Raw genomic sequence first — 215569 nt, forward strand, 5'->3', positions numbered from 1 at the left:
TAGTGAGTCTGGGCAGTTCAGGTTATAATCCTGATGTCTCAGAACTAGCCCTGTGTTTTGTTTTTAGCACGACAAGCTCCGAGGCTTCTTGGATTCCCACCCTTGAGCATCATCCTCATACCGAACACCAAATGGCAGATGCATGCCCTGACGTTGAAATTCATCAGCCAGCAGGCTTAGCCTCAAGGATGTCTCTTCAAATCCATTCAGATCTTAAGAGAGATGGGGCAGGATCTGCAGTGCTGATTGAAGGACATCAAACTGATCTACAGAGCGGCACTCATCTGCCCACACCCAAGGTTCCTGGTGGTGACCAACATCATGCTGGGTTGGGGAGAGGCCCCCTGGGAGTGGAGAAGAACAGAGACCAGTCTCCAGCAGAGCTATATCAATCTTTAGAAGCTTTAACTACCTAGAGCCAATACCTATTAGTGCACAGAAGCGCTGGCGAAGAATTCTCCGGATAGTGTCTGGTACCTGTGGATATAACAGTGTTTCTGCACCCACACCCTATCGGGGATGGGTAATTGGGGGGCATTACTCGAAATGATGGCGCAACAGGTTGGGACAAAAAAATTAGAGACTAGGGAATTGTTTTTATTGGGGGAAGGGACATTCGTCCCAGCATAGACAATGGACTTCCTCACTACCTGAGCGTATAACACTTTTTTGCCCAAAAGGAGTTGGGGAAGCCATGGAGACTTTGGGCCACCCCCTATCACCCTCTGGTCATAGGAGTCTTTCTGCTGACCTGCGAGAGGCAAATTGCCGGGAATACCCGACAAGTGTCAAAGATATTCTTTAGTGCCCATAACTGCATCTCCGTTTACATGGGCAGTCGCATCAGTATTTGGACCTTGCCTTGGTTGGCATACAGGGAACCCCAACCAACCCAGGGATCTGGGACAGCTAGAGACCGCAGGAAATCAGGGTGGTGTAACTTCTTGGAATCCATACATTTTCTTAACCCAATTGTTGTGCAAACATCAATAACATCCCTGAAGAACATAGTAGCATCTATTTCCAAGGATTTGGAGTTTGGGCTGCAGTCAGCGAGCACTCAAATAAACTCCCAACTGTGGGTATTTCTGTAAATCACTAAATTAGGAAAATCCATGTTAGAATGCCTTGGATTGATCAAAGTATGTTTTCCTATACAGGATACGATGCAAATGTTAACACTATGTCTAAAAAAAGAAAACACAATTTCCTCTCAATTTCCAAGGTATTTCAGCAGTAATTGGACAGGGGTCAGACAGCATCCAGGACACCCTTTTCAACCCTGGGAGTTTGACAACTAGATACGGAACGTAATCTAAGGGGGTGTGGCCTAAATAGATCCATATGTTTCACATTCCTCAGACTGCTCTACAAACATTAACACGAAACTTAAAACCCAAGTTCTTCTCACTTTCTAGGGCAGATTGCTTCTGTATTTGGTCCTATACGAGACAGCTCTCATGAAATCATACCAACCATGGGTGTTCCTGAAATCTAGAACCTACATGGGAGAAAAAAATGACACTTCCACAAACTGTAAAAACTGAAAATTCCTGAACATGCATCAAATGTCACATTGTGTTATGGGGCTGTCTTTTGCCAGCAGGACAAACGTTTAACATTACATGGTAGCTTTGGCTTCAGTAAACTTGTGAATAAAAGCACTGGACCTAATTTTCATATACACGAAACCCCATGCATTGCAATGAACCCACTGCTCTGATTACAGTACTCACTTATTACTTTCAGTATCTTCCAACATGTTGCACACTATAGCTCTATCTACTTTGTCCGGATAACGCTATAGAGTAAATAAGACAGAATCTCAGAAATTCCTACAGCATTGATATGAGTAAGCCAACACACAAATGCCGCAGTGGACTACCCAACTATTTTACAATGGAAGATACCATGATAGTGCAATAGTCACTACCTTCAAAATGAAATGTAGAGACAAGTACTGAAAATACTCTTAGGCACTTGCCACATCACTAGAAGAGTAGGGCATTAAGTTGTAAATATCATTCTCAATCAAGGGGGGGGGGGGGAATCAAAGACGCACATAAGTAATGCACAAGAACCATAGGTAGCATAACCAAGTACATTAGCCAGCCAGACTGTGGCCAGCAATTATCTATCGCCTGATACATTTAAACTAGTATCAATGGAAACCTGAGTAACACGCTTATTATAACCACTTCAAATCAGCCAACTTTACCATCCTGGGAGATGCCAACATACACCTAGACGCCCACTCAGATCAGGCCACAATCTGCTTCACTGATACTATGAATGTCCTAGGCCTAAAAATTCTTACCACCTCCGCCACACACAAGGCAGGACACATACTTGATTGTATCTGCTCCAATATCGAAGCACTTAAGGTAGACACTCCACAAACATTAACCTGGACAGACCATAGCTATGCCCCGTTCGAATTCCCAGTGACAGTCAACTCTCGGACCAATAAAGCTAACAAATTCTTAGGGCCTGCCTTGGTAGTACCCTGTTGGAAAGATCTGATTGGGCAATCGGACTTCCTGACAAAAGCAGCCAGATCTAGACAGACTCCATCAGGAGCTCCTGACAAAGACAGGCAATCCTTTAGGGAATGGATTAACACACTCCTCAAGGGCCAGGAGTCTGTCCCTCCCTGCCTGAGGACCAGGAGAAAACAGAGACCCACCGCCCCCTGGTTCTCTCCCACCTTATAAGAGGAACAAAGGAAGGTTAGGGCACTCGAAAGGAGGTGGCGCCTTAACTACACAAATCTTGACCAAGACATGTATAAAATCGCCCGTCGCCACTATCATGGTTTGATTAAAACAGCCAAAAGGGAATACTATACTGAAGCCATTAATAAAAGTAATAACAATCAAAAAGAAATTTTCAACATGGTAAACACCTTTACTAACCCCAAAACCATGCAGAAAGACATCCCCCCCCATCTCAGACCCTCTGCAACACCATCGCAGACTTCTTTGAGGATAAAATCTTAACGCTGACTAAAGACTTCCCGCTACCTCATAACCATGAGGAGAGCTCGGCAAACAATACCAGCATAAAAACATATACTCTGACTTCTTTCCAACCTGTCAGCCAAGAAGAATCTCAGATAGAAATCCACAAAATTAAATCAGGCTCCCCCTTCGACCCCTGCCCCCCGTTGGTTCTCCATACACTAATAGAGATTGCCAACCCATTCGTTAATAGCATCATAAATTCCTCACTTAATCAAGGTCTGGTCCCCGAACAATGGAAACTCGCAGCAGTAAAACCCTTACAAAAAAAATCACTACCGGACGCTACTACCCTCACAAATCTCCGTCCCATTTCCCTACTCCCAGCTTTCTGCAAACTTACGGAGAGGGTAGTCAATAAACAACTTACCGCTTTTTTGGAAGCCAACAACCTGCACCAAGCCAGCTCCCTGCAACAAGGCCTCATTCCAGACTCCCTCAAGGTGGGGCAAGTCACGCCTATTCTCAAGAAACCTACAGCTGATCCGTCCGACCTAAACAATTATCGGCCCATCACCAATATCCCCACCCTGGCCAAACTGCTGGAGAAATGTGTCCAACTCCAACTAACAAAACACATTGACCAATTTGACCTCCTCAACTCTCATCAATCAGGCTTCCGAGCGAAACATAGCACAGGAACAGCTATGACACACATAATTGATGACGCCCTCCAAATTCTTGATCGCAATGAGTCCTGCCTCCTCGACCTCTCGTCAGCATTTGACACGGTCAAACACGAGAACTTGCTGGAGCTGCTAAGCACTAGAATGGGTCTATCGGGAACAGTTCTCAAATGGTTTTCGTCCTTCCTTCACAACCGGTCTCAGAAGTTCAAGATCGACAATGTGCTATCTTCACCTGTGCCTGCAGATCTAGGCGTTCCACAAGGATCCTCCCTCTCCCCTACATTGTTCAACCTTGTCATGGAACCGCTTACCACCTTGCTACAAGCTTCCAGTGTCCAATTCCATATGTACGCCGACGACACTCAACTGTACCTAAAGCTTCAATCCCCGGATGATATCATACATCTGAATTCCACGCTTATTAACACTCAAGCCTGGCTAGCCCATAACCACCTCAAACTAAATGCTCTGAAAACTGAGTTCCTACTCATCTCACCCTCGGCGAAAATTTCTACCACCCAAACATGGCTCAACAACCTAACAGCACTCAATGTCCAACCCACCATCGTGGAGTCAGCGAAATCCCTAGGCATCACACTGGACGCCAAGCTCAACATGCAGCAGCACGTCAGCAAAGCTACAAAAGCAGCTAATTTCCAAATCAACACACTGAGGAAAATTAAACCCTTCCTCCCTGCTGAAGACTTCCAAACTGCTGTACAAGCGTTAAGTCATCCCTCGAATAGACTACGGAATTGTGGCCCTCAGCGGACTCCCGCTATCCACAACAGCACCCTTAAGAGCCTCCCTGAACGCTGCTGCGAGACTCATCACTGGCTCAAGAAAACATTCGCATATATCCCCAGACTTAAAGTCCCTAAAATGGCTGCCTTTTGAAGCCAGAATACAGCTAAAAATTGCAGTTATGACACACGCGGCCGTGCACCACAATGCACCCAACTACCTCGCCCAAAAGTTGTCTATATCAGGAGGTTCGAGAACCAATAGAAGCTCAAAAAATCTACTCCTGAAACCGCGTAGATTCCGGAAAGAGAAAACTTACAAGCGCTCCTTCTCAGGAATGGCACCCAGGATTTGGAATGCGCTCCCTCCTGAAACCAGGCGAATCTCCTCCACTGCACTCTTCAAGAAAGAGGTGAAAAACATCCTTCTGGCCAAGATCTCCGGAACGTTATAGGTGCTGATCAGAGACCCTGCATTGCCTTGTGTCAATGCACACCTTGCCCTTTGGCACTATACCTCTACCTGATGGGGACACTACTACGCTACTTGCTTACTACCGACCAATACATGATACATGCTGAGCCACAGATTCACTCTCCCGATGCCCCCACTCAATGCTCTCTCTATACTAAAACATTGGTATAAGCCTTCCACACACCCAAGGTGCACCTGAACACCTCTGTAGGGGGATCAATGGTTGTCTTATATTATTTGTCTAACTGATTGTATATTGATATGTTTTATATATGTTATTATTATCCTATTATGTTTGTGACTACTACGTTGCTCCAATTACCTCTGCTCATTCCTACTGCCCCTACCCTGTCTTTGTGAAGCGCTCTGATATCTGTAAGGATCTTGTTCGCGCTATATAAAACTTTGAATAAATAAATAAATAAATAACATCTGGCACCCCAACCAAGCAGGTTTCAGATCCCAACATTCAACCGAATCAGCCCTAGTCTTCTCCTCTGAAACCCTCCGCGCAGCACTAGATCAGGGAAAGAAAGCAGTCCTGGTTCTGTTAGACCTGTCCGCGGCGTTTGATACGGTGTCCCATACCATCCTGTTGGACCGTCTAGCCGCAGCAGGAATTGCCGGAACTGTATTGAGCTGGATAAAAAGCTTCCTCGCGAATAGGAAACAAGTGGTGGTCTTAGGACAGTACAGGTCAGAAGAAAAGTTAGTAGGCTCTGGAGTCCCCCAGGGCTCATGTCTGAGCCTTACACTTTTCAATATTTATATGGCCCCACTAATCACCCTTATCTCATCTTTTGGGATAGATACCATAGCATACGCAGACGATACACAGCTCATTCTAGTTATGGAGAATGACACCTGTGAAGCCGAAACAAAGCTCCAAAACTGCCTTACTGCCACATTCAAATGGATGAACCTAAACCATCTCATGTGCAATACTGGGAAAAATGAGATTCTACCCTTCGGTAAAGGAAATACCTTCAACCCCACATCTTGGTGGCCAGAAAATGCCATCGCCCCCCCCAAGTACTGCCTCCTCAGTTCGCAATCTAGGGATCAAATTCGACCCCTCCCTGAGCTTCAAACAGCAAGCCACAGCCGTAGCAGGGACCTGCTTTGGAATTATAAAAGGGCTCAGGAAATTTTTTCGACCTAATCTCCATCTCCGCAAGGAAAACAGTCGCAGTAGCCCTCATAACCTCCCGCATCGACTATTGTAACAGTCTATATGCAGGGACTAATAGAGAAGTCTGTCATAAACTACAGATGGTGCAGCATGCTGCAGCCAGATTAGTGTTAGGATGGAAAAAGAGAACCTCGGCCACAGCAGCAACGAACATCCTACACTGGCTGTCCATCTACAAAAGGGTTCTCTTTAAAATCCTACTGATCACTTTTAGGGCTTTTAACGGAAAGGGACCCACCTACATACTAAAAATGTTCAAACATTACACCCCCACACGATGTCTCAGATCTCAAGGGGCCAATCTTCTCACCATTCCCAAATTCAGACAAGACTAAAGGAGGAAAATCCCTGGCGGTACTAGGCTCCAAAGCCTGGAACATTCTCCCCCATCATCTCCGTCAAATCCCCACAGAATCAATCTTCAGAAAAACCCTCAAAACTTGGATCTTCACCCTCTCCGAATAACAATGTAAAAACTTAGTCTAGAAACTACCCCCTTCCCTAATATACTTACCAGACGTCTGTTTTTTGACTATCTTTCTACAGCGCAAAGACGCTCCCTGGAGTGCAGCCTGCGCTTTACAAAAACCACATCACGTCACATCACATCACTTGACTAAACCACATTAGCCTATACAGTACAACATATGACGTGTCTAAATATACATGCTTTTATTATTCACAAAATGTAAGGAATGCCACTTGGAAAGGTGACAATGAATAAAGTGGAAGTTTGCTTTGCCTTGTGCTTCGTAGATAAAAAAACACGGAGCTTCTCAACGTCCCCCATCTGAAAATAAGCTTAGTTGTTCAGAAATGAATGAAGAGAGTCAAATGAATTGTACTGGAATTTTATTTTGCTTTTGTAATCCCTCCTTTTTGCTCCCCTTGCCATACTGTGCAAGCAAGATCTACTTTGTTTGGCAAGAGCTTAGAAAGTTTTTTTATTATTCATATTTAAAAAATTTAAATAAAGACGGATTTCATAAAAAAGCAGGATTTAAGAGAACAGGAATTAACAAAAGAGTAATTCAATAGAAACGAGAGAAACTGTCGGGTATAAATAAGGAGTGCTGAAAAAGATATCAATATTTGTTTACACCAAGAAAATATAGTTTGGATTAGTGTTTGCAGTATATCCTCAACTATTCCAAAGTATCTGCTAAAATCAGCTAAGGCAACAGTGCAAGAAAGACGACAACACACAAAAGAACTCCTCGCCTTTCCCCTTTGTTCGTCTGCTTAAGCTCTGCGTTTCTTTTAAAGATAAACTGTATTGTCCTCCAACACTTTTTAAAAGTATTCAACCAATTGAAAACATTTGATATATTGTGGATACTTCACGTTTGCCAAAGCCAATATTCACCCCTCCAGACTCCAAGCAGGCCAGATAAGGAGTTGGCGGTGGAGTGGTCAAAAACGAGGGAGGTTAGAAAATAACATACTACACACCATTGTGACATTTGAAAAGAAAGACATACACTACAGTTTAAGCAGAGGACCATTAAAATTCATTAAGCATAACTGGAAAACCGTTATTTCAACGTAGGTAATTTTTAAGATTGCACTAGTATTAGAATGGTCTCGCTGGTGTACAAACGTCACTTTGCAAATGTGTGATGGAGACCACTAACAAACGTCACTGACTCACTTCTGTGGCAATCACCTTGTCCATAGTGCTTTCAATTCCTTAGGCATCACCGCGCACCAAAAAGGTTCAGTACGGTCAGGCCGACAGTTGCATGCAAGAAGTAATGTTGAGGCTTCTCTGGAGAGCTGGTAGTGTTTTAAATGAAAGTCTTCTTTAAAAAATCTCTGAATGTCATTGGTGTGTGTGGAACAAGGGCAGTATCAGAATTGCTCTTGCCCTTAGGCATTGTAACAGGTATTTGTGCACTTACGAACAGTGAGAATCAATGAGGGGCTAATGTGCTCTCCTTGTCTCAAGTTAAGTATAATACACACAGGTGTTAAGCAGGAATATTTTTTAAGAATCTAGAACTATGTTAAAATATTGTTTGGCAATAAAAGATGTAGTCCGGTTGTCAACTTGTGCGAGATGGTTATAATGTTCATGGCCGATGCCTCCTCTCCATTTAAAGGCAATGGCATGACTGACAGTATTTGCTTTTAGGTGTGATTTTTATGGCATCTTAGGTCAAGATGTGGTTTACGGTTTGCTTGCAACTGACAACCTTAGCAACCCAAAAACTCTACATTTCCCTGTGAGGGCCAATGGTGGCCACTAAACCTTTTGGGGGGAAAACAGATGATGCCCAATGGATAATCCTTCCAATTATGTAGTAAAAAATTATGGTGACATTTTAAAAACACTACAAAATCAAACCCAAATTGCTGCCTACTTTGCGCCTGCTGTGGATGCTTTCTGCTGCTTCTTTCCTCCACACTCGAAGCCAAGAGTACAAAATCCGGCCAATGGTACAAGGCTACCCGACACCAAATACAGTCAACCTTCAAAGCACTCAAGTCTATAGTTTTGACAGAAAGATCCGAAGAGGGACTCTAGATACCAACATTTTGACAATTTATAAATCTGAATTCTAAGAATCTAAACTAATATCTGATCAGTCTTAAGAACACAGAGAGCTAAAGGCCACTGCTCCCTTAAACCACAAGACATTCTGGTGCAAGGAGGGAGGCAACTGCAGCACTCTGCTAGAAAAGCAAGCATTTTGGGAAGATTAATGTACTGCTACTGCCCAGAAGCAGTCCTTTAAAGTTGCACGAGAAATAAACACACTTTTGCAAAGTGACTTGTCACCAGGAGACAAAAGTGGCACTTAAGTCCATTACGAGGATTTCTTTTACGCATGCCCAAGTAAAAGTAAAATATGGCGATTGTTTTCCCCAATTTTGTCCTGTTGCATTTCTCCACCCCACCCGCCCAAACACAGTTTACAGATGTTATCGCAAGGACTACGCATGTAAGAAATAGAAACCATTAACAGGTTTTGGCAAAGGTGTTCGAACAACACTGAATAACAAAAAGAGATACAAGGTAGTCCGTCACATTACAAAATGCTGCCATCATCCCTAATTCAGCTTTCATACTCTTATAAAAGTTGTCCTTGAGGCATATCAAACAAAAAGAATAAAAATAAAACGTTCTCGAACCTCTCCCTCTTCACATAAAAAAGAAAGACCCTTAAAATCTCAAGCCCAACTAGGACCATGTTATACATACAGTACATACATACATATATATAATATATATAAAATATACAGCTTACAGTTTGTTGTCCTATTACAGTTTAAAGCGAACTGAACAGAGTGAGGCCGTCAACGGATGTGGACTGAGAAAAACAGGGCTCACAAAACATCTATGGGATCCATACACGCACTCTTAAAACACTTCGCGCTCGCAGAGAAGCTAAAACATACCATGACAAACTTAAACATAGCACGCAACGGAGAGCCTCTGAAGGCAAGATACCATGCCTAAAGAACCCTATACCACCTGGCACAGGATGGCTGTTTGGGCTTCCTATACAAGCAACTGCACACATCAACTTACTCAGTGATGACCAGTTGATTAAACTCCCCAGCCCATGTCTGTGTGAGGTGTGCTCCTTGTTCTTTTCTGGCTTGGCACAGCAAAGACAATGGTCTAAACAAAACATCCTCATTTCGTTGCCGCGTAACGGTACCAAACGCACATTGGTGGGGAGGAATGTTTTTGGGACTTCAAGGACCTGTATAGATATCTCTCTTGTGCAGACACTCTGGAAGGAATTAAAAGTGTTCTGAAGACAATAGCCATTTCTTAAAACAAAAATCGCTTTTCTCTCTGTAGAATGGAGCAGTTCTTTTCAGGTGTCCTCTTTAGTGCCCGTGTCCAAGTGCTCCTGTGCAGCGCGGGAAGGACAGACTGAACAACAAGGGTGCCTATGGAACGCCTACAAGGAAAAGTGCAGCTGGTATGCATTCACGGAGCATGGCAGGTCTCTAAGGCAGTGCTTTGGGTGAATTGAGAATTTATAGAAGGCCAAGCTCGATTGGTCTCTGTTCTGGTACCTGGACACGGGATTCCGAACTGCAATGGTAGTTCATTTCTGGGGCCACTGGTCATGTGGCCACAGCCTCCAGGTAGCTCTGCAATTTGCGGACAGTCGTCTCATCCAAGGAGAAAAGGTCAAAGTCAAAGGTCGTATTTGTGACATTAAAATGGCCCGTTTCCTCGATCAGATTTACTATCTGAAAAAGAGATCGAAAAGTAACATCAATGGTTAACCATGATCTTAAAACACATTCTTAGAACGGAATACCTTACAAGGATTAAGACTGCAACCACAACTCTAGGGATACAATACAGACTATTTTTAATTCATTCACATTACCAAGAATATGCCAGGCGCAGTGGAAATATTTAGACTTAAGGTAGAGGTGGAAATCGACAGAACATGACAAGGAACTAACCCCCTCACGTTTTCTCACAAACCGACAAAAAAAAAAACCAGAAAGGGGTAGTTACATACCTGCTGTAAAACATTGCGTTCTCTTAGTGCCATTAACCGCCTGTGAAGATCTACCAGCTCGTCCGTGTACGCCTTGCAGAAAGAGAAACGAGATTGAAGTAAAACAGACAACTCACCACAAAGAAGAAATAAAGTAAATATAGAAAACCATTAAGGAAAACACTTACTCTCCAATTACAGAATATAACCAAACACATTTACAAATGATTGTGATTTGCCTCGCAGTAAAGTAACTACAAAGCAAAGGAGCACTGAATACACCAGTGTTTTTACAGTGTTTCGCATACAGGAAGGGAATATTGCATCACAATGGTTGAACAGTAGTGAGGGAAGGAATGCTGCTGAAATGAGGTTTCCTCGGTTAGCAGGAGGAGCAAAGAGTGGCAGATCAGATGCAAAGTGGTTGGTGGAGTGGGAACTCTTCACTGGCGGTTTGGTATCCAGATGAATGCCGCATAAGGAGCTTCTGTTCGATTTCCGCTCATTGTGGAAAAGGAGGGGAACCTGGTGGGTCTCGACTTTGATGACATTACTGGTCTTCGTTGAATACCTGGGGGATGCATGGTCGTGTTCTGTGCCCTCAGTTTACGGCATTTCAGCTCAGCAATAGCGCTGCTGCTGCTGCATTCCATGCATGCTCCACTGCAGGCTTGTCCTTGCTCATCAGTTATAGTGGGGTGCCTAGACTCAGGCTACCAAAATGGCTCCTAAATATGGTACCTTCCAGTCAGGTGTAGCCATCACAGTACTTTTAGAAACCTATGATTGCACCATTTCCACAGACGCGTGCCTAAGCTCTTGGCTCCACCTCTCTTACCAGTCAGCTGGGCAAACAAGGGGCTGTTAAGAGGATGGGCATTTGTAAAAGACGGAAACATACGACTAGGAGTCCAAGTTACCATAGAGTGTACACACATTTATTTTCAGCTTTCTTTTATTCCCAGATCATGGGCACAGATCTTAGAGCAAAACAACACAAATGACAGAGGGGACAACAGAACATCTTGCGTCAGGTAAATTACAGTCTCAGAACTTAGTGGACAATTTGGATCACTGCTCTGGAAAGATGCGCCCAAAGAACCATTTGCAAAGGGTGCGTGGAGCAGACATGGCTTAATATAAATCTTGATAGGTACATGTTCCCAGACTTCGCCCCACCTGGTGAAGTCTGAAAATGGATTCCATCTGTGGGCTAACGCTGCAAAACCATTCATCTTGGGACAGTGGGACTTTATTACGCAACAACCTGTAAAAATCTATCCATGGTTAAAGGTTGCTGTATCAGAAGCCCTACTGGAAGAGGCCATGTCAAGAGAAAATTAAGTTCTTCTTGCAGCTAGATTACAACCAACACCCACTGCCTTTGTGGTAGTATTCCATTGATGCAATTTCACTTTAGCAGTTTTGCCACTTGACATGCAAGGGAGTCAGTGCTTTACCGTACGATTGCATCATAAGCACTGCACTAACACTATAAAAGACAAGGCTGCAGGACTCAAGGAGCCTGGAGATCAAAGCTACTCATTCAAGTAAAAGACCACCGGAGGTCTTCACAGAAGAAGTATCAATGCAAAGGTAGACTCGTTCTGATTAGAGACAAATTACATGTACTTGTGAAGCTCTCAAGTACTCTGGAGAATATAGTAGGATGTTAATGATGTGGTACCCAAATGAGCATAGGTTCCCAATAGCCAACCAAGGACAAGCTTCAGTAACCTTTAGGTTATGACTGGTTGCAAGATTATGACTAGTGTCTTCCAACAGTTCCAAGAACAATAAGACTATAATGCATCGCAATACAGCAGGGCCTGTCCACCAACCTCTACATAAGCCAAGTGGTCACCAGCCTAGCCCAGTCATTTTGCTTCCATTGACAATACGAAGACGAGATTCATATCCAAGTACACAGTGTTTAGCTCCAAAAGAGAAGTATGAAGCACAACATCCTATGAACGACAGCGGTTTACCCATAACACCTAAACTCAGGGGAGTGAGTGGTAACCGAGGTTTACAAATAGGGACATCATAATGAGATAAGCATGGAGAAGAGTGGGGCTCTGAGTAAACTGATTTTGCTCCGCAAGGCATCCAGGGAAATTAGAGAACATTTTCACTGTGGACTGGAGTGTTCTAGCGGTTCTCGTATGTTGATCTGAAAGCATCTCGTGCACAGTCTGGACGTGTTCCACCTTTTCATTAGGAAAACTCTGAAACCCATCACCGAATAATTATAATGTATCTTAAACACTATCAGTGATAGAGGAGATCCAGTATACTGGCGAGGCTGTGGATGTGTGAATTAGAAATAAACATAGGTATGGGTACATATATGTAGTGCAGCCCTAAATACAGATCAAAGAATACTGTACAGCTGGGGAGGAGTATAATGTAAAAAGGAACGAGCAAAGACAAAGGTACACATAATTGGCTAGGACCAACAGGTATCGGTAGAGTGGGGCATGAGATATTGGAGAGGAACAGAAAGTTGAGATGGGGCAGGGAGAGTATGCAAATTAAGTTGTGATCTGGGGTAAGGAAAAAAAGAAAAGAAAAATTGGTTATCCGGCTAAGCGGGGATCCGTAGAAAGGAGTAGGAAATGCTTCTCAGATGACCAGTCAAAAGAGTATTCATGTGGGTGTGAGATGTTATTGCTCGGAGAACAAGATCTTGAGTACTTTTGGTGAACAAACTCTTGGAAGAACTCAACTTTTTTTTAATACAATAAAATTGCATAACTTCAGATGTAACAATGCCTGTCCTCTAGTTACATCCTTACTGCAGTTCCTGGTTGTATGTCTTGTGGTGCTTTACTTAATTCTTCAGTATGCCACAAGATTTCATCTTGGATGTCAGAATGGTTGGAGTGCTTTTTAGGTTGTGAAGATGATGCAGGTAGACAGGGGAAGTCATATCGAATTTCCATAAATCTTTGATGAGGCATGCTGCCATGTCATGTGAATGTTCCTCTAGCAAGTCAAATGGGGCTCTGGGATGCCACTTACTAGTACATTGCCTCTTTCAGCTTGAAAGAAGACCAAAGCTTGGGTGACAAGTGTTCTGCTGTAATTGCAGATCTTGTTTGTTAGCTATACTGAGATGATACAAAAGGTATCCAGAAGGCATTAACAAGTTCATTAAGAACTACATTTTTAAAAATGCCCAGAAACAAAGTGTGCCATTTCTTCTTTGCAGGACAATCAGACAATAGTAAATATATGCAACTCATGAGAAGCAAAAACGGTGACAAGCATATTAGAGAACACAGTTGACATTGCGTTCTGGTCACACATGGCCTTATAGTGGTACTGATGAACAAGTTACTTACCTTCCATAACGATGTATCTGGTAGGGACACAGTCTAGCCACAGATTACTTAACTTAGAATATCCCCCCAGGCATCAGACTGGATCCGGAAAAATATTTTCGCCAGCAGTACCTCTGCACAGCCTGGGGAGGGTAGGGGGGCGTCGTAACGAAGTGACATCAATAGAGCCATATAGGTCCCCCGGCATGCGAACGTCAGTTTTCTTGTTGGAAATATTTCCGCGCCACACCGCGGAGCCACTACAAAAACTGTGAGAGTATAGGAACAATGTGCGAAAAAGGAACAAAAATCTGTGAAACAAGACGAACAAGAGACCATATAATGAGGAATCCTCACCACGTGAAATGGGTTGCTCAACACTTGGAGGGACCATGTTGAAAGAGTACTCAATACTGGAAAGAATTGAAGAGAGCGAACAAACGCCAGTCACTAGAAACAGTCTCGCCCAAGCGAAGAGCCACGCCCCTCCGAAGAGGCAATGGCATTGGAAATGAAAGGCATGACAAATGAAGGACAGTGCTCAACCACAGAATGGGTGCGCATGAAATAAAGTCTGCAACCACAGGACGTAACTGTAAAGGACAACAAGACTAGAACAACATGTGCCATGGTCAGTGACCAAAAGTGAGTAACGGAGCATGTTCACCACGCTCCCCACAATGACCTATGAAGTGGAACATCGGCTAATAGCACCTCAACCCAATTGACCGCAGCATAAACAAGGCAATGGAGGGAAAGAAGAGGGTGGAGTGAGGTTGGAAGAACATGGATCTCCACACCAGAAAACCAGGGCGAAAAAGCACTGAAAGCACGTAACCTATCCACACAAAATGAGAAAGGGTGGAGAGCCATTGCGCCACAACAGAGCAACACACTCTGCCCCAGAGGCAGGTGAGCCAGAGTACCCCTCAAGAAGGCCAAGGCCACCTGTAAGGAGGCCAGTGGGTAGAGCCTCCCCTGGAAGGCTGTTGCAAAACGAGGAGGATGGGTGGGCGTTAAGGAATCTGCGGCTAGACTGCGTCACTACCAGATACATGGTTACCGATGGTAAGTAACTCGTTTATTTGATAGAGACATCAAGTCGCAGATTCCTTAACTTAGAAAAGATACTAAAGCCATACCCATTGGACGAGGGACTGAGACTGAAAACCCACCAAGTTCCAAAAAAAAGGAAGCCGTCAATAATGACCAAAACACGGTGGGGGCAGCAAATGCCAATGCGACTGATACCAGACCCATGAAGCTCCGCAGGGAGCAATGATAAAGGAGAGGCAAAGGCACCACAATCATGCAGAGGATAGGTGAGACCTCAGTCGTCCAGGCAGGAATTAAAGAAAGAAAGAAAGACACAGAACCAACAACGTCAGTGCATAATGGAAAAACATGTATAAACTTCTTCGAAAAGAAGTTCAATTGAACCCCAGATCCCACGTATCTGCAACAGAGATAGACCCAAAGGAGGGACAAGACAGTAGCTCAGCGTCCAAGCAGACAAATGAAGCATACATCACAGAGGATGCCAAGAAAGGAAGGTTAGGGAGCAACGTCGCCATACCTAGATATACAGAAATGTGGCTACCAGAAGAAACATGCATGTGGATGACAGGATACACACAACGAGACAGTGTGTACCATGAAATCCACACCACACCAATGTAAATGCCCAAGGACTGAGGCATCAGGTAGTCAAGCCGTCAACTATACCCAGAGGTACCAACAGTGATGGGAAAAACGGGGAAACCGGGGAGGTACACAGAGGGCTCGCTCTCATAACAGGGAGAGAGCGAGCGATTTGGGGTACATACACCTAATACTAGGCATGTGAGCGTGCTCTCACACTGTGGAAAAACGCAAAATATATATATATATATATATATATATATATATATATATATATATATATATATATATATATATATATATATATACACACACACATATACATACACACACATATATACATATATATATATATATATATATGTATATATGTACACACACACACATATATATATATATATATATATATACACACATATATACATACATATACATACAGATATTGATATATACATATAGAAGCGTGTATATAAACCAATTGAAAGCAAGGGGAAGAACTCTAAGAGCATGCCCTGGGTAAAAGACTCCACAAGGGGCATTAACAGCACCAGTGTGAAGCGGGTCACAACAATTGCAAGACACCGATAATGCGACCGCATCCGGTCAACGGGGAAGGAGCCCTGTCCTCCAGTGAGACAGTCGGGGACACCGACCACACACACACACTCGAGGAAGAGTGAAAAATACATAGACCCAAGACTGACAGAAAAGAAAGCAATATTGCGTTTAGTGTCGACTGAGAACCCACAACCAGAGAAACATCTGGAGTGGAACACAGACCATTAGGCCAAAGTGAGGCAGAAAACAGCAGCAGAGACCAGAGTTACTGCCAGGGAAATGCAGATGGAAATAGAAAACAAGGCAACGCACAACAGTGACATAGCTGGCGGACATTCCACTGACCACAGACAAAAAACCCAACTGGGCCCGAACCATGAGATAAAACGTAAAACACTTCTCCACACCGGGAATGGACCAGAATAGAACGCAGCCAAGACACAGGCGCAAAGAACTCCGCCGGTACACTGTGACAGCGAACAAAGCTTGTGTGTATACAAACACGGAGAAACCATTCTAAAACGGAATAGAACACACACCCCCGAGGGGCACCTGCCTAAACACATCGGGGAAGTGGGCCTCCACAGAGACAGGAGAGCGCTACAGGCCAACCCGTAGAGGACAACCCAGAAGCCCCAGGAGAGAGCCACACCAAACTTGTGGGTCTCACCAGAGGGGATGTCCTACAACACTAGGAAGAGCAGGGCGAATCAGGAGACCCGCAGCAGAGACAGAAAAGAATCATTCTGCAGAAGACTCCACGGAAGCCGTTGAAACTTCCCGTGTCAGGGCTATTCAATAGCCAACCAGTACCCCACATAGGGTATGGCACATCCCTATAAAAGCAAGGGACATATCTTGAGACGAGCTCTTAGGCAGAGGGCTCAAAAAGAAATGCAAAAACAGCTGCCCAGCTGTAGCAAAAGAAGGGCAAGACGGCGAAAAGCTGCCAAGTCCGTCTGGGTAATGACGTCTTGAACCCAGAGACGGAGCTTACCAAACAAAGCAGTGACAAGACTGCAACCCAATGCAAAGTCTACACAAGGACTAGAAACCATGGAACTCATGGAAACTCAGACATGAGACGAACTGCTGATTCAGCATGTCTGTTGAACAAGATGACCCATTCAAAGAGAAAATCCCTAAAATGCTCCTGGACACTGGCAGGGAAACAGCCACCGCGCAGCCAGGCACGGCGACGCAGAGCAACTGACCGGGCCATAGCTCGACCCACTGAATCAGTGGTGTCCATGGCCAACCAGATGAAAAATTGTGCCATTTCCCAGCCGTCACAAATTAACTGATCCAGGTCAGATCGAGGACCCTCCGAAGAGAGGGAAGGAGACACTCGACCGAGTCCCAAAGGGCTGCTGTAGCCGTGCAAGCACGAACACATGTTCAGGGATCTAAGGCCTGCACTGGTGGACACACATACATGGCGGCCACACAACTCCAACCATCGAGCCTCCCAAGTGGGAGGGAGTCACGGAGGAGGGGAAGAAGGCAACAAGACTGAAGCCACCTGTATCACCAGCCCTTGAGCCCTAGGATTGAGCGACAAACAGACAGGGACATCTGGAGCAGGGCGATCTGGTGAAATGGCACGATCCACTGGGTACCCCGAAGAGGGCCTCGCCCAAGTTCCCAGAAGAGTGTTGTACAACGACTCACCAAAAGTCAACAAGGGCTCTACTTTCATGGTGCCCTGGTGGAGTAAATCCAGCAAGGGATCAGAGGGCAGTGAGACGGAGGGTGGCTGCACTTGTAATATGTCCGTAGCCCTGCGAACTGTATTTGCAAAAGCCACACTAGCCACCGTGGCCATCTGAGGTAGTGACAACAGGTCATCAGTAGGGGACGGCATGAGGCAAATCCCAAAGGGCATCCAAGGCCCAGCCGGTACATTGGGACCTGGCCAGAGGGACATTGAAACAACCCTAGGGGTGGCGAACCCACAGGGGCCTCCTCAGTTTTGGCCTCCACATCCTCCACCAACCGATGAACGGCCGGGGATGGCACCGGCGTCGAGGAGACAGCATCCGTCCGGCATTGGACCGGGTTTGATGCGACCTCCACCGAGGTGGGAACCTGCGGACAGGAATTGAGTCGAGAGCTGCGCTGTAGCCTCAGCTGACGTCGATGGAGGGAGCTGCACAGGGTTGTGTAAAGACGACATAGAAGGGTTGGACGTGTGAGGAGGATGCCCCTCTGGGCCATGCCCTGACGTCGCAGCGAGTCAGGGTGCTCGACCGGTGCAGAGGGCGAACCCGCAGGCGAAATCCCGATCTGAGCCCCTAACCCCTGTATGAGGCCCAAAGGCTCGCCAGGGAGAGGGGGTGACCCAAAGATGGATAGCAACACCAGAGAATAGGCCTCCATCTGGGCCCCAGCGCCAGGAAACGGCGGGTAAGTGGGGTCGACTCCTGAGGACCATGTCCAGTGGGAGACCCGGAGAAGCGGGCCCGCCATCGAGAGGTCAGCGACCTCTGCAACTTTTTTCCTGTGCTTACATGCGGCAGGAAAGCAACGTCTGCGGGAATGACTCAGCGACCTGTCCCGAACCGATCCCCCAGCACGAGAAGGAGACAGGCGGCGTGAGCACTCCGAACGGGACATCTGGGCAGTCAGCAACTTCATGCGACGTTCCCGCAAGGACTGCGGCATCAGCCAACGGCAGGCGTCTCACTCCTCAGAGTCTTGGTGGTTGCCCAAGCACCACATACAGATCGTGTGCGGATCAGTCACCGACATATGGCGCCGACAGGATTCCCACGTCTTGAAGCCCGAAGGTATCACACACTGTTCCCGGATGCCAAAAGGCGTTGAGAGGCCTGAAAAACAAAAAACAGGCCAGAGGTAACCGCTTCTCCGGATCCACGTTGGGATGCAGAAAAGAAGAACCTATAGGGGACCTATATGGCTCCACTGGCGTCACTTCCGTGGACGAAGTCAGGACGGAGCCGGGCGACGCCTCCCCCCCCCGGCGTGCAGAGGTAGTGCTGGGGGAAAAGATTTTTCTGGATCCAGTCTGACGCCTGGGGGGATATTCTAAGTTAAGGAATCAGCGGCTAGATGTCTCTATCGGATATTCCCCAATAATGAGATAGATACTAGCAATAGGACTGTGGGAAATGTGGGTTTAGAAGATGCTAAAAACAATTTTTTTAATAGTTACCTGTAAATATGGTTCTGCAGCATGGTGAGAATCTACTAGATTCAACGGGGGTGGAGTCCTAAGATTCACTATGAAATGCAGTGCACTCCCCCTGTACTTCCAATTTATATTTATTTTCATCTGCTCGTTCCTTCACTGTGGAGGGTCATATTTGAATCTAGAAGAATTTAAGCTGCAAACTATATTTACAGTTAACTTGTATTTTGCAGAGTAAAATTGCTTAAAGATTTAAATGCTGTGCACAGATTATGTACTGGCATACTGTGATCGGTTTTGAAATATGATCTGTTTCACCCACTTTTTGTGCGTCATGTCTCCTTAAGCTAGCTGCTTGCACCTTGCCTACGTCTGATACATCACGTATAATCCATGTTACTTCCTTGGTAACTGCGTATTATTTAAGCTGGGGTTTGACTCTGGATAAGACTGTTCTTTCCACTCTCTTGAGGTAAAACATTGAAGTGTTGGCAGCTAAGACATCAACAACCTCATTTTACAACTGTCAGTGAAAAGATTTTAAAGCCAGAAAAAGACTTTATATCGAAGAGATTTATGAATTTTTACCGCAGATTTTCCTGGCTAGTGAGCTCTGTGGCTTAGATTGTTCTCTTGCACATCTCATTCCTGAATGTGATAAATCGGTTATGACTTGTGTGATCAGCAACTGGAACCGCTTACTTTGTCATATTGTGTTTTATACCACTGTATCTCCTGTGCACCCTACTTGTAACAACTCTAAATCGCTCCAGTCTCTTTAGTTTGTGATCATTAACTGCCCAACTGTACCAGACCTGGTCTCGTATGCAGAACTACATTTGGAATAGGCTAAATGCGGCTAAATATCCAAGGCGCCATCCCCAACAGTTCATTACATTCCTCAATATCGGAGTCAGAGACGGCTGATGAATGGGACCCAGAGAGCCTAATTCCACCAAAACAAAGATGGTGGAATTCTAAGTTTTGTGTTCACACCAGGTAGCCCACCTTAGGGGTGTAACTAGCCTGATGGGGAACACGCGTCCTGACTAGCTAATTTTCCCACCTGTCCTCGTGCCAAATGGGCCAGAGGTCTTAGTCACCCTGCTTGGAGGAGTTGACAACACCTCAGGCCAGAGCAGGGATTGTTTCTGCCCTCACAGAACACAGGCTCTCACCTGCAGGGAGTTAGAAACCGGTCTGTGGTGGCAGGCTGACCTACTCCAGTCAATCAGTGCACTAGTAGTTGGTAGGTTCTCGGGGGGGACCTCTAAGGTGTTGTCTTGGTGCATATATTATTAATCCATCACTGGAATCAGTGTGGGTTTATAAACGAGATGCTTGAAACTAAGCGTCTCTTTAGTTTCGGTGAAGCCATCATGTAGCTGGGCAACTCGTAATTACCGGTATCCAGCACATGTACTTAAAATGGCTTCCCTGTTCACTAATAATATTTAAGAATTGACTTGGACATCAAAAGGGCATATCTGCTCATGCAGCTATGCCCACACATGTATTATCTTCCACCATGCCTTAGGGGTGTAAGGCCTGCTGTATGAGTCCCTTAGGGTGGCATAATACATGCTGGAGCCTTTAGAGGCCCTCTTTAGAACCCCATGCCCTAGGTACCTGGGATACCATTTACTAAGGACTTACAGGGGTGCTAAAGGCATTGCCAATTGGGGGAACAAATGTACAGTTTTAAGCAAAGGGATCTGGTACTGGGGACCTGGATAGCACTTTGTAAAAATGTTATCAGATACCAGGCAAAATGTGGGGTGGCCAGGTCAAAAAGGTGCACTTTCCTATACTCCCCACCCATTTCCCAGTGTTACCGCTTCTTGTGGGGAGTCTGCATCACGGTCCTCCTATACTAGTAGAACAGCATAATTTAGAGCTACATCCTTCATTTATATGGAAAATATATATTTGAGTGTATTCAACATATTAATCCCTGTGCCTTATATTTATCGAATATAGGAGGTGATCATCTTTAAGGGAACCAAGAGTCACCTGTAAAACGTATTTAGCCGAGTTGCAACCATAGTACTCACATTAACATAAAATGTATACTTTACTGAATAGAACGGTTTCATTAATTTGTGTTGATGTAGTTGTCTTACTTTACATTTTGAATCTTGGGTTAATTTAGACTAACTAGGCCAGAGTACATATTTAAAAGTGTTTCCAGTGTCTTGTTTTTCTCTCCAATGCAGGTGCATTATCGGACTCATTAACTAGAGGAAGGTTCTTGGTTTCGTATTAGACTGATAGGCCAGGAAGACTTGACAACTGACATGGAGACATGATGGTGAGAAGAGAATCCGGTACCAGGCAGACCAGACGGTTGTTATATTCAAGGAAGAGCAGGTATGTGGAATATTGTGTGGGGCTGGGAAAATAGAGAGTCTACTGGCTACCAAAGATCTGTTGCGGGACTGGTAAAATTTGGTAGGAACTTGATAGTGGGAAGTGTATGGAAACATTGTGTTTTCATTTGTGTTCCACAGGTTAGTTTAGGCAGACTCTGTCCTGACTTCACAGAGGAAAAAAACTCTCTCTACTCTTCCAGCCCAGAGTTGCAAGGTTTTATGACTGAACGCTCTTACTTTTCCTTTGATCCTTAAATGAGGTTCCTATGAGGCAGACACCTCCTTCCTTTTTCGTAGAATTCCCTAGTCACTTTCACTTCATTTAGAATAAGGAAGTTTCTCTTTGTGGTTAACCTTTTGTTATTTATAATACTTTACTTTAGATTACTTGATCATTTCAATATAAATGCTGTAATGATATCGTTCCTATGTTTCCTGCAACTAAATTTACTTGTAATTTGACTAATTTGCTTATAAACCTTCATGGTTCGGACATCCTTTGCAGTTTTTCTGGAGCAATATTGGTTTCACGGGCAACTGAAATGTGCTACTGAAAGCTCCGTTCACTCATACTTCAATTCGACAATCAAAGGTCAATACGACTAGTGGGGGATTATGTATGACAACTTTACTAAGAGATTGAGATTCAAGGATCCCTGCTCCATAATTATATCCTCTTCATCTTGTATATCAAATTGCAAACTCCTTTTCTAAGCTGCTGTTTCCCTCCAGGTGTTCCTCCTATTGATGCGGAGGTACCACACGTAGTGGTATTTTTTTTCCCTCTAAGACATTTAGTCTTTTCACTCACTCTTTTTATACCCAGTGGTTTTGAATTTTAATGAAGGTCAATGCTTCCACGCAGCTTTACTTCTTAGGCATAGCATCATCTCGCAAATGGCGCAAGCTGGCTAGCCGCAAAAGGCCTGAGAATAGTCCAACAAAATGAGTGTAAACGTTACAGACTAACCTACCCAGTTAAATCAGAAGGAGCAATGTCCCAAAATTTCAATCTGATGGATGTGAAAATCAACAACCTTACAGGTAAACCTAATTCCTGGATGCGTTCAACTAAATATTACCTTGTCATAGACGCCCTTCTTCAAGATCTTCTCAGGCTTGCTGCAGGGTTCAGGACTCTTTCTGCCAACAGTCTAAGTACAAAAAAAGAGAAAACCTTGTATTAGAATGCCACAAATTGACAATAAATATCGCAGATTGGTCTTGTGTTTAGTCAGTACAGGCATTATGCACAGTTTTCCCAACTCTCAAAATACAAACAAAATGAAAATCACATCTATTTTAGAAATATTCAGACCTACGACGGTTAGGGCAGATAGTTTGGGTTCCATTTGCCCTGAGATGTAAACTTGAAAACAACACTGAAGAATGCACACAACTATGCTATCAATTCATTCCTTAAAAAACAAGCTAAACATAGGTTTGTTTTTATCTTTCTTTATCTTGCATTAGATGGTAAACCTACTCTGTGCCCACTTAAACTACTGAAAATTCTCCTTTGAAAACAAGAATAGTTTATCTACGTTCAGCACTACACAGACCTCACTAAATGTTCTATGTCTTACCCACCCAAAGACAAGGGTACTCGCTTGCATTGCAACGTAAAATCCACTTTTACAAAGCTACAACTGTAACATAAAATTAACTAGAAAATACAACTTAACCATTGTGTAAAACAGCAATACGGAGAAGTACTGAACTATTTTGTATGATGCCCGATGGAGCTACCTGGTTTTAGCTATAGGGGAGATTGGCCGGGGATTCCCTCCTTGGTCGTCACCTACCCAGTCGGTTTTTAGAGACTTCCTTTCATCTCTACGGTTGTCTCTTCCCTTATCCTCACTCTCTCTCCTCCCCTACCCCCCACTACTTTATCTCTCCTTTCTCTTCCTCCCCTAATCTATTGCGGACTGTTCTATTTAATGTTTACTTGTTGTTCTTTTTCTGGTATATTGTCGAACCACATTGTTGCACTTCCTGTCGTCTCCTCCCGCATCCTCCCTCTATTTATGTCTCTCCTTCCCTCCTCTCTCAATGTGTTGAGACCGAACTATTTTGTCTAATACCCAATGGAGCTACCTGGTTTAGCTATAGGGGAGATGGGCCATGGATTCCCTCCTTGGTCCTCACCTAGGCCAGTCGGCCTTTAGACAGACTTCCTCTCGTCTCTACGGTTGTCTCTTCCCTTATCCTCGCTTTCCCTCCTCCTCTACCCCCCACTACTTTCTCTCTCCTTTCTCTCCTCCCCTAATTGCATTGCTGATTGTTTGATATGTTTACTTGTTGATCTTTTCTGGTATATTGTTGAACCACATTCTTACACTTCCTTTCGTCTCTCCTGTAGTCTCCTAACGCATCCTCCCTCTATTTATGTCTCTCCTTCCCTCCTCTCTCAATGTATTGAGACTGAACTATTTTGTCCGACGCCCGATGGAGCTACTTGGTTTAGCTATAGGGAAAATGGGTCGTGGATTCCCCCCCTTGGTCGTCACCTACCCAGTCGGTCTTTAGGCAGACTTCTTTTAGTCTCTCCTTATTGTCTCTTCCCTAGCTCCTATCCTCTCTCCCCTGAATCTCTCCCCTTGTCTGCCCTGGGATCACAGCTTACTGGACTTTGGACGTTGCCTTGACTCGTCTACCGGTTTGTGTCCCCATCACCCTTCCCCTCCTCTTCCCATGCTGTGTCTCTCACCCTCCCCTCCCCTCCCCTTTCCCGCCCTCATTATCTGTCTACTTCCCATGCTCCAACCCCCCTCCCCTGAATCTCTCACCTTGCTGCTTTTCCCCTTACGTATTTGTGCTTGTTGTTTATCTCGACCTTACATGTAACTATGTTGCCATGCTCTAAGAACTGTGTAACCTTTGTAATGATGTAACCTGTAACTATCATCTGATGCTCATGTAAAGCGCTCTGATACCTCCGGGTCTAGCCAGCGCTATATAAAACTTTAGAAATAAATAAATTAAATAAAATAACTCCAGTAAGAGCAATTTAGACTATGTGGCAAAGTCAAACATGATTTCACGCAGTCTGGTCTCTAGGCTAGACCTTGACTGAAGGACATTTTGACCACAGCAAGCTAGAACCTACCAACCAAAATTCAGTTGAATTGGAAGATAAAAGAGGCGATTAAAATTGATCACACGAGACCCGTGGGGGCTGAGGGTACTTCAGCTACAAAACCTTAAACAGAACAACCTTGTGCCAAAATGGAGACTCCAAAAAGTGGGTATTAGGAGTGCCGCAGCAATGCCATCTTGAGCTATGATGCAAGCAAGAAGAAAGGACAGTTAAGCCCCCATGTAGGACGTGCTGGGGTAGTCATTGATCTAGGTTACAGATTCTTTCAGGCACTCGGAAACATGGCAAGACATCAGATCTCTACCAATAAGAAGGAAGTGGCAGCAATCATCACCTTAGAAATATCAACCTACTCTTAAAAACAGTACAAAACTGACTACATCTTGATCACACTGGTTGATTTCCAGGTGTCTAAATGAGGCGGTCAAGCTTAAGAATATGGAGAGTAACAGAATATTTGAGATTGTACGTAATTTTCAGAAAATCCGATCAGAAGAAACCGAAGCCAGGATAAGTGGAGTTTCTGTAACAAAAACAAACTATATTTACCACTGGTGGCATTTTCTGGGGTACAGGGGGCTCTCGACCAGGGTGACTGGAGTCTTCGCTTGTGTCACTATCGCTGTCACTCACGCTCGGTCTGAAAGATAAAGACAATTACCCACACAATTTTCTCTTTGACTACACATTAGGTCTAGCAGCCGGGCAGAGAGCATAAACTAACATTTAGTTTAATGGTTTTTCACTGAACCGTTAACAAAAGCGTCCTTGACAAACATTGTTGATGGGGTGAAAAATTCAAGTGGGGCAGCCAATTATATCCTGGTTGTCATAGTCCCATTGCTGCACCATCTAAACAGAACAGCCCAGGAGATGGGAAATAACATCTTAAGACAAAGACAAGCTAAGCAGCATATATATATAATAGGTCAGTACAGACACTTGCTTCTGCAATTAGGCCACCATGTTTGCACAAGACCAGTCTTTTCCTGATAATGTGCTGCATGTTTGATATCACCATGAAATTGTTACGTTCCTTAAGATTGCCTGCGGAGCAGAGCATGGTTTGGGAAACAAAAGCTGCTGCTCTGGCAGCCTTAGGAAAAAAGCAAATTCAATTGCTGATAAACACTTTAAAACAATTTGAGTTTGGGCTGCCTGCGCCTAACTCTGTATCCAAACCTACCTGTGGAGACTAGAGCATTTCATAAGTATTCTGAATTGCTGCCAGCTACAATGGGCTAAATGCAGAGACAAAGTTGCTAAGATGAGCGGTTCCAACAATTCTGATTGGCACCCCAACCAATTGCAAAGGGTCTCTTTTGGATCATTCAGATTGGCAACCATTGAAAATAGGTCAGCCCCTCATGCACACACTGCCAATGCCAGGATGGACAGCCTTGCAGTAGTACAAGACTTGCTGTAAGACACTAGAGCAATCTTTTCTAATTTAACCTTGTGAGGTAAAGCTAATCTTCAAAATTACACGTTCTTCTAGCAGCCTGTCTCTATTTTTCCTGGGAATAAAAAAGCCTTCTTTCAGCTTTATGTAGGTTGTTTTCTTTTATATTGTTTGCTTTCAACACCTCATAACATTTTTGGGTTCTCTCAGAATAAGGATTGCCACTGCTTTGGCATTTATTGCTGAAGTACAGTTTCTGACAAAGCCATTGGCGAACAATCTTAACACCCTGGCCACTTCTTTCTCAACACAGTCATTAAGATCCTTTCCGCTTTGTTGTGCTACCTTGTACTTCAACCAAAGCTGGTACTGCTTTAGACAATTCAAACCTACTGATTAGGAGCCAGTGTGACTATGAACTTATTTTAGAGAGTATTTTTATATTACCTGTGTTTCTGTGTGACAAAGAATTACCTTTGTGAAGTAAAGGCTATATAGGTATTAAATGCATAAATATAAAGCAATCCACGCATTAAAACATTGTTGAATTATTAAGAAAGCTCATATCAATTAGCAATTATATATATTTCCAAGAAATTATGTATTCATTGGTCCCTTTCACAGATCTGTAACAATAAAAGATAGAAGGTAAGAATAAAGCAAACTAGTTGTCCCCTACAGAAGAAATGAATAGCCTTTTCATTCATTTCATGAAGAGCAGTGGAGTTTAAGAAGCCAATCAACAATCTTTTCAGACAATATGTTTCACTACCTGCTCTATTAGATGTTTTCAAATATCTTCTAAAATTGAAATAAAGACATTTTGAATATGAAACACCAATCAGGCAATCACTTGCCTCTTCTCCAAGAAAATCTTTGTTCCTGGATATTTTCAACTCCAAGTACTAATTGAACTTGGGTTAAAAAAAAAAGCATTACCATCCAGATGGCTATTTCTTTATGTAAGCAAACTAGCATTGTCACAAGTCCCGCTTGTCAAACACTGGACCTTTTCCATGTTTAAAGATCTTCCTGCCATAAGCACAAAAATCTTCCAGGATGAGGTGGGTTGTAACTCAAAGGGCAACATATTTGAAAAGCAAAGTGTGATTTGTAAACTATATGTCAAATGTGCTATATGCGGATACAAAAGAGGACCTGAGACATCAATCTAGTACACGTGATATGTGGTATAAAGAAGGTTTCTCTGTACTTCTAGTGAGACAAATTATAATATTTCATATGTGCTAAATGTCTGTTAAGCAGGGAAAGCAGTGCGAGATAGATCAAGTTAAGCATTATAGAAGCCACTTCTCCTACACGACTGTTGTAATCTCACCTGGATTCCCTGGTAATGGGATTGGGCTTCACTACAGTTTCCTCTCCAGAAGAAGAATCATCATCATCGGATTCCTGCGACTGCAGACGTTCAACCATTGATCGAAGTGGTCCTGTGAGTAAAGCAGAAGGGAAACGTTTTTGAAAGATCTTGCTTCAAAGTGGCATTCGACCATAAATGGAAAGCAAGCGTTAGTTATGTTTTAACAGGGTGCATACTACGCCCTGAAGTGAAAATGCGCTCATGGAAAATGTAACAAATTACCCATTTCAGAGTTTAAAAAATAAAACAAATTGTGCCCAACTGTAGGAGCTAACACAGAGGATAAAGAAGAGAATCTGAAAACAGCTTGGGTTGTGTCGACAGTCAAATGCACCCACTATGATTCTATGTTAAAATACCCACACCTTTTACCTCTTTCTCTATACCCTTCCACCACACTCCCATTCCTTAATATTTCAAAAAAGGGACTATTGCCTTTCTGTTTTTGTTCTGAACTCGAACAGGGGTGTGGAGTTCATGACAGGCAGACATGTCCTGGTCGACAGACCAGGCATGGAAACAAAAGAGAAAGAGTCATGTCTTGCACTATTAAAAATAGGTCTCACCAGCTCATGCTGGGCAGAGGATTTTGTGTTATAAATTTTAGTTTCCAATTGGCGGGCTCTCGGATCAAGCAGTGCTGCTGCAAAGTAAGTAGCTCTTGTAATGCAAAGGGACAAACCTTTGCAGCTCTGATATCAGCAGCTCCTCACCCTCAGAGGTAGCCCACTGGATCCAGAGGCAGCAGACTTACAAGTGAGTCACAGACGCAACATGATAAAATTTGGATCGTCTCTGTCTGGTAGCGGTGCCACATACAGGAACAGTCGGTCTGTTTATTAAGCTGAGAGAGCTGTTGGAGTAGCAAATGCGTCTTAGGCCTTAAGTAGTAGTGGGAACCAAGATGCAAACCTTGTACAGGTTATGACTCTAAACAAAACTCTTACAATGGTATTATTTTGTAACACTTTTAAATTGCCATTCTGACTGGTTATCGACACTCTGTGACACTACTGATGCGGAGTGAACTGGATTTCACGGATGAAATTAGACTGCAGGTTGAAAACCATTTCTATATTTGCATTATATTCGATTAGGATAGGCTCCATATTAGTGATCCCTTAACATATAGTTCTAGCACACACCAATCCCAAAGCACTGCTCTCGAAGTAAGGTCAGCCTTCAGATCAGCGTAAATAGACAGTCGCCAGTAAGCACAGTGAACCCTGGATTGCATGACTGGAAATTTGCAGAGCCCATCTTCATTCCCTTATTCAAAGTCAGAGTTTCCACTGATGACTCTTAAATGTGTGTAACTCAAACCGGTCTATCACTTGGTAGCTTACATCTTACTGTGGGCTCTGGAAGGAAAATGTTACTTTCCCAGTAACCATCTGTTCATAGCTTGTAGTGCTTTAGATTCACATGCTCTGCAAAGCCCCTGCCATCTTATGCTGGGAGTGCATGCTTGCAACTTTTTTTTTTTTTTAAGAACATTGGTCACCAGATGTCTTAAGATCTCTCCTGGCCTCCCAAATGTATACTTTCTCCGCCCCTCAGACGTTTCTGAAAAGTCACCCAACTAACACGATCATCTTGGATCCATGATCTACTCCACTCATGCTTCATTCGGAGAACACGGATCCATGATCTACCCACTCATGCGTCATCCATGATCTACTCCACTCCTGCTTCAGCTAGAGAGAAGGGATCCATGATCTACTCCACTTCATCTAGAGAGAACGGATCCATGATCTACTCCACTCCTGCTTCATCTAAGGAGAACAGATCTATGATCTACTCCACTTCATCTAGAGAGAACGGATCCATGATCTACGCCACTCATGCTTCATCTAAGGAGAACAGATCTATGATCTACTCCACTTCATCTAGAGAGAACGGATCCATGATCTATTCCACTCATGCTTCATCTAGAGCAGTGTTTCCCAAACTGTGGTCCCCGGACCCCTAGGGGTCCGTGACACATTCCCAGGGGGTCCGAAGGCAGCAGTTTTAAAAGCACTGCAAATGTTCCAAGTATAATTAGAAGTTTTCGAGCAACAATAAAAGTGTCAAGACCAAGATAACACCAGTGATTAATGTTCCTGCTGGAGAGAGAGGAGTTTTGTCCAGTGGCAGCTTGACTTATTTAATGTAGCACAGAGGGTTAATATGCATCTTGCAAAGAAAGTGTGCCTGTATTTATTTTTAGGTTTCGTCCTGGCGTTGCAACTGCGTAGCAGTTGCTCCGCCCAGGCGAAATCTAATCTTATCTCTATACTGGGGACTTGACACCGCCCCTTCTTCCATTGGCTAGCTCCATAAATGGAGGCTAGCCATTGGAAGAGATTGGCCGTCAATCACGTTTTCCAGAGAAAAGGCGATTCGGGGGCGTTTCTGGGTCTTTTTTTAAGCCCCGCCCCTTGTTGCCGTGTGTCCCGGGCCGCGCTGTGATTGGCTGCAGGCCCGGGACACCCGTGACGTCAGCCAATCACAGCACGGCCCGGGACCTGACTTGTTTTTCTAGATTTTAAGCGCGATATAAATACAAATTTACAACTCGAATTTCAGTTTGCGGATAAAATCATCGTTAACCAAAATCTAAAAGAATATGCCTGAAAATAGGGACAAGCGTTCAGGTATTTTGACAGGTAAGTCACCAAAAGTAAATACACACATTAACGCTTGTTTACATCGCCAGGCTATCCGGCACAACCAGGGCACGCCCACAAAAGTCGGGAAAAACACACAAGAAACGTGATCGTTCAACAACGAATCATTGCTCGCTGCTTTGTAGCTGTGTCATCACTTCCTATGAGCTTTACGTCTGCGATGGTTACCAGGAGGAACCCAGTGGCGACGAGAAACCCGGAAGTGTAGGAGAGTCTCTGTTTCAGTCAGACAGTAGACTCTACTTGCCGCCCGGCCATGAATTACAACGCCAAGGAGGAAGACGGCGGCGGGCACCACTCGGGCGCCGGGTCCGGGGTGGCTTCAAAGAGTAAGAAGCCAGATAATACTGCCTTCAAGCAGCAGAGGTTGCCCGCCTGGCAGCCCATCCTGACAGCCGGTACCGTGCTACCTGCTTTTTTCGTCATCGGCTTAATCTTCATCCCCATCGGTATCGGCATTTTCGTCACCAGCAACAACATCCGGGAGCGCGAGGTACCAAAAACAGTACTAATCCTACCCATAAATAACTATTGTCTGCGTGACCACCCATCGCCCTGCACCCCAACGCTGTCCCGTGGCGCTATGCTTTATGTATCAATTCACACCACCCTCGTGGGCACAATGACAGTCTGTGCGCTATTAACACTGTGCCTAGGAAGAGGATTGTATTCACGGGGGGCTAGGGAGGGGATGAGCGTAGGAGGGATGGCTATTCTAATGCTCATTATTCACCCAGCCCTTAAAGCAACCCTGGGAACTAAATGGCCTTGTGAAAAAGGTAACTGGTGACCTTCGTCATACCCAGAACTGATGTTCGCAGACCTTTAATCCTGCGAGAAATCATGAGTCAATTTATATAACTTTTCCCCACATACAAACAGAGGGTCGTGCAGTTCTTCAAAGGTGTGTCATAAACATTAGGATTTCATATCGTATACACGCTTCTCGTTAATTTTATCTTTGCGCTAATCGGAAATTTTTTGTGAGCTGTTTTATTTGTAGAAAACTTTCAACAGGACATTTATGTGCAATGATGTTGGTGATTCTATATAGTTTACACTGGACTGTATGGCTGTGCAAAAATGACGGTTCTCAATCAAATATATTTTGTACGTCCGACACTTATTTTGAAAACACGTTCTTGCTACTTTTACTTTTGACAGTGTGAGATTTATATTTTTCTTTAAAGTATATGGATGATTTATTTCTGTCTAGAAAGCTATATTAAGGTCATTTTTTAGTTTTTTTGGGTCTTGTTCTGTTTAGTTTTCACGTAATTTTTTTCTGCGATGTTTCCAATTGACGTTATCAGGACTCGGTGGACCCAAGTAGATCATAGCGCTGGTGTTAATGGAATTGACTTGTGGTATTATTTGCATGAAGCTCGTACCTAAGCTTGAGAACGCACATGTGTGATACATTCCAAAAACATGTTTAAATATATTTATACATATACCCCCGTGTATTGAAGTACTTCTGTTATTCTCAAACACGTATCAATGAAAACGCAAGTATTCTCAATTACATAAACAGTTTTTTAAAAATTATAAAGCTAGATTGAATTTTGAGGTGTAATGTTGCTAATTCTTTTACGAGAAAACGAGGTTTATATCTTTTATATTTAACCTGCACCCAATCTCTTTGCGTGTGAAAGAAATACTTTTATTTAGATAATGTGCAGTCCTTACTCTGCCAAAAGTCCCCCATGTTCCATGATTTTAAGATTTCTCTTATCGCTTGGCGTTTGTGCATTACTTTGTGAAGAAAATGATTGCATTGGGAGCAGGTGTTTTTTGTCCGGGCTGTTGGGAGGGAGTCGACCTTGTAGGCTGAACAGTTATGAAAACAAGTTACTTACCTGTAACTTTGGTTCCCCAGTATTGGTAACTTTCATAGATTCCCATGCTTTGTATCATTCCCCGTCGTCGGAATGGGAGCCTCGGTAGTATAAAAAACCATAGAAACAAAAGAGAAACCTAGGCCTAGGCCTCATCTCATTTTGTATTCTATCCACCTCCTTTTGTAAAAAGAGACCAAACTTTTGCCAGGACCAATCAGAGCAGCCTCACCCTCTAGAACCTTCCTGAGAGAGCTCAGAGCCTCAGATTTTCGTAGCCGTTGTGCAAACCGCCACTAACTCTGTAAAAAGACTGAGCTTTCCCCGGGGAGGCGGGCGGGCGCATGGGAATCTATGAAAGTTACCAATACTGGGGAACCAAAGTTACAGGTAAGTAACTTGTTTTCTTGCCCCAGTATTGGAACTTTCATAGATTCCCATGCTTTGTATCAGAATAGCTAGCAGTACAGCACCATGAACACATTTTGTAAATACATGGCATCACATAACCATAGAAAAATACATAAAGTACAGTAAAAACAAACAAAATGTGCTCACCAGGATGGAGGGATCGTAGGGAAAGCTCACCTCTCAATGAAACAGATTCCGCAGGACTGCCTGACCAACTGCCGCATCATCTCGTCCTGCAGATTCCAGGCAGTAGTGTTTCGTGAAGGTATGAGTACTGCTCCACGTTGCTGCCCTGCAGATGTCCTTAATGGCAACTCCCGAAAAGAGAGCCACAGATGAAGCCACCGACCTCGTGGAATGTGCACGGACTCCGCCGTCCAGCGGCTTGCCCGCTTCCTGATGACAGAAATGAATCGCACTGGAGATCCAGCGGGAAATGCCAGTCTTTGTCAAAGGCAACCCCTTACGAGGTGCACTGTAGGACACAAACAACTGAGTAGACTTCCGAAAGGGACGTGTGCGCTCCAAGTAAAACTAAGCACCGTTGAATGTCCAAAGAATGGAGCGTACGCTCCGCAGGTGTAGAAGGATGTGGAAAGAAGGTTTTCAGAATCACCGGTTCATTCAAGTGGAACTCAGATGGCACTTTCGGGATGAATTTGGGATTCGTCCGAAGAACCAGACCTTGTTTTGTAAATTGCAGGAATGGATGCACTATGGAGAGTGCCTGAAGCTCACTCACTCGTCTAGCTGATGTTAGAGCTAAGAGGAGTGCTAGTTTCCAGGAGAGGAACTTTAAGTCTGCCTTGTGAACCGGCTCGAACGGAGCTTTCATGAGTTGAGCCAAGACAAGGTTGAGCTGCCACACTGGTGGAGGACGACGAACTGGCGGATACATCCGGAATAGGCCCTTCAAGAATTGTTTAACCACCCTAGAGGACCATAAGGAAGGACCTGCCGAACTGCGTCGAAACCTTGATATGGCCGCTAGATGCACCTTTACTGAGGAATGTGCCAAACCAGACTTAGCCAGAGATAGCAAATACGGCAACAACTGATGAGGTTGGGAAGTGTAAGGATGGAGACCTTCCCGTTGACACCACAAGCAGAATCTCTTCCATTTCGCCGCGTACGTCTTGTTGGTACTTGGTGCTCTGGCTTGAGCCAAGACCTCTCTGCATTCTTGAGACAAAGCTAGATGACTGAATTCTCTGTGTTCAGGAGCCACGCCGTCAAGTGGAGGGATCTCGGATCCGGGTGGAAAACCTGTCCCTGACTCCTGGACAAGAGGGACGGAATGGGCTTCAACTGAATTGGAGGAGCTTGGGAGAGCCGCAGTAGTTCTGTGTACCAGAATTGTCTGGGCCACGCTGGAGCAATTAGAATCATCCTGCAGGGTTCCGCCTTCATTTTCTTGAGAACTCGAGGAATGAGGGGAATGGGAGGAAAAGCGTAAAAGAACGCGCTGTACCAGGCCATCGAAAGAGCGTTCCCTAGGGACCCCCGATGGTGAACCTTGCTTGCGTAGAACCGGCATTTGGCGTTCTCCGGCGAAGCAAAGAGGTCGATGGTCGGCGTCCCCCAAACTGAGAACACTCCGTCGAGAATGGATTGATTCAACTCCCACTCGTGAGTCACTTCCGTCTGGCGACTCAAGGCGTCCGCCTTGACATTGAGAGTTCCCGCCAAGTGCTCGGCTCTCAGAGTGATGTTGTTGTGAATCGCGAAATCCCAAATCCGTTGAGCTTCTGCGGACAGAGTCTGCGATTTGGTGCCTCCTTGTTTGTTTACATAATGCATGGCCGTCGTATTGTCCGTCCGGACCAGCACTGAGCGATTGCCCACTCTGGGTAGAAAAGCTTGCAAGGCCAACCGAATGGCTGTCAGCTCCAGGAAATTGATATGGCACTGCCGCTGTCCTGGACTCCAATGGCCACTGACTTGAAGCTCTCGGAGCACTGCACCCCAGCCTTCCAACGAGGCGTCCGTGGTCATCACCATGGGTGAAGGAGAAATCCTGAACGTCAGGCCTTGGGCGAGATTGCTTTTCTGAAGCCACCATTCGCTCGCTGTTCTCATTGCTGATGTTACGACAACCCTGTCGTTGAACGACCCCTCTGCCTGGCGCCATTGCTTGTCCAGCTCCTCCTGTAGAGGACGCATCCTTAGCCTGCAATGCGGTACTAATGGTATGCAGGAGGACATCGATCCGAGAAGGGATTTGTATTGGCGGACCGATAGGACCTTGCTGCGGCAGAGTAGTTGAGCCGAAACCATACATTTTTGTTGTCGCTCTTCTGAGGGACGAGCCGTACAATGCGTGGTGTCCAGCACGGACCCCAGGAATCTGGCAGTCTTGGAAGGCAGGAGGACTGACTTGTGTTCGTTCAACTGAAGGCCCAGGCAGCGGAACAAATGGAGGCAAGTAGACACGGCTTGCGAAGCGTCCTGGAAAGAAGGCGCCTTGACGAGCCAGTCGTCTAAGTAAGGGAAAACTTCGAGAGATTGTCGTCGAAGGAAAGCTGCCACCGGTGCCAATACCTTGGTGAACACTCTCGGTGCCGACCGAAGGCCGAATGGAAGCACTTTGAACTGGAAATGGCTCTTTCCCACTGTAAAGCGAAGGTATTGTCTGTGAGCTGGGTGTATTGGAATATGGAAATATGCATCTTCTAAATCCAGCGACGCCAAGTAGTCGCCTGGATTTAAGAGAGGAAGAATTTCCTGGAGAGTGACCATCCTGAAGGAGAGCTTTACGAGATAGGTGTTGAGCTCCCAAAGATCGAGGATGGGACGCCCAGTGTCTTTCGTCTTCCGCACTAGGAAGAATCTTGAATAGAACCCCCGGCCCCTCTGAGAGAGCGGGACCGGTTCTATTGCTCCTTTGAGGAACAACTGGTGGGCTTCTAGATGTAGTAATCCTAGATGTCCTGAGCGGATGGCGCCCGGAGCTCGTGTTGGAGGAAAGTTGTGAAACTCCAACGTATGGCCACTCTTCACGATGTTGAGGACCCATTGGTCCGATGTTATTGACATCCAACTGTCCAGACAAAGGGATATCCTGCCCCCCACTGATGTGATCGGGAGGGGAGGAACAGCAGGTAGAGCCGGGAGGCCGCTATTGTCGTTTGGTGTTGTCACGGCCTTGTCGCTGTTGACGGCCTCGCGGAGGGTTGCGAGAGAAAGATCAGAGCATCAGTCAATGTAACCGTCGACGGCACCACAGCCTTCGTCGACACAATCTTCGTCGTCGATGGGACCACCGTCGACGGTCTCGTCGACGAACTCGTCGTCATTATCATCGTCGTCGACGTGGAAGCCGTCGTCGTCGACGTAGTCTTCGTCGTCGTTGCGGCCGTCGACAGCGGCCTGCTAGTCGTCGTCGACGTGGAAGCCACCATCGTCGACGAGCTTGGAACCTTGAACGTCGTCGCTGTCGTGGACACCGCTACCGTCGACGAGCCCGTCGACGGAGCCACAGAAACAGCGGGAACTTTAGCCAAAGTCACAGTCATCGACGTACCTGGTGTTTTCGTCGTCGACGGACGCTGTTTTTTCTCCGGCCCAGATCCTGAAGTGCCAGCAGAGTGTTTATCACTGGGCTTGATCTTTTTGGACGGAGGAGAAAGGATCACAACCTCCTTTTTGTCCTTTAAGGCTGGCACCACTGCTGTAGCCTGTCCCTGCCTCTCCTTTACACTTTCGTAAGGAGATTGAAGGGGACCAGCCCTCTCAGACCTGTCAGAGATCTTGTGAGGGGCTTGAAGAGGGGGCTCAGATGTCGAAGAACCAGGAGGAGACCTACCCCTCTTCTTTGATCTTTGCGAGGAAGCAGCAGACACGGAATCCTCCTCATCCGAAGAGAGCACCTCCTTGCGTGTCTTCATCTTCTGAAGCCAGGTAAGAAGCCGGCCTTCTCTGTCCCGAAGAGTCTTGTTCGAGAAAGTCCTGCAGATCTTGCAGTCTGTGGCCTTGTGGTCAGGATATAAGCAATAAATGCAATTATCATGCTTATCCTCCACAAACAGACGTTTTTTGCCACAAGAGGCACAAGACCTGAATAAGGCCTTCTTCTCCTTGTCAGACATGACGATTTGAAGCAGAAACTTGAAGAAATAAGTAGAAAAACAGTGAAAACTGAGCAGAGCTCAGTGGAGACTCCCTAGCACAACGTGCGGTAGAAAAATCTGAGGCTCTGAGCTCTCTCAGGAAGGTTCTAGAGGGTGAGGCTGCTCTGATTGGTCCTGGCAAAAGTTTGGTCTCTTTTTACAAAAGGAGGTGGATAGAATACAAAATTAGATGAGGCCTAGGCTTCTCTTGTTTCTATGGTTTTTTATACTACCGAGGCTCCCATTCCGACGACGGGGAATGATACAAAGCATGGGAATCTATGAAAGTTCCAATACTGGGGCAAGTTGGCATATCCCGAGTGCGTTTTACGAACATAAAATAGGTACACATTGAACAGGTGCAGGAGGTCTTTTCTTACACCCTCATTATCTGCAGTGCACATTATTATTTTTGTTCTCATTTGTGTACAACACGTTGTTTGAATGTGTTAACGCTGTCCTTGATGAACTACATTCAAGGGGAAACAAGCTAATAAGCTCTGGATCTTAGTTTGGTGTACTACACACATTTTCGTCTATCACTGCCCTTGCACATTCCACCCTCCACCCTATTCGCACTTCTCTATCCAAGGGTTTGCAAATCCATAACTTAAAAAAACTTTTTAACGCAATCAATAGGTCATCATTCACCACTCCGTGGGTGTTTTAATATTAAAAGAAGTAAACATGTCTCCACCAAACGGGTCTTTGACTGTAATATTTGAACATGGCCCTTTCAAACTCGTCATCCTAATGTAAATCCAAAATATACTCTTCTAAATCTCTCATCAAATACAGCACCTCAGTTCATTTCTCCCACGATATCATCTTCTTCTTGTGAGCCGCTAAGGGCAAACTTTCCATGTGTATGGCTAAAGACACCTTTTCTTTCCGGGCCGCCACGGACACCCATCGCAGCGGTGACCACCAAGTAATCCTTTCTCTTTTTTGACATCTCAATGTCCTCAATATGCCTTAACTTTTTTTGTATTCCTCTTACCAACTTCACCACTTACATATTCTCCACACTCAAATTCTCTTTTTCTACTCTTAAGAACACCACCCATAGCTTCTTTCTTCCTTTACCTGTTTCCTCATCTCATGTTGTACAAGTCTCTTCACTATCTCTTTATTTACCATATCTCCTGGAACTTGCCACTCATCATGCTCTGTTATTTAAATCCAATTTCAAAATATTTTCTCTTTCTAAACAAATCAAACTCTTTACACCTACTCTTTCCTCACTAAAAAATCAAAAATTTCTAAGCATTCCAACTGACCTTTTCAACCGCCTCCGTGCTCGCCTATTTTTTTTAGATCCTATTATAAAATCCCCAAACTAAAATGTCTATTTTAATCTTGCGTGACTTTGTAAACTCATGTGCAGACGATTATGCATTAGTAAGGGGCTCGGGCCTGTGAGCTCCTACTCGCACTGATTAATAAATGATCTTTTACGACCTGTGCTCGTATGCGGAAGTCTGATACAACAACTCGCATGCAGGCACGAGTAAGGGGCTCCGGTTCGTGAGCTCCTACGCACGTGCTCTAACATAACAATTTTTTTGAGCAGCGCTCGTATGCAGAACCTGTCACAGCACTTTGACGATCCTCGCTCGCGAGCGGCAGATCATCAATAACTTAGCAACGAACCGCACTCGCATGTTCCTCGAGCCTCGCTCGCCTGTTAATGCCGACAAGCAAACAGGCAAACACACGCCAAGAGCCCGTAACAAGTTTACAATTTAAAAAAATGCTTCCATTCATTCTCACCTAAAGCTGTTCCTACCTATCGTCTAGAAAAGTTATTAAACCATTTTGAGAACGCTAAAAGGCTAAACGCACAAATTAGTTATATTACTTTTTAGGTTTCGCCCTGGCCGTAGCAACTGCGTAGCAGTTGCTCCTCCCAGGGCAAAATCTTATGATCCTACATATGGGGCTTTAGTCCCGCCTCTGTCTTCCATTGGCTAGCTCCATAAATGGAGGCTAGCCGTTGGAAGAGATTGGCTGTCAATCACGCTTTCCCTGTGGAAACGCGATTCGGGGGCGTTTGTATGTTTTTTTAAGTTCCGCCCTCTCCTCTTCCCATTGGCTGGAATTTTACCTTCCAGCCAATGGGAAGGGGAGAGCTCGAAAAACACGCCCCCGAATCTGCCGGCCGGGACACCCCCGTGACGTCATTCCCCGGGCCGCGCTGTGATTGGCTGCCGACCCGGGACCTGACTTGTTTAAAGGAGGTTGGGGAAGGACATACTCACGGCTCAGCAACATCTTCAAAAATATATTGTGTCTCACAGTTCTGACTTGTTAAACAATAAACAGATGTTGACCTCTTTCTTCCCTTTAAGCTGAATTGAAAGGTTGAGAGGCATGATTTTTGATACGATAAATTAAATGTACCGCCTTTTTACCATGACTCTTTTTAATCGGGTACCGTAAGAGAATACAGGTTCATAGTATCTCTGATACAGCTGGCTGGAAACAATTAACTACTTTAATTTGATTACTGCTCAGTCAACACGCACTTTTCATAATACGGTCCTCATCAGAAAACAATGGGACGGCAACAATAACCAATCAGTAGAGGGTTTTCAATATCCAATCCCGAACTGACCAATCAGAGAATGACTTGTATATGAACGCTATGGAGCGGTGCTACTGAGATTCCCAAACAACCTTGCAGCTGTTAAATAGTGTTGCAACGTTAGCTATTTTAAGTGAGTTAAATTGAACAATTTTCGGTGAAAGTCACACATACCAGTTTTGAGAAGGAAGCAGTTGCTGCTCTTTTAGATTCTCGCAACGCAGGACATGTTGGCTTCGTGGTACACCCTGTCGTTCCTATGCTCTTGTTTAATTAAATTGTTTAATGGGTGAGGTACTTGTCTCGGTGTATGATCGTCTAGAAGAGAGAACCCAGCAGCAGCCACGAAATGACTACAACCCTTGGGTACTTAGCTGTGTAGGAATGTATGCCACCCTCCCAGCGGTGCCTATTTATAAAGAAAACTACATTTCACGAGGCCTTCACCTTTAATGAGGGTAAGCTTCTTCTTGGAACCAAAATTAGTCTTTATTCGCGTGTTTACGTTTTATGTGTCATACAAGTCTGTTCTGCTGCATGCTTTTCCTGAGTGCGCCGCGCGTGCCCCTCTTTTGGTCTGTTGCTGCCAGCTGGAAGGGAACAGATTAATTATTGATGTGTTAGGCACACCTGCGAACAATTTAAAGTGCACAGGGGATTAAGGCTCTAAATCTGTTTGTCATCATTTTAGCACCCTCTACCCCCTGCAAACTTTCTCTCAGGCATGTTTTCATTTAAATGTTTTTGAGGCCATTGAAAAGAGAGCTTTAAGATTTCACTGTGGTGAGAATTTGTGAACAGAATGTGCAGCAGGCAGCCTTCCAGGGCGCCTGTAAAGTAAGAAAAGTGGTCGATTGGTCCTAAGAAATAGACCGAAGTATCATAGGGAATATCTTGCTTCAAAAAACAATTAAAACTCATGGTGCTGTTTAAAACGCGCAATAGACTATTCGGAAAGTCTTACAGGATTTTGTATGGGTGTGGTAACTTCAGTAGAAAAGGTAGTCAGGATTCCTCTAAAGCAAGTGGGGTGTACATGGCCAATAAGTTCTACTGACATACAGAATACACTTTAATTGGGCATGACGTGTAGTGACACTTCTATCATTCATGCTGAACATATATTCTATACATACTCCCTATGGCTTTGGTTCAGCCTCCTTCTGCTTGTGGCTTCTTTGGTTCAAGAACCTTCAGACATTGGCTTGAAATATTATCAGACACATCTTGGATCAGCCACAGGAGTATTTTGGTTTCATCTTCTGTATGAGGGACTATTTTACACCTGATACATATATTATGTTACAAAAAACCTCACAGGTGTAAGGTGGCGCTCTTGAGCACTCCTATGTGCAGAATAATTTCAGACAATTCAATCAAAGTAATCCAATGGAAAGAAACAAAGTTTTATTCATGAAAGATTAAGCTATTGACATTGTAAATGACAATGCCATTTATTTATCTGTTTTCAAAACCAACACATAAACAATTTGTCATTTACAATGCTAATAGCTCTAACTTTGGCAAAGGCGAAACCGTTGCATTGTAAATGCTTGTTTTAACTGTGTTTGATCTGCATAGGTCAATGGGTTACTGCTTTTGTCACAAAGATTCTTTAGTTACTGTGCAGTTTATAAGTGACAATTGTGATCTAGCACAGAGACGTATAAACTGGCATCAAAAAGATGTTTGCAAACTGCATGGTACAAGATAGTAACTTAAGTTTCTTCCCAGTCTTTCATTATCCTGATGCTGCTAAAAAGGTTTATTTGAATGGAAATAAAGTTTCATTGTAAAAGTCAATGCTAAACACTGTGTCATGCCTACCAGTATGAATGATGTGATTCCTACAACTAGTAGTCACCTTTGCCTTATGTTATTACAGGTATGATTGATTGTCTCTATGGGGCAGATATATAAGGAAAGTGACTCAGTGAGTGCTGCAAGCCATTTGGCTGTGCTGCACTTACTCACTTTCAAAGCACAGGGATGCAACATATTTACCATAGTATGTTGCATCTCAGTGCTCTCCCTGCGCTGGTGCACAAACTGCTGCCATGCGCCGGCACAGGCACCCTTGTACCATGGTGCAAGGATGCCTGCGTTGTGGGGAGATTGTTTATGTTCAGGTAGGATTCCCTTTCTGTACATAAACAATCGCTAGAGGGGATTTCATCTTCCTAAACAACGAGGAGAAATGAATAAATTTCTTCTTGTTGCACCTCCCTTGGGGAGGTGTAGCATTCGGACGCATTTCCTGATTCATGATTTCTCGTAAATCTGGAAATGTGTCTGGTTTCATGGGTGTTGCTTGGGAACACTCACAGCAAAACCCATGAAACGCACCTTTCACGCAAAGTCCTGTGAGCAAAGGGGCCATATTTATAAGAACAGGAAAAGTCACGCAGGGTGGCTTTTCCTGTTCTTAAAAATATGAGGCACTAAAATGCACCGCCTGAGCGCCCCTTTTTGTGACGCACCGGTTGCGCAAGGGTCTATATGTGTGTGTGTTGTAAAGTGCTCTGTCATCCTACAATGGTATGAGAGATGCTATAAAACAAATGAAATATATGTGACAGAGGGACTATGGAGAGACGAGAGGCACTGTTGGAGTGTGATAAAAAGGGAATCACTGAAGAACCCGAACAAAGATTATCGTATCCTGGTGCATAGTAAAGTCATCATTTACTATTCTTTTAAAGCTAATACAATTCGATATATAATGATAAATGTGTTCTAGAATGCACTATTGTTTCCTAAATTGTCTTGGGGGGGAGCCTCCTAAAGTCCCCTTTGTAGTGGTTCGACTGACTCACTGCACTTGGTGTGCACCCTGTGGGGACTGGTCTGAAAACATTTGCCAGGGCTGCTTTGGGTTTCCAGACTGGCTCTGGCTGGAGCAGGAGCCTCGTAGTGTGAAATAAAACCCAACCATTTAAAAGTTAGTCATGGAGATGCAGCACCAACCTTCCCTATAAAGTTTTTAGATTTTTGCAGATTCTTTCAATATAAAATACTAAAATCCTTAGTAATTAGACTATTTGTTTTGTGTTCACACCTGTGTTTATTTTTTTCGGATTACTGTTTAAAATTAAAATTATACAGATTGCTAGGGGGTCCCTGGCTTCCAGTGCTGACTCAATGGGGGTCCTCAGGAGCCAAAACTTTGGGAACCACTGATCTAGAGAGAACAGATCCATGATCTATCCCACTCATGCTTTATTCAGAGGGAAGGGATCCATGATCTACTCCACTCATGCTTCTGGCAACAGCCAATGTAAACACTTTGTTACACAGTCCACAAGTTCCAACAGAGAAAGGTTCGAAAGCTCTAAAGTCAAAGCTTTTGAACAATATTTCAACAATGCTGCTAGCCGAGCAGTCAGTACTGAAATTTAGAGGCACTCCGAAAACAAGCTACCTTATTGAGGACATCAACTCTATGTACTATCTATTGCAGACTCAAACATTCAGTCTGAGCAAGATTCGTCTCAATACTACTGGATTTTAGCTCATTAGGATGTTTGCTTCCATAAGGGACTGTGCGCAGTGAACACACAATCCCCATCAAATACGTGGGAAAAGATGGGCTTTCTAATCGGCACACAGAAATCCAGAAGCATGCTTCATGCTATACAAAATTTGGTCCCTTGCATTGCTGATAAACAACGGTGATGCTTTTAGTTAGTTTCTGTAAAAACACACCAGTATTTGTGTTTTTAGAGTTAATGCTTTCAAATCCAATTAGGTGTTGTCATGCCCCTTTGTTTCTTTTAAAGTAGAGGAATTTATGCAGGATCACAATGTTTTAAATTGAGAGGGCGATCTGACTGGGATTTTGCAACAGTTTATCACGTGGAATCACAAACTTATTTTCACAAATATCAGACTGCATAATTTCAAACTGGTGAAACGAGTGGTCGTAGTAATGAAAACGCGACATACCTTGGCTGTGGGTGTGGGATGATGGCTCGAAATCCGAATCCGAGCTAGAGTCTGAACTGGAGCTGGAGTTGGAAGGACTGGACCTGACAGACTTCCCCGCCAACAAAAAGAAAAGGTTCAAAAGAATAATGTAATCACAGTGTAATCAGCATTTCAACGCAGAAAAACAAGAAAGTACACGCTCAAGTTGACCAGCTCAACTTACTAATTGGGTCAGATCATTGCAGTAGTGTTCATATGGCAAAACAACACCAGAGAAGCCATTGTGCCAGCATGATGCAGAACAAAGAGGAGGGTTTTTTTAAACAATCTGTAAGGGACATCTGGAAATAGCCTTATGAGGCATGCACATTATAACGGGTCTCAGTGAATGAATGGTGTTGGAGAAGCATACAGAACGATGAGCGCAAAGAGAAGCCATGGTAGAACATCACCATTTGCATCACTGCTGTGTATCTATCTGTTATCAGGAAGGTCTCTTTCGTGCAGCTACCTCTGTGGCATCGCAGTACTCTGTACAGATGGACTGCAGTTGGAAGCAACCTGCATGTTTGCTTGCAGAAGTGAGTAGATGTAGACTTGAAGGAAGAGTTTATCAAGATTCATGAGGTGCTGGCAAATAGTGTGTTCCTGTTGTGACAAACGTAGAGCTGGTCTTATCAATGGTAGTGTTTAAAGGGTACGTAAGAAATAGATTGCAATTCATGTCCCCTTCATTTACCAGACATTTTGAGGTCTTGTCGGTGTGCTGTAGCCTCATGCTTTACACTGTAACTGGCTACTGTCGGGGTTCAGCTTGTACCTTAGGACAAAAAAAATTTAAGAAACAAGTTTCTAATTGTCATCCGAAGAGCAAGATGGTTTTACTACTTTATGTATTTGTGACTTGAGTGGGTTCCAGTCCTTATTGGCTTGACTGAGAAAGAACGCCCTCAGAGTAAGGGTTTGATGAAACGTCATTTTTCTCCTACAGCTGAAAGTACCAAGGCTTTGATTGGCGAGATGGATCCCACATTTTTTATTCAGAAATGTTGGTCCAATTCCATACAGATCTTGATATGCTGTGCACTGAACACGATTCAGTACAACACATGGAATAGATGCAAAGTCACAAGGGCATGACTGATGCGGTCACGGGGTTTGAAGTGTTAACTTATCTTGGCCACTGTGGTTGGTACACACTATAAATGTGGTTTTTAGGAGAGGTATCTGGGCTCCTAGGTAAAGGCCATTTGCCAAGTACAGGTGAGAGAATCCAAGTGATACTTTGGCTTGAAATCTTGAAGGAAGTCTAGGCATTGGAAAATCCACCCTAACAGCACATTCATAATTGTTGTGGATTTCCCTACAGCCTCTATTTTCAGTAATGGCTGCATGCACTCCTAGGTCTTTTGTTCTTTGGTGGCAGGGCACCACTTCTCCTAGGTCTGCACAACAGGCAGGGATCTTCTGTATGAGCCACACTTTTCCACATCTTAGGATTTCAATTTTGCTGAAGTTTCTCTCTAGGGATGTTTGGCCATCTAGTCTTTCACTGCTGTTAGACATAGTGTTAATCCGTTAGCCATGGCGTTAATCGGGTAGCCACAGCATCACCATGAATCTTTAAGTGGAGGATAATCTGTGTATCATTGGCCTAACTGTAATAGTACCGGCCATAGGATTTGATCTGTCTACGCAAAGGGGCAGAGTGCATGTTGAAAAGAAGATGGCGGAACCCTGGGGAGGCCAGTATCTAAGCGGTAGACTTTAGAGATAAACATTGTACAGAGATGGTGTGGGGCTCTGACTTGACAGGAAGGAGGCGACTTAGTACAAGCTTTTCCTTTGAAACTCGAATTCTTCAGTATGTTCAGAAGTTGGGGGGTCACATACAAACTATGTGGCAAATAGCTGTTCAGGATCATGGTGGCTGCTCCATTAGCATCGACTGGAGTTCTTACTTTGTACACTGCACTGAATGGGATAGATACTGTACCTCTGGAAAAGCAGAAGCTAGCCTGTACACCTGAAAGGACTACGTCTCCATGCATTGACACACTGGGATGTAGACTGAATTTTCTATCAGTTTGGCCAAGTGGCATCAGTTTAGGTCTATAGTCTGCAGGTTCGTTCGGATCCAGGCCATTTTTAAAAGGGTTAGCATGCGAGCATTTAACCACTTAGCAGTTTATCTGCACCAAGGGAGAAATTGCAAATCAATAGGTTTGATAGATGGGATTTCCTTGAAGGTGGTTTGTTGGCAGGGGTCAGCTGGCATCCATATTTTTTTTTATCATAGGTCATTCGAACCTGTGCACTTGGTTAGTTCTACAAAAGAGTGGTCAGATCATCACAGAGAGTCTGTGTGGGAACCAGTTGACTGCAGCATGTTGCGGGGTCTATACAATCAAAGAACATTTTAAAGACCCCCCCCCCCTTACAGGGCATGATGCAAAGTCTTGGCGAAGAGTAACGTATTTAATTTTTTTCTTTTCTTATGGTTGCTCCGCTTAGCTCTAGGTTAGGCTCAAAAGCTTTGCATTTAATCACTGAAATATTCTACCATCCATCTTAATTCAGTACTAAAATTAGAGGGGATATCGGTCTTCCATGGACTCTACCCTTTAATCTGAAAAGAAGTGAGGATGATAAACTGAATGCTCACATCACAGTAGATTCCGAACACTTTGAGGTACAGGGGTTCCACGTTTCTAAACACCGCAAATAATACTGCTAGGTAAACTGGCACAGAAGATAAAATGCATACATTCGAAGAGTCTGTCTTCGACTGCATGTTAACAGGTTTGAATCCCACTGGGTTAACTCATCCTTTCGTCATTCCAAGGTTGGTAATTGAGTACCAATCAGTTAGGAAACAAGGATATATGGGTTTCTACACGTTATGTAATGTTAATAGAGGCCGAATGTTCTTTTTGTAGAACACTTCCCTTCATGAAAACACTATAGAGTGCCACAAGGTGGCAGCAAATGCTAAGACATTGAGGCCTAGGAAAACGCATGCACTGGAGAGTCGTACAAACAGACCACTGACTATCATGGGAGACTTTCTCCACTGAGAAAAATATGTACTTATTGGGTTGTTTTTTACCCCCCAAAGTGTTGATCTAACTACTGGACAACGGTGGAAACAAAGAAAAGCAAGAGCTATTATTTCTCTCTGTTTATGTGCATCCTTGTGAAGACAACCTTTACCATCTGCATAGCGGTCTACCAGGATATCTCTGACCATCTACAGGTCCTCTGGAGAAAGTCACCAAGCTCTGTGCATCCTGGGCTTCAGGGAGGAGCTTGATACACTGCCCTTCAACAAGTCCTCATTGTGTAACTCCAGGGGCCGTATTACGTATTGGCAGTGTTTGCGCCCGGCGCACCTTTCTAAAGGTGCGCCGTCAATGCCCCCCCATTTTGGTGAATGCGCTGCCCTGGGTGCAGCTGCGAACTCATGCTGCCCTGGGGGCAGCGCATTCAGGTAAAAACACGGAGCAGCTGCTCCGTGTTTTCACTGTGCAGGCACCCACCTGCACTTTCAAAGGGGATTAGAGATCCCCTTGCAGGCGGGTGCAGTCAGTGACTGCACCCGCCTGCAATGTGATGTCTGGGGGGGGTCCCTTTCCCCCGCCAGAGGGCTGCGCTCAGTAGGCGCACTCACAGTGCACTCCCTTTTAAATGGCGCACTGCTAGTGCGTCTCCAGAGGGCTTATTTGACTCCGCACCGGCTTCTGTAATATGGTGTGGGCGCAGAGTCAAAGGAATTCCCTCATTCGCATAAGGCACGCCCCTACGCAAATGATGGAACACTCTCTAAAGGTAGCTCTGGCGTAATAAGTGCGCCAGCGCTATCGGTATTATAGAAGGGGACGCACATGCGTCTGCGCACCCTTCTATAACACCAAAGTGCCCTGGGTGCCCGCAAAGCAGGCGCAAATGCTCGTTGCGCCCCCGGGGTACCTTATGTAATACGGCCCCACATCTGTACAACTCAGAACGGATGACCCTCCAGTCAAATCCACGAACCGCTTCTCACGACCCTTAGTCATATTTCCTCTACAATGTACAGCGTGCTGCTTTATAGCCAAGTCTGCACTGATAGATGGATATATATATATATATATATATATATATATATATATATATATATATATATATATATATATATCTCCAAAGAAACGTATGGACCACAAAAGAAATGTCTCCAAGCACTCCAATAGATACCTTGCAGATGCCTTTATTTCATCATATGCACCACAAAGTGTAACATATATATATATACACACATCTCAGTCTGTTCAGCGAGCGCTCGAAATCACACAATACATCTCTTTGGCGTTCAAAAGCAGGAAACGGCACCTCCAAACAGTTATCTGGAAATGGTTCATTTGCTTATTCCACCATGTGCAGCAGCAGCGTGATATGGTCTATGTGTTTCAGCCATAGCCTTCAACAAGGCCATAGAGATGTATGTGCAGAGTGCCCATTTAAAGGAGCAGGGACTTCTACCTACATCAACAAAACTTTATTTAAAAAAGTCGAGACAAGACCTCTTTTCATATATACACTCACACACAAGTATACATATACTGTACATCCACTAGATTTAAAGCACCAGGTTGTCATTTATCATATATTCCTGATTAGACACAGATTATCTCAAAAGGAAAAGGCAAGGAAATGGTAAAGTACCACAATATCCCAAAAACCACCCTTACATGTTTTCTATTTCTCTTAACAAAATGGTCTGTAGTTATACTGCATGACATTTTTGTATTTCCAAGAGGGTAAAGGCTCTAATTTATATAAACAATATAATCCCAGCCTAGTTCATTAATATCCAATATTCTGCAAATCTACAAGTATGGGAAATATATTTACACAATTTAAACACGTGTACTAAGTTATTTTCACACTTCTATAGAAAACAAAGTGTGTGATGCTATATTTTCACACATACATACAAAAGTAACTTCTAGGTGAGATGCTTCATTTCCCCGGGAGAGCTCTCTTTACTGTCATCAGAAGACTTCTAGGTGATATTCTTCATCTCCTGAGTAGTGCTCTGTTTACTAAGCCTCATCAGAAGACTCCTTACTACTGTTTAAAGCTCTTGCTTAAAGCTACCCATGTGCAAGTCCTCACCTCTCTTTTCTAGCAACGAACTCAGTTTGGTGCCATCCTTAGGAATGACATATCCATGCCAGAAAGACTGCACTTAAAGTCAACTGGATAAAGCAGCATAGACACCACAGGGTAGTGGAAAGTGGGCAAGTTGTCAGTCGGCAGAACTAATCATAGGACACATGAAAACATTTAAAACCCTGACAGGGTGCTTTAAAATACGCCAAGAGAGAAAAAATGGTGAACCTTCTTGAGGTTTGGTATCTCAGGTATGGGTGAGAGGAGTGGTGACAGGCAAGGCAAACCAAGATACATCGCAAAGTCTTCTTGATAAAATGAGATGGCTCGAGTAACAGAAATCTCTAAAGTGTCAAAATTATCATATATGGAATTTTACATGTTTTAAAATGGAAAATTAACCCCAAAAGCTGTTGGAATGGAACTGAGGAAAGCAGATCATCAGGTGGAGCATCTACGGTGCAAACATACTCAGAGAACAGATTCAGAACTCCCTTATGTTCTCCTTCATAAAATCTACTTCTGTCTCAATGAAGGGATAGGATGTAAAGGCCTTGGAATAGACCGAACCTGTATTCTAAGCTATTGCCCATGTATTGATGGGTTGGAGATAGAAGATGTCATAATCACCACTCGGCTTTGATAATCTGTACAATGCAAACCGAAGCGGATTTGAGCGTTTAAAAAGAAAGCAAACTAGGAGGCAAAATATGATCAAATAAGTTGTTGGGCTTGCCTATTAAGATTTTAAATGACATATCTACCTGGTGAAACCCAGAAAGAAAAGATGCATGTAACTCGAGCAAAACGTTATTAACAAAACAAAAAAAGCACAAAAAAAGAACTCTAGAAACATTAGCCAGGTTTTTTCTACTGACCTTATTTTCAGATAGGAGCAAAGGGACAGGCCAATTGCAAAGATTGGAAATGCATGAAAAATGATCAGCTAGATTTCTAATTGACAATGGGATATCTGATGCAGATTAAAATGCATATGTCCACAAAAACGATTTAAATGTTGAAGCTTTTTTCCAACAAGGAAGAGTTTTCTAAAAAAACTAAAAAAGCCTAAATGTGAACTTTTAAAAAAAGTAGTTTCTGCCAAGCATCTCACAACTTAACTAGCTAAAAAACTGTCACAAAGTCAGTAGGTGACCGTTTCCTAATAAAAATGAACTATAAGTTGTACAACCAGAATAAATCTCAGCCAATTAGAATAGAGGTATCGTTGTACACTGACCGCTTAGCATATGACTACATCTGCTACAGAAACCACAGAATGACAAATGAAGTAACAAAGCAGGCATTGCGCTGGAATAACTTCCAACATACCTTTACTGTTGGAGTCACACACTCTTACCTCAGACTTGGAAGAGGCCTCATCCTCAGAGTTGGATTCCTCCACAGGTTTCTTGATCTCAACTTCACTTTCGAGTTTGATCTTTTCTATTTTTGGAATCACCTTCTCCTTGGGAGGCTTTTTCTCAGGATATGACGATGAAGCAGTGCGTGGGGAGGTGGCTGAGAAAGTTTTCACTCCTTTGGAGCTGCTCTTTTTCAATTTTTTTATGCTAGGCTTTGGCGATTCTACGTTGAGAGGCCTCTTGCTGGAAGACTTGGACTCTTGTAGAGGAGGTGGCCCGCCCTTGGGAGAAAGGCTTTCTAACTTGGGCTCCTTCAGGGAAAGTTTGGGTTCCTTGAACGCAGCTTTAGGTGGGGCTTTCTCCTCCTTGGGAGGTCTGTTTTCTATTGGTTTTCGAGACGAGTCCTTCGAGGGCTTGCTTTGTTCCCGCTCAGGCTCTTTGGAGAAGCTTTTGCTCTCAGAGTCTTTCCGTGGTCTCTCTCTGTGTTCCTTTGTTACTTTATGGGGCTTAGACACTTTGACACTCTCTTGCTTTACATCCTAAAGAACACATTGGAAAGAACACCACTGTCAGGTAATAATAATACTAATAAAACACAATTGTCAAAATGTGAACGTTTGCAGCATCTTGCTTTTAACCATCATCTATGGTTACTGATAAACAAAACTACACAATCTACTGTTGTACAACCCTGATGAAAAATGAATTACCCAAATTCGATTCATTCCATTTTCAAAACAAGTCTTCACGAATGTACACTTTCCCATTGGAAATTCTGTTTGTAAACAGTTTTTGCAAGTTTTATTTTATCTTTTTTCATTTCCATGTTTCGCTTTTTTAAGTGGAAAAAAAGGGCGTGTCTTTACACAATTGTTTTTTATTTATTATCTGGTTTATTTTTAACACAAAATATAACTTTACAAAACAAGTGAATTATTGGAGTTGGATTCAAGTTAAATAGTCAAACCCACCCTTGCGTACATTAGCTGCAACTAAGGGATCCAAGAGAAATAATTTCAAGTAATTTGCAAATACTTCTATGTAGTAAATCTGTGCACCTGCACAAAATACTTTTTCTTCTCAAGGTCACTTTTAGATGACCAGACGGTCACCTTACTGCCAAAACCATGTACTGTGCAGCCTGGCTTTTGTGCCTTTGGCAATGGAGGCATGAAAATAGCAAATACACTGTAGAAACAAAAGTAGATATGAAAAAGCTTTCATTGCATAAATCAGTAAAAGTCTTATACACCAGAGTGTCAATTTCAACTCACCTTTGACCCGTGGGATGGCTTGGTCTTCTTTGGATCAGAGAAAGCAGAGAGCGGGATAGTGGGTAACATTGGGTAATCCGGGCTTGGTCTTGATACAGTTTCAGCTCCTTCTGGCATTACCATCACCTAGGACAACAGAAAGGAGGCTGGTCATCAGAAATTAAAAAGGGTCGGTGTGTGAGAAGACCAGCAATCGACAGAGTAGCACGATTATTAATGCAACTTTCTTTCACCCAATGAATGTACCTTGAGGCAACTCAAATGCAAATGTTATACACTACATAACAGTGAAACAGAACCCTATAAGAAAGGAGGTGCGTTACCACAGACATTGGCCCAAATTAGGGTCTTAACAGTACCAAATACTAGAAACTTTGCTAAGGGTCCTCTCAAGAGAAGGGAAATCTAAAACAAATTACACATACTCATACAGTTTCTCAGTCTTTCTACAGAGGGTAAAGCCGGCAGATTGGCAGACTTCCACCCAGCGTATCTCACAGAAAAAACTGTCAATTATTCCTAATATTAAATCCACTTTACCACTGCTTCCTAAGTTATATTGCCAAGACAGACCTACTGTGTCATTTGCTCATACACAGTGATCTACCCACACCAACAAACTACTCTAACCTCATAAAAGGTTGTGCCAATCTTACCTCAACTGTTTCTTAGTATTAAGAATGCAAGTGAATCGCTCAAATAATTTTGCATTTCGACCAACTTTGCCTAGGCTACCCTAACTTCAAGTACTACCCTTCAGATCATTGGCAAACTACTCACTCTCCTCTGCTATAGACATCGAAGTGCAATTGAAGTCACCCAACGTATACTGATATTACAACGAAACGGAGTAATTTGTGAAGTCCAATGGAAACTATCTAGATACCTTGGAAAATAGGTATGGCAGTCTTACACATCACACCCACTGCTAAATGCAAGACTTTGAAAGGGATCTCTGAAGACTGGGAATTCAGACCAATCAAACCTATTGATGGTGTTAAATTCACACTTACTTTCAGGCATAGATTGAGGACTAACAACAATGGAAACAAGAAGCTGAGCTCCCCGCACTATTGTCCCAAACGTGAATAAGGAACCAACTGTGAGTCTGATGATAATGTCCAGGGCACATTGAATGTGCATGTGAAGAAATGCTACAGAGAGGTTTGGGCTTCAGTAACTGGAAAATTGTTCTAATTTACTCACCCCTCCAGCCTTGAGAAGTTTCCGTCTGAATTCCTTAGTGGGGTTGTTGAATGTGAGCTTCTCGCAGCGAAGGTGGTTGACTGGTGGGTTTCCTTCCAAGTTCAGGAACAGGTCGTAGGTAAAACAAACTTTCTTCGGCTCCTCCTATAAACATAAAATAGGAAAACGTTATTCTGGTGTAATCTCCAAGAAAAGTAAGTAGTCACCCAAAATCAATATCAATTTGAAAAAAATATATATTTATGAATATTCAGAAATACGTTTTGGTCCAAATGTTAGGGATACCCTGCCATACCATCTATTGAAAATGCTGAAAACGACCCACTTCACACTATAAATCGAAAGCCACATTCCTATAACGTTGGTGGTGGGTCTACATCTAAAAATAAAAAAATGAGAGAAATCCAATGTTTTGATAAACCGCACATTAGAAAAACTGCAGGTTACAAAAAATGAGGCAAGTTAAGAAAAAACTACAAGCAAGAAAATCAGCAAACTAGAAACATGTCATTCTAGGAAAACACCTGCTTAAAAATGTTCAAAAAATAAATTTAAAAACGGGGTGGAGGGTTAAACTTGCCTTTAAAGTAAGGGCCAAGGTGGAAGTAAAGGTATGGGTTGTACTGATCAAAACATTCAGACTACACGAAATGTGCCAAACCCACCTGCAGAAAAATGAAGCACTTACAATGGATTTGCTGTATGTTTTATGAAATTGTTATGCCTCACACCATTTCCAAATAATTCAGTTTTGAGGAAGTGCTGTTAAATATTTGGTGTTCTGTGGAAGTTTGTGCAGTCTACAATGAAAGGCTAAAAAGTTCATGAGTTTAGGGCTTTGTTGGAGGACTGTGTGCCTTTCCCCCCCCGTACTGCAGAACACAGAAGAGTATTTCTCGAACTGTGACTTTTTCACTACCTCTTTCTCAGGAACTAAAAATTTTTTTTGCTCATTACTACCTATGGAAAATTTTGGATGTGCATTATGGTTAGGGGCAAATTCTTGGTTAGGGTACAAACACGGTGTAGATATGTTTGGCTTGTGTGTGCATTTGAAGTTTGGGATACAGTTACAGTTATGAACAGGAAGGGCTACGGTTAGGTTAACAATAGGTTTAAGGTTTGTGATGAGGTCTGAGTAAGAATTAAAATGAAGGGTAGCACATAATATTCAACTGAAGCATAGGGTGACAGACTGTGAAGGCTAGGCACAGTGGTTAGACAGGGTTGCTAAAACGAATTAGTAAATGACGAGGTCTGAGGGTTAGGGTTGTTTACATATCAGAAAGGGACAAGCATTAGGGTTAGGTGTAAGAATTGAGGGTGGGTATCTTACCGCAAGAGGCAGATCATCTAAATAAATTAGAACAATGGAACTTCTGGCTTTCGAATTAATTGTGATCCACAGATTGCATTAACATATGAAACTTAGGTCCCTTAGCTATTGTCAAAGTTTGGAGATTCTCCATTTTTTATTTTGAACTTTCAACCTCGATTCCCTAGAACACCGAGCCCATCTCTGTTTATCAGACAGTAAACACCAGTGTTTAGACTAAGGAGATTTGCACTCTGTGACACGCCTAGTCATATTAACGAGGCTCCCAAGTGGCGATCACTTCCATCTAGTAATGTCGTGGACCTAATCGGTATCGAAGGATGAACCTCGCGGGTTTGGCATAAAATTAGAAACCTATTTGTTGGTAAATCAAGTTATCACATGCCTACTCTGTCCCTAAAAGGAAAACTTGGAGAGAATGATTTAAACTTTAATAAATATAGGTTTTAATGTTATTTAAGTTCACAAACTAGTATTTTTTTAATGTGAAAACAAAGCACAATTTATTATTTACATATACCTTAGGAAAAAATTATTCTAACAAATTGATTAAAAGCCTCAGACAGCAGCATGAAGAGCAATCTGTAGTCCGAAGAACAGTTCATGCTATGTATTTTAGGATTTTTCACAGAACACTTTAGTTTTTGCTATCTGGAAGAAAAGGATTCAAACAAATTCAAGAAGTAGTACAGAGAGGTAGTTGGTTATGTGTCAGACCCATTAGTCATAGGCTTTCTGTGTTTTTCATGGTTTGCCCAACAAATACATGCGGTACAAAGCTAGAGTCTGTTTTGAGTCAGCCTGTTTAGACGTTTTTTTCTTCTTATTTTAGCAAAGTTGATAATGGTTGGATGAGTGGGCCAACAAGGCTATGTCTAGGTGCTGAAGACAGTTTACTAACTATAAGCTCTCTCTTGCCACATACTCAAACTCTGGCTGCTAGATGTTATTGTGAAATCATGCACATTAGGCTTAGACCAACAATTTGTCGTAGGTATTTCCCTCTGCCTGTTATCAACATTGTGATGGCTGATGGTTACTCTCGAAATTAAGACCTATAAAAAGATATAAAGAGAGGGGAATCCTCCTAACATTAAGGTGAAGTCAGTCACCAAACCCTGGTTTACATTTATCCTGGTACGTTCAGGATCATGGTCAACTGGAAGTAAACCAATTAGGTACTGCAAGCCATATGATTCGGTTTGGTCAAGTAAAACGTGCCCTGTACGCGACGTAGCCTGATGCACATAAAGGGGGTGTCAAAAACCCAGTAAGAGTGACATTGAACTGCTTGACAAGTTTAGTTCAACCTATAGAAATCCAGGCATTAAATTCACATGCCAAATATGAATCAACAAGACTGGCAACTTAACAGAATCCAGTCGAATGAGGGATCTGGAACAGAAAGAGGATGAATGCACAGAAACAAAAAATAAAATTATATTTTGAGTTTTTGTGAAGGATTTTCCCAACGCGATTGAGGAGGTCTCGGAAGGCAGTGTTCTTATAAACAGTTTGTAACATACCTAGTAGTTTTTAAACAGCGAAATAAAAAGGCACATTTTCAAAAGTGAAACACTCTAAATTACTAAGCAATGCGACATACACACCTCACTTTAAACTCCAGTGTTAACTTTCCCCTCGGAAGGATAAGGGTTATTGAAGTATTTCACTGGTTGAATTAAGCACATCTTCTAAAAGAAAAAAAACACTCCTGTGTTTGCCGACTTATAATACACAAACAAGGGTTCGAGCACTTATCTTGTTGACCTGTTTCATAAAGAGAGGAGGACAAAGGGACTCCAGTCGGCAGATGAACAGCTCTTGGTTCACACACTTGAAGATGAAAGCACCTCTTTATTTTACCACCAGAGGCTGAGAAGCGTCTGAAGTGGGATATCCTACATTCAGGGTTCTTGAAGTACCCATAATCGTTAAGCATGAATTGATGCAACCATAGTTGAAGAAGGCTTCTTCGCTGTTTTTTTCTTTTTTGCAGGTGTGCCCTGGGGCAAGAGCAAGATTTAACAACTGTATTAAAGATAGATTTGTGACGTGCACAATCCACTTCAAGACTGGTCTTAGATCAAGCCTAAAACAAAATTAAGAGGCATTAGAGTTGGTCCACGAGATGAAACAAAACCTCTGCATTAAGTGTTTACCAATTTGGGTTAGGTTCAGTAAAAACCACAAGGGCCGATTTCAGAAGTCAACCTTCATTATTGTGGCTTCCTCACAATAGCTTATATCCCATGCCTAAATGAAGTTCTGCTCGGAGGACACATTCATCTTTAGATATTCAACTTCAGTGCACGACTAAATAAATTACTTCACTTTGTGAGTGAGTGAGTGAGTGAGTGAGTGAGTGAGTAAGTAAGTGAGTGAGTGAGTAAGTGAGTGAGTAAGTGAGTGAGTGAGTGAGTGAGTGAGTGAGTGAGTGAGTGGAGAGAGCGTGAGAGAGAGCGAGAGCCCCCAATAGCATGTTTCAATATAGGACACCGGTAATGCAACCATTGGTCCAATAATATCCATTCTAGATTAACCAGGAAGAAAAGAACATGTTAGGTCTACAATAGATGAAAAGGGAAAACATGCAAGCTTCAATCGCAGAAGATACATTCAGTTCCTAGCAAACCTCAGAAGGCTGCTTTCCACTGGAAGAAGACATGTTCCAGTGCAAAGAAACGCTCTCTAAGCCTTTCCCTTACAGCGTTGAGTAACAGAGGGCACAGTGAGGGAAACGTTCAAGGCTGGCTGGTGTCCATACGTAACTGGAGGGGCATGCTCTAAAAATATTCACATTTCTCTTGGGGTCCTGTCTGCTAAAACGTTTGTTATTCTTTACTCAATGTAATAGTGGCTAGAGTAGAGAAGCCGGGGTGAGTTCTCTAGGTTTAGAGGTAGGACTGTCTGGAAACTTACCTACACTCAGCAGTCTTTTCCGCCTGACTCCAGATTGAAGCTGTGGCTCTGTGCTTACACAATGGCAACCCCTGGCTTGCTAGCTCCATCTGATGCCGGTGTGTACAGCGGTTGGAATCCACAGATACTAGTCAGTACTACACCCTGCACCACCCTGTGTGTGCTGGAGCAGACATCTCTTATCACAGCAGGACACACTGCACAGTGCAAGCAAGGCATGTAAGGAACCTCTGGAGTAGGGATCATACGCCCTTCTTCAGCACAAAGCAGAAAACATTTATAGGGCTTTTCTGTAACTTCACCTCTTATATTAAAGGCGAGCAAGCCTTACTTTTTTTTTGGGGGGGGGGGGGGTCATACGAACGCTTCATACATATAAAGAAGTACGTGGTGGGCTTCAAACCTTTAAAATGCTGTGTTCTCCTACGATAAGGACACCAAAGTCACTAATGCAGGACTATTGAGTGGAAACAGACATGCAAAGGAATATCTCATATAGCAAATAATCCAGTAAAGCACAACAAATTACGATCAAAGGAATGGCAAACATCAGAATATAAATATTTAGGCGCTTACATCAAAAGAAAGAGGTTCTGAGATGGGACATCAAGAGCCAGTACATTAATGCAGCCATTGGGAGGCAGAATCAATTTTGATGCAAGTGGGACAGTAGCAGCGCCTACGACCAGCCGCCTGCCTACATTTCACCTTGGAAACCTGGCAGACGAAGAGGTGCTTGCAGAGTCTGAGACGTTCCCCCTCCGAGTCAAATGTCCAATCTTGGCAAGTCAGTAATGGAATGCCATCGATGCCTTTGACATTTATGTGCATTAATTCAATTAAGACGTCTTATCAGAAGATTATGACAAAAGACTTTTTTGCCAAAGTGACTCCAATTCTACGTATACATTTTACAATTAAAAATACCATCAAACTAGCACCAAAAAAAACACACAGTTGACTGACAATGTCATGCGATGCACCGTTCACACAATGACTGAAGCCACAATAGGTTAAGTTAGCCCACCATCAGCACATGCCAAGGAGCTTTAATTTACATCCTTACTACACCTGGTACCATGACGTGACAACACACAAAACATCTGAAGGTTGGGGGAAGGTTGACATGGAAAAGGCAAAAATCTTGGGCAAATTACAGTTAAGGGGGAAAAAAATAGGAACGCATAATTAAGTTACAATGTTTGGGTACAGGGAAGACTTCATATAGGGGTTATGGTAACTTATGGAATGGGTAAGGCTACATTTACTGTAAGAAAACAAAATCAGCCTAGGCGTGAGGCTCACGGTAAATGTTAGGAGTAGACCTATGGTGAGGGAAAGTATTGAGTAAAGTTTAGGAGTAAGAGAAATAGTTTGGTTTCAGGTTAGTAAAACGTTTACGTAAATAGGGCAAGCTACCGTTAAGATTAAGCCTGGGCAAAATTCAACTTTCGCTTCTTATACGAAATACCAGCGATTAGATAATTACGCCATGTTGAGATTTAGTTCAGGTAAGAATCGTACTGTGGCAGCACAGCAACAACACAAACTAACAGAACATGAGCAGCTCCAGTTGAACTTTTTTGTTGGTGCGAAACGCATCCATGCATTTTGCACACAAATTATAGCAAAATGCCAGACCACAAAGGATATACCACAAAGGATATTCCACAAATTGCACCAAGGCCTAGATAAGATGAGTAATAGGTTTAGGGCTAGGTTTAGAGTAACCTAAAAGAAAAAGAAAAAAGGGGGCAATGATACAGAGAACCTTGCTTGTTTTAAATCAAAATAAATGCTTTTATATTTCAAGACTAACGCTAAAATAAACAAACAAAAAACACAAAGATAAGAAATAGGACCCTGAAATTTTTTTCGTGCCAAGATAATTTTTAAGTGGCACAACTATGAAGTGCAACTACCACACCACAGCCAATTCAAGCAGCAGACTGGTGTTTAAACACCTCCACACTGCTAGTTCCATATTTAAATAAAAAGGCACATCATTGACATTTGATATTCATATAATGTATCAAACTGGCCAGAACTCTCGCCTAGCACCTAAGGTATGTATCCTCGAGTACTCTGGTCTACCCAGGAAACTCAACCTGGACACCTAAGAACTGAGAATCAAACAACCAGAACCAAGCAGCCAGAACGCAGGACTGCGCCAAACCAGCTTTAAAAGCTTTGCACTATTTCCCAGTGTAAGCCAGGGTTCATTTTAAAGGCGTGTGTACCACTTAAAGCGCACAGGGGCAAAAGTCCGACAACTATGCACAGACTAAGCCCTCACAACATCTCAAAGCCTACAGTCCATGTCAGACCATGAGATCAACCAACGATCCTTTGGGAGGACGAAGCACAGGTGAAGATCTCTGGGTGCCAAAGGACCTCGTCTCTGGAATGCAATTGTCCCCAAGGTCAGAACTCAACCCAACCACTTTATGTCTCAGTTTGGGGAAGGACTTTTGTCTCTACCATGAAAGATCAAGCTGTTGTATACCCTGCATGTGCAAGTTACTGAAAGGGAACGGGCAGACCTGCACAAAACTCATATATCAATTAAGAATGCGCGAAATGCACAACAGGGTTACACAGCAGCTAAAAGTTAAAAACGCAGTTAAGAAATGCAATTAACTTGTATGCGTTGATGTAAATATTCATTGTGAAAAATTATAAACAGATCCAATGGAGTGATGAATTCACTGTTTGCCATGTAGTTCATCTTCAGCTGCACGAGTGGAGGTGTTTAATTAGAATAACTTCTTCCATTCTAGCTGGAATGTATCAAACATTACTAAACCAAACAGCACGTGTGGTACCCATGGCAGTGCCAGACACTAAAAAAAAGTTAACTGTTCACATTTTAGCTGGGGAATGATCTAATAATAAATAATGGATTGAACAGTTATTAATCAAGAGACTTGTCGAAGGGGCGGTACTGCTGTCCCCAACTGATGGTTGAGGGAACAGCTTTTTTGTCTGTAAACGTAAATCAACCAGGTAGAAATAATGATTCAGTCTTAGTCAAGAAAAGTTTATTTGCACAAGTTCATGTTACAACAGAGACACTGTCCTTCAGCAGCAGTTTGTCAGTAGGGCGCCCACAGCACACAAAAATTCGTAATATTTTAATAGATCTGATATCCTGAAGCAAGACACCTTAAATATATGTAAGTTACAATACTGTTCTGCTGGATTCTTTCCTAACGCAAATAGGTGGTTCAACTCCAACTTAAAAGATGTTCTTGCCTTTTCGCACTGTCTCCGCGACTCTCTCCCCGAGCTACCTCAGTGTCTTCGGAGTTCTCGCCCTAGTCGCTTGAAAGGCTGTTGTACTTCAAAAAAAGTTTTGACCTGTGCCAGGGCATAATATGCCTAACAAAACACACAAGATGATGGACGGAATGTTGCACATTGGCAAAACCATTCGCCCCCAGTCACAGATCTGGGTTTAATTAATTGTTATTTTGCTCACCACGCCACCCCAGTTCAGACATGGACATATGCAAATCAGTCTTGACCCTGTGCCTAATGGAAACAGTCCAGCCCGAACTGCCAAGCCAGGTCTTTCCTGGAGCGGAATCAAGCATCCCAGGACCGGTTTCTGGGTATCAGCCGTCTTCAGCCAGGATAGCTGGACTCCAGTGGCGTAGTGAGCACGGGACCCACATCTGGGCATACCCTTCCCACATAGGGTGAACAGCAAAACACACAAGATGATGGACGGAATGTTGCACATTGGCAAAACATTCACCCCAGTCACAGATCTGGGTTTAATCCATCGTTATTTTGCTCACCACGCCACCCGGTGTGGCGCCGCGGCCGGGGCGACTGACGCTGGAATCTGGGGACCACGGTTCGATCCCCGGCTCCAGCGGCAGGTTAGCCCAGCACCATGTGACTCTGGGCAATAGCTCGCTTAATCTTCCCGACGGCCCCCAGCGCCTAGAGACCCTTATGGGTGATTGTGCGCTTTACAAATGTGGACTTTACTTTACCCCAGTTCAGACATGGTCGCCCATGTTTGAACTGGGGTGGCGTGGTGAGCAAAATTACGATGGATTAAACCCAGATCTGTGACTGGGGGTGAATGTGTTGCCAATGTGCAACAATCCGTCCATCATCTTGTGTGTTTTGCATAATATGCCTAACCCTGCTTCTCCCTAGTCTTTAGGGTTTTCAGTTGAAATTCTGCACATGCGTCACAGCCCTTTGCATCGTGATCTTTTCGAAGGGAGAGGAAGCATGCAGAGTTTGTGACTTTTGGGGAATATTTGTGGCGGCATTTCAAGCAAAATGTGAAGAGGGTATGCCCCAACTCGGATGTAATTTCTTGACCCTTGTAGTCAATGTTCCTCAAATAGTTTTTTTCAAGGTCAAAAAATGCTTTCCTCCTGGACGTCTTCGCAGTTACCGGGGATGTTGCTCCGTTTGTTTAGTTTTTCCTTCCACAATACTTGGTGAAAACACTATGGTTCTCTGGAAATCTTGTACGTCTTCACTCTGCTTGCAGACCCAATGGTGGGGGGAAAAAATGGCTACCATGGAAAGAGGCTTCTGAGGAGGATGTCTGACATCACAGGGAGAAGGACAAGGCACCAAATGCCAACACTGCCCAGGGATGGGGGAACAACTACTAGATTATTACGCACGTCCCTCAAGCACTAGATGACTAAATAATGCACAGCATGTGGATCCAGAAAGGATTCATACTGCAAACCTGTCAAATCTGAAGTTGAATACTAATACATAACCTGCAGCAATGGAATAAAGGAGGCACACCTTGTAATCCACACTTGTATGCAGGGTCAGATTGGTAAGGAGGGCAATGGGTCGGTATAAGAGTTTCAGCTGTGGGATGCTTTTTTGGGCAGCCTAGTGACCTATTTGGGCTGTGTCTGTGCTGTTCAGATTCCACCTGCGGTCCAGTGGGGTCTGAGCGGCCTTTCTGGAAGCAGATGGGCCTCTACTACCTTCCTTTTACCAGCAGTGAGGAGGAGTCATTCCTGGTCCCTCGCTGGGCCGGCCCATTAATGTACGCAGACTGAGCAGGAGTAGCAGGCATAGCGGGACTGAGCAGAAGTGGCCTTACTTATAGTCAGGTGTGGTTCACAATCGTGACCTAATCCGTGCACAGAGTCCTGGCAACACTTGCATATATTTTTAACTCAGTAAAAAGTTAAGAAAACATGCATCTTTTATAGAACCCCTCCCCCTTCTTCTTTTCGTAGTACTTAACTCCAACGCAGGCGCAATCCGCAAACATAGGCCACTTTTTTGGGGCCCAGGCCTATTTTTGATCCCAATCCAACACTGCAAGTACACATGCTTTCTGAGTGATGCACACATACTACAGATCGGAAAAGAAATCTACGCGTGCATAATTGGTGTAAGACGATTCTTTTTCTCTCGAAGTTGTAGGAGAGGGTGTTAATAAGTATTCTAGGGTGACCCGGCAAGGTAAATAGGATTTGGGATTTCACATATTTTCTTTTCCTAAAAATCCTTTATTTGCAAAGCAAAAAGGAATACTGTATTAATGTGTGTATATAACAGCGAGTTCATACTGCCTCAGAATGAGTGGCATCATTTGTTTTTGCTAACGCATGATTTGAATCAATCCTTCCCCCCATAATCTGGGGTCCAGTGTCGCCTAATCCCAATGCCCTCTGTTATAAGAAACCACCGCTGTCTCTGCACCGTGCACTCGGTGGAAACCCCCGGCATGGCGTAGATTGTGTTTCAGGCGGGCACGGGGCGGCGGCCTCCCCGTCCCACAGACCCCGAGGGGGCGGCTGCCTCCGCCATGTGTCAGATCCTTCTGGAAACATCCGCCGGCTCCGGAGCTCATTAGCGCCAGAGAGGGGTGGGTTTCCCTAAACGTGCTGCGCCCCCTCCCGCCCGTCCCTCAGCCTTTTGTCTGGCGGCGGCGAGGAGACAAAGCCGCGGCAGAGCCGAGCCCCCCGGGGCGGCGGGCAGGGACTCTGCAGCTCAGAGCGGGGTCCGCCGGGGGCAGGGATGCCGCCTCGAATGAGCGACCCCGACGCAGAAATGTCCAGAAAACACGAGGCGCAAGAGAGCCGCGCCGAGCACCAGCGCGCTCCCCGTGCGGCTTGTAGCCACTCACAAGGACGTCCTCTGAAAACGACACAAAAACCTCTCACGATTGAAGAGGCGAGCAAGAGCGAATCCACCACCGAGAGCCTCGGCAAAGGCTGCATTCCGCCACCGAGGCCGGGCCTCCAAGCTCTCGGCCGTCACTGGGCTCAAATGTAACTCCAAGAAGCTGCTACAGGGGCATCAAGGCGCCGAGTTCAAAGCGTGGCGCCAATATCCAACGCGTGGCATGCTGCACAAACCGCCTTATGCGCTGCTAGACAGGTTCAATTGTATGCCCAGACTGGGAGCGGTTAGAAAGCAGGCCAAGGCGCTATGAAGCGTGACGTAACAAGAACTGGAAAAGCCAACTGGTCTCGCATTTTCCACATTTTAACTTTGCCAATGCCTAGTACCGACGCTCTGCATCACCGACAAAATGAAATACATTTTAGAGAGGAAATAAAAAAAAATGGAAAAACAATGCGCACATGTCACGATGCTATCGTGGCGAGGCGCTATAACGTGCGCGCATGCAGCACCAAAAAGCTGTCATTTAAAAAAAAATGTACTGTTCCAAGATGGTGCACGTGGCTTAAAAATGTAAACAAAACCCACATTCAGCAAGGCGCACAAATGCACTTTGTGAGAACGGCGCAGCTGAGAAGCAAATGACAGCTAACAAGTCCTCAAAAATAAAATATGAAAACATGTTTTTGTAAATGGGCAGTGACAGGAGGGTTGGGGCAGTGACAGGAGGGTTGGGGCAGCACAGCGGGGCGGGTCGGATCCAAATCAGTGCGGCAGAGGAAAGCTGCAGGGACTCGTGTAGAGAAATGAATGACCTTGAGGCCGTGAGGTGCAATGGAAATAAAACCTTCGAAGCCAGAGTTGGGGAAGCAATGGGTGAGCCGAGGGGGTAACATGGCGCACACTGGGTGCGGACAGAAATTTCAGAGGAAGTTGCACGACAGAGAGAAAGACGGAAAACACATACACTCCAATGATGGACTGAAAGAAAAAAGTAGTTTCCTGAATGTGAGCATTGGAAGGATACAACTGCTCCAATGAAAAGGACTGTCAATAAGAAATACTCATCAAAACAAGACCGGCATTGGCAAATCCAACAGTAGTTATATGTTGAAAGTACATTATTATGATTTTAATTAGCTGGTGCAAATAGTTATAAAGTGGGGTAGGAGGGGTTCTTGGGGAAATCTGCATGCGTGTTACTGGGAGCAGATATGAGTACAGTAGTGTGCACGCGCTGTGGTAAGCTTTAACTTTTGTAATGCCTCTTGGCCTAAGTTTTTGATTGGAGTAAAACTGTGACTCACTTGTCAGGTGAAGGTTACGATGCTTCCATTACACTTCCAGCTGGCATTTTGTTACTCCTACTTCAGTTATAGGTTGACTAGTGTACATTTAAAGTGAAAGGAATGCACCCGCCCCTGTTACATGCTACCGTAAAGATGCCTTCTAGGCACATGCAGCTGCCTGAGCACAAACACATTTCCCCTCTGGCATCTGGGGGCAGGTAAATGAAGGCCGCACATGCAGCTAACGAAGTATACTAATCTTTCTGTCATACAAAGGCTACATTATATAGAAGTATTACTGTTTTACTGTTGCTTTGTTCTTAACAGTATAGTAGAGAAATAAACCTGCATACTAAATATATGAAAAAAACTTGTAAACACAGTAACAACCACACTAGAACACCCCAGAGCATATTGCAGACACTGCCATTCCATTAATCTCTGGTCACATACACTTGTGCTACATGCTACACGTCACAAGCTCTCATAGCAAAGTAGAGTTTTCCGGTTTAACACTGGCTGGAGAAATTAACTCTTTATTTAAGGGGGCGTGGGGGAGAAAAACATTTTTACCCCCAAACCCAGCGTAAGGGGATCGGGGGATATTTCATTAACACTTTGTCTCATTGGGCAACACCGGAAAGGTCTAGTAACGTCATGGGCCCTTTTTCTGATGTTCGCTTCACCTGGCCCAAGTATTCCTGTGTTGTCGACTCTGAGCGTTGGAACCTGCGGCCCAGCAGCCACAACATTGAACTGCAGAGCTTTCCTTTGCCTCACACAAACAAAACAGACAACAGTGACAGGGATATCAAACCACTGAGCAGAGTCAAAAGGAGTCCACACAGGAGAATCTGGTTTGTAATGTTATCAGAAATATTAAGTGGCTGCCGCCACACTACAAACAAAATAGCGCTTGGTTAAGAAGCAGGGGCAACAAAACAAGGTAAACAAACATCTCCACTCCCAAAGTGAGTCTTGCACTACCTTCAGGCTAGAGGCTTAGAACTCACATCACCTTTACCTGCACACAAGGCTCGGATGCTACTTCGCTGGTGTGACAGCTCCACAGGCCAGGCAATGGTCCCAATCGGAGGGACACACAGACCCGCGAGGCAGCTGCCCGGGAACTCACTGGCCAGCCCGAGAAGTAATGCTAACTCAGCTGGAGCAGTGGATCCCACAAACAACAGCCGTGCGCACAGAGAAAGAGGGGATAACAAGTGGAATGGGCCAGGCTTAATTTCTCATCGTCGTCAGCGGATCCAGGCTGGTAGGCAAGCATGCCACCAGCAGAAATGCCGCTATCCATGGGTCGAGTGAACATAAAGGGCATTCTTAGCACAAACAGCTGGTTAAGAAATGTAACCTCTGGCTACTTCAAATACAAATTTACAATTCGTTAAAGAACTTTCATTTGGGCTTGCAGATCCAGCCAAAAATCTCCAATACCGGCCACCACAGCAGAAACTCCTAGTACCACAAGATTAGGCGATTTGGAAAACATTTCTTGAGCCGTCAAGAAGCTGTCTTTTCAACTCTTCAAATCCCCTACCACCTACAATAGTGTCTCAATTTATCTCCCATGATAACTAGGAGAGTCTAGAGCACCAGCAACCTGGTTATCTCCGTGAAATAAGGAAATAGTGCGTCTCTGGCTACCAGTGGAAAAGGATACAGAGGGATATTCCCAGTAACCACTGGCTGCCCTCGGATTCCATTAAAGGTCTTGAAGGTATGCTATTCCCTAGACCATATCACTTGCGTCAGGAGACAACGGAGGTTATTTGCACCTCCCTGGCCTGGCCAGACCCAATTTCAATTGACTCTACGTGCGACAACGTGGCTGTTGGATTAGCAAATAACACATTGGAAGACCAAACAATACCAATTCAGCAAGATTATCACCTCTACCATGAGTGTAACTCGCCATACTGGACACCAGAAAGAACAGAGTATCAATGAGAATTTGGATGTCTAGCTAAAGCATTCATAGAGTGGCACTTTCGTGGTATCAACGGAAAGACAATGCAGGACACACCTTGGTAAAGTTCAATCACTATAGTGCTCCTTCTTTTAAGGTCTTGTCTAAGATAGTTCATGCGCTGTCTGTTGCGAGACATATTGTGGGAGAGGTGTGGCGCCGCGGCCAGGGCGACTGACGCTGGAATCTGGGGACCACGGTTCGATCCCCGGCTCCGGCGGCAGGTTAGCCCAGCACCATGTGACTCTGGGCAATAGCTCGCTTAATCTTCCCGACGGCCCCCAGCGCCTAGAGACCCTTACGGGTGATTGTGCGCTTTACAAATGTGGACTTTATATTGTCATCTTAGAATGGGCTTAGAGCCCAAAAATTGCTTTACATGTGTTGGCTTGAAGGGGTCTCATTTGCATGATTCTTATTGGTTAGCTGTGCACACTTTCCTTCCTCATCTTGTATTTTTCCCCGGAGAATGGACGAATTACTATTTCCTTCCACTACTTGCTTTCTCAGGTGCTACTTTTTTGTTTTGAAGCACTGTACAAGAGTGCATGTGTTTTCCAGCAGTCCCCTCAGGTGCTTCTCCTCCCCTCCGCCACGCTCAGTGTTCCTCTCGCTCACCCATGAGATTCACCTTCTTTCCCCCCACACTGCTTTCTCGCTCCTGTGCTTTGCCCCGCCACTGTCATTGCCTTTACCAATTTAACACCCCACACGTGCGCAGTTTTGTTACACCTCCAACCCACGCTCCTGTATTGCTTCTACCCACCCACTTTAAAAAATGCTTTGGATTTATTTATTTCCTTTTTAGTTACTGATCAAACTTGGATTGGTAACTAAAAAGAAAAAAAAAGCACCAGGTCACTTTATAGGCACACGCATACATGGTGCGTGAGCCTACAAAATGTACCTTCCCTAGCCATGCAGCCCAGCATCGGGGCTGCTGTGCAGCAAAGCTAAAACCTTTGGCAAAGCCAATGAATTCCAAAAAGGCGAAAATTGGTTCTGCCAATGCTTGCCTCTGTTAACACTAATCACTGCTTTATTTGGGTACCTTTAGCACTGATGGCTTCTAAACAGCCTTTCACGTATGACAAGGACAACAACAGCACGAGTGCTTAAAGTGTCCAACAGTACAAGACGCTGCTCAGATCAACAAAAAGCTCTTGGATGGGTCTCAGTATTTTGCAGACTCCTGCCCTGATCCCACCCACTAAAGGGCCAGTTTAATGAAAGCAAAAGACATGCTGAACATGGGATTCTGTGGACTGAAGATTAACAGGGGGTGGGCAAACCAACTGAGCAAACTTATGGATGGTGTATAGGTTTCCTTTACAAATTAACTAGAATATAAATGAAACCAACACATGATTTTAGCTTGTGAATCTTTTATAATGTCAATTACTGTTTTTGGTGGGGGGACGGGGGAAATTCACCAACACCAAGCCACTCAATGGCTGTCTCTTTTGCCAAAACTCTGTTCAGACAACTGCATTTTGTAGCTCTGCTAAATTACGCAGGTCACAAATGTGACCATCAGTGGGACCTGGTTTTCAGCCAACCACGCTACAGGTGCTGCTTTTTGTAGTTTCAGGGTTTGCCATTATAAGGTCGAACCTTAAAGTCCCATCATGCTTAGCGCTGTTGGTTGCAATCCAAGACAGATTCAAAGTTGCCCTCAAGGTATGGGTTCAGTTGCCATCTATATTACTGTTCGAACTTTAGGGGACGGGACTAGGACATGGCAGCTTTTTCCACTTAATTTTATTTCATTTCCGCTGCCAATGAAACTCCTGTAGTTAGCAAATTCCTTTTTTTCCCTTTCACATTAAAGGGTGATGGCACTGCACATCTAACGAGCTGCTTTCACAGAAGACTCAAGACAAAAAAATGGAAATGTTACTCTAACTCTTTTTGCAGCTTGGAGTGCAGTCCATTCAAATGATCTGCACACTTCAGCCATCTTGTGATGGGCGCAGACATTAGCAAGTTGTTTTTCTTTGAATAAGTCTTCAATTTCTTAATATCCAGGGACTCCTGCCGGATTCATCCACTGCACTGGGACAAAGACTCCATCTCAGATTGCCTCCTTCACAAGTTTAGTAGGTGGAGAAATCAAGCATAAGAGTAAAAGTGTACAGGGTACTGTGCAAAAGATAAAACCGCATCAACTCACACTCGGAGAGACGGAAGGTGTAAGAGAATCTAAAAAACTACAAGCCGATAGTTAGTTAAAGTAACCTTCTCAGTGAGGAGCATGCCCTGCTCTGCAATGCCAATACAGCAGTGCGCTCTCCTAAAGCAGCGGCTAGCGACCAGATGAGTGAAATAAAGTTCTGAAGGAAGAAAATAGGGACTGCTCGAGACAACTCCAGCCTTGTGAACTTGAAGGGGCAGTTCTTCTACTATTCGTGTCTGAAGCACACTACTTCTTAATGAAGTGGTTGCCACCAGAAAGGCCACCTTCTTCAAAAGTTACTGTATAGTGCAATACTATAGAGGCTAGAAAGGAAGGCCCACACAATGTAAGTACAATATTAAGGTTCCATGTGCAACTGGTGGTATTTGTTGATAAATTACTCTTAAGCGCCTTCACATATGCTTTGATGTCTGGAGTTTAAACAAATACATGTTTTTTCTGTTTTATATGTAAGAAAAAAATGGAAGAGAACACTGGTATGCCAAGCCAGCCTTTTGAAGGTGCAGCAAATGACACGTGCAGCAAGACCTGTAGAGGATCCATTAGTTTGCTTCTGCAATAACTTTACAAAGTGCTTCCACTTTGTTGCTTGGAATGCATGAGTAGTAGACTCACCTGCCTCGGGATGGACATACACAACCTCAAGTGTCAAATCACTAGATTAAGCTCCCTGAGGTTTGGGTCTCTCAGCAGCCGTCGATGCTCAATAAGCAGCTTCTCATGCGGATGGACCGACATTTACAGAAGCACCGAGAACCAGGGCTGCATCTCAGACATTAGTACAACAAGAATGAGACACTGATGCTTGCATACGCTTCCTCACTACATATGGAAAGCGAGGTAGTAAATAAGCATAATGAAATATACAGAACCTGCTCATTCACAGTGCAGTGCCCATAGCCTATGGATGTGGGTAAATGAAAGCGAACCTTCAGCATGTTGCATTTGGCAGTCGAAAACAGGACTGTGGGCATCTCCCATTTCTAGAAGTAATGCTGAAGAACTTGAGGATTCATTTCCTATTTTTTTATTTGTTGATGGTTCCTGCTCAGCAGGGCCATTAACCTGATGTCTAGTCCTTGCAGATTTCTCGTTAAGAGCTGGATCAGATAGCAAATGGCTCAGCTGCAGGGCATTAAGCCAACGCGGATGAGAGTGAATAACTCCTTGTTTACATATTGTCCATTTTCACCAGAGCTGCCTTCTTTCATATGGGTGTCTAAAACACTATTAATAGTAAGAAAGTGAATGTGTTATTCTCTCTGTTCTTGCACCCAGGTAACACTAAATAACACTGAACACATGTAGACGTCATGTGTGCTCCTTGCCCCACGTGCAAATTTCCAGTGGGAATGAGTGTCCCCAAAAAAATAAACAAAAAGCCTGTCCAGGGATACATTTTTGCAATTCTACCACTTGGAACTGTGCTGAACATTAGTTCTCCATCAATGCTAGATCTCTCCACTGACCAGCCATTTATGACCTTTATCTGTACATATGAACCTATGTTTGCAGGCGACTTAATGCATACGGCACTATGGTCGTTAAGTAGGCCATACTCCAACGATTGTATGACTGTCTCTGACTGCTGGAGGACACAATGTCTGAAAAAGGAGGTAGTAGCAGCCTTTGAAATGCTACTCTTGAATTGGCTAGACTTTGCTTGCTACCAGATTTAACACTGCAAGGGCTGAATCTGCTGATGACCAAGATGGGACATTTTGGCATTTACTGTAAATCCTGAACTGTGTAGGATCGACACCTGACGGCTGCAGCTGTTTACCATCCAAACCTCCAGATATGGAAATATACGACTTGCAGTGTGGTAGCGATGTGCTGCAACCACCACTAGACATTTTGTAATGCCTATTTATTTTTATTTTATTTTGAAAGTTTTGTATAGCGCGAACAAGATCTTCGCAGATATCAGAGCGCTTTACAGCGGAGGGGAGCATGTATACGCAGATACATCAGTCATGTTAACAGTACATTGAAGTGATATCATAAAACAATCAAGTAAATCAATTTAAAAGTCAAGAATAAAAAATATAAGTGTTCGAACAATTAGTACAGATGAGTAACGAGTCTTTGTAGTTGTTCCTCAGTAGTCATTCAAGTGTATTTAGCCATGAGGATCGCTTTTACTTCTCTCTTGAAAAGTATGGTGGAGGTGATAAGCCTTGTTTCAGGGGGGAGCGAGTTCCAAATCCTGGGAGCCATTCCTGAGAAAGAGCGTTTAAAAGTTTTTTCCTTGCGGAATCTTTTAGGCTTTAGCAAAAGGTTGTTTGTGCCTCTAGTGTTTCTGGAGCCTCCAGAAATCGTCAGCTTCTGAGCGAGGTATCTAGGTGAGCTCAGGTGGACCGCCTTGTGGGTCAAACAAGCTATTTTCAGGTGTATTCTGGCTTCAAACGGCAGCCAGTTCAATGATTTGAAGTCCGGGGAAATGTGTGAGTGTTTTTTTGATCCAGTGATAAGTCTCGCTGCGGCGTTTAGAGAGGCTCTTATGGGTGCCGTAGTCGCTAGGGGGAGGCCGCAGAGGGCGGTGCTGCCATATTCTATCCGAGGTATGACTAGTGATTGTACCGCAGTCTGGAAGTCTTTGGCTGGAAGGAAAGGTTTAAGTTTCCTAAGGGTGTTGATTTGGTAGTTTGCTCCCTTAGTTGCTTTGTTGATGTGTTCCTGCATGCTGAGATTGGTGTCAAGTGTTATGCCCAAAGATTTCGCTGAGTCCACGATGGTGGGTTGGACATTGAGCGCCGTTAGGTCTTTAAGCCACATTTGTGCGGTAGTGATCTTCGCTGGAGGTGAGATCAGAAGGAACTATGTGGATGCTGTGACTCCCTGATCCTCCTGAGCCACACCTTCCTTCTTGAGCAGTCACCGCTGTTCCTAACTGACTTTGTGATGTTGTGGTGGTATATGTGGTGTAGATCTCCATGCTGCATCCTTGCATCACCACGGAAAGGACCAATTGACTGAGGTTATTTCTTCTCACTATTGAAAGAATAACCTGATCCTTCCCGACAGCTGGTGTGTGGAGATTGTGGGGTGGGTGGTGTTGGGGAGGTTGGCTAGTTACTGTCTGGGTTTGATGGCGTCTTTTCACAGCCACCTCTACTTCTTCCACAAGCGTTGCCCTGAAATCCTCCCTCTGGACAGGGAATGAAGGAGTCAGGAAGGATCATTTGCAAGTTATGGTTTTGAGGCGTCAGCGCCATTTCCAGAGCCACCACTACTTCTTCCACAACAGTAGCCCAGAAATCCTCAATGTGGAAAGAATGTTTGGGTTTCCCACTCTTGATCGAGCTAATGCTGCTGGTTGCCCGATCGCAGCAGTTGTATGGCAGTCTTTGCGCTCTCACACCTGCTAATGCTGAAATCCAGACGTAGCAGGCTGAGACTGGAGCGCCCGATGGCCATAGCTGTGTTTGTATCATTCTTGATTTTTTCTAGCACTGTGTTCACCAGTAGTCTGTACATGTGTTTCCACGGATTAAGAGTTGCTAAACTTCAGGAAGGAGCCCGGATACTCAGCCACGAAGCATCCTGCTGGTGTGGATTTCTCATGAGACCACGTCAGCTGCATACAACACACAGCCTCTCGCGCGGTTAGCGCTCTAGTCTCAGCAGCAGGCAGGGCATTTAAGCCCTCTCGTCGCCCAAGCGCGCAGCGGTTGCGCGCAGACGTGCGCCTTAGACGCGCCTGAGACGAGCCAGAGAGGAGCCCGTCTGTGCCCGTCCGTGACCGAACGGGGCCAGGGGCCATGACCCCTACTTCTGCCGCTACTACCTGTAGTGTAGTGGACAGAACAAGGTACTCCTCCAAAGAACTTCACAATCTGCGGACCTATCCCCACAAAGGCTGTGCCCTGGACTCTGGGCCATGTCCAGGAGGCCCGTTTTCATGTAAATGCTGCCACTTCCAGTCATACCCCTGTATACTCCCTTCTGACATACTATCTTTTGAGGACCTTAGACCCAGGCCCCCTATGGGAAATAGTATACTGTGTAATATAAGATCTCTCTCGAAGCACCATTCACAGGTCTGGGATTTGATCCATTCTGCCCGCCCAGATTACTGTTTCTGCACGGAGACCTGGCTCAAACCCCACCTGGTTCCTGCAATCACATTGGGGATTCCTTTGGGATATAAGATACTTAGGCTGGACCGCCCTGTTAAGACCGGCGGAGGGGTCGCTATTATTTATAAGGACACCTTTACGTCACCATTCTAGACCAATGTATTACCAGGGACATTGAAATCATGGTCTTTAAAATTGGTTCCAACTTGGAGGCCAGCTGGAAGGGGGCATTGGTGTATCGCCCCCCGGGCCCTTGCTCAGATGCTTCCACTATCCTTATGGAGACTCTGGCCCCACATATTAGCATGGGGACTAATTTTGTACTCCTCGGAGATTTTAATGTCCATAGCGAATTGGTCGATAATGTTGAAGCCCATACCTTGCTGGCTGATCTAGCAACTCTGGGCTTCAAACAGTGTAACCAGGGCCCTACTCATCGTGCTGGTCACACTCTTGACCTAATCCTGTCTAATTCACACACTCTGACCTGTTGCCCTCCCATACAGGTGGAGTGGACCGACCATTTTGTGATAAGCTTCTCCCTCCCTACCCTTACAGAGGAACGCCCCCAACCTGCTCTCCTCCCTTTATGGCGTAGGCAGTGGCACAAGGTGTCCACAGAAACTTTTAAAGATGCTTTTATCCCCCCCGACTTCTCTCCCTTGGATACTCCCGACATGGCCCTCTCCAAATACAATGTTGCCTTGAACACTGCTGTTAATCTCATTGCCCCTCTAAGACTTTGTAATCCGCGGTACAACCGCAGGCAGGAATTATGGTACTCCGATTCACTGCGTGCAGAAAAGAAAGCATGTAGGAAGTTGGAGAAGGCCTGGAGGATCTCTCAGAGTGTAGTAGATAAATCCCGCTATCACTCTGCCTTGAGATCCTACCATAGAAATATCCGAGCTGCCCGCAAAAATCATATTGTTTCCCAATTATCTGAGGCAGGTAATGACCCTAAAATATTGTATCAGGTTCTTCGAACCTTTACTAACCCCATCGCGTGCGACAGCCCAGAGACGGTGTCCCAACAACTGTGCGATGATACTGCTGGGTTTTTTGCAAATAAAATCGACACTATTTACCAAAATATTGCTCAAGCCACCACTTTGGTCGATATTAAGGATTCTTCGCCTAGCCCACAGCTCGGAACAGTTGGCCTTGGCCCTCCGGTACTGTCCGCTATCCCCGAGATCAGTCTGGATGATGTCAACTCACTGATTGGGACGATTAAAATTGGGCAGCCCGGCGGACCTTGTCCCCGCCCGAGTGATGCATCTTATAGGGAATGCTCTGAGTCCCACCATTCAGATGGTGATTAATCGCTCCCTCTCTGAAGGATTGGTCCCTCTGGAGTGGAAAAAGGCCCTGGTTAAGCCCATAAGGAAAAACACCTGAGGCCTATCTCCCTTCTGCCGTTTGTCGGCAAACTAATGGAGAAACACGTTAATCTCAATCTCTCCAGTTTCATAGAGCAGACCAGCTGTTTGGACCACTCTCAGTCAGGGTTCAGACCTAGGAATAGTACCGAGACGGCTCTTCTTTCTGTCACGGATACTATACGTATGTCTCTGGACAGGGGTCTATCTGTGGTGTTGGTGCTGTTGGACTTGTCCGCAGCATTCGACACCATCTCTCATACCATTCTCCTAACAAGATTAAAGGAGATCGGCGTAGAGAAATCTGCCCTGGCGTGGTTCACCAGCTTTCTTGCAGATCGTACCCAGCAGGTTAATATGGGCGCCTTCAGTTCCATCTCCACCAAAATCACCAGAGGAGTCCCGCAGGGCTCCTGTCTCAGCCCTACGTTATTTAACGTTTATGTCTCCTTCTTAGTTGATATTATGAGGTCTTTTGGGTTTTCACCCATTTCATACGCTGATGATACACAGCTGCTGTTTACCTTTAAAACCTTTACCCCGGAGATAAGGCAAGCTTTCTCGAATGGCATGACTGCGGTCGCCGGCTGGATGGCCAGGAACTTTCTCCAGTGCAATGTGGGGAAGTCGGAAGTCATGCTGTTCGGGGAAGCAAAAATCCTGTGGACCCCTGACTGGTGGCCTACAAGTTTGGGAGAGGCCCCTTCCCCCAAACAGGTGGTGAAAAATCTGGGGGTCCGTCTGGACCATGACCTCAATCTTGTACAGCATGCCAACACCACGGTGGGGTCTTGTTTCTATATCATCAGCCTCCTCCGGAAAGTGTTCCCCCTTCTCCCTGACAGCACAAGGAAGACCTTGGTCCAGGCCCTCGTATTGAGTCGCCTCGACTACTGCAATGGTCTACTTTTAGCGGCCAATGAAGGAGTGCTCAACAAACTTCAAGTGGTGCAGAACACCGCGGCACGCCTGGTGACAAATGCCCCCCCCAGAACACCATCTCTGCCCCTTCTTAAACTGCTCCACTGGCTTCCTATCCGGAGACGAGTGGAATTTAAGACCTGCTGTGTGGTGCACAAGAGTCTCCATAACCTAGGGCCGCCCTATCTGGCCGAAAAATTTGTCCATCATCACCCCCCCCCCGTAATCTACGGTCCAGTAACCAGCTGTTACTACAGATTCCCCGACATAAGACCAGACAGGGAGGACGTGCTCTTTCTGTTATGGGTCCGCGTCTGTGGAACAACCTCCCCCTTTCCCTTAGACAGTGCTCTAGCCATCCAGCCTTCAGGAAAAGTCTTAAGACAACCTTATTTCAGTATTAGCGCCTGCTAAGACCTGCTTCCTCCTACAGCACTGCGCGGAGATACACCTTCGGGTGTGATTCCGGCGCGTTACAAACCCACAAATAAATAAATAAATATGATGGTCTCTCTGCCTCTTTTCCAGTAGGCTTCCAGAAGAAATGTTAGGTTTTACATCTTATCCCAATGATACAGGTTCTACTTTGATGGGAAACCCAATGAATCAGCGATACACTACTGTGTTGCTGTCCCTACAGCAACTTGCTTTCTAGCTGCATCAATATTCTGTCTTTGTCTGGAGGGCAGCATCATGAACGCCGTTCAAAAGAATGTTTGAACGCTATATCACTACATAATCCAGAAGAACTGGATCCCTAATGCAAGCCATCTACTATTGCTCCACTTTAGAAGTAAGTACACCAATCCTCCCCGGCTCCTTAAAGTTCCCTGCCGCACTTCATCACGCTGTGAAGCATGAGAGGGAAGTGTACTAATTTTTCTGTCTTCGCCGAGGTCTCTACTATAATGCCGACCAATTCCTCCACAACATGCAGCTTGACAATGTGGTGTTCGGCTTCCATTGGAATTACAGCACGGTAAGCTACTCTATCATATGGAGGGGAGGGCATTAACAGGATGTCTTTCTAGGATGGATTAATCCTCAGGATATTATACATTTTTCAAAGATAATCCCCTTCACATTGTGGAAGTGGCTCGTAACATGGATAATATGGCTAGTGAATGTCATGCTGGCAGCCACGGACAGAGCGTCTGTGTGAGTACAGATTCCTGTGGCAATTGGAATACCTATGATAGTGGAAGAATCAGCCTTGAAAGTGAAGGACTAGTCTGTTTGCTTCTAGGTTTCTCTTTCACCTATGTTTCTTCATTTGTCTTACTGCTCTCTTATGTTTCTTTTTCCCCGACCCGCCATGTTGGTTACCCTTCACTCACTGCCCAAACCAGCTCACCCACTTTATTTCTCTTCTTTTTAGAAAGTGGTTTTGAGTTACAATTTTAAATAAGTGTTTTTGCGCTACTGTTTTTTTTCTTCTTAAATTTGCGGATCGTCTTGGTAAATAGAAAGAAAAAACACTCAAGTCATTTTGTTGATGCGCATGCGTGTTGAATGCATGCACACTTGTACATAATGACGAGAGGCAAAATTGTTGTGCTTTTATTTCCCCAGACATGCTACACAGGAGTTCCAATGCCATACAGCATAGCAAAAAACATTGGCAAAGCCAATATGTCTCATAGGCAAGCCATACAACTTTTCCAATGCCCGTTTCTACTGCATGGAGCTGGGAAACAAATCACATTGAGAAACAAGCTGATAATTACATGTAGAACTAAAAATCATGCAGAGCCTCATGTGCCTGAATAGAAGCTGGTGACGTGGCCAAATTAAAACAGTTATTTAGAGAGAGACTACCACAGAACGAATACAGCCATTACAAATCTCCAATCCCCCGAGAACGTTCAGCTCCTGTGAACTATAGGCAAAGGTTACTCCGAGAACTGGACATGGGACGTGCAGCTCAAAAATAGAATTTAAATGTTCAAGTGCTTCGGGTCACTTCTCAAAAGAGCCAGGTTCCTCCCAATCAAAGCCATCCTCAATGCTACTAGAAATTAATGGCCAGTGTTCACATTGGAGCACAAGTATCAGGCATGCAGCAGACTGAGGGAAGCAGAGACACGCCTTTGGGGGCAAGGCTGAAAGGGAGATGGGGAAATAATTATCCAAAATCTATGCAAAGCTACTTCTGCTGGTTTCACCAAAACGACAGGCTCATGCCACAATCTATTTAGCACTGAGAGGCATGCTTCTCAACTCATCAACTTGACAGACATTTTAATTAAGCATGCAATCAGTATAGCATTATGTGAGTGGTGAGAGGAATGTTAAGTGCCTTGTGGGTGCGTCAAGCTCAAGGCATTCAGCAGATCCCTCTTTGTCAGAAATTTAACAATAGCAATGCACAAAAGATGCCAATCTCTTACTAAAGCGACTGCCCGCACTCCATCTCTCAAGAAACCGATGCATAAAGGCAGTCTACCCCACTTAGCCACACCACTTTATAAATCAGAGAATGCATGCGCAGAATCGGTCTTCCCTACCTAAAGTATTCAAGAACCTCTTCGGAAAGAAGACCGATATATATTTATAGCTCTATATCTGGATCACACTCTCTATACACACATATATATATATATATATATATATATATATACACACACACACACACACACACATACACACGCACACACATTTCTTTTCCTTCTACTAGCTCTCCTGCAATCTTGCAGCATGTTAGTATTGTCTGCAGAATCCATCGAGCAATGGTACCTTTGGATATTGGTGTATTGTTGCTTGCTAGTGCAAAGCAAACAAAAAATAGCTTTCCATCTTTTACATGTATTTTCTTACATAATTTCCACAAAGTAGTACATGACCACTCTGATCGAACGTGTTCCAGGATCTTTCAGCAAGCACCTTGGTTGGTTAAATAAAAAATAAATAAAAAAACACACACACACACTGAGGTCTGTATGATATGGTTGAAATACAATTGTGACCCCTACTTAGAAAGAAAATGCTGGTATGCTCTCATCACCACTCTGTCCTTCTGTATTTGCAAGAATGGCTTCCTTTATGATAAGCACTTGCAGCTCGCTGACTCTACACAGTGATGCGATGGCTACTAGAAATGCTATCCTTGGAGTTAGAAATTTTAGTTCAGCCTTATGCATACATCCAAATGGTTCTTTCATCAGCAGAGTGAGCACTGTGTTTAAGTTCCACATGGGCGTTGAATCCAACCATCAGGGGGTGGGCTATCCATTTTGCTCCTTCTAGGAATCTTTTCAAGACCTGTGTGGTAAATCAGTTTTTCATTGGGAATCCCCTAGTGTCCACTACAATGGCAGACAGGTGGACCTTGAGTGATGTGTAGCCATCATCTAGTAAGTGAGTTTGGTATTCAAGGACCGTGGTGTCACCAGTGGATATCTCTTCCACTTTGCGGTGTAGAATTTGAGCATATTTGTTCTCCTAGCCACCTTGAGGAGGTCCACGGTTCTTAGTAGAGGGTCAAGGTAACCAAATTCTAAGTACTTAGGAGAAAGAACGCCAGGTTGAACCTGGCCAATTCCAGGTTACAGACCTGTCCCACACACATCAAGAGTAGGTTGTGGGCAGCTGGAGGGATTATAAATCCTCCTCGACAGATCTTCACCAGGTCCGAGAACCACATCTGTCTCGCCTACAGTGGAGTTCTCGGAATTAGCTTCATGGTTAGTGTTTGAATTGGTGTATTATCTTTGGAGGAATAGCATACGCCAATGTATCCGGCATTCTATCGATAGGGCATTTCCGCCTGGTTCGGAGTTGTGGATATCTGGAGGCAAAGTCTTGGCATCTTGCGTTCTGAGGTTGCTACCAGATCTAGGTCTGGCATGACCACCTGTAGAAAAATGTATTCAGCACTTGGAAGCTTTAGCTTTCATTCAACAAATACATTGGCTTGTCTGCTTAGCTTGATTGCTGCATTTTACTGAATGGCCAATAGCTGTACTGCTACCAGGACTGTTCTCATTTTGAGGGCCCAATGTCCAGGTCCCACTTGGATGGCAGATAAGATCTTCACCCTCTCTGCTCGTTTAGCAGACACATTATGGTTGTGTTGTCTGTTTGGACCAGTATAGTTTTTCTTGTTACCTGTGCGCAAAAATCCTTTAGTGCCTGGACAACAATCTTGATCTCCAAAATATTGATGTGCTTGACTGCCTCAGTCAGGTTCCACAGGCCTCCGACGTTCAGAGTTCCCCTCGCGACCCCACCTCATGGTCAGAGAATGCAAAGTGCTCTCATACCAGTTGTTTTTTCTGGTGGAAACCTGGTACAGTATACTCTTATTACACAAAGCTCAGGTGTTGTTTGGTGTCTTTATCCTTTTCTCTGGAATTTCAATTGACCATCTGTCAAATTTGTTGCGATTCTTTCAGAGCTCCTCTGGCTTGCATCCAGACCCAATGGCAGAACAAAAAATAAATAAATAGAACATGAAGAAATTAGAGCTAAACCTTTTCAAGGTGGCCTCCGAGACCGCATTCTTTGGGGAATTTCGGCTCAGCGAGCTTGTGGCCCCTACAAAGTCAGGCCCAGCGGTGTGTTGCTTGCAAGCAGCCACCATCAAACCCAGCATGGCAGAGGTGGAGCTGCTACTGAGACGGTCAAAAATGGGCAAGGCTGGAAAAGGGGCAGTGGTACGGCTTGGGTGAATCAAGGACCACAGATACTACGCAGACTGCTGCCACCTAACTTACATGACATTACGACCAACAGGGGAAGGCCCACTCTTCAAGCATAGGGATGGGAGCCTACATTTCAGTTCACATCGGTGATGCGCCAAGCCCTCAGTAGAGCGGTCTCCCGCTGGACGCATTCGGCTCTCATTCATTTAGGATTGGGGCAGCGACCTCGGCAGCCCAACATGGGATGACCGAAGCAGGGATCAAGGCAATCCGCAGGTGGCAGTCAACGGCATACAGGATGTTCATGAGGCCCCAGATATTGTAGACAAACTTAGCAGCATCAGTACTGGAGAAGGTTGGGGGGGGGGCTGTGGGGGGGCACACCCTCATGAGCGGGAGGGCCTCCTGACATTGTGATTTTTGCTTCAGCAGGAATGTGCCCACGACCGGTATGGGTGGTGGGGGACTGATTTGTAACCCGGATGCAGTCATGGTGGCAGCGGGTGGGTCACAAGCAGAAGGGCAGGCCGGTCAACACATGCGTCCGATGGCTGGTTCGCCCAGGGAGGAGATGGAACCAGCTGCCAGTGGCACTCAAGGAATTACAGTCAGACGTGGCGTGGCATGCAGACATCTTGATAATATACATCAGTGGGAACGACCTGGCTCAGCTGGGGAGGAAGGATCTCCTCCAGGCCATCCAGACAGACTTAATGGAGGTGGAGATGTGCTTCGGTAGCACTTCCATCATATGGTCAGAGCTGATCAGTGAAATGGTTTGACGAGGGGCCGAATCACATAAGGTGGTTGAAAACTCAAGGAGGAAACTTAACATCGTTGTAAGCAAGTTCTGTAAAATCAATGGCCTAGAGAGCATCGGGCACGGCCTCATCAACCCAGGCCACCCAGAGAATTATGGTCAGGACAGGGGTTAACCTATCGGAAGAAGGAATGCATGTGTTTTTGGACAACATGCGGAGTGCAATTGTTCTGGCAGGCTGCACCTAAAAAAAAAAAAAAATAACTAAAACGGGGTGGCAGATCAGAGAGGGTACGATGGTTGTTTATGGAGACACAGAGACACACTGACAGGGCAGTTTGTAGTAGTAGTAGGGCCACTCACTATGGGATGCCTTACGGCAGGGTGAGTAGGCCTGACAAAAGGGGGTAGCAAACGGAGACAGCACTCGCAGGCCAGACCCCGCCAGACGGCAGGGCACAAAAGAAACTAACAAGGTAGCGAGTTGGAGCCTAACTCCAGGGAGAGGCTACCCCCCCACACGCAAGGAGCGCAGAATTCAACAGAACAATTTTCTGACCCTAAAAGTGGCAAGAAATGAGATATGCCTGCAAAAGATCAGAACAACGAACTGTCGGGGTGATTTATGAATCTAGGATGTGCAAATGATTTATGACAAGCAATGAGTTATGACAAGCAAAGCAAATGATTTATGACAAGCAATGTATGACAGTTCATAATGGTGATTTATGGCCAGGGTCATACAATTATGACCAGGGTGTTGTAAAAATGAAGAGATGATTATTCATATAATGGTAATAAAACTGCGGCCAACAATGACCACAAAAACTACAAGGCATGTTGGCTGTTTTTCTTAGAGATGCACGGGTAAGAAAGATTGCATGCTATTCTGGAGTGGGCACAGTGCGGGGGTTATTTCAATTGACGATTTGTCAAACTTGCTGCGATTCTTCCAGAGCTTCTCCAGCTTGCAACCAGACCCAATGGCAGAAAAAAAAAAAGAACATGAAGATGTCAACCATGCACAGGAACTTCTGAGGCACAGCTCTCAGGTCACTGAGTGACTGAGACAGCCAAATGTAGTTTACAATACCCATAGAAAAAATAAATACAAGAGAAAGAAATGACAATTCTGGATGCAGCCACAACAAAGCAGAACAATGCGCTGCATGTGAATCCAGAAAAAATGTGAACTGCAAAAATAAGGAATTTTACATCCAGGGCACAATCAGCAAAATTTTAAATACACTGCCTCACGCTTTAATTCATTTCCCCAGTTTCAGTGTGGTCTATACTGTCAATGTGTTAATTTTTTTTTATTTCAGAGCATGTTTTTAATTTCCTTACAATGCAGCTTTAAATATCGAACTATGATGTTCACATTCATGCTTGGAAACACCTTGTATGCCCAACAAAAAACATTTCTCAAAACAGTGACCCACGTCTGCAGCCTTAGTCGAACAAGGAATACTAAAATTGACACAAACTCAAATGCTCCAATGTTTCCAGAGAGTACTAACTTCAATTACTTGATCATGTAATATAGAAAATATATGAGTATTGTGTTATATAGACCTATACTGCCATCTTGTGAATCAGGTAACATTTATTTATCCAGTTGGCCTTCGGCCTCGTGGGTTTCGGATATCACAGGAAGCCTTTGATGTCAATAGGCCAATATTACACAGGTATCCATTATGTATGTTCTCACAAAGTACGATACGGTTGCAAATTAAAACCAACAACTGTACTGTAACCGTATCGTAAACCATAGTTCACAACAGATGCAATGCTCATAGCTCCAACCCTTGGTGTGATCGACACAATTACAAATGAGTTGACAATTACTTTTATATTTGGAGCATTTGAGTACCACTTTACTTTTAACATGAGGAAGAAAAAGACTATGAATGTTGTGTTATTCAGTAGCTTAACAACGGTGTTATTTAATCATGTTCTGCTTTTGGGTGTTACTTCTTGCTATAAATATGGGAGGTCATAAGCACTGGTTTTAATTTCTAGCCATAAGTGTACTTCAACTGTTATTTCCAGGGGTTTTGGATCATATACTAGATCAATCATCTACCTTCCCTCATTGTGCATGGCCAAAGGCTGTGCATGCGGGGATTGGAGCCGGCCTGCCCGGTGGTCGGGCACTAAGTTATAGATGCTACAGGCAGCCAGACTCCCTTCGGCCTTGCACAGCAAGGGTTGGACCTGAGCCAATGACCAATCTCATCAAAGAACCCTCCACAGGTGCCCAAACCTGGCTGCATAGAGACTTTGGCAACCAACTGGATGGTGAACTTTTTTTATTTTTTCTAACCTTTGCAAGCCCCATTTTGGGACTGTACACCCGCAAACATTTGTGGACCCTTGGTGGCTCTTCCTAGGGTTCAAGGAACTAGTATCAGGTTAGTGGACTAGTATCCGGTCCAAAGCCTTGGGAGGAACTACATTGGTCCACAAACATGAAAAGGGATCCGTGGGCATGGGGTAGGTTTTGCAGACACTGGAAGCTGCGCTTCAGTTTGCGAAATTCATGGCAAAATGTACCGGTTTTCTTTTTTTTTTATTTGAAGTAAAAGAACAAGTCCTTCAGGGTCCCTGCACCTACGTTAGGAGAGTCCACCTGCCCCTCTTGGTGCTCTTGATTTTTATTTTTCAGCATTCATGGTCATTAGTCCTTAACAGCAGCTCAACATTATTCCACAAAGCTGTTGCCAGCCAGTCAGAAGGCTTCAGGTTCGTAGAGCAGGCTGTGTAAAGATCCCTAATCCGATCAGGTGTGAATATTTTTTATATTTTGGTCAGTAAACCTGTGTTTGCAGAATCAACTACCGGACTAAAGAAAGTACACGGTTCAAGGTAGTTTATGCCTTTTTGGTGGATTTCAGAGTAAGGGGAAATTCAGCATAGGCAACTAATCATGTAAAATGCTTCCTTACAACTTTATTCACTAGAAAAATAAAGGGAAAGGTTCATATCCAATCTTATGCACAGATTTAGGGGTTATGGGTTGGGAGGAGGTGAGCCAAGTTCTTTTGGCAGCCGGTGCCTGGTCCATTCACTGATGGTTAATATCTCAGTTTTGTGTGTAAATTAACATAATTTGTTGCATCCAACGATCTAATTCAGATGGACCTTGAAGTTTTGAATAATTTCTGCATCATCCACATAGTGATAGTAGCTGAAGTTAAAGATGGAGATCGGCTACTTTAGTGGGCTACGGTACATGATAAAGAAAGAAAAGGTGCAGATGGTGGAACGTTAAGGGATGTCCTCCAATTGAGATTAAAGAGCTGCAGGTGAGGTGAGGCAGTGACAGATGGAGAACAATGAAATCAAGCAGAGGGTGGTGGCTTGCCGATTAAGGAAGTAAAATTCTGAGTTGAGAGACCTAGGTCTGACTTTAAGGAGTAGCTGATGATAGCCGTCTGAGATGGTTGCTGAGCTGGCAATGAGGATATCTTTCAATAAATGGGTTACAAAGGGATTAATCTGAGAAAAAGAGCTACAGGGTTTTGGGATTCTGGTGAAATGTTCAGAGGAGAGAGGGCTGTAGGAGAATAGATTGTGTGATTGAGTTTGTGGGACTGAGAAGTGGGAAGATTTAAATGACTTCCTGGTTTTAGAAATAAGATATCTTTACAGGTCTTTGGCCTTGGAAATTAAGTGGACATCATGGGAGTCACACGGTTCTTGTGTAGGTGGCTTCAGAGTTTGAGCTTTCTGGTTTCTGTAATCCTGAGATTATGTGAAGCTTCTTGGTTACATCATGCAGCCCTGTTTATCTGAAAGAAGAGGTGTGACTTGAAACATATAATGGCATTACATGAGGAGGAGGAATTGGGACTTTTGGAAGTCCCTCCTTGTAGAAAGACGGTTACAGAGAGAAATTTCCAAAGTCTGCTAGAAGGCGGCACTTGGGCATTATTGGCTTTCCAATTAAGGCTGATATCAGATTGGTTGTAACTGGGCCTAAGGGCAACCTGATGGGAGGTTTTCACCACCGGGCTTTGAAGGACAGAATTCCAAATATCCTTAGTAGCTAGAATTTGGTTTTTGACACCGTGTTCTGGACCTATGTGGAACACTTGGTGCTGGGTGTTATGGAAACTGATGGCATTTAAATGCCTTATTGTTCATATCCTTAAGGAAGAGAAGACTCTTTCAGCCAAAGAATCATTTTAAGAAGAATAAAGAGAAGCCACATGCCCGAGATTAGGAGAAGTGGGATTATTTAATCTTTGTTCAAGATGCGGAATTTGCATATTAAGTGGAACATACACAGTGAATGTGCCCGATAAGATGAGCATAGCGTGTCTTTGTGCACTTCCATATGGGGAGGTGATGGGTATGGATTATTTTCTGATGATTAGAGAAGGCCCAAATTTGATTACATTGGTTGCTTTTGTCTTACTGGTATTTGGCAAGGTCTGAGCGGCAGATGTCACCTTAAGAGTCACTGCTAAACTACCAACATGTTCCTTCAAATGGCAATAAAAGTAAATGTAAAAACATCTCAGAAAGCCACAATACTAGGTGCAATTTTGAAGGATCTAGGCAGTATCTGCCACATACCAGTGGCCAGTTAAAATTAAAAAGAAATTCTTGCACGGTTCATGGATCTCTATTAATAGGAGATGGCCTGTGCCCAATGGGGTGGTTTAAAAGCTCATTTTTCTACCGAGCCACTGTAGAACAGCACAGATCTATTTTGAAATAAAATACTGTTACTGTTCATAAAATGGACTTTATCATCATCATTTAAAATTTGTGAGACCGTATGTGCAGAGTAGGTTCGTGAACTCCAACTCCAACACAGTAAAAGTAGTTGGTACAGAAATACATCACAAGTGAAACAAATTTATAAACTTCCCAATCTTGGACGCTGCTCAGAATGGTCAAGCAGAGTGTGCTGTGCTAGTCTTACAGTAAGGCCTGCCACACACTTGGGGAAAGGGTAGACTGCAGTTGGTGAGTAAGGTTCAATGGCTATCTATCGATAGGACACCTTCCACTTGAATGAATCCACACCAAGAATTAACTGAAGCATCTACAGACATTTCAGCCTGTACTACAGGGCAGAAAACAGACACAGTTGGGCCATATTGGTCCAGTGAACCCTCCACAATATTCTTCACAACAGATTACACAGTCCTTCCAGAACTTGCAGGGTCATCTGTCCGACAGGCACTAGATCTCAACAATCACACCAACTAGTCTTTGTCACCGTAACCTTTCTGATGTCCTATAGCTTGCAGATCCTTTGATCAGTCATAGAACTGACCTTGCTGGGCTAATAGCTCATGGAGGTGAACATTTGCCTCTGAAAAATGCTGTAATTTTGATCTGAGTTTGTAAGCCAGCAAGGTAGACTCAGCCTTCAATCCTTCCAAGGTCCATTAACTGAGATCCTTATTTGTTGAGGGTAAATGTAGATTACCGACAAAATACAAGTTATTAGTTATATCAAGAAGGAACTAGAACCGGTCAACTTAATATATTTCCTCACTAACATATTTAGGTCCTCAGTAATGTTTTCAATATTTTTTTGACTGAAGCAGGAATCGAGATAAAACGTTGCAAATTCCTTCTGGTTCCTTCCCTTTGCCCTGAAGCAGAACAACCGACAGTATACGTGTATACTGTACAGCCTGCTACGTAGCCTGGATTTAACATTTCGGTACACAGTTGTTGCCTTTCCTGTACAAAGCTATGTCGCCGGAAGTGGCATCTTGGGAACAGTTTAATTATGTGTTCCAGGCCTGCTTACAGAGCTCCCAGTCTCCTTGCTGTGTGCTGGTGGAATGCACCCCGCCTCCAAGGTCCAATTAAAGAACTGCATTTGTCGCGGGTGTGCAAGTAAACAAAGGGACCCTGGGCCTTCTGACAAAACGCCTTATTCACATATCAATTAAAAAACTAAAAAACATGAACAGCAGAGAGAGAAGAGGTATTGTCATGGTACCCTTACAGGTTACTTGTAAGCAAAACAAAATCAATATAGCGACAATCAGATACTAAAGACAATATTTAGGCATTCTGTTACATCAGTGACTGCAAGCAACGACTGACCAGGGTGAAATCCAAACAAAGCAATACTTGAATTCGGTTTTATCTCATTTTCTTGAGTAAAACTGTTGACATTGTGCTTTTTTAAGGCTACAGGATATTCGACGCGTAGCTGACTCCTTACAGCAAGTTTTGAAATATTTTCAAATTAGATATTTTACACATATGGCTTGAGGGTCCAGAAAAACTTGTTTAGGGGTTTCATCCTGGGGAAATGTAGCAACATTCAGTACAGCAAAACTCATAAGCCAGCTATGGCAGACTCCAAACAACAGACAAGCAAGAGAATCAAGCTTGTAGCATTCCAAGCAAAAACCTGCTTAGAGGTTTCCGGTTGAGGAAGCACCAGCCTAAGCTGTGCAGCACTCTTAACCCATCACCCCTCTGACAAACAATGTTAAGGCATGCTTGTAGCACAACCACAAGTAAATAACCATGGCAGATTAGTAGTTGCTAGGTGTTACCCTGTTAATATCGCCTAGGTCCCAATATGTGAAAGATTGGTAAGAATAGTCATTGAAACAACTAAGCCAAATAACTCTGCATTTAGCGCTAATTCTGACGACAAAAATACTCTTTCCCATCCAAAATGGTTACGTTTGCATTTTGGGCTAAGAAATAGCGCTAAATGCAACAGAACATCGAATAGTGAGCAAAAGGGGCTCGCTAGATACGCTCTTGCAGTAGGATTTCCCCCCCTCAAATTACTCTTAATTACGCGAGCAAAAGTAACTGCGTAATTATCAATAATTCCATGTCAAAGAGTAAGGTGGAATTACAAAATTACTCAAATGACTCCAATGTGATTGCAATTCTGCTCAGGCCTACATACCAGACTATCATGTTTATCACTCCGTCGATTATACTGGTTGGTACCTACACTTTGAGGCGCCTACAACTGGAATGTAAGAAGCATTGACAGATTGACAAAGGACTTTAAACCACCTAGAGGACACACTTGAGATACGTTTGGAGCCTACAGCCAAGAGTGTTGACATACCTTGTTCTTGAAGTAGACCTCAATGGGCATAATGAAGCCGGCGTACCCAGACTCTTCCACTTTGTACGGAGGTTCTTTGCACGCTGCAAGAGGAAAGCATCAGTTACTATTTCAATGCTAATCATAATTTAGTTCTGCAATACCAATATATCAAAATCAAATGCATTGGAGATCCAGGATAAATGGCAAGGGTTTGCCTTTATTTAATGGAATCATTACTAATGGAAAAACAAAAAAAATCTACAACATTCAGAAACATTTTATTTGGACAAACATTTTCAGCAACTCGCAAATCCAGAATTAAAGTAAAAGTTTATGTACCAGTTGTGGTACAGTGGATATCAATACAAAAAAAGTCATAGCATGCTATGATTTCAATCCATTCACTACTGGTCAGTTTCAGTGCTAGATCTTTGGTCCCTTTAAACTACCACAGCTCACTGGCACTACAGACATCAATGTTCGGCCAGGCCCAAGAGCACATTACAGGCCACTCTGCCACGCACCACTGGCACCTCAAAGGGCTCTTGTCACACTGGCAGGTCTTCTCATGCACAGCTGCAGACCCTCCACAACATCGGACCTAAATACCTCAACGACCGCCTCTCCTTTCATGCCCACAAGAGAAACATCCGCTCAGCCTACCTTTCCCTAGCCACCGTCCCACGCTTCTACAGGACCAAAGCGGGTGGAAGGTCCTTCTCCTACCTCGCAGCCAAGACCTTGAACAGTTTCCCCCTTCACCTCTGGCGAAGACCCTGCACCAATTCAGGAAAGACCTCAATACCTGGCTCTTCGAATGGCCCAAACGAGCTGCTCACACCCACCCCTCAGAGATTTGAGAACCTAATGGGTGAGTAGTGCGCTCTACAAAACCCCCGATTGATTGACTGACCTCACCAAGCTACAACACATTACAGAGCACTGCAAACTGTGAACGGATTGAAGGATCTTTTACCATGAATAGCGATAAAGGCATTATGGTACAAAGGTGCTTCATATAGTGGTGCACTTAGCCCACCATCAAAGCCGAGCAACTCCAGAATCAGTTTAAGGTTTATAATTACGATATAACAACCAGGCTTGGCCTCGGTCTGTCTAACTATTGCACAGCCAATTTGAGCAGGAAACCATTTTACTTATCCTCCCCTTGTACAAGCTAGATCAATAAGTAGTAATGCACTGATTTAATTACCGTGGTACATAGTTTGACTCAAAGCATCAAAGGAAGCTTTAAAGTAAGAGCTGAGCTATATTTTGCAAAAATACAAACTTTGTACTAATTTTAGGGCCAGAGAGATTGACATCATGTTTAATAACATGTACTCCATTACAAAAACAACATTTCCGGAATGTTACTGGGATTTTTCCTCTACCAATCCTTATTTTCATTCAAAAAGAGGTCTCCTCCCCTATTCTGACAGAAAGACTAGTTCCAATACTGTGGCTTTGGAGTCGAATTGCTAGTGGAGGGTCAAATAGAGGGCATGACCCAGTCAATCATGTCCCTGCCAGGGAATGGTTTTTGCATTTCTCGGATTTGTATCAAGATGAGCGTATGGAAGTAAGCGAGGGTGCTATGCTGTGCAGTAGACCCCCCAAAACGTTATTAATCTACCATTCAAAAGGGAGAATGTTATGGACTCTCCTGTATCTTTTGCAGGAGGGAGGGCCCCCAGCCCAGATGGAGTGCCCATGGATATATTAATGTATGACAGTGATGTTTGGACAACCTATCTACTAGTTTTGTTTAATACCATCGCTCTGGGGGCTTCGATTCCAAACTCATTGCACAGAGCAGAAGTGATTCCCGTATATAAAATGGGGAACAAATCCCTACCTGCCAATTACAGGCCCATTAGCTTAATTGATTGTATGCAAAAGGTCTTCAGTGGTATGATCCTGGTAAAAATACAAGCATGGATAACTGAAAGGGACATTTTTAGCCCCTTTCAGGCAGGATTCAGGTTTAAAACATCTACTGTGGACCCGGCATTCTGGTTTGCTTTAATATATTGGAAGATCCTTTTGATCGGCAGGGGAAACATGCTTGTTGCCTTTGTAGATCTTAAATCTGCATTTGATACGGTACCAAGGCAGATGTTGTGTCAGGTACTGCAAGCAATGGGTATCCTGCATGACATTTTAGGCCTATTAATCTGGCTCCATGAGAATAATTTTGCTAAGGTTAGCTGGGACTAATTGACGGATAGGATATCTGTAACGAATGGTGTAAGACCAGGGTGTGTATTGGCCCCTACCCGGTTTTCATTCTATCCGAATGGGTTGGTAGATTCGCTTTTAGATTGTCCTGCAGAAGTTCCATCAATAGGTAACTCCAGGGCCAGCATTTTGATGTTTGCAGATGACATTTCAAAATCTCGAAAACCCAGAGTGGTCTCCAACTACTCTTGGACAAATTTAGTGCATTCTGCCAGGATCATGGGCTAGAGACTTGACTAAAACATTTATTGCGTTTACCAATGCGAGAAAGGTTATGGGTCAACTGAAACTAGGGGATAGGCCTTTAGAGAGGGTTGACTCTTGATTATTTAGGAAGTAAAATTTCTTCTAATATAACAAGGGTAAAGCATATTGAAAAGCCTTGCTTAAAGCACAGACATATCACTGGGGCCATTTTGAGAGACCATTGTATATCCCTTACAAAAACAGTAAAACCTGCTCTTATTGTGTATGAGACGAAGGCTATCTGGGCAGCACTATTTGGTTGCCAAATTGTGGGGCTTTGGGGTAGTCCTGAAACGATTCGAAAATGGGTTTTTTAAAAGCCTTGGTATCTCTCCTTCCCTAGTACCGCTTTGCATCCTTTACGGTTAAATATGAATGTTAAAAAGACTGCTCTAAGGCCTGCGCTTCATGCCTCGCTGTACTGGCGGAGGCTTTGAGTAATCACAGAGTTGAGCCACTACGTTGCTGCATTATTAGATGTTTTAAATGCCGATAGATTTCACAAAGTACCATGTTTACGATCGATCAAGATGCAGCTAAGTGGGGAGGAGCCAAGATGGCGATGTGAACGGACGTGAAGTCTCTCGGCTCCCCGATCCTTTGTTCCTCTCACCGAAATCCTGACCTTATCCTGCCACGAAACGCTAACGAGGGGACGGGGACGGTGTGCGGAATTGACTGGTGCTCTCCCGATGTTCCCGCCTGCCTGGAACCCACTGCACGGCCGAGAGAACTGCGGAGCTCGTCTCTACCCCTGAGACCGAGACCCGGGCGGACGCGCTGGCATGGCGGCTGCCGGAGCTGCCGAGGCTACGGAGGCGGAATGACTATAGCGCCCTGACTGGCGCCTCTACCTGCGACTATCTGCGCCTGCCCTTCACTTATGCACGGAGTGCCTGCCGACCGTGAACTTCCTCGGGCGCCTCCACTGCCGAGCTCTGCAAGCGAGGTACGCAGCGTCACCCCCATGATGGCGGACATTTAAACACCGCAGCTCTCCCTCAAGCCTGCTCCCGACCACCGTGAGGCTTTCATTGCGGGTCGCCCACTGATTGTGTGTCTGCGTTCGGACAGCGACCTACATCCCTGTGTTCTCTGTGGCACTTGCGCCCCTGTGCCCCTTTGCTCCCCCGGCGGGGCTCTTGCACTAGCTAATTTGGCTGCATCTCCTGCTAACGCTGCCTCGGATAAGCCCTGGACTGTGTTAAGGTCCCCTGGCCGCTGTCTTGTCTGGGGTCCGGCGCCTGTGATCGAGACGCATATGGAACCCCCGGCGGCCCCAACTTATGGCTCCATTCTTGCTGCAATCCGTGACTTGTGGGCAGAGATGCGTGTGGGCTTTTTATCACTGTATGGGAGGCTTGGGGCTGCTGCGCCCGTGGTGACCTGCACATCACCGATCTGCCTCTCTCACTGGGATGCTGTGTCTGTCGTTACTCCTGTCCAGGCTACATTGTTGCCAAACAATTGCTCTATCCTTCAGCTTCCCGGCAGTGTTGGCGGACGCAAATTGATACCTATTTATTTCACCGGCGCTACAATGTTGCTGCCTCCACCAGTGCTCACAATTTCCTTCGAGACTATGCTACCTTTGGTGATGCCGTCACGGACGCGGCAGCTAGTAGGTCTGCTTGCCCATGTTCATTTGGCCCTGTTGCTGCTATTCATTCTCTCGCTGACCAGTGAGCAACCATTGGCGCTGTCTAGTGGGATACATGGAACTGGTCGTGGACGGACCCGTCCATTTTGTTATGGAGCACCGTCTTCCTGCCGAGAGCGGCCATCTTGTCCCTTTGTTCAGCCCGTGTGGACTGCCATGCGAGGGTTTTGGCTGTGGGGGCGAATACGTACTGGTCAGGGTTAGCGGACTTTCTTGGTGGACTGTGTCTTCCTGGCTGACTAAATCTCGGTTTGCAATGGTTCATGCATTATGCGACTAACTCTCCTTGCGTTGTTCTTGTTGGTACACATGGGGGATGGGACGACTAGACTTGTTAGGCGGGTGGGACCTCGGGACGAGACGCCCTTTATGTGCGTGCTGCTATGATACGTGTGATCTCTCCCTATTTTGTTTCGTACTGCGCAATTTATACTCCTTAGGTGGTATATAGGGTGGGAGTTGCTACATGGATGGGGTGTCCGAGAGACTTGGTGTTTAATGGGCTCCTCCCCACACTTTTTTCTTTATTGGGAGTTATAGATTAGGATTTTCTGTTCTTTCTCCCTATCTCTAAAAGTGACATTTTTCTTTCTTCTCTTCTTAGGGTTTTCCCTCTCTCTTTCCTTTGTCTATATTTCGGGTTCTTTAGCGGGCGATAGACACACTGCGGGGGGGGGGGGGGTAGGCCGTAGCCTCTGCAATGATGTAGGGTGGGGGGAAGGTTTTAGTTCTCATGTTGGTTTCTATGGGCCTTATTTTTATTATTTCTCTGCGCTTTTCTTACCTAATTTCTGCTCTGGGTCCAGGATAGGGACGTGTAGGGAGTGGGCTGCCCTGTACATGGCGTGGAATTGCTATACTGGCGAATTTGTTGTTTTACTCGTACCCGCCATATTGCCTGGAATGGCTTTAACGCTTGGTTTCCTGTTATGCTCTTGCCTGCTCATGCTGTGATGTAATTGTATGGACTTAGCTCTCCTGGATCTCTACTCTCTCTTCCTTTTCTTATTCCTCTCTCTTCTCGTTATTATTCTCTTTCTTCTTTCTATATTTCAGGTGAATCTGGGCGACAGGCACGCTGTTCAATGGGGTAGACCGTAGCCATTACAGTGATGTAGGGTGGGGGGGGTGTTTGTTGTTTTAGTTTGTTTTATTCTATGGTCCCTTTTTGCTTTCTTTAGGGGGTGGGCTGTGTCCCTTGTTGTTCACTCCTTTGTTCGTTAGCGTCTGCACCTTCTTCTTTTCGGGGCGGGTGGGCTGTACGTATGGCGTCCACTTTATTTGTTTGTTGGTATTCTTTGTCTATTTTGCTCCTGATGTGGGCGTGTGTGGTCTTTGGGCTCTGCCCTACTGTGTCATCTGCTTGCGTGGGGGGCTGTTTTCTCCCGCCCCCCCCCCGTTTTTCTTTTCGATATATGTTGCATGACGCGCTGGTAGATATGGTTGCTACCTCCTTTCAGTAATGTAAAATGAAACCTCTTTATCCTGGCGCTGGCGATGTCGTGATTTTTGTATCCATCCTGTATTCATCCTGTCGTATACATTGCTATGTTTTTTGACCCTCCTGATTTTGCGGCCGGCCCCTGTGGTTGTAGGCCAGCGCTTGTACTTATACCTGTTTTTTTCAATAAAGGTTTTTAAAAAAAAAAAAAAGATGCAGCTAAGTGCACTAGGTTATGAAAACCTTTGGAACTATCCTGTCTTGGGTTCATTCTCCTCTAAGGAGATATTGAAAAATCAATATTGGGCAATGACAATTCAGCAGGAGGAACACGATGCGGCAGGTACCTCTCGAACGGAGGAATTCTTGAATTTTAAATCAAAGTATGAATTAGAAATGAACTAGGATTTTATAACTATTCAGCTAGACAATAAATTGTTTTACCAATTTAGAGTAGGGACACTCCCCTTGAAACCATTTATGGCAAAGTGGATGGGTTCTGGAACAGTGAATTCTCATGGTTTTAAAAAAGAGGAGACTGTACTTCACGTGCTGTTTGTAACACACTACCGCCGGGCTTACATGCCGCTTTCAGGAAGGATATTCTCCAGACTTACGTGGCTGGATTGGATTGACTTGAACCCTTATTGTGGGGCTTCTTCTTGGGAGAAGTTGGAATATTTGGAACATTCAGTGGATTATCTCACCCAGTTTATATTGCCCTGATAAAGTTCCTTTGAAAGGAATGAAACGCTTTGGCCGATGTCTAAATCATTTTTTCACAAAGAAGAATAAAATAAATCTAATGGACTCCCTTGAATATTTGTGACTTCTTTCCTCGTGCACCTTCCAACAGTCACAAAATAAAAATCACGTGTTGTTTGCATGTCCTGCTTGCGCTCAGATACGTTCAGTTTGGCTGGCACCTTCATATAGGCTAATGGGGACTCGGTGCCATCCACCGCCTTAATGATACTAAGATCGATGCCTCTGCACTTTGTTTGTGCCATAGCAAAATTCCTGGGTAGGATAAGAGAAGCCTTGTCACGAAATGCTGAACTTTTAAGTTGCAATTTTGAATATCGATTAAAATGTATGTATGTTTTTAAAGTCTATAAATGTATTGTGAGCTAGCTGTAAGAGGGATCCTCTACAGGTTTTATGACTGTTTTTATGGTGTTGATGTATAACCTCTAGGACTCTGCCGAAATAAAGTATTTTGACTTGACTAGTTACCTACAATCATCTACACCCTTGCTGGTGAATATGCACAACAGTTTGAAGCCTGTGGTTTTCGTAGTATATGTAAAGTACTTATAAAACCAACCCAAACAGTTTCCATAACAGAGACAGGATGTGCTGTGCAACACTGCCCGAGAACAAGAATTTGGATTTAGGGAGACTCCAATGAAGGTTAATGCATGAAAATCACAATCGGAGTCAAAGGACTCAGAAAGAAAGGAATTGATGTCCGGGCACAAAGGTGGCACCTTTGTATGCTTCTGTACAGTCACTTACAGAGGAGGTGTGAGATTGCTGAGATGTCGATGGTGTCACTTATTGGGGTGTGGCAGCAATGCTAAGAGAAAAAAAATAATCTGTTGTGGCTGATGTTCAGCGTGGCTAAAAGTTAGTGGCGTGGAGTAGGGTAGAATGCAATGGAATAGATTGGCGTGGCTGTAGAATGGAGTGGGGTAGATTAGCCTAGTAGATTATAGTGTGGTTCAATTCAGGTAGATTGGGTGTAGTTGGGTAGATTCTGGAAGAGAGGAGTTGGGTAGATTCTGGAAGAGAGGAGTAGGGTAGATTGAAGTGGGTAGAATGGAGTGATTTGGATTGTGGCAGATTGGGTGGACTATTGTAGTTTGGAGTGAGGTATAATGGAAAGAAGTGGGGTGGTAGATAGAAATAGGGCAGATTGGGGAGGAGTGGGATATATTGGGGTGGATTGGAGTGGGGTGGGATGGGGAGAGAATTGGTGTGGATTGGATAGAGTGGGGTAGAGTAAAGTGGAGCAGATTGGGGTGAATTGGAGAAGGTCGTAGTGGAGTGGGATATATCGGGGCTAAATTGGACTGGGGTATATTGGGGTAGAGGAGTGGAGTACACTGGGGAAGAGTGGAGTACAGTGGATTGGGTAGATAGGAGTCAGGTAGAATGGAGTGGGGTACAGTGGAGTCTGGTGGTAGAATGGAGTGGGATAGATTGGGAGTGGTAGATAAACCGGGGTTGGTTGGACTGGAGTGAAGTAGATTGGATTGGGGCGGTTTGGATAGGGTAGATTGGAGTAAGGTAGTCTGGGGTGGAGTGGGTAAGACTGGACTGGGGTAGATTTTGGTGGTATGTGGTAAACTGAAGAGAAGCAGAGTGGGGTGGGGTAGATTGGGTATAGTGGGTTGGAATGCAGTCAATTTGGTGGAGTGGAGTGGAGCTGGATGTTATGTTATGTTAGTAAGCATTTGTAGAGCACACGTACACCCATACGTTTCATAGCGCTAGGATGATTGGAGTGGGATAGAGGGGTGGGGAGTTGGGGAGAAGGCAAAGGGGGAGTAAAACAGGGTGGAATGGGGTAGAGTGAAGGAGATCAGAGTGTGGTGGAGTCAGGTAGTGTGGGATAGATTGGAGAGGAGTAGGGTTGATTAGTTTGTAGTGGGGTATATTGGAGTAACCAATAGGAGTGGGGTAGGTTGGCGTGTGGTGGATTGGGGAAGATTGGACTGAGTGGAGTAGAGGTGGATAGAATGGTGTGGGGAAGATTTTGATAGGGAAGACTGGGTTAGGGTGGAATAGACTGAAGTGGTGCGAAGTAGATTGGAGTGGTGTAGATCGTAGTGGGGCAGATTGGAGTAGGATAGTGTGGGATGGAGTGGGTTAGATTGGACTGGAGGGCAATTGGATGGCATGTGGTAGATGGGAGTCAAGTGGAGTGTGGTAGATTGGGATGGAGTGGGGTTGATTTGATAAACTGGGGTGGGATATATTGGAATGGGGTAGAGTTCAGCTGGATAGATTGGAGTAGAGTCGAGACTGGAGTGGGGTAGATTGAAGAGGGGTGTTTGGAATGGGGTAATTTGGAGGGGGTAGAGTGGGTAGTAGAATGGGTTAGAGTTGGGTAGAGTGAAGTAGATGGAGTAGATAGAGTAGGGTAGATTGGGGTGAAATGGGTTAAACTGGAGTGGGGTACATTTTAATGGAATGGGGTAAATTGGAGGGGATAGACTGGAGAGGGGTAGAGTAGGGTAGATTGGAGTAGTCGGGTAGACTGGAGTGGAGGGGGTTGGACAGGTACATTGGAGTGGGGTGAATTGGGGTAGAGTAGAGTGAGGTAGACTGGAGAAGAGTGGGGTGAATTTGCGTGGAGTACAGCAGACTGGGGTAGAGTGGGGGATAGTGGCAAGCGGTTGATTGGGTCAGATTGAGCGGAGTGGGGTACATTGTAGAGGAGTGGGGATAGACTGGATCATAGATGAGTGGATTGGGGACGAGTAGAGTAGTAGGGTAAATTATGGTGTAGTGGAGTAGAATATAGAGGAGTGGGGTAGACTGGACCATAGTGGAGTGGATTGGGGCAGAGTGGAGTGGATTGGGGCAGAGTGGTGCAGACTGGACCATCGTGGAGTGGATTGGGGCAGCGCGGAGAGGATTGGGGGAAGAGTGGAGTGTAGTGGGGTAGATTAAGGTGGGGTAGATTGGGAGGATTAGAGTAGGGTAGAGTGAAACGGGGTAGATTGTAGGGGGTGGGGTGGATTGCAGTGGGTTGGATTGGAGTGGGGTAGATTGTGTGGAGTGGGATGGATTGTAGCAAAGTGGAGAAGGGTGAGGTGGGGTAAGTGGTGTGGAGGGGCGTAGAGTTGAGTGGCGTGAGTGACTGGCATAGATTGGAGTGGCGTGTCAGACTGTCCGAGTGGAGTGTCATTTCCTAGAGTGGAGTGTCATAGAAAGGAGTGACAGAGTGGACGGGCATAGAGTCGAGTGGTGTAGTGTGAAATATGCATAGTATGGTATGGTAGTGCACATTTTCAATTGAAATGACCATTACATTTGCATCATATGGTTTTACTGCAAACAGAAGATAGTATGTAAATATCATCACCTAGTGTATTGCTGTTTTGATCGTATTCAAATATTTGTTTCCACCACACTTCAGAATTACAAAAAATTGCTTAATTTGTACCAATTCTGATATATTCTGAAACATCAGCAAAGTTTTTTTTGTGTACTTGAAAAAAAAAAATAATACATCCTAAACCCTTTCCTCTTACATGGATACTCAACAGGATTCGCGCAAACTCTCTCACTTTGAAGTCTGAGAAAGAAAAAAAAAAAACACCAAGCTCCCTTGGAAGAGTGAGACTGACATTTGACCTTTGTCTTTGAATGCACAGCAAAAGTGACAAATGAGAAAGTGAGTTTGTGGAAATTAAGGTTTGGGCAAAGGGATGGACAAACGCAAGCTGGACAGCCCAAAGCAAATAAAGCCAGCAAATAAAAAGCCAGAAAATGTGAGTTACAAACTACAAAGCCATTTGTAAGCAATGGGCGGAATGCATTTCCAGGGAAGCTTTCCGAGTGCCCACAAGAGGTCTTCAGCAAACCAGATTACTGAGCAGTCTGGTAGGCTTCAACCTAAAAATCACTGGTTTGTGATATGACTTCGTAGCGCTAAATCGTATTGATCAGCACATTAGATTAATACATTTGCAAGGCACGGTATGCAAAGAAAGGGAAAATAAAACTCCATATACAAAGAGCGACTGTCTTCAACGGTTTGCTGAACCACAGACAACAAGGAATGAAAGGAACAATATGCTGAGAGAACCGAAAACACTGTTCATGTTCCAAACTTTTTCTGTAACTTTCTGGCTGCCTTTGTCAAAGATGTTGTGAGAGGACTCAGCAGATGAAGCATTTAACTTCCGACCCCTTTTCATGAACAGGAAAGTCACATTCTTTGAACCCTTTCCGGGGAGGGTAATGATCCCGGCTCAAGTGCCTGAAGTTCGAGTTCTCAAAAGTCTGAATATAAATCCCCTGGAAGTGATTAAGAATGTAAAGGACAAGACGGCGACATAATGTGAAGGCTTGGCCACAAGTTAAACAAAACAATGCACGTCCTCGAGCTCCCAGCACCACGCGCTAGGAGCTGATCTAGTCCGCATGAGTATGAACAATGTAGCCACACTAACGCAAATGAAGTTATTGCAACAAACGATAAAAAAGAAAGCACAACATGATCAGAGGCACTGGAATCTATACCTGCTGGTAAGTAATTTGTTTATATTATCAACACATGGCAGCGGAGTCCAACCAAGATCCAGAAAGCCACATTCATGTAAGATTTTCAGAGGTACACACATGAAATGCATAAACAGTAAATCCAAAGGCGATTTTTTGCAGGTCTATGGTTATAATTAAAGTTTGCATGGATATGGCGTGTCTAGACCAACATTGGATTCCACTACCACACGGCTAAAACTCCAATGTCCCTTTGAAGAAGTAGTTAACAGCCCACACACAGGGTCTCCTAAAGGACTCTAGTGCACACACTTCAGCAGCAGGGCACCCCAGTAAATAACATTGAAGTCTTCCCCAGGCTGGAAGATAAAAACCAAAACCCAATGGGACATGCACTGGTAAACCAAACAGGCCTGTCCTTGGCAAGCTGGTACAATGGTTACATGGCTTTATTAGGTCTCGCCTAGCGTTGCAGTGCTCATGCGCTGCTCGCTCTGTGAGGCTTCTTGTAATCTATAACAGTAGTTCCCAAACTTTTGACTCCTGAGGACCCCCATTGACTCACCACTGGAAGGCCGGGACCCCCAGCAATTTGTATGATTGAATTTTCAAACATTAAAAGAGTAATTCGAAAAAATAAACACGTGCACACAAAACAAATACTCGAATTACTAATGATTTTAGTATTTTATATTGAAAGAGTTTGCAAAAAACGAATAGTTTCTTACCTGTCGGTGTAGTTTTGCAGCTTGAAGATCTTTCTGGATTCACTATGCTGTGCATATTCCGCAATCTGGTGGTTGGGTCCGGAATCGTAGTCTTTTTTCTTTTTTTGTCGTAGCCCAGGTGGGCGTCGACGTCCCACCATTTGGTGTCCTTTCGGTGACGTCGGCGTGCTTCCGGCGGAAGCTACCACCCTTGGGCGCCATCTTCGGATTCTTTTTTCTGTCTCTTTTCCTTGTTTGTCTTTGTAGTGAATCCATGGCTATGTATGTTAATCGTTTTTTCAACGTTAGTGTTTCCACGTATTTTGTAATTGTTCCAACTTGCTTTTTTTTCCCCCATGTTTTTCCACCCTCTTTTCCAGCCTCATCTTTCTGGCGGAGGCGGGTGGGTTCGCTAGTGAATCCAGAAATATCTTCAAGCTGCAAAACTACACCGACAGGTAAGAAACTATTCGTTTTGCAGCGTGAATCTTTCTGGATTCACTATGCTGTGCATAGATTTTGTAGCGGTTTTCGTTACTTTTGTGGCGGTTGGGTGGAAGATGAGCGTTGGTTGCTAAAAATATGTTGAAGCACTTTTTGTCCTACTTGTGCTTCCTTGTTCATCTGTACATCCACGCAGTAGTGCTTCGTGAAAGTGTGTACTGAAGCCCAAGTTGCCGCCAGGCATATATCCTGAATCAGTGTGTTGGCCAGGAAGGCAATTGTTGCTCCTTTCTTCCTGGTGGAGTGGGCTCGTGCCCCTCCCGTTAGATCCTGGCCAGCTTGCTTGTGGCAGAACTGAATTGTCTGTGCGATCCATCGGGCTATGGTGTTTTTCGTAACTGGTTTGCCCGTGTAACTGTTAGCGAAGGACACAAAGAACTATTTCGTCTTCCTGTGGTCCTTCGTTCTTTCAATGTAGTGCATCACAGCCCTTCTTGCGTCTAGGGTGTGGAGCGACCTCTCAGCGCTTGTAGTGGGGTTTTGGAAGAAGCTAGGGATCTGAATACTCTGATTCATGTGGAACCTTGACACCACCTTTGGCATGAAGTGTGGGTCAGTTCTCATCACGACCCTGTCACTGTGTATCTGGATGTAGGGTTCCTGCAGTGTGAGTGCCTGCAGTTCGCTCACCCTTCGTAGTGAGGTGATCGCCACCAGGAAGGCCGTCTTCATTGTCAACGTTTGCAGTGGTGCTTTGTGGATGGGTTCGAAGGGTGCTTTCATGAGCTCCGTCAGTACCACGTTTAAGTTCCAGGCCGGTGGCGGCATTCTCTTTGGCGGCGCTATTCTTTTAGCCCCTTCCAGGAATCTTTTCACGACTTGAGATGTGAAGAAGCTTCTCCCTGTTTCTCCTCTTGTGTATGCCACAATCGCTGCTAGGTGCACTCTCAGTGAGGATGAGCTTAGCTTTGCCTTGATTAGGTGTGTGAGGTACCTTAGCACCGTGGACTCCTTGGTCAGTCTCCTTTGGAGTTGTTTTTTGCAACACCATTGAGTGAATCTTTTCCACTTTTCCCCATAGCACTTGCGTGTGCTGGGCCTTCTTGCCTCTCGCAGCACCCGCAGGGTGCTCTCTGGTAGTTTCAGGTGTGCAAATTCTAAGTCCTCAGGAGCCAGGCTGAGAGGTTGAGGCTCTCTGGCTCTGGGTGTAGGATTCCTCCGTTTTCCATGGAGAGTAGGTCTCTTCTTTTTGAGAACTTGTGGGGAGGCCCCTGCGCCATCTCCATTATCTGAGAATACCACGTCTGTCTGGCCCATTGTGGTGCCACCAGGATGAGCGTCATGTTGCTCTTCATGCATTTGTTGAGCACCCTGGGGATCAGTGGTATCGGGGGAAAGCGTAGGCAAATGTTTTTGACCAGCTTATCCATAGGGCATTCCCCTGGGACCGTGCCTCTGGTTGCCTGGATGCAAAGTATTGGCATTTTGCATTCCGGTGTGTTGCAAATAGGTCTATTGTTGGGGTGCCCCACTTCCTGAATAGACTCTGTTTCCTGACTGTTGAGTTCCCACTCGTGGGATGCTGAAGTCTGCCTGCTGAGCCAATCCGCTTCCACATTGTCCTTCCCTGGCAGGTGTATGGCTAGCAGATCTATTTTTAGTGGTATGGCCCATTTCCAGATCTCTTGTGCCAAGTTTGACAGCGGGAACGATTGAGTTTCCCCCTGTTTGTTTATGTAAAACATTGTTGTGGTGTTGTCTGTTTGTATTAGCACCTTCCGGTTGTGTGGGTGTTTCTGAAAAGCCTTGAGGGCCAGCAACACAGTTTTCAGTTCCAGGTAGTTGATGTGCCTGACTGCATCTGTAGGGCTCCACAGACCCCTCACTCTGAGCCTGTTCATGTGTGCGCCCCACCCCTTCTGGGATGCGTCTGTGGTGATGGTCACTGTTGGGTCCGGTGGTGTTAGAGGTTTCCCTTCTGTTATTCTCTCCTTGGTCCACCACCTTATCTCTTCCTGCACCCTGTGCGTTACAACCACTAGATCCTCCCAACTTCCTGTAGCTTGTGACCATTGTTGTTGCAGCCACTCTTGGAGTGGTCTCATTTGTAGGCGTACATTGGGGACCAGGTGGATGCATGATGCCATCATCCCCAAGATCTTGCTCACAGTCCTCACTGTCAGAGATCGCCCCTTCTGGTAGTGACGTTTCTCCCTCAGTAGGCTGAGCGTTCTCTTTTCGCTCGGTAAGACTCTGCATTGTATGGTGTCGATCTGGGCTCCCAGGAAGATCTTCACCTGCTCTGGTTCCATTGAGCTTTTGCCCCAGTGTATGGAGAAACCCAGGTTTGCTAGCGTTCCTGTCACCTGTTCTGCATGCTCTTTGCATGTCCTGTAGCAGTTTGCCTTCAGCCAGTCGTCGAGGTAGGGGTACACGTGTATCCCCTTTCTCCTTAGGTGTGCGGCCGCTGCCGCAAGGCATTTGGTGAACACCCTTGGTGCGGACTTTAGGCCGAAAGCTAGGGTCGTAAATTGGTAGTGATCCTTGTTTACAGTGAACCTTAGCATGTTCTTGTGCTGCTTGTTCATGGGGATGTGCAGGTATGCATCTTTGAGGTCTATGGTAGACAAGAAGTCCCCTGCTTTTATCTGAGGAATGACCTCTTGTAGGGACGTCATTTTGAATTTTTGAGTTTTGACGTATTTGTTCAGGAACCGTAGGTCCAGTATGGGTCTTAGGCTTTCGTCCACCTTTGGCACTAGGAAGTAGTTTGAGTACACTCCCATGTTCCGTTCTTTGAAGGGGACCCGTTCTATGGCCGCTTTGAGGAGGAGTTCTTGGGCTTCCTCTTGCAGTAGTTGCAGCTCTCTTCCTGAGTGCTGTCTTTTCCTTGGTTTTCTGTTTGGGGGCCTTTTTTCCAACTCTATGCAGTACCCGAACTGCATAATATTGAGTATCCACTTGTCTGTTGTTATTTTCCTCCACTCCTGGAGAAAAAATCTCAATCTTTCTCCTACCGGAGTTGCATGTTCCTTTGTGTCTTGTCCGTGTAGCCCTCTCCTCTTTGTTTTCCCGTGCTCCTCCCCTGGAGGGTGTGGGTGGTAGAGCACCTTCTCTCGTGTGAAGTCACTTAGAGGGGGGCTGTTCGCCGCCTCTTCTTCTCTGGCCCCGTCCATTTCCTCTCGATCGAGACTGGCCCCTGCCTTGGTAGTTCCAGTTTTGCCTCTGCTGCCCCTGGTGGCCTTGGCTGTCACTCTGTTGCCCCTGGTGGAAACTCTGGTGAGAATCTCCTCGCCGTTCGGCCTCCGCGACGGAGTGCCCCTTCTCATCCCTCTGAACTGCAGGGCTCCCATGGACCTTGCCGTCTCGTTGTCCTTCTTCAGTTGGGTGAGCTTATCATCAACTGGGGCTCCGAACAATGTTTCACCGCTGAAGGGTGTGTTCAGGATGTGGTTCTGGACTTCAGCCTTGAATCCTGAGATCCTGAGCCATGCTTGCCTTCTTTCAGTGATGACTATAGCCATCAGTCTGCTGGATGTTTCTGCCCCGTCCAGGGCTGTCTTCAGGCATGAGTTGGCGATGCACTTCCCTTCCTCTACCAGGTGTGCACCTCTGTCACGGTATTGTTCCGGGAGGTGTTTGAGCAACTGTCCCATCTCCTCCCAGTGCTGGTATTGATGCCTATTCAGGAGGGCGTTGGAATTCGCCATCTGCCAGTGCGTCGCAGCGTTCCTCTCAATCTTCCTGCCCGTTAGGTCCATCCTCCTGCTTTCTTTGTCAGGTGGGGGTCCGGACGTTGTTGGGACGTTTGCCCTTTTCCTGGCCGTTGCAGCGATGATAGAATCCGCTGTGACGGAACCCTTGATGTAAGCTGGGTCTTCGGAGGAGAATTTGTACTTCTTCTCGGTCCTCGGCGTTACAGATCTGCATGTAGCCGGGTCCTTGAAGGCCTCCTTTCCCTGGGCCGTGATACTCTTGAGCATGGGCAGGAACTGGCTCCTTGTCTGTATGGGGAGCAGTGTCTCGAGTAGGAAGACTGCTTCTGGCTTCTCCTCTTCCAGCTTAATTCCATAAGCTGTTGCCGCCTTTCTTACCACCTCATTGTATGCCCCAATGTCATCCGGTGGCGAAGGCCTCGAGGGGTATGTTTCTACTGCCTCCTCTGGGTTTTCGGCCTCGATGTCCTGCCATTCCTGGTCTTGGGCCGTCGAGGAACCTGAACCGTAGCTCGACTGCTGTTCCCCGTAATCCCCCTCTGTGTAGTAGAGGTCCTCCTCCTCTTCGTGCTCCGAAGGTTCCGGAGTTTTCGGAGGCCCTTCGATGTCGAACTCTTCGATCGCCTGTACCTCAGCGACGGTCGGTGCCGGCTTCGGGGGAATCTTGTAACTTTTCATTTTTTCGTCGAAGTCCTTCCTTCTCTGAAGGATGTTCTCCATTTCGGCCTCGAGCCTTCTCTTTTTTCTCTGTATTTCTGCGGCCTGTTGGTCGTCGAGCGTGTCGGCCGCCCTTTTCGGCGTCGTCGTCGAAGCTTTCTTCGGCTCTTTTTCTTTCGACGTCGAAGTCGAAGTCGAAGGCCCTTTTTCGGGGGCTTGCTTCGATGACCTTTGCTTTTCGCTGGTCTTCTGCCTCCGGGAGTCCTTCTCGGAGGATCCGCTGGGCTCTTTTTCGGAGGATGCAGCTTCGGTCGTCGATTTGCTTGGCGCCGGTGCTCCTTTCGAGGCTCTGTGCTCTGACTTTCGAGAGTCTGCCTCAGGCTTTCGAGGCCCTGTGGGAGTTTTCGGGGTCGTAGACTCTCCTACCTTATCAGGCGTATTCTTATCGGTCTCAACGACCGTGAAGTCATCTGGTCCTTCGGCGATGTTGTCCTCATCGTCGGTGGAGAGGCCAAGTTCATAAAGCGTCGGGGCTTGGCCTTTGCCCTGCATCGTGTGGTGAGCCGTCCTCTGTCCTTCTCGAATTCGGCGTGTCTTCAGCTTGAAGACTGAGCAGGCGTTGCAGTCTCTGCTCTCGTGGTCGATTGGCAGGCAGAGGTTGCAGACTGGGTGCTGGTCCTTCTGTGCGAACTTGTGGTGGCAGTTCTTGCAGAATTTAAACGGCGTCTTGTACATCCCTGCGCTCAGGGGGCCCCCTGTGTGCGCATTCCTTCAAGGGCGTCGAAGATTTCGAAGTTCTCTCCTTTCTTCGTCGTCTCCTCGCTAAAGGTCCTCTTCTGTCGATGTTCTCAGTCCTTCCCCTGTGAGTTTTTGCTGTATTTTCTTCTTTCCTCCTCCAAAACTTCTGGAGCTTCACGCGACGATCCAGACCCAACGGCGGAAAAAAGAATCTGAGGATGGCGCCCAAGGGTGGTAGCTTCCGCCGGAAGCACGCCGACGTCACCGAAAGGACACCAAATGGTGGGACGTCGACGCCCACCTGGGCTACGACAAAAAAAAAAAAAAAAAAAAAAAAAAAGACTACGATTCCGGACCCAACCACCAGATTGCGGAATATGCACAGCATAGTGAATCCAGAAAGATTCACGCTGCAAAACAGAACATTTTAATGGGAAGTTTGCTGCTGCATCTCTGGGATTACATTTTAAATGGTTAGTTGTATTTTGCAGTACAAGGTTCCTGCTCCTGCCAGGACCAGAGTGGAAACCCAAACCAGCCCTGGCAAATGTTTTCAGACCAGTTCCCATACAGTGCACACCAAGTACAGCGAGTGAGCCTAACCACTACAAAAGGAGTTTTGGGAGGCTCACTCCCCCCCCCCCGAAAATGTAGGATACATTGGTGCATTCTACAACACATTTATCATTATATATTGAATTGTATTAGCTTTTAAAGAATAATAAATTATTATCTCACTATGCACCACGATACAACAAACTTTGTTGGGGTTCTTCAATGATTCCCTTATTATCACCCTACAATAGTGTCTCGCATTTCTCCAGAGCATACCTGTCATATGTATTTCATTTGTTTTATTGCATCTCTCATACCATTGTAGGATGTCAGAGCACTTTACATCACACACATAGAGACAATGAATCATACTAGTAAATCAGTGTAGAGACGATGTTACATAAGGTAAAAGGGACTACAAGGTGTAGGAGTCACATGTCTTTCATACTGGTAGGCATTTTTAAAGAGTGCTTGGTCCGGAGAAGCACAAACCCAGGATTCAGAACATAACAGTGGTTAGCATTGACTAACAATAAAGAACAAGTTACTTACCTTCGGTAACGATATATCTGTAAGAAACAGTAGTTAGTATTAGATTCCTTACCTTAGAATATCCCCAGGCGTCAGTCTGGATCCGGAAACTTTTGCGTAGCAGTACCCCTGCGCGTCGGTAGGCGTCGTCTGCAGGCGTCCCCTGCGGCTCCGCGTCGTCGGCGTCGTGCGCCGTGATGACGTCGCTGGAGTATATAGACGCCGCCTCCGCGCGCTGACGTCAGTTCTTTGCACACAGCTTTTCCGCGCCAGAACACGCAGAGCCATGTGAGAACTAACACTGGTGCCATTTGAAACTAGGGCCCTGAAAGGGATGACCTTAACCCTAGGTATCAGTTCGCAGTTCGCAGAACGGGGAGGACGGGTGGGGCGGTAAGGAATCTAATACTAACTACTGTTTCTTACAGATATATCGTTACCGAAGGGAAGTAACTTGTTCATCTGAAAGAAACAGGTTAGTATTAGATTCCTTACCTTAGAATAGATACCCCAGCAATACCAACCCCGGTGGTGGGTCTGCGAACCAATACAAACCTACACCAGAAAGTCCTGGAGGACCGAACGGCCAAAGAAGCCATCCCTCCGGACTTGACTGTCCAGGCAGTAGTGCCTCGCAAAGGTGTGCAGCGAGGCCCACGTAGCCGCCTGGCAAATGTCCTGCAAAGGGACTCCCCGGCCCAGGGCAGTAGTAGCCGCCGTGGCCCGAGTGGAATGGGCCCTCAGCCCAACAGGAGGCTCCTTCCGAGCCAAAGAGTAGCATGCTTTGATGCACAGGACGACCCACCGAGAGATGGTTCGTTTCTGTACCGCCCTTCCCTTCTTCTCACCCACGTAGCCAACAAACAGTTGGTCATCCACCCGGAACTGGCGTGTGCGATCCATATAAAATGAAAGCGCACGTTTTGGGTCCAGACGATGGAGCCGCTCTTCATCCTTTGAAGGATGCGGAGGCGGGAAGAAGGAGGGTAAGGTGATGGACTGCCCGATGTGAAAAGCAGAAACTACTTTGGGCAGGAAAGAAGGCCTAGTCCTAAGAACCACCTTGTCAGGATGGACGGACAAGAAAGGAGGTTTAACAGAAAGAGCCTGGAGCTCACTCACTCTCCTGGCAGAGGTGATGGCAACCAGGAAGGCCGTCTTTAAAGTGAGAAGACGGAGAGGACAGGAATGAAGCGGCTCAAAGGGAGCGCACATCAAGAATGTCAGAACCAGGTTCAAGTCCCACTGAGGCATCACGAACGGAACAGGAGGATACATGTGCGTGATGCCTTTCAAGAATCTCAGTACAATAGGGGACTTGAATAAAGATGGCTGATCAGGTAGCCTTAAGAAGGCGGAAAGGGCAGAAAGGTAGCCCTTGAGAGTGCCCAGAGCAGAGCCCTGCTGGGCAAGAGAAAGAAGGAAGAGGAGAACCTCGGAAAGAGGGGCAGAAAGGGGATCCACAGCCTTTGCTGTGCACCATGCCACAAATCTGTTCCACCGGCAGGCGTATACCGACTTTGTGGAGGGACGCCTGGCTGCCAGAATCACATCACAGACTTCAGGAGGCAAGTCGAATGGCCTCAACTGTCGCCGCTCAATCTCCACGCATGGAGGTGGAGGCTGGACAGGTTCGGGTGGAGGACCGTCCCCTGCTGCTGCGACAGAAGGTCCTCCTGAAGGGGCAGGCGGATCGAGGGACCGACTGACATGCTGAGTAGCTCGGGATACCAGTATCTTCGAGCCCAGTCCGGAGCCACAAGGATAACTTGGGCCCGGTCGCGCCTGATCTTCTTCAGCACTCTGGGCAGAAGTGGTATAGGCGGAAAGGCGTACAACAGACCGCAGCTCCACTCGCGCCGAAAGGCGTCGCCGAGCGAGTGCCGTCTTGGAAACTCCAACGCGCAGAACTGATGACATTGCGCGTTCTCTTCTGTGGCGAATAGATCTAACCAAGGCTCTCCCCATTGCTGAAAGAGGCCGTTCGCCACGTCCGAGTTCAGACGCCATTCGTGATCCACCGAGCACCGACGGCTGAGTTCGTCCGCCCTGGCGTTCAGAGAACCTGCCAGGTGTTGAACCGTCAGAGTCACGCCCTGACGTTCCAGCCATTGCCAGAGGCGCAGAGCCTCCTGGCAAAGGGTCCACGACCCCACACCGCCCTGTTTGTTGCAGTACCACATGGCGGTGGTGTCGTCCGTGAACACCTGCACTACACTCCCGTTGACAAAGGGGAGGAATGCCTTCAGTGCTAGGCGAATCGCCCGCAGCTCCAACATGTTGATATGGAGCCGGGACTCCGCCGGAGACCAGATGCCTCTGATCTCTGCCTCTCCCAAGTGGCCTCCCCAGCCCTGGAGGGACGCGTCCGTCACAACTACGTGCTCCGGTTGGGGAAGGGAGAGGGATCTGCCGCTGACCCAATCGCGGTCCGTAAGCCACCACTGCAACTGTCTCGCAGTGCCCTCCGAGATCAGGACATGGTCGGACAGGTTGCCCTGATGCTGGGCCCACTGAAACTTCAGGTCCCACTGCAGAGCCCGCATCCGCCACCTGGCGTGATGCACCAGAAGGATGCAGGAGGCCATCAGCCCCAGAAGCCGCAGCGTCAACCTGACCGAAACCCGGGACAACGGCTGAAAGATGGGAATCAGAGCCTGAATATCCCGGACCCGCCGTTCCGGAGGATAAACCCGAAACTGCGCCGAGTCGAGAACCGCTCCGATGAAAAGGAGCTTTTGAGAGGGACACAGGTGTGATTTCGGCACATTGATGGAAAACCCCCGCTCGTGCAGGAGGTCTGCTGTCATCTGAAGGTGGTGGACGACTGTCTGGGGCGAGCCCGCCTTCAACAACCAGTCGTCGAGGTAGGGGAAGACTGAGACCCCTAACCGGCGCAGATGAGCTGCGACCACCGCCATCACTTTCGTGAACACCCGTGGGGCGCTGGTAAGGCCGAATGGGAGCACGATAAACTGAAAGTGCTCGTGGCCTACCGTGAACCGCAGGTAACGCCGGTGGGCCGGCAGGACGGGGATGTGAAAATACGCATCCTGCAAGTCCAACGCTACCATCCAGTCTTGTGGGTCTAGAGCAGCCAAGACCTGAGCCAAAGTCAACATCTTGAACTTCTCCTTCCGGAGGAAGCCGTTGACGTTCCGTAGGTCCAAGATAGGACGTAGGCCCCCCTTGTCCTTCTTGGGCACCAGAAAGTAGTGGGAGTAGCAACCACACCCTACTTCTGGCCCAGGAACGCGCTCGATGGCCCCCTTGGCCAAGAGGGCCGTAACTTCCTCCTGCAGAAGTGTCAAGTGGTCCCCCGACACACGGTGGTTCTGCGGTGGCATGGCTGGAGGAGTGGACTCGAAGGGGAGGGAGTAGCCCCTTCGGACGAGCTGCAGCACCCACCTGTCCGATGTAATCGTGCGCCAGCGGGAGTGGTGATGGCGAACCCTGCCACCCACTGGCGTCACATGGGCCCGAAAGCTCGGACTAGGAAGATTTGGAGGCTGCTGCGGGGGGAGGTGTGGACTGACCTCGCCGCTGCCCTCTACCGCCACCACGGCGGAATCCACGGCCGCCACTGCGCTGGGGAGCGTTCTGCGGCGCGTGGCTGGCAGCCCGCATGGGACCGCCCCTTCCCTGGCCACGAAAGGGGCGAAACGAACCCGGTTGCTGGCGCTGGGTCGAAAGACCCAAGGACTTGGCCGTGACCCTGGAGTCCTTGAAGCGCTCAAGCGCGTTGTCCGCCTTGTCACCGAACAGGCGACTGCCATCAAAAGGCATGTCCATGAGGGCATTCTGGACATCCGGCGAGAAGTTGGCGGATCTCAGCCAAGCATGGCGACGAATCGCCACCGTCGTGGACATAGCCCGTCCCAGCGAGTCGGTCGTGTCAAGACCACACCTGATCGAATACCTCGCCGCGTCCCGGCCTTCAACCAAGGCCTGGTTGAGCTTGTCCCGCACCTCCTGCGGGCATTGCGGCAGACACTCCGCGACCGTGTCCCACAGAGAGTGGGTGTAGCGGCCCAAGAGGCAAGCGGTATTGCAAGACCGCAGTCCAGCACTCAAAGACGAAAAGACCTTCTTGCCAAATTGGTCATATCGCTTCGTTTCCCGATCGGGCGGAGCCGACGGGAATGCGGACTGGGAAGTGGAGGCCTGGATCACCAGACTCTCCGAGGGAGGGATGGGTGGAAAGGAAGGCAGGGTCGTCCGAACACGGACGGTGACGCCTGGCAACGTTCCGGTCAACCGGTGCACTGGAAGCGGGCCTGGACCAGGTGCCCAAAAGGACATCCGTCAGGGCCTCATTAAACGGCAGCAGAGGCTCCTGTGGGCATGACTGCGGTTTAAATACTTCGGTGAGGATGTTAGGTTTCACCTTAGCGACGGGGAGCTCAAGGCTCAAGGCCTTGGCAGCCCTCATCAGGACCACCGAATAGGCAGCCCCCGCCTCCGACGCCACAGGGGAAGGCGAGACAAACCCAGGGTTGGGCAACTCGTCCAGACCACTGGCCTCACCTAAGTCACCTACCCAGTCCACGTCATACTGGCAGGCTCGTGACAAAGGGTCCTCAGACCCCTCCCAACCCTCTCCATATTCGTCCTCATCGCCATAGTTCGAGTCGACGATATAAACCGGCTCCTCGGAGCCAATGGGCCCCAACGGCGCCGGACTCGGCATCGGACGACGCCGGTCCGACTCCGCGTCAGGAGTCAGAGAGGGATCGGGGGTGCGCCGCGCGGCGCCGGGGACCCGACGCCGGCCGGAACCGACGGCGGAGTCACGGCGCCGCGCGGAGGCGGCACCACGGGGTGCCCCAATGGAATCGGCGCCGAAGAGGCCGGTGGACCAGCCGGCGACGACCCTGAAGGGCCCAGCGACGCCGGAGCACTCGGCGGCGTCGGGGCAGGTGCACCCGAACCGCTCGGGCTCCCAGACGGGACCGACAGGCCCGCAGGCGCCGTAGGCCCCGCCGGAGGAGACATCGCCGGAGGAGACATCGCCCTCATAGCCATGAGGAACTCCTCAATCTCCTCGCGCGACGCGCCTTCCCCAGGGAAGGACGGGTATGGGGCAGACGGCGTCGGCGACCCACGCGGGGCCGCGGCCCCTCGAACCCCCGGCCGCATCACGCGGGAGTCGGGGGTACGATGACGACGCCCCGACCGCTTGTGTCGCTTACCTGATGAACCGGAGGAATGGTGGCGACTCCCGGAGCGCTCATGGCGGCTCCGCGATCGCTCCCTCGACCGCTCCCTCGACCTCCGACCGGACCGGGACCGCTCTCGACGCGGGGCCGACACTCGGAGTTCGAGCAGCTTGCGGGACCGCTCCCGTCTAGCTTTACCTGTCAAGGCCCGGCAGTCGACGCATGACTCGACGTCGTGGTCCGCGCCCAGACACCGGAGGCAGAGTCGATGGTGGTCGGTGACCGACATCATTCGGTCGCACCCGTCGCAACTCTTAAACCCGGGCATCCTACCGGCACCTTGAAGAAAGAGTCAAAGTTAACAAAAACTTGGTCAAAAGACCGGAGTACTGCTCTTCGGATCTGAGCTAACTGGCGCGGAAAAAAGAAGAACTGACGTCAGCGTGCGGAGGCGGCGTCTATATACTCCAGCGACGTCATCACGGCGCACGACGCCGACGACGCGGAGCCGCAGGGGACGCCTGCAGACGACGCCTACCGACGCGCAGGGGTACTGCTACGCAAAAGTTTCCGGATCCAGACTGACGCCTGGGGATATTCTAAGGTAAGGAATCTAATACTAACCTGTTTCTTTCAGATAATGTGTTTCCGCCCAAATAAACTCCTTTAACAGCATCAGGATAATGAAAGACTGGGAAAAAACATCATAAGCTACTAACTTGTACCATGCAGTGTGTCCGTTTATAAGTCACTGTGCTAGACTAGGATTGTCTTTTAAGAGCTGCAGAGTAACAAAAGAATCTCTGTGACAAAATCAGTAACCCACTAACCTATGCATATGAAATACTGTTTTTTAAAATGCATGGTACACGTTCTTTGCAGCAGGCATATTAACCCTCGGTGCTACATTAGATAAGTCAAACCTACCACTGGACAAAACTCATCTCTCTCCAGCAGGTACATTAATCACTGGTGTTATCTTGACACTTTTATTGTTGCTCTAAAACTGCTAATTCTACAAGGAACTTTGCAGTGCTTTTAAAACTGCTGCCTGAGGACCCCCTGGGAATGTGTCAAGGACCCCTTGGGGTCCACGGACCCCAGTTTGGGAAACACTGATCTATAACATTTCAGAAGTGGAGTGTAGGCTCCGCCCCCTCTTTCTATTGGCTTGCCTCAACATAGTGCATGCTAAACCTTGGCTTTCTATCGTCAGTGAGGGATTTTGGTCCCTCCTTGTTACCGTCCGGTCTCATTTTGGCCCCGCCCACCCGGACTGGCTCTTTTACTCGCGGTGTGACACGGTGTCTTTTAATTAGCCACTAAAAACGTTTTTCTTGTATTAGCACACTGGCAACGTCCTGCAGAGGAGCCCTGGCAACGCCCTGCGGAGGAGCACTCTGTTGTGCGCTCTTATGGAATGTTGGCCGTGTTACATTTATCACGTGTGCTCTTAAAATAGGATTGTAGCATCTTTCTTTATTGTTTGTTTTTGGGAGGTCTGTAATTATCAAATGACGGACAACCGCGCGTTTCAATTAAAGTGTGTTCACAGTTGTCATCAGCAGCCAGAAGTAGAGACTGGAGCTGCTGAGCGGAGGCCGGGTTCTCTGCCTCTTGCCCCTTTGTGTTCAATCTCACGACGAGGCGGCTCGCGAATTTTCGCGCTGTGCTGAAGGTTCTAAGAAACGGGCGTGGCCGTGACGGAACGGTTCCGTCATAAGCACAGCCCAACCGGCGCTCATGACGGAACCGTTCCGTCACAAGCATCAAAGGGGTTAAAACAACCACAGATAAAGGTCACCAAACGAAAAGAAAACAAAAAATGATTGACAACGTAAAATATTGAGCCACCAGCCATGGCAAGTATTCATTTTTGGCAATGGGCGCAAGTGATCGGGCAAATTACTACCACTCGCCTTGCAAGAGAGCCAATGGCTGAAATGGAATCATCTAATGCTGCATACTGTGGTGGGCAGAATCAAAACGGAACTGACAAACAACCAGACCAGCTGATGAAGATGGCTAACACAAAGCGCTTCTACGATGTATAGATTTATTTATTTGCAAGTTTGGCTTTATCTGTCTCACCAGCTGCATGTAATCAACAAAATTCAAAGAAACTTAGTGTCTTAAACAGATTACACCCAGCTGATAATTTAATTCAATAAGACACCTTCCAGTTTTATAACAGCCTCCACGACTGTCAATCCACCATATTCTGCCGCTCAAATATAGATAAAAGCTCAAAGTTGCTGAGAAAAAAAAGGTGTCAATATTAGGTCACGGCAAGCTTTGAGCCCTCTCCTACTAGCCGTCAAGACTTGAACCAAGCTCCTGCCTCCTCAAATGTTAGGTTGTTACTTTCTTCTGAATAAAGATTTTGGTATAAGGAGACAGGGCAATGTGATAGTATCTTTTATTCATCCTCAGAAGACGAGATTCATAAGGAGAGTTCAATCTTTGTCCCCTGCAGCCAAAGGCAACCATGGTGAATACAATGATTACAAAAATCCCAGTTACTCTGGTATTCTGGTTCTACCACCCAGAAACTCCACAATGTGCTTGGTTCTTAATTTTCTGAAATTCAACAGGGTTTCAAAGCATGAATGTAATGGAGTGCCACTGGGAGCAAGTGTAGACCTCTTTTAAAGCAACCTTTGGTCCATGGCCTAATATTTTAGAGGGATAACTGTTTGAGCAAGTACTAGTTTCACTGATTCACTATCAATTTGTTTCAGCTCCGTGTTCAGGATCTCCCAATGTGCAAGCAGATTTGTTTTCATCCCATTCACACAACTTTGGAATACATTATTATTAGAGTTGCACCAGAATAGGAAACGCCGTTGCATTCTGGAGAGCTCTTACAACTCACCTATTCAGATGAGGCGAGGCCTCGTGCTTAATTTCTCCTTTTGGATGATGAACTCAGCACTAGCTGAGACCCAAACAGATTATGAAACCTTAGAAAGGGATCCACATCATGTCTGGATAAAGATTATATTTATTTATTTATTTATTAATAACATTTATTGAGCGCGAACAAATGCCCATGGGCGTCTCGGCGCTATAAGAGAGTGATCTAAACCACCCCACTCTATTCAAGTTCCAAGCACTTCTGGACTAGGAAAGGCAGTGCTACTTAGAGTACTCTATGCCCAGGGCTGGTGTCTTCATGACAGCAAGTTTCTCAGAGTTGAGGGACATCTCCTGAAGTCTTCATGCTGGAAGAGCAGAGGATCTGCCTGAAGCCGAGAAGCCAGTCTGCTAAAAAGAAGGAACAAGTGTGCCTCGCCCTGAAGGAGAGGGGCTGTCCAGGAAGAGAAGCTAGGCCATTTCCTTGAGTGAGAAATACCAGAGGAAGCAGACTGCCAAAAGGGAATGAAGCCAAGAGCATTGTGAAGAGGCACCCGATCCCTTCGAGCAGTTCCAACCGTGAACTGTGCCGTGAACTGTGCCAAGACTTTCATCTGCAAAGCATCATCATGTCAGCAGGCATCCAGCAGGGTTTGCAAAAATGGTAACTTATTTTCTTCTGTAACCATGAATGATGTGTCTTTAAGCATCTATGTCTTCTATTCCAAGTACATTTTTGGGTACTGAGCTGTCACTGTGCAAATCAAACAATTTGTGGGACAGACATCTCCCAGGATAGATTTCCCAAGCTTTAAAGGGAATACATGATGGTCAGGAAACAGGAAGGGAGTTGCCTGGGGACAAGGGATAGACATTGGTCACTGAACAGACCTACTGCGCTTAGATCTTCTCAATACAAACCTACCCCATTGCCAGAGGCACTTATTCAATATCCCATCAGCATGGCCTGGGACAATATTAGAAGGCCGCAATAGAACCTCTCCAACGTTGGCACAGGTACTAGAGCAACCCACAGTTCAAGAGGAGGCAAGCCTGTGGGCACTTTTAAAGATTAGTTTATTAACACCCAATTATGATAAGTGATTTCACATTTTAAAAACCTCTTCTTGGCCAAGTAGAGCAAAACACTTGGACCACTTCACAGGTGTACACGCCCGGAATCTCCACTCCGATTCAAGGTGTGATGTGTAAAAGGTTAAGACAGTCATGATTCTCCTTTGCCCATGTAGGTGGCCACAGCACAACCAATGGGCAACTAGGACCACTGTGCGAGGAAAAACATACTCTGGTCAAAGGGAATGGAAGATAACCTGCAACCGTTTATAGGTTTCACAGTGTGGGACAGGACCGCTGCATATCTAATATAAGGCCAAAATGGATTTAGCCGGCCATCCCAAAGAAAATCACTATTTCAAAGAGCATTCACACATCATTCACCAGCTGATCATTAAACAACAGATGTAAAGACAGACATAAATCATTCAATTTCCCATAGATGAGAAAACGAGCAATAGAATTGGACACTGAAGAGTCCTTTACCCAGCTACAGCCACTAAACTGTCCCTTCCCAACGGCGCAGGGAGAAATATCTGTGCAGAGGGATTAGAAAACGTTACTAAAACAGATTGTATTGTTTAGTTAAACCATACATAAAAAGGTACTTTATTTGTAAAGTAACTATTGAAACTGAATCAGTAGTTTTTAGAAGGAAGCGTGGTCTTATGTACAAGCTTGAGTGTAAACTCTACTGCTTAATGCAATGGAACTCAGAAGAACGAAAGGTTTCATTATAGGTCTCTGGTTTTTGATAGAAGTACATAGAGCTCATTGGTAATATTGAAAGGAAGCCACGGGTGCAGTACTAACACTGAAGACAATATTACAATTGGACCTATTAACATACAAATGTAATGTCCACTAGAGGTACCGACGCTTCTCAGAACGACAACTAGTGTAGAAATAATCTACATAAAGGGCAAAAGTTTTCAAGAAATAATTATGTTTTTCATTTCTTGGTTTTTAAATTCAACAGACCAACACAGAAAGAACAATTAGGAGACAAATTGAAGTTGAAGTGCACTAATTTCTTTCAGGGGTGTGGCATTCCTATAGCCCGATGCCCAGGACATATTGTTTGAGGTCAAGGACAACAAGTTTTCATGTGTATTTTGTAATTGGGACAAGTAGGCCCAACATCCTACAGCACAATCCCCTCGGCTGCCAGTTCACAGTACCACGCCATGAATCAGGGAAGGGCATGGTCTGCAGTTAAGGTAATATTTGTGTCCATGTGTTAATGCTGTTCAAACTTGTATTTATGGTCAATTATCACAAAGCCTTTATAAGGCTGAGCACTCCAAGTCAACGTAAGCCCGGACCGCACTACTGACAGTGGGTCCAGTATAAAAACATGTACACATGTTTTCAAAGTTTAGCAATATGTGCCCAAGTACAATGCTCCCAAAATGCTCTCTGGCTGCACGCAAATATTTGCAGAAGAGCGAGCGCGAGAGCGAGCGCACGAGAGAGAGAGCACGAGAGAGAGAGCACGAGAGAGAGAGCACGAGAGAGAGAGCACGAGAGAGAGAGCACGAGAGAGAGAGCACGAGAGAGAGAGCACGAGAGAGAGAGCACGAGAGAGAGAGCACGAGAGAGATCGAGCCGAGAGAGAGAGAGAGAGAGAGATCGAGCCGAGAGAGAGAGAGAGAGAGAGAGAGAGAGATCGAGCCGAGAGAGAGAGAGAGATCGAGCCGAGAGAGAGAGAGAGATCGAGCCGAGAGAGAGAGAGAGATCGAGCCGAGAGAGAGAGAGAGATCGAGCCGAGAGAGAGAGCGAGCCGGGAGAGAGAGCGAGCCGGGAGAGAGAGCGAGCCGGGAGAGAGAGAGCGCACGAGAGAGAGAGCGCACGAGAGAGAGAGCGCACGAGAGAGAGAGCGCACGAGAGAGAGAGCGCACGAGAGAGAGAGCGCACGAGAGAGAGAGCGCACGAGAGAGAGAGCGCACGAGAGAGAGAGCGCACGAGAGAGAGAGCGCACGAGAGAGAGAGCGCACGAGAGAGAGAGCGAGCCGGGAGAGAGAGAGCGCACGAGAGAGAGAGCGAGCCGGGAGAGGGCGCACGAGAGAGAGCGTACGAGAGAGAGAGCGAGCCGGGAGAGAGAGAGCGCACGAGAGAGAGAGAGCGAGCCGGGAGAGAGAGAGCGCACGAGAGAGAGAGAGCGCACGAGAGAGAGAGAGCGAGCCGGGAGAGTGAGAGCGAGCCAGGGAGAGAGAGAGCGAGCCGGGAGAGAGAGAGCGAGCCGGGAGGAGAGAGAGCGAGCCGGGAGAGAGAGAGAGAGCGAGCCGAGAGAGAGAGAGCGAGCCGAGAGAGAGAGAGCGAGCCGAGAGAGAGGAGAGCACGAGAGAGAGAGAGAGAGACGAGAGAGAGAGAGAGAGCACGAGAGAGAGAGAGAGCACGAGAGAGAGAGAGAGAGCACGAGAGAGAGAGAGAGCACGAGAGAGAGAGAGAGCACGAGAGAGAGAGAGAGAGCACGAGAGAGAGAGAGAGCACGAGAGAGAGAGAGAGAGCACGAGAGAGAGAGAGAGAGCACGAGAGAGAGAGAGAGCACGAGAGAGAGAGCACGAGAGCACGAGAGAGAGAGCACGAGAGCACGAGAGAGAGAGCACGAGAGAGAGAGAGAGAGCACGAGAGAGAGAGAGAGCACGAGAGAGAGAGAGAGCACGAGAGAGAGAGAGAGCACGAGAGAGAGAGAGAGCACGAGAGAGAGAGAGCACGAGAGAGAGAGAGAGCACGAGAGAGAGAGAGAGCACGAGAGAGAGAGAGAGCACGAGAGAGCGAGAGAGCACGAGAGAGCACGAGAGAGCGAGAGAGCGAGAGAGCGAGAGAGCGAGAGAGCACGAGAGAGAGCACGAGAGAGAGCACGAGAGAGAGAGAGCTACGAGAGAGAGAGAGAGCGAGAGATGCGAGAGGAGCACAGAGAGAGAGCACTGAGAGAGAGCACGCGAGAGAGCACAGAGAGCGAAGAGAGACGAGAGAGAGCACGAGAGAGAGCACGAGAGAGAGCACGAGAGAGAGCACGAGAGAGGAGAGCACGAGAGAGAGCCGAGAGAGAGCACGGAGAGAGAGCACGAGAGAGAGCACGAGAGAGAGAGCACGAGAGAGACGAGAGCAAGAGAGAGAGAGAGAGAGCACGAGAGAGAGAGAGAGAGAGCACGAAGAGAGAGACGAGAGAGCACAGACAGTAGAGAGCACGCAGAGAGCACGACAGAGAGAGCACGACAGAGAGAGCACGACAGAGAGAGCACGACAGAGAGAGCACGACAGAGAGAGCACGACAGAGAGAGCACGACAGAGAGAGCACGACTGAGAGAGCCGACAAGAGAGCACGACAGAGAGAGCACGACAGAGAGAGCACGACAGAGAGAGCACGACAGAGAGAGCACGACAGAGAGAGCACGACAGAGAGAGCACGACAGAGAGAGCACGACAGAGAGAGCACGACAGAGAGAGCACGACAGAGAGAGCACGACAGAGAGAGCACGACAGAGAGAGCACGACAGAGAGAGCACGACAGAGAGAGCACGACAGAGAGAGCACGACAGAGAGAGCACGACAGAGAGAGCACGACAGAGAGAGCACGACAGAGAGAGCACGACAGAGAGAGCACGACAGAGAGAGCACGACAGAGAGAGCACGACAGAGAGAGCACGACAGAGAGAGCACGACAGAGAGAGCACGACAGAGAGAGCACGACAGAGAGAGCACGACAGAGAGAGCACGACAGAGAGAGCACGACAGAGAGAGCACGACAGAGAGAGCACGACAGAGAGAGCACGACAGAGAGAGCACGACAGAGAGAGCACGACAGAGAGAGCACGACAGAGAGAGCACGACAGAGAGAGCACGACAGAGAGAGCACGACAGAGAGAGCACGACAGAGAGAGCACGACAGAGAGCACGACAGAGAGAGCACGACAGAGAGCACGACAGAGAGCACGACAGAGAGCACGACAGAGAGCACGACAGAGAGCACGACAGAGAGCACGACAGAGAGAGCACGACAGAGAGCACGACAGAGAGAGCACGACAGAGAGAGCACGACAGAGAGAGCACGACAGAGAGAGCACGACAGAGAGAGCACGACAGAGAGAGCACGACAGAGAGAGCACGACAGAGAGAGCACGACAGAGAGAGCACGACAGAGAGAGCACGACAGAGAGAGCACGACAGAGAGAGCACGACAGAGAGAGCACGACAGAGAGAGCACGACAGAGAGAGCACGACAGAGAGAGCACGACAGAGAGAGCACGACAGAGAGAGCACGACAGAGAGAGCACGACAGAGAGAGCACGACAGAGAGAGCACGACAGAGAGAGCACGACAGAGAGAGCACGACAGAGAGAGCACGACAGAGAGAGCACGACAGAGAGAGCACGACAGAGAGAGCACGACAGAGAGAGCACGACAGAGAGAGCACGACAGAGAGAGCACGACAGAGAGAGCACGAGAGAGAGAGAGCACGAGAGAGAGAGAGCACGAGAGAGAGAGAGCACGAGAGAGAGAGAGCACGAGAGAGAGAGAGCACGAGAGAGAGAGAGCACGAGAGAGAGAGAGCACGAGAGAGAGAGAGCACGAGAGAGAGAGAGCACGAGAGAGAGAGAGCACGAGAGAGAGAGAGCACGAGAGAGAGAGAGCACGAGAGAGAGAGAGCACGAGAGAGAGAGAGCACGAGAGAGAGAGAGCACGAGAGAGAGAGAGCACGAGAGAGAGAGAGAGCGAGAGAGAGAGAGAGCACGAGAGAGAGAGCACGAGAGAGAGAAAGCACGAGAGAGAAAGCACGAGAGAGAAAGCACGAGAGAGAGAGAGAGAGCGCACGAGAGAGAGAGCGCACGAGAGAGAGAGCGCACGAGAGAGAGAGCGCACGAGAGAGAGAGCGCACGAGAGAGAGAGCGCACGAGAGAGAGCGCACGAGAGAGAGAGAGCGCACGAGAGAGAGAGAGCACGAGAGAAAGAGAGGACGAGAGAGAGAGAGCACGAGAGAGAGAGAGCACGAGAGAGAGAGAGCACGAGAGAGAGAGAGCACGAGAGAGAGAGAGCACGAGACAGAGAGCACGAGACAGAGAGCACGAGACAGAGAGCACGAGACAGAGAGCACGAGACAGAGAGCACGAGACAGAGAGCACGAGACAGAGAGCACGAGACAGAGAGCACGAGACAGAGAGCACGAGACAGAGAGCACGAGACAGAGAGCACGAGACAGAGAGCACGAGACAGAGAGCACGAGACAGAGAGCACGAGACAGAGAGCACGAGACAGAGAGCACGAGACAGAGAGCACGAGACAGAGAGCACGAGACAGAGAGCACGAGACAGAGAGCACGAGACAGAGAGCACGAGACAGAGAGCACGAGACAGAGAGCACGAGACAGAGAGCACGAGACAGAGAGCACGAGACAGAGAGCACGAGACAGAGAGCACGAGACAGAGAGCACGAGACAGAGAGCACGAGACAGAGCACGAGACAGAGCACGAGACAGAGAGCACGAGACAGAGAGCACGAGACAGAGAGCACGAGACAGAGAGCACGAGACAGAGAGCACGAGACAGAGAGCACGAGACAGAGAGCACGAGACAGAGAGCACGAGACAGAGAGCACGAGACAGAGAGCACGAGACAGAGAGCACGAGACAGAGAGCACGAGACAGAGAGCACGAGACAGAGAGCACGAGACAGAGCACGAGACAGAGAGCACGAGAGAGAGAGAGCACGAGAGAGAGAGCACGAGAGAGAGTACAAGAGAGTGTGAACTGCACTTTAGCATGAGAAAATATTTATGTGTAGATTTCCTCATGCGGAAATCTGAGTGTTTGCAAGTTCACTTTCCCTCCAACCACTTTTTTCCCCAACCCTGGAAGAAGTTTTATGTCTGCCATTGTCAGAAGTACATTTTCAACCTTTCGAAGTATGGGAAAAGATTAGAGAAGAGTTGGCGAAAACCTTTAAAACACATAAGTGAGTAGATTTGCACAGACTGAAAAGTGCATTCCAAACCTGGAGCTATTGCTTAGCATTTTCAGCCCCAGTATAAACAACTGCGGAAACGACGCAAGATAACGAATTTGCTAGTATTCAAACCCTACTAGGGTATGAGCCCAGGCATAATCTGAGAGGTTATATCAGAGCTCTTATATAATGAGATTGCTGACACAATTTGTCACAGCATTACATGGTCCAAAAGGGACAAGTGGAATTGCTGCAATAATTTGTCACAGCATTGCACAAAAGGGACAAGTAGATTTATGAAGCAACCTGCCCCATGGACAAGTAAATATTTTATTTAATTCAACACCCCTGTTCTTTACGCTGTCATGCCCCCCCACCTCCCCGACTTAACTTACTAATGGATTTTTTTTTAAGAGGTTAACCCAGTAATGCCAAACAATTAACCAATCAGAATTAGTCCTCTACTTCGCCACAAAATATGTTAAGTACTCACCTCTCTTCGGTTTTGGGAAACTCTCGTGCAGCCGGAAAACTACTTTCTCCACAAAGTGCTGGATGTCACATTGCTCTGGGCCGCGGACAAACACCATCCAATCATGGGTGAACCCCTCAGTAGTGACCTTCTTTCGTAGCTGGGCCCGGTGTCCCAGCTCCAGCTTCACTTGTACCGTGCACTACGAAGAGAGAGCAAAAAAAGTAAGACTCGTTAATAAGGGACAAGGTGAAACAGAAGTAAAGTTGGGTCAGGAGATGTCAGCCTAACAACATCAGCTCGCTGTGTGAGCAAAACATCCAATGAAACGCTCGCTTTTGCTTGGTAAAATAATTTAACAAGCTTAGGTAATACTGCGCAGGCACCAGTTAAGAGTTCCTAAAGCAGAGACCGGTTACAATAGAGGAACATTCTTATGCACACAGAGCAGCGACTCCCTCCCATTAGCCTTAACAATTTGATTTCACAAATAGTAACTCAAAGTTCTTTTTTTTTTTTAAAAAAGCAGCTTTTGGGGAACTAAATACGTGTTAGGATATTACTCTGGCTGGAGGCGAGGAGGGTTTTGGTGCTGGATTTTGAGGGCTCATCCAGAGTTCCAGGCCTTTCAGGTGCTTCTAGTGACATTCCTAGGTTCACTGCCATTGTGAGTAACTGGAGGGGGAGGGAACGAGTGCTGGAATTGCAATGCAGTCTTACAAATCGAAGCACATAACAGTCTACCAGCTGCAGCAAACTATGCTTCAAACTCGAAGTAACCTTACTCCATTTATGAAAAGAAAAGGAGAGCATCTCCCATTATTTCCTAATGGTGAATAAAATAGTGTTAAATAACTAAGCACAAGGTTGTGGTTTACAAACTAATTACTATCCCACCATAGTAAGAACCGAAATTCTATGTGTCTCAAGAGGGAGGTACTTTGTAATCCAACTATAGAAGACGTTAAATGTAAATGTAAATATTTTTGTACTTGTATAGCGCACAGCTACCCGGACCTGTTCTCCCGGCGCTTGTACTCATACCGCTAAGGAACCCTTCCTGGCTTTTCCCTGTGAAATGTCCACTCCTGGGCATCCCCAAGGTGAAGCCAGGCATCCCAGCGCTGTTGGGGCCGTTGTGGAGATTAAGCAAGCTATTGCCCAGAGTTGCAGCGTGGGACCCATGATTAGAATAGGCACCGAGGCGAGAAATGAGGTCTGAGGAATTAAGAGCTCAAGACCCCGCCAAGACCCGCCGAGGCGGGAATTGAACCCTGGTCCCGGGCCAGACCTCTGCATCAGGGTCTGCCGCTCTAACCATTGAGCCACACTTCTCCACGTTAATAGAAAAGAGAAACATAAAATGGGACACCATTTGGTATTCGATTGATAAGTAAGTGGGTAGGCAAATGAATGCATGGAAGGCAAACCGGTAGAGTAGCTAGCAGAAGATTGGGCGGGATGACCGCACCAATACAGCAAACGCAAAAAGCATTGACAAAGCCAATAGTTCTTGCTTTTTGGCTGACAATGTTAATCTATAAGCTCTTTTTTTAACAAATTGTATTTATCAAATGACACATACGGAGCAGAGCTCTGTAACCCAGAGAAGTCTGCACGATCAATATTCAGCACCATAACTTTGACTTTTCACTAATAAATTCAAGGAGAAACTGAGAGCAATACAGATGAAATATGCCAAATGAGAACCCCCCACCCCCGTCGCACTAACAGCCTCCCAAATAACAGCCTAGCTGTAAATTATGCACCATTACCACTCGCTCCAGAGAACTCAAATACTAAAAACAAGCGCCTGCACCAGCGAGGAAGCACTAATCTAGGTGGAGGTGTCCCGGTGCAGCGACTGGCTCCAACAGCAGGCCCTGATAGTCTGCCCAGCGCTTCCACACTTTAAAATGCTTCTGCTGGCACCCTCTTGCAATGAAAATGGGAAGCACCAGGCCCATGCAGAAGTCGAGTCCCTTCTTCCATGTCGACACCAAAGGTGGCGCCGGCGCCTTCCATGCCCTAGCAATATCCCTCTTCGCCAAGGTAAACCCCAACAGCATGACAGCGTTTATAGACATTGCCCCCAATCCCATCCAGAACATGTAGAAGCACCAGTTTCGGCGAATGGAGCAAGTTCCATGCCAGCACTTCAGAATCTATAGGCTCTTAATGTTTTTGCACACCTTCAACAAAAAAGAGAACTTAAAACGTAAATCATACTGATTAGTGTACACACATTATTATGTTACACAACTGCATATGCGTCATGAAGCTGTGGAGGGCTAACGAGAGGTCGCATGACAGACTTTACTTTGTTTTGTAAATTTGACATACCAAGACTGTGGACACCCATCCCGGTCCAGTAACAAATGCTAAATGGACACAAAAGTGCACAAGAAGGGGCCAAAGCGATGCGGCGCGCCGAGGAGGGAGGGCCAAAGCGATGCGGCGCGCCGAGGAGGGAGGGAGGGCGAAAGCGATGCCGCACGCCGAGGAGGGAGGGCGAAATCGATGCCGCACGCCGAGGAGGGAGGGCCAAAGCGCTGCGGCGCGCCGAGGGCGAAAGCGCTGCGGCGCGCCGAGGGGGGGGAACCAAGCGACGGCGCACCCACGAGGGGGGGGGGGGCAAGCGACGGCGCACCCACGAGGGGGGGGGGCGAAGCGACGGCGCACCCACGAGGGAGGGGGGGTGCCAAGCGACGGCGCACCCGCGAGAGAGGAGGGGGGGGGGGAGGGCCAAGCATCGGCGCACCCACGAGGGAGGAGGGGGGGTGGAGGGCCAAGCGACGGCGCACCCACGGGGGAGGAGGGAGGGGGGAGGGGGGGGGAGGGCCAAGCGACGGCGCACCCACGAGGGAGGAGGGAGGGGGGGAGGGCCAAGCGACGGCGCACCCACGAGGGAGGGGGGGGGGGGGGGAAGGGCCAAGCGACGGCGCACCCACGAGGGAGGAGGAGGGGGGGGAGGGCCAAGCGACGGCACAACCACGAGGGAGGAGGGGTGGGGGAGGGCCAAGCAACGGCGCACCCACGAGGGAGGAGGGGAGGGGAGGGCCAAGCAGCGGCGCGCCGACGAGGGAGGAGGGGAGGGGAGGGCCAAGCGACGGCACGCAGACGAGGGAGGAGGGCAGGCGCCCCGAAGAGGGAGGGGGCAGGCGCCCCGAAGAGGGAGGGGGGCAGGCGCCCCGAAGAGGGAGGAGGGCAGGCGCCCCGAAGAGGGGGGGGGGCAGGCGCCCCGAAGAGGGGGGGGGGGGGCAGGCGCCCCGAAGAGGGGGGGGGGCAGGCGCCCTGAAGAGGGGGGGGGCAGGCGCCCTGAAGAGGGGGGGGGGGCAGGCGCCCCGAAGAGGGAGGGGGGCAGGCACCCCGAAGAGGGAGGGGGGCAGGCACCCCGAAGAGGGAGGGGGGCAGGCACCCCGAAGAGGGAGGGGGGCAGGCACCCCGAAGAGGGAGGGGGGCAGGCACGCCGGAGGGGGGGCAGGCGTGCCGACTAGGGAGGGGGGGGCTGGCAACGAGGGAGGGGGAGGGGGCTGGCGACAAGGGAGGGGGCAGGTGACTAGGAAGGGGGCAGGCGACAAGTTTCCGAATTGATGAACAGCAAGTAAAACATTACTGAACGATAGCCTGTAACCTATTCTCGGGGATACCCACATTTATCCCCATTAGTGCCAGTGGGGCAGGTCACTACTACAGCATTCACAAACAAAGCGGCAGCAGCCACGCATGGAATAATGTTAATAGGCAGAAGGTAAACATATCCAAGACATCAAAAGCATGAAAGGGATACTCAGATTATGCGATCTTTGGTAGAAAGGCATTGGCATCAAGTTAATAAGAGAACCAGTTACTCCACAAGCCTCACCCCGTTAGCTCACATGTGGGTTCCCTTGGGACACTGTACATTCATGGATGGAGATGAATCCAGCAGCCCTCTCTGAACTAGGCTCTCATGGACTTCTTTGTATTCAATGGGGAAAACGAGGAGCATTCCGTTTTATTTTGTCAGCTCATAATAAATAAAGTCTGCAGTCAAATGGAGACTACTGAAGGAGAGGAAGTAGGTACTACTAGGTACATATTAGACCTTATGACTAGCCCTCTAGACATTTTGTTCATACCACGTTTTCTGAAGGAATCCTTAAGCATCTAGATTATCAAGGAATTGTTTTCCTCAATTTCTTAAATTATGTTATTCATTGACTGAAAACGATTCTTTCTGTGACCTCAAGTGATACAAGCCATGACACAGTATCGACCAATCACACATTATCTTAAATAATCCAAGAAGTAACGCGGTCCTCCCTCTTTCAGCTTTAAAAACAGCACTCTTTCTAGTTTTCACCCAAAAAAACAGTAGCCTAGAAGCCTTTTCCGTCACTCCAAGATCACCAACATGGGACCACTTTGAGATGAAGGGCTCGATAGGTATCAAAGACTGTAGAACCAAAAGCTAGACAAAGGTTGGAGCTGGCACAGCAGAGCGACTCTATAAAGGGTAAGTTAACATCTATCCGAGTGTTTGTGCAAGTTCTAATGTTCAGTACACACCATCCCACCAACCCATTAGATCCCTGCCAGCTCGGGACAATCAAAACCTGCCAGACTACTGAATGAGCAACAAGTTCAAGTCTAGTGTTTCGATGGCAATTATGTCTTTTTTTTTTAACAAAGATCGGCTAACCTGTGAACCATTTAATCAAAAGAGGCAATAGCCATAACACGTTTTCAAACCTACTATTACTAACCACGAGCTGTTTTCTCTTATGTTGCTAGGTGGATAAAGGCGCACAGTTCAGGGCAATAGGTCAAGTGATGCCACTTAACAGTTTTGAGAAATAAAACACCAAGCCATATTCCTCGAACATTTTTAGGAGCTTCAATTTATGAGATTTAATTTTGAAAATAACAAAACCCCCAAACGATTAAATAAAAAGCATTAGGCGTTTGCATTCTTCCAATCTCCCAAATTAAACAGTTATGCTGTGAAAGACACTGAAACATGGACAGCGTGCACAAAAAAGGCATTTTTTCACAATGGCCATCCACCCACAAATCGATTCACCCACCCGTACATCAATCGTCCATCTGTACTTATGAGAGAGAAATCTCATTTGTATTCAATAAAGACAGGAGTGTGGGAAGCTCCCGACTCAAATCACGAGGGAGGAAAGGGAGTGTGGGGTTGGAGTGGTGATAAAGGATGAAGAGACTTCTGTGGGAAAGGAATCCGGATGGACGTTGGGTTCAACTGAGGCGTGTACAAGAAATATCATCATAATATTCCACAACAAAACAACATTAATACCAGCCAGATATTTCCAAAACACAACATCTGTACTTGAGGTTCTGCAATCTATCAGCATCCAGGTGATCCTCCAGAAAAATATAACTAACAAACCAGGAATCATGTTCTCCCATGCATCATCTCAACCCCACTGATAGGCTGGAAACAGACACTGCTTGGCGTCAAGAGAAGCAGAAACCTAGAGTGTACTATACAAGCATCTTCATCACCACCGCCAGCTGCATTAGGTCAAAATACACATTTGTGGCTATGGCAGAGCAGGCGCAAAAAAATGGCGTTTCGATATCTGTGTCAATCAAAATTAGAAATACATGCATCACACACAAGACTACCCCACCAGAAAGACCCGTCTGTCACACCAGGAGATGCGATTCAACAGACACCAACAATCTGCCACCGACAGACAACACACAGCGTAGGAGAAAACAAATACCATGTGGACAAATGGGAGCTTCGGTGCAGGCTTCCGCCCACAAATCTCGCTGCTTTGAAGTGACAGCCAGCCTCTCCTCAATGGTAACGGGAGGCAGGCCAGCCTGACGTAGATTAGAGCCTATTTTTAACTCTCAACCCAAGAATCCCACTTGGACCTGCAGCAGTGTGTAAACACCACCTGCTACAATGCCGACAGTCTCACAAGGGGATGCCTTTGGAGAAGAGGTTTGTTGTGAGATTTCCCACAATCCTCTGGTGGAATCCCTCCGAAACAGGTGTGTTCTCAAAACACCGAGAACTGCAAGACATTCGTCTCTCAATGTTGTATATGTTCACCCTCGAGTTATGACAATGCCACAAAGGGTATCTTGAAGAGTAACACGGTCTACATTTATTATCCAAAAAAACATTTTAAATCTCCACACTTCGAGAAGCATATAACGAATCACTTCAAGGATAACTGCAAAGAAGCTCTGGGACTCCGGGTCCCCACCTTTAAATCAGTGCAAAATCTCACCATCAACCCTCCAAGGCCTTTCGGTCCCCTGGGCTTTCGTGGCTGCTTCCCACCTACAGAGAGGTTTGAACAAACCACTGCAAGAAAGATTTCCGACGTGGTTTGAGATTAAAGAAACCTCCATTAACGCATATGAAAAAGTCTTCGCAGAAAAACCTTGCTGAGAATGTAAAATTAAAAACATGTTTAAGTTAATCGAACTGTTGACTTGCTGTGAAAATGTTATACCACCAGGTTAGTGCACCATTTCCTCCATAAATGCATTATATCAAAGTCCCCAAATTGTCGCAGAAATAATATAACCCTTCAAATGCTTACTAAATATGCCCAGTCCACATGAAACATTCCTGCGGTTTAATGGAAGAGCTGCCGGAGGTTCAGACCTGCTCTTAACAAAATACACAAGCTGGGACCATGGATGACAAAGACCACTAAATCGATAGCTGAGCATTCACTCCTGTCAGGGAGCACCCAGAGGTAACTCAGTTCTAGGCCTGGGCGGAGTTCTGCTATGCGGAACTATGCAAAGTGCTAAAAAAACTTAGTACAGTTAGTCGTGCTGCTCAAACTGATTTTTGGCGCCAGGAGTTTGTCCCGCACTGTAAAATCAGCGCGACGGGCACCATGTGCAGTGCAAGAGGGCACTGCTTCTTTCAGACACTCGAGTAGATGTTCTAATCGAGCTGCAGCTTCCTCATTGTGAACTGCAGGTTTCTGAACAGAGTGGTAGCGACCTGCTGTGACGAGAAATCTCGCCGGGAGGGTCTAGCGTATGATTTTCCTCACTCGTGCTCACCAACTTAACATTGCGAGTCGCGCAAGAGGAAAAACTCCAGTGTTTATCGCAACTCTGCGCTCTACGCGGAGGGAGCAAAACTCTGGGAACATTAGACGTCCCCCCATCTCAGTTCTTTTGAGACATACGCTGATCCACCTTCATGCAGCCTGAAACTATTGTAAACTAACAAGAGCTTAGAAATAATCCTTTGCACTCACAAACCGGTACAGTCTGAAACTCCACACTTTCCATTATTCACATTACAACGGAATCAAAATGACAGGCCACAAGCACATTATTCGTCTGATTCTTCCTTCCTTCCTTCCCACACTACATCTTCCTTTCAATTTGCTAACTCTCTAAAGTTTCTTCATACTTATTAGCTTTTTCATGCACAACAATTTCTCCCTCTCCTAGTATGGAAGGGAGATGAACGTTTCATTTTAATTACCAAGTATGTATGGAATGCTCCTCCTGAAACTTTGAAGTTCCCAGTCTTTAAGGGACCCCGATGTATCGGTTCTAAAGAATCACACACAACATGCAGGTCTCCCTAGCACAGCGTCGCTTCATGGGCAAGTCTCCCTAGCACAGCGTCGCTTCACGGGCAAGTCTCCCTGGCACAGCGTCGCTTCACGGGCAAGTCTCCCTGGCACAGCGTCGCTTCACGGGCAAGTCTCCCTGGCACAGCGTCGCTTCACGGGCAAGTCTCCCTGGCACAGCGTCGCTTCACGGGCAAGTCTCCCTAGCACAGCGTCGCTTCACGGGCAAGTCTCCCTAGCACAGCGTCGCTTCACGGGCAAGTCTCCCTAGCACAGCGTCGCTTCACGGGCAAGTCTCCCTAGCACAGCGTCGCTTCACGGGCAAGTCTCCCTAGCACAGCGTCGCTTCACGGGCAAGTCTGCCTAGCACAGCGTCGCTTCACGGGCAAGTCTGCCTAGCACAGCGTCGCTTCACGGGCAAGTCTCCCTAGCACAGCGTCGCTTCACGGGCAAGACTCCCTAGCACAGCGTCGCTTCACGGGCAAGTCTGCCTAGCACAGCGTCGCTTCACGGGCAAGTCTGCCTAGCACAGCGTCGCTTCACGGGCAAGTCTGCCTAGCACAGCGTCGCTTCACGGGCAGGTCTCCCTAGCACAGCATCGCTTCACGGGCAATTCTCCCTAGCACAGCATCGCTTCCAGAGCAGGTCTCGCTAGCACAGCGTCGCTTCACGGGGAGGTCTCCCAAGCACAGCGTCACTTCACGAGCAGGTCTTCTCAGTACAGTCTCGTATCACAGGCAGGTCTCCCTGGTACAACATCGGAGCAGCTACATAAAACCCGGCTTGCCATAAGTCATAATTGGCAGAGACTCTCTAGGACACATGCGCACCATCTGGTATTCGTCACAAGTAACCAGCATCTCCATTTACACCGACCCTTCTACTCGCTAAGCACTGGCTTTTTGCTTTGAGTTGGGGCTCAGAGTTACCAGAGAACATGTGAAAACGTTTTAGGACTAGCATATGTAAATTGTAATGTAAATTGATACTTGTATAGCGCACTACTCACCCGCAAGGGTCTCAAGGCGCTTGTACGAATACCGCTGTGGAACCCATCCTGGCTTTCCCTGTGAGGTGTCCACTCCTGGGCACCCCCAAGGTGGAGGCCAGGCATCCTTAGCGTTGCGGGGGCCGTTGTGGAGATTAAGCAAGCTATTGCCCAGAGTTGCAGAGTGGGACTCCATGATTGGAATAGGCACCGAGGCGAGAATTATCCGGTCCGTGGAATTTTTGAGCCCAAGACCCGCCGAGGCGGGGAATTGAACCCTGGTCCGGGGCTAGACCTCTGCATCAGGGTCTGTTGCTCTAACCATTGAGCCACACTTCTCCACAGAGGCAGGTTTAGTCGTCTCGTCCAGCCTTGTGTCTTCAGTAAAATTATCTATATACACATAAACACACAGTGTTTGACCTCTTCATCCACCAGTCTGTACCAATGTCATTCACATTTTGCTTCTGCGCACCGCAGCATACAGCACGTGGCAAGGGGCCAGTCTATGGCCCTTTTCACGGTGACTGCATTTTGCTCGTGCACATCTGCCTAAAAAGTAGTCCACGTCAGTGCCAGGGCTCTTTGGCCAATCACTGCTTGCTTATTCATTTTTACAACAATTTGTCTGCAGCATTTTCACGTTAACACATTTAATACATAGTACATATGTCCGCAAAACACTGCATGCTTGCATTGCCACTGCTATTATCCAATGTTTGATTGAATATGTAGCATTACGACAGAGTTAGGAGGCACACGAAGATTTGCTTCAAAATCTACTTAAAATGCTTAAAGTTAAAAATCCCATTAAAAGTTAAGGTTATATTCCCGACTTGACGCTTTCTTCAACGTAGTTTGATAAACATCCTTGTATTGTCTTTTCTGAGGGGAGTTGGCAGTCATTTAAACAACCGCCAGATACTGCAAGAGTGTTGAGGTGAAGAGAGGGGTAGCACACATTGCTGGGTCGAAAGCAGCACACACCGAGCGCAGAGGAAAACTAACCTTCAGACTCAACTAGAACAGATACTGGCACATTGTACTGCATCGGTGATGCCAGCAGAGGCCCGAGACCCGCAGGTATTGCCACTCAGGTGGTACAGGCGGGGTGGTGAACACTAAGGGGGGGGGGGGGCTTCCTGGTAATGGCAGAAGCAAAGTCGTCAATTTAAAGCCACTTGATACACCAACACATTCTACAATAGACCTTCCATAGTACATCAACATGCGATGCTCACTAGTTTATAAGGGGGTGCTGCCCCAAATAATTATTGAGCTGCAGCACCTTTAAACAAAGTGGGGTGGGATTAAAAGCCAATGTCTGTGATAGCAACTTGTAACTAGAAGATATCAAGGATCACTGTGGTGTCCTTAGCACGGCCACAAGGGTTGGAAGACCACATTTAAGGCCAATCTTCCGTCTTGTGGTATTTTCTATTTCATGAGTTAAGAACGCCTTATAACTCCACTTGCAGGGCAAAAAAAAAAAAGAAATCCAAACCCTCTACTTCTTGTTATTAAGGAAGGACTAAAATGAGAGCAAGCTCTACCAGCAAGGCCTCTTAAATACCCCCTATAGTCCATCCTGGGAAAGAGCACACAGATGTGGTGTGCACACAGGAAGCGGGGTGAAGAAATCCCACATTGGTAGCAATTTGTTTGGGATGGCTAGGTGGCCACAGAATCATTCCTTTAAATCCACTTGGTGTGAAACACTAATGTGGGGTGATGTTTCAAGTGTTGCCAAGAGGGTGACTTCATCCTTCGCCTGGTTTCTAACCTCATAAGACAGTCAGTGGTTACTGGGCAGTATCCTCGTTTACCACCAGCATCGCAGATCTTGGATACTACTGTGATTTGACTGGAATGACAAAGTACGTCCTTAGAACTTCTGATTCGCCTAAAGGGAGTTTGGGCAAGCAGTAAGGCTTACTCAAGGAGGTTGTTATAGGTTTGGAATACAATGATTGTCTATTCTGAGCACTTACCTATACAAGTAAATAGATCTTTATTCATGAACAGGAAGAGCAGGGTGATCCAACTAAAATACTGATCACATTGTCATTATCACACTGTCATTACAGGGTTTAAAGATACAACCCCAAACATTATTCTAGTGCCTATGCACTGTCACTTTGAGGCACTAGATTTAAGTGATGATACGGGCTGCAACACGTGATGTTCTCGATAGTGGAGTTTACCGTCCCATCAGGTGACCTCTGAGGCTATGACAGGACATGCCAATTCCACTTTGGTTAATAATCTATCTGGTTAATAATCTATCTGGGATGATATGATCTGCTTGCTCTTGGTTGTAATTTCCTCTGCAGCTTGGTGGTTAAATGAGTGTAGCTTTGTGACACCGAGAGAGCAGAGGACTTACAACCAATAAAATCCGTTGGGATCGTACATTAGAGGGAAGGAGGGCAACAATGAGTCAACATGTAGACTAGGATATCACATGGCACACACACAAGACAGTTTGTGGCGCCTGGCTGCAAAGGGAGTCAAGCATGTGCCAAGTCTCAGGCAGGACTCCAGATCTGCTGCTCCTGATCTCGTTTCCCAACTAAGCAAGAGATTATTCTGCTACATTCCATTTACAGGAAAGTTCATGTATATATGTGCAAGCGGGTGGTGGCAGAAGGAAACATAGCAAAAACAAAGATTTTTTTTTTAAATGTTAAAAAAAATCTGTAGAACAGTCCCAATACCAAAATAAAAATTCAATATGAAAAAGTAAATATAATAAGCACAATCAAAACAAATAGGTTTCCATTTAAAGACCCGACTAAAGCCTTCTGCGATGCAAATAAAGCAAAAATAAATTGCTTTCTGAATAAAATGCATTTATGCATAAAAATGTGTGAAGATTCCGTAATTACGAGATATAAAATAGTCCAACAAAAAACATGGAGAAAGAGGCAGAAAGATCCATGAAGAAGTAAGAAATCAACCCGCTTTAAGCCACAGCCAAAAGCACAGCACATTTTAAATAACTGGTAACAAAAGGCAGCCGGTAAATGGTGGTGTGCAGTATGGGATCTATGGTCAGGAGACAGCAGTAGAGGGAGCACACCATGGTTCTAATGGCCTTTAGGTGAGAGAGTGGTGAAAATTTGAAGATCTTCTATAAGTGCTATATGTGGCTAAGTGTCTATAGAGTGGTCCAGAGAGCAGAGCGATGCTGAATGTTGCTCGAGTTGGATTGAGGGTGTACAGAATGCGGATGCAGATTTTTTTTGTGTACCATAACATTACAGGTTTCTTGCTGTTAATGTTGGCTCATGAGATTACAGGTGGCCAGAAAAATCTTAATTCCTTAAACAAGAGCGCCATACAAGCATGATTGACTGTATACGATCAGACAGCTGAATAATGGTAGGCCCTCAGAGCCGAAGAATCCAGAGCAACCACAGGCAGTCATAGAACAACCGGTCTGAAGAAAAAAGAAAAAGAAAAAAAAAAAAAAGGAGCACTGTCAGACCAGGATTACAAGCATAAATGGAGTAGCCATTAGTCACAAAGATCTAAACCAGAGAAACTTAGTGGCCGGACAGAACGATAAAAAGACGAAATAATGGTATAATTTTATAAATAGAACGAGCTATGAACTAGAGCATTGAGGTGGAGATATATACATGAGAAAGCAGAGCAGTAAGAACCAGGGTAAAAGGACACTGATAGGCCAGGCAGCAGAACATACAAAAGCCTACGAAGTTGTACACCTACCGAAAGACGGACTTGGTCACCAGCAACTGTCCTGGATCGGAGTAAAGAAATACACTTTATTAGAAGCAGATGCATGCCTCAGATACCCGCCAAGATAAAGGTTACACCTCTGTGTGACATACACCATCACACCGCAGGATATACACGTAAATTAAGGAAACATCACTGAACAAGACTGGAACCTTGGTGATTGTCACAAGGCCCCAGAAATCACTTTCCACAGCGATGGATACAAGCCGAATTAGTCATGCCTTATTGAGAAGCGAGTTCAAAGCTCATAAAATCAGATTTTCTCAGACAGGAAAAATGCAGAGGTAACCTTAGGCTGCCACGTAGCCCAATAAATGTTTAAGTATGCACTGATATAGGGAAAGTCACAAACCGACCCAAACGTACATTATCACACAGCAGGAATCAACCCATGCTAACTGCAAATTTGCAGGGTGGGACACAGGCGAGATTAATCGCAACCCTCCTCCATTTGCTGATGAGAGAAAAACACTCTTCTCAGCTGCCCAAAATGTCAAAGTAATTGTTAGGCCCAAATATTATATACATTCAATTTTAGTTACATATCTCAGTTTAGCTGTCAAAAGATCTCGCTGTCAGATGGTAGGAAAAGACCAGGGACATCCCTCTTGAACTGGTTGAGGATCTATACTGAAAATTCAGTAGCATGGATAAAGAGCAGGCCTATAAATACAAACCTAGATCGACCTCAAAGAATGACAGTTGTTGTCCAAATTTAGAACTACAGGGCCACAAATCATCTCTTTTCAACACTTTACCAACTGCAAGTGAATTAACCGTTAAGTCTTTTCCGAGTTGCCCTGTACCAAGTCCACTAGTAACATTTTCAACAATGAGGCATAAAAATTCTGCATGAAGCACTACGCTCTATCCAGTATGCCTACATGAACCGCTGCGCTCTATAATGCCCAATGTCTGCATGGAACACGGCACTCTAGCCAATCTGATGCCTTTTCTTCAGCTACGCTTTTGTACACTCCTTTCCCTTCCAATCCTGAATTTCATCTTCTATGCAATGATGCCTCCAATGGCCTTCTTACCAAAAAGAAACAGGTTAACGTTTGACCACTATTTAGAATTGCTTTTCGAATCATTGCCCCTATGAAAACATCCAGAATAGCTCCATGAGGGCACTGGGCGCAAACACCAACGGTAGGACTTTCTGCAGCTCCACTTTATGTGTAACGAGAGTAGAACACAGGCTGTCCTCCCACTTCCAAGAAACAGAAACAAAATACCACCAAAGCTATAGATGACAATAAGTCGGACCACTTCCTTGAGAGCAGCTGACAGACACTAAATAGAATCATTTTAACAATGATAACACAAAAGTAATCCAAGTAGTCAAGACCCATTCGTCCGTGATCAATTTCATTTGTTACAGAAAATGATTTGTTATAAACATGACACTTATAAAACGCGCATTTATTTTCTTCTTTCTCTAATGTTACCCGGGACAGTGGCAGCAAGAAATGGATCCTTAACAAATTGAGTGAATGCAGATACCTCAATCCGATGTCCTTACAGCCCATCTACGCATTTGCAAGCCTCCAAACCACAGCCATCGGACTGTCCCCAATCAGGATAACAAACTGCAACTCCTCACTTAAGTAAGATGACGATTAGGAGTAAGAAGCAGTTCTCAGCAGAAGGAGTAATATTACACACAAGTGGAGAAACATGGACACCTTCCTTGTGTCACGATATAGGAACAATTGAAATTAACTTCTAACCATGTAAACATCGCCCAATATGATTTTCGAAACCGTTTGAAATATTAGTGATAAATCAAAATTTATGCTAGAAGTGCAGAGCAACCACCTGACTTCACTTACTACTCGGGTTCAAGTGCAGACACCAATTGCAAAGAATGGCGATATTACTGTGCGACCTAATCTTGCCCTTCTAAGTTACAGTTATGTAAAGGGTTCAAAATACTACCTTCCCTTACATAAAGAAAACTCTTGGATTCCTAGATGCGAGTAACCATGCTAAAGAGCCCACACTACTCCGAAGCCAAAACAGTTAACATGTATGATAGAGGTCCTGGAAGCACGCGATTCTAGATATAGTACTTTACATGAAACCATGAAGAATTCATCCCTTGGTTTAGATTCCGCAAAACAGTATATGCATGTATCATACAGTATTTGGTTAGCAACCCCTATGCTGCATCACATGTGTTACAAACTGTGTTGGGCTTCAGTACTGTATTCAGCAAATCGTGGTGTCCATATTTCCAAGAAGTACGGATTCATGGACTTGTGCCACCTGAGATGGTTTGTTTTCCCACAAAGATCAAATTCCTTTTGTTGCAAGTAGTTAAGTGTCCTTGGATTCAAATAGGGGTTTTCCTTCTCCAAGACGGATGTATAAATTATATGGACAGAATAATAAGGAAAATGTGGCATGCAGGATGAGTAACCAGATTTGTGCGTTAAGATTGATTCAGACGTTGTCTTAGTAACTATTGGGTACGGGTCCAGAAATCGAATTCAATGTAGAAGCTCAGACTTTTTTCCAATGTGACAAAAAATATACATAAAATACAAAAATGTCAAGTATGTATGATGGCGAGTTTAGCCAAGCTGCCATGGAAACGTGTTTTTAGAATGATGTAATTGGATCACACTAGGCCCAGTTACTTACAGCCAACACACCCAACCCAGCGGTTATTCCAAGCAGATAAGTTGATTGAGCACCAGAAGAGATGCTGTGCAAAACGAAAGAACACACCACCGCATCAAATAGTGTTTCGTGTATGAAGCCAGGAAGGATTTAATCACAAATAAATGGCACAGGGTGTCCTGTGAGCCAGCACCAGAGATCCAAATCCATCCAGAGAAAGATTAAAGTAAAACCTTCATGTACCACTGCACCGCGATTACACAAGAAAATATTCACAGCAATTGGAAATAAATCACAAGCGGGCCCTTCAGCACATTTCAATGAAAGGAAAGTTTGAATTAATCTGAGACATGGACGATTGACAAGACCTCATTCCATATTCCAGGCCATTGTTCTTCACCTCTACCAAGAGACCATCCATGTGCAAATCCAATCTTCGTCCTACTGAATAGGGTCCACTCCAGATAGTAACACAAGCAGCCCCAGCTACGCCTCCTCAGTGCTGTATAGATGAAGTCCTATAGAACAGTGAGCAAAGGAACCTAGTCTTCGTAGATTTTACACCCCCGCTTACGGTTGTGTATCACTAGACAAGATGAAAGAGCAGGCAGGATAGACCTGGAAGGACTCTCTTCCTTCCAAATGGGACATACACATTGGACATAGACCCCAAGATTATACAGATCAAATAGTATCTTTTAGCAAAAGTCACTCTGTGAACGTACCACCCATTGCCCACTTCTCTCTCAGATATGAACAATGTATGTAAATCTTTATGACTGCCTGGGTGCGTCAGATGTTTCTAAAAGTTCAACACCACATTTCTAGTTCTCATTTCTAAAGAGGGGCATGCGCAAGACCTAGTAGGAAAGCGCACAAGAGCACATGCAGGTAAAAGAGAGAGCACTTAAGGGCACAAGCATCAATGAGACAGAGCAAGAGCACACTTCGGCACGCATGCAAGCGAATGGCAGTCCACACTTGTGCGAGCTACCATACGTACAAGCAAGTTAGTTTGAGTGATTGTGGGGAAAGTGCGTGTAAAAGAGCTCAAGAATGTGCAAGAGTGTGCGTGTCAATTCCTAAAGAAGCCTAAAAAGGGTTGGCAGATCCCCATGCACGCTCCCTCTTTCTGTGTAGGCATGAGGGGATACGAAGTGAACATTCCCTATTAAGATAACCATTTCACATGGCACCTTTTGTTCAAAAGTTAAATCAGTTACTTACATTTACAGTGCTGGGTACTGGAGGGGAGAAATGCCATGATCTAATGCAGGACATACACCAGCTAAGTCAATAACTTTCCCTACAACAAGAAGTAAATTAAATACTTAACTAAGGGATGTTCCAAAGGGTCTTAGAGGCTGCCCAAATTCAGCCAGGGTTACCCAGAACTGCAGGTGTCTCCAAATATAGGGACACCACACCGAACATCTGGAGATTACACATGAGGAAACGACTACTCCAAAATACATCTACAACCAGAACTGCCCATGTCACTCCACTTCAGGAAATCACAAGTGTGTGACTTAAAAATAAATGATGGTTTTATATTTGATAAACTCTAAAATAATTTGATCTAGTTTAACTTCCTCGTAAGTCCAATGAACTCCGACGTGTACACCAGTCAGACGGAATAACCCCGGAATAGCTGTACAGTCAGAAGCCTGCTAAATGTGCAAGGGAACATATCAGGATAGATTTTGTGGGAGGAGCCAGTGTTCAGTGCTCATCACAAGAGTTTATGGGCCGTAATGAAGTTTATTTTAATACCGTTATAAGCACCTTAACTACTTTGCTCAGTTCCATACCACCTATGGCTTGTGTGCCTTTCATTTCATAACCCCAGCCATAAAGATAGATTTCAGTTTTGTCCCTCAGATTCCAGAATACCCAAGTACCCATTTCTGACCTAAACGAGAGCTACACACAATGACTGTGACAGATAAGAGACCTACTGTAACCTCAGCAATGGAGGTCTACATTGCCAGCAGTTTAAAAGCGCAATCCATCAAGGCACAAAGGAACCAGATTTAAAAAAAAAAAAAAAAACCATCCATAGGGAGACTTCCGGCCGTGATCTGATATTCGTAGAATACCAGTAAGTAAGTGTTCCAACTGCTTCTGAACTTGCGGAATCAATGTGGTACATTCATGGCTGTACAATTTACAAAAGGGAAGAGTGTATGAGAGAGTGTGTGAACATGTGGTTTGTTTCTACTCTTACCAGTTGAAAACCAACCTATTTCCATGCTGGAGCTGCAATTTACCTTGCTGAATTACTACAGATAGTGCTAGGACCAGGTGGGAGTGGCCTACGCACATTAAACAGTCCCTGCCATGCGCTCCTAGGCCGTAATTTTCTGTCAGGGTACTGCACTTCTGCTTCCTTGAATCATCTGCCTATGCTACAGCCTGCATTAGATTTTACAACGTTGCAGCTTTGTCAGCCTGTTTTCTCAAGCCTGATATTCCACTTTCCCTGGAGGCAGCATGGGATTCTTTGGGGATTCCAGTTCTTAAGTAAAAGACTCCTGGATTTCTAAAGGGCAGCCTCGCCCCAATTTTAGCCTGTCTAGAGTGAGCTCCAAGGTGCAGCCATTCATCAATTTACTGTTTGAGGGTAGCTGGAAGCAGTCATGGCCTAATTTGACTAGATCCTGCAAGGATTGTAGTTTATGTGTTACACTAGGTTCGTGTTGTAGATGGAGTCACTCATCCCTGACCATCAATGAACAAGCAGACTCACCATATGTGAAAATTCGCCAAGACAGGCAACGAGACTTTCATGATTAGGCCTAAGGCCATTCTGTGAACACCCCTTGTACGAAGCCACGCCTTACCAATGAACTTACAGCGGCTCATTTTTTTTGTGATCTTAGCCTCTGGAAGGTTTGGACATTAACTGAGATGTCTTTATTTTCCGAACCTACAGCAACTTGTGAAATGAAAATGTCCCAGTAATCCCTCATTCAGCTGTGGGCCTACAGGTAAATGCATCCGTTAAGCACATGGTGCTAACATGTTTAACTGCAGGCCATTTGCAGGCCATTGAGAGGCATGCGTAGTCTCCCAACTCCAAAGGACTCTAATTAGCTGCCCTGGCATCCTGCTTGTAACAAGATATCTACTCATTCTGCCCATATTTCTCCAATTGTTACACCTCAACGATATCACCCATCAACCTCCAACATCCTTCCCTTTCCTATTCTCGCTTACTCCTAGCATCCCAAAGCCTTTCCTATCTCCTTCCTCGCCACCTGCCAGCCAGACAAGACTTTCTAATCACAGTGCATCACTGCACAAGCTAACATCCTTCCCTTTCCTATTCTCGCTTACTCCTAGCATCCCAAAGCCTTTCCCATCTCCTTCCTCGCCACCTGCCAGCCAGACAAGACTTTCTAATCACAGTGCATCACTGCACAAGCTAACATCCTTCCCTTTCCTATTCTCGCTTACTCCTAGCATCCCAAAGCCTTTCCCATCTCCTTCCTCGCCACCTGCCAGCCAGACAAGACTTTCTAATCACAGTGCATCACTGCACAAGCTAACATCCTTCCCTTTCCTATTCTCGCTTACTCCTAGCATCCCAAAGCCTTTCCCATCTCCTTCCTCGCCACCTGCCAGCCAGACAAGACTTTCTAATCACAGTGCATCACTGCACAAGCTAACATCCTTCCCTTTCCTATTCTCGCTTACTCCTAGCATCCCAAAGCCTTTCCCATCTCCTTCCTCGCCACCTGCCAGCCAGACAAGACTTTCTAATCACAGTGCATCACTGCACAAGCTAACATCCTTCCCTTTCCTATTCTCGCTTACTCCTAGCATCCCAAAGCCTTTCCCATCTCCTTCCTCGCCACCTGCCAGCCAGACAAGACTTTCTAATCACAGTGCATCACTGCACAAGCTAACATCCTTCCCTTTCCTATTCTCGCTTACTCCTAGCATCCCAAAGCCTTTCCCATCTCCTTCCTCGCCACCTGCCAGCCAGACAAGACTTTCTAATCACAGTGCATCACTGCACAAGCTAACATCCTTCCCTTTCCTATTCTCGCTTACTCCTAGCATCCCAAAGCCTTTCCCATCTCCTTCCTCGCCACCTGCCAGCCAGACAAGACTTTCTAATCACAGTGCATCACTGCACAAGCTAACATCCTTCCCTTTCCTATTCTCGCTTACTCCTAGCATCCCAAAGCCTTTCCCATCTCCTTCCTCGCCACCTGCCAGCCAGACAAGACTTTCTAATCACAGTGCATCACTGCACAAGCTAACATCCTTCCCTTTCCTATTCTCGCTTACTCCTAGCATCCCAAAGCCTTTCCCATCGCCTTCCTCGTCACAGTGCATCACTGCACAAGCTAACATCCTTCCCTTTCCTATTCTCGCTTACTCCTAGCATCCCAAAGCCTTTCCCATCTCCTTCCTCGTCACAGTGCATCACTGCACAAGCTATTGTAGCCCTAGCCACAATGGGAGAAGATAACTTCATTCACAGCTTTTCTTCCTCATTCACTACACCTTTTACTGATGGGTGCCATTTGAGCCCTCCTGTACCCTTCTACACTTTGCATCATCTATATAGGTTGTTTCAAAGTGCTATACAAATATGCAACATAAAAATTGTATTTGAGCCATAACCCCCCTTTAGCACCAAAATAATTTATCATGTACATAATGGGTTTTTTCCTCTCTCCTACCAGACAGCACAAGCTGCCTGGCTGCAAAAGATATATTGTGAGCTTACTAAATTCTTACAGTGGGCTTACTAAAATCTTCTGGTGGGCTTACAGCTCGTCCAGTGCTAACCACTGGGGCTCTCTTATTTGCTGGCTTCTAATCCAATCCAATCCAAAAGTTCTTTATTTCGGCCGTCAAGACCATAAAAGATACAATAAAAAAAACAAGCAAAATCACATTTCATATTAAAATATAAAAACAAGCAAGGGAACAAAGACACAGTAGTACAGCAAGTATGACAATCCATGAGATTCCAGATGCCTGACATCACAGTTCATTTCATGAATATTGGTTACATTTTCAGTATGTTGTTCCTTTTCCACCACATAGCCATTAAAAACTTGGCAAGTGCAAATACAATATAGTGGAGGGTACTTGTCTTCAGAATTCTATATGATTGTAAACAGTGTCTGAAGCCAAGATTCCTACACACGGGTGCTAACCAATACTTTCTTGTTCTACTATAAGCAGGGCAAAAAAACAGCACATGTAGTTCATCCTCCACGCACGTGCTGCACCCTGGGCAAATATTATCATCCGATGTAGACCATTTACTCGTGAAATCTTTAAGTGGTAGTGTGCCGAGCCTCCATTGGATAAAAAGTTTCCTTGCTGTAGTGGGAAAAATGATATCCATAAAACCCTCAAATTTGAATGAACTTTTGGAAGCCAGAAATTGTTCAGTGCGGGTGCCAATATTCGGTGCGCACAAGAGCGTGGCTAAACTTTTGTCCTTAAAAATCTTACTGAGCATTTTACAAGATACCACAGAACAGCCTCTTTCAGGGTCATCCCACAAGTCATCCAAACCCAATCGATAGAGCTCTCGTCTCACATATGCCAACCATGGTATTCTGTCTGCACAATTGTAGCTCAGGATGTGCTTCAGGTCTTGCTTGTGGTGTGACAGTTCAGGGGTCGACCAAAGCCTGTGCCAAAACCTCAGTTGCATTAGGGCCAGATCGTCTCCTATTGAGGGGAGACCTAGATCCAATCTCAATGGTAGAAGGGGCGTACCTTGAGATAACGACAGCAGTCGTCTAAGGAAGCTGGCTTCTCATTTGATGGCTTACCTTCCGCTTTCTGTGTTGCACCACTCAGTCTCGCCATCCTTTTGATTGACTGACTTCTATCCTTCCAATGCTCACTTCTAGGGAACTACTCCGATTAGTTATGCACTTCACGCGAGTGCCATTGCTGTTCAGCTCTCTCCCTAGTGTGCCAAGCCCCCTGCCAAATTACCGCACCCTGCACTGTGTTGCTCTCAACCCCATCTGTTGCTTGCTCTCTTATGTGCTTCTCTGACAGCCAAACTCCCCCACACCTCATGTTGTGTCTTCCTCGTCTGCTGCTTTTCACCTCCTTCCACCTACTGTATTTATTTTATCGCTTTGTCAATCTCTGTTGCTTTCCCAACCCGCTACTTCTTGGCCCCCTTCACACCTGCAGTAATTTTTTCTTTGTTTTAATACACAATATTTTGGGGGGAGGGCCAGACAGCAAATTGCTGCAGACAGTCCTCCTTAAAAATTATTTTGCACTAGTGAAATTTCACTTTTTTTTCTTCAATTTTTCCTGCTTTGACTTGGGTCAGTAAATACTAAAAAATAAAATTTCATTGGAGAGCACATTTGTGGTGATGCATCGGGGTGCCTACGAAATGACAGCATCATAATTTATTTCCTTTGACCGAAGCTGCACACCATCAGCAAACAGCATTAGCCAAGACAACATGTCCGAAACGCAAGACATATAGTTAATTTTCATTTTTAAACCTATTGGCATAAAATAGAATGTACTTATTATTTATACACGATTCGTTGAACAGAAGCAAAATGTAAAGTTTATGGAACAAAGGATTTAGATCATTTTTTTCCTCATTATGCCACAGCAGCCTGACCCCTCCTTCCTTAGAAGGTGGAGGAAGTGAAGACAAGCTAATCAAATGCAGTAAGACACCGGGAAAGGAACAAGGGAATAAGAAGAGGAGTATGCGTGAATGAGAACAATAGAAACATGAAGAAGGCGACAAGAATAAAGGAAGAATTCCAAGTGATGCCGATCTGGGCAAGATACTTAGGCTAGAGAAACAAGAAAAGAAAGATGGGGAACAAAGGGGAGCCAGCTATGCTGTGATGCAAAGAAAGAAACCAGTAAGAAGGGGGGTGGTGGTTGTGAGGGAAGAAAAACGGACAAAATGAGAATCATCGGTGGAAAGATGAGAGTGGGAGAGTGAGGTGCTACAAATGAGATACTGGAGGTATGGGAGACACAAAGGGAAATTAATATCTACAACAAGGGGGGCTGTGAAACAATGAGAGAGATAATGAAAGGAGAAGAGATGAGTGGGGAACTGTGAATAATGGAAGGAGACACGGGGATGGGAGAAGACAAGTAGGCAAGAGAAGCAAAAGGAGAAAAAACCTACAATTAAGGGAACAGAAAGGAAGAGCGAGTGGAAGGATTTGGATGGCTTGAGGAAATCTCAGGGGAGAGAGGGGAGAGAGGCGAAAGAGCGAAAAATCAAACAAGGAAAAAAAGCCACAAGGGAGAAAAAAAGCTAATGTGAAAAACAAAGCATAAAAAGGTAGCAAAGAAGAAAATTATGTCGGAGGCAAAAGGAGTGAGAGACTGAAGAAAGAATGTGGGAACATCTTGAAATAATTAAGGCAAATGGAATCACAAAAGGGAGGAACAAGGAAGCAGACAAAGAGGGCAGGTTGGTCACACAGGAATGACTACTTTAAAATATGGCACGGTAAGCCAGAAGCGTAGCATTAACATGATAACACACCAACTTGAGCTGTTCTGGGATCAACTGAGTGACAAATACCCAAGAGGCAAATGAACAGCGCACCAGCAATTATGCAGTGAGAACAGGCGGAATGATTATCAGCCACAGCGAAGGCTGTTTGGAGTATTTCTCGCTAGGAAAGACTCTAAAGTAAGCAAAATACGCGATGAAGACTGGGACCGAGGTATTTGAACAGCCTAAGCTATACTTTTAGGAATACTTGCAGCCCTTGCAAGAGAAAGAGCTAAAGGTGCAACGTAAGAAAGCAAACGAGTGAGGAGAGACATGGAAACATAACCAGAAGATAAACATATTTAGGAGGGAGATGGAAGGCAGCCAGAAAAAGAGAAAGCACTGCAAAGCAGGCGTTGAAGAACAAAGAAGCAGGCCAGGTACTGCCTGCAGTGCCCTTGGACTTCTCGTCATGTGATGCTATGCACTCCCCTGAGTGAACATGCAGTCCACGTGCCACTGACCGCCGATGTTACACGCAGACATACCGACACATGCGTAGGCACCGAAGCAGCCATGACGCCTTGGAGTTTTGTTTACAGCGCTCTGCTCCTCAGTGGGTGCCCCTCGGACTAGCACTCGCAGGACACCCAGAGGGAGGCAATGAAGAACAGCGACCACCCCCCCCGGAAGAACGGTGCTAGGGGGAACCCCAGTGAGGGCAGGGGCTCTCCACCCTCGGAGGAGCGGTGCTGGGGGCCCCCCTGTGAGGACAGGGGCTCTCCACCCTCGGAAGAGCGGTGCTGGGGCACCCCCAGTGAGGGCAGGGGCTCTCCACTCTCGGAAGAGCGGTGCTGGGGCACCCCCAGTGAGGACAGGGGCTCTCCACCCTCAGAGGAGCGGTGCTGGGGCACCCCCAGTGAGGGCAGGGGCTCTCCACCCTCGGAGGAGCGGTGCTGGGGGCACCCCAAGTGAGGGCAGGGGCTCTCCACCCTCGGAGGAGCGGTGCTGGGGCCCCCCCTGTGAGGACAGGGGCTCTCCACCCTCAGAGGAGCGGTGCTTGGGCACCCCCAGTGAGGGCAGGGGCTCTCCACCCTCGGAGGAGCGGTGCTGGGGGCACCCCAAGTGAGGGCAGGGGCTCTCCACCCTCGGAGGAGCGGTGCTGGGGCCCCCCCTGTGAGGACAGGGGCTCTCCACCCTCGGAGGAGCGGTGCTGGGGCCCCCCCAGTGAAGGCAGGGGCTCTCCGCCATTGGAAGAGAGATGCTGGGAGCACCCCCAGTGAGGGCAGGGGCTCTCCACCCCCAGAAGAGTGGTGCTGGGGGCACCCCAGTGAGGGCAGGGGCTCCCCACCCTCGGAGGAGCGGTGCTGGGGCACCCCCAGTGAGGGCAGGGGCTATCAGCCATTGGAAGAGAGATGCTGGGAGCACCCCCAGTGAGGGCAGGGGCTCTCCACCCCCAGAAGAGTGGTGCTGGGGGCACCCCAGTGAGGGCAGGGGCTCCCCACCCTCGGAGGAGCGGTGGTGGGGGCACCCCCAGTGAGGGCAGGGGCTCTCCACCCCCGGAAGAACGGTGCTGGGGGCACCCCCAGTGAGGGCAGGGGCTCTCCACCCTCGGAGGAGCGGTGCTGTGGGCACAACCAGTGAGGGCAGGGGCTCCCCACCCTCGGAGGAGCGGTGCTGGGGCACCCCCAGTGAGGGCAGGGGCTATCAGCCATTGGAAGAGAGATGCTGGGAGCACCCCCAGTGAGGGCAGGGGCTCTCCACCCCCAGAAGAGTGGTGCTGGGGGCACCCCAGTGAGGGCAAGGGCTCCCCACCCTCGGAGGAGCGGTGGTGGGGGCACCCCCAGTGAGGGCAGGGGCTCTCCACCCCCGGAAGAACGGTGCTGGGGGCACCCCCAGTGAGGACAGGGGCTCTCCACCCTCGGAGGAGCGGTGCTGGGGCACCCCCAGTGAAGGCAGGGGCTCTCCGCCATTGGAAGAGAGATGCTGGGAGCACCCCCAGTGAGGGCAGGGGCTCTCCGCCATTGGAAGAGAGATGCTGGGAGCACCCCCAGTGAGGGCAGGGGCTCTCCACCCTCGGAAGAGCGGTGCTGGGGCACCCCCAGTGAGGGCAGGGGCTCTCCACCCTCAGAAGAGTGGTGCTGGGGGCACCCCAGTGAGGGCAGGGGCTCCCCACCCTCGGAGGAGCGGTGCTGGGGCACCCCCAGTGAGGGCAGGGGCTCTCCACCCTCGGAGGAGCGGTGCTGGGGGCCCCCCTGTGAGGACAGGGGCTCTCCACCCTCGGAGGAGCGGTGCTGGGGCATCCCCAGTGAAGGCAGGGGCTCCCCACCCTCGGAGGAGCGGTGCTGGGGGCACCCCCAGTGAGGACAGGGGCTCCCCACCCTCGGAGGAGCGGTGCTGGGGCACCCCCAGTGAGGGCAGGGGCTATCAGCCATTGAAAGATGCTGGGAGCACCCCTAGTGAGGACAGGGGCTCTCCACCCTCAGAGGAGCGGTGCTGGGGCACCCCCAGTGAGGGCAGGGGCTCTCTACCCTCGGAAGAGTGGGGCTGGGGGCACCCCAAGTGAGGACAGGGGCTCTCCACCCTCGGAGGAGTGGTGCTGGGGCCCCCCCTGTGAGGGCAGGGGCTCTCCACCCTCGGAGGAGCGGTGCTGGGGCACCCCCTGTGAGGGCAGGGGCTCTCCACCTTCGGAAGAGTGGGGCTGGGGGCACCCCAAGTGAGGACAGGGGCTCTCCACCCTCGGAGGAGTGGTGCTGGGGCCCCCCCTGTGAGGGCAGGGGCTCTCCACCCTCGGAGGAGCGGTGCTGGGGCACCCCCTGTGAGGGCAGGGGCTCTCCACCTTCGGAAGAGTGGGGCTGGGGGCACCCCAAGTGAGGACAGGGGCTCTCCACCCTCTGAAGAGTGGGGCTCGGGGCACCCCCTGTGAGGGCAGGGGCTCTCCACCCTCTGAAGAGTGGGGCTGGGGCACCCCCTGTGAGGGCAGGGGCTCTCCACCCTCTGAAGAGTGGGGCTGGGAGCACCCCCAGTGAGGGCAGGGCCTCTCCACCCTCGGAGGAGCGGGGCTGGGGGCACCCCCAGTGAGGGCAGGGGCTCCATTGTCTCCCCCTCGAGCAGACACATGGCCCGGTGCCGCCACTCTCCCTTCAATGGCCGGGCGCGGACTCGCCCGTCAGCCTAATTAGGCCCCGGGGAGCGCAGAGCGCAGGGCTGGGAGGAGGGGTCCGCATTCTTCGGGAGAGCCGGACCGGAGCTCGGGAAGGGGGGGCTCTGCACGGTCCCAGCCGCACGCCGGGCTACATGCGGCCCCCCTGGAAGATGCTCTGGTACAAACACTAGACGTGTCTTGGCTGCTTCTGAGCCATCATACTTCTAGTTCATGCACACGAGACGTCTCCACACACAAAGCCACCACCGGCGGCAACAAACAGGGTCAGAAACAAGATGGGAGCGGGGACTCTGCAGCAGGACAGGGGTGGGGGCCCACCTGGCCCCGGGCCTCTGTTGGGCAGCATTCCAAGGCAGAGGATTGCATGCCAAGCCTTCAGGGCACGGGAAGCACCTGCGAGCGCTCCCCGGGGGGAGGATCACAGGGGTCTCTTCACCAAACTACAAGGAGTAGCGGGTCTGACACCAGGGCCTCTGCCCAGGTAACATCACAGCGCTGACTGCCTCCTGCCATTACCCCCCCTAACCTGCCTCTATTGGTCTCCCTGGAGGTGGCAAAAGGAGAAAATGACCTAATGGCCACAGGCTGTTTAGCCCAGCTTGCCTGCTGCCGCCTAAAATGCCCTGGGATCAGAGGTAGCAAGGGTAGGGCCAGAGGTACCAGCAGCTACCCTCATTACCGTCCATCTGGACATCTGTGCAGCTGGGCAGGTCACCTGCAGGGCGACAGAGGGGGCAGATCCTAATACAGCACCCCTAGACAGAATGGGAGTTTGTTTAGAGGAGCACTGTAGGTGGGAAGGGCCTCCCTCGGTGTAATGCCCCATGGTGTCAGGAGGCAAAGGAAGGGGGGACGGGTAAGGGGGGGGGAAGACAGATAGGGCTTGGTTTCTATGGTGGTCGGCATTGCCAACTCAGACACCCTAAATACACAACCTTGTTGTGAATGTTTCTTTCAGCATTGGAAACCAGAGTTACAAGGTATTCCAGATACTGAATCTCTGTGCTAGGAGTCATTACAGTGGGGGCTGGGATGACGAGAGGGCACTCCTTAATCCCTCATGGAATAGTTGGAATCCTGTGCACAAATGGAGACTGGCCTTGGCATCTCTTTGACTCATGGAGCATGAAGCAATAGAAAGAATAGGATGGCAATATACTTCTAAATGAACTGTAAATAATCGTAAGTGACTTGTTTTGGATATCAGCAACAGAACAGCTCTAGCTTTAGGTAAAGAACATTGAAGACTAAACTTTTAGTACGCAGGGAATCACAACGCGGTTGTTACAATGACCGCGTTGTGATTCCGCATACCATTACTCCACCAGTCGATACAACAACTTGCGGAGGAGGGGTGGAAGGTAATGGATTTAAAATCCAACACCTTCCGTAGTGTCCGCACAGACTGGAGTTGGAATAGTAAATTATACTATTCCAATGTCCAGCGCCCCCCCCCTCCTCTACAAGTCGTTGTTACGACTTGCGGAGTAATGGTATACGGAATCACAACGCGGCGTTGTGATTCCCTGCGTACTAAAAGACTGCGGAATAAGGGAGGCATATTCCTAGCTTTAGCAGTATGGGAGTCAGCTGTTCGGGGAACTCACCAGAGTCACCAGGATAGCTTGTTAGCTAACCCAATCTGTGTAATCAATGTATTTATTTATTTATAAAGTTTTATATAGCAATAAACCTGCAACATAATTTTATCCACAAAAGAGTTGCTCTCTTGAAGTTTAGGTGGTGCAGAGATGCAAAACAGTACATTGGTTAGCAACAGGCCATTAAACTGTATTACCACTTAGTATAATTCGGTTCTGTTACAGATTTGCAGCACACTACTTCCCACAATTCAAAGACATCAGCCTCAGTGTATAACCTTGAACTAGTCCGACCCGATTTACGGTGTTACCTTTTAGGTCTGAGGTTTTATTGTTTAGGTCCTAGAGTCGGCTTTAACTGATTAACCCAGCTCATGCAATCAAACAAAAATCATAAATAAAATATACATAGAGGCAGTAGGTCGACCCCATTTGTCAAGTGGTCTGTCCAACTGTCATTCATATTTTGCCGCAGTCCACCATAGCAAACATCACGGGTCAGCTCACTGACACTAGCTCTCTTGCACTAAGATAAGGCATTGTGCCTGATCACATTTGCACAACTGCCTAAAAACAGATTTGCACTTCAATGTAAGCCTGGTTGGACAGTACTTCAACAATGTTTTCTTCATTACTTTTTTGTTTAATCCTTTTTGGTCATCTGTTTGTTTACACGAGGTCTTCATGTTACAATAATTTAAAAGGCAATAATGCATTTTCTTTATACCAATAAGGATATTTTCCTGTGTTGTGCACACAAATTAAATAAAATTGTTGTGCATGTTTTAAGCATGCCTACCATCGGAAAAAAACAACTGCACTATTCCATAGAATTATGTGGTGGCTTTTTATTTTTGGGATAAACATTAATGTTTAATTGCAATCATAAGGCCACCATGTTTAGGTGAAGGAACAATTTTATATTTTTGCCATTTGCTTGCAATAAAAATACATTTCCATAATACTAGCTTTTCAAGACTAAACCAATTGACTTTGCTGAAGCCGGTTTGTGTCTGTAAGTAATATAATACTCTTGTAAATCTTAAAATTGTCATTAAATTTCACCATGTAACATTTACAGAAACCAATTCAGTAAATGCTAGTGTGCATTATTTTTGGAACATCCGATTTACTCATGGTAATACTTTTTTGATGCATTTACGTGATTAAGGGAGAGCACTTAAAACATTTTCACAAATAATCTAACTAAAGAGCAGATTAATGCCATGGGTAATGAAAGATGCACTTGAAAAAAGGTAAGAGGGCATGACTAGGAAGTATTCTATTTCCTACTGTAGAGCACCCGACAGTTGAAGTCTCAAGGGTCAGTGGTGTGGACACTTCCCTTCGCTCTCTTGCTTGGCAGAGCCAAGTATAAAGTGTCAAGACTAAAACTAAAAGCAAATGGACAAGCAGGACCGCTCTCTTGCACCGAGAGTATCAATCCAACTTAAAGAGGCACCACATATTTAAGCCTTGGCTATCCTTTGCAAAAATCAGATGTTTAGTCCAAGTGGCTCGATGGAAATGAAACAGTTAAAAGAGAGAATTCCCATAATGCTATGTTTGGTTTAATCAGAGCGCAGCACTGGAATACTGCTGTCCGATGAGTTGAAGTCACCTGGTCAGCCTACTCAAGCCCATGATAGGAATGCATTCAGCTGCCCTGCACATCCACAATACTATAACCCCAGCGTAATTTGAACACGTCTGTGCACTGACTTTTTCCTTCCATTTTACTTATACCCCCATCACTTTAATACAATTTTCACTTATATTTATGTATTCAACAGATTTTCCAAAAACACAAGCCTACTTTAACACATTACACGTATAATGCACGTCTGTAGTGATGCCAAGAATGCAGAGCTCGGTGCCTATTAAGAGCTTTCTGCCACACGTGCAGCACTTTTCAACATGTTATGTAACCAGGACGTGTATAGTATGTCCTATAGGCCACATGCGGCTTCATAAGTCAATATTTTCTTTTCTGTCAGTTTAATATCTTCTCTCCAGCCTTCGAACCATGATTTTTTTTAAAGTACTTTCACCTTCTTGTGAACAGAAAAGCCAATTTTTCACCACCATTGCATGAATGACCAGACCAACATTTCCCATGGTTTAAGTAGTGTAGGAGTATATAGTTCCTTATATATTAAAAAATGAAAATTAAGAAAAATAACAACTTTCAATTTACCCTACACGTTTAACTAGAGCTGCTTTTCTACACTACCACAACTAGAATGTTGGTTTGATGAAAGCTAAAAGCAGAGGATTATGGAGAACAGGCATTTATCAAGGAAATAAGTTCTTGCATAGGTTACATTTATTACTTCCTTAAGCAAGCATTAGCAAAATCAGTAGGTGTCACCAGTGTGAGAGCTCCTGGTATGGTCAATGTGAATGTCATTTAGCCATGTTGTATAGCAGCATATTTCCTGTTCAGCATGGCTAAAAGTCATGGAAAAAAAAGTGTAATCATGGGCCAGCGCTGGTCATGCAACTGCACTTGAACATCTGGACAAGGAACAACACGAGGGTGCAGAGAGACAGCGCATGCACGGTGTAGCCATGCCTTCCCTGGACCAGAAACAAGCTTCCGAGGACCGGTTTCTGGCATTACAGCAGTCTTCAGCCCGGCTTGCTTGAATCCAGTGGCAAAGTGAGCAAGGGACTCACGTCTGAGCATGCCCTGCCACACTTATGGCGAACAAAGCGGTACAAAAGGGGGTGGTGATGGACGGAGCATCTGAACCAATCAAACACTCACACCCAGTCAAAAGATCTGGGTTTAATCCATCACCGTTCTTTAGCCCACTCTGCCACCCCAGTTCAGACATGGCCATATGCAAATCAGTCTGACCCTGTGCCTCATGGGAACAGTCCAGCCCGAACTGCCAAGCCATGCCTTCCCTGGACCGGAAACAAGCTTCCGAGGACCGATTTCTGGCATTACAGCCGTCTTCAGCCCGGCTTGCTTGAATCCAGTGGCAAAGTGAGCAAGGGACTCACGTCTGTGCATACCCTGCCACACTTATGGCGAACAAAGCGGTACAAAAGGGGGTGGTGATGGAGAGTGGCTGAGAATCCTCACATAATAAGAGGTGGTCCTTAAGGACTGTGTCGAGGCAAGTAGAGGGGTGGATATCCTCAGGACAAGGGGGTGTGCGTTTCCATGCGTGTATACTAGAAGGGAAAAGAAAAATCTAGAAGTCAAACACAGGGGGTGGTTGTAATGTAGTTTTGTCAATTGGTTTAGATATCTGAAAGGAACAAGAAAATGGTATACGGAGCAAACAAGCGTGCTTCGGGGGGGGGGTATCTGGATAGAATTATTATGGTTTCAGTTGAAAACTGAATACTGTTATAAAAGGCTAAAAAGAGGCAGTATGTTGTCAAAGTTGTCGAGCTTTCGGAGGACAGAGACCTTCGTCATGGTTTTAAGAGGGAATCAAAAAGGTGAAGACAGGTGCTTGTATTTCGAGAAGTTGAAAGAGGGTCAGGACATGGATATGTGAAGCAGGCCCAGATGGACACTACCAAATACCAGGTGCTTTCCTGATGAGCTACCAGGGTGCGGCCCAGTTTGGCTGCTGGGGGCGAACCCGCCGCAAGCCCTTTAAAAATAAACAATGCAAAAAGAACTGTTTTAACGTGTGCTTTAAAACCATTACAAAAATATATTAGGTGGTTTCGGTCCAGAGCAGGTTTGCCACCAGCAGCGCTGACCTTCAAACCTTTTTTGGAGGTGCTGTTCCATGGGGTACAGTTTTAAATACATGTTAAAGATTCTTCAAAGGTTGAAACTGTATATTTCTTTATAATGTGATCTTTGCAGCACATTTCAGTTTAGAATATTACATTATACCACTGTACGAAGTCGCAATTGTTAGAAGTGACAGATTCTAACCATGAGCCTAGAAATATTCATGTTCTCACTACTACTACCCTGATGACGATGCTATAAGTGAACCAAGAAGAAAGCCAGTTACTTTTTAACCCCTATACAGGGCCTATGGTGTTACTGGAAATGGAGTAACAATATAGCATTTTGCTTTATGGCAGAACACACCACAAACTGGTTTATTAGGTCTCGCCTGTCGATGCGCATGCGCATCGAGCAAGGCGAGAGTATTGGCACTTATCCGCTCTTTATCCACACTGCAAGGAATCGTGGCGATTCCTTGCAGTGCACGAGAAATTTAAGCTCAATGCGCATGCGCATTGAGCTTAAATGCGCGTGCACATGCCCCCAGCCGCCTGCCTTGCCTACTCTCTCTCACAGCCTCCCCCAGCTCCGCCCCCTCACTACTTGATTGCACGGCCGCTAGGCCGTGCCTCCCCTACTCTCCTCCCCCCTCCTCCTCTCCTCCCCTGCCTGCCTGCCGCTAGCCTTGCCTACTCTCTCTCACAGCCTCCCCCAGCTCCGCCCCCTCACTACTTGATTGCACGGCCGCTAGGCCGTGCCTCCCCTACTCTCCTCCCCCCTCCTCCTCCTACTCTCCTCCCCTGCCTGCCTGCCGTGTCGCACCTCTCCCCTCTCCGCCCCCTCCCCTGCCCGCCGTGTTACGGTGAAAGGCTTGTTTTTTTTACCAGCGGGCAGTCTCTTGCCCTCGGCTGCTTCTATAAAATTGTCCGAGCTTAAATTAGGGCGCGGTCTGCTGGGACGCTTAGCCCTCTCTTTAAGTTTGTCTTAAAAACATTCCACGCTCTGCCTCTGTCACATACTGCCCCCCGCCCATGCTGTGCGCTAAAAATCAACATTTCTGCCCTTCTCGCGCTGATAGTCTGCCCCATGCTAAGTGTCCCTCTCAACCCAAGTACTCTGCGCGCCACGCTGTCTCCTGCCCACGCTCTGCCTCTCAGTCACATGCTGCCTTCTCCGTTCCCCCAACACCGTCCATGCTGTGCACCACTCTGTCCGCCCCATGGCACGCTCTGCTCCTTTCACATATTGCCTCTGATCCCCCACCCCCGTCCATACTATGTGCCCCTCTGACCCCACATTCTTGCTGCGTCCCACTCTGCCCACGCTCTGCCTCTGTCACATACTGCCCCCGCCCATGCTGTGCGCTAAAAATATGCATTTCTGTCCCTCTCACGCTGCTACTCTGTCCCATGCTATATGTCGCTGTGTTCCCAAGTACGCTGCGTGCCACGCAAAAGTCAGTCTGGCCGTGGGGAATCCTAGCACTTCATCAGCTCTCCATTGATGTGGCCGCTCCTCTCCCCTGCCCCCCCCCCCATATCATCACACTTCAAAGGAATGCGCTCCGCTCCCCCGCCTCCCCCACAGCAATGCCGAGAGCTTGTTGTTTATAGTCTCCATTTACCACATGTTTATTGTGGCTTTAGTTTAGGGATTACCATAGTAACACGTGTACCCCACTGGGACTTACAGGGTCTGTTGGCCACTCGCTCATTATGGCTCCGTCTAAAATGGATTCCCAGTCATGGTGTTCTAGACTGTGGCTTGAGGGCACCGTGAGCCTTGAGTTTAATTTTGCTTCATCTTAGATTTCCGTAGATATATGTATGCTGCGCTTTGGGTTTGCCTAGCTCTATCTTTAGCTCTTGCGGACTTTGTAGTGTGTTCATGAGGTTGTGCAGTAGAGCATGTAGTGTGTGTCTATGTCTTACGGACTGCTTCGTAGTCCAGCAGAAGGAACATTTGCTCTCCATGCAATGTGCTTATTGTCTATCTATGACAAATTGTGTGCAGATCTGATCGGGCCGATGTTCACAGCTCTGCCGCTGCAGTGTGTTCAGAGAGAGCACATCCAGTCTTCAGGTCTGTAACTAGTGACTAATTCCAGCCTTGGTCGGAGTAGAGAGTATACAAATGTCAAGATCGACTTGCTAGCTGCAATGATGTCTGCCCTGCCACCATTTACTTCGGACCCTCACTCACCCTCACTCACCCTCACTCACCCTCACAACCCTCTCACCCTCACTCACTCTCACAACCCTCTCACCCTCACTCACTCTCACCCCCTCACTCACCTCACTCACTCTCACCCCTCACTCACCCCCTCACCTTCACTCACCCCCTCACTCACCCCCTCACCCCCTCACTCACCCCCTCACCCCCTCACCCCCTCACTCACCCCCTCACTCACCCTCTCACCCACCCTCTCACCCACCCTCTCACCCACCCCCTCACACGCCCTCACCCCCTCACACCGCCACCCCCCCACTCAGAATGCACACCCCCTCACCCTCACACGCCCTCACCCACTCACACCGCCACACTCCCTTAGAATGCACACCCCCTCACCCACCCCCTCACTCCCCCTCACCCTCTCCCTCACACCGCCACACCCCCTCAGAGCCCTCACTCTCACTCACCCTCACTCACTCACCCCTCACCCTCACTCACTCACCCTCACTCACCCTCACAACCCTCTCACCCTCTCACAACCCTCTCACCCTCACTCACTCTCACACCCTCACTCACCTGACTCACTCTCACCCCCTCACTCACCCCCTCACCCTCACTCACCCCCTCACTCACCCCCTCCCTCACCCCCTCCCTCACCCCCTCCCTCACCCCCTCACCCACCCTCTCACCCACCCTCTCACCCTCACACACACCCACCCTCTCACCCTTACACACACCCTCACACGCCCTCACCCCCTCACACCGCCACACACCCTCAGAATGCACACCCCCTCACCCTCACACGCCCTCACCCCCTCACACCGCCACACACCCTCAGAATGCACACCCCCTCACACCCCCTCACCCTCACACACCCCCTCACTCCCCCTCACCCTCACACTCCTCACCCTCTCCCTCACTCCCCCTCACCCTCACACTCCTCACCCTCTCCCTCACACCGCCACACCCCCTCACTCTCACACCCCCTCACTCTCACACCCCCTCACTCTCACTCTCACTCTCACTCTCACTCCCCCTCACTCTCACTCTCACTCCCCCTCACTCTCACTCTCACTCCCCCTCACCCTCACCCTCACTCCCCCTCACCCTCACTCCCCCTCACCCTCACTCCCCCTCACCCTCACTCCCCCTCACCCTCACACCCCCACACACCCTCACCCCCACACACCCTCACCCCCACACACCCTCCCCCTCACACACCCTCCCCCTCCCACCCCCTCACCCACACACCCCCTCACCCACACACCCCCTCACCCACACACCTCCTCACCCACACACCCCCTCACCCTCACACCCCCTCACTCACACCCCCTCACCCTCACACCCCCTCACCCTCACACCCCCTCACCCTCACACCCCCTCACCCCCTCAGACCCCCTCACCCTCACACCCCCTCACACCCCCTCACACACCCTCACACACCCTCACACACCCTCACACACCCTCACACACCCTCACACACCCTCACACACCCTCACACACCCTCACACACCCTCACACACCCTCACCCCTGCACGCCTCTCACCCCTGCACGCCTCTCACCCCTGCACGCCTCTCACCCCTGCACGCCTCTCACCCCTGCACGCCTCTCACCCCTGCACGCCTCACACCGCTGCACGCCTCACACCGCTGCACGCCTCACACTGCTGCACGCCTCACACTGCTGCACGCCTCACACTGCTGCACGCCTCACACTGCTGCACGCCTCACACTGCTGCACCCCGCACACTGCTGCACGCCGCACAACACCACCATATCACTCTGGGACGGCGCCACATCACTCTGGGACGGCACATCCACCGCCACCACCACATCCACCGCCACATCCACCACATCCACCACCACTACATCCACCACCCCATCCACCACCACCACCCCATCCACCACCACCACCCCATCCACCACCACCACCACATCCACCATCAACACATCCACCGCATCCACCACCACATCCACCATCACCACCACATCCACCACCACATCCACCACCACATCCACCACCACATCCACATCCACCATGACATCCACCGCCACATTCACCACCGCATCCACCACTGCATCCACCACCACATCCACCACCACCACATCCACCGCATCCACCACCACATCAACCACACCCACCACCACATCCACCACCACATCCACCACATCCACCACCACATCCACCGCATCCACCACCACCACATCCACCACATCCACCACCTCCGCATCCACCACATCCACCACCACATCCACCACCAACACATCCACCACATCCACCACCACATCCCACCACATCCACCGCATCCACATCCACCACCACATCCACCACCACATCCACCACCACATCCACCACCACATCCACCACCACCACATCCACCGAATCCACCACCACATCCACCACCACATCCACCATCACCTCCACATCCACCGCCACATCCACCGCCACATCCACCACCACATCCACCACCACATCCACCACCACCACATCCATCACATGCACCACCACCGCATCCACCACACCCACCACCACCACATCCACCACACCCACCACCACCACATCCACCGCATCCACCACCACCACATCCACCACCACATCCACCACATGCACCACCACCGCATCCACCACCACATTATTTACAAAATTAAAAGCCATTGTTATTTGTAATATCAATACATCTAAGTCACGTAAATACAACACACATTGCATTACAAATGCTATAGGTGTCACATTTGCGAAAGTTAAAACTATTGACATTGTAACTGACAAAGCTATTAATTTTACTATTTTCAAAACCAACACATAAATAAAAAAAGTGTCATTTACAATACCAATCACTCAAACTTTCCTAATGCGAGACCTATTGCATTTCCAATGCTTGTTTCAAGGTGTTTTCATGTGAAGATGAAGATATAGGCGGCACTGTGGCTGGTGCTCTTGATGGAACTCTAACGATGCCCACTGGTCGGAAACCAAAACGGTCTGTACTTACCGTAGTGTCTGAGCAACTTTGGATGATGCCCAGTGGAGCTGTCATATGCAGCTATAGAGGAGTTTGGCTCTGGTCCACCCCTCGGGAGGCACCACTCAGCCGGACATCGGACATTGTTTTCCTCGCTTCCCCGTTGTGTTTTCCTACCTGCATTCCCTACCCCCATTTACCATTACCCCTCTACCTCTTCACTCCCCATAAGACGTGTGTACGCACTAATAATCTCACATTATTGTGTAATCTCATGTTTTTTCTTTTCTCCTATGTTTATACTGGTCTATGTAATTATGGAACCTGTAACTCTCTGATCCTCATGTAAAGCGCTTGGATACCTCCGGGTCTAGCCAGCGCTATGTAAAACTTTGCAAATATAACTGCGGTGCCCGAGCAACTTTGGCTGATGCCCGGTGGAACTGTCACATGCAGCTAGAGAGGAGTTTGGCTCTGGTTCACCCCTCAGCCAGCACCTACCAAGCCGGATATTGTTTTCCTCACCTCCCTGTTGCGTTTTCCTACCTGCATTCCCTACCCTCGTTTACCATTTTACCTCTTCAGACGTGTACGCGCTAATAATTCTCACATTATTGTATAATCTAATGTTTTTTTTCTTTTCTCCTATGTCTATACTGGTCTATGTAATTATGGAACCTGTAACTCTCTGATCCTCATGTAAAGCACTCCAATACCTCCGTGTCTAGCCAGCGCTATATAAAACTTTGCAAATAAAATAAATAAACTGTGAAAAAAGTAGTAGGATCACACAATGTGGTCAAGTAAAAGCAGGATTAATGCAAAGTTTCCTGGTTTCATCAGGCACTACATGGTTATCTCATTCTCTCTCTTGGTTTCAGTCAATGTTTATGGTTTGTATTGAATTGTTTGAGGCCCCAAATCAGTGCACTGTGTGAAACATATCCGGGCCATGCATGTCACATACGTATTAGTTGTAGTAGTGTTTGGGAGATGGTGATGTTTTAATGTAGAAGCTAAAATGAAAACCAGGGTACTCACACTAGGTTAAAGCATCGAGACAAAGTGCTCCATGTAGCTTAAAGTCTTCAATTGTCATTCATCCATCCACCTATCCATTCGCTGAGCCATGGAGCCCTCATTCCACTATCCATTGGATAAGGTTCAATATTGAAAAACATGTTGTAAAAATAAAATATATTTATATTTGCATTTTTTCCCCCCAAAAAAAGTATTGGGCAGCGCACCCCCACTCCCAACCCCCCTTGCTGTGGTCAGACACGCTCACTGCATGCCGCGTGAGGGGGCGAGCTTCTGGTCTGAAAAAAGGTGCCAGGGCTGCCATTGGTTCCAGTTTGAAAGTGAACTCTGTTCTGGCTTGAGTGGAGAACAGGATTGCATTTGCCAAATCGTAGAGAAAAAGCAATGTTATCTGGACCATTGGGAAAAAAAGGAATACACAATTCCGATTTTTACATATTCCAGAGCAAGAGCTGCACCACCTAGCTGAGTATCAAACACAAAGTTGATCATTTAATGTTGTAGATGTTCTTTGAGGGAGCGGATGAGATTTTGTTAGAATTACTTTAGAATAAACAAAAGAGGAGATAATGCTGCAGAGAGAAGCAGTTTAAAGAGCTGAGCAGAGTAACAGAAACAGAGCCCTTTTCAAGCAAATTCAAGCATGTTAGCATAATGAAAAGACTGTAAATCAGTTAATACAGTCAAACAACTTATCTATAGTAGGATGGTGCCGGAAGACGCACTTGCTTGCTCCCTTATACTGGCTCTCAAATTAGAAACCACAAAATCCATCGATATGGCGGTTTCACCCAAGGAATTCCCAAAGTTTCCAAAGAAGTGCGACAGAAAATGGAAGTACTCTCATGTGATCTGCTGCAGGGGACAGCAAAGGTAGCGCCTGGTAGTAGCAAATGTTATTTTAACAAGGTTGGTCTTGTTGCTCCCTGGGATAAATGGCACCAGGTCCTGTTTTTTTGTTGTTGTTGTTTTTGTAATACTTGCTCTATGCGTAAATCAACAGCACATTCTTCCTAACCTATCATCAGACGGGCTCACCAAACCTTCCTTTAGTCTCTGAAAATGTCCAAAAGCAAATAGCTACAATCACCTACAAAACGCAAAGTCCGCGCTATATAAAACTCTCAAATAAATATATCAATGATTACCTTCTATTCTTCCGCATCCTCCTCTATCAAAAAGAACAACTTACTCCTTACTTCTATAATTACCCACATTTTACTTAACAGGCTCTCTGAATAGCCAGTTTTGTGGGTTTTATTCCTTCGGAAGGTAGATGTGCAAGAGCAAAATATGTCCAGTATGTTTTTTAATTAAAAAGCACTCTCTAGAGTTGGACAGATTCCCTGCTACTGAAGGACGGCATGTTCCAGCGCATGTAAACCTCACCAGGCCGCTAGGGAGCAGTAAATAAGCAGGACCTTAAAGTGTAGGGGCTCTGTCTCCGTCCCTGCCTGTGACACCTCTGCTGCAGCTTATGGTGACATGCTCTGAGACCTCCCTGCATCTATTTACCTCGTAGCCCTGTGTGCCGATAAGACATCACCGGTGGCAGCACACTCTCCTCCGACCCTAGAACCCCACCCCCACCATCTCACGTTAATAATATATATGCTCACTCCCAGAAGAACACTTGAGCAGCCCTGTGATTGTGGAAATCTCGGACGCCCCCTAGAGCCGATAATGCCGGTTCTCAGTTTACTGTCATTATCCCGCACACATTCCTCCACGGAATACTCCTCTGCTAGCGACTCTCAAGGAATGGAATAAAAGCGTGGACACCAAGAAAGGAAAATGTGAAAACGTGCAACATAATACATAAAACAAAGACTGCTCTCTCTAGCGTACTAGCATACGTCTATCGGTGGGTTACACAAATGGAGGCAAGCACGCCAAAATGTCTCTTCTGTAAAACAAGTTACCCTCTCTCGCTCCAGGAGCCGTTTTTGCTCATGAATATACACATTTTGGATGCCGTTCGTAAGAAATGTAAAAATGTGCAATGTATAACGTAAAATGTTTTAACATGTGAACATTATTTGTTATGTTTTTGCTGCAGTCTGCAGCGTTTCAGGAGAGGGTTTTCAATAAGGCAAAACGAGTCCCAGCTGAATATACCAGCTTGTCTTCCTCACACAAAAGAGTTCAAAAGCTCTAGTCTGGCAAATGTAGCAAACGCAATGCCTTCACCGGGTAATGCCACTTGGCATAAATAGCCGTCATCCATTGTTGAAGTCCTTGTGTCTTCCGTTTGAGTAGGTGTCGCAGTCAAGTTTTAACAGGTCTCTTTGTGCTCCTACCTAGCTCTATTGGTTTTCCAGCCGTCCCTTTGTGAGGCGCATTCATCGCCCGACTGCCAGTATGAATACATGACATTACTGTGGGTGCAAAGTGTGGCATTTAAGTACATGCCCTACGTCTGGGTGCCCGCACTCCCTATTTAGTTAAGATCTTGTAGTGTTTCAATATCAGCCATTACCATAGGTGCATACCCTTTGTTTGAAAACCTTCCTCTCGAAACGATGCCAAACCACATTGCTTTGATGGATGCGCCTTGGTTTACATATGCACCCCTTGTTTGAACACTTGCTTATTTGGGCAGGTACACAATCGTCACTATCTAAACACCAGTCAGATCGCAGCTGGACACACCCCTTAACTGTTTTAATGCATGATACTCTGTATATGTGCCCCAGGCCCATATTACATCCATTCATATCATGTGGTACAGGTGCATCATTCTCTACTGAACACCTGACTCTTCTTTCGAGACACTAGATCTTTGTATAAAGATGCATGTGTACGGTTTGACTATGTATACCATTAAAGATAGCAGTGTATGAGACCCTTCAGTGTCCGAGCACCTACACCCTTGTATCAGTGCAACACATTCCTTAACCCCTGTAAGATGTCTGCCACCTCCTCTGTTAACAGGTAAAAGATGCACTGTTAAAAGATAACAGTGCATGGGACGCAACTCTCCGATGTGCGAGTACCTGCCCCCTGGTATGAGTGCACACATTCTTTGCCCTCTAAAGATGTCTGCCACCTCCACTGATTGAAGACAAGTTCCTTGCACAGAGGCCTCCAATCAGTAACTTGAAATCGTATGCTTTACCCCTACACTACTTGATTGAGTCCCTTTGCATCAGCATCAAATTATTTCGATAGCTTCCTGTATGTGTTTTAAGTCACTGGCTCTTTACGGGCCTGAACTTTCGTACACATTCCTTTACTCACCAATTTAAAAGTATTTATCCTTCCCTTCTGGTCACTGAATTAAAATAACACCTTGAACGACTCTCTCCTTCAAACTTTCAACAATGATCCATACCCCAAATATGTTTACTCGCATCGAGCTCACGATTCCTAAATAAGGCTGCATACTTGCTATCGACACGACTCCTAATGATTAGCAGTGGTACCTTTTTTGCGCACCCAACCAATTCATTCAACTCCCCTTAACGTCAGTGGCAAAACTGAAAGACATTTCGTGGGGGCCTACTTCACGTTTTCATTCCCAAGCACTATCAGCCAGTGTACAGAGACACCTGCTAAATATTTTACCCCATCAAATCTGCTCCAAAACCTGCCCCTACGATCTCCCACATTTCTACTAAGGCCCCCATATATTAGCCTAGATTTATAGAGTCCTGAAAATAAATAACTCCATGTTTTCCTAGCATCAATTGGCAGTCCAACGACCCCAACTATTTCACGTCTAGAGCCGTTTTTAGATGGTAGCCCCTGTCCCCTTCCATGCATTCCGCTACCCTATTTATTGTACAGCTCGTCACGTTGTATCATACTGCACACGTTATCGTTCGCAGACTTGTGTCTGGTGCCTCCAACATCTCAGTACAGGCAGCAACCTTAAGCTGCGGTGATAATTGTTTACAAACAATGACTGCCACCCACGGCTTCAGCACTTTATTGTCTGATAATCTTGTTAAAATCACCACTGTCATAGCAATAGGTACGCCAAATTCGAGCTATATGCTTACAAATATAGAGTTACTTCTTTAAAGCCACCATGCATACACCTTCGCTGGACATGGAATTACTGCTCACACAGGTTCAAAACAAAGACGACGGCCACACACCCTGCACGACATAGCATGCTGCCCATGTAGTCAAGCGTTTTGTTGAAACTGCATCTATAGAGCGCTTACTCACCCTGACTAGGCGTTGACAGGGGTAAGCGCTATATTCATGTTGAAATACAACAGCTGAAGCCCAGTATCTTAAGGTCCAGCACAGCATTGCTTGACAGTCCACAGGGGCGTCCCCAAACCTAAAGTTGCATTGGTAAAGACTCAAGATTGGTATTCTGCAACTGGTTAACCCTTCTCTCGGGCTACCTGCCGGACATCTGACTCTCCATAGATGTATTAGAGACCTTTGCGGATCCTTAACAGCAAAATACTGCTAGTTTTGCAATGTCTGGTTGTACATAAGTTGACACTTAAAAAAGTCCCTTGAACACTCCTAGCTAGAACTCTCCAAGAGTATGTCACTTTGCATCACACTCTCAGACAAAGCTCCCCATTGTCCCAGCATGTGCAGAGACATGTTAATGAACATCCCTGCCCCTTCACTATACTCTTTCCCATTTGACAGCTCAATCACACTGGTGATAATGGCTATCACACCCTTGCCAGCAAGCACTTACTCCTTTGCCAATAGCTGCCCCCACAGTACTGCCTGTCAACCTCCAGCTCCTACAAGCATCCTTGCCTGCATGACTAGCATAGTTCCTTCGTCTCGCCTGTCCTTGCACATGGCTGTCATTTTATGAAACACTTTGACCCTGGCCACCGACACACCCCTCAGCCCCTTGTCCTCTTCCATTTCAACTGCCCCAGACACGACTGTCAGCAGCCTAAGAACCCAGGCTCACACGGGGTGCTTACTTTACATCCAGCAGCAGACTATCCCACCCCTCTGCTGAGCCTCTGCAGCCACCTCGCCTTCCAGGAGTCCACTCACCTGGTTGTCCATAGCTGGGTCCCCACCTCCTCCCAGGGCTGCTCAGTTCACTTTCCGGGGGCTCCCCTCACGGGCCTTCTGCTAGTGGCATTCTACGCCCCTTTGGGCGCGGGGCTAGGTCACGCAAGCCCCCGACGAAGGGACCGAGGGATGGCGGCAGACAAAACAAATCCAGCCAGGCTCCTGCCCCAGCCTAGGCCTCGGCTCCCTCCGCACGCAGCAGCCACGGCCAGCGCGCGGCCAATTGGCTGCCAAGGAGCCGGAGTGCCCGGCTCAAATCTGGCCAATCACAAATAAAAGAGGGAGTGACTTCCTCCCTTCTAGGGATGCCCCAGGGCCGCAAACACAGAAGTAGGACATCAAACACTAGCCCGTGCTGAGCACTAGCAGACGCTGTACGTCTTACTCCTTAAGGGTGACAAAGACGAGGAAACAAACGGCCATCTTGAGGTGTTGCGCGGGTTGTTTCTCCAGGAGTAGAATGAGTAAAAACCACATACAATTAATTCTTCTAATCGTTTAACTAATTTCATTTGTAAATTAATTGTAATAATTAAAATTGATGTAACAAAATCCAACACATTTTCGAGGGGCACTTCTTCTTAGAACGTCGCAAGGATATAAATGCAACTGTTTTTTTCGTTTCTCCTAATGCAGTTAGGGTGTAGAATTCCCATTTCAGTGAACGAAAACTGCACGAGGTCTTGCGTCACCGCTACGTCACATACAGGTAGCAGTACAATGCCCTTTTTCTTGCTTCCCTTTTTTAAAGTCTCCCAGGGCACGCCTGCACTGTAAGAATACTTCGTCTCATAACGCAGCTGTAAATGTGTTCATAAATGTTAAAAATACGCTTTAAACATGTTTAATATGTTTATCAGTAAACGAGAAGCGCCTTTATGATAGAAACACGTCCATGATAAGTATACATTTGGGTAAATGTTTATTTAAAAAAAACAATCCCTCACAAAACTATCTCCTGACTTTTGAAAATTGCCCCTGTGCTTTGAGTCTACAAAAATGAGTTCCATGATGGCCGCCGTTAGTCCCCGTCTCTTTCCATGCCAGCAGGCGCGGATTGACAAGGAATGTGGCGAAGTGGGCGTGGACCAAACAGAAGGCCAGCGCCTCATTGGTGCATTGGATTTACAATAAAGGGAGGGGCGGTTAAAGACCGACCTTGAGTGCCAGGGTGAGGAGTTCAGTAGCTTTTGTTAGGAGCCATTCTGTAGTCAAGCAGCAGAATGTCAACTGAGAGGGTTTCCTACATTAATTAAGTGTTCACGCACAGTTATGAAACACCGAGACTGATTATTCTCTCCCAAAGAACCCCAGCAGAGACAATTTGAAATGATTTCTTTATCCACACGTTTCACTTTCACTGTTGTCTACAAATATACTTGAAAATGGCATTAAAATATTTTATTTATTTATTTATGCATTTTTATATAGCGCTGACTTTACCCGAAGGCGTCAGAGCGCTTCACATCAATCAATCAATCAATCAGTGCAGGTCTCTCAGGTGTCCGGAGATGTGGCTGCGACGGGGGATGTCCAGGATGAGTCGTGCTGAGGCGTTCTGGATCCGCGGGAGTCTTTTCTGGAGTTTGGCGGTGGTTCCGGCGTAGAGGGAGTTGCCGTAGTCCAGACGGCTGGTGACGAGGGCCTGGGTGACCGTCTTCCTGGTCTCGGTGGGGATCCACCGGAAGATCTTACGTAGCATGCGCAGGATGTTGAAGCACGACGAGGAGACGGCGTTGACTTGTCTGGTCATGGAGAGGGAGGAGTCCAGGATGAAGCCCAGGTTGCGTGCGTGGTCTGTTGGTTTGGGTGCGCTGCCTAGGGCGGGGGGCCACCAGGAGTCGTCCCAGGCGGAGGGTGAGGATCCCAGGATGAGGACTTCCGTCTTGTCCGAGTTCAGCTTCAGGCGGCTGTTCTTCATCCATTCGGCTACCTCTTTCATCCCTTCGTGAAGGTTGGCTCTGGCGGTGGTGGGGTCGTTGGTGAGGGAGAGGATCAGCTGGGTGTCGTCGGTGTAGGAGATGATGTTGAGGTTGTGCTGGCGTGCGATGTTAGCGAGGGGGCTCATGTAGACGTTGAAGAGGGTTGGACTGAGCGAGGAGCCTTGAGGGACGCCGCAGATGACTTCGGTGGCTTCTGATCTGAACGGGGGGAGGCGGACTCTCTGTGTCCTTCCGGCGAGGAAGGAGGTGATCCACTCTAGTGCCTTCTCCTGGATTCCGACGTTGCTGAGGCGCTGCACTAGTGTACGGTGGCAGACAGTGTCGAAGGCCGCGGAGAGGTCCAGGAGGATGAGGGCCGCCGTTTCTCCGTTGTCGAGCAGGGCTCGGATGTCATCGTGGCTGCGATCAGGGCGGTCTCGGTGCTGTGGTTGGCCCGGAAGCCAGACTGCGAGAGGTCGAGGGATCCGTTCGTCTCGAGGAAGGCGGCCAGCTGCTTGTTGACGGTCTTCTCGATGACTTTTGCAGGGAACGGGAGCAGCGAGATGGGGCGGTAGTACTTGAGGTCGGTGGGGTCGGCTGAAGGCTTCTTTAGTAGAGCGCTGAGTTCGGCGTGCTTCCAGCTCTCCGGGATGGTGGCGGTGGCGAAGGAGGTGTTGATGATGTCCCGCAGGTGGGGTGCGATGACAGCGTCGGCCTTGTTGAAGACGTGGTGAGGGCAGGGGTCGGTCGGAGATCCGGAGTGGATGGAGTTCATCGTGCGGACGGTGTCTTCGGTGCTGATCGGGGTCCAGGCGCGGAGGGTGGTGGTGGGGGGGGGCGGTGGTTCGGTCGTGGCGTGCGTCGGTTGAGTGCTGAAGCTGTTGTGTATGTCCGCGATCTTGTTGTGGAAGTGGGCGGCGAGGGAGTTGCAGAGGTCTTGCGAAGGGGTGATGTCGTTGTTTCCGGCGTTGGAGTTGGAGAGCTCTTTAACGATGTTGAAGAGTTCCTTGCTGTTGTGTGCGTTGTTGTCCAGTCGTTCCTTGAATGCAGTTTTCTTGGTGGCGTGGATCAGTTGGTGGTGTTTTGGGGTGGCGAGCTTGAGGGCAGTCATGTTGTCTGGTGTTGGGTCTCTGCGCCAGGCTCTCTCGAGGGCTCGGCAGTTCTTCTTGGAGCTCTTGAGTTCGTCGGTGAACCATGGGGCTCTCTTGCTGCAGGGTTTGCTGGGCGGGGTCCTCAGGGGGGCGAGGTCGTCTGCGCAGTCGCTGATCCACTTCGTGAGGTTGGTGGCCGCTTGGCTGGGGTTCGTTGCGCTGGTGGGTGGGTTCTTGCTCAGGGAGGTCGCGAGCTGGTCGGTTGTGATCTTGTTCCAGCTTCTGCGTGCAACCTGTTGCTGGTGGTGGTGAGTCGTGGTCCTTCTGAAGCTGAAGTGGACGCAGCTGTGGTCCGTCCAGTGGAGTCCGGTGGCGTGGCTGAAGGCGATGTCCTTGCTGGATGAGAAGACGGGGTCGAGTGTGTGTCCGGCGTAGTGGGTGGGGGTGGTCACCAGCTGCTTGAGTCCGAGGTTTGCAAGGTTGTCCAGCAGGGTGGTGGTGTTGCGGTCATTGTTGTTCTCCAGGTGGAAGTTGAGGTCCCCGAGGAGGATGTAGTCAGCGGAGGGAAGGGCGTGCGGACTGATGAAGTCGGCGATGTCTTCGCTGAATTGTGTGCGTGGTCCCGGGGGTCTGTAGATGAGGGTGCCTCTGAGGGTGGTCTTGGGGTTGATGTGGACCTGGAAGTGCAGGTGCTCGGCGGGTGCGAGGGTGTCGTCGGTGTTGGTCGTGATGCGGATGGTGTTCTTGTGGATGATGGCGATGCCTCCTCCAGTCTGGTTGATGCGGTCCCTCCGGATGATCTTGTAGCCGTCTGGGATGGCGATGGCGGGCGCTGAGGAGGCGTTTATCCAGGTTTCCGTGAGGAAGGCGACGTCTGGGGCTGTGGTGTCGAGCAGGTTCCAGAGCTCGACGGCGTGTCTGTGGACGGAGCGGGTGTTGAGCAGGATGCACTTCAGGTGGTTGCTGCTGTTGCCCGTCTTGGTCTCAGTCGGTGCTGGAGTAGTGCAGGTCCGGATGCAGGTGTACTTGCAGGAGTGGCAGCAGAAGGGTCCGTGAGTGCATCTCGGGGTGGCTCGATAGCATCCCGGGATTCGGCCGGCGTTGAGTGCGTAGAGTTCGGTGGCGTCGTAGGTCCGGCGGGTGGGCTGGTGTCTGCGGGAGCCAGGGGTCCTGGCACTGGGCGCGGTCCAGGCGCGGACGGGCGCAGACGGGCTTACCTTTGGCGCACCTACGGCGCTCATTTGGTGCTCCCGCTGCGCGCGTCTGCTGCGCGGTCACTCTGGGGGCGTCATAAGTAAGGAGCCTGGGAGGGCGGGTCAGCTGGGCGGCGAATGGGCTGGTGGTGGGCGGGTCCGCAGGGGGCAGCGGCGGGAACCCTGGGCGGCACATTAGGAACAGAAATGAAACATAATGAGAAACATTACAAAAGAACAGATTACAAAAACATACGTTACTTACATAAGGTAACAGTGACAATTGTGAGCAAACAAAATACATGAGGTAGTAAAAATTGTGAGCAACCAAAAATACATGAGGTAGTAAAGGTAATAGTGACAATTGTGAGCAAACAAAATACTTGAGGTAGTAAAAATTGTGAGCAACCAAAAATACATGAGGTAGTCAAAAGTGCACAAGAGGAAAAGTGACAAGTGTGCAGTTATAAGAGAAAACAGAGTATAATTTGAGGTATAGTACTGCAATAAGTGCTAGACACTCAGGCACAAGAACAAGCGTTACATAGGCATGGTGGCACTTGTGCAATTATCAAAGGTAAAAACATGTGAGAGGTAGCAACCGTGTGTTACAAGGGCAAAGTGGTGTGTGCATGTTACAAAAGGGCACCGAACACAAGTACATGGAAAATACTGCAAAAAGGCAGACACTCCAACCACAGGAATACACTGGGAAGGCACTTCCATGGTCATGGAAAGTAGAAATTATCAGTAGTGGGAAGTCTTCCTCACAAATAGCAAGAGGAGGTGAATTACTTTTGGAGGTGTCTCTGGAGGAGGAGAACTTTGAGGTCCCTTTTGAAGGCCTTGGAGGAGGCGGTGGTCCGTAGCTGAGGCGGAAAGGAGTTCCAGATTCTCACTGCGTTGCCTGAAAAGGATTGGGCCATTGTTCTTTCCTTCTTGAAAGTGGGAGGTTCAAGCAGTAGATTCTCCGCATTGCGTGAAGGTCTAGAGCCTCCAGAGAGTTTCAGTTTATTCGCCAGGTAGCGGGGAGAGGAGGAGTGCAAGGCTTTGTGGGTGATACAAGCGGTCTTGTAGATAGCTCTAGCCTCGAAGGGAAGCCAGCGGAGGGTGGATAACATCGGTGTGATGTGATCGCTTCTTTTGGCCCCATAAATGAAACGAGCTGCTGAATGGAAGACAGACTTAAGTGGGGACAGGTGAGATTTGGGGAGGCCAGTAAGAAGAGAATTGCAGTAGTCTAGTCTGGAGAGGACCAGCGATTGCACCAGGGTTATAAGGTCCTGCTCCGGGAAGAAGCGACGGATTCCCCAAAGAAGGCGCAGTTGGTAGCGAGCAGATTTTGCAATAGAATTGATGTGGGGAGTGAGATTGAGTTTTTTGTCTAGAATGACACCAAGGGATTTTGCGCTGTCGACAATGATGGGTTTATTGTTTAGTAGATTCATCTGATCCATCCATGATTGAACCGGGGAGGAGAGAGTGAGGAGGAGAAGAGGAGGAATTCAGTTTTGGAGGGATTCAGAATCAATTGATGAGTTGACATCCAGTTTTGAATGGAGTCAAGAGTAGATCTTAGGATGGAGAGATCATGAGTGGAGGCAACCTTGAGGTAGAGTTGAGTGTCGTCTGCATAGAGATGATAGTGAATCCCGGATTTGCTTAGGAGGTTTCCCCGTGGTTCTAAGTAGAGATTGAACAATGTGGGTGCAAGTATAGAGCCTTGGGGAACACCTTGACCCACCGCCACAGGAGAAGAAAGACTGTTCGCTATTTTGATCATTTGAGATCTGTCAGAGAGGAAGGATGCAAACCATTTAAGCACAGTGCCCTCCATGCCCATTCTCTGTTGAAGAATATTGAGGAGGGTGTTGTGATTAACAGTGTCGAAGGCTGCGGAAAGGTCAAGGAGAATTAGCAGACAGGACCCCCCTGAGTCGAGTATCCTCAGCGCATCATCAACCACTTGCAGTAGGGCTGTTTCAGTGCTGCAGTTTTGGATGAAGCCGGACTGACAATTGCCAAGAAGATCATTGTCCTTGATATGACGAGAGAGTTGTTTTGCTACACATCTTTCTGTGATCTTTGCAAGAAAGGGAAGGTTAGTGATGGGGCGGAAGTTGTTGAGGTCATTCGCATCAGCAGTGGGCTTTTTAAGCAGAGGGGTGACCTGCCCAGTTTTGAAGGAGACAGGAAGGGCGCCTTGCCAGAGGGAGAGGTTGATCAGAGTGGTCCAATAGGAAAGGGAATGGGTATAGAAGTCAAAGGCAATGGCACTGGGGATAGGGTCAAGAGAATGGTTGGAGGGCTTTGTTTCGCGTATGCACTTGAGAAGGGCATCTTCAGATATGGGGTCAAAGCTCTGCCAAATGGCTAAGGATTTGCGCTCCTCTGGAGGTGTAGGATGAGCAACCTGATCCACAAGTGATTTCACTTTTCCAATGAAGAAAATAGCGAAATCCGCTGCTCTCTTTGTAGAATCCTCCACCTTGGAGGTTGGGGGAGAGCAGCTCGGAGTCTTGATGAGATCGAATAGTTTTTTGGGTCTATTTTTGGCGGAATCAAGGAGGGTTTTGAAGTGCGTCGCTTTCTCAAGGAAGATGTGCTTGTGGTACTTGGATCTTGCTGTGCGAAGCATGGCTAAATTGTCAGTGGAGGGCAATTGCCTCCAATGCTTCTCCAGGAATCTTAGCTGCTTTCTTTCCTCATAAAGGGATTTGTTGAACCAAGGTGCTGAGGGAGTGGGCCTTATCCTTTTGCTTTTGAGTGGAGCGACGTTATTAATTTCAGCTGCAAGAACTGTGAGGCATTGGGAGGTGAGATCGTCAAAAGCTATGTTCGGGTCTAGCCTTGGAAGTGATAGCAAAGCTGATTCACAGAGGGGACCGACATCAATGTTTTCGGCATCACGGAACCAGGAGATGGCCCTCTTGGGTTGGCCAAGAGTTATAGAGTGTGAAAGTTGAAGAGAGAATGGGATGAGGTGGTGGTCAGACCAATCTACATGAATTGGGGTAGTAGTAGAAAGCATGCCTGCTTTAGAAATAACAAGGTCCAGGATTGCGCCTTTGGAGTGGGTTGATTCAGTGCAGTGTTGGATAAGATCATTTGCAGAGAGGAAGGTGGCCAGTGAGTTCGCAGAGGAGTCTTGCGGTGCGCCCCAGTGGAGATTGAAGTCACCCACGATGGTCTGATTGTCACTTTGAGAGTATTGGTCGCTGATGAAGTCTTTGAGATCTTCTATAAACGAAGAGCCACTACGAGGCGGGCGGTAAATGATATGGAATCTGAGCGGTGAACGGTGTTGCAATTGAAGCTCAAGAGAAAGGCATTCAAAGGTGTGGGGGGAGCTGATAGGAGACGCCTTAAGTTGGAGGGCGTTTCTGAAGATGACTGCAACACCTCCCCCCGTGTTTTCAGTTCTGTCATTCCTAAATATGGAATAACCTGTGGGTAATAGGAGATCAAAAATAGAGTGAGAGGTATCTTTGAACCAGGTCTCTGTGAGGAAGAGCATGTCAAGTTTGTGAAGGGTGATGGTGTCGGAGATTTCAAGTTTGTGTTTTACTGCAGATCTGCAGTTGTGAAGCATACAGCGCAGCTCTGTCAAGACTGTTTTGGTGACGGGGGCACTTGGGCTCTGAAGGGTGATCGGGATATTGTACATTTGCGGGTGTGCTCGGGAGGGTTTAGGTGGACGCTTTGTTCTGACAGAGGTGATGGTCGGAATAGTGTAGACAGTGGGGTTGCTAGGGTATGCCTGTTGAAGAAGGGTGGCGTTCAAGGGCTTGTGTGAGTTAACGACGTTTGCAGACGAAAGGTTGAGCTTGGCTGTGTTGGGGTGAGGGGGCGAGGTGCAACTCAAGGGAAGTTGGGAGGGAGTAGAGGTGCATGGAGGGGTGGAGATCTTAGAGCATAAAAGTAAAATGGCAGCTGTAAGCTGGGAGATGGAGGTGATCAGAGAGCCTAGCGTATTTTCCAGTGAGAAAGAGGCAGAGCACGGAGGGTTGGGTGGCTCGATTGAAATAAGGGGGGGTGGAATTGGTGGTGGAAGGCAGGGAGAGGTGGGGGGACAGGAGGTGAGTCGGGGGTGGGGTTCGCAGGTGGGGAAAGGTGGAGGTTGGGAGCGGAAGTAAGTGAATTGGGGGTTAAGGGAGAGTTGTCATTGTTGGTGTTGCAAGAGGGAGAGGAATGAAGGACAAATTTAGAGGGAGAAAGGTGCGGAACACGTCGGTAGGGAAGTAGGAGGGGGGAGGCCTGTGTGGCGTCATGGGAATGTAGGAGGTTTGGGAGGAAAAGAGGTGCAGTGGTTGCGGAGGTCCTGTCAGTTAGGAGAGGTAGCAGTGAGGGAACGGTCATCTGGCAGAGTGAGGGGGGTTGAGAGAGAGGGAAGTTGAGGAGGGGAAGTGGTTCTGCTGGGCCCGAGGGAGGGAGATGGAAGGGGTTACTAGGAGGGGAAAGGGGGTAGTGCGGCAGTACTGGAGGAGTAGGAGGGAGGAGAGAGATGCAGTGGGAATGTGGCAAAAACAGGGTGTATGACGAGGGGATGAAGGGTTGGAGAGGAGGGATGGAAGGAGGGCTAAGGGGAGCATAGGGAAAGTTAATTGGGGGAGAGTGTTGGAGGAGAGGTGGACTAAAGAGGGGGGTGATGTGAAGAAGTATGGGGGAGGAGAAGAAGGGGGTGATGGGAAGAAGTATGGGGGAGGAGAAGAGATTGGAGTATCGTGATAGTGCAGATGGGACGAGGAGCGTGTTAGCTAGTGGTAAGGCTGAAGTAATGTGGGAGGGGACATACTGTGGGGGGGAGGAATAGGAGATGAGGTAAGTTGGGGGGGGGGGGAAGAGGGCCGACCTGCGCTTCTCGAGAGTGCAGCCAATTGGAGTGAGGTGGGGTCGGCGGAGGAGAAAGGGAGTAATGGGTGGAGCTGGAAGGAGAGTCAAGGGGAAACCCGGTTGCAGAGAAGGGGAGTAAGGAGGGGAAGAGGTGGTCAAAGAGCGAGAGGCAGGAGTCTTTGCCTTGGATCATGACAGTACCGTTGTTATAGAGTGAGATAGTGAGGTAGCCATTGAAGCACCCAGAGGGGGACATTTTTAGTGGTTTCCCATAAGGGATAGAGGAGGAGGAGGTGACGTTAAGGGAATTGTAAAAACTGTTGGACCAAGAGGGGGTGTCACGAGTGAAGAAGATGAAATCGTTTTTGAGCCTCCCAAGACGACCATTGTAAAATTGATCCACAAAAAGGGAGTCCAGGAAACGTTCAATAGTGTTATGCTTCAGTCGTTTTATTGTAGCTTTAGACTGGTCGGGAGGATAAATGATTTTGTAGCAATTGGCTCCAGACTTAACTCGAGAGGTGGCCATGTTGGGAAGATGAGGCGAAGGAGGGTGGGGGAGAGATGAGAGGGGTGTTACTGGGAGAGCGGTAGTGAGGAGAAATAAGAGGGCAAAAAGGGGGCCCATAATCCGGGTTAATGTGCCGTCAGGCTGTAAAAAGGCCTAAACGATGCAATATATACAAAATATACAAAATAGTCTCTTTGGTAAAGAGAAAATTTAGATGTTCCACATAAACAGCTTAAAACTTAAAAAACAAATCCATAATGTCAGCCAGAGATTATGTAAGGTTTCAATAAAGCTTTCTTACAACCAGCATACATTGCAGTAGCAGCACCCCCTTCCCTTCAGCGCCTTGAGACCCTCACGGGTGAGTAGCGCGTTCTATAAATGTACTGCTTGATTGATTGATTGATTTTGAACTTGCAGAATCACACATTAGGAGCCATAACCTAAAGCATGATTAAAAAGCCAGGTAAGAGCAACAGTCACATATTCAGCTGTTTCCGAAAGCTAGAAAGCCTGTACTTAGGAAACGACTGCACTGGAATTTTATGCTTTAAGTGGGATGAAAAAAGGGGGTCTTTGAAAGGGATGTAATTAGGGAAGCCGGGTTCTGAATCTCTTTCGAGAGGCGTGGCTGATGTATTGAAAGGCTTGGCTTAGAGCACGTGACCTACAATTGAAAATGTTTTAAGAATTCATATAGAGAAACATCCTCGGATTATTTCTGACCATAACCCGCTAGTTATCACCCTCAAGCTGGATAGGTTAGTTAGTAGAGAGAGCTCATGGTCGTTTGATAGAGCATTATTAAAAGATGATCAGTATATAGCGCATATGAGTAGCTGGATTAATGCCTTTTGGGATATCAATAGGGGGAGTGCTTCTCCAGGGATGGTATGGGACTCATTCAAGGCGGCTATAAGAGGCGAGACTTTGAGCTATAGCCTACACAAGCAAAAACAGGAAGGCATAATTGTGAAAGATCTCTTTAAGGCGGTAGCAGCAGCAGAAGAGGAATTAATCTTAGCAATACGGCAAGGGATATCCCTAGAACAAATACTTTAAAAAATGTTAGCGGCCAGAGCAGAGGCAGTTGAGAACATCACTAGGAGGGCAGCAACTATCTATCTACTGAGGAAAGAGCTATGTCATGAGTTAAGTGAGAGGGTGGGACACACATTGGCGATACGTATGAGACACAATGCTGCAGCTGGAGAAATAAGGGATATTTTGGATAGTAGTGGTGCTATTATAACAGATCGTAGTGGGATTCGTGAGGTCTTTAGGGTATTTTATGCTGAGCTATATAAAGGAGACCAATCAAGGGGTGCAAGCGCTATCGAGGCTTACCTTAGAGATCTATCAGCTACTGGTCTTTCTGAAGAAGAGAAGGCAGCACTGGAGCTCCCTATATCTTCTGAAGAACTGCTAGCGGCATTGAAGAACCTCCCTTCAGGCAAGGCTGCAGGTCCCGATCTAGTGCCCCTAGAATTCTATAACGTCTTTCAAGCAAGTTTAGGAGAGGATATGAGGAATATAATGCTGCGGGCACAAACGGGGGTAGATGCACCGAACTCTTGGGCAGGGGCAGAGATAGTGGTAATATTGAAAAAGGATAAACCATCATTACAGCCAGGGTCCTATAGACCCATAACTCTTATGAATGCAGACGCCAAAATCTATTCTAAGATATTAGCCTCAAGGTTAGCCAGAATTATAGAGGGATTGGTAAGTCCCACGCAACATGGTTTTATACCAGGAAAGGATACGGCGCACCACGTAAGACAGGTTATCACTCTCTTTGATGCAGCGGAGGTCTCAGGGGACCCTATGGCATTCTTACTCTTAGATGCGGAGAAGGCTTTCGATAGGGTCTCCTGGGACTACCTTTGGGCAATTATGAAGTGGAACGGCATTGGAGAAGGATTTGTAGAAGCCATTTGGGCATTATACAGGGGTCCTACAGCCCGACTTAGAATTAATAGAGGATTTACAGCACCCTTGTCGATCAAACATCGGACTCGCCAAGGGTGTCCGTGTTCACCACTCCTTTTTGCCCTCTTTATCGACCCACTGCTACGTAGACTGGAATTAAATGACAGTATTGTAGCATTATAAATGAAACGACGAGAGTTTAAAACATTTGCATATGCCGACGATGTCGCAATTGTAACCCCAACTCCAGCAAGGGCTGTGGCAGAGGTCGAGAGGGAGGCTCAGGCCTTTGGACAGGTTTCAGGTTATGCCCTGAACAGGGCAAAAACCCAAATAATCAAGAACAGCAGGGCAGTATGTGAGGATGAGAGGGTGATTGACTCTGCCGTCTACCTGGGGGTCAAAATATCAGCAGACCTCGACAAAGTAGTGGAAATGAACGTCGAACCCATGATACCTAAAACCAAGCGCGATCTCGAAAGAATGCATAACCTGCACTTGTTACTTGTAGGACGCGCAAATGTGATTAAAATGATCTTCCTGCCTAAATTCCTGTACCTATTTAGGACGATTCCACTCTTTTATGAGCTTAAATGGTTTGAGTCACTAGAAATAATACTCAGTAGGTTTATATGGGCCCAAGGCAAGACAAGGAGAGTACTGCGGTATATGACTCTTCCTAGGGATAGAGGGAGCTGGGCGATTCCGGATTTTAAAATGTATTATTGGGCGGCAGCCCTTCAATACATGCAGGGGCTGTTTGGAGGACCAGCAGGGAACACAAGAGCAAAGGTTGGCTCTACAGAAGTATATGCAGTGCTTTTGGGCGAGGAAGCGGAAAACTGCTTTCTTAAATGCGCCGATCATAGCTACTACAAAAGAACAAGATTTAAAACACTTCAGGCGGTTGGTAAAATCTGGACAGCATTCTGTAAAAGTTTGGATTAGGCAGATTTACTTATTATACACGTATGTTTAGTAATGTGTCCCTCCCAGGAGAAATATTTGCCGATACAGCAATGGTGGATTGTAAAAGAGGGGAATCTTGAAGCTGGGAGATATTATTGGGACTGATGGGATCCTCCAATTTACTGAGCTGCAAGCGACCTATGGGATCGATAGAAGGTCCTTTTTCAAATACTTGCAGGTTCGGAGTTTCTTTTGGAATAAACAGGGAGGACCGGCAGGGTTTTCCAAGAATAACATTCTCGAGGTTATAGAGAGGGGGGCAGACTGTTCCATTTGTAGATTTTACTCATAGCTCATGGACGCAAAAGCGGATGATCTGGGAAAATACAGTGTTAAATGGACAGACAAGCTGGGGGTAGAGTAGGACTGTTTCCAGGAATCGCTCAACTTAGGCCAGACCACACTGTGCTCAGCTGGGATGCAGGCTCAACACTACAAGACAATATATTCTCTATATCATACACCGGCAAGGATAGCCCAATGGGGGGGAACCACTGGGATTACCTGCCCGCGGTGCGACTCCTTGGAAGCAGATATTGTCCACATATTCACAGACTGTCCCCAGCTCTATACGCTCAGAAGCGACGTGGACAACTTCCTACTGAGATCCTTGGAAATCAAGATTACACTCACGCCGGTCTGGATTATCCTGGGGGTCAGTGGGGATTCTGGGCAGGCGCCTGACGCTTATTTTCTATTTATGGCAATGGCAGTTTTGTGGATGTGCATAGCAAGGGCCTAGTTGGACAGAGCTCCACCAACCTTACATCAGTGGTTGGCTTGTCAACTCGCTACATACAACCTAGAAAAGGGAATAAACGCTAAAAAGGCAAAAGGGGGAGACTGCTAGGGAGACGAATTTGGGAGCCTATTCAGAAATGGAAAGAACATGTTAAAAACTCCCGGTAGGGCGTGGCCATGAATGGCCACAAAGGTTATAAATGTTGTTTTTTGACCCGCCCTCCACCTCCCCCTCTCTCCCTTCACTTTCCTTCTTGCCCTCTGCCCTCCCTTCTCTCTTATAGGAAATTGCTGTCTTTTTCTTTTCCTTTTTTTTCTTTTTCCCTTAATTATGATTAAGTAAAGTTGTTTGTTTATGTTAGTAACATGATCAAGAATGTACTGTAATTAATGGAAATCTGAATATGGCTGTGCTGTAACACCCAAAAACTTTTAATAAAATATTTTTTTTTAAAGAAAAGAAAATGTTTTAATACTGAAAACATGAGACTAGGAATTAAATATTGCTAAGGTCTGAAAAGGGGGTGGTGGCCTTTGAAAAATACCAGTCACCCCTATTCTTCCTGCACACCACTTTCATCTGCAGTATCTCAGTGTGTTAGAATCAGGTGCCGTTTTCTCACAACTTCTTTCCTGAAATCCTACATCTGCAAATCTCACTTGTCGACGCTATCTTCTTCATCGGGGCTTTAAGAGGGATGCAAATAGTGTTTTGGGGTAGGGCGGAAGGGGGATTTCTAAACAGAGATTGGCCTAAGAAGGGTATCTAGGAATCCTTTCCAAGTGGCATGGCCTATCTAGTTAAGGGTGTAATCTTAAAGCTGGTACACTAAAATCCTGTGCTTTCCATAGCTACCACTGACCTGTATTTTGCTGCCCTTCTATGAGCTTTCTGCTATTATAACCAGACATATCACATAATGACGGACACACACACAAAATAAGCCAGAACTATTGGTTTTGCTAAGTTAACAGTATCAGACAAACGAGTAACAACAATGATTTTGTTGTGAATAATTAGAATGGAAAATGTTTCAACTTTGAAAATATAAGAATTTGAATTCAAGTGTACAGGGTTCTGTGGATAGGGTGCTGGTCTTCACAGTTTTGCAGTCACTCCCATTCTCACTATCACACAACTTTCCTCTGTAGCCTCTCTGTAGGAGACACCCTTTCCCCCCATGGCTTTCTGAAATCCTCCATCTCCATATTTCACACCTTTTCTCTTTACTCTATGCAAAAACAACAGTTGATGGACAGAATGCAGAACAATGTCATACATTCACCCCAGTACAGCGATCTGGGCCTAAATCCATCGTTTTTTTGCTCACCACACCAACCCAGTTCAGACATGGCCATATGCAAATCAGCCTTGACCCTGTGCCTTATGGGAACAGTCCAGGGAGAACTGCCAAGCCATGTCTTCCCTGGACAGAAATCAAGCATCCTAGGACCGGTTTCTGGCTATCAGCCGTCCTCAGCCAGCATAGCTTGACTCCAGTGGTGTGGAGAGCACAGGACTCACGTCTGAGCATACCCGTCCCACTCGGGGTGACAATTGCAAAAACAATTGTACCGCTTTGTTCGCCATAAGTTGGCAGGGTATGCTCAGACATGAGTCCCTTGCTCATTTTGCCACTGGATTCAAGCAAGCCTGGCTGAAGACAGCTGAAATGCCAGAAACCGGTCCTAGAAAGCTTGTTTCGGGTTCAGGGAAGGCAGGGCTTGGCAGTTCGGGCTGGACTGTTCCCATGAGGCACAGGGTCAGACTGATTTGCATATGGCCATGTCTGAACTGGGGTGGCAGAGTGGACTAAAGAACGGTGATGGATTAAACCGAGATCTGTTGACTGGGTGTGAGTGTTTCATTGGTTCAGATGCTCAGTCCATCACCACCCCCCTTTTGTACCTCTTTACTCTATGGCACCCTCTTTTCACTCTCTTCTGCATGCATCCTTACATCTCCTTGACTTCCACCTAAACACTTTTCACCCACTCACTTGTAAGCACTGCATTTTCACACTGTAGATGATTTGACAGCTGTGTACCTCCTTCACACACTTTTGCCTACAATTACAATTGGTATCCATGATCATCACTCTTTGTGCTCTGCAATGACGTCAAGGATTGGGTAAAAGACACACAATTGATGGACGGAATGCAGAACAAATCAAAACATTCACATCCAGTCAAGAGATCGGAGTTAAACCCATCATTCTTTTGCTCACCATGCCACCCCAGTTTAAACCTGGCCATATGCAAATCAGTCTGACCCTGTGCCTCATGGGAACAGTCCAGCCTGAACTGCCAAGGCAGGACCTTCCTGGACCAGAAACAAGCATCCTAGGACCAGTTTTGGGGTTTCACCCCTCTTCAGCAGGGATAGCTTGATTCCAGTGGCACATTGAGCCCAGGACCCACATCTGGGCATACCTGGTGCACTTAGGGCGAGAAAGCAAAAGACACACAATTGATGGACGGAATGCAGAACAAATCAAAACATTCACCCCCAGTCAAGAGCTCTGGGTTAAATCCATCATTCTTTTGCTCACCATGCCACCCCAGTGTAGACCTGGCCATATGCAAATCAGTCTTGACCCTGTGCCTCATGGGAACAGTCCAGCCCAAACTGCGAAGCCAGGTCCTTCCAGGACCGGACACAAGCATCCTAGGACCGGTTTCGGGGTTCCACCCCTCTTCAGCCAGGATAGCTTGATTCCAGTGGCATATTGAGCCCAGGACCCACGTCTGGGCATACCTGGCGCACTTAGGGCGAGAAAGCAAAAGACACACAATTGATGGACGGAATGCAGAATTGTCCTATAACATCAGTAACATGTACAAATAAAACACAGCATTGTAAACCCCCACTAACAACCTGACTAACACAGACCCCTACAGGCAACTCAGCTTGCAGTATGCGCTATAAAAGAGTAATATTGTGAATGAAAAGAAAACAAATTCCATTCCATGCAAAAGCAAATACTCTTGTGAAATAAATTAGGTTAAACATGTGAAATGCAATCTGGTGCTACACATGGATTCACTTAACTGTATATACCCATTGTTCAGAAATAAATCAATGTTTATCACCATAAAATTAAGCACAGAATATAAAGCAAGATCAGGGTCCATTTCAATGTCAGCTTTTAACTACTCAGGTCTCAGATCCAGACCGACCCACTCCACTTAAAGATCGGCCCTATACTACTGTCTTTTCAGTCTCTGCCTTCAGCCTGTACTTTCCTATGTCACCTCCCCTTCACCATGCCTCTTCCTGTGTGTCTCTCTCTTCTCAACTGTAAGCACATCATTTTCATTTCCATTGGCGTTGTCAATATTTCAACACCTCTGTATACCCTTTCACTCACTTTCATACAAATTAGTAACTACAATTGCCAAATACATGAACATCGTTCTATGTGATCTACGGGAGACATCCTTTACCACAAAACCATTACGGTTTTGACAATGCAAGTCATTACATCGACTTGCACTGGAGGGCGCTCTAGACTAAGGAAAGTGTGAATTACTATTCCAACACCTTCCCCACTGTACGTAGACTGGAGTTGGAATAGTAATTCACAGTATTCCTAAGTCCAGCGCCCTCCAGCACAAGTCGATGCAACGACTTGCGATGTCAAGATCGTAATGTAACATACCGCGTTGTGATGGTACGCGTTGTATCATCATACATCTGTGCTCTACAGGGAGGCCAAAGATGGATGAGCATGTAGCCTGAACACCTTTAAAACCTACTGACAGGTACTGTAAGAAAATATAAATACATTAGAATGTGGCCATATGAACAATAATCGTACATGAGATGCAATTTTATGATAGTTTTAACATTTTTATCTATATTGTCTACAAATTTCCCTTTATTAGCCACCAGTTGAGCATTTTCACCTCCTGAAATGTATGCTATGGCATCCTTAATGTTTCGAATCTTCATGGCTCTAAATATTGGATGTAACCTGTATTTTCTTTCCTATTAAAAGCCAGACATGTTGGAAACACAAGGGACAGAGACTCCAGCCTGAAACCACACAGCACACAGGTCTTTTGCTCCTTATTTACAGATTGTAGGGCATGACCACATAATTTCTAAATTTGTGGTGGATCCCTTTGTGCCAGGGTTCATTAAGTAAAGCTGCAGTGTTAATTCATTAAATCAGCTCATACTGAATTGATTACTATTCAGCCTATCAAACGTCTGTCAGGCCTCAAAAAAGGATGAGATCTTTATCTCTTGTGTCAATTCGGATTTAAAGGCTTCATGTTCCATTTCAAGTGACTTTGTTGTTATTTAACCAAAAGTTGTGCAAAGAGCATAAGTATGTGGCATACCATGTGTTGGAATCCGACATTATTTAGTTTTAGATCACGCTCTTTTAAAGAGTGTCCAAGAACTACAGCAACTTAAATACAGACTCTACAGTTTTGCATCCAACAGAAATGACAATCTCATCGGACCAAATTCTATTTTCCATTTGACTTGATTTGGATAAATTTAAAATACCAAAAATGTGGTCACCCAATGAAAAAGCAATTCAAGAAATGTAAGCATCTTGAAATGATGTTGCTCCATAAAGCAGTGAGGGAATCACCTTTATGTTAATAAACATGAGTACCATACCTATAGCTGGGTCCTGTAACATATCAGTGACACATTACCAAGTTTAGGGATGATAGTGCACAATACAATTTGTTGAGCAGGGCCTTTTGATCAGCGCGAATCCTTGGGGACCACTTGTTATTATTCGTAAGGCAAAACTACCCCTAAATTGTTTAACTGAAAATAACAAGTACAATTTGGTTTACATCTACCAAGGGCCATGGTATTTTTCTTAGCAAATATAATTTTCAAGGCCATTTAAATACCACTGTAATCCTACAAGCAAGAGCTAAGACCATAATCATCACGTCATCTGCATATTGCTGATGGAAAAGTTCTTTACCCACTGGTTTGGGTGGAACAGTTCACCTATTAAGTAAAGGTTGAGCATAAGTGTGCTCTATAAAGGCTCGAAAGAAGAAGTACTAATACACATCCATGTCATAATCCTGTTTATGTGGGGATCATTCTTAATGTGTTATTTTTTTTACCAACACCCAGGTATTAGAATAAAGTAATTATATAGTCCTTAATGGAGGCAAGGAAATACCTAGATTTACCATCTTGGAGCTGAGTATTCCATTGTTCACTCTGTTAGGTGACTGGGTATGATCCAACCAAAGGCATACAAATGCAATACTGCCTGTTCGATTAACTGAGCCATCTTAGATAATGTCATTTGTTGTCCATCGCAAAACACCCTGCTCTAAAGCCGATCAATTTTATTTGGATAATGCTATTGTCATCCACCTACTTCTGCAACTCCTCTGACCTCACTTGTGCAAAGATCTTGCCAACATCAAAGAAGAATATTATCCGATAGCCCTTTGGGTCAATTCAGGTGCCTTTCATAAACAACGATCGAATGAACAAACCCGTCCAGAGATTCCTCATAAATGATCAAATATAGGTCATTACTTGTTAGCCTGTAAGGGCTCGGAACCCCAAACATTTGCTTAAACGTGTAAAGCCAACAAATTTTACTATTATTGATAGTTAAGCAATTTGAAATTTCACACAGCAGATTCAAAGTCGATATAGACGGGATGACATAGAGTGAATGTCTAGAAGTTGTCCATGTGATAACACTATTCGTGCTCACAGCTTGTTCCATGCCTTCCAGTCATTTAGTATTTGCCAATTTCCTTTCTGTTACATTTTTTACTTATGTCAACATATTACCTTTTAGTTTCTAACAAATTTGCATTGTACTTTTTTTTTTACATTTTTGCTCCATTTTGACTATGGACTACAGACACTGGGTTACCTAGATAACCTATTTACCTCCCTGTCCAACTATTGAGCTTGCTCACGTGGATTATCCCAATTCTTGGAGGATCCCACCTCCCCCAGGCATGGCCCTCTCTTGAGGCCTAAGATATTGCTCCCATCTGGATCTCCACATAATCTTTCTCAGCCAGAACCTGTTGACATAATCAGGCTTCGAGCACACACTGTCATCCACCTCAGCAACGACACACATACTTTGTGCACACTAGCAGACCAACCCTGAATATGCAGTCCATCAAGCTGCCCTTTGAGGGTAACATAACACTTATTCATTCAAATAAGTCCATTTTATCACTGCCACCTAAGAAAATGAACACACACAGCACTTGCCCGCCTAATAGGAACACTCATTCCTGTAACCTGTGATGATCTGTACTTCACCGAAGATGGTGAGATCCCTACATCCCGCCTCTCTGACTTTGTCCAGTCCCACTTCTGTGCTTGTAAAAAAAAAAAAAACTGCAAGAACTTTTAGCGTTTCTCAGGAGTCCCTCCCTTGCTGATGGGGCAGAATGAGAGGACTACTGAATATCAAGGCCGCCTAGTCTCGATTACTGATTCAGCCATATTCTTCCACTACTTTCCACTTCCTGCCTCATCACCTCCCTCTTGCAGGTAGTTTTTTTTAATCCCCACTCTCTCACTTTGATGCTGTTTTTCTAGCTTTCCCTTACACCTTCCTCCATTTCATACCTTTTCTCTCTTTCTCTGGGTAGAAGTCTGAGGATGAAAAATAGGCCCTGGTCTCTAAAAATTAGTGCCTTTGTCCACCACCAGCAAGAACCGGTACTTATTTATCATGGTTTGTCACCATATCATATAAGTTAATACAACATCATGGCTAACTGTCTACACTCTGTACATGTTCAGAGGTGTCCTGATCACATCCTAGGAATCCAACTTCACCACATTAAGCCTGAGCTCACATACACCTAGTAGACATGTTGTCAGTACTCTACATAATCACATCTGAGATCACATGCATTTGTAGAGAAATAACTAACACTGTATCATTTGTGACCAGTCTCGCGATCAGAAGTGGAACATTGCATCAGACCGTCACCATTCATGGTCCTTCACCCACTCACAGTCATTCTTCTGGATCTACATGCCAATTAGCAGACATGAGTTCACGATAACTCATCGGATCTCTTCCTTTGTCACCCAGGTCTATCGGCTTTGAGAACCAGGAAGAGCTTCTGGAGCTACAGGTAGGCCCCCCTTATCCAGGTTGAGTCACTCAGCGACTCCATACGTTACCTGATCTTTGGAAATATCAACATCGAATCCAAGCATGATCATTCATCCTAAGGTCTCACTGGGTATACAATCAATGTGACAGACGAAGGGAATACAAACAACAAATTCAGGAAACTTTTATTGGTGAAGAAAAGAAAGACAAACACAATTGCTGCTTTTTCTGTTTTTTTTACTGGTTTTGGTCAACGGGCAGTTAAATGGAAATAAAGCTCTAGTTTGAATTTGCTGCCAATGGATTGTTAACTAAGTCCTAATCGGGGACTTGGTTTCTGATCACAATTGTTGAAGTGTTGTTGTACAGCAATGAGCTAGACAAGAACTTCGAAAAACAAGCATTGGCAAAGCCAGTGGGGTCTCACCTTTAAGACTCTGTGCAGCATGGCTAAAGTAAAATAAAAAAAATACAAAAGCCTTTGTCACAGCCACCTGTGTCATTTTGTGGCGCTCGGAGTGTGATGTTTGCCAAAGAATTAATGAAGAGATACGTATTGCCCTGAATGCTTTGGGATAATGGTCAAGCTAGTCATGTTTGGGTGGCCTCTGTGTTTATGAAGTAACCATGGGCAGGTTAGTCACCTGCTTGTGGAGGTGCTAAAAGAGGTTGGTGTCTTTCATGGCTAGTGTAGGAGGGGGGTAACCAATGTGCTATTTAGGGCACAGCTGTCCACAGGAGACCTAGGAGAGTCAAAGTTTATAGGCTTGCTGCTGACAATGTAAATAATTTAGGTTTAGATTATTTGTACATACATTTATTGTATCTCTATATCCTTCTGGAGATAATCTGCCCACTGTCTTAGATATTATATCGCTTGATAGACGGGCTCTCTTGCTTGCCATAGTAACCAGACATCACATCAGACTGATACTTCCAAATGGTAATGGAAGCAGAGAGAATATATTTATTGTTATTTCATTAACCCCTTACGGATCTGTTTCCTTATATTTCAGAACTGTCTGATCCTAAATTGCATTTAGGAATACTCAAGATACAGCTTGGCTATAACCTAATCTTTTCAAGACCGGAATTTTATATAACATGAAAATTCGAGATAAAAATGGAGTGTGATTGTGTTTAAATACAGAATGTTCTATATACAATGTACTTATGGATTGCCTGTTTTATGCAATTGCTCGTAAGAAGTTTTTTAAACCAGTTTTTAATGTATCGTATTCACTCTAGATATGAGATTACAGCACTTGTAACAACAAATTATTTTATGGATGTATCAGTGGAAATTGAGAGGTTTTTTTTTACAATGATTAAGCCTAGAATTTTTTTTAGGATCATTTGTTAGTTTCTAACCTAGGCTGTAGTATGTGATGTTTTATGTTGTTACGCTTGATATCTGCATTGTAATATTGTATGTTTTATGGACGTCTGTCCCAATAAACCTAATTTACTCTCCCTTACTGATCATTAAAAGATCTACTGAGATTACTTTATACAATTAATTGGGAATGGGAAAGGGTATCAAGCTTCCCTCCTGAAGAATGGTGCACAATATATATGTAATAGCTAAGATATGAGTGTCGCTTCGTTCCCAAGTCACAAAGGGAACTTTCAGTGAATATTACATTACAACTTCAGCATGTGACTGGCAAGCAGGAACTGTATGTTTTTGATTAACCCATTGAAAGCCAACAATAGAGAAACCTATAGAGTCCTTTTAATGGCTTTTACAGGGTCTGTGTCGACATAATTGTTGCATGCTTTTAAATATTATGTTTTTGCTTCCACAAAAACATTTGGATAAAGGAGTCTCCTGACAATGAGTGTTCACCCAAAATGCATCAGTGCTAGAATGTATGAATCAGTATAATAATTTAATCAAGATTTTATAAATACTGGATAAATAAATCAAATGGAATTGCCTTGAATACGAACTCTGTATCTTTTTTTACCACAAAAACTCTGATATAAATGAAACTGGATATCCCATCCATAAAATGGCCATAGGCTATAATGTACTTGTAATACAAAAGACGAGACATCCACCACATTTGAGGCAGAGTAGCTCATCTGTCAAACTCTAAATCAGGTCCTTAGGGCCTAATTTACAGTTTGGTGGACAGCATACTCTTTCGCAAATGTGACGGACTACTCTGCCCAGTGCCCACCAAACCCATGGTCTGCTCCCTCATTTAGAGATGGGCTAAGTTTGACAAAGCCCCCGTTTGTCCCATCAATTGAATACTTCCTCCAATGGCCCATACTCCATTGGACATCAAGCCGCCCAATTTAATTATGGTGGATAGTATAATGTCTGTTTTTTCCCCTCCGCTACCTCCTGGATAAAGCTGGTGGTGAGGAAAAGGAATAAAACAATAATGACGCTCACACTCTGGGAGAAAACTCCCATGGTCTGGAAGTCATTCATTTTTTAATTTGTAAAAAACAAACTCCTACTTTGTTTTTGAAAAATAAAAAACTTTTGAAAAGTTTGGTGACCAGCCATCATGGCCGATGGTACTGTCCGTCAAACGTTTCATACCTTGATGGGAACCGCTGTGATGATGGTTCCTTTCAAAGTACAAAGTGAATACCCACTTTGCGAGTTGGTTTTTGAAAAAACCCACCAAGTCAGAAGTTTGGGATACTCGTCAAAATCCACTGCGGTTGTTCACAAAACGTTTTATACATTGAAAGGAACTGTCATCATGGTGGATCCCTTCAATGTACAGAGTTGACCGCGGGGCTGGCAGTCATCTCTATATCTGGCGGGTAATAGCCTGTCAGAGGTAATGCCGTCTGCCACACTTATGGACTCTGTTCTCCATGCAAACATCTAAGTCAGGCTTTTAGCCTTGAAATGCTGAATACTCTCAGCACTATGAAGATTGAAGGTGGTTTTCTACACTGCTAATTCAAGGCGGTTAAGAATCCCATTGCCAATTCATTTTATTAAGAAGATACCCAACTTGGCATTTTGCGCGCTGATTTATTTTCCTACATGCCAAATTTAAAAAACGTGTTTGGCATCTAAAATCCAAGACACTGAGGCCAAGACAGTTAAGCACTCTTTACCTACCCATGGCTCTATATTTACAGATATAACCATTTATTGTCAGCCAATTTAATTCAACCTCACATTCTTATCTGTCAATCGCTCATATAATTGCTCTGTTTTTTCAACAGATTCTCCTTCCACACAGGTAGTTTGATGATTTGAGGCAGGGCATGTTACCCTTTGTCATAGGTATTTTTGACGACAGTCCTCCCTTCATACTTTTTGATATTGAAAGGTTATGGAGGCAGGAATTTGGTGGGAAACTTTGCATGAAAGACAGTGGATGATGGCCATTAACAAGATGCTCCACCTATACCTGTCAACTCGCCCACATTTGAGCACTTGTCACCCTCTTTTTTCTTCTATTCACTCATGTGACAAAATGCCTCCGTAGACTTTAATGGGTCACCGACTTTTCAAACCTCTGTCCTCCTCCAAAAAAGTGTTCATTCTCTATTCACCTTAACAGGATCACCCTCTCCATCTATATTTTTTAGTCAAGAGGCTGATAGGTAGTCCCACCATTTCTATGCTCAAATAAGGGAGTCACACACTTGATTTCAGAGACAACAAGACTCCTTCAAAGACACTGCAGTATATTTGTTTATTCAAGTGGCTAATTTTGAAACTCATATAGAAACTTCCAAGCAGCTGCGGCCTGTGCAGGTAAGAACGGTGGGGTGGTGGGGACGGGTGGGTGTGGGAGGGGGGATTTCGACAGACGATGAAGTGGGAAAGTTAATATAATTAACCCCTTGGGCGCTGCCGCAAGTCTGCGCCTGTGCGGCACATTCCGATCGCGGGTGCGGTCATGACGGCCGGGAGCCGTCAGCAGCAAACGAGCACTGTGTGCCATGACGGCTACCGGCCGTCATCAGCATAGAAGGGGTTAATTTTCCCTCATCGTAGTCTATCGAAACCCCCCCCCCACCCACCCAGCCCCACCGCTCTTACCTGAACAGGCCGCGGCTGCTTCCAAGCTCAGCTCTGCAGCACATCTTCTGTAGATTCAGTGTTTAGAAAAGCTGTGCTTAAACCTTTTCCCAATTATTTTATTTGTTTACTGTTCAAATACATAAACAGCCAGTGCAGCTCGCCAAAAATAGGATGCCTATGAACTCCATCTTAAGGGGAAAGTACATTTTTCCAGCGTCGGGGAGTATAGTGCCAATGAAAATTACGTATCAGAAATCAGCCTGTTTTAAATGGCTAGAGTACAATAAAGCCATGGAGCCCAGCTATAGGGTGATTGTAGGGCATTTTCTGTATTTGAGTTCTATTTAGTTAGTGCTGAAATCACATTTTAAGACTGCTAACACCTTGAAGGGTGAACTACTTGGGAGAGAGGTCAAAGTTATGGTTAAGAAATCAGAAGGTTTCTTCCCACGTGCATTCTCTTGGTAACTTTCATTACATCAGGGCACAGAATGAGAGATTACTGGGACTAGGAGTGGGTGAAGAACATTAGGGAACACAGTGTTGGTCTGCATTCCCAGGTAGCAAACTTTGGGCCTCATTATGATGTCGGTCGGAATGGCTCTGAACGGCATTTAGATTTTCCTAATCCGAGTCAGAACCAATGTTTCTGACCAACTCAGAAACATTTCAGACTGACCAATTACGATGGACGGTAACCGTTTGGTATGTCTGACTCAGTTCCAACCGGCATTTGGAGACTCCGAGTCGGTCGGAGCCGAATCGTACAGCTCTATGGACCTCTTTTTCCGACCGTCGTATTGCGAGGTTGGATTCGGACAGCGTTTCCGACTTGGTTTGCACGACACGGAACAGATGTCGTAAACTGACTTTGGTGGCCCATAGCAGACCCCCTTGACTCAGAGGCCTCCGGGTGGGGCCTGTGGAGGTACCCATGGGACCAGTCTTTACAACCATGCACAGTGTGGCAGGCGCCATGGGCTGCCCACCACAGGGTGCAAGGGTTTCTGCAACCGCCCCTTTCTTCAGTAGGAGCCTGTGTTGTCGGTCGGAACACAGGCTCCCATTGAAGTCAATGGGAGTCTGACTGTTCGGAAACATCGTTATTGATCGGTCGGACTCCCAAAACCCTAGTCGGTTGGAAACCAGTCCGACAAGGAGTCGGTCGGAATGTTTTCCGACCAACATCATAATGAGGCCCTTTGTGTTTATGTCTTCTGTGCTTTTAGTTTAACCAGGCGGTCTAGGTCATTGCTACTTGAGGATCTTCAACCTCACCCGACCACGAGTCTCTCATTTGTGGTATGTGTGGTTTTGCAAGAAGAATGAGTCTGCGGCCGCACATCTGTCAATGAGCGAGAGAATAAAGGCACATCCAATGTTGAGACATCATTTAGTCCTATCTATAGTTTGGGGTTCTTCCACAAAGGGAATCAGAACCGCTGATTTGTGAATCTTGGCTGTATGTTCTGTTTTGTTAAGGAAAAAAGTCAGTCTGTCAAAAATCTAAGTGACATGGTATGTGTTTAATGTGATACAAAGTGGTATGGAGTAGACAGTGTCACATTTGGAAGGGAACCGGAGATTTGTCTGGGTGGAGCAAGAGTTACTTAGTTTTGTTAGGTCTAAACTTCAAGAAGGTAGATGCCCTCTACTGTTTAAAATGCACAATTTGTATGTAGAGGTGGAGACCTCCAAACATGGCGGAAATCGTGTCTATCGCCAAGCGAGAATCACACAAATGATGATTGGAGGAACAGTTGCAAAAATTCTAACCACTGGCATCAGCTCAGGGTAGCATTCCAACCCATCGTTCATTGGCCACTGTGCCACTCTAGACAAAAGCCCGCCTTTTGAAAATCCATAGTGACCCTGTTTCTCATGGGAAGAGTGCATCCCGAACTGCCAGGCATAGCGCTCTCCAAACGGGAATACAAGTAACCCTAGACACTCATCACAGTTTGTGAGATTGACCTTACGTCCTAAGTGGCCAAGGGTATGCCCATACCTGGGTCATTTTCTCACTGTGCCATAAGATCCAAACTATACCTCAGGGATGAGGAATGACAATGTAGAAACCCATCTGGAGTTACTTGTGTTCCCTTTTGGAGGGGGCCGGGTCTGGCGGTTTGGGGTAAAAGTTTAAATTGGGCCACTTCAGGTGGAACCTATCCCCTTTTTAGGTCTCGACCTAAAGCATTGCTTTAGCAATGCATGTTTATCGAGATTTCTAGTAAGCGGTCCGAAAAGTCTGCCAAAACAGCGGATTAGACCCAGTTCATGTGATCTATGCGCATGCACAAACCAGCCACGTCACAACCACCATTTGTCTGTGCCTCGCATCAGACTTCAAAGGCTGCCGTTCCCCCCGCTCCCCCCCATCAGCATTTGTCTGTGCCTCGCATCAGACTTCAAAGGCTGCCGCTCCCCCGCCCACCGCCCCCGCCACAGCAATGTCGAGTGCTTGTTTTAAACACAGCTCGCACTGTGCAATGTTGAGCCCATGCTGGGACTCAAAGCCGTTTCAGCAGTCATTGCTTATTATATTGCCAGTATCCTTTACATTACTATCAGCAAACAGTTTGTATGCTTTCTACTCTCTTTCTGCACATTCCTCAACACTCAGCTTTTTCTGTATTAGTGAGTATTATATCCCATCCGGGACCTTTGCCACTGCTTCTGTACAGCGCAACAACTCTCTGCCTTCACAACTCCTTTGAAGGTTGTCACATGCTGCTTGCCGGCTTCTGTGTAAAACCACTAATATGGATCTTGCCTCGTTGTCGAGTATACTCGTCTGTCGGTTGTCCTCCGACTCCCGGCTCGCATGTTTCCTCGTCACTCCGGTTTGCAGATCCCTTCTCCTTGCGGTTACGTGGGCTCGCCTGCCTCGTACTCTCCTCCGTCACATGTCGCGGCTGCTGGTGTGCTACCTGAATTTCAGTAGTGCCGCTTGATTGAGGCCTCCGAAATATTGAACAAAAACAAACGTCCCGATCTGGACATTAGAACGGCACTCCACAAAGCTGGTGATTTTTCAAATTCGATATTTTATTCCTAATTCGTCACTTCACCATCTACGCGTTTCGGCTTTTAATATCAGCCATGTCACGATGACGCCATATCCCCTTTACACTTCTTATAAGGGGGTTTGGAATTTTCTTTTCACTGACTCTTCCTTATGTTTTTAAACCTTTCAGAGTTACGGGACTGTTTGGAAAACTTTTTATTTCCTTTAAATCTACTCCAGTGTTGAAACCATCTTGTTAGCGATGAACACACAGTAGCCTGAACGCTTTACTTGTGATTTTTTTATGCTCTACACTATCCAAGGAGATAAATTGGTTCCCTGAAAAAGAGCTTGCGGTTTTTGCTTATATTTCACATGCTTTACTTAGTCTTGTTTTTGTGTTGGAATGCGGCGAAAATGACTTAATTGCCGTTAGTTTAACCCCAAGGCGCAGCGGCAGGGCTGTTTCAGCTGTCTCCCTGCTGTTGCTCTTCCCCCCGCATCTGTGCTTTTATGGCCCGCTCACCAGTGTGCCGCTCTGCTCTGTGCACTTCCCCCAAATGACGGACCTGGCATGCTGTCCTGCTGCTCTGTATTCTTTCTGCTTTATCACACTTTTATACGCAACGGCTATTTTCTCTCATGAGCGCCTGCCGAGCTGTGCATCTGCTTTGCTAGGTTGCTTTTTCCCATAAATGAGCTAGGAGTCGAGGTTTTATGGATGTGTCTGCTACTCCATCCTTCCTTCAGCGAACCCTCAGACTTAAAATGTAATGTTACCAGGTCAGTGTCATAAACCCAGTACACCAGCAGATCAAGACTTTGTATTTAGATAGCTGTGCACTTTGCACTTTTGGGTTCTAATCGTATTTTAAGAAACATGTTTTAAGTTTCAATTTTTTACATATTTGAAATGTCTCACGTCTCAAACTCACCCTCACCCTCTCACACCCCCACACCCTCACCCTCACACCCCCTCACCCTCACTCACCCACCCTCTCACCCTCACACACCCTCTTACCCTCACACACACTCTCACCCACCCTCACCCCCACACCCCCTCACCCTCACCCCCTCACATCCCCACACACCCTCAGACCCCCACACCACCTCACCCTCACACACCCCCTCACTCTCACACCCCCTCACCCTCACACCCCCTCACACACCCTCACCCTCACACACCCTCACCCTCACACACCCTCTCACCCTCACACCACTCACCCTCATACCCCCACACCCTCACACACCCTTTCACCCTCACACACCCTCTCACCTCACGCCTCACACTGCTGCACGCCACACACTGCGGCATGCCTCACACTGCTGCCCGCCTCACACTGCTGCCCGCCTCAAACTGCTGCATGCTGCACACTGCTGCTCGCCTCACACTGCTGCCCGCCTCACACTGCTGCCCGCCTCACACTGCTGCCTGCCTCACACTGCTGCATGCTGCACACTGCTGCACGCCTCACACTGCTGCACGCCTCACACTGCTGCACGCCTCACACTGCTGCACGCCACACACTGCTGCACGCCACACACTGCTGCACGCCACACACTGCTGCATGCCACACACTGCTTCATGCCACACACTGCTGCACGCTGCACACTGCTGCATTACTCACACTGCTGCATGCTGCACACTGCTGCACGCCGCACACTGCTGCACGCCGCACACTGCCACACAACTCACACTGCTGCACGACTCACACTGCTGCACACCTCACACTGCTGCACACCTCACACTGCTGCACACCTCAGACTGCTGCACGCCTCACAATGCTGCACGCCTCACAATGCTGCACGCCTCACACTGCTGCACGCATCACACAGCTGCACGCATCACACAGCTGCACGCATCACACTGCTGCACGCATCACACTGCTGCACGCTGCACACTGCTGCATTACCCACACTGCTGCATGCCATACACTGCTGCACGCCACACACTGCTGCACGCCTCACACTGCTGCACGCCTCACACTGCTGCACGCCATACACTGCTGCACGCCACACACTGCTGCACGCCACACACTGCTGCACGCCTCACACTGCTGCACGCCTCACACTGCTGCATGCCACACAATGCTGCACGCCGCACAATGCTGTACGCCGCGCACACTGCTGCACGCCGCACACTGCTGCACGCCGCACACTGCTGCACGCTGCACACTGCTGCATTACTCACACTGCTGCATGCTGCACACTACCGCACGACTCACACTGCCGCACGCCTCACACTGCTGCACGCCACACACTGCTGCACGCCACACACTGCTGCACGCCACACACTGCTGCACGCCTCACACTGCTGCACGCCTCACACTTGCACGCCTCACAACACAACCACATCACTCAGGGACACCACCATATCACTCTAGGACACCACCACATCACTCTAGTACACCACCACATCACTATAGGACACCACCACATCACTCTGGGACACCACCACATCACTCTAGTACACCACCACATCCCTATAGGACACCACCACATCACTCTGGGACACCACCACATCACTCAGGGACATCACCACATCACTCAGGGACATCACCACATTACTCAGGGACACCACCACATCACTCAGGGGCACCACCACATCACTCAGGGGCATCACTCAGGGGCACCACCACATCACTCAGGGACACCACCACATCACTCACAGACACCACCACATCACTCACAGACACCACCACATCACTCAGGAACACCACCACATCACTCAGGAACACCACCACACCACTCAAGGACACCACCACATCACTCAGGGACACCACCACATCACTCTGGGACACCACCACATCACTCTGGGACACCACCACGTCACTCTGGGACACCACCACGTCACTCTGGGACATCACCACATCACTCTGGGACACCACCACATCACTCTTGGACACCACCACATCACCCAGGGACACCACCACATCACTCTAATGCACCACCACATCACTCAGCCCAACCACATCGTCACTCAGCACCACAACAGCATCACTTAGCGCCACAACAGCACTGTCCTTGCTTGCTACCTACAGGCATTGCCATAGTCAATAGGACACGGATTAGGAAAGTGTAAGCTATTGGCTCTGTGAGTAACAATGCTATTAATTTATATATTTTCAAAGCCAACACATATTTAAAAAAACTGTCATTTACAATACCAATAGCTCACACTTTCCTAATGCGAGACCTATTGCATTGCAAATGCTTGTTTGAGAGACTGTACCCTGCTAGATCAGAATCCCAAGCAGGCCTGGACTCTCGAGTTCCCAAAGGTGACTTTGCAGTGCTCTTCAAAACACCATGGTCAATAAATACTAGAAGTTTTTTTAGTGGCCTCTAGAACGAGATTTGAAATCCACTGCAATGACTGGTGAAGGTATCAGCAATTTTTTTCACATTTTGAGTTTCCTACAAGTCTACTCTGAATGGCAAGGTGGGGTGCACAGTAAATCTCAGCGGGACACACTCATTCCCTACCTCTCAGAACTGACAGAGACCCACTGTGGAGTGCCCCAAGGCTCTTCCCTCAGCCCCACCCTCTTCAACGTCTACATGGCCCCCCTCGCAACCATCGACATGAACCACGGGCTCAACATCGTCTCCTATACCGATGACACCCAGCCTATCCTCTCGCTCGCCAATGAACCCAACATCACCAAACACACCTTCTAAGAAGGGAGAAGGGATGAAAGCCGTCGCCACCTGGATGAAGAACAGGTGCCTGAAACTCAACTCTGAGAAAACAGAAGTACTCATCCTTGGCTCCACACCCTCCACATGGGACAACTCCTGGTGGCCCCCCCGCCCTCAGAAATCCCCTCACCCCGACGGACCACGAACAAAACCTCAGCCTCATACTAGACTCATCGTTCACATTGAACCTCCAGATCAATGCCATATCCTCAATCTGCTTCAACACCCTCCGCATGCTTCAAAAGACGTTCAGTTGGATCCGATCCGAATCCAGAAAAACTTTCACACACGCTCTCATCAGCAGCAGACTGGACTATGGCAACACTCTAAGCCGGAATCAACAAGAAACTCCTTCCCAAAACTCCAGACCGTCCAGAACTCCAGAGCCAGACTGATCCTCGACATCTTCCGTCGCAGTCACATCACCCAACACCTCCGCGATCTCCACTGGCTCCCAGTCAAAAGAAGAATAACCTTCAAACTCCTCACCCGAGCATACAAGGCCTTTCACATCACCATACATGAACAACTGCCTCTCCTTCCACCCACCCAAAAGACACCTCTTATCAGCCGGCCTCTCTCTGGCCAACGTCCCACGCATCTACAAGATCAGAACGGGTGGAAAGTTCTTCTCATACCTCACAGCCAAGGCCTGGAATTACCTCCCCCTCCACCTCCGGCAAGCTTCCACAATGCCCCAGTTCAGGAAGGACCTCAACACCTGGCTCTTTGGATGACCCCAGCACTCAACAGAGCCACCCGCCTCACCCCCAGCGCCTTGAGACCCTCAGGGATGAGTAGTTGCGCTTTATCGACCCTGATTGATTGACTGAATCTTTCTAACGCCCTGTATCCCTTAGCCTCTCCCACAAGCCAGTTCATAATTCTTTGTCTTTGAAAGTAGTAGACTTGGGGTCTTACTGAAGGCCTATCGCGTAGGTCATCACTCTGGGAGTCACTCTAAGTTCACAAAAATAATTTTGCATGTGTACACTGAATATTGCTATCCTGTTCTTCAAAAAGACCTGCTCTAGCGGAAGCTTCTTAGGACGGATGGTCAAGCTATGGACCTTGATTTCTGCAAGAACAAGGATATTTGACAACCACCTCGACTTACGGAGAAGATGAAAAGCATGGGGGCCTATTGAGAAATGCCTTTTGGAGTGTGTAAACGAGTATTCATGCAATTCTCTTTTACGCACTCTTAGAAATCTGTGTAAATTGAACACAATCTAAAATGTGAACAAACAGGAATATTTAGGGAATGTTCATATAAAATTAGTTCAAATAGACAGGACTGTGCCATCTTTGAACTTTTACTGATAGGGAGTTGGAAGGTTCACAAAAGCATGTAAGAGAACGTAAAACAGTACTCATATAGAACAACTTTGTATGTAAGAGAACGTAAAAGAGTACTCATGTGGAACAACTTCCCGCACTGCTTTTGTGAATCAGCTCACTGGATTTTTCCATACATATACGCCATAGACCACTCCAAAAAAAGGCAGGTGCTTCTATGCGCAACTCTTTTCTGCAACACTTCATTCTTATTGGCAGCTACTATGGTGCCACACCATGTTCGCGGCATGTTTCCCATCCGTGCACACTACGCCCAAATCCTCCACTATGGTCCAAACTACAACCAACCTCAGTGGCATAGCTACCATTAGTGCAGCAGGTGCAGTAACACCGGGGCACAGAGTCCTGCGGGGGCCCATTGAACCCTGATAAATACTGTATTTTACTTCTCACACAGCTGTCGAAAGGGTTGTTTTCCTTGCACCAAGTCCCATGGCATCCTTGCTACGCTACTGCTCAACCCTATCAACTGGGCACCCCTCTTGGGAATCAGACCGCTTAGAGGCCTCACAGGGGGCATACAGCGCTAGATAAATTCTACAGTACAATACAGTCCTGGGCAGATTCTAGGGTTCGAGCCTGCATAAGCTGGCGATGAAAGGTCCATCACACAGCTCGCTATTGTTGGACTGTAAACATGGCGGAGGGGAGTAAAAGGGGAGAGGGTGTGGTCTGACGGCTAGACTGCCGACTTTGCAGCTGGGAACCAAGGTTCGAGCCTCGGGGTCGACTCCATGTCACACTGTGATTAATCTGGGCAAATCACTTAATCTCCCTGTGCCTGCCCAAAAAAATTAACGTGTCCTTGTATAACGTAACCGGTGCTTATGTAAAGCGCTCCAATACCTTCGGGTCCAGTTCGCGCTATATAAATCTGCAATAAAAAAAAATGGTTCGAGTTCCAAAATAACATCAAGCACACCCCACGGGAGAGGAAGGGGTTCGTATATTTTATTTACTCTTTATCTATGACGTTGCCTAGCAACGGGGTCATTGTAGGGGCAGCCCCCCTCCCTAGACGGGGTTGCACTTTTCAACTTGCTTTTGAGGTGAACATTGGCATTGGTTCTGTGGGAAGATAGCGAGCTCAGCTGCGTGAATTGTAGGGTTAATTTAAGGCGCTAGAATCTGTTTTTGTGAAAATATCAATTTCTTTTCGGCGAGTGGAGGCTGGATGAAAGGGGAAATTGTGAAAACAGTGCACGGGAAAGAGTCAATAGGAGTCCATAAGATTTGTTTTCACAGACACATGCCTCGAAAAGATAGGGCTGTAGGCGAACCATGTGCTGGTACCTCTAAAAAGGCTGGGAGGGCTGGGGCTGAGCCAGCCACTGGTAAGAGACGCGGCCCGTGTCATGTGTACCTGGATTAGATTCTGTCTCTGACAGGCTCCTTAAGTGACTGGAGCCTCAGAAAATGCCAGTATGGGTGACCCGGAAGTAGAAGAGTGCAAGCGTAATGCCTCTAGCTCAGAATGTGCACCCCGTAGAGAAACATGGATTACCTGCCTGAATCACAGAATAACAAACAGAATGTATTACATTTAAGATAAATGTTCAGATTCGTTACATTTTCTTCAGGACTGGAGAATTCATTTGTGACGATTTCACAGTTCAGGTTGGATCAAAATCTATAGGCCTTAAATGACAAACATTTTTCAGTGAATGCAACGTATAGGTGCCTCATAATTGTGGACCTCTGAAGCAGCCCCTCAACACATATGGTTTAGGACTGAAATATGTATATTGGCGCCATTGATTCTAACATACATTCTCCTCACTTCTTGAAACTTTCCACTTTATTAAATCAAACCATTTTCACAGGGGACGTGAAATTGTGGCCTGCAGGTCTAATCAAGGCTGGGCAGTTTCAGGGGTTTATTCTTATAAGGTCGATAAATAGCAGTGAATCTGGCTGTGGTAATGTAAATTCGTAAAAGATCCGAGTGGAAATTCAGTTTGGGGTATTCCCGGAGTATAGTCACCTTTAGAAACATCGAAAGCTCTCTGTTTCCAGCAGTATGGTCAACTTTGATCAGGAATATCGGGTAAATATTAAAATTCTAAAGTGTCACATTACTGACCTTAAAATAATTGATTAATAAAGTACTTGAAGAGGTCGTGTTCAGCCTAAGAAAAATACCAGGGCCTCTCCTTGAGATTTAAATGTGTGTATTGAACCCACAATATGATTTAAAAACAAATCACAGCTTTTATCAACCCACCAGGACTTTCCACTAATGATGGTGAGCGTACTCTTACTGTTGACTCTGTGCATGTGCCTTTACCCCATTTTAGGGATTTTTACCATAATTTACCAAAAATGCAATTGCTGTAAAATTCTCATTTAGGATCTTTTCACCAAATCTCTCCTGACTTGGTCGTAAACACTTCCTGAACTACTCATGCTCATCTGACCATCAAATTGTTAAACACCTCTCCCGGCCTCCATCAGAACATCTCAATCGGTTCTTCAACCTTTTCCACTCCCTGTCGCCTACATTCTCTGCTTCAAGATGGCCGCCTTCACTCTCCCTGGCCAACAAATAACAGCTGCTCACTGTCCTTGCCACCAATATCTGCCACGTCTTCTTCCTCGTCTCCTGATTATGCATAATGTTCAATATTTTAGTCTTCAACAGAGTCTTCACTGCCTCGCCAGGAAGGATCTACAGCCCTCTATGTATTTGTATGTCACAATATCAGCGCGAACAATAGCGATATGCAGCAAAATTGACCACCACTATACCGTCAAGGTAAATAATATGATTATATAGGTAGATAGATAGATAAGTATAGATTCATTTTTAATTTACTAACACCACATCTTACCTCTATGACATTGTTCTAGGGGACTATTTTGACATCGCTATTGTGACGCTCCCCACACCCACCTGAGGCCTTTCCTCAGAGCCTTTGCTCTTCCTTGAGTTTATCCTACAAAATCACTCCTAGAAGTTAAATGGATTAAATTGTGCCCTGTGAAACATCATCCAGGGGTGTTTACTATGTCTTTGTACAAACATTCCTACAGAAATCTGATTCGGAGATTCAGCCAGGGCTGGAGTGTCCCTAGCGGGCATCAGGCGGTTCCCCGAAAGGCTGAGGGCCGGTTTTGTAGTGGTAAGGGCCGGTTTTGTAGTGGTGAAGGCCTGTTTTGTTACTGGGGGCTTCACAATTGCAACCCCCTTCCACCACTCTTCCCAGGAGCTGGTCCGACAAAATTTCCAGGGCTGCTTTGGGTTCCAAATCTGTCCCTGGATATGGCTTTTGGAACTTAGCCTTGTAACTCACTCTCCCTCGACCAATCTGCATGACATTTAAAGGATCGACCTCAAATGCATTCAGAAGATTCGTCAACAAAATGTGCTGAAGTTACAAGCAATGACTTAGTCCAGAGGGAAATCACATTTTGCATTCCTAAAAACTTTGGTGCCATTTGATGAATTTGGAGTTTGACAAAGGCAGGAGGAGAGAGCGACTTGGAAAAGGGGGCAGGGCATTAAGCTGCATGAAATGTGACTCCAAACAATGCAGTTTACTATTCTTCAACCCTTGCAAGTTTTGTGCAGGATGATCAAGCAGAAGGGAGAAAGGGAACACAATGTATTAGGGGAGGGTTCCCAAACCTGATCCCTATCCAGGCCCGGCTTTAGCACTGTTGCCTCCATTGCGAAATCGTTTTTGCTGCCCCCTCATCCCATGACCACCTCCTCAGAGTCTCTCACTACCAATGGACAAAAGTGTCCCTCATCTCTCCAATCATAAGTTATTGGTAAACACAACACCCCCCCCCCCCTCTTGAGGTCAGCGCCCAGTGCGGCTGAACCAGTGGCACTGCCTTAAAGCCGGCCCTGTCCCTCTTCATTCTTAGCATGAAGGGAGGTTTTGGTTCAGCTACATAAAATGGAATAACACCAATTTTGGCACACATATATATCTCCGTACTGCATATTTCTTAAAAATTAAAGTGGAATTTGATTACCTATTGGAAGCAGGAAATGTTGCTTCGTTGGAAAGAATAAAGCCAGAATAACACTCATTTTAATAAGAGATAAAAGGCTTTTACAAGTGTTACAATGTAATGAAATGAAATATTTATCAGGAAACTCATGAGTTCAGCTGAGCCATGTTACCAAAAAAAACGTGAAAAACATACTCAAGAATCCAAGACAGCGGAGCCATTGCAGGATAAAGTAATAAAGTACTTTGCCCATCATCATTTGCAAATATCCCCATCACTAAAGTCCAGTAGCAGAATTGGGAATTACTTGGAGCAGAGCTCTCGGTGGGTAGGAGGATACTGCAGCGAAAGGTAGCGGCCTTGGGCCCCACTACCCAGCAGGTCGGTCCAGCATATCGGGATGTCTTACCTTGAATACAGTGTGGTCAAAAGCAGAGTAACCAATGCCTTGATATTCACTTAATCAGTAATTAATATCGTGGGTCTAACCATGACCTTACTGTAGGGATTGTGTGCTTGTTGCTGTAAAGTTTGTCTTGCTTCTACTTGTGCTTTTCTCCCATCTCACTAGGGTTTATTGCCTACGGGACCACAAGGCAGACTATTCAGCCTCAAAAAACCCCACACAAAATCACGCTAATGTATAAAAGTGACTTTCCTGAACTACTTTCACAGTTAATTCCCAGAGCCAACATACAACCCCTACAGTCAATACATTACAGTCATGGCCACTGGAATTATCCAGTAGTGAAGGAACAAATTATGTGGCAAGAGGGACCAAATTATATTACAGGGAAAGGCAAATTATGCAGCACAAATCGGCACCTCTTGTGACAGTGTTACTTCATTATTTTGTAATTTTTAGGTTGAGCCCGTGAGAGTATGCGCTAGCACACGAGTTCTCCCTTGCGAGACTCTTAAAGTCAATAAGGGGTTAGGAACCCCCCCATAGCTTACCATTCATTGGCATCATTGTTTCTCTTCTTTGCTGTCTTCTAGTTGGGCAGCGCTTGACACACGTCACTTCTGATGGTTGCCCTGGAGCACAGACCAAGTACAGATGAATTACCTAATGATTAGTAACACTCCACTGGCCATCTGCTGCTTGCAGTGGAATTCAGGTACTAATTCCGAGCTATGATGTGGTCAATGCTGGCTACATCATAGCTCTTTTTTTTTTTTCATATATCGCCACCCCTCCCCTTTTCTTCTCCCCTCCAACGTTCCTTGTTTCTTCTCACTCTCACTGTATCTTTTTTTCTTTTTAATTTAATTCACCCCTGATAGAGGAAGGTGGAGGAGACAAAACTAGAACTGTATGCTAAACTAAAAAAATTAGTTTAGCAAAAGTAGGGGAGAATGTGCATCTTTGGTGATCAGAGACCGCTACTTACACAGGCCGTACGTAAATCCAGCACAACATTCCCTTATAGGTTTTTCCCGGCGCAAGACATTTGCCCATAAGTTCAGTACTTCTAGTTCACATAACAGTGTGAGGGACTTGTAATGTGTCAGATGATGTAGAATTGGAGCATCAGCAGTACCTCAGCTTGAGGTGTTCATTGGCTATACATTCCAAACGTGCCTATGAAGGACGTGTGGCTGCTATTTTAGCTGCCCACTCTAGTTTATTTTATTTATTTGAAGGTTTTATATAGCGCGGACAAGACCCCTGTGGGTTTCAGAGCGCTTTACAAGCAGATATAGTAAACAAAACCCATAATACAAGAAATACTTATGTTCTGAGCATATCATACAATAATATTGCAACTTACAAACATAAGTTGGTGGTAGCAATGCAGTTTCTAGTCACATGTACTTTGCTGCTGGAAACCTGAATAGGTTGAGCCTCGTTTTTGGGTTTCGCCTGCCGAAAGGCTGCGCTCTGCGCAGGTTTTCAGCGCAGGTGAAATCCTTTGTTGACTATAAGGAGTTCGGGAACGTCCCCCGGCTCTCATTGGCTAGCTCCATAAATGGAGGCTAGCCATTGAGTGCCGGATCTGTCCGTCAAGGCCGGACCAGATTCGGGGGCGTTCCCGAGATTTTTTCCCTGGGCGGAGTTACGTTTTTTCCGTTCCCTCCCCTTTCACTGAAAGTGATTTCAGATGCGCTGTCCATTCCCGCCCCCTCTGCTGCTGTCCTGCCTTGTGACCCTCCTCCCCCCTCCTCGCTGTCCTGTTATGGCCCGATCGAGTGGCCACCTCGATTGTTAACTAACTGAAGAGCCGGTGCCCACCCGGCATTGCCCCGTGTTCTCACCGCTGCGGCCCGGGGGCCTGAAAGTGATCAGAAGCTGAAGCGAGAGAAACGAAGGGGCCGCGACCTGATTGGTCCTCTGTTGACAGGAGGCGCGCTCTGATTGGCCGTTTGCAGTAGGCCTGTCCCGAGAGCCGCGCTCTGATTCGATGCCTTGCCCGCAGAAGCTGGGCGTGTATGGAGGCTCGATGCAGGAGCCGCGACCGGATTGGGCCGCAGCAGTGGAGCCGCCCCAGCGAGGATCCGGAAGCCGAGTCAGCCGTTCGACCCCGTCCTCGCCGAGGGAATCTCCGAAGTGCCGGGTAATCACCGCCGGGTCCGGGGAGAAGAGGAGGAAGAGTGATGGCAGCTGGACTGCAGGGCCCCCGTGAGCGGAGGGAGCCCTGCAGCGAGAGGAGCGGCCTTCAGAAGCGAGCGGAGGGGGCGCGAAGCACATTGCCGGTGCCTGCCCCCCCCCCGTGAGGCTCCCCGACTGGAGGGAGAGCCCCGAGTGAAGAGAGAGCCGCCGGCCGGTGAGTGAGCCGACGAAAGGGAGGGGCGCCGGGACACATTGCCGGTGTCCACCCCTCCCCCGCAGTAGCGCGAGCTCGCGTTCCTTGGGTGTGTGAAGCCACGAGGGCTTCAAGGGCGGCCCCGGTTGGCAGTGGGTCGCCCCAACGTGCACAGAGCCCGGAGAGGCTCCCCGCCCCATTTTTTTGTATTTAGAGCCCTGAGAGGCTCTGGGGGGCATTTGGTGAAGTAAATGGAGAGTCAGGGCGGCCCCGGATGGCAGTGGGTCGCCCCAACGCTGAAGAGAGCCTGTTGAGGCTCAGAGGGGCCAATATTTCAGGACGTCGAGCCCCAGAGGGGGGCTCCAACGACCCCATATTTATAGCTGGTGAATGCTTTTCCCTCGCAGCTGAGGTAAGGGGAAAAATGCTTTTATATATATATGTATGTTGTGTGCGTGCTGGCAGTTTTAAGTGTGTTTATGTAAGAGTGTAAATGAGTAGGCAGAGTGTGTGTTTGTATATGTATAAATATGTATGTGTAAGTGAAGGTCAAGTGGAATGTAAAGGCACTTCCGCTACCCCAGGCATTTTGGTGAATTGACCTTGGAGCCGCATCTTAAGCGGACTGCAGGCCACAGGGACTAGGGTGACGCAAGCAATGCTGGAGAGCGGTCAGCAACCCGGAGAGTGACGTCAGCAGAACGCAATCCACCCAACGAGTCCCCATCATGGGGTGTGCCCTTACTTGACCCATCAGGCGTAGATAAACGTGCGAGTGTGTGCTCTGAGACCCCTGTGTATGGTGAGGTGAGCTGGGCGCCTCGCGTCCTTTTGACCTTTCTTCTTTCTTACTCCTGGCCTCTTTCATCCCTTCCCTTTTATTTCTGCCCTCTCTCTTGCTCTCCCACTCTTTTCTGCCCTCCCACTACTTCTTACACTTTCTCATTCCTACACTACCTCTGTATCCTGTCCTCTCCTCTTTGCATATGCCCTCTCAACATGCGCTATCACTGCACACAGCCTCTCTACACACGGCCTCTCTGCACATGCCTCTCTCCATATGATCTCTCTGCACAGGTCCATGTGTAGAGAGGGCAAGTGAAGAGAAGGCATGAGTAAAGAGGGCGTGTGCAGAGAGGGTGTTTTCCGGACAGGGCAAGTACAGAGAGATCAAGTGCAAATAGTGCATGTTTAAAAGGGCATGTGTAGAGGCTATAAGTTGACCAGTGCTTATGATGAGAAAGTGAGTGCAGGTGACAACAAATCTGCAAACTCCAATGGTGTTCCTTATGTGATGAGAACAAATCTGCAAACTCCAATGGTGTTCCTTATGTGATGAGAACAAATCTGCAAACTCCAATGGTGTTCCTTATGTGATGAGAACAAATCTGCAAACTCCAATGGTGTTCCTTATGTGATGAGAACAAATCTGCAAACTCCAATGGTGTTCCTTATGTGATGAGAACACATCTGCAAACTGCTATGGTGTTGCTTTCCTGAGGCACTGTCAACTTTTTCACACATTTTTTCCTCTTTCTGTCTACATTACTACACTAATACCTGCCCCCTCTCTCCCTTCTACCCTCTCTCTTTCTTGCCCTACATCCTTCCTTCTCACTCCCTCCCTTTCCCTCTCTCCCACTCTCTCCCTTTCCACCTCTCTTCTGATCTCTTTCACTTTACTGTCCTCAATCTCTTTTCTCTCTCTCCTTTGTTTCAATCTCACTTCCTTTCGCCCTCCCTCTACATCTCTCACACTCCTGCCTTTCACTCTCCATCTACATTTTCTCCTCTTTCTATCCCGCACTCCTTATCTTTTCTTTCAACACTCTCTCGCTTCTGCCCTCCTTCCTGCTCTATTCTTTCCTGCCCTCCCTATCTCTTCTGCCTTCTCTCACTCTATTACCTCTGCCCTTCTCTCTTCTGTTATCTCTCTCTTCTGCCTTCTTAGTCTCTACTGCCCTCCCTTTTCCACCTCTTTCTTTCACCTTCCTGTCCTCCATCTCCCTCTCTCTCCTCCTCTAGCCCTCCTTCTCCTTTCCGCCCTCCCTCTCTTACCTGCCGCCCTCTCCTTTCTGCCTTTCTCACACTTTCCTACCTTCCCTCATGCCCTCACACTCCTTTATGCCCTCCCTCTCTCCTGCGTCTATTCCTTCCCTCCTGCCCTCCCTCTCTATCCTGCACTCGCTTCCTTTTGAGCTTTCTTACTCCTGGCCTCTTTCATCCCTTCCCTCTCTCTGCAAATAATTGCATTATACATGCACTCCAGATTTCTGTGTAAAGTAAAACACATCAACGTTTTACACATAATTCAATGAAGATACAAAACACCATTTATCAAAAGCTCAAACTTTAACAAAGGGAGTGCAGAGTAGGGAGTGCATAGAGCAGGGGGAGTGCAGAGTGCATAGAGTGCAGAGTGCGTGCAGAGTGCATAGAGGGTGCAAAGTGCATAGGCAGTGCAGAGTACATAGGGAATGCAGAGTCCAGAGAGAGTGCATAAAGAGTGCATACAAAGTGCATAGGGAATGTATACAAAGTGCAGAGTGCATAGGGAATGCAGAGTGCATAGGGAGTGCATACACAGTGCAGAGTGCATAAGGAGTGCAGAGTGCATAGAGAGTGCAGAGAGAGAGTGCATAAAAAGTGCAGAATGTATAAAGAGTGCAGAGAGAGTGCAGAGTGCATAAGGAGTGCAAAGTGCATAGAGAGTGCATAGGTAATGCAGAGTGCATAGGGAGTGCATAGACAGTGCAAAGTGCAGAGAGAGTACATAGGGAGTGCAGAGTGTATAGAGAGTGCAAAGTGCATAGGAAGTGCAGAGTGCATAAGGAATGCAGAGAGTGCATAGGGAGTGCAGAGTGCATAAGAAGTGCAGAGTGCACAGTGCATAGACAGTGCACAGTGCATAGACAGTGCACAGTGCATAGGTAATGCAGAATGCATACAGAGTGCATAGGGAGTGCAGAGTGCATAGGGAGTGCAGAGTGCATAGACAGTGCAGAGTGCATAGGGAGTGCACTCTGCACTCTTTAGGCACTCTGCACTCTCTATGCACTCTGCACTCTCTATGCAAAGTGCTGCATAGGGAGTGCAGAGTGCATAGGGAGTGCATAGGGAGTGCATGATAAGTGCAGAGTGCATAGGGAGTGCAGAGTGCATAGGAAGTGTGGAGTGCATACAAAGTGCACAGTGCATACAGAGTGCTGCATAAAAAGTGCAGAGTGCATGGGGAGTGCATAGGAAGTGGAGCGTGCAGGGTGCATATAGAGTACAGAGTGCATACAGAGTGCTGCATAGGGAGTGCAGAGTGCACAGGGAGTGCATATGAAATGCAGAGTGCATAAGAAATGCAGAGTGCATAAAGAGTACTAGGGAGTGCTAGAGAGTGCCAAGTGACTGCAAAAAAAAAGGTAATGGCAATGTAAATGACAATGCCATTTACTTATCTGTTTTAGAAACAAAAACATAAATACAAATTTTGGCATATACAATGCCAATAACTCTAACTTTTCCAAAGGCGAAACCATTGCATTGTAAATGCTTGTTTATTATCGAATTAATGGCTACCCCAACCGTCCCTGTTTTTTAGGTTTTGCCTACGCAATGCGTACGAAGTACGCATGCGCTAGCAAAATCTAATGAGATCTCTATGTCGGGTCGGGTATCCGCCCCCTCCTCCCATTGGCTAGCTCCATAAATGGAGGCTAGCCATTGGTAGAGGGCTCTGTCTGTCAATCCCAGACCAGATTCGGGGGCGTTCCCGAGAATTTTTCCCTTTTGGCTACGTCACGCGACGTCAGCCAAAAGCCGGGAACGCCCCCGAATCTGGTCCGGCATTGACGGCACCCGGAAGAAGTCCAGGTGAGTGCTTGCTTTTTTTCCCGCCCCCCTCCCGCTGGCTCTCACGCTCTCCAAAATTGCTTATATTTCTATAACGTGTACATTGTGACTCTCCGACGGACTAACATCCAATCGTTGACATTTTAACGTGGGACTATTTTGTCAAGCGGAGGGAGCGAGAAGACTATAAAAGTGAGTTTGTCCCTAGTGACGCGTTGCAAGAATGTGTCCGCTTGATGGACAGATTGTGCGTGTGGAGAGTTAGGTTTGATGGATCTTTGCGGGTGCGTTTTCTAAAGAGCCGCTCGAGGGTTGAGGCTGCGCAATCGATACCGACTTTAAGGGACGGTGCCGAGTGAGAGGGTTCGATGGGCGGCCGGTAAGATGGCGGTGGCTGGTGTCCTCCGGAGTGTAAGGGTCTTCGGGGTCGGCTGGAGGACCGCAGGGCTGCGGAGTTAGCCGTGGCAGGCTGGGTCGTTCTGTGCGTCATCGGGGTGATCGCTCGCGTGGGCCTCGGCGGGAGTGGGGGCGGGGGGCAATCTTGTATAATGTCGACAGCTCCACTTTGGTTCTTAACTGAAAAGCCCGGGGTGTGCCCTTATAGTCTCCTCGGGTCAATTCGTGTGAGTGACTGTCGGGTACGTGACGGAGGGTCGCGGTACTGTGACATGGGAGTCGGGCGGCGGTGACGGGAGGCCGTGTGACGGGCGTGTTTCTGAGGCGAGTATGATGGATAGTTGAACGGTGGCTTCGCGGTGACGGAAGGCCGTGCGACGGGCGGCTCCGTGGTATATGGCGGTACGGAGTATCGTGTGACCGGGGCTGGACCGGAGGGTGGTACGATTGGCGGGTACGGAGGGTAGTGTGACGGGGGTAGGGCTGGAACGGAGTGTAACCGGGTACTGCCGGCCGTGTGACTGGCTGCTCCGAGGTGTAGGGCATGTCATGTGGCTGGAGGTTCCCGGGTATTGCGTCGGGTACGGGGTGGTGTGACTGGGGTAGGGCGGGTACTGCCCACCGTGTGACTTGCTGCTCCGGGGTAGGGCTGGAACGGAGTGTGACCGGGGGTATATTTGGAACGGAGGGTGGTGTGACCGGGGTAGGGCGGGTACAAGGGTCGTGTGGCTGGAGGTGCCGGGGTATTGCGTCGGGTACGGGGGTGGTGTGACCGGGGTAGGGCGTGTGACTGACTGTTCCGGGGTATTGCGGTGGGTCGTGTGACTGGCGGGTCCGGGCGGTCATGATCTGGGCGGGCGGTGTTGTAAGATGTGCAGCCCTGGCTGGCAGGGAAGTGACTGGTACACCAGGGAATGTAGGCGGGGGGGGGGCTCCAAGCCGAGCACGCACCCTCCGACCCACTTCCGCCCTGCACCGGCGGACAAACACGGACCCCGCAGCTGCAGACTGGACCCTGCTCAAGAGCCTCGAAGGCCACGGTCGCTGATGCGTGGACTCACAGGCTGCAGCCTTGGCTCGTGTGACTAATCAATCTGATGGAGATGGACATGTTCATGGAGGCCGCCCTGGGGTATTGTGGCAGTGTGCTGATTCCCTCTCATTCCGCCATCAGACACTGAAGGGGGGAGGGGTGGGAATCGCTTTCAAGAAAGATATTCACCTAACATTTGCCGTTTGCAGGACTCTTAACGTGATCAGGCAATGTTGGGAGACTGACTGCATCATCGATCACAGTGGTGAATCCCGGACTAGCTACTAAAAAGGATCAGAGTCAGGACCCCATAAAACACTTGAACAAGTTAAGTTCTCTTGTGTAGGTTTCAGCACCCACCAAGCATGCATCTTTTCGAAAAATGCAATGTTTAGACTCAGTGTCTCGCTTTGTTTGCCCTTGCTATGTAACAGGTTGCCTGTTTCCCATCTTCTACCTGCTTCCACATTTCCCCAGATCCCTTCACCCTAATCATCCTTCATAAATATCCTGACAATCTCGTTGGTCCACCCGTTTGGCTGTCTAAGGCGATTAAAGGGAATAGAAACAGAACGGATATGACTAAAGGGTACTCGATCTGCCATGTTTGTTGTTCAAAATGTGCACACGCCTTTACTAATACTCATGTTTTCAGGACTGAAACGGCTTCTTTGACAATAAAGAAATAAAAATAAATTGAATTTTTAGCTATTCCAGGTTTGTGTGTATTATGTACTTGAATGTGGCTGGCAATGCCAGTTATTAACAGTTTTTTTTCTTTCTTGGTTCCAGCAGCTCTGGTATTTCAGGTCTGCAGAAAAGCAGCGTGTAAAGGGTCAGGTTAAACGCCATTTGAATCCAGTTGTGCACATAGGGGCAGGGGATTCTTCTGGGAGTATTTTCCACATGGATTATTAAAGGTAAAGCACTCTGCTTTCTCGCCCACTCCATCTCATTAGCACCGTCTCAAGTGTTAATTGCAACTTTTTTCTTTTTTGGTTCAATTAGTTGGAATGTATCGCTCCTCCATGAGTCGGTGCACAGGTGTGCCGTCATTAAACTACCACTCTGGTAATCTCGTTGAATAATTTAGTACAAGTTGTCGAGTGCTATTGGAGGCATCTTCCATGATTAACGAACCGAGACAGGTAAAAATAAATCCTCTTTGACCATTCATACTACTGTACACTTACTTGGAAGCTGCTGCAAGCTTTCACTTTTCCCCCCACTCAGTTTTTAGGCTTCAGTTCTTAGCAACATGTAAGGTAAGCACACCCTTCAAAGGCTACATTTACCTGTAAATTAAATGAGATGCTGGAAGCACGAAAGGCTTGAACTGAAACTCCCGAAGCCAGTTGAATGAGTAAAACCTGCCCAGGCCAATTCAAACGTTTACTGCCAAATTATGCAGCAATGCGTTAATTACCTGTAAATTAAATGAGATGCTGGAAGCACGAAAGGCTTGAACTGAAACTCCCGAAGCCAGTTGAATGAGTAAAACCTGCCCAGGCCAATTCAAACGTTTACTTTTATTAAAACATGTCTGCATTGAATGATCTTCAACTGCACCGTATCTGCCATTTTCACAGTGAGTTGTTTTTGCAAATTACATGGCTTTAGAATTACCAATTTTCCCCGCATAATTAATGCTTATTTTAACCCTTAGTTTCTAGATCACAAGGTACTAAAATTGCACCTACAGTTATTCAGCCAAACGCTTTATGGGAAAGTTAGCAGGTCTCCTTTCAGTTGCTTACTAGTGTATTTGGATATTGAACTGCCACGATGCGATCCACCCTTTTCCCAGACAAGTTTGGGTTGAATATTATAAAGTTATGCACGTCGTTCTTTTATCTTTTTATTACCATAACCTCTTTTATTGTGCCCCCCCTTGCAGAAAATCCTTGGCCTTGGCTATTACGTTTGCCGCAGTGCCAGTGTGCATATAGTCTTAGAGCTGCCGTGTTTCCCACTACTCCATGACCTGTAGTTAATGGTTTTCTAGCCCGGTCAAGTTGCCAGTTCGAGCTTTCATTTTAGTGGGTGGGTGGGTGGTCCTACTGTAACCTAGACTAAAGTGGTAGGTAGTAATTCTTGAAGTGGGCAAGGCACCTAGTGGTAGGCGTCCGTTTGCAAAGAGCTGCCTGAAGTTGCTGCCGATGGTACCCGTTCGAGAGCGGAATGACTTGTCAGGAGGACTTCATCAACGATATACTATAGTTTTAAAGCATCCAGAAACACTGCTTGCGTTCAGTGCAGAAATCGAGACGACTAGGCTGCATACGTGGCTATTTGAGGCCCTGGTATGATAGCAAAGTAATCATTACACAGATCCATTTCCACAAAAAATATAACTGGTAGTTGGGGTGATCTTTCAGTCAATCCTGTACCTTAACTAGCCACAGGCATTTTGATCGAATTCAAAGATATAGGTATGGTATCAATGGACAATTAAACTCCAATAAATATCTAATTGCTGTGTTCTGGTACTGTCAGCAATTAATAAAAAATGCACATTTGTGAGCTTCAAAGGGACAAACTGCAAGCGCATGCGGGTTTGAATGTAATCTCATTTGCCTTGGACTATTCAAAACTGAAGCCATTTAATTGAAGCGGTCACGTTTTATTGGTATCGGGGATTTAGTTGAATTTGAAAGTGGCAAGTTTTAATAGATCTTTTTGGGTTACTTTTATGATTCTCTACGCGTACCGTTGCTTCCAGCTGCATTCATGATTATAATATTTTACTATAGTGTGGTGTGGGTTGGAGGTATTGCAAAAACTCGTGTGCCATTTTTAGGTTTTGCTTGGCAATGCGTACGAAGTACGCATGCGCTAGCAAAATCTTATGTCTTACAGTGGGGAACAGGGACTCGCCCCCTGCTCCCATTGGCTAGCTCCATAAATGGAGGGTAGCCATTGGTTGCCGGATCTGTCCGTCAAGGCCGGACCAGATTCGGGGGCGTTCCCGAGATTTTTTCCCTCTCCGCCTCTGCGATGTAGTCATCGCGGCGGTGGGCGGAGTTTCGTTTTTTTTTAATTTGTTTGTTTTTCCCATTACGCGGCCAACCGCCACTGGAGGAAGTCGAGGTGAGTGCTGCCGTTCCCTCCCCCCTCCCGCTGTCCGTGAGCCCCCCCGCCCACCTCTCATGTCGTCTGTGCCGTTCCGCCCCCTCCCCGTGTATCCGTTCCGCTTTCCCCCTTCTCTCAGGTTCAGCATGCCCACCCCGTCATGTCGTCTGTGCCGTTCCGCCCCCTCCCCGTGTGTCCGTTCCGCTTCCCCCCTTCTCTCAGGTTCAGCATGCCCACCCCGTCGTGTCCTTTTATTTGTAGATCATCGTTGTGCCCATTTGTTAGCATCTCCTCACCCCTCCCTCTAAGCTTGATACCGCTATTCACGCCCCACACTTTGTTTGTCACCCCACATCTTCGTCTCTCTCAGAGGTTGTAAACTGCCCCTTTTCTCAGCCTGCCATGCTCTAATTACCGTTTCTCAGGGCCATCCGCACTCCCAGCATGGAATCTCTCCCCCGCTCTCAGCCCGTCGCACCTTGCACCCTAATTCTCGTCATATAAATAATCTCACCCCGCTTTCAGGGATTCACCCATTAATTTCAGATAGTACCCTCTACTCCCTGTATTATTTATTCCTGCTTCAAGTGAACCCCCACCCTCCGTCTACAGCACCCCTATCAGCCTTCTTCTCTTTCTGACCGAGTCCACTTTTAACCCCATCTGCCTGTTGTCTTAACATGTCACCCCTTTCTCCCACCAGTCTCCCACTCTCCTTTGCCCCTTCCATCTGTTTTATACGCCCCACATTTTCAGTCTGTCTTCTGCTTTGCACCCTCCCCCTCCGCCCCCCCTCCCCCTTTCCCACGTTAGTTCCTTCGTGGCTATAACGCCTGGGCGGCACCCCACGACCTAGCACTCACAGGGAGCAGCGTGACGTGTCACAGTGCTGCTTTACTCGATCATTTGTGTTCGTGGTGCGGGAGGACAGGCGTGTACACACAACAAAGTGTCCTGTTACCTGATACTTGCCTTGAGTGCTAACTCGTGAGCAACCTGCTGTCGGGAAGCTCTGCTTGACTCGTGGCCAGCAGAGGTGGCCGGGATTATCTGCCATGATATATTACACCTCTTGCGACAGTAGTATACTGCATTGTGCGTCCCTCAGACCTGGGTAGCCCGTAGCAGTGGGGGCAGGGGGGAGGCGTGCCACCATTATTGTTACATCACCTAAATCATAGGGATTTGGAAAATCCAAGTGTAGCAAAGCCAAGGAAAGCGTTTTCCTTTAGAGCCACGGTCCCTGGTTCGATCCGGGGTATTTGCTAACAGATAACACCTCCGTGGCATCTTTCTGGAAGGGGGGGGGGGAGTTGGTGTTGTTTTCTCATTGCACAGGCCCTATGTATTTTACTCTCTAGGGGCTCGCAGTGTGTGGATGGGGGCTCGCAGCGCGTGGATGGGGACTCGCAGTGTGTGGGGGGGCTCGCAGTGTGAGGGGGGGCTCTGTGTGTGGGGGGGGCTCGCAGTGTGTGGGGGGGCTCTGTGGGTGTGTGTGTGTGGGGCTCTGTGGGTGTGTGTGGGGGGGCTCTGTGTGGGTGTGTGTGGGGGGGGCCCTGTGTGTGTGTGTGTGTGGGGAGGCTCTGTGTGGAGGGGCTCTGTGTGGGGGGCTCTCTGTGGGTGGGTGTGTGTGTGTGGCATTTGCGAGAGATTAGGCTATTGCCATTGTAAATGACAATGCCATTTATTTATCTGTTTTCAAAACGAACACATAAATAAAAAATTTGTCATTTACAATGCCAATAGCTCTAACTTTTACAAAGGCAAAACCGTTGCATTGTAAATGCTTGTTTTATCCTGTCGCTCATTCTTTTCCCCCTTCCTCCCGATCTCTTTAATCTCGACCTAAAAAGCACTATTAAGCGACCAGCATTGGCTGCTTTATAGCGCTTTTTAAAGTCATCTTATTATCTGGCCCAACCATTAGCCACCCGCAGGGCCGGTCCTAGGCCTTCTGAGGCCCCGGGCGAAAGGGAAGATGCGAGGCCCCCCTAATTGCATATTGCGTCACAAGAAGTGACATCACAGAAAGCGACATCGTAGTACTATTGATCTTATTTGGCATCACGGAAGCTAACTAATGTGGATATCAGTAACATTGACAAAAAGTGGCATCGTCATTTACATTGCCATTAGCTTAATATCTGTAGTCACTCTGCAGTCCCTAGCACTCCATAGCACTCCCTAGTCACTCTGCACTCCCTAGTCACTCTGCACTCCCTAGCCCTCCCTTGCACTCTGCACTCCCTTGCACTCTGCACTCCCTAGCACTCCCTAGTCCCTCTGCACTCCCTAGCACTCCCTAGCCACTCTGCACTCCCTAGTCACTCTGCAGTCACTCTGCCCTCCCTAGCACTCCCTAGTCACTCTGCACTCCCTAGCACTCCCTAGTCACTCTGCACTCCCTAGTACTCCCTAGTCACTCTGCACTCCCTAGACACTCTGCACTCCCTAGCACTCCCTAGCTCCCCCTAGCACTCTGCAGTCACTCTGCACTCCCTAGCACTCCCTAGTCACTCTGTACTCCCTAGTTATCCTGTGAGTTTCAGCCCTTCCAATGAACAATGGGCCAGGAAAGGCAGGGCGAGGGTAAAAAAACAGAGCTTGCTATGACAAACACTTGGCAGAGGTGAATGTGTTCCAGAGGCATGCTCGGTACCTTTCTCCAATCTACACAAAGTATCTTACAGTCTCCTACTTCCACAAAACCAGTCCTTACCACTCCTTTTTTAGTTATATAGCATAGCCATGCTAGCTTTACCTTTAAGAGGTCAACATCAATAGTTATGGCACTTGTCACTATTGGGGCTTTTTTTTGCTCAATCTTGTGATGTATTGTAAGAACTGCCTGATTTGCAATAAGCAGCTATTCCTGATCCACATTTTAGGGCGATTCCTCTCTGGTTGTGAAAGACTTATTGTGAGATTACAAGGAGCATAGAAGGACTTGCAGCCCACCCATTTATTTCCATTGGCCAGCTTTACTGTCACTCTTGTTTACCTGCTTCCGTTTGAATGGCTTGCCTTGCCCATCTTATGTCTATCACTCCCCTGGAACATATGCAATTTACTTTTACCCTTCCACTTCTACTTTTAAGGAATTTCTTTCTTCTTTTTTCTCAAGCCCTCCAAAAGAATGCATGTGTTTTCAAGCTGTCTCCCTAGTGTGCTTCTCTTCCCCTGTCATGCTCGATGTTGCTCTTTCAATCCCAATTGCTTCTCTCCCTCATCCTTTTGTGATGCACTCACAATTGTGCTCTTCTCCTCCCTTGTTGCTTTTCAGCCGTGTGCTTCTCTCCCCATCTCGCTGTTCCTCTCTCTCTCTCTCGCATGTTTGCTTTCCTCCTTCCATTACCCATGCCCTCCCTGTTCCAACTCGGATTGCAAAATAAAAGTATTAAAAAAATGTTCCTGAGTCATTTTGTAGGTGTGCAAAAGCATGGTGCACCTACATTCAAAATGACGGAGCCGTCATAGGAATTTTATTATTAATATTCTTTAGCTATGCTGCACTGTAGAGCCGGGTTAAAAGCCATTGGCAATAACAAATAAGTCACAAAATGCAAGACCTGTTGGCTTTGCCATTAAATCGGTAATACCGAGCACAAATCTGGAGTGGATGGGATACTTAACGCATTGACTAGGGAAACTTGAGGGCTTTGCGGAAAACCGTGGGACAGCGAGCAGATGCGAGCAGGAGTGTGTATGAACTTTGGGAGGGGGGAGTGGCAACTATTCAGAGACCATCTCCACATTCTGAAGTGAAGCCCTCACAAATAAAGTAACATTTTTTTTCAAATTCATGGGGTAGAAAGAGGTTTAAGTCTCGCCCTATGAAACGTAAGCGCTTTGCCCGACCCGTATGGACTCCTTAAACCAGACATTTCTCTATAAATTAAAGCTTTTTGCTTGCCAGAATTTGTTGGCACACATACAAAAACAAAACACACGTTTCAGAATGCAAACGTTGATATCTACAACATAAACGTTTTTATGGTGGGGCTACTGGGTAAACAGGGTGCCACCTTCTTGACTTGTTAAATATGTCAGGCATTTATTCCACATGCGCGGAAACAAACTGCAAGATGAGACCTTTCTTCCTGTTGTACAAAAGGAAATTACAGCCATGCCTGCTGTCAAGGATAACAAATGACTTAACGCCAGTTGATCTGGCTGCTCCCTCCTCCCTTCACCCACCTCCTCTTACCTGTGTCCGGCTGGTGCTGCCAAGAAACAAAGGGGCCTCCGTTGCCTGGAAACAAAATGCAGAAACAGAGCCTAGAATGGCCGGTACTTATCCGAGGCGCTGCCCCACCCCTGACATTGTGAGCCAACATAATTGCTGGCCCAGCTGTTATGCCGCCCCCAATCCGTTTGCACCTTCCCCCACCTGCAATGTGATGTGATCAGGTGAGGCAGGGGGCCCTGTAGTGAGCTGTGAATGTGTGCCTTTCACGGGGGCGCGATCAGGCGAGGCAGGGGGCCCTGTAGTGAGCTGTGAATGTGTGCCTTTCACGGGGGCGCGATCAGGCGAGGCAGGGGGCCCTGTAGTGAGCTGTGAATGTGTGCCTTTCACGGGGGCGCGATCAGGCGAGGCAGGGGGCCCTGTAGTGAGCTGTGAATGTGTGTCTTTCACGGGGGCGCGATCAGGTGAGGCAGGGGGCCCTGTAGCTGTGAACGTGTGACCTTTCACGGGGGCGCGAGGCCCCCTGAGCGCGAGGCCCTGGGCGGCTGCCCACACTGCCCATGCCTAGCGCCGGCCCTGGCCACCCGTACTCGATTGCCAAAGCCAATAGCTTGCCCATAAACGAGACCTACTGGCTTTACCAATGCTTGTTTTTTAATAACAAGGCAACACTGTCTGGGGAAAGATTTTACCTCATTAGTACCAGTTTAACAATCAAGTACAGCACTTAGCAACTAAAGGATGACTAACCTTTGCAAAGGGCCATCCACTGCAAGGGGCTAGAAACTATTTTTTTGTTTTAAATCTGCAGATTATGCAGTAGTCAACAGATTATGTGGCAAATGCGGCAAATCCGTGATTATGAGGAAATTGCCACGGCTGAAGAATCTACAAAAACCTCCAACATCATACACATGATATTGAACCAGAGCTACATACCTGGCAAAGAGCAGCCACATCTATGGGACTGTCAAGCACCAAGCAGTGTACAAATGACACCCATAGGTAAAACTAGCATAAAACAAGCAACCTCGTGTGCACAGCATTGCATCACAAGAAGCAGCCCAGGGACGTCGTACACCTATAAAATGTACAGATTTCTAAACAAGCATTGAACAATAGTCTTTTGATTCTCGAGTGTTATCTGTGATCTATGATGCAACACTGCCCTCTTGTGGCACTTTGTAGTGCAAAAGTCAATTTCTCAGTCAAAGATACTTTTCAGGCTTTAGTAGGTTGGGTAGGTCTCAAAAACTGTTAAGAATGAACGATGTATATGTAGTAATGGTAATTGCATTTATATAGCGCTTATTACCCCCGACGAGGTGTCGAATCGCTCTTGATGTATAAAAGAATAAGAGTTAGGGCAAAAGTTTTGTTCAGAAGCCGGTGACCTACGCTACCGTTCCACCTCATGACGCCTTAATCTACCACCATACACTCGCTGCAGCTT

At 46.8% G+C, this 215569-nt stretch overlaps 1 protein-coding gene across 2 annotated transcripts; it reads right to left on the reverse strand.

Annotated features, from left to right (window-relative positions):
- Positions 1-6894: 6894 nt before the first annotated feature.
- MLLT1 (MLLT1 super elongation complex subunit) lies at positions 6895-162756 on the reverse strand. Of its 2 annotated transcripts, none has more exons than XM_078670833.1 (12): positions 162481-162756; positions 120417-120597; positions 86734-86816; positions 52008-52151; positions 50802-50927; positions 49524-50066; positions 43031-43121; positions 27427-27538; positions 25235-25325; positions 22665-22736; positions 10556-10627; positions 6895-10274 (listed from the first exon to the last, which is right to left on the reverse strand). In XM_078670833.1, exons 1-12 carry the CDS (start codon positions 162490-162492, stop codon positions 10146-10148), a joined length of 1656 nt encoding a protein of 551 aa, XP_078526959.1. In that variant the 5' UTR covers positions 162493-162756; the 3' UTR covers positions 6895-10145. The 2 variants fall into 2 exon arrangements, with proteins under 2 accessions (XP_078526959.1, XP_078526958.1); XM_078670832.1 differs by having other exon boundaries at positions 43031-43129; positions 49523-50066.
- Positions 162757-215569: the final 52813 nt, after the last annotated feature.

This window comes from Lissotriton helveticus, chromosome 12, assembly GCF_964261635.1.
Source record: "Lissotriton helveticus chromosome 12, aLisHel1.1, whole genome shotgun sequence".
Lineage (NCBI taxonomy): Eukaryota > Metazoa > Chordata > Amphibia > Caudata > Salamandridae > Lissotriton > Lissotriton helveticus.

What these genes read in the sequence shown, in the direction of transcription:
- MLLT1 (XM_078670832.1), bottom strand. An exon ending in AGCCATCCCACGGGTCAAAG is followed by an intron (nt 50,067 to 50,801) that starts GTGAGTTGAAAT and finishes TGTGTTCTTTAG; the next exon opens with GATGTAAAGCAAGAGAGTGT. An exon ending in CCCAGAAAATGCCACCAGTG is followed by an intron (nt 22,737 to 25,234) that starts GTAAATATAGTT and finishes TTTTGTACTTAG; the next exon opens with ACTGTTGGCAGAAAGAGTCC.